Source organism: Mobula birostris, chromosome 6 (genome assembly GCF_030028105.1).
Source record: "Mobula birostris isolate sMobBir1 chromosome 6, sMobBir1.hap1, whole genome shotgun sequence".
NCBI lineage: Eukaryota > Metazoa > Chordata > Chondrichthyes > Myliobatiformes > Myliobatidae > Mobula > Mobula birostris.
In genome coordinates, this window is record NC_092375.1 from 133,943,293 (window position 1) to 134,231,650 (window position 288,358).

Genomic DNA, 288,358 nt, shown 5'->3' on the forward strand with positions numbered 1-288,358 from the left:
ATCCCTGTGGAACACCACCGGTCATGGACCTCCAGTCAGAATCCCATTAACCACCACCTTCTCTCCCCTATTAGCAAGTCAATTCTGAATCCAATTGACCAATTCACTGTGGATCCCATGCGTCACAACTTTGAAAGTTTATTGCCTTAGTCATCCCAGTTTTACCATTTTGGAGGCATCCCCCTCCTCTACCCTCTTTGCAGCTCAACAAGCTTTTTTTAATTTCCCTTTTTTGTTATGTCTCCGATCTGAACTGCTGATGTTACTTCTCTTCCTAGAGACGAGGCCTGTCCTGCTGAGTATCTAAACCATCTTCAGCCTCTGCAGTCTTTTGATTTTCATCCTGGATTAGGTTCAATTCTTCACTTTGTTCTCTTTCTGCTCACTGTACATCAAGAACTGTTCCTCGGAAAAATAACAACAAATGGCAACTACAATATTTTTCTTTATTCTGTATTATTGTGTTAAAATCTGTTCATTTCTTTTCTCTTATTTTACAGTTAGCATTAGCTTCAAGAGTGCAAAGTAATTTTGATCAGTATTATGCAAAGGGCAGCATGAATATATCCGAAGCTTACAAAGAGATTCATTCAACTGAACAATTGTCTTCGTATTTCCTTGCTTTTTTTAATATATTGTACTTTCCTTGGAGTTTCTTCCTGGATTTACAATTTAGCTTGAGTTTTGCTTAATAGCTTGCACATAAAATAAAATCACTGTCACAGTTATCCACTGACATCCATATGTGCTCTGTGCAGCAGAATTTGGATGACATGTTCAGTCCTGAAGACACTTGCAGTTAATCCAACTTTGAGTTCAAATGAATTTGTGGTAACGTATGCATCTTAACTATAATATCAATATCAATTCATATACCACTTTTAGTACTGAAAAATTCCCTATATGCTTCATGGGACTATTATCATATAATAACATTGCACTGAGCCACAAAATGACATATCAGCATAATTGATCAAAAACTTGGACAATTGGGATGCATTGAAGAGTATATCAAAAGAGAAAACAGTACAAGATGGAAAAGGCTTGGGAGAAAATTCGAAAGCTTCGGGCCTGTGAAATGGATGACATGGCCCTCTGTGGTGGATGAAGTAAATTCAGGGGCGCACAAGAGCCAGGAAATGGTAGTTTCGAAAGTTTTTAGGATTGGGGCAGATTACACAAATAGATACACTGCATTGATGTAAATCACACAGCATCATTGGCACACTTAAAGGAAAAGAAAAAGACTGCTGAAATTCATCCACGGTTGGCAGATATAATTGCACAATATAGTAACGGATAAGTGTTCCACTCCACTTCCGAAATTTATTTCCATTAGCTACAAAGGATACAAATTACAGAAGTGGAATTGAATGCACAGGTTTAGCAAAATCAACAGGAAATGATTCCTCTTAGTTCTGTGGAATCACAATAGAAAATATAAATGGCCATCTTTCTGGAGATCTACATTCCTGAGAAAAGTCATTCCATTCTCAGGGTAGCATTATAATTCCACTGTTAAGTGTCTTCCTTCTTAGGCAATTGCCTAGAATCAAAAATTAATTACTTCCAATCTGGTTTTGTATATTCTAAGATGAAGATGAGATTCTTCTATAGCTGGGACAGAAGGTGCCTGATAGCTAAGTTGTTTGTTAGTGGAATGTTCTTTTGGCATTTACACAGGGTTTCTGATACAAGGGTTCAAGATTGTCAACACTATCACAAATGCTGCTTCTCTATTTCAATCAGGAATTTCCAAAACTCAGTGGTAATGTTGCTGGAACCAATGTGTACATCTTTACATCCTTCACACTATCTACTTGGTAAACCCCTTCTGTGACTAAGCTTGGAATAGGGTGGCTGTTTCAGAAAATTGACATTGGGTGTGCAAACAATGTTGGCTTGTACATTGCAGACAACTGAGTGTAATTATGTCTTCAGCGTTAGGAATGTTGGCCTTGAAGAAGTCACTGAAGTTGGTTTGCCTATCTTCCAGTAAATTTGGAGGGTTTTGTGGAGGCAGATTGATGATATTTTTAAATACCTTGTAGTACTGCTGGCAGTTCAGGTTTCGGAAGCATACAAGAGGCTAAACTCCAAATCATCATTGATACAGTCATTGAAGCATGCAAGGCTGGACATTGCACTCAATATCTTTAAGGCAATTGTCCTTTACCAAACTTGACCCGCTACACAACCCTGACAATAAAGGTTCATGGTATGTCTGTGGAAAGCATCAACTAATTCTCATATATCTGAATCCACCTCTTGACAGATAGCAATGATGATATATTAAAAGTATCACAAATAGTTTCAGTTAAGTGTATCAATTTGGAAAACTTAAGCAGAAAAAAATGTATGTTGAATCTTCCATGCTTGTTGAATCATAAAAGCAGACCACTTTAACAATATGTAAGACCCTACCTAAACTGGGGAAATAATTTCATGTTTGACTGATTTGCAAAATAGGAAAATAATATTTACTTTGATAAACTGCATTGATTTTCAAAAGTCACTTAGAATATTCATTTCTGACAGGGTAACCTGTGAAATCTACAAGAAAAATTGCAATTTTAAAAAATATTTCTAAACTGCCATCAAGTCGTGTCTGCGGAGTGTGTTATCTTTTTTTAATTTTTCAAAACTTTGTGCACTGCAGTTCTTTACTTCAATCTAGTGATGTAATTGGTCTGGTTTGCAGGGTCTGGTGCAGAAACAGAAGAGTTGGTCCAGGATTGGATGGGCAGATGGCACACTCCTAAAGTCAACAACAGAGTAGCCAAGGATCCTGATTGCAGCTGAGCTGAAGACTGGATAGTGACACCGGGAATGGCTAAGATGGTAATCAGAAACCTTGAAAACAAAAGCAAGTGTGGTATTCCAGCTCACCCTGCTGAGACCTGACATTGCAATATTAGTAATATCACTATTTAGCTTGACCCTTAATAATACATAACACATAGAACAAACCATTTCAGGTCTTTGTTTAAAACTTCCAGAAATAAATCAAGAAAAAATGTGTTGGTGGTAATGTTAAACAGTACAGTTTATGTAACACCTTATAGAGGAGGAATGTACTAAGATATTATGTAGTACCTTCATGGAAACGGATTTTGAGGAAGGAGAACTAGGCCTTTAAAGATGAGTCTGAAAGTAGGGGAGGAAATTAAAGAGCACTGGCCACCAAAGTGAGGGAAAGGTATACGGACTGCACAAGAGTTCAAAATCAAAAAATCACAAGTTCAGAACTTCTTGATTTTGACCACAAGGGCTGGTGGAAGGGGAGGAGGTTACCATGAGGACCAACATTTTGAAGTGAGGTACCAGAAGATAAGCTGAGACCTGCTGACCGTCATAACATGCTTTAAGTAGATTATGCGGAGCAGAATTAGATGTGCTGAATGTTGTGGAGTGGAAGTAATGAAGGAAGCAAATTACCATTATGTACCATTTGAGCTAGCAATGAAGACGGGCAATTTTATAAAGGTTGAAATGAACTACTTAGGGTAGCAAGGATGTGTGATCAGATGCAACTATGTATGCTGTGCTGGTGGGAAAGCAGTGGTGAGGGTGGAGAGTGTGGGGTGGTTAGCAGTGGGCGCGCAATGAACAAAGCAGGTGCACAAAACAGTTAAGCCAGTGTGAGTGACGGGGGGGGGGGGGGTGGATTTGGTGAAAAAGCTACAGAGTTTGTGATAAGCTTATCTTGAAGAAGTTTAGCAGTTTATATATCAATGAGGAATGGTTGAAATAATATTATTAACCTTAGGTACAGTTGCAAATGAACATGGTGCTGTCTCTGCAATTAACTTTGTACAACAGACTTCAAAAGAAGTTTTACATACAAATATCACACTTCAGCTACATACACCCCCATACAAAAATGCAGACAGAAGAAAAGATTGAGAAAAACTGAGTCAACATGATATGAAACAGCAAAAAGGGGAATACTATCATTTTATGCTGGAGTCAGTTATCAAGGATGTGATAACAGCACATTTGGAAAGCGGTGAAATAATCGGACAAAGTCAGCATGGATTTGTGAAAGGAAAATCATGTCTGACGAATCTCATAGAATTTTTTGAGGATGTAACTAGTAGAATGGATAGGGGAGAACCAGTGGATGTGGTATATTTGGATTTTCAAAAGGCTTTTGACAAGGTCCCACACAGGAGATTAGTGTGCAAACTTAAAGCACAAAGTATTGGGGGTAAGGTATTGGTGTGGGTGGAGAATTGGTTAGCAGACAGGAAGCAAAGAGTGGGAATAAACGGGACCTTTTCAGAGTGGCAGGCGGTGACTAGTGGGGTACCGCAAGGCTCAGTGCTGGGACCCCAGTTGTTTACAATATATATTAATGACTTGGATGAGGGAATTAAATGCAGCATCTCCAAGTTTGCGGATGACACGAAGCTGGGTGGCGGTGTTGGCTGTGAGGAGGATGCTAAGAGGATGCAGGGTGACTTGGATAGGTTGGGTGAGTGGGCAAATTCATGGCAGATGCAATTTAATGTGGATAAATGTGAAGTTATCCACTTTGGTGGCAAAAATAGGAAAACAGATTATTATCTGAATGGTGGCCGATTAGGAAAAGGGGAGGTGCAACGAGACCTGGGTGTCATTATACACCAGTCATTGAAAGTGGGCATGCAGGTACAGCAGGCGGTGAAAAAGGCGAATGGTATGCTAGCATTTATAGCGAGAGGATTCGAGTACAGGAGCAGGGAGGTACTACTGCAGTTGTACAAGGCCTTGGTGAGACCACACCTGGAGTATTGTGTGCAGTTTTGGTCCCCTAATCTGAGGAAAGACATCCTTGCCATAGAGGGAGTACAAAGAAGGTTCACCAGATTGATTCCTGGGATGGCAGGACTTTCATATGAAGAAAGACTGGATGAACTGGGCTTGTACTCGTTGGAATTTAGAAGATTGAGGGGGGATCTGATTGAAACGTATAAAATCCTAAAGGGATTGGACAGGCTAGATGCAGGAAGATTGTTCCCGATGTTGGGGAAGTCCAGAACGAGGGGCTACAGTTTGAGGATAGAGGGGAAGCCTTTTAGGACCGAGATTAGGAAAAACTTCTTCACACAGAGACTGGTGAATCTGTGGAATTCTCTGCCACAGGAAACAGTTGAGGCCAGTTCATTGGCTATATTTAAGAGGGAGTTAGATATGGCCCTTGTGGCTACGGGGGTCAGGGGGTATGGAGGGAAGGCTGGGGCGGGGTTCTGAGTTGGATGATCAGCCATGATCATAATAAATGGCGGTGCAGGCTCGAAGGGCCGAATGGCCTACTCCTGCACCTATTTTCTATGTTTCTATGTTTCTATGTATACATGTTGGCTCAGTTATTCTTATCCTTCTAATTAAGTATGGCCTGCTGGGCAGGTCCCATAGTCTCACCAATAAAAACAAGTTAGACAGATCACAAAGTTCAATGTGCTGTAACTGCTGCCATTGAGCTATTTTAAATCGCCTATCACAGACATTCCCTTTCATCGACACATCCTTTCTGCCAAATGAAATAACTTCTTTCTCTCTCTTGTTCCCAGTTCTGACACAGTGTAACCGATGAGAAACATTGACTGTTTCTCCTTCCAGAAATGCTGTCTGATCTACTAAGCAGATTTGGATTTGCTTCCAACATTTTCTGTTTATATTTCAGATTTTATTTCTCATTCACTGGAACTCAACGTTCGCTTTTTGTCTTGCACGGTTTTGTTTTCTTGCGGTGACCCCACTGTGATAAGCCATGGTTAGCATAGCACCAATGGAAGCAGGTTGCACTATTTACAAATAGTCACTTCCTTCATAGAACATAATCATCTTATCTACTTACATTTGCATTTGTTATTTTTATAAACAAATAAAAGAATGCATAGCACATAAATATAAACTTTTTTTAGGATCTAGAGGTTTCAGCTTCTATTAGAGATTAATTACTAAAACTGGAAATGGTATTTTTGAAAATAACCAAAGCAAGTGCCACAATACCAAATTAACTGGCATTTGATGCCCATTGTTAAAAGTAACTATCACTTGTTTTAACCAAAGCTCAGTTACAACCCATCTTCATTATTTCTGCCTTGTTTTCATTGATGATAGATGGTTTTTGCACAGGTACGATGAGAGCTATTTGTTCACTCACCTGTTAGGCATTTGCTTAAAAATTTTAAACTGTTTGATTTACAGCAGGTAAGATGTATTGCACTGGACAATTGATTTTTAGTATCTAAAAATGTGGGTATATGTCAAGGGTGTACATCATTGATGAAAAGTTAATGACTTTTATGGGTTCAATCAATTCAGGTTGGCTGTTTTACTCATCTGTCGCATAATCTGTGTTTGTGATACTGCAAGTGGAAATTGTAAAATGGCATCTGAAGCATTTGAACCCATCTCCATCGAGATCTTCAGTCTTCTTTGAAGCTGGGATTCACAGTAATGGCCTGTCGAAACAGTGGATTATTACCCTGGTGAAGAGGATTCAGAAATAACAAAACAGTCAGTTTATGAAAGCGTCATTCTTGAAGGAGTTACATTGCAGCACAGGGTATACAGCCGAGAAACAGGCCATTTGACCCATCCAGTCCATGCTGGTATTTATGCACCATAGCTATGATCAGACCAAGTAAAATAGACTGGGAAACCAATGCAAAACAAGCCTAAAAGTTTGAGCTATTGTCTCTTAATCAATAAGTACAGCATAAACAGAATAAGACTCACTTGAGCCATTCCCTGGTTTTGGATCTTGTTTACCCCCAGTTAATAATACATAATTTTTTTAAAAGATCATTACATCCATGGCACTTAACAGGGTAATAGTTGTATGACAGCGTATAATTTATTGGATCATCAGAGTTTGTGCACAGTCACTCAGGCATACAGTACAGTACTGCTATCACCAGGAGGGTTTGACAAAATGATTGCATATTGAAAAAAATACTTAACTGTGCTGTATAACAAAATAATGAAAACAGGAAGCATAGTTTTGCAAATAGTAAATCTCTGAAATGAGTTTGAATCTATAGAATCCAAGCCAATTGAATTCTGAAGCTTCATTAAGGGAAATACATTTTTTTTTCATTTCAGAAACTACAATAGTTTGCAAAAGTCAAAGTAACTTGGCTTTCTGAATGCTGAACCTTTAGAATATTCAGTTCTAACTTACTGTAACAGAACTGAACTGTCCAACAATTTAGGGCAATGTGTCATTGACTTTACTCTGAATAAGATAAACAATAGCTTAGCTCAATGTAATAATTTAACAATGATGTTAAATATTTACAACAAAGTGAGTTAATATATTAGATCAACAACTTTGCATTTCATTACAGGGTCCTGCGTAAACGTCTCTTCTGGTTCCATGCTAAGTCATTAACCTTCACTCTGCTTCATCTCATTCTTGATCTGCCTACTACAAAGTTTGTAGTGGAAACACAGTTTCAGCCTTCTTTACCTTATCCATTAATAATTTAAAAACATATTTACTTTTTCACTCTTTAATCTCCTTTGAAATATTGCAATTTTCATTTGATTCTTTAGTTATTTGTTATTGGTTTATTATTGTCACGTACCAAAATACAATGGAAAATTTTGTTTTTCTTGTCCATGTGGATCAATTCTAATCTGAATTGTACTCCTTTTACTGACCCCAAATGTTCCCAATGTCTGCTTTCCAAACACTTTTGCCACTATTTTGGACAATAATACAAATTTTGATGCTTTCTAAACATTATATTTTAGTATTTGTAACTCACACAAATGCAATGTGCGATAAAATTTAGACGTACTATTCAGAGATACAATATGAAACAAGCTCTCTGATCCGCTTAGTCCACATCGACCATAAGATACTAATACTACCCTACCTATTTTGTTCTCCTCATTCCCATCAACATCCCCCAGACTTTTCCAGCCACCTCACAATAGATGCAATTGAAGTCGCCAATTAAACTACGCTCCCGCACATTGACTTAACCACAGTAATAGACTATACACTGTCTCTTCATTGGAATCATTTCCTAAACTCATTGAAATGACTTAAAAACTTGAAACCATGTACCTCCAAGCTCAAAGACAGTTTCTATCCTGCAGTCATAAGACTATTGAATGGTTCCCTGGTACTGTACAATAAAATGTACTCTTGACCTCATAATCTACTCGCTGTGACCTTACACCTCAGTGCCTGCCTGCGCTAAGTGTTCTCTGAACTGAAACACTTTATTCTGCACTGTTATTGTTTTACTGTACTTTCTCACTGCACCATTGTAATAAGTTTTTCTATATGGAGAGTATGTATGACAAAATCCTCGACTTCCTCACTTGCAGACCCCAGTGAGCTCAGATCGGCAACAACATCTCTTCCACAATCTCCATCAGCACAGGTGCACGGCAAGGCTGTATGCATAGCCTCCTTCTCTTCTCATTTTATACTTGTGACTGTGAGCCTATGCATAGCTCCAAAGCCATATTTAAGTTTGCTGACGACACCACTGTCTTTGGCCGAATCAAAGGTGCTGATGAATCGGCATATAAGAGGGAGATTGAAAATCTGGCTGAGTGGTGCCACAACAACATCTCATTCAATGTCAGCAAGACCAAGGAGATGATTATTGACTTCAGGAGGAGGAAACTGGAGGTCCATGAGCTAGTCCTCATCCACGGATCAGAAGTGGAGAGGGTCAGCAACTTTGAATTTCTCGGAGTTATCATTTCAGAGAATCTGCCCTGGGTCCAGCATGTAGTTGCCATTATGAAGAAGACATGGCAGTATCTTTATTTCTTCAGAAGTTTGCGAAGATTGGCATGTCATCTAAAACCTTGACAAACTTCTAAAAATGTGTGGTGGAGAGTATATTGACTGGTTGCATCATGGCCTGGTATGGAAACACCAATGACCTTGTACAGAAAAGTCTCCAAAAAGTAGTGAATACAGCCTAGTCCATCACAAGTAAAGCCCTCCCCATTATTGAGCGCATCTACACGGACACTTCTCATGAAAGCAGAATCCTTTTTCAAGGACCCCACCATCCAAGTCCTGCTGCCACCAGAAGAACGGACAGAAACCTCAGGGCTTGCACCATCAGGTTCAGGAACTGTTATTATCTCTCAACTATCAGGCTTTTGATCCAGAGGGGATAACTTCACTCAACTTCACTCATCCCATCACAGAACTGTTCCCATAACCTATGGACTCCCTTTCAAGGACTCTTCATCTCATTTTCTCAATATTTATTGCTTATTTCTTCATTATTTTTTCTCTTTCTTTTTATATTTGCACAGTTCGTTGTTTTTTTGCACATTGATTGTTTGTCCTGTTTGATGTAGTCTTTCTTTGATTCAGTTGTGTTACTTATATTCATTAAAATCTGAATGTCTGGTAAGAAAATGAATCTCTGGAGTGTATAGGGTGGCACATATGTATTTTGATAATAAATTTACTTTGAACTTTATCACTGTATCTCAGTAACTGTGACAATAATAAACAAATTTATGCAAATAAACAAATAGTAAACAAATTTCGGCGCATGGCCAAGTGGTTAAGGCGTCAGTCTAGTGATCTGAAAGTCGCTAGTTTGAGCCTCAGCTGCGGCAGCGTGTTGGGTCCTTGAGCAAGGCACTTAACCACAAATTGCTCTGCGATGACACCGGTGCCAAGCCATATCGGCCCTAGTGCCCTTCCCTTGGACAACATCGGTGATGTGGAGAGGGGAGACTTGCAGCATGGGTAACCGCCGGTCTTCCATACAACCTTGCCCAGGCCTGCGCCCTGGAAACCTTCCAAGGTGCAAATCCATGGTCTCACAAGACTAAAGGATGTCTATTATGCAATTTAAATTTACTTCTAATCATGTATTAAAAGCAATTTTCATTTGTTAACATTATTGTAAACTGTCGGCTGTAAAGTTAATCCTTTTAAATGACATCCACTTATGCAAACCTACCACTTTAAATTGATCCTGTCTCTATTAACATCTTCAGTCTCCTTTGAAGTTGGGATTTACGGTAACAGTTGTGGCCTGTTTAAACAATGGATTATCGCCCTGGTGGAGGTAACACAGAAAGTTAATATCTGGAAAGTCACCCAGTGTAATTACAAACAACCACAGGATATACCAAAGAAGCAGACCATTTGGCCTTACCATCTGTCTTAACCAAGAATAACTAATCAAACTATGTATTTACAATTTTACTCAAATATTAGTGAAATATTAAATACACAACACTGCTATTAGACCCAGTAAAGTCATTTGGGAAACCAATGCAATGCTAGTAAACTTGATAGTATATATCAGAAATTCTGAAATTGAAAATCTGAAATTCATCCAGATTTCTAGCCTTAGATATCTAACCAATCAAGTTCCGAAGCTTTACTAAAAGGAAGCATTCTAACCAACAGATTTTGGAGATATTGTAAAAGCTTATACAAGTAAAGGTAACTTGGTTCTCTGTAACTCACTACTTTTTTTATTTCTGTTTTTTTGGACTACTTATTTTAACTTAAATATAGAGGGAAAACTGAATTATATACGTCTATTAAGTATTTATTTATCAGGTATTTTCATTGTACTACAGCGGTCAGCTGACATATGCCGGTGATATTAAAGCCGATTCTGAATCTGATTCTGATTCTGAATGCTGAACTTCCTTGTTTAGAACATTCAATCCTCATATGTTACAGCAAAATTTATTCCAATAAAATTCTGATGGCAGTATAAAGGCTCCAGTAAAACTCTGGCATGGTCAGAGTACTGCTAGACAAGCAGATTTTCTGGACTGTTGAGTGCCATTTCTATGAATACCTCAACCCATTGTTGATTGACTTTTCTTGGTGATATTACACAATATTGTAGTACTGCATATCTGTAGCTAGGTAAGCCTAAATGAAGTGTGGGAACTAGCTCCAGTGAGTGGGAAGGGAATGCAGGAAATGGAACCCTGGTGAGTTAAAACTCTGCTCTGCATTCCTCCATAATCCTCTTCGTACTTTCTTCTACCTCCTTGCAAAATCTTTTTGCATTTAATTTTAAATCTGATTTATCTTTCTACCAGAGGAAACACTGTTTTCTTTGACCCACCATTTCATAATTTTATACTTTCTAATTCACTTTTTGACCACCTTTCGAGCACAGTAACATTCATTTGAATCTTAATTTGATATATTTCTTCAATTCAAATAACTTGAAATCAACCCTTTGTACTCAACCTGTGTGGTTGCCAATCTCTTTTACCATTGCTCTGTAACCGAATGACAAAGTGATTAGACAGCAATTAGACGGAAACTTATGTGGAAGCTTTCATGCTACCTATTGGGCAGGGATTATATAGGTGAACAGTTCATATCACTCATAAAAACAGTGACATCATTCCCAACCCCATCTTTAATCACTAGCTATATGAAAAGTGGCAATGAGTTCTCTATTCCAGAAAAAAAACAGATCATGGCCATAAGCAATCCAAAAATATTTTGTCAAGGCACATAGCAGGAACAAGCCCAGGAACAAGCCCTTCAGCCCAAAATGTGCTGAACTGAATACATGAGTGATCAAATGGCCAACTAAACTAATCACTTAGGCCTACACCATGTCATTATTCTTCTATTTTGCTCACATTGATGTGCCTATCTAAACATGTCTTAAAAGTCCCTCATGTATCTGCCTCTACACACATCCCAGGCACCCACCAATCTGTGTAATAAAACTTGCCTCTAATACTTTATAGTCGCCAAACAAATCTCTGATTTACCTCAAGATTGCCCCCTCTCACCTTAAATGCAGCATCCTGGTAAACCCTTCTGTGTCCTCTCCAAAGCCTCCAAATCCTTCCAATAATGGGGTGACCCAAACTGTATGCAATACTCCAGATGAGGCCTAACTAGAGTTTTATAAACCTGCAGCATAACTTCCTGACCTTTGAACTCAATGCCTTGACTAATAAAGGCAAGCATGCCATATGCCTTTTTAATCTCCATCTGCCACTTCTCCACCCGTATCTGCAACTGATCTACATCCTACTGTATTCTTTGACAGTCATCTACAACACCACCAACCTTCATATCATCTACAAACTTATTAACCCACCCATCTATATTTTCATCTAGGTCATTTATATACATCACAAACAGCAAAGGTCCCAGTACAGAACACCACTAATCACAGACCTCCAGCCAGAATAAGCCCCTTCAACCACCACCCTCTGTCTTCTATGGGCAAGCCAGTTCTGAATCCAGCCAATTCACCACTGATCCCATGAATCTTAATCTTCCGGATGAGCCTCCTTTAAGGGACTTTGTCAAATACATGTAGCCAACATCCACATCTCTATTTTCATCAATCATCTTCGTCATCCCATCAAGTTAGTAAGACATAACTTGCTGCACACACAACTACCCTGGCTCTCCCTAATTAGGCCATGGTTTTCCAAATATTCATAAATCCTATCCCTAAATATTCTCTCCAGTAACTTCCATATCACTGACATGAGACTCACCAGTCTATAGTTTCTAGGATTATCAGTGAAGCCAGAATGGACTTCCAAATCAGTAAAAGCTTAGGCCCCTCATTTCATAATTTAAGACCCAATGTCTGCTTTCCATGTTTTTTGTTTTCCAGTGCAGCTAAAACCAATAGCTACCTCTCCTTGGAGGGTCCTGTGTTGCAATATTATTCGGCTTGTGGATTTAGGGAAAAGGACAATGAAAACATGGGTGTGAAAATACAAACTGATTTTGAATGTTTGTGAAAATTCTGACCTCATCATCATGTTGGGAGCTGGGCTTCATTTGAAAGTTTGCACTTTGGACCACAGTGGAAGATACAGAATGGTCCTGAATGCATGATGACTGGTAATCATAGAGTAGTGAGACATCTAACCGATTGTATGCAGGGTTTGCAATACCACACTAGTATTGGTACCACAGAGACAGCAAGGTCTAATTAAAATGTGACACTAGTTGATGGAAAATTAACTATAGACAAAGGTACATTTTGTGCGGAGGTTACCATGCACTGTTACCACAGTATGTTACAATGGCATAACATGGCATTTTAATAATGCATAGCTTTGATACAACTTTAACAACTATTTCTACATACATCATTCCATTTTGCTTTTGCTCGCTCCTTTTCAAACTTCCTAAATTCCCTTCTGTCATACAGGTAAGTCAGCAACTTCCAGATCAGGAGAATAACCAATCCAATCAGCAGCACGCCAGCTACTCCACCAGCAACAATAGCGATGACATTTGTGGGTGGAGGACATTCTGAAATTACAAAGCAAAAACAGGTGATCACAGAAAAGTACAGTCCATTTAAACAGTTCTTGTATATATGTCAATGAAATTAATGATTGGTCTTTCTAAGTAATTCTTCTAGAAGAAATATAGCTCCAACATCTGGCAATTTATTAAAGAGAAATAAGCTTCTTCACTACTGGTTACCAGAGCTGTTTCATCCCGTCTCTTTTCTTATTTGGGATGTGTTGCCATTGGTTTAGTAACTGGCTGACATATCACAGTGCAATATGAACACACTTATCTGGGTTAAGTGAGGTTGTCTGGGTTAAACCCAGATAAGTGTGAAGTGGTTCAAACCCGGAAAAGTGTGAGGTGGTTCATAACCCAAATAAGTGGTTCATTTTGGTAGGTCAAATATGATGGCAGAATATAGTATTAACTGTAAGACTCTTGACAGTGTGGAGGATCAGAGGGATTCTGGGGTCTGAGTCCATAGGACGCTCAAAGCAGCTGCACAGGTTGACGCTGTGGTTAAGAAGGCACATGGTGTATTGGCCTTCATTAATTGTGGAATTGAATTTAGGAGCTGAGAGGTAATGTTGCAGCTATATAGGACCTTGGTCAGACCTCACTTGGAATACTGTGCTCAGTTCTGGTCGCCTCACTACAGGAAGGATGTGGAAGCCATAGAAAGGGTGCAGAGGAGATTTACAAGGATGCTGCCTGGATTGGGGAGCATGCCTTATGAAAACAGGTTGAGTGAACTCGGCCTTTTCTCCTTGGAGCGACAGAAGATGAGAGGTGACCTGACCTGTTAGGGGTGTATAAGATGATGAGAGGCATTGATCGTATGGACAGTCAGAGGCTTTTTCCCAGGGCTGAAATGGTTGCCACAAGAGGACACAGGTTTAAGGTGCTGGGGAGTAGGTACAGAGGAAATGCCAGGGGTAAGTTTTTGATCTAGAGAGCGGTGAGTGTGTGGAATGGGCTGCCGGCAACGGTGGTGGAGGCAGATAGGATAGGGTCTTTTAAGAGACTTTTAGATAGGTACATGGAGCTTAGAAAAACAGAGGGGTATGGGGAAGTCTAGTATATTCTAAGATAGGGACATGTTCGGCACAACTTTGTGGGCCGAAGGGCCTGCATTGTGCTGTAGGTTTTCTATGTTTCTATGAACTAACTTTTGTTTTAGTGCCTGTGCCTTTGACAAGGTGGGAAATTTGGTTTTGTATCAGTCTTGGTGATGGATGGTCAGTGCCGTTAGAGCTCTCTTGTAGCTTTTCCAAGTGTTTCTCAACATGACAGAGCGCTAAGTTATTAAATAAGGAAAAGAAATATCCTTGACCATATTTGAGCATTGTTGGGGGATCCTATGGCATTTCCTTGTGGTTGTATGCAGTTTGAACACCTATTATAAAGAAGGCAAGAGCTGTTAAGGGAGAATCTGAGAAACTAGGGGAAAGGTTTGATTTAGTAGCAAATGTGAGGCTGTCGATGACTATCTGTGGAACAGATGTTCCAGGTGTTAGGTCTTTGGAGGAAGAAATTATTGAATGTTTTATATTCTTTGGAAAATTCAGTACCAAATTTGATGCTTGCTACCCATTTCAAGCAACTGACTGGCCTGCGGAGGACAATCAAAAATTAACTGCATTGCTTTGGTTTGGTTATTTTGGCCATAGCATTAAATACTGGTTTGTTTCCTTCCCTAAAGCACATAGATGGTTAAAAAAGTGCAGTAATCTGGTAGTTTCACAGTCACTAAATCTAATACTAGCATTTTATTATAAATTCATTTAATTAATTTATATTACCTAGTGAGATGAGATGTCACTTTTCCCAGTTACTTAACAATAGCCTCCAAATTTCTTACAGGATTATCATGAAATTTGAATAGAGGGTGTTAAAACACATGCAAAAATATGACATAATTCCAAAACTAGTACTACTCCTGATTGAAATGTCAAAAAGCAGGAAAAGTTTAAATCTTGATTAAATCCTACATAATTTGAATAAAAACAGATGTATTTTTTCACCATGGGTAGAATCTGGAACCACTCAATATGCTATTAGATTTAACACTTCAACATACAATAATGATAATAATTTCCTTCTGGTCCATTAACTACACATGCTCAAAAAGAGCAATGAGGGAATTGAAATATCTGTGTTTTGGTCATAAATATTAAAATAGGTGCCAAATGTTAGGGAATAAGACAGGGCAGTTGACAGAAGTTTGTGTGGGGAAACACTTTGCATCTAGTGATCACAACACCATTAATTTCAAAGTAAATATGCAAAAAGATAGGTCTGGTCTGTGGGTTGAAATTCTAAATTGGAGAAAGGTCAATTTTGATGGTATCAGAAACGATTTAGCAAATGTGTATTAGGACAGGTTGTTTTCTGGCAAAGGTGTACTTGGTAAGTAGGAAACCCTCAAAACTGCATTTTTGAGAGTATGAAGCTTATATGTGCCTGTCAGAATAAAAGGTAAAGATAACTAGTGTAACTAGTGTAGAGAACCTTGTTTTTCAAGAGATATTGAGGCTAAGAAAAAAAAGGAGGTGCGTAGCAGGTATGGGCAGGTAGGAACAAATGAAGTGCTTATGGAGTATAAGAAACACAAGAGAACATTTAAGAAATTAATCAAGAGCAAATCTGGAGATACTGGAAATCCGAGCAACACACACAAAATGCTGGAGGAACTTAGCAGGCCGGGCTGAATCATTGGAAAAGAGTACAATTGACGTTTTGGGCTAAAACCTTTCAGCAGGACTGGAAGCTGTGGAGTATATTTAAAAGGTGGTGGTGAAGGGGAGAGAGAAACACCAGGTGATAGGTGAAACTAGGAGGGGGAGGGATGAAGTAAAGATCTAGGAAGTTGATTGGTGAAAGAGACTGAAGGCCACAGAAGATAGACAGGAGATGGACGTTATGTTGAAGTTGTATAAGGAACTGGTGAGGCATCATTTAGAGTATTGTATGCAGTTTTAGTCACCTAACGACGGTAAAGATGTAAATAGGGTTGAAAGAGTAGAGAGAAAATTTACAAGGAAGTTGTCGAGCCTGGAGGACCTGAGTTATAAGGAAAGATTGAATAGGTTAGGACTTCATTAGTTAGAACATAGAAGTTTGAGAGGTATACAAAATTTAGAGGGGTATAGATAGGGTAAATGCAAGCAGGCTTTTCCCATTGAGGTTGGGTGGGACTAGAACCAGAGGTCATGGGTTAAGGGTGAAAGTGAAAAGTTTAAGGGGAATATGAGGGGAAACTTCTTCACTCAGAGGGTTGCAAGAGTGTGTAATGAGCTGCCAACACAAGTGGTGCATGTGAACATGATTTCAACATTTAAGCAATGTTTGGATAGGTACATGGGTGGGAGGTGTATGGAGGGCGATGGTCCCAGCATAGGTCGATGGGACTAGGCAGTTTAAATGGTTTCAGCATGGACCAGATAGGCCAGAGGGCCTATTTCTGTGCTGTACTTTTCTATGACTCTCTGTTAGTTTAAAAACAAATGAAAATGAAATCAGTATCTTCTAACGTGAAGTGACTCTATTTGCTAAAATAAAAATAATTAGGCAGACCTTTTTTTTTCCGGATAGTCACTTGATAGTTTCCAACTCCATCTAACTCCTTCATGATGAAATTCATCCAACAGCCATCCGAGTCCTTCTCTTTACAAGCGTTCAGCTCTTTTAGTTCATTCACTTCTGTGTGTTTCAAATTCCTACAGGACTGAGTGCAGTTTTTTGCAAATGGACCACTTGAAAATCCAAGGCACTCTATACAATGTCTGTTTGAAATAACAAGTGAAATACAAAGGTCATAGAACTACATTCTTTGAAAGACTGCACTGTATGTCCCTCTATCGTTAAGCAAGTTAGGTCAATGTAGTAAAATAACATAGTCATTAAGAGACACAACATGAAACAGGCCCTTTAACCCATCAAACCCTCACCAAAGGTAAATAACCCATTAATATTAATTCTGCATTAACCACTTTTTCATTCTTTCCACATTCTCACCAGCTCATCAATCCCAGATTCAGCAACTCACCTACACACTAGGAGAGATTTGCAGTGGCCACCCAACCTAGTAACCCACATTTGGGAGGAAGCCGGATTATTGTGAGGAAACCCATGCAGCCTCCAGGAGAACAGGCAAATTCCACAGAAATGCCACTCAAGGTCATAACTGAATCAGGTATCCAGTGCTGTGAGGCAGCAGCTCTGCTGGATGCACCATTGCCCTGCCACACTATGTTCCCTCTAAGCTGTGCGTGTGTGCGCGCGCACACACGTTTTTCAACCAGCGCACAAAGGAAATTAATGTGTGCACAAAAGGTTAGTTACCTAAAATAATGTAGTAATTAATAATTATATTTATTGAAAATAATCTTTTAGCTAAACGTTTCTGTTAATGCATGTCACTAATTTACGTCACCTCACCTTTCCTGTTCCGGTTTGTACAGCTGCATCACGGCGGCAGCCATCTTTGGCTGACAGTGTTTATATCATAAAGTTTACAAAGATCTGTTTCAAATCCTGTAGATAGCTTACTAAGTTTTTATTGAAAAAAAATTGATTCACTAAGTCAAATTCAAAAGAAGCAAAGGATGTGAAGCGCAAAAGAACTGCAAATTTGTTTAAAGTTGAATGGCTTAACAAAATAGTAGAAACTGCTACACCTAAAGCTCATGAGGTCATGAACGTTCAGCTACGAGAAATATTTACATATGATTCGGAAACTGGAGTTATCTGTTTGTATTGTCATGATGCGAAAGTTGCTGGAGAATTTGCTAGTGGAAAGAAGGGGATGATATTTGGAAACTTGACTTTTTGAAGTGTCATTTGACAAGTAAATTGCATTTGGACGGTGTACAAAAGCTCAGGCAACAGAACCCGTCATTACCCGTTACAGGATGAGGTACAAGAATGGTCAACTTTTGATTTATCTGCAATTGCAGATTGTGACTTCACATTTGGCGATGAACAAGTTAATGCCTTATATCTAAAATATCATGATTTTTTAGCTGAAAATACTGTAATAGTTCGACAGTTTAATGATTTCAAATTTTCCGTGCAAGAAAAAAATTAAATCCAAACTGATTTCAAACTTTGCTCAAGTGGTGGCATTTGTCCTTCAAAATGAACAGTTTTGTGACCTTGCACAGTTGATGGACATTGGGGGAATCTTTCTTTCATCTAGTGCGGACTGTGAGTTTTAGCCTAATGAATCAACTCAAAAACAATGAGAAACCGTTTAGGTGAATGTCATTTGGATATGTTAATGAGAATCAAAAGCTATCAATTGGATGGGTGTTCTATTAGTCTAGGTAGAGTTTACAAAGAATGGGTAAATGCCAAAGACGGGAGAGAGAAAAAAATAACTGAGTGACTTAAATACGTATGTTATTTTGTTGTTATTCTGTGCAGTTTTATGTCAAATATTTTGTAAACCTACATAAACTGTGCCATGTGTGCATCCAGTGCGCACACACTTTAGTCACAGGAAAAAAATTTGCACAACATAAGATTTTTGCGCACACTGACTACTAAAAATTAGAGGGAACATTGCTGACACAGTATACCTCTTTATTGTTTGAAGTATTTCAACCATTAAAACCTGTTGGTCCTTTCTGCTTTATTATATTTCTGCTACGGAGACAATGTACAGCAAAGACTTGATGGGAAGGGATCAGTGGTGTAGCTCAACAGCAGCAGGGGTTGCAGTTGAACCCGGTCCATTGGAACTCTGAGGCGGTGGCTCTACTCGCTGTGCCATAGTGGTGACCCATTGTGGGTCTAAATCTCAAAGAACAGCCAGTGCTGCTGCAAAGTCACTTATTTCTGTTCCACTATAATATAGACAACGATAAGATTAAACACGAGGAATTCTGCAGATGCTGGAAATTCAAGCAACACACATCAAAGTTGCTGGTGAACACAGCAGGCCAGGCAGCATCTCTAGGAAGAGGTACAGTCGACGTTTCGGGCCGAGACCCTTCATCAGGACTAAGATTAAGCTGTTTGTTCTAATGCACCAAAAGCAAATGGGAACTTACATGTAGTTAGGGCATGGAGATGGACATCCTGGGCACTCTTTGCAATATGGGGGCTGATAACCTGCATTGCATAAGCATTGATTACAAATGCATTTTCCTCTTCCACTGCAAATCTCACTCTCTGGGTTCCGTTTACATCGCTCTTCAGCAATTTCACACTCACAGGCTGTTCCAGCAAATCCTTTTTCACATCGACATACTCCACAATCACATGTGCCATGTCCTGAAAGTTAACATCAAAAGTAAAAAGTAAATATTCACTGTTGTATCATTATAAAGACTTTCATGATTATCTTTCTATGGAAATGGCAAATAGGAAAGGGGCAACATTTTATGGTGATTGGTGCAAATTTTACTGAGGATGTTTTTTTTTAAACACAGAGCGTGGTAGGCACATGGAACGCACTGCCAAGGGTAATGGTAGAGGCTGATACATCAGGAACATTTAAGAGACTTTTAGATAAGCACATGAATGAAAGAAAACTGGAGGGCTATGTGGAAGGGAAAGGTTAAGTTGATCTTAGAGTAGGTTAAAGGGCCAGTACAACGTTGAGGGTCGAAGAGCTTGTATGATGCTTTACTGTTCTATGTTCTATATGATTATACTAGACTCAGTAATACAGATTGTATCCATACAAGGTATTACATAGAATAACTACAGTATGTATACACTGTTTAAAAACAACTCCATTTTCTGTCCAAATCAAGCTTCCTATTCTCCTTTATCTATCATGAGCAATATGTCTCTCATATGAATTGATCCCCTCAACCCTTCTCGATGGTAGCAAGACCTATGTTCCCACTCTTCTATAAGTTCTCTGTTTGATTTCTTGAGGAGTATTTTGTTTTACTGGTGATTTCTAAATTTGCTCTTCTGAACAGCTGAAACTCCTGCTCCAGTTACTCTTATCAATTGTAAACTCTGTTTTGGCACCTCAGTTTTACCCCATCAAAAGAAAATCCATCCAGCCTGTTCATTCCCTCCTGCTGAGAGGAACCTCACAATTCTGGTATTACCCCTGTAAATCTTTTTTTTTGTGTCTCTTCTCTTCATCTCTGTATCTTTTCATAATATGATGACCAGAATTAAATACAATATGTCATAATATGGTTTCAAGTAAACTTTTTAGACCTCCAACTCTATTCTTTTAAAAATAGCCCGAGTTTCAGGGATGTTTTTAATAACTTTATTGTCCTTTGTGGCTACATGAAGTATTTGAGTAACATTTTGAACTCAGAATCAGGTTTCATAGTTGTTTTTGTCAGCACCTATCATGAGTTCGACAGCAGGCAGCCCAGCTTGAAAGAGGTCCAAGAAGTAGTAAGAACAGGATTTGGAGGAGGGGAAGAGTGGCCCACTAATGGAGGTTTGCATACAGTGTCTGGATTCTCAAGGAGGACATCAAGCAGTTTCAAGACATCTCACTGCTCAGCGTTGAGCATTTTTGAATGTTGCTGCCTGCCACTTAACGGAATACCTCCTGAGAATCATTACATTGACACCTCAATGCAGAAGGGCAGGATAGCATGGGTTCCAGGGTGTCTAGAGGATACAGGAGTGATCACTCAGTTTATCAGAGAAGCACAGAAAGGCAAGGGAAATCTCTCCGTGCTGTGGCTGGACCTCACAAAAGAAGTCGCCTTCAATTGCCACCATGTCCCAATCAGGACCAGTGAAATCATTCTGGACTACTACAGTAATTTAAGTCTAAAAGTCACCTCTGGGACAGTCACATTTGATTGGCATCATCTTGAGAAGGGAATTATAACAGGATGTACACTGTCTGTGATCATCTTCTTGGCGATGAACATATTGGCCAAGTCAGCAGAGGTAGAGTGTCCATTATCCATTAACCATTAACCATCTATAATAGAATTAATGGATGACCTAACTGTAACAACAACATCAGTTCCAGGATGCAGATGGATCCTCCAGGATCTGGAGAAGCCCACTGATTGGGCAAGAATGACCTTCAATCCTAAGAAATCCAGATCATTAGTACTTGAGAGAGGAAGGGTAGTTGACAAATTCCGCTTTAACCTGGGAGGTGCCCAAATTCCAAGCCTATCAGAGAAGACGTTGAAGAGCCTTGGCAAGGTGTTTAACGGCTCACTAAAGGACACAGCATCCAAGCATCCATCAAAGCAGCTGTGGAAGAGCTGCAGCAATGGTTGACTGCTGTGGATAAGTCAGGGTTGTCGGGTAAATTCAAGGCTTGGATTTGCCAGCATGGTATTCTCCTCGGATCCTGTAGCCTCTGATAGCCTATGATGTCCTACTTTCAACAGTTGAGACTATTGAGAGAAAACTCAGCCAACCTCTATGGAGGTGCCTGGGTCTACTGAAGAGCCTAAGCAGCGTTGCCTTGTATGGGAAGGAAAATAGAATGAAACTCCCCACCAGCAGTGTGAGCGAGGAGCTTATGGTCACCCACGCAAGAGAAGTGCTGAAATACAGAGACCCAAAGGTCTCATATGCTGGCATTCAGGTGAGGATGGGCAGGAGGTGGAGGGCACAGGATACAGTTGAACAAGCCAAAGCACAGCCATGCCATAGTGTGCGGGTGGGCTCAGTGGCATCGGGATGGGCAGGCTTAGGTTGCTTCCCAACAGTTCGCTACAATAAGGTGCTAGGAAGAGCGAAGTGTCAGTTGGTCCAGCATGAGGTGTGAACTGCTGTGGAGGAGCTACGTGCCAGCAAGGTTGCTGGCATACGGCAACAAGGCGCGTTGGCAAGATGGGACCAGGCAATGGAGCGTGACATCTCGTCGGGAGAAGTTTGGCAAACTGAATCCCACCACATCAAGTTCTTGATCCAGTCAGTCTATGACATCTTGTCAAGCCCAGTGAACCTCTACTGCTGGGGCAAGGCCAAAACACCAGCATGCTCCCTGTATTGAGGGAAGGAAACACTAAAGCACATCCTCAGCTGCTGCCAAAAGCCTTGGGGGAGGAACATTATCAATGGTGCCACGACCAGGTGCTGAAGACAGTGGCTGACACCTTGTGCACAGCCATCACCCAGCGAAGCAAGCAATTGCTTTTATCAAGGCAGGGAAGAAAGCTCAAATCCAATCCAAGGAGCATGCTGGCCTCCTAGAGACAGCAAGGGACTGGCAACTGAGAGTCAGTCTGGGGAAACAACTCAGATTCCCTGAGCATATCTTCTTGACCATGCTTAGGCCAGACATAGTGCTACTGTCAGAGTCATCTAGACAGGTGGTAATGTTGGAGCTGATCGTTCTCTGGGAAGAGTAGGCATGAAAGGAAAAAGAAAGTACCAAGACTTGGTGTAGGAGTGCTACAGCAAAGGGTGGCAGGCTCAATGTATGCCCATAGCGCTGGCCAATCCCTCTCCCAAACCTACAGCTGTATGGGCATCTCAGGAGCCGAGGAGAGGAAAGCCATCAGGAACACCATAAAGGCAGCAGAGAAAGCCTCGAGATGGCTGTGGATCAGGAGTAGTGATCCATGGTAGAGTGCTACTCAGGCACAAATCGGGGCCTGATCAACCCCGCCTGGGTCCCTTGGGTGAGGGTGTCTAATGTTGAAAGACCTGAAACACCCTGTGAGCCCAAGTTGCATCACTGATGATATACCTGAGTGTATTGTAAGATGTATCATTCTATCAATTTAAAAGAATAAAAACTATGTAAATTACAATACATATATAAATTTTAAAAATTAATAAATAGTGCAAAAGTAGAGGGAAAATATACTGAGGTAGTGTTCATGAGTTCATTGTCCATTCAGATTTCTGATGGCAGAGGGGAAGAAGCTGTTCCTTAAACATTGAGTTTCTATCATCAGACTCCTGTACCTCCTCCTTGATTGTATCAATGAGAAGAGGGCAAGTCCTGAGAGATGGGGGTTCTTTGTGACGGATACCGCCTTTTTGAAGATGTCTTTGATGCTGGGGAGGATAGTGCTCATGATGGATCTGGTTGAGTTTACTGCAACTTTTTCCCAGTCCTGTGCAGTGGCCCCTCTATACTAGAAGGTGATGCAACCAGACAGCATGCTGTGCGTGGTACAACTGTAAAATTGCGAGTGTCATTTGTGACATACCAAATCTCCTCAAACTCTTAATGAAATATAGCTGCTGTTATGCCTTCTTTGTAATTGTGTCAATATCTTGGGCCCAGGATAGATCTTCAGAGATGTTGACACCCAGGAACTCACCCTTCCACTGCTGATCCCTCAATGAGGACTGGTTTGTATTCCTTCGACTTTCCCTTCCTGAAGTCCACAATCAATTCCTGACATTGAGTGCCAGGTTGTTGGAGCTACTCAACCAGCTGATCTATCTCACTCTTGTATGCCTCCTTGCCACATTCGTGGGTGTAGAGTAGAGCAGTGGGCTAAGCACGCATCAAGGTACTCCAGTATTGATTGTCAGCAAGGAGGAAATGTTATTTCTGATCCACATCTCCTGGTGAGGAAATCAAGAATCCAGTTGCAGAGGGGAATACAGAGGTCCAGGTTTTGGAGCTTGTTGATTAGAACTGAAGGTATGAGTGTTGAAAACTGAGTTGTAATCAATAACAGCATCCTGACAGAGGTATTACTATTGTCCAGGCGATCGAAGGCCAAGCAGAGAGCCAGTGAGATTGCATTCACTGTACTGTAGATCTATTGTGGTGGTAGGCAAATTGCAGTGGGTCCAGGTCCTTGCTTTAGGCAGGAGATGATTCTAGCCACAGCCAATCTCTTGAAGTACTTCATCACAGTAGATGTGAGTGTCACTAGGCACTGAGCTCACTGCTCTTTTTGGGCACTGGAATGATTGCTGCCCTCTGAATCTCCAACTGCAGCATTGAGAGATTGAAGATCTCCTTGAATACTCTTGCTAGTTGTTTGGCACAGTTTTGTAGAGCCCCACCAGATACACAATCAGGGCCTGATGTCTTGCAAGTGTTCACCCTCTTGAGAGATGTTCTGACATCAGCTTCCAAGACAGAGATTACAGGGTAACCAGGGATTAGCACAGATATAGCTTTATTCTCCCTTTCAAAGTGTGCGTAAAAGGCGTTGAGCTCATCTGAGAGTGAAGTATCACAGCCATTCATGATGTTAGGTTTTGGTTTGTCAGAAGTAATGTCCTGCAAACCCTACCAGAGCAGACATGCATCTGATTACATCTCTAACCTCAATCAAAGTTGTTTTTTTTTAATCTTAAAACAGCCTTCTGTAGGTCATACCTGGATTTCTTGTATAGTTCTGGATCACCAGTTTTGAATGCCACAGGTCTAGCCTTGAACAGACTACAAATCTCCTGGTTCATCCAATGCTTTTGGTTGTGCATGTCCGGTATGTTCTTGAAGGTGTACATTCATTTGAAGTTGGGCACGTGGCCAGGTGGTTAAGGCATTCGTCTAGTTACCTCAAGGTCGCTAGTTCGAGCCTCAGCTGTGGTAGCGTGTTTGTGCCCTTGAGCAAGGCACTTAATCACACATTGCTCTAGTCTGTGCGAGGAGTGGTGCCCCACACAGACTTCCAATCTGCATGAAAATGCCTGATGCAGGCCTCTCATGGTCTGTGTTGACGTTCCCCCTCCCCCTGATGAAGTTGGTGCAAATGTGGCAAATTTGTTCAGATTCAAAGATGAATCCCTGAATATTGTCCAGTCCACAGGCTCAAAGCAGTCCTGTAAGCACTCCTCTCCTTCCTTGACCTTACCTTCTTGGGCCTCACCACTAGTGCTGCTGGCTTTAGTCTCTGCCTATACACTGGGAGTAGAAGTACATCCAGGTAATCAAACTTTCCAAAGTGTGGGCGTGGGATGGCACGGTAAGTGTTCTTGATGGTGATCAAGTGTGTTGGCTCCTCTGGTTCCACAGATGATATGTAGGTGGTAGATGTCCAGCGACTTCTTCAAAGTGGCCTGGTAGAAATCCACCAAAACGATAGGGAGGGCATCAGGGTGCGATTTTTCATGCCTGCTGATTATGGAGCTGAGCTCCTCCAGTACCTGCCTGATGTTGGCCTGAGATGGAATGTACACTGCTACCAGAATGATGGCGGAAATCAACCTTGGCATTTTGGGCGTCGCACGAATCTTACATGTGGCGCTCACATAAATACTTGTTTCTCTGGTAACACACCACTTCTTTATTTTCCTTGTCATATCTCTCTGTTGAAATTTATCTTGCAATCTTATCTCATTTTTAATTTGTTAATGTTGTAGTCCTTAGCAGTACTGGTGTCACTTGCAAAATTTAAATTATGTTTTTGATTAGATAGAGCTTGCTAACATGATACTTATTTTTTACAATGAAGATAGAACATATTTAAGGGATAATAGTACAGTCGGTTAAAATTAGTAGTGAGAAAAGTAAAATGAATGAAATATTGCAGAACTGTGGTGCTGCGGGTAGAGTTCTGCCTCAGTCTACAGATTAGCTTTATTTGTCACAAGTTCATTAGAACATACAGTGAAATGCGTTGTTTGCATCAAATCAATTCTGATCCTGAAACTGGAGCACCTGAAAGAAACTGACAAGGTCAAGGGAAGAACGTGCAGACTCCATTCAGAACTATTTATCAGGATTGAACCTGTCTCACTGCAGCAGTGAGACAGCAACTATTGGCTGCACCACTGTTCCACCTATTTCTAGATATTTTTCTACTTTTTCCATTCGTAGGATTTCTATTATTTTTCTCCCTACTCATTTTAACTAGCTGCTATCATTCTTTGTTCCTTAAGACTGTTATAGCCAGGGGTGGTAATGGGGACAAGCTCCTACTACCTATTAAATGCTCCCAATGGCGGGTGCCTCAAATAGCCTCTGACAACCAAGTCCAGCTCCTGAACTTCACATGTGGCTTAGCTACTAAGCCCAGAGGAACCGTTTCTATTGACAGGAGATGGGGCAAAGACGGGTTACTGGTGCCTTAAAACCTGTTGCTTCGGGCAGCTCAACTAGAGAAGGGAAATTCTGATTTCAAACTTCCACTGCTTTGCGGCTACCCGTATAATCCCTCATGGGGAAGGCTTTGGAAGTAAACCCTGAGGGAAAAGTCTGGAGCTGGAGTCCCTAAGGCAGTCCCACATTGAGCTCAATGCTGCTGGTACCAAACTGTATTGGTCTCTGCCACTACTTTGGGTTCATCAGGTTCGTGGAGAGGGGGAGCTTGCTACAAGGGCAACGGCTTGCTCTCCATATCATACTGCCCAGGCTTGTGTACCTGGACAGCCAGGACACAATGTCCATGGTCAACCCTGACAAATGGAAGCCTTCATCCATCCATCCTCGTATCATTCTTTGTATATGTTTTACATCTATTATTTAAAATAAGATAAGACCATAGATGCGGCCACTCAGCACCTCCCTTAGTTCTAAGATAAACTGCACTCTGGAAACACCAGCCAGAGGGAGCAATTCAATCCAATGAGCAGTTCATTGAAGGTCAAGGCAAAATTTGTTTTTCCGAACAGTCCCATCATACTCCATCAGCCAAACGTGGCATCACTCCCATTCAGCTGGGATGCAAACTGCATGCCAGACCTTATGACTTTGATAATATTCTGAATCAGCAATCACAGAGAATCATACAGGTTTTCTTTGACAGTTAAGTTACAAACATAAAGGACAATTCCATACAAGGAAGATTCTGCACACCGTGGCCACTTTATTTTGTACCTCCTGTACCCAATAAAGTGGCCACTGAATGTGTGTTCATGGTCTTCCACTGCTGTAGCCTATCCACTTCAAGGTTCAATGTGTTGTGCATTCTGAGATACTCTTCTGCACACCACTGTTGTAATGCATAGTTACTTGAGTTACAACCACATTCCTGTCAGCTTGAACCAGTCTGGCCATTCTCCTCTGTCCCCTCCCATTAGTAAGGCTGTTTTGCCAATCACTGGATTTTTTTTGTTTTTCTTACCATTCTCTATCAACTAGACAGATTATTCTGTGTGAAAATCACAGAAGAACAGCACTTACTGAGATACTTAAACTAACTTGTGTGGTACCAACAATAATTGCATGGTCAAAGTCACTTAGATCACAATTCTCCCCATTCTGATGTTTGGTCTGATCAACAACTGAACCTCTTGACCATGTCTGCATGCTTTTATGCATTGAGTTGCTGCCACATGACTGGCTGTTAAGATTCTTGCATTAACAAGCAGGTGTACAAGTTTACTTAATAGAGTGTCCACTGAGTGTATAATTAAACTAAGCATGTTAAAGAAGAAATACTCACCTGCACACAGTTTGCCCAAATTTCGCTCACAGTTCTGGTCATCACATTCGCAGTACTTGCCATAAATTTTTTTGTTGGGATGAGTATGACAACTGCACGCACCACAAAAACAGTCTCCCTGGTTGCTGCAGGTGGTTGATGTATTATCTTTACGACAGGCTGCGTCCAGATCTTGAGTGGAGCGCTTACCAAGGTCACATTCGCAAAACTTGCCAATCCAACCTGGAAGACACCTAGCAAGAGAGATAACAAACTCAGCTCTTCTGGTCATATTAGCATGTAGAGTAGTGAAAAATAAACAGTAAAACCCAACCAGTGTCCAACTGCGTTCACTGCGTACACCACCAATGAGTGGATTTCAAAAGTAATCCACTACAGAAGATCCAACAATATGACAATTCACAATGCAAATGCAGTCTGACAATCACTTACTTCCAAGCTCTCTATTTCAGGCAACAAGTATTCTGAATTTTGTCCAATGTGTTCCCTTTCTCATTCCCCCAGTATACACTAATGCAAAATTTTAAATGCAAATCTGGTGACCAATGCTATATTAAAACAGAAAAGCCGGAGATACTCAAAGGTGTGGGAGAGAGAAACATTAACGTAGAATTCAATGATTTTAGTAACTGAACTTCCTTGATTATACTGGAACTTCCCTTTCTGATGCAAGGTCATCAATGCACAACTTTAAATTCCCCTTGAAATACAGTGCCTATCAAAAGTATTAACCACCCCCTCCCCCGGAAGATTTCATGTTTCATGTTTTATTGTTTTACAACATTGAATCACAGTGGATTTAATATGGCTTTTTTGACACTGATCAACAGAAAAAGACTTGTTTCGTGTCAAAGTGAAAACAGATCTCTACAGAGTGATCAAAATTGATTACAAATATAAAACACAAAATAATTGATTGCGCAAGTATTCACCCTCTTCAATTCAGTATTTAGTAGATGCACCTTTGGCAGCAATTACAGCCTTGAATCTGTGTGGATAGATCATGATCAGCTTTGCACACCTGGGCTCTGCAAATTTTCCCCATTCCTCTTTACAAAACTGCCCAGGCTCTGTCAGATTGCATGGGGATCATGGGTGAACAGCCCTTTTCAAGTCTAGCCACAAATTCTCAATTGGATTGAGGTATGGACTCTGACTTGACCACTCCAGGATATTAACATTGTTGTTTTTAAGCCATTCCTGGCATCCCCAGTGAAGCATCCCCATGGCATGAGGCAACCACCACCATGCTTCACAGTAGGGATGGTGTGTTTTTGATGATGTGCGATGTTTGGCTTATGTCAAACATAGTATTTAGTCTGAAGGCCAAAAAGCTCAATTTTGGTCTCATCAGACCATAGAACCTTCTTATAGATGACTTCAGAGTCTCCCACATGCCTTCTGACAAACTCTAGCCAAGATTTCATGTGAGTTTTTTTTTAAACAGTGGCTTTCTCTTTGCCACTCACCCATAAAGCTGTGACTGGTGAAGCACCCAGGCAACAGCTGTTGTATACACAGTCTCTCCTGTCTCAGTCACTGAAGCTTTTAACTCTTCCAGAATTGACACAGGTCTCCTGGTTGCCTCCCTCACTAGTCCCCTTCTTTCATGGTCTCTCAATTTTTGAGAACAGCCTGCTCTAGGCAGATTTACAGCTGTGTCATATTCTTTCCATTTCTTGATGATTGACTTAACTATACTCCAAGAGATATTCGGTGACTTGGAAATTTTCTTGTATCCATCTCCTGACTTGTGTTTTTGAATAACTTTTTTCATGGAGTTGCTTGGAGTGTTCTTTTGTCTTCATAGTGCAGTTTTTGCCAGGATACTGACTCACCAGCAGTTGGACCTTCCAGATACAGGTGTATGTTTACTACAATCAAATGAAGCACCTTGACTGCACACAGGTCTCCAAAGACAGATCTCCATTGAGCTAGTTATGTGACTTCTAAAATCATTTAGCTGCACTAATGATGACTTAGATTACATTAGGTTAGATTAGGAATGCGTGCATTAAAAAATGATACAACATTCCTCCAGAATGATATCACAAGAAAACACAGAACAAACCAAGACTAAAACTGACAAAACCACATAATTATAACATATAGTTACAACAGTGCAAAGCAATACCATAATTTGAAAAAGAGCACAGTACATGGACATAGTAAAAAAAAGTCTCAAAGTCCCTATTTCGTGTGTCATATTAAAGGGGGTGAATACCTATGCAATCAATTATTTTGTGTTTCATATATTTGTAATTAATTTAGATCACTTTGTAGAGATCTATTTTCACCTTGACATGAAAGAGTCTTTTTCTGTTAATCAGTGTCAAAAAAGTCAAATTAAATCCATTGTGATCCGATGTTGTAAAACGATAAAACATGAAAACTTCCAAGGGAGGGGGATGAATACTTTTTATAGGCACTGTATATTTCTCAAGAGAGATTGATATTTCCCAACTACAGACAGCATTCTCTATTGCAAATTTCTAGCACTTCTGAGGTCTCACTTTCAGAGGTGAGAGTTTCAATATTCTCCTGCTCTTTTCCTCAATCATCTCCACATTTTGCTCTCATTCATTTTCCTCTACTCGCATCTCCTCCAGATACACCCGATATAATCCCAAGCAGTTCCCACCATCTAGTCAATGGTACCAAGAGCTTGTGTGAAATCTTTATTTTTCATCCTTTATTAATTGGGAAAATATAGGTCCTTACTGATGGTCTTGCTATACAACACCTTGCATTACCAACATGCTGAATACAGTGCATGATGTACCTTCCTGCACATTTGCATTGCAAACATAATCTTTTTTTTTACTGAGACCAGTCAGAGCTGCAGCAATACACTGTCACACAAGGCAATAAAAAAGTTGAAATAGCAATGGATCTCAGGGTCACATAAATGGTTCACTTCAATTTTTTGTTATTCTAAAAAAAACCTGTGTCCAGATGTTAGATTGAAAAATGTGGAATCAAAGAGTGAACTGATGATAATGAGTCATATTGTCATAGAGTCATGGAGCACTACAACACAGAAATAGACCTTTTGGTTCATTTTCACCATGGCAAACTGTTAATCTGCCTAGTCCCATTGACCTGCACCTGGACCATCTTCAAGCTTGCACTGCTGCAATTGGAGGTTCCCACCTACTTCAAAAGGACAACAATCAACCAGTGCCCAAGAAGAGCAGGGTGAGCTGCCTCAACAAATATTGCTCAGTGGCACTCGCATCTACTGCGATGAAGTGCTTTGAGAGCATGGTCATGGATAGAATCAACTCCTGCCTCAGCAAGGACAAGGAGCTGCAATAGGTCTTCTGCAGATGCAATCTCACTGGCTCTCCAATCAGCTTTGGCTCACCTGGATAGTAGTAATACCTACATCAGGCTGCTATTTATTGACTACAAGTCAGTGTTCAACGCAATCATATCCTCAGTCTAATCAACATGCTCCAAAACCTCTGCCTCTGTACCTCCCTCTGCAATTGGATCCTTGGCTTCCTCACTGGGAGGCCACAATCTGTGCAGATTGGAAATAACATCTCCTTCTTACTGATCATCAAATCTGGGGCACCTCAAGGGTGCATCCTTAGCCCAATGTTCTATTCTTTCTACACCCACGATTGTGTGGTTAGGCACAGCTCAGACACCATCTATAAATTTGCTGATAACACAACTATTTTTCTGGCAGAATTTCAGATGGTGACAAGGAGGAGTACGGAGCAAGACAGATCATTTGGTTAAGTGGTGTCACAGCAACAACCTTGCAATCAACGTCAGTATATCAAGGAATTGATTGTGAACTTGAGGAAGGGGAAGTCAAGGTAACACATGCCTTGTCCTCATTGAGGGTTCAGAAGAGGAAATGGGGGAGCAGTTTCAGGTTCCTGTGTGTTAACATCTCTGAAGATCTATCCTGGGCCCAAAATATTGGTGCAATTACAAAGAAGGCACAGCAGCAGCTATATTTCATTGGGAGTTTGAGGAGAGTTGGTATGCCACCAAAGACACTAGCAAATTTCTACAGATGTACCGCGGAGTGTTTTCTAGTTGGTTGCATCATGTCTGGTATGGAGGGGACATTACACAGGGTTGGAAAAAGCTGTGGAAAATTGTACACTCACAGCTCCATCATGGGCACTGGCCTCCCCAGCATCAAGTACACATTCAAAAGGCAATGCTTCAAAAAGGTAGCATCCTTCATTAAGGACGCCCAATCATCCAGGGCATGCCCTCTTCTCAGGATGCGGTACAGGAGCCTGAAGACACACACACTCAGAACATTTCATAAAGAGCTTCTTTTCCTCCACCACCATATTTCTGAATAGACAATGAATTCATGAACACTACCTTACTTTTATTTTCCTTCTCCTTTTGCACTATTTATTTAATTTAGTTTTTATATATGCTTTTTATTGAAATTTACAGTTTCTATTATTATGCACTGCAGCCATAAAATGACAAATTTTATGACCTATGCCAGTGATATTAAACCTGATTCTGATTCTGATGCCATAGCCCTCCATATGTGTTCCTATCCAAATTTCTCCTGAATGTTGAAATTCAACCATCATCCATCACTTTTACCATCCTCTGAGTGAAAAAGTTCCCCTCATGTTCCCCTTAAACGTTGCACCTTTCACCCTTAACCCATGACCTCAAGTTCTAGTCTCATCCAACCTCAGTGGAAAGAGCCTGCTTGCATTTACTCTATCAAAACTCCTCATAATTTTGTATACCTCCATCAAATCTCCTCTCATTTTCATACTCTCTAGAGAATAATGTCCTAACCTCTTCAAGCTCAGGTGCGCAAGTCCTAGCAACATCATTGCAAATTTTCTCTGCCCTCTTTCATTGTTATTGATATCTTTCCTGTAGGTAGGTGACCAGAACTGCACACAATACTCCAAATTAGGCTTCACCAGTATCTTTTCCAACTTTAACATAACACCCCAATTCCTGAACTCACTACTTTGATTTATGAAGGCCAATGTGCCAACAGCTTTCTTTACAACCTTATCTACCTGTGAAGCCACTTTCAAGAAATTATGTATAGTATTCCAAGATCCCTCTATTCTACCACACTCCTCAGTGCCCTACCACTCACCATGTAAGTTCTTCTCTGATTTGTCCTCCCACAGAGCAATGCCTCATACTTGTCTGTATTAAATTCCATCTGCCATTTTTATCCATTTTTCTAGCTGGTCCAGATCCTACTGCAAGTTTTCCTTCCTTGCTACCCCCAATCTTGGTGTCAGCTGCAAATTTGCTCATTGAGTTTACTACAACATCATCTAGGTTATTGATATAGATCCCAAGCAATGGACCCAGCACCAATTCCTGCAGCACACCAGTAGTCACAGGTCTCTAACCAGAGAGGCCAGCATCTACTACACTCCCTGGATTCTCCTGTGAAGCCAATTTCTAATCCAATTGACTTCCTTATCCTGAATGCCATGTGACTGAACCTTCTTGACCAACTTCCTATGTGGGATCTTGTCAAATGCCTTTCTAAGGTGGGAGGAGAAGATGGCAGCGCGACGCAGTGTGCACAGCTCTCCGGTGAACTGATATCGTATCTATTAAATAGGGGCCGTGGACAATTCTGATTTGATGAAGACAGAAGTGAGAAGCAGAGGAACATCTGGAGAAATTTCTGAAATGCCTGGTTCGCTGCTGTTGTTACTGTGTGATCGAGAATCTCCGGAAGGAAGGCCCCAAAATCCCCAGCTTTGCCTGCTGTTGGCGGCCGAGGCTGAGGTCGAAGCGTTCGGATAGAGATGGTGCTCGGTACTCGGTGTCGGAGGGCTGATCAGAGCTCAAAGTTTCCGGATGACTCAGAGTCGGACTGTGGTCGGGCGTGGCAGGGAGAGTTTTCTTCCTTCTCCCGTCTGCGTGAGATGTGGGACTTTCGAGAAACTTTGAACTTTTTTACTGTGCCATGGCCTGTTCTTCATCAAGTTATGGTTTTGTTGCACTGTTGTAACTATATGTTATAATTATGTGGTTTTGTTAGTTTTTCAGTCTTGGTCTGTCCTGTGTTTTTGTGATATCACACCAGAGGAATATTGTATCATTTCTTAATGCATGCATTACTAAATGACAATAAAAGAGGACTGCGTGTCCTCATAATCTAATCTAATCTAAGAATGCTTACATTTTGAGCTGTTTAGTTTATAGGAGGTTGAGGAGTTCTAACTTCAAGCATCTGAGGGAGAATAAAGGAACAAAGTAGTCAAAACAACTGTGCTTGATGTTAATGCACTCAGTAAAGGAGGGAGGAGAAGGAAGATGTGAAAAAGCAAATAGCTACAAATTAATACTTTACCATATTGTGGAAGCAATCAATGGAATTGATTTTCGAAGGTTGCTATAGCATTTTGCAGTTGTTATACAGCACTGTGATCCTAGATTGGATTTCTGAGCAATTATAATTTTGAATGAACTTCAGAGAAGCAATCAAACTGAGAACAAAATTAAATTTTCAAACAAAAGAGGTCTCCATACAGTAAGACACTTGATCTATCTCCAGTCAGCAACAAATATGTACATCTGTATATAAACTTTAATAAAGTAAAATACCAAGGTGCAAAGGACCAGCACACAAAATCTGGCACTGAGCCATCTTGAAGGAAAGTAACTAAAAACTTTGTTAAACAGTTATATTGACAAGAAAGATAAAGGATAAAGGAATTTTAAAAGAATTTTTGTACCTGCATACACCACACTTAACATGACCCGTGTTGTTGCAGTGTTTAGAAACTTCAGACTGATCATCACATTTACAGTCACACTCTGTTGTTAAAGAAATTTCTAATTTCTCAGTGAAGCCCAAGGGTTTGATCTCAAATGATTCTGTCTTTGGCAGGCACTTCTCTGCAGTTATTGTGACCGAGAAATGTATCTAGGAAGGTGAAAAGCATAAACATTAGAAGGTACAGCAAATACATTCCATCCATATTTTTCCATTTTTCCTGTATTTCATACTTAGGAAAGTATGCCTTTGCCTTTGCAATCCCAACCGGTCTCCATTAAATAATTAATATGTCCTATTTCTCCCTTGACCTATAGTGCATTTTCATTAGCTATGCAATTTATTTTATACATAGCAAACTGAAATTATTTTGTTTACTTCAATGTTGCTTCTTATTTTGGATATGAATTCTAGGTGTTTTTTTAGGCTTTTAGTGTCTCTATGTTCTTTTACAGTGATGAATTATATAATGGTTTCAAAAGTTCTGGTTACTAGATTGCAGAGCTGTTCAGCACATCCGGCAATTGATTTTGCAAGATTAATGATTCCAAAGGATATACATGGCAAGCTTCCTGAATTGGGAGGGACACACTGTGTACAATATATGAGCTCCTCACATGCATTAATACTCCCCCTTTTCCTACAATATTGAATCCAATTTTTGAAATTTATCTTGGTATTTTCCACAACGAGATCTCAGTCCCAACTTGCCTCCTCATTAATCTTCACATTTGAACAGACTCCTTCCTTGTCACTTTCTCTGCTTTCACCATTGCAGTGTGATCTGTAAGAAATCCGGACCCCATCTGGCAAGGTGTTGTGCTTTATTATCACCTTAGAAGAAAGATTCTGGAAAATACAAATTGATTATTAAGCAATGAATACTGATTTCTACCAAGTGGAAAAGAGCAAGCTAGTTAGATGAAGCAATAGGAAAGTCTTGTTTTATATTTTGAAAAAAATCTGTGTTTATTAATATGAAAATAATAATTTATCATTACAATAAATGTTATAACTAGGGTAGCTAAGAAAATATAAAAAGGAGCAAACATTTTTGGGGGAATGAGAGTGAGGCAGAATTTATGGTGGACATTGGTAACAATGGCGTACATGGGTAGAAAACTGGATGCAACCTCTGAAAAAGAATGAAATGTGTGGCTGCCATGGTGATGCAGGGGGAAGGGGTTTAGATTCCAGAAGCATCAGAGTTAATTCTGGGAGGCAACACCTGTGCACGCTAGAGGGATTGTACCTCATTGGAACCAGGGCCACTGTCTTCACCAGTACAATGGAAGGTTTGAGGTACTGGAGGAAGCAGAGAGGAGGGGCAGCAAAATATAACACTGGAAGTATTAGAGGTGGTTACACAAAGGAATAGGAAAGATGGATAGCACCAAAAGTAGTAAGGCTTTCATATGATCAGGCTAATAGGGAGTACGAGAAGACCATAAGGCACAGAATCAGAATTAGGCCATTCAGAAACAACATGCATGCAGAAGGACTTAGACAGATTAGGAGAATGAGGAAAGAGGCTGCAGATGGAATATGGTACGGGGAAGTGTAATGGTCACGCTTTTTTGTGTAAGTAATAAAAGCATAGATGATTTTCTAAATGGGGAGAAAATTCAGAAATCAGAAGTGCAAAAGGGACTTGGGAGTTCACAGGCAAGATTCCCTAAAGGTTAATTTGCAGGTTGAAACAGTGGTAAGGAAGGCAAATGCAATGTAAGTATTCATTTCAAGAGGACTAGAATATGAAAGCAAGAATGTAATGCTGAGGTTTTATCAGCCATTGGTCAGACCACACTTGGAGAACTGTGAGCAGTTTTACGCTTCTTATCAAAGAAAAGATGTGCTGGCATTGGAATGGTTGAGGGAGGTTCACCAGAATGATTCGAGGAATGAAAGGGTTAATGTACAAGGAACATTTTATGGCTCTGGGTTTGTACTCACTGGAGTTTAAAATAGCAAGGGGGGAATCTCACTGAAACCTATCAAATATTAAAAGACCTAAATAGGTTGGATATGGAGAGGATGTTTCCTATAGAGGGGGAGTCTGGGACAAGAAGGCACAGCCGCACATTAGAGGGACATCCATTTAGAACAGGGATGAGAAGGAACTTCTTTAGGCAGAGGGTGGTAAATCTGTGAAACTTATTGCCATAGACAGCTGTAGAGACCAAATCATTGGGTATATTTAAAATGGAGATTGGTAGGTTAAGAGCATCAAAGGCTATGCGAGAAGGCAGGAGAATTATGTTGAGAGGGATAATAAATTAGTCATGATCAAATGGCAGTGCAGATTCAATGGGCCAAATGGCCTAATTCTGCTCCAAAGTTTTATGGTCCTTCTATTCTGAGACTGTGCCCTCTGGTCCTAGATTCTCCTATTTTTGGAAACACCCTCTCCACGCCCACTCTATCCAGGCCTTTCAGTATTCAATAGGTTTCACTGAGATCTCCCCTCATTATTCTGAACTACTGTGAGTACAGGCCCACAGCCATCACAAGTTCTTCATACATTACCTTTTCATTCCCGAGATCATTCTTGTGAACCGCCTCTACATCCACTCCAACACTTACTTAGATAAGGGGACCAAAACTGCTCGTAGTACTCCAAATGCTGTACAAAGCCTCATGAAGGTCTAAGAAGGATATAAAAAGGTTTAAGATAGAACATGGGATTGTGATGTTTTGACAGAGAGAGATACAGTAAGTAACAGGGGAGAAATGAATAATAAAAATATTCTCACTTCAAAGTGTGTTCAGAAAAGGAGTGGATTGGACGCTGATTAAAGATAATGTTGCAGTGCTGAAGAGAAAAGATACTTTGGAGAAGTTTAGTGTTAAGAAACAATAGAGATACCTGTACACATTGCGGGGGGGGGGGGGGGTGGCATTCTGTAAGCCCCTGATGTGTGAGGAGAGTAAAGGGGAAAATTTACAAGCAAATTGAAGAGAATATGAAAGAGTAGAGATAATGGGAGAGAAAAAAATTTCCTAACATTACAGAAAATGGTAATAATACAAGAAACCTTCTTCAAGATAATATAGACTAGTGAAATGGGGGATGTAATAGTTCAACTCTAATGAAGAAAAATATGATTATATATCATATTTTCATTATACATCATATATCATATTTTATAGAGAGACATCGTTGCAAGGTGGGAACAAGTTTCATCAGGAGTGAGCCATAATTTGAAGTATCGAGTGAGAGAGACATTGTTGCAAGGTGGGAGCCATTTGTAAAGAACAAGTCTCATCCAGAGTGAATTTTATTTGAGCCAAAAAAAAAGAAGAGGTGTAAGCAGAGCAGCCATTGTTGGAGTGGGCCAGGGTTAGAGTGGGAGGCGCTGGCTCAACAGGCTTGGGCAAGCATAGCTGGAGGTTCTAAGTAAGTTTCTAGAATTTTTTTCTCTTTCTTTGCCTATTAGTACATAGCTAGGACACTGACAATAGGTCTACTGTTAGTAGTATGCTTTCTGTGTCAGATGTGGAAACTCTGGGAGACCTTCAGTCTCCCTGATAACTATATCTACATGAAGAGCATTGAGCTGCAGCTCCCTAGACACCATGTTAAGCGACTTGAGTTGCTGCTCAATGACCTTTGGCTCCTATGGGAGAATGAGGAGGTGACAGTAAGAGCTACAGGGAGGTAGTCACCCCTAGGTTGCAGGAGACGAGAGAGGGAAAGGGAATAGGCAGTCAGTGTAGAGTATCCTTGTGGACATTCCCCTCAATAATATGTATACGGCTTTGGATACTGTTGTGGGAATAACCTACCAGGAAAAAGCCATAGTGACCAGGACTCTGGCACTGGGTCTGGCTCTGTGGCTCAGGTGGGAGAAGAGGAGTGCATAGTGGTAGCAGATTCCATATTCAGGGGGGCAGACTGGAGATTCTGTGGGCATGAAAAAGAAATCCAGATGGTATTTTACCTGCCAGGTGGCAGTGTCGGAGATTTCTCAGATCAGGTCCACAGTGCTCTGAAGGGGGAGGGTGAGCAAACAGAATTTATGGTACATATCAATAGCAATGACATCAGCAGGAAAAGGGAGGAGGTATTAAAGAGAGAAAATAGCAAGTTAAATGGAAAGCTGAAAAGCTGGACCTCCAGGGTAGTAATCTCCAGATTGCTGCCTGTGACATGTGCCAGTGAGGGTAAGAATAGGATGATTTGGCAGATGAATGTGTGGCTGAGGAACTGGTGTAGGCAGCAGGGTTTCAGAGTTCTGAATCCCTGGGATCGCTTCTTGGGAAGGCGATGACCTGTAGAAAAAGGACAGGTTACACCTGAACATGAGGAGGACCAATATCCCCGTGGGCAGATTTGCTAGAGCTGTTGGGAAGGGTTTAAACAAATTTGGTGGGGGGTTGGTGGGAATCAGAAACGAGAACTGAGGATGGGGCAGTTGGTGTACAAGTAGATGCAGTGTGTGGTGAGACTATGAGGAAGGATAGGCAGATATTAGGGCAAAATTGCAGTCAGTGGGATGAGTCAAAGAGTAACTGGGGACAAAATCAAAAAGGGTTATGAATACAGGTTGGCCGTTGCTATATTTGAATACACACAGTATACAGAACAAGGTAGATGGTCTTGTTGCACTGTTAGAGAGTGGCAGATAGAACATTGTCAGCATCACTGAGTCATACTTGAAAGAAGATCATAGTCGGGAGCTGAACATCTAAAGATACACGTTGTATCCAAAGGATAGGCAGGTAGACAGAGGGGACAGGGTAGCTCTTTTGGTAAACAATGAAATCAAATCCTTATAAAGAGATGGAAGGATCAAAAGATTGTGAATCTTTGTGGGTAGAGTTGAGAAACTGCAAGGGTAAAAAGACCATGATGGGATTTAGAAACAGGCCTTCAAATAATAGCCAATACGTGGGATACATATTACAATGGGAGATAGAAAATGATGTAAAAAGGGCAATGTTACAATAGTCAAAGGCGATTTTGATATACAGGTAGATTGGGAAAATCAGGTTGGTGCCTGATCCCAAGATAAGGAATTTGCAGAACACCTACAAAATGGCTTTTTAGAGCAAATTGTGGTTGAACCTACTAGGGGAAAGGCACTACTGGGTTGGGTGTTAGATAATGAACCAGATTTGATAAGGTAGAGAAACCCATAGGAGGTAGTGATCATAATAGGATAGAATTCACCCTGCAGTCTGAGAGGAAGATAAAGTCAGATGCATCAGTATTACAGTGCATTAAAGAAAATTACAGCGGCATGAGAGAAGAGCTGGTCAAAGTTGACTGGAAGGAGACGCTAGCAGGGTTGATGTCACAACAACAATGGCTAGAGTGTCTGGAGGCAATTTGGAAGTTGCTGGATAGATACATTCCAAAGATGAAGAACTATTCTAAAGGAAGGATAAGGTGACCATGACTGACAAGGGAAGTCAAACACAGTATAAAAGGAAAAGAAGGGACATAAAGTAAAGCAAAAATTAGTGGGAAGTCAGAGGATTGGGAAGCTTTTAAAAGCTAACAGAAAGCAACTAAAAAGCCTATAAGAAGAGAAAAGATGAAATATGAAGGAAAGCTGGCCAATAAAAGAGAATACCAAAAGTTTTTTTCAGAGTAAAAGAGAGACAACAGTGGATATCAGACCATTGGAAAATTACACTGAAGAGGTAATAATGGAAGGAAAGAAATGATGGACAAATTTATTAAGTATTTTGCATCAGTCTTCCCTGTGGAGAACACTAGCAGACTGTCATGGAGTAGAAGTGAGTGTTGTTGGTATAGGAAAAGGTGCTTGGAAAGCTAAAAGGTATGAAAATAGATAAGTCACCTCGACCAGATAGGCTCCAACCCAGGGTTCTGAAAGAGGTAACTGAAGGGATTGTGGAAGCATTAGTAATTATCTTTAAAGAATCACTAGAATCTGGCATGGTTCCAGACAACTGGAAAATTGCAATGTCACTCCACTCTTTTGAGAAGGGATGGATACAGAAGAAAGGGAATTACAGGCCAGTTACCCTGATTTCAGTGATTGGGAAGACATTGGGAGTCCATTATAATTGATGAGATTTTGGGTACTTGATAAAATAGACCAAAGTCAGCATGGTTTCCTTAAGGGGAAAACTTGTCTGACGAATCTGTTTGAATTCTTTAAGTAACTTTGTTTTTGTACTCTGAAAAGTAAGGAAGTTATGATGAACATTTACAAAACACTAATTCAGCCACAAATGGACTATCGTGTCTTGTTCTGAACAGCACTTTAAAGGAGCAATGTGAAGGTTTTAGAGAGGATATGGGAGAGATTTCCTGGAATAATTCCAGGGATGAAGCATTTTTGTTTCATGGACAGACTGAAGAACATAAAAAATAGGAGCAGGAAAAAACCATACAGCTCTTCAAACCTGCTGGTCTTTGACCTCACACCATTTTCCTACCCTATCCTGATATACTTTGATTACTGATACATGTCTATCTCTCTTTTCAATGTAATCAATAGCTGAGCCTCCACAGCTCTCCATGGTATACAGCCTCCACAATTCACCAACCACAGAGCCAAGGGAAACACCTTTCACATATCTGTAGTTGAAAATATTTCATTTTCCCTGTCTTCTTGAAACAGAGGAGCATGAGAGGGAATATAATAGGATATAAAATCATTGAAGGACCCAACAGAGAAAATGGAGAAAAACCACCTGTTGCCAGAAGGTGGAAGAATAAGGGACACAGAATGAATGTGATTTGCAAAAGAACCTCAAGTAATAGTGAATCTGAAAGCTCTGCCTGGGTTGGAGGAGGTTGGGGTCTTGGTATAGTGGAAATGTATTTAATCTTGGGATTGAAAGGGAAATTAGATAAGAAAGGAAGTAGCTTGTCAGGCTTTGGAGAGAGGACAGTGATATGGATGAGCTGGAATGATCCAGTACAGAGCCAGCACATTCTTAATTTCATGATCTATTCAAGTCAAATATTTGCTCTGAAGCTGTCGTTGTAAGATAAACAGATGCTTCACTTATGAGCTTATCAATATGCTTACTCACAGAGTGTTAGTCCTTTATCTTGATCCTCCTTTTTAATGGCAAGTGATTAAAACTAAAATTCACATTAAACAGGACCTACATTATAGGCATCTTTGATTAGCTGAACCACATTACTGGAATCCTCTTTCAATTCTCCCACTGCAGACTTTGGAATCATGGTACTTAGATCCTAGAATGAAGCCAAAAGATTAATGAGAAGATATTTTTATTACTTCATGGTGCTAGAAGAAGACCGTAAAAAGAAAGTCTGCAGTGTAAAGAGGTATGACCTTGCAGCAAGAACCAGGAAAAATAAAATATTTTAAATTGTTCATTAGTAGTGAATAGAATTTGATTATTTTTAAAACCCTTTGGATGCTATTAGGCTCTCAAAACATTGGATAACTTACTGATAAACTCACAAGAGTTGTGCTTATTGGGAGCATAAATTAGAACAATTGGGTTAATAACACATTGGCAACATCTGTCTTTTGTTTTGTTTAGGTTCAGCTTTTGTGAAGATTTAAGTAACTTTTATGTTCCATGCTCGAGTCTTCATAGCCTGTCTGTTGATTCTTTATTCCTTTCCCTTTCAGGTAGTTAACCATCATTAAATGTATCTGCACTATTCAATAAAGTGTAGAATTTTTCTTTTATTGTCTATTGTACGTTTCTCAAAAAAAACCACTTTTCTATACCCAAAGATAAAACGCATTTAATTTTTAAAGTACAACATAATTTTTTTTCTGCATAGAAATGTGACTATTTATGGAAGAAGAGAGCTATTATACTTTTGGCTATCTTTGGAAACAACAAAAATTAAATTCCTTGTTAACAGTTGGCTGAATGGTGACTTTAATTATTATCCAATAGAGAAGAACTCAATGAAAGTTAAACTTAGCATGTTGACTTTACCCTAGACAAAACTAAATTGTCACAGCATTTGGATCATTTATTTGGTATGTACAATTCACATCAGGGGGCAATCCAGTAGAAGACTGGTTCTCATTGTTTTGAGAAGAAAAAAAAGCTTGTGGAAGACAAACTCTTGATTAAATATTATAAAGGTCATGGTTAATTGATATTTTGATGTTTTCTCCCACGCCTCTGAGATCAGAAAAATGTTTCATGATTTCCCTGTTATTAACTGCTAATTCACTTGTTATAGTTTGTATTCAAGATGTTCTGTTCTTCTTCCACATTTTTAAGGTAAAATTCTATAAATTATTAGTTGATCAATTTATATTTTTGTGAAAGCCAATTGCAAAGGCTTTCTTTTATGATAGATAGGTAACTTGGCACTTTTCACTTTTCTGTGAAATCATACCATAATCATGGCAAAAATTCAATGGCAAAATTATACTAGAACAAATGAACTAACACATTGACTTTATTGTTAATAGTTAAATATTAACTTTTGTCTGAAATGATTACCTGGTATATTGGCATTATTTTACTTGTAACGGCAAAAATGGGTTGAATGTTATTTTCTGCCAATTTAGCAGCCAACTCAGCCACAGACGGATAGTCCTAGAAAACAGACATCAGAAAAAAAGATAAAATGCATTATTAACGTCGGGATAGGGGAAATGAACAGCAACTGCTACATCACATACTGAACAACAATGGGATTAGTATTTACATAAAACACAAAAGAATTCATGGCTTCATTCAGAAATGAAACTAGCTTTGTGGGCCAGCATCTCAACTAATAAACTACCAGATTTTCTTTGACATTGATTTCAGACTGAAAGCTCAACCTGTTTACTTGATAAATAAAGACTACCCAGCTTCACAATGAACGTTGATTGGTTGATTCACAGCTTGTGACTGTGCTGCCCATAATTTCAGCTGCCTTGACTCAAACTCAAAAGTATCAGACAATCTTTCTATATGGAACTCACATTCCAGATAGTGCAGTGGTACTAATGTTACACAATCAACAGTTATGATTCTGTTATTAAATTTCAATTCTTCATTGATGGTGTGACTTTTAAAATCATCAATAAATAGCATGCAAAAATTTGCTTGTCCAAGACACAAGAGTATCTACATTTGAGCAACACACATCAAAGTTGCTGGTGAACGCAGCAGGCCAGGCAGCATCTGTAGGAAGAGGTGCAGTCGACGTTTCAGGCCGAGACCCTTCGTCAGGACTAACTGAAGGAAGAGTGAGTAAGGGATTTGAAAGTTGGAGGGGGAGGGGGAGATCCAAAATGATAGGAGAAGACAGGAGGGGGAGGGATGGAGCCAAGAGCTGGACAGGTGATTGGCAAAAGGGGATACGAGAGGATCATGGGACAGGAGGTCCGGGAAGAAAGACAAGGGGGGGGGACCCAGAGGATGGGCAAGAGGTATATTCAGAGGGACAGAGGGAGAAAAAGGAGAGTGAGAGAAAGAATGTGTGCATAAAAATAAGTAACAGATGGGGTACGAGGGGGAGTATCTACATTTGGCTCTGTTGCTTTCTTAAGTAGAAAACATTTTCTGTGATTGCAGAAGTAACCCAGTATTGAATTGCATTTCCTTTCATTTTGAGTCCCATGTTGCGATAGGACTGAAATAGATTGGTGGAGTATTGACGGGATGAGAGAGCTCTTAGTTATTCAGGGGAGATTTACAGGAATAATTCCAGAGATGAAGCACTTTTGTGAAGAACATAAAAAGTAGGAGTATGAAAGAGCATTCAGCTCTTCAAACCTGCTGGTCTTTGACCTCACACCATTTTCCTACTCTATCCTGATATACTTTGAATACTGATACATAGCTATCTCTTTTTTTCAATGTAATCAACAGCTGAGCCTCCACAGCTCTCCATGGTAGACAGCCTCCACAATTCACCAACCACAGAGCCAAGGGAAACATCTGTAGTTGAAAATATTTCACTTTCACTGTTCTTTTTGAAACAGAGGAGCATGAGAGGGAATATAATAGTAGTATTTAAAATCATTGAAGGACCCAACAGAGAAAATGGAGAAAAAAACCACCTGTTGCCAGAAGGGGCAAGAACAAGGGGCACAGAATGAATGTGATTTGTAGAAGAACCTCAAGTAATAGGTGGAAAAGATGACATGAGCAACAGTTGTGATTCTGTTAGTAAATTTCAATTCTTCATTGATGGTGGGGCTTTTGAAATCAGTCAATAAATAACATGCATAAATTTGCTTGTCCAAGACATGAGAGTATTATCTATATTTATTTTCAGCTCTGTGGCTATCTTTTTCTCTGTGATTACAGAAATAACACAGTTCTGCACAGCACTCATTTACTTTCTTTTTGAGCCCCAAGTTTGTGGTCAAACATTCATTTTTGTGAAATTTTCTGTCTAGTCTATGGTTGTATTGTTTTAGTTTGCTTTCACGGCATCAATGGCAAAGCCAACAACTCTTAGTCAACCTTTATCATCAAAGATGCTTTCTTGGACTGTTGCCACCAATGTAATGGAGACATGCTGACTAGTGCATTAACTGGTCTACTGGGCCATTTCAGAGCTCAGTTAAAATTCAACTATATTCCTCTTGTTGATAAGTCAAATATAGTCCAGACTGGCAAAGGACAGCCAAGCACCAGTTAATCCATCCAAGACCATAAATATTTCTCAAATACTGTATGGTGTTGCTATATGAGCCATTGGTGAGTAATGGGTACAACTGTGAATGAGTGATTATCATTTGCAATCCCAATTTACGTTGGAGTTAAATGAAATTAGATAGGACTGAAATAGACTGGTGGAGTATTGAGGGGGATGAGGGAGTTCTTAGTTATTCCTAAATTTCCGCCTCATCACAATGAATAATCAAGAAATCTCTGCTTTAAATTATCAAATATTTGCAGGAATATGATTTTAAACATTCAAGAATGTCTGGCTACAAGCAAAAAATAACTGCTGCATTTCAGTACCATTGATAATGCAGCATTTATTCCAAATGAATTATTATTCGTACTTGATCAAAATTTGACACCGAGTTATGTCCAGAAATATTAGGACAAGTGAGCATAAGGTTGGGCAATGAAATAGACTTGAAAGAATACCTGAAAGAGAAAGAGAAGTAGAGGTGTCAGGAAAAAATTCCAGTTCACGCTGTTGGTAGCTGAAACGATGAACACAAACAGAAGGACGAAGGGTCTCGGCCCGAAACATCAACTGTATCTCTTCCTAGAGATGCTGCCTGGCCTGCTGCATTCACCAGCAACTTTTATGTGTGTTGCTTGCAATTCCAGCATCTGCAGATTTCCTCGTGATTGCGAACACAAATAGAGGTGTAGCTAACTTTGACAATAATCAATCGAATTGGGGAAGCTTGGGTTTCAGAGGGCTATCCTTAGACCAGTGTCATGAAGCAACATGAAAACAGGGATGAGAATTTTAAAATCTGTTCTGGGAGTCAGAATGTGACAGCAGGCAGAAAGCAGATCTGTGAGAAGGTCTTAGTGAAAGTTAGGATATAAAAATCAGAGCACTGGATGCTCTCATTGTGACAGAAAGTAAAATTAGTTAGACTAGCCAGGAGAGTATTGGAATAGTTTTCTCTGGAGGGGAACAAAACAACGGATGAACTTTCCAGCAGCAAATAAACAGACATGGGGCAGACTCAAAGAATGTTAGACATGTGAAGTAGGCGGTCTTCATAACTCACCGACACATGAGGTGAAGCTTGCCTCTGAATGCAATATGACAAGATCTTGATCAGTTTGGTTAAGTTTCATTCAAATGTCAGGGAGACAATGGGGTCTGTGGAGAGTAAGTTGTGATGGGAAACAGGCTTTTGCACATTGGTTGTCTGTCCATCTTGTGTGTGGTGTTTCACTGATTCTATTGTGTTTCTTTGTATTTACTGTGAATGCCCATAACAAAATGAATCACACTATATACCATATAGTGACATATGGCATGTGTACTTTGGTAATGAATTTATTTTGAACTTTGAAATTTATAGTATGTTTTATATTTTGAGGTTAGATTTTCAACCCACAGTGATTGAGATTGAGATTTGGACCATGGAGATTGCCACTGTTTTTCTTTTTTGACACAATAGACTCTACTGTGAGAAGTGATAGCTGACAGGCTTTCTACTGCTTTGTAAATGGGTATTATTGTTTGTATTGGAAGATCTCATTCTACATAATTCCTGTTGTTAAGCTGATATTGCCAGCAAGGTTAGAGCTTAAATGTTATGCTTTAATGAACTGCAGCAAGATGTGAGATACAACAGCCATTTCTTTCCCTTTGCCACTCATCCATCCTTGTACCAACTAAATGAAGCTTAACAAATAATTGGAAGCCAGTGCTGAACCTCCCTCTGAAACAGTCCACGAGTCAAAACAAATAAAGAACGGGTGAATGTAGTTCTGTTCTGCCATCAACCAAGTGACATTGCTTCTCAGCTGCAACATTTAGGCCCCTCATTGAATGCTTGGACAGTTCTGTTCATGTGGACAACTTAGAGGCTACACTTACATATTTTGTGTCATCTTCATAAAAGCCGTCTCTATTGAGATGGCACTTGCCATCATTGGGTGTTAGGATTGCTCCAAGCTTCCCATCTCCAGCAAAGTGAAATCCATCATCTGAAGTGTAAACAAGAAGACGTGTGACGTTGCGCCACCCAATCCGCTCCTGTGGGGAACAATGTTCATTTTAGCCAGGTATATAACCTTTAAGCAAGCCTTTACAAAAGTATACGTTTCAATCATTTTAATATTTATTGACTCACTTGAAAATGTACAGAAGCAATATTTAAATTTTGTACTTTCAGCTTATACTAATGGACGGGGGCAGCAGACAGTGACAGAGAGAGTGATTGAGTAACAGAGAGAGAATTTCAGTAGATGTGGAGCAATCTGGCATCCCTACTGATGTTTTGTTCCTTGCCCCAACTCAGTTCCCTATTTTCTCCTTGTGGCAAATAGTCAAAAATGTTTCCATCCATGTGAGAGTATGCAAGTGACATCTAAGTAGGGGAAATATAACAAATGCCTTTTCACCTTTGTAGACAATGTCCATAAGATCGCTGTTTAGACCTAAAGGTGGCAGCTTGGCCTTAGAATTTTTCAGAAGAAGGTCTTAGAGGTCTATATAACTGCTAGTAGCTTAATAAGTACTAAGTATGTGCAGTATTTACCTGGAGATATTAAACAAAATTATGCACTTTGTTGCTGTTGTTTTGTATGGCAGGTGTTTTCTCTTCAAACTTCTAATTGTTTTTTTGTCAAGCCACTCCTCCAGCTCATGGCCGCGTCAATGGACCATGGCAAAGCTGTCTCGGATCTTGGTGAGAGCGCATGGTGGGACCAGGTGGAGGATGTCCTGTGTTGGGGCACCAGAGGGGCAGGCTGGGGTTTGTCAGGCACACCACTGGTGTACTGTCTGTGCTCTTTTGGCATGCCAACTTCTGAGTGTATTTGCAGCTGTCCAGTTTTTTCTGGTAGCGAGGAGCAAGATGGAGCGAGGTCCATCCAAGACCTGGATTAGCATGTAGACATCGTGTGAAGGCTTGCATGCTTCAAGGACTCCATCAGGCGATGCCAGCTCAGGGCCACCCATGTTGGAGCGGCTGTCCACGAGAAGCCAGATAAAGATTGATCCAACCCCGGCTCCCGAATGGACAGACTCGTGTCTGCCCCTCCCAGGCCACACTTCATCATGAATCAATTGTACACTAATTGCTTTAAAAGCAAGCAAAGAAATGTAACATTTAAAATTTCTTCACTTATTTTCAAAGCAATGAAAGACACAGGCAAGCCAAGGAGTAGAACTGGGAATATGCCAAGTAGTGAAAATTGGGCCATGATTGAGGAGAGCAAAGGACCTGGGAAAACAGCCTGAGAAGGATAGTGAAAGTGAAAGCCAGTGCTACCTGCACTGTACAATTGTAAGTTTGGGTACAGTTAAGCTCTGCAAGTAACTACCTTACCCCACACACTGCTGCTTGCATCATGGCGTCCAGGCCTGCCTCTGGAGGATCCAGGTTTCCAGAAATAGATTGTTTTCCGACCTCTTGAGAGAATACATTTGCATCATCTGTCAGGTCGAGGACATGCCTGAAATCAAATGGAGGCTGACATTTCTCATTTTTATCAGGGCATGGATTTTTCATCTTCTCTTTATGGGTGTTAACGAAGGGTAGTACTCTCTTGTCCACAAAAGAACCAAATCCTACAAACAATGGAAGACATTAATTAAGAGTTTGTTGTGGATTTTATTTATTTACATTGGATGTTAATTGGTCACTCAACCATGAGAAAGTCGAGTACCATGTACACAAGAAATTCTGCTTTGCTGAAAATCCAAAGCAACATACTGAGAATGCTGGAGGAACTTGGCAGGGGGAAGATCCTCCCACCTGGCTTCACCTGTCACCTTCCAGCTATCCTCCTTCCCTTCCTCCCACCTTTTTATTCTGGCGTCTTCCCCTTTCCTTTCCAGTCCCTGAAGAAGGGTCTCGGCCCAAAACATCGACTGGTTATTTATTTCCATAAATGCTGCCTCTCCTACTGAGTTCCTCCGGCATTTTCTGTGTGCTGTAGCCTGGCACAAAGACCAGATTGTCATTTGGAAGCCTGTTGTTGCTTCCATTTAGCTAGCTGCTATTATCTCAGATGCATTACAATCATTTACCAGAACTGAACAGCCACCTCCCAAATCTTGATGTACATTATGCTTAATGTTGCCAATGGGCAAAAAGAGCTTACGAAAATGTTTCCTGTAAAGCCACATTAGTTTCATAGCTATCGCGTGATATAAGGCTAATGCTTATTGCAGTATAAAATGAATTCCCTCTTGTAGTACCTCAAAATGAAAAGTAGAATCCAAATTGAATCAGAGTCAGTATTAGGCATATTATCACTGACGTATGTTGTGAAATTCACATAAAAGTTGCTGGTGAACGCAGCAGGCCAGGCAGCATCTCTAGGAAGAGGTACAGTCGATGTTTCGGACCGAGACCCTTCGTCAGGACTAACTGAAAGAAGAGCTAGTAAGAGATTTGAAAGTGGGAGGGGGAGGGGGAGATCCGAAATGATAGGAGAAGATAGGAGGGGGAGGGATGGAGCCAAGAGCTGGACAGGTGATAGGCAAAAGGGATACGAGAGGATCATGGGACAGGAGGCCCAGGGAGAAGGAAAAGGGGGAGGAGGGGAAAAAACCCAGAGGATGGGCAAGGGGTATAGTCAGAGGGACAGAGGGAGAAAAAGGAGAGAGAGAGAGAGAGAGAGAGAGAGAAAGAATGTGTGTATATAAATAAATAATGGATGCGGTACGGGGGGAGGTGGGGCATTAGCGGAAGTTAGAGAAGTCAATGTTCATGCCATCAGGTTGGAGGCTACCCAGACGGAATATAAGGTGTTGTTCCTCCAACCTGAGTGTGGTTTCATCTTTACAGTAGAGGAGGCCGTGGATAGACATATCCGAATGGGAATGGGTTGTGGAATTACAATGTGTGGCCACTGGGAGATCCTGCTTTCTCCGGCGGACAGAGCGTAGGTGTTCAGCAAAACGGTCTCCCGGTCTGCGTCGGGTCTCCCCAATATATAGAAGGCCACATCGGGAGCACCGGACACAGTATATCACCCCAGCCGACTCACAGGTGAAGTGTCGCCTCACCTGGAAGGACTGTCTGGGGCCCTGAATGGTGGTAAGGGAGGAAGTGTAAGAGCATGTGTAGCACTTGTTCGTTCACCAGCAACTTTGATGTGTGTTGCTTGAATTTCCAGCATCTGCAGAATTCCTCGTGTTGCGAAATTTGTTATTTTGCAGCAGCACAACAGTGCAAGACACAACAGTTACTAATTAAATAAATACTGCAAAAGATAAATAACGAGGTAGTGTTCATGGGTTCATGCACCATTCAGAAATCTGATGTTGAAGCAGAAGAATCTGTTTCTGAAATGTTTTGTGTGCTTCTCAGGCTCCTGTACCTGCTCCCCAAGGGTAGTAAGAGGGCATGTCCCGAGTGGCGAGGGTCCTTAATGATGGACACTGCCTTCTTGAGGCACTACCTCATTAAGATGTTCTTGATAGCGGAGAGGCCCGTGCTGGCGATGGAGCTCGCTAAGTCTACAAGTCTCTACAGCCTTCTGTGATCCTGTACTTTGGAGGCTCCAATCCAGGTTGCTATGCAACCAGTCAGAATACTCTCCACTGTACATCTGTAAATAGTTGCAGAGTCTTTGGTGACATACAAGATCTCCTAAAACCTCTAATGGAGTAGAATCACTGGTGTGCCGCCTTCATGACTGCATCAATATGTTGTGTCCAGGATAGATCTTTTGAGATGTTGATGCCCAGGAACTTAAAAGCTGCTTACCCTTTCCACAACTGACACTTTTTAGTTCATTTTCCAACAGAAAACTGGTTCCATGGAAGAATGTAACTGGCATTTGTGGTAATAAGACAGCATTAAAAATAATTAGTGTGCTCATATCATCATGGCAATGCTTTTGTTGAGGATATATCAAGAAGGCAGAAGCAAGTAAGTGTTCTTCTGAAGATGGCCATCTTGGTCACCTGCAAGCAATTCTATGAAAATCGGTTATTTTAAGAATATTGAAAAATTTGAGTTTTATTTCCTTAATATTTGAGAGTAAAACCATTTGTTAATGCTTCACCAAACAAACAGTGTTGCGTCAGTAATAAAAGAGAAAACCACACCGAAGGACTGCAGTGGATAACCTACCTGAGTTTTAGAACTGAGCAAGCTGTAAATGGGATTGACCGGTTGCTGACTTTCTTAATTACAACATGATCAGGGTGCAGCAATATATTTCTTGAGGAAATCTTCAATTTCTCAAGAAGGAATGATGAGAAAATCTAATTCTCCACCACAGGAGCACAGGGTGAGTGGCACTTAAATGTACGTTGAGGCCTAATTATTTCTAAGTTTTAACCAGTATTGAAAAGTTTATATTTTATTTAATATTTCTGATTATATCTTAACCTTTAAAACTGTGAATTAAACTCAATTGAAAAACAGGTTGTTAAACTGCCAATTAAACAAGACCTTAATGAAATTCATATCTAATAAATCCTCTTTTTAAAATTATGCTCTGCCCTAAGACAGGAAAGCGTCTTTTACTGTAGAAGAGGATTGCTTGCCTCCAAGTCTGTGAAGCAAAATACAAACTTTGAAAGGATATGTTATTCTACTAGATTTCTGAGCTTCTTAATTCATAGTAAGCAAAACAGAACATGGTGGGCTCACCAATTTTGATAGATTTAGTGACACTTGTCAAGGCTTGAAGAAGCTCTTTTCCCAGATTCTTCACTTTCTGCAAGTCATCTTTCATGGAATAGGACAGGTCCATGAGATAGTACAGATCAACAGGGTAACCTTCAGCACGCTTAAATTTCACCTCAATTGTCTGCGAGCTGCCTAAAACACAAAGCAATGTATCTATTAAGGAACCAGTCACCAAAAACTGAAAAGGAACATTCTCACTGTTCTTTGTTCTCTGCTTCATGGTGAAATCTTAAAACTTTCAGCAATTTAATGTTGCACAATGTAAGTTACAAAATAACATATCATTAGGGTTTTTTTCCAATATAATTTGACTCTGCTCCAAAGCCCTAAGTGGTATATCAATAATCTATTGGTTAACTCCAGAAATTCCAAATGTACCTCCCAAAGGCATCACCTCCTTTGCTCTTCTCTAAAAGACACACACACACGCACACAACTAATTTTTGACAATGACATTTCTAGTTAAGTCTCCTTAGGCAGATTAAACACATATTAAAGACTTCAGAACATAGGAGCAGGAATGGGCCATTTGGTTCACTGAGATTTCTCCACCATGGTTGATCTTCTAGCTCAACATATTTTCCTGCCCTTTACCAATATCTCTGTTGTGAATGCAATAAATTAAGCAATCAATGAAAGTCCCTCCACAGCCTTCAAAGATAGAAAATTCTGAAGATTCACTGGCCTTTTCCTCCTAAATAAAGCCCACCCTTTATTTTAAGGCTCTGATCTTTAGTTCTTAGCTCCTTAGACTGGAAAATTTCTAACTCGCTGAGCCCATGTAAATTTTGGATTTCAATGAGAGCACCTCTCATTCTTCTAAACTCGAAAGTATTATGACCCATCTATGCAATATGCTCTCATATGACAAGCCTATCTTCCCTGGGACCTGTCTGGTGAGCCTTTGTCCAACAAGAGCTTTAGGTAAGGAGATTATTGTGCTTAAATCCTCAAGCAATAGGTACCAACATACTATTTGTCTTTTAGCTGTCTTCAGTGCCTTCACTAATGTCACCAAAATGCACAGGTCCTCATGAACACCAACATTTCTCAATCTTTCACCATTTAAAAAGTACTCAGAATTTCTATTTTTCTACCAAAGTGGATGGCCTTACATTTTCCATCTGCCAAACCATTGCCCATTAACTAAATATCTACATTTCTTTGAACCACCTTCCCATCCTCATTTCTACTCCTATTCCCACTTAGTTTTGTGTTATCAGTTCTATTATAAATGGCACACACTCAAGAACTGCACACTCTTGCAGATAGTAATAGGCATAGAGAAGTACAGCACAGAAACAGGCCCTTCAGCCCATTTAGTCAAGGCCAGCCTGCTCCCATTGACCTGCACTGGGACCCTAGCCCTTCATACCCCTACTATCTATGTACATACCTAACAAAACTTCTCTAGAACATTGAGATCAAGCTCGCGTGCACCACTTGTGCTGGCAGCTCAATCCACACTCTCATGACTCTCTGAGTGAAGAATGTTCCCCTCGTGTTCTCCTTAAACTTCTCACCTTTCACCCTTAACCCATGACTTCTGGTTGTAGTCCCACCCAACCTCCATGGAAAAAGCCTGCTTGCATTTACCCTATCTATACCCCTCATAATTTTGTATATTTCTATCACATCTCCTCTCAGTCTTCTATGTTCTAAAGAATACAGTCCTAAACTATTCAGTCTTTCCTTATAACTCAGGTCCTCCAGACCCGGCAACATCCTTGTAAATTTTCTCTGCACTCTTTCAATCTTGTTTTAAACTTTCTTGTGAGGCGACCAAAACTGCACACAATACTCCAAATTAGGCCTCACCAACATTTTATACAACTTCAACATAACATCCCATCTTCAGTACTCAGTATAGCCAATATGCCTAATGCTTTCCAGTTGTTACCAGTTACTTACTAAATTGAGAATACCAACCTCAGGAGAGGGAATAAGTAGTTTATACATAGTCAATGTGGTATTTCATCATATAGGAACTTTGTCAGCAAATGATATTCCAGTGAAACAATCAGAATACACGGGTGAATGACTTGGGACCTTAACACAGCTATACATATTAATAAAGAAGGATTTAATTTGAAATCAATTAATATACTTGCAGACTGCGAGTAATCTTAGTTTCCTGACAGTACTCACTGATGTAGTTTGAAAGAGACACTGATGGTGGTGTCTTTGAAAGGGATTGAGATTATGTGCAATGGAAGAGAGAAATAAAATAACTGAGAATATATCTGTGCAATAGAATGACTGCATTGTAGTTCATTCAACTCTTCTTTGCAATTCCATCGAAATCATTGGAACTGAATGCCCATAGGTGAGTACAACTAACAACCTTGACCTTTGCTTGGGTTTGGCAGTAAAGATCAAATGCAATTTCCCTTACATTTACTTATGGAAAGGCATAAGTAGCAAGGCATTGAGAACTGGCCCTTAAATATATTTCCAAGAAATTCACCTCATCATGAGCATTCAATAACATTTATGGTAGCCAGAGCATTTTGCATTCACCTTCTGAACGGTTCGTTTCAGTGTGTTCAGCACAACCAATGGAAACTGAATTTCCAGCAAAGATATTTTCTTATATTTAATCCCAGTATGCAGATATCTTGAAGGATTCTAGATGCTGTGAGTTTATTTTAAATGTGCACATATCAACATTTGAAGCAATTAAATCAGTGAAGTCTTTAATTATATCAAGTATTTTGGGTTTTTACCTCGACGAAGAACTAGTTGAACTTTTTGGGGTCTTATTTGTATCACCATTTCGTTGTGTCTTCCAAGTGGATAGTCTACATCCACAATAGTCAAATTTACAGGTTTAATTATATCTGCATCTTTGCAACCTCTACTCTTGAGCAGTTCCTCAGAATCACACCGTGCAGAATTTGGTTCTCCAGGCTTTGTGAAATTCTGCATCAGAAATAAAATTATAATGCACAGGAAATTACAATAAAAATACAAAATATATCAATCATTAAGGAAAAAGAAGAGATAATTATGTGTACTCCATATTATTTTACTTATTTTATTTAACGATATAGTGTGAAGTAGGGCCTTGCCCTTTGAGATAGAGCAACCCATGACAGCCTGATTTAACCTTAATCTAATCCTGGGACAATTTACAGTGACCAATTAACCTACCCAGTATGTCTTTGGACTGTGGGAGGAATCTGGAGCAGCCGCGCAAAACCCAGACATTTCACAGGGAAGACGTACAGACTTCTTACAGTTGATGCCAAAATTGAACTTTGAACTCCATCACTCTGAACTGTAGTAGCATTGCACTAACTGCTACACTAGCGTGGCTCATGTCAGAATGTACAATGAAGTCCATGTACAATCTTAAGGACATTTAGGGAACAAGAATCAATTCAAAACCCAAACCTATCAATTTTCTAGTGTTTATTTTTAAATGGTGGAATTAGCTTTCATGTCTGGATTAAAAATGTCAATAATCAGAGTTTACTGTCTTTCATGCTCCCAGAATTTTGACAATGATAATGGAATTTTCATTAAAATGGCAAATATGATTCCAAATTTGATGGAATCAGACACCCGTATTTAACTTCTATTCATTACAAAATTTTTTGAGCTGCTTTTGATTTTAATTATTACTTCATACTGATGGCCTAACTGTATTGAACCAAGCACTCTATCACATCAAAGCTAGAATAATTAGTGAATTTTTTGATTGCCTTACAAGCTATCTTTCTCTTAAGGCAGGCTTACCAAATATTTTGCTTATGGAACTATCCAAAAGAATCCATAATTGAAAACCTTCATCAGTGGAGATAGGGGTCTTAAAAGTAATATATGCCATTTGCATTAAAGGGAAATTGACTGAATGTTGCACAATTTGAAAATATGATAGAGGAAATCAAGTGGTGGAACACAAAAGTCTTGGGAACTCAGATGATTTCTGAAGATTAATTAGGTCCAGAAATAGACATTGATTTACAGATGACTGTTTAGACAGATGATCTGGCTGCCTTACCTTCTTGAAGTGAAACATATGCTGGATGTACTAAGAATGTGAAGGCAAATATCCTGCTTTGCTTCTTGGCTTTAATCAGATTCAGCCAGAACAACTCATTAAACCTCCTTTCATTAGAAATTGGAATCGGTTTATTGTCATCTGTACCGAGATACTATGAAAACCTTCTCACGCTTACTGTTCATGCAAATCAAATTATTACACAGTGTAATGAGGTACAGAATGCAGAATAAAGTGTAACAGCTAAGAGAAAGTGCATCACAGGGTGCAAGATCATAATGGTAGATTGTGAGGTCCAGGTTCCTTCTTATTTTTCTGTCTTCTGCCTGATTAAATGGAACAAAAGACCATGATTTATAGGAGCAGAATTAGGCTACTTGACCCACCGACTGATCCATTTTCCCTCTCAGCCCCAATCTATGATTCGGAAAAAGAAAGAATGTCTTGAATCGGTGGGGTCTTTGAATAAGCTGGCTGCTTTACTGAGGCATTGAGAAGTCTAGACAGAGCCCATGGGGAGAAGACTTGTCACCATGGCTGTGTCCACATCGCTGCCATTTCTTACAGCAGTGGTCATACCAAGCCATTATGCATCCAGACAGGGTGATGTCCATGATACATTGATAAAATCTGTAATTTTACAAAGAGCTCTCTTTTATAGTGTTGGCGTGACAATGTTATACCAGGGTTCTGATCAAGAGAGAAACCCAAACTATTTTTCATTCAGCTAGATAAATGATTTTGTTATAGAAAAATGTGACTGAGTTCTGGTATATAATTTTTCAGCACCATATTTAGAGAGCTGTTAAAGCTCAAGGCACATAAAATCTCTGTGCGTCCTCAGTACTCATCTGCCACTTGCCATATGGAGTGAACTGAATTTGCAGATCGAAGGCATCTATTATGATAGGGATCTTAGAAAGTGGCCATGCATGGCTGTGCTCGCTGCACCTTTGACTGTAGGCAGTTACCAATGTACGTCTGGTGAATCATTTGATTTTTGACCACTATTCTAAAATGGTTTTGCTCAGGCCTAAAAGTTGAAGAAAATCTTGCATAGTTGGATAGGATCAGGGTGTTAGTCTCCATGGGGACCCAGTCAATTGCTTTATAATTAATGTGCATACAGGTTACAGTATTTGACTTTTCAGTGTTTGTTAAACCCAGTGACCCAGTGAATTCCATCTGCACAATGGTGAAATTTAGCATAAATAGGTTCAGTTCTGTGTAATTATAAAATGTCAGTCATTTGAAATGCATGCTAGCCAAAGATAACTCCCTTTACCCCCGCACAATATTAAAGACTGTATTATTCTCCAAAATGATTTAAACTTAGACACATAGATCAAACTATATTCAGTCAAAAGTATTTCATTACTGCTAAAGCTCAATACATCTTCAGATATGGATGCTATACCAGGCATTACGAACAGTTCTATTCTATCAGAGACTTACCACTGCCTTACACCAGACACAATCTGGTCCTAAATTGATACATTCCTTGCAAGTCTCTTCTGCTTTTGTGGGATTGCATTTAGAAGACTCTGACAAGAAAAGAAAAATGAATCAGTTTCTATTACCGCTGACTACATTTACAAAAATTCCATACTGGAAAAAAAGGTCATTGGCACAGACAGTTATATAAATACACCTCTACATCATACAGTAATAGAGGGCATTATTCATCTTTATAATCAAGCCAATGCTCAGAAGAACCACAGAAAATCTCTGTCACTGCTGGAAGATCAGAGGTTAAAACAAGTAATGGTGTTGTTCCTATCAGCTACGCTCCCTGTTCATTAAGTTGAATGACATGCAATTAGCACCTTCCAGTGCCTCCTCTGCAGCAACTGACAACTGTCCTCGATCCATTGAGATAAATTTATTATGATATAGAATTTTGAAGAAATAACTAGTTTGCATGCAAACTTATGAATGATGGACATGAGTGCATCATTCACCTCCTCAAGTCTGGTCCACCTTTAAAAAACATCATACCAGGAGAGTAATTGTAGATTATCTAGATCCGGGTAGCTCACAAAAGAACTGCTATAACAGTTCAGAGTGTAGATCACAGTCAGATGGAAAGTATGTTGATAGCTGGAACACAGAGACGAAGGAAAATTAAGGTGTTATGCAGATTGGTGAAGAATATATATATGGGTGTGTCACCATATGCTACCCTGAGATGCATTTTCTTGCAGGATTTCACAGTAAATACAAAGAAATAGAATGGAATCATTAAAAAACAGCACGCAAAGATAAGACAAAAGATAGCAAAATTGTGCATGTACCAAAAAAATAACATAATAATAATAAAATAAATATTGAGAATCTGTGTTGTAGAGCCCATGAAATCAAGTCAGTGGGTTGTGAAATCAGTTCAGTGTTGGGGTGAGTGAAGTTAACCACTTGAGTTCGGGAGCCTGATGGCTGAGGGGTAATAACTGTTCCTGAAGCTGATGATGCGGGACTTACGGCTCCTGTACCTCCTTCCTGATGGCAGTAACAAGCAGAGAGCATGGGCTGGATGGTGGGGGTCCTTGATGGTGGATGCTTGGTCAACCTGAACACCTTGGCATGATTGATTTTTATTTAGTGGCTGTCAGCAGTTATAAACAAGCAGAACCTATATTTTCTGACACCTTGCACGGCCTCAGAATAAAACAAAAAAACGATTGCCAATTTTTGAAGTGTGTGACAGTACAGAAAAAAAAAGGCTGCCAATTTAGCAAGCAAGAAGCTGTAAAAATGAAGGATATGATGCCTTTATCATTTGGGGCGTTGAGTACAGGTTTTGGGACGTTATGTTACAGCTGATCGGTTGATGGTGAAGCCACACTCGGAATGTGATTTGCAGTTCTTGTCACCTCATGATGAGAAAGATAAGAGTAAGCTAGAGAGCTGGTAGAAAAGCCTCAGAAGGATGGAGCCAGTACTGGAGGACTTGAGATAAAAGGAAACACTGAATAGGCTGCGATTGTTTTCCCTAGAGGGAAGGAGACTGAGGGGTGACCTGTATTCTTCTACGTTCTATGTATGTTCTTTCAGAGGTTCACAATCTTTTTCCTTGGGCAGGAGAGCCTGAAGCTGAATGGCAAAGGCTTAAGGTGAGAGGGGAAATTTCAAAAGACATCTGAGGAGCAGGTTTTTCACACAGAAAGTGATGGGTGTGCTGACCTAGTTGCCGGGTGAGTTGGCCTGTTTCCATGCTGTAGAGTATTTCTCTATGCAATATAGGGATATGACATTAGGATTATTATCACTAACATTTTAAAGGGTTAAGGGTTTACCTTTCCTGTATGAGTCTGAAAATTCCTCTCACGAGTCTGTGTGTATAATTTTAGCTGATATTCCAGTGCAACTCTATGGGTGAGTTGGACTGTTGGAGGTAGTATATGACATTAAATTGAGATTTCATCTACCTTCTAGGGTGGACTGCACAATTCTCACAAAACTATTAGGAATACAAGCAAGTGAATGCGTCCCGTTGCTATGGCCAATATTTCAACCACAACCACAGTTGGTCACTGGGGCATATTAACTGGCCATTGCCATTGGCACCATCTTGCTCAGAAAAGCACTGCCTTCTTCGTTTCCAATATTTCCTGAAACAACAACATTCTGAAGTTCTTGCATTAACTGTAAAATGCTTACAGACAGCCTGAGGTCATGAAGGGCACCATATAAAAATTAGCTGAGTTTCCTCCTTTTCTATTAAATACATTTCCAAATCCATTGAAGTTTCACATTAACTCACCAGCCCATTTTGTTTCCAGCACCAAGGCTAATGTAAGCTGAAGGACGAACCACTTGATCATTTCCTGTAATTTTAAAGAAAAATTGACAGATTACTGTCTTCATTTGAAATTGAATATTACATTGTAAGCTTGCTTGTTCATTAAAGTTGGTGCACTTAAGTTTATTCAGTAGTGAAGCATTATACCTGTTCAAGGAGTTTACTGTTGTTTTCATCACCGCTGTCTACATCCCCCACCCCCCACCCCAGTGCAAATGCCAAGGACGTACTGGGAGAGCTTTGCAGTATTATCAGCTCTCCACAAAACAAGCGTCAGGATGGTCTCTTCATAAAATGCAGGAGGCTTCAACCATAGTTACCTACAGAATACTTTACACAAATTTCTCCAACACGTCGCCAAGGCCACTGGGAGAACAAACAGACCGGATTGCCTGTGATTGGACTACATGGTACTTATAAAGACATCGCATGCCCTTATCTAAGTCTCTCTGACCACAGCTCCATAATATAAATCCAGCATACTGACCGCAGCTGAAACCTGAGAAACCAGTAAGAAGACCATCACTGTGTGGCCTAATGAGGCAATCTCTATGCTTCAGGACTATTTTGAACAGACTAACTGGTGGATGTTCATGGAGACCACCACAAATGGAAAAGACATAGACCTCGAGGAATATGCCTCATCTGTCATTGGCTACATCAGTAAGTGTGCAGATGACATTGGTGCCTCAAAAACCGTCATCTCATGGCCCCTGTTGAAACCCTGGCCAAAGGTAAAGATGTGCTCCCCATTAAAAACCCGGAACACTGCCTTCAAGTCCGGGGACAGAATAGCTCTCAGAGTGGCCAGGTGAAACCTTATCTTGGGCGTCAAGAGGAAAAAGCTGCCTACGTATAAAAAATTTCAGTAAGGTCTGTCCAATAACAACCCCAGTGTAGACTGTACCAGTTACATCTCCCTCTTTGACACTCTAAACAATTTTTACTCATGCTTCCAGGCATGCAATAACTTTGCCCGTCATGAAAGCTGCACACCTCCCAGGTAAGAAGCCACTGTCTACAAAATCTGCAGAGAGTCAATCCCTGCAAGACAGCCAGGCCAGACAACATTCCAGGTTGAGTACTCAGGGAGTGTGCACATCAGCTCATTGACACCTTCACGGACATCTTCAACACTTCACTCTTTCAGGCTATTATCTCAACATGCTTCAAATCAACCACCATCATTCCAGAACCAAAGAGCTCTACACCTTCATAATTAAATAACCACCTCCCGGTGACACTGATGCCAATCATCATGACATGCTTTGAATGGTTGATAATGATGCATATCAAAAACTCCATTCCTGCCACATTGGACTCTCATCAATATGTTTTCCATTGGGACCACTTCACATCAGATTTCATAGTATCTGTCAGGCACCTGGCTCTGACACACCTAGAAAACAAGGACACTTAAATCAGAAAGCTGTTTCTGGAATTCAGTTCAACACAATTGTTCCAAAAACCATGGTCAATAAACTCTTACCTCTCAGTCTAAATACTCTACCTAACAAACAGAGCTCATGCAGTCGGGGTGCACAACTGCCCCTCCCTCCCCATCATCCTCAACACAGGTGCCCCCAGGTTGTTGAGCCCATTGCTGTAAACTCTGCTCACACATGACTGCATGGCCGAACACCCAAGTTCACCGAGGACAAGACCGCGTTCAGGTTCATCACCAACAACAATGATATGGCCTACAGAGAGGAGGTGGAAGAGCTCGAGGCTTGGTGCCAGGCAAATGACCTCTTCCTTAATGTCAACAAGATAAGGGAGATGGTTATCGACTTCAGAAGAACTCGCACCACTCACACCCCTTTAATCTGTGGAACAGCAGTGGAAACTGCAAGCAGTTTCAAATTCCTGGGAAGAAACATCACACACAACCTCTCATGGAAGCCTGTGGTGGACTGGAAGACTCTCCAACAGGTAGTCAGAACTACTCAACATACCACAAGCAACAGCCCACCCACCAGCAATGACATATATACAGAATGGCTGATGGAATTTAATGCAGATGAGTGCAAGGTTTTACACAGTGAACGGTAGGGCACTGGGGAGTGTGGTAGAACAAAAGAATGTAGGTCCATAATTGGTTGAAGGTGGCTTCACAGGAGAATAGGGTTGTAAAGAAAGCTTTTGGCACATTAGCCTTCATAAATCAATATATGGAATACAGGAGATGGGAAGTTATGTTGAAGTTGTATAAAGTGATGGCGAGGCCTAATTTCGGAGTATTGTGTACAGTTTCGGTCACCTATCTACAAGGAAAGAGGTAAATAAGGTTGAAAGAGTGCAGAGAAAATTTACAAGGATGTTAACAGGTCTGGAGGACCTGAGTTATAAGGAAAGATTGAATAGGTTAGGACTGTATTCTTTAGAACGAAGAAGATTGAGAGGAAATTTGAAAGGGGTATGCAAAATTATGAGGGGTATAGATAGAGTAAATGTAAGTAGGCTTTTTCCACTGAGGTTACATGGGACCACAACCAAAGGTCATGGGTTAAGGGTGAAAGGTAAGAAGCTTAAGGGGAATCTGATAGGGAAACTTCTTCACTCAGAGGGTCATGAGAGTGTGGAATGAGCTGCCAGCATAAGTGGTGCATGTGGGCTCAACTTCAATGTTTAAGAGAATTTTGGATAGCTACTTGGATGGTAGGAATATGGAGGACTACAGTCCCGGTACATGGACTAGATGGGCCGAAGGGCCCGTTTCTGTGCTGTACTTCTCTATGACTCTAAAGGTGCTGGAAAAGGGCCAGTAACCTCATTGATGATGCCACCCACCCTGCTCATGGATTGTTTGTCCCACTCCCATTAGGGATGAGGCTACGTAACATCCACACCAGGACTACCAGACACAAAGACAGTTACCTTCCCCAAGCAGGAAGGCTGATCAACACCTCCACCCACTAATTCTATTTCTACATTATTACTTCCTGTCAGTCACCTTATGTACACCCTACCATCACTTTATGGCATCATATCAATGAATATAAGCTACAGTATCAAAGTTGCTGGTGAACGCAGCAGGCCAGGCAGCATCTCTAGGAAGTGGTACAGCCGATGTTTCAGGCCGAGACCCTTCGTCAGGACTAACTGAAGGAAGAGTTAGTAAGAGGTTTGAAAGTGGGAGGGGGAGGGGAAGATCCAAAATGATAGGAGAAGACAGGAGAGGGAGGGATGGAGCCAAGAGCTGGACAGGTGATTGGCAAAGGGGATATGAGAGGATCATGGAACAGGAGGCCCAGGGAGAAAGACGGGGGGGGGGAACCCAGAGGATGGGCAAGGGGTATAGTCAGAGGGACAGAGGGAGAAAAAGGAGAGTGAGAGAAAGAATGTGTGTATAAAAAAAAATAACGGATGGGGTACGAGGGGGAGGTGGGGCATTAGCGGAAGTTAGAGAAGTCAATGTTCATGCCATCAGGTTGGAGGCTACCCAGACGGAATATAAGGTGTTGTTCCTCCTGTTGGGCCTCTTGTCCCAAGATCCTCTCATATCCCCTTTGCCAATCACCTGTCCAGCTCTTGGCTCCATCCCTCCCCCTCCTGTCTTCTCCTATCATTTTGGATCTCCCCCTCCCCCTCCCAGTTTCAAATCTCTTACTAACTCTTCCTTCAGTTAGTCCTGACGAAGTGTCTTGGCCTGAAACGTCGACTGTACCTCTTCCTAGAGATGCTGCTTGCCCTGCTGCGTTCACCAGCAACTTTGATGTGTGTTGCTTGAATTTCCAGCATCTGCAGAATTCCTGTTGTGAGCTACAGTATCTTATGTATATATATATATATTTATTGGTATATCTTATTATTATTGGGTTCTTTATCTTTTGTGGGTTCTTTTGTGCTGCATCAGAACCGGAGAAAGATTATTTTGTTCTCCTTTACACTTGTACAGGAAATGACATTAAGCAACCTTGAGTTCCATACAGTTGAATGTAAAAGCTGACAAGCAGCAGTGTTGACTTTTCAGAAACAGTCTCACTTTGTGTCTTTGGAAGAAAGATATTTTTCAACCAGAGTTTTCTTATCGCTCCACTCCTCACAGTTCGCTGCACCTCTAAAGTTTTATGCTATATGGAGATTTGGAAATTGTTTTCTGTGTACCCAATGATAAACCTGAAAAGGTCTAAAAATTTATCTTTTAGTGATTGACTTTAACCTCATCTGTTCATTTATTTTTCTGGCCTCTGGTTTAAATGTCAGGTTTATACTTCATTATTGTATTGGTATTGACACATGTACCAAAATACAGTGAAAAGCTTTGTTTTGCATACCAGACAGATTATGCTGTACATATTAGAAACAAAGTAATCTACAGCCCATTACAGGCCCTTCGGCCTGCAATGTTGTGTCGACCATATAAACTACCCTGGAAACTGCCTAGAATTTCCCTACTGCATAGCCCTCTATTTTTCTAAGCCCTGTGTACCTATCTAACGGTCTCTTAAAAGACCCTATTGTATCTGCCTCTACCACCATCGCTGGCAGTGCATTCCACACACCCACCACTCTCTGTGTGAAAAACTTACCCCTAACATCCCCATGTACCTGCCCCCTCGTGTTAGCCATTTCAGCCCTGGGAAAAGCCTCTGGCTATCCACACAATCAGTGCCTCTCTGCATCTTACACACCTCTGTCAGGTCACCTCTCAACTTCTGTCGCTTCAAGGAGAAAAGGCCAAGTTCACTCAACCTATTCTCATAAGGCACACTCTTCAATCCAGGCAACTTCCTTGTGAATCTCCTCTGCACTCTCTCTATAGTATCCACATCCTTCCTGAAGTGAGGTGACCAGAACTGAACACAGTACTCCAAGTGGAGTCTAACTAAGGTCTTATTAGTTAAGACAGAGGCAGTAAAAAGAAAACAGATTGCAGAATATAGTATTGCAGTTGCAGAGAAATTGTAGTGCAGGTTTGACCACTAAAGTGCAAGGGCCACAACGTTCATGTACAAGAGTTCATCTTTCTGTGAGTGACAGGTCCTTTCAAGAGTCTAATAGCATCCGTCCTTCAGTCTGGTTCTACCTGCTCTCAACCTTTTGTATCTGCTGCCCAATGGGAGAACGATCCAGGTGGGAGGGACCTGGATTATATCGGCTACCTTCATGGGGAAGTGGGAACTGCAGACAAAGTCAACGGAGGAGAGGCTGCATTTTACCATAGACTGGGCTGCGTTCACAACTCTGCAATTTCTTGCTGTCTTGGGCAGAGCAGCTGCCATGCCAAGCTGTGATGCATCATTACTGAATATGATGCATAGTTATTGATAATTTCAGCTGGCACTGGGTAAATATGTCCCTTCAAGGTTTTCTGCACAGCTCACGTGAGACCTTGTATGTAGTTTGTGGCCCTAAAATCCTCCGGCTGTATCACGAGTAATAATATTGCTTACTTACTGTAGAACAAAACTTATTCTGTTGCCAAATGTGTATTAGAAGCATGGATCCCAACTGAAGAAAATATGTCGACAGCTCTAAGTTACTCATCGTCTGTCTTCCCATTTCCTCAGGTACTACTACCCCTTTCCAACACTGTGATACAATTTGAATGCACTTTGCTGATTATATTGTTGACTTATGATGATTCAGGTTCTCTTCGATTCAAAAAGATAAAACACTCAAGCTCACATGCTATAAAACCTGGTACAAACCTCATATAAAATGATCTTGAATAAAACCCTTTTAATAAAAACATATGGACAATTTTTAATTTCAGTGCCTCACAGCTGCCACACATGAAATTGTTCCACAGCGCAAGCAAATTGTTGAATGGGTTTTGTTGACAAACAACTTGCGTTATCCAAGCAAGCAGAAACAATGATATAATGAAACAAAATACCACTGCTTTTTAGCCAAAATGGTTGAGAATCTTGTCAAACTCAATAGTAGATAACTATCTGAAAGAGCCTCAATTACAATTATGTGCCAGAGGATGAGAGGTGACCTGCTAGCGGTGTGTAAATGATGAAAGGCATTGGTCGTGTGGATAGTCAGAAGTTTTTTCCCAGGGCTGAAATGGCTAACATGAGGGGGCATAGTTTTAAGGTGCTTGGAAGTAGGTCCAAGGGGAATATCACAGGTAAGTTTTTCACACACAGAGAGTGGTGGGTGCTTGGAATACACTGCCAGTGACGCTGGTAGAGGCAGATACAATAGGGTCTTTTAAGGGACCCTTGGATAGGTACGTGGAGCTCAGAAAAAGAGAGCTGTGTGGTAGGGAAATTCTAGGCAGCTTCTAGAGAAGGTTACATGGTCAGCACAACATTGTGTGCCAAAGGGCCTGTAATGTGCTGTAGATTTTCTACGTTCTATGCTCTATGTACAATTCTTTCATTTTTTCCTTGATCTAAAGAAATGCTCAAATGCTTCAACTTGGAATTGTACTTGTTTGGTTATTTCCTTTTCAGGAAACATATAATCAGCATTCTAAAATATATTCACTGGAGTGTTCTCCTGATAGAGAATGAATGTTGCCTATTAGTTTTAATGTTGGTACCAAACAATTGCTGTGAGCTCCACATCAAACAATCACATTGCTATTCAGTGGTAGTTTTGACCGAGCCAAGACACAACATCTTCAGATTTCTATCAAGCATCTCTGTGAATATCTGCAAAATGTAACCTGATCTCTGGGCACCATTCAGGCTCCTGTTGAGAGTTGATCATTTGAATACTAGAATAAAGAACATGCATGACTTGTGGCAAGAATGAAGAACCAGTGCCTTGAGAGGCTCGGCAATTTCTGAAAATACATTCTCATATCAACTCTCGACAATATCATCTGCCTTCTGTGCACAATAGAATTTCCCAATCTAACTTGACAATGAGCATAAGCAAGTAAGATTGCTCTGACAGTAATTTGTAAGGGGAACGGTGAATTGTCTTTCACTGCCCTCAGTGCTGGTTCAATTTGCATGATAGTTCTATTGATCATGCTCTTCAGTGAATTTATCTCTTGAGACTAGGTTCAATTGCACTGTAATACTAAGGATATATTTTGGTTTAGTATATTACTGGAACAGCCCGAAATGTGACATTACCACTCAATGGCAACATCAATCTGGGAACTCACATATATTCACTGCTTTGTAAATAAACTTTATTTAGGGAAATTGGCGGCTACCAGATAAGGCAGCAGGCCAGGCAGCATCTCTAGGAAGAGGTACAGTCGACGTTTCAGGCCGAGACCCTTCGTCAGGACCCTGCAGAGTCCTGACGAAGGGTCTCGGCCTGAAACGTCGACTGTTCCTCTTCCTAGAGATGCTGCCTGGTCTGCTGCGTTCACCAGCAACTTTGATATGTGTTGCTTGAATTTCCAGCATCTGCAGAATTCCTGTTGTTTGCTGCTACCAGATAAAATCAATTTCTGGATCTGTAGAGGATACAAAACTTAGGATTTGTAATTGGTTAACTGCAAGATTTCTCAGAGGGGAAGCTATGTTTTCCCTTTTCTGCTTGCTACCTTCTCATGTTAGACAAAGAGGAAGTATCATATCCCAAATCTAATGCTGAAGTAGCATGGGGAAATGATGAATTTCAGGGCCCAGTAGTTCCAAAACCTACAACGGAATTGATGTTGCAGAATCCACTTCCCCAGGGTCATGTGCAGTCATTGTATCTTCTCAACACTAATATTCACAGAATTAAGATAGAAATAAGCAGTGGATAGTCTGGACTGGTCCTACCCTCTTCTGACCAGGAGAAACTGAATGGCCAAACAATGTACTTCTATGGCATCTTCCCATTCCCCAAATGAAATCAATAAATCTTCACTAACTCCGTTGCACCTAATTAGCACAACCATAAGAAAGTCTTTCGTTGCCAAAATCAAACGTAGTGACAGAGCCCAAGATCCTTTTCTCCCTTCCTGCCTCAGCTCTACTGCACCAGTGAAACTTTCTAAACATAGAAACATAGAAAAAGTAGAGCACAATACAGGCCCTTCAGCCCAAAAAGTTGTGCCGACCATGTCCCTACCTTAGAAATTACTAGGCTTACCCCATAGCCCTCTATTTTTCTAAGCTCCATGTACCTATCCAAAAGTCTCTTAAAAGACCCTATCGTATACACCTCCACCACCATTGCCGGCATCCTATTCCACACACTCACCACTCTCTGAGTGAAAAACTTACCCTGACATCTCCTCTGTACCTGCTCCCCAGCACCTTAAACCTGTGTCCTCTTGTGGCAACCATTTCAGCCCTGGGAAAAATCCTCTGACTATCCACACGATCAATGCCTCTCATCATCTCATACACCTCTATCAGGTCACCTCTCATCCTCCGTTGCTCCAAGGAGAAAAGCTCGAATTCACTCAATCTATTCTCATAAGGCATGCTCCCCAATCCTTGTAAGTCTCCTCTGCACCCTTTCTATAGCTTCCACATCCTTTCTGTAGTGAGGTGACCAGAAATGAGCACAGTACTCCAAGTGGGGTCTGACCAGGGTCCTATATAGCTGCAACATTACTTCTCAGCTCCTAAATTCAATTCCACAATTGATGAAGGCCAATACACTATATGCCTTCTTAACCACAGAGTCAACCTGCACAGCTGCTTTGAGCATCCTATGGACTCGGACCCCAAGATCCCTCTGATCCTCCACACTGCCAAGAGTCTTACCATTAATACTATATTCTGCCATCATATTTGACCTACTAAAATGAACCACTTCACACTTATCTGGGTTGAACTCCATCTGCCACTTCTCGGCCCAGTTTTGCATCCTATCAATGTCCCACTGTAACCTCTGACTGCCCTGCACACTGTCCACAACACCCCCAACCTTTGTGTCATCATCAAATTTACTAACCCATCCCTCCACTTCCTCATCCAGGTCATTTATAAAAATCACAAGGAGTAAGGGTCCCAGAACAGATCCCTGAGGCACTCCACTGGTAACTGACCTCCATGCAGAATATGACCCATCTACAATCACTCTTTGCCTTCTGTGGGCAAGCCAGTTCTGGATCCACAAAGCAATGTCCCCTTGGATCCCAAGCCTCCTTACTTTCTCAATAAGTCTTGCATGGGGTACCTTATCAAATGCCTTGCTGAAATCCATATACACTACATCTACTGCTTTTCCTTCATCAATGTGTTTAGTCACATCCTCAAAAACTTCAATCAGGCTTGTAAGGGATGACCTGCCCCTGACAAAGCCATGCTGACTATTCCTAATCATATTATACCTCTCCAAATGTTCATAAATCCTGCCTCTCAGGATCTTCTCCATCAACTTACCAACCACTGAGGTAAGACTCACTGGTCTGTAGTTTCCTGGGCTATCACTACTCCCTTTCTTGAATAAAGGAACAATATTCGCAACTTCTAATCCTCCAGAACCTCTCCCGTCTCCATTGATGATGCAAAGATCATTGCTAGAGGCTCAGCAATCTCCTCCCTCGCCTCCCACATCCGGTAGATCTCATCCAGTCCTGGCAACTTATTCAACTTGATGCTTTCCAAAAGCTCCAGCACATCCTCTTCTTTAATATCTACATGCTCAAGCTTTTCAGTCTGTTGCAAATCACCACTACAATCACCAAGATCCTTTTCCATAGTGAATACTGAAGTAAAGTAGTCATTAAGTACCTCTGCTATTTCCTCCAGTTCCATACACACCTTCCCACTATTACACTTGATAGATCCTATTCTTTCACATCTTATCCTCTTGCTCTTCATATACTTGTAGAATGCCTTGGGGTTTTCTTTAATCCTGCTCGCCAAGGCCTTCTCATGGCTCTCCTAATTTCCTTCTTAAGCTCCTTCCTATTAGCCTTATAATCTTCTAGATCTCTAACATTACCTAGCTCTCTGAACCTTTTGTAAGCTTTTCTTTTCTTCCTGGATAAATTTATTACAGCCTTTGTACACCATGGTTCCTGTACCCTACCATCCATTCCCGTCTCATTGGAACGTACTTATGCAGAACTCCACACAAATATCCCCTGAACATTTGCCACATTTCTTCTGTACTTTTCCCTGCGAACATCTGTTCCCAATTTAAGCTTCCAATTTCCTGCCTGATAGCCTCATAATTCCCCTTACTCCAATTAAACACTTTTCTAACTTGTCTGCTCCTATCTCTCTCCAATGCTATTGTAAAGAAGATTGGATTATGATCACTATCTCCAAAATGCTCTCCCACTGAGAGATCTGACACCTGACCAGGTTCATTTCCCAATATCAAATCAAGTACAGCCTCTCCTCCTGTAGCCTTATCTACATATTGTGTCAAGAAACCTTCCTGAACACACCTAACAAACTCCACCTCATCTAAGCCCCTTGCTCTAGGGAGATGCCAATCGATACTTGGGAAATTAAAATCTCCCATCACGACAACTCTTATTATTACACCTTTCCAGGATCTGTTTCCCTATCTGCTCCTCGATATCCCTGTTACTATTGGGCGGCCTATAATAACACCCAGTAAAGTTATTGACCTCTTCCTGTTCCTAACCTCCACCCAGAGAGACTCCGTAGACAATCCCTCCATGGTATCCACCTTTGCTGCAGCCATGACACTATCTCTGATCAACAGTGCCACGCCCCCACCTCTTTTGCCTCCCTCCCTGTCCTTTCTAAAACATCTAAAACCTGGCACTTGAAGTAACCAATCCTGTCTTTGTAATGGCCACCACATCATATTTCCAAGTACTGATCCACACTCTAAGCTCATCCGCTTTGTTCACAACACCCCTTGCGTTAAAATAGACACATCTGAAACCTTCAGTCTGAGCGCGTCCCTTCTCTATCACCTGCCTAGGAGGGGAGAAGAAGATGGCGCGACGCAGTGCGCGCGGCCACTCCGAAATGATATCGGTATTTATTAAGTAGGTACTGTGCACAATCCTGATTTGATGGAGACAGACGTGAGAAGCACGGAAGAACATCTGGAGAAATTTCTGAAATGCCTGCTTCGCTGCCGCTGCCACTGTGCGATCGAGAAACTCCGGAGGGGAAGGCCCTAAATCCTCGGTTTTGCCTATTGCCTGTTGCTGGGGCGGGGGTCGAAGCACTCGGCAGAGTGGTGCTCGGTGCTTGGTGTCGGAGGCTCAAATTTTTGGGATGGACTCAAGAGTCGGCTGCGGTCGGGTGCTTCCAGAGTGCTGCATCGGCAAGTTTGTGACGCTGGAGGTTCATGGCAGGGAGAGTTTCTCCCTTCTACCGTCTGCATGAGATGATGGGACTTTCGAGAGACTTTGAGACTTTTTTTTTTACTGTGCCCATGGTCTGTTCTTTATCAAATTACGGTATTGCTTTGCACTGTTGTAACTATCTGTTATAATTATGTAGTTTTTGTCAGTTTTTTTAGTCTTGGTTTGTCTTGTGTTTCTGTGATATCATACTGGAGGAACATTGTATCATTTCTTAACGCATGCATTACTAAATGACAATAAAAGAGGACTGCGTGTCCTCATAATCTAATCTAATCTATCCTCCCTTTTGCACTGTCTACAAGCTTTCTCTGTTGGTGAGCCAACCGCCTCTTCCTCTGTCTCTTCAGTTCGGTTCCCACCCCCCAACAATTCTAGTTTAAACTCTCCCCAGTAGCCTTAGCAAACCTCCCCACCAGGATATTGGTCCCCCGGGATCCAAGTGCAACCCATCCTTTTTGTACAGGTCACACGTGCCCCAAAAGAGGTCCCAATGATCCAGAAATCTGAATCCCTGCCCCACTGCTCCAATCGCTCAGCCACGTATTTTATCCTCCACCTCATTCTATTCCTATTCTCACTGTTGCGTGGCACAGGCAGCAATCCTGAGATGACGACCTTTGCGGTCCTGCTTCTCAACTTCCTTCCTAACTATATTTTTGTCAAAATATAGACAATTCTGGAAAGAAATATTACTTGTGCAGTGTTATACCGTATGTTCAATACAATACTGCCGCTGCATATTATAATCTGATTATTTGTTGCTGTTGTTATTTACGAACCAATGAATATATTATGATAGCTTTGAGATTTAATGTTGCCACTGAACAGTCACATTTTAGGCTGTCTCAGTAATACACTGTTCTAAAATATATGTCCGATATTACAATGTAATGGAACCTAATTTCAAGAGATAAGTTCACTGAACAGCAGAGCTAACAAAACTGGAGTACAAATTGAAATAGTGTTGAGGCCAGTGCAGGCCTAGCAGAATTAAAAATAATCTTTCCTCTTTTAGATAGCACATGCCTCTTACACCCAGTCCCTTATCTCTGATACAACTTCTACAGAAGGTCCTGTGGTTTTGGATGCGTTCTCCTATTTGGAGATACAGAGCAGTTCAGCTTCTGAACCAATTAACTTGTTTTTCTAGCATATAGAAATGTTGTCTTCAGTGACAAACTGGGAGCCAATAAAGGACAAAAGCAGGATGCTCAAGGATCTTCGACTAACTTGGTGACACGTTCCTATAACAACTGAAGCCCAGTCTCAGGAGGATGTAAAGCTGGATATAATAAGACACTTGTTCAAAGAAGAATGTGAAAAAATCTCTCAGCAATTTTTATCTGTCAGGTGATTTCTCTCTCTCTCATACACACACACACCATGAAGAACACAGAACTGTGGAGTACAATACAGGTCCTTCAGCCCACAATGTAGTGGGGAGGGGAGGGAGGGAATGTCGACTCAGACCGTGAGAGGCCTGCATCGGGCATTTTCATGCCTTACAAGGCGCAGATTGGAAGTCTGTGTGGGGCGCCACTCCCCGCACAGACTAGAGCAATGTGTGATCAAGTGCCTTGCTCAAGGGCACAAACACACTGCCACGGTTGAAGCTCGAACTAACAACCTTGAGATAACTAGATGAACACCTTAACCACTTGGCCATGTGCCCAATCCACAATGTAGTGCTGACCTTTTAATCTACTCCAGAATCACTTCCTTCCCACATAGCCCTCCATTTTTCCCTTCGTTGATGTGCCTATCCCACAGTAACATGGGTCATATCGTGTCCAGCCTTGGGGACTTAACTTTCCTCATGTTTTTTTTCAGAAGTTCCAGCACATCCTCTTTCTTATCACATGCCAGGTGCCAGTGAGGATAAGAATTGGAGCACTTGGCAGATAAATTTGTGGCTGAGGAACTGGTGCAGGGGGCAGGGGTTCAATTTATGCATCACTGGGATCTCTTCTGGGGAAGGTACAACTTGTACAAAAGGAATATGTTACGAGGGGGATGCAATATCCTTGTGGGCAGGCTTTCAAGTGCTGTTCAGGAGGGTTTAAATTAATTTGTCAGGGGAATGTGAACCAGAGAGATAGTACTGAGGATGAAATAGTTGGATTACAAGCAGTGACAGTGTGTAGTGAGATTGCTATCAAGGAGAGGCTAATGACAGGGTGAAATTGCAGTCAACAGGATGAGTTGCAATGTAAATGACAGACAGAATCAAAAAGGGTGAATGCAAGACTGAAGGTGTTATATTTGAATGTGCGCATGATACAGAATAAGGTAGATGAACTTGTAACACAGTTACAGATTGGCATGTATACATTGTGGGCATCACTGAATCGAGGCTGAAAGAAGATTATAGCTGGCAGCTTCATGTCCATAGATACACATTGTATTGAAAGGACAGGCAGGTAGGCAGAGGGTGTGGCATGGCTCTGAAATCATATCCTGAGAAAGAAGTGTCATAGGATCAGAATGTGTTGAATCTTTGTGAATAGAGCTCAAGACCCTGATGGGAGTTATATACAGACCCCCAAACAGTAGTGAAGACGTGATCTATAAATTACAATGGGAGATAGAAAATGCATACCAAAAGGGTAATGCTACGATCGTCATTGGGGATTTCAATATGCAGGTAGATTCGGAAAATCAGGTTGGTGTTGGATCCCAAGAGAAGAAATTTTAGAATGCTTATGAGATGTGTTTTTTTTAAAAGAGTAGCTCATGGTTGAGCCCACTAGGGGATCAGCTATTCTGGATTAGGTGTTGTGCAATGAACTGGAATTGATTAGAGAGCTTAAGGTAAAGGAACTCTAAGGTGTCGGTGATCATAATATGATAAAAATTCACCCTGCAATATGAGAAGAAGAAGCTAAAGTCAGACATATCAGTGTAACAGTGGGGTAAACGGAATGAAGGCATGAGAGAGGAGCCGGCCAAAATTGATTGGAAAAGGACACTGGCAGGGATGATGGCAAAACAGCAATGGCTGGGATTTCTAGGAGCAAATCAGAAGGCACAGGATATATACATCCCTAAGAAGAAGTATTCTAAAGGCAGGATGACACAATCATGGCTGACAAGAGAAATCAAAGCCAACATAAAGCCAAAGAGAGGGCAGAGAATATAGCAAAATTTAGTGGGAAGTTAGAGGATTGGGAAACTTAAAAACCAATGGAAGGCAACTAAAAATGTCATAAAAGAGGAAAAGACAAAATATGAAGGTAAGCCATCAATAATATTAAAGAAGATACCAAAAGTTTCTTCACATATATAAATTGTAAAAGAGAGGTGAGCATAGATATAGGACCACTGAGAAATGATGCTGTTGAGGTAGTAATAGGGGAGAAGGAAATGGCAGATGAACTGAGTAAGTATTTTGTATCCGTCTTCACTTTGGAAGACACTAGCAGTATGGTGGAAGTTCAGGGGCATGAAGTGTGTGAAGTTACCATAACTAGAGAGGAGGTTCTTGGGAAGCTGAAAGGTTGAAGCTAGATAAATCACCTCTACCAGATGGTGTACACCTCAGAGTTCAGAAACAGATGGCTACAGGGATTGCAGAGGCATTAGTAATGATCTTTCAAGAATCAATTGATGCTGGCATTGTTCCAGAGGAATGGAAAATTGCAAATGCCACTCCACTCTTCAAGAAGGGAGTAAGGCAGAATAAAGGAAATCATAGGCCAAGCAACACACACAAAAAAAGCTGGAGGAACTCAGCAGGCCAGCAGCATCTACAGAAAAAGGTATAGTCAACATTTTGGGCCGAAACCCTTTGGCAGGACTGGAGAAAAAAAGCTGAGGAGTAGATTTGAAAGGTGGGGGAGGGGAGAGAGAAACACCAGACGAAACTTGGAGGGGGAGGGATGAAGCAAAGAGCTAGGAAGTTGATTGATGAAAGAGACAGAAGGCCATGGAAGAAAGAAGAAAGGGGGGAGGGGGGTGAGGACAACCAGAGGGAGGTGATGGATGGGCAAGGAGATAACATGAGAGAGAGACAAGGGAATGGGAAATGGTGAAGGGAGTCGGGGTGAATGCGTTACCGGAAGTTTGAGAAATATGACCCCAACAGACCCACAGATGAAGTGTCGCCTCACCTGGAAGGACTGTTTGGGGCCCTGAATGGTAGTGACGGAGGAGGTGTAGGGGCAAGTGAAGCACTTGTTCCACTTGCAAGGATAAGTGCCAGGAGGGAGGTCAGTGGGAAGGGACAAATCAACAAGGCAGCCTTGTAGCAAGCGATCCCCGCGGAAAGCAAAAAGTGGGAGTAGAGAAAGATGTGTTTGGTGGTGGGATCCAGTTGGAGGTGGCGGAAGTTTCGGAGAATTACGTGGTGGACACGGAGCCTGGTAGGGTGATATGTGAGGACAAGAGGAACCCTATCCCTGGTAGCATAGTGGGAGGATGGGGGTAAGAGCAAGTGTGCATGAAATGGAAGAGATGCGGTTGAGGGCAGCATTGATGGTGGAGAAAGGGAAACCCCTTTCTTTGAAAAAGGAGGACATCTCCTTCGCCATTCAACTTCCTAACTCTTTGCTTCATCCCTCCCTCTCCAAGTTTCAGCTATTGCCTGGTGTTTCTCTCCCTTCCCCCCACCTTTTAAATCCACTCCTTAGGTTTTTTTCCTCCAGTCCTGCCAAAGGGTTTCGGCCTGAAACGTCGAATGTACTTTTTTCCATAGATGCTGACTGGCCTGCTGAGTTCCTCCAGCATTTTGTATACATTGCTGGGATTTCCAGCATCTGAAGATTTTCTCTTGTGTGTGAAATTATAGGTCAGTTAGTCTGAACTCAGTGGTTGGAGTTGATTGTTAAGGATGTGGTTTTAGGGTACTCAGAGGCAGATGATAAGATAGGCAGTTTCGAAGGAAACTCTTGCCTGACAAATCTGTTGGATTTCTTTGAAGAAATAACAAGCAGGAGAGACAAGAGAATCAGTGAATGTCGTGTACTTGAATTTTCAGAAGGCCTTTGACAAGGTGCCCGTTGCACGGAGAACGGGTGAACCCAAACACAGGACACTGACACGGAGGTAGCATAATCAGAAGAGTGTTTATTAATGGTCACAGGGAAGGCCGGGGAGCGAGGATTAGGCAGGGGAAAGCCGAGGAGTGAGCGAGGCTTGACCGGGGATCGAAATCGGGTTGCTGTGGTGGGAGCACGGCGTTTAACTACCAAGTCAACGGAGAGTGTGGGCAGGCGGCGGAACGAGGCAGAGCAGGGATGCAGACCAGGGTGTGAGCGTGGCTTGAGGAGAACGAAGGGCAGCATGCCACACTCCTGTTAACACAGAGAGACAGAGTTAACTCAGGGAAAAACAACAGCACAGAAACAAAACTTAGAATACACAATTCTAAGCAGCCGAGAGACAGGGTTAACACAGGCAAACAGCGCGGAAACAGAACTTAGAATACACAATTCTAAGCGGCCGAGAGACAGGGTTAACACTGGCAAAAAGCGCGGAAACAGAACTTAGAATTCACAATTCTATGCAGTCCAGAGACAGTTAACACAGGCAAACAGCGCGGATGAACGGAAGAGCAGGAGGCAGGCAAGTCTTTTCTTGACACAGGGTGTTGCTGGAGCTGAACGGCAAACAGGAGACAGGCGGCAGGCAACACTTACCTTGACACGGAGCGTTAAATGGAAAGGCAAATGGCAGACAATACTTAACTTGACATAGAGTGGCAAGTGGAAAGACCAACGGCAGGCAATACTTATCTTGACATGGAGAGACAGAGTTACACAGGTAAACCTCGGTACTGAAGTAAAACTTAGAATACACCATTCTAAGCAGCCGGGAACGTGAATTACCACACTGGCTGAAGCAACAATCTGGCCACAAGTGGATGTAAAGCTGGGGTTTTTATGCTGCAGGTTTAGATGAGAATCAGGTGCCACAATCAAGGAGCCCAGGAGAACATGGGGAAAAGGTAATTAGGAGAATAAGAGGAATTAACGGTCGGGACCGCGACAGTGCCATACATGAGGCTGATTAATAAGTTAAGAGCCCATGGTATTAAGGGGAGGATACTAGCTTGGACAGAGCATTGACTGATTGGCAGGAGGCAAAGTGTGGGAATAAATGGAGCCTTTACTGGTTGGCTGCCAGTGACTAGTGGTGTTCCATAGGGGTCTGTGTTGGGACCACTTCTTTTTTACATGATATGTCAATGATTTGGATGACAAAATTGATGGCTTTGTGGCCAAGTCTGTGGATAATACAAAGATAGGTGGAGGGGCAGTTGGTTTTGAGGACTACAGAAAGACTTAAACCGAATAGGAGAATGAGCAAAGAAGTGGCAAGTTGAGTCTGTGGTGAGGAAGGGAAATGTGATGTTAGCACTCATTTTGAGAGGACTAGAATATAAAAGTAAGGATGTAATGTTAAGGCTTTAGAAAGCACTGGTGAGGCCTTCACTTGGAGTATTGATCACAGTTTTGGGCCCCTTATCTAAGAAAGGATGTGCTGACATTGGAGAGTGTTCAAAGGAGGTTCACGAAAATGATTCTGGAATTGAAAAGCATGTCATATGAGGAGTGTTTGATGGCACTGGGCCCCTCCTCACTGGAATTCAGAAGAATGAGTGGTGATCTCGTTGAAACTTAACAAATGCGAAAGGCCCTGACAGAGTGTATGTGGAGAGGATGTTTCCTGAAGTGGGGAGAGTCTAAAACCAGAGGACATAGCCTCATAATAGAGGGTTGTCCTTTTGGCATGAGATGAGGAGGAGTGGTGAATCTGTGGAATTAGTTGCCACAGGCAGCTGTAGAGGCCAAGTCATTGGGTGTACATAAGATGGAGGTTGATAGATTCTTGATTGGTCAGAGCATGAAGGGATATAGGGAGAAGGCAGGATATCTGGGGATGAGAGGGAGAATAGATCAGCCATGATGAAATGGCAAGCAGATTTGATGGGCCAAAGGCCTAATTCTGGTCTTAAATCTTATGGTATTATTGCTGTCATATTAGACTATTGTACACTGTGAATACCAAAACAAATTATTCATTAAGGATCACCTCTGACTCCAGGTGCGTGCTTCCTCTTTTATTCCTTATCAGTCCTACCCTCGCCTAGTTATCCTCCCGTTCTTCACGTCTGTGTAGAACGCTTTAGGGTTTCCCTTAATCCACTTCATCAAAGTCTTCTCTTGTCCCTTTTCAGCTCTCCTAAGTCCCTTCTTAAGGTCCTTCCTGGCTACCTTATCTTTTTTCAGGAGCCTGGTCTGATCCTTGCTTCCTAAGCCTTAAGTATGCTTCCTTCTTCCACCAGACTAGATGGTCCACTTCCCTTGACAGCCATTGTTTCCCTGACTCAATGGGACAAATCTATTCAAAACCCCATGCATGTGCTCCCTAAACAACATTCATATTTCCATTGTACATTTCACTGAATATAGTGTATCTGTTCCCAGTTTATGCTCCCAAGTTCCTGCCTAATGGCAGCATAACTCATCCTCCCCCAATTAAATATCCTTTCCAGTGGTCAAAGAACACTGCTGTCTACAAGAAGGGTCAGAGCCGTCTCTATTTCCTGAGGAGACTGAGGTCCTTTAACATCTGTCGCACGATGCTGAGGATGTTCTACGAATCTGTGGTGAATAGTGCGATCATGTTTGCTGTTGTGTGCTGGGGCAGCAGGCTGAGGGTAGCAGACACCAACAGAATCAACAAATTCATTCGTAAGGCCAGTGACGTTGTGGGGATGGAACTGGACTCTCTGACGGTGGTGTCTGAAAAGAGGATGCTGTCCAAGTTGCATGCCATCTTGGACAATGTCTCCCATCCACTACATAATGTACTGGTTGGGCACAGGAGTACATTCAGCCAGAGACTCATTCCACCGGGATGCAACACAGAGCGTCATAGGAAGTCATTCCTGCCTGTGGCCATCAAACTTTACAACTCCTCCCTTGAGGGGTCAGACACCCCGAGCCAATAGGCTGGTCATGGACTTATTTCCTGGCATAGTTTACATATTTACATGTTACTATTTAACTATTTATGGTTTTATTACTATTTAATTATTTATGGTGCAACTGTAACAAAAACCAATTTCCCCCGGGATCAATAAAGTATGACTATGACTATGACCATGACTATGACTATGACTATATCATCTGTCCAAGGTCAGCAAACTACTTAGTAGAGTAAAACCATGCTGGTTCACCTCTCTTGCTTTGAATACACTTTATTTTCTCTAATGTTCCTTGCACCACGAGATCTTAAAGAAACCATTCCTTCATAGTCTGCCCATTGATCATTAAGGGTTATAAGCAGAAGTACAATTTCATATTGGCCATATATCATGTGAAAATAACACATTGGTCCGTACTTCAAAGGGTGGGGACATGTGTTAATGTTTTAGCTCAGCCTGTTGCTAAATGCTGGCTTCTTGTTTTCATTTAAAATCTACATGAGTCATTTTCAATGCAGCAAAAAAATCACACATTTGATGTTCATTACTGATCAGTAGATGAACCAGGAATACCCAATTTAATCAGAGCAATGATCAGAGTTTGTACTGTGTAAAAAGAGGTGTATTTCCCTTTATGGGAAATTCTACATCAGCCTTACAATGGAGGTCTTGTTTTCTCTGCCTTTTGCCCTACTTTTCAAAATGTACAGTTATTCCCCTCCTGTTAATAATTGCTATAGTTTACACTTTCGTTGTGGTTGCTGGTTAGGCATTTTAAAACTAAACACTGTTTTCCTTAAAACAGACTAATTGTTAACCTAATACTGATAGAGTCAAGATGTCATACAGCACAAAACCAGGCCCTTCAGCTCACTGCATTCATAATGCTCATCTTACCTAAATATACCAAGTTAATTTCCCAGCTCTCAGTGCTATGCTGTGGGGTCTCAAGTCCTTGGCTGGACACTTCTTGAATGTGGTGAGCACACTAGCCTCCCCACCACTTCAAATCATGGGATCCAGATTTCAAACGTATTCTGGTGAAATGTTTCTTCTTCAATCCCCTCTGAAGCTCTATGCTTTACTTTAACCTCTGCCTTCCAGTTAGCAGACATCCCACCTCTCCTGGAAGTTCTGGGAGTCTCCTGCATATGAATAGTGGCTCCCTGAAGCCTGCAAATTATATACAATACACGGAAATCAATCTTTTTGAGAGCGAGAAAGCAAGAGAGAAAGCAAGCAAGAGAGCGCGAGAGAAAGCGAGAGAGAGCGAGAGAGCGCGAGAAAGCAAGAGAGAGAGTGAGAGCACGAGAGAGAAAGCGAGAGAGAAAGCAAGCGAGAGCACGAGAGAGAAAGCAAGTAAGAGCGCAAGAGAGAAAGCGAGAGCGCGAGAGAGCGCACGAGCGACCACGAGAGAGAGAGAGAGCGCGAGCGCGAGCGCGCGAGCATGTCATGGCAGAGTGTTCCAAAAAAAAAGCTACAGTATAAAACGTACGTCACCCCAGACTACACTAAAGTGTACCCCTGCTTAATAGGGGTCAAAAATAATGACAGTGTTGCTCGCTGCACTGTTTGCAACAGTGACTTTTCTATTGCCCATGGTGGGTTAAGACTGTAAAAGACATGTTGAGGTGAGTTTAACAGGTGTCATTCGTTCATTAGCATAGCTAACGTTATTTAAACTAGCTGGCTAGCTGCTAAGGAGCTACTCTACTGCAGACATCCCACCTCTCCCAGGAGTCTCCCGCAAATTGATGGTGCTACCTCCCTGAAATGAGTTTTTTCAGGGTGGGATGTCTGAGTTAGAGACATTTGTGTTATGGGGGAAAACATTTTTTCAATCTACCCTATAACTAGGATTTTATACCTAGTTCTTTACCGTTCAGCCTTCAGTACTCAAACAAAACACCCTGCCTACCCAGTCTTTTTGTTGCAACACTCCATCCTGGGCAGCATCTGGTGAATTTCCTCTGCAGTGAAATCCCTCCTGCGTTGCAGTATTCAAAATTGCACTCTGTATTCCAGCCCTAACAGTTGTTTTATTCAGGTATATCGCAACCTGCCGGTTTTTGGACTCTGCCCAAGTTAATGAAGGCAAGTATTACACATCACTTTCAGAGATCTTTTGACGCATATACCAAGATCCATCTGTTATTTGGGTCCTATCTTTCATTACGTATTCATCCCCCCAATATCCAACACCTCACATTTTTCAGGATTAAATTTCCTTTGCTGTTTCTCTGCCTATTTTACCAATTCATCAGTCTTTTCTGTTGCCAAAGATATTCCTCTTCATTATTAATAAAACCAGCAACTTTCCTATCATCTGCAAAATGAGTAATCAATCCTCTGGCATTCATTTCTATATTGGTGCAGCACACTGAGAGGGTTTAGTTAGTGATCCCAGTGGTCACAGGTTTTCATTTGCATCAACATCTTCCATCATCACTCCGTACCTCATATCACCAAGCTAAACTGGATCCAATTTACAAATTGTCCTGGATACCATGGGCTCTGACCTCTTGGACAAGTCCCACTGGGACCTTGTCAAGGGCCTCACTGAGGTTCACATAAACTCCATCAACCGCACTACTTAGTCACCTCTTCGATAGTCATTAGTAAAGCCATACTGACCATCACCAGTTAATCCATACCTCTCCAAGTGTAGATTAATTCTGTTCTTCAAGATTTTTTCCATTCATTTCCCTATCACTGATGTTAGATTCGCAGGCCTTTAACTATTTGTCTTTTCCCTGTTGCCATCCTTGAAGAAATAGCATCATTTCAGATTTGCATTAATCTAATCCAATTTTCCAATTTCTCTACTTGTTAGTACAGGGTACCACTAGAACCAGTGAGACAGTACAGTCTTAGAACTGCTTAATCTTCTACCTCACTCCTGCAATTCAATGTGCAGAGACTCATCCTCCATCATACCTCCTTCATCTGGACTAATGTGAACCATGACTGTTGACTGTTGCTCCTCCCATTTCTCGATGCCTAGCAACACTCCTGACCTTGCATGAGGGAAGCCACACACCATTCTGGATTCATGTCTACTGATGCAGAAGTGCTTATCCATTCCCCTCACAATCAAGTCACTCTCTGAAATTTGCTCTGAACCTTTTCTGATGACCTACCTGCCTCCCTTCTGCTGCCTAGAGGTCTCCTATTTCCACTGCCTAGAGGTCCCCCATTCACTCTCAGACTACATTTCCTTAAGTTGTGGGGAGACCACCTCAAAATACTCAGATTTGTGCAGGCAGCCAATACTCAGACTTCAAAAACTGGCATTCCATCTGCTCCAATATGTGGTACTTTTAATGAAATTTCAATTCCCTTTGAATTGATGAATTCCCATCTCACTACCGATCATCATGTCTTTATCTTAAACTAATAAACTATGAAAACAGTGGAAATCCTAACCTGCTCCTACTTACCAGATAGCTGGCTCTCCTGTCATGCATTACTTTCTGAATCATGCAGCATCTCCAAAGCTGCTGCTGGTCTCCCTGAGGTGACGTTCTCTCACAGATAGGTCCTCCCTCTTTACTGCCACTGCCTCGCTGCAGCCTTCCAATCTACTAGTGTGCCACCTGCTGCCTCTTGTGTACCCACTGGTAGGTCGCCCTTCCCTCTCTGCTGCCACTGACCTTAAGGATATGTCCTCATGCTGTTCAAAGAAAATGGATTTTCCCTGCTTATGTTGTTAAAGCTCTTCATAATGTTGTATCCATTATTTTGCATTCTCATGAAGAGATACGGTTTATCTTATCTCCAATGGCTGTGGAACTTTTGTTTCCCAAAAGGCAAAAATAAACCCTTGATACCTTAAGTCAGCAGCATCAGGGCACATGAGGCCAGAATGGAGTGTTCTGCATAAGTACAAAAGCATGACAGAGAAAGACCAATTGACAGTCAAAATGACAAACAGAACTCTATGGCTTACTGAGTTAAATCTTTTCCTTATATCACTTCTCAAGCAAAGAACTCTTCATCGTCAGGAAGCATATAAGCAAAAACATTTCCTGTAAAGGAAGTCAGATTGAGTCTAGTATTTTCATAGAGTCACTGAATCTCCAAGCACAAAAACAGGTTTTTTTTCTGGTCCACTTCCTGCTACTTTTATCAGATTTCCTATGTTGCAATATGACTATATTTTAAATTTTGTGAAGCTGTCATTGATTATTTTTAAAAATAGCATGGCATCAGGTAGATAGTAATACACGTCCCAAAAGGTCAGCTAGTTCTCTTTTCCCTATTTGTCAAAGTTATTGTAAACCCAGTCACTTCCCTGTTTGCCCATGTCGAACATAACTGAATAAATTCAGAAATGAATCACCAGACAAAATAGTACAGATTTGCAGCATGTTGCATATCGAATTGGCATTTGAAAATGCCACAGATTATGAATTCCAACAAGCATACCACCTTGACATCTTCAGATATTGCTATCTGCACTGAAGACAGGAACAGAACTGTCACTCACCAAGAATCATGGGATGGCACTGTGGCCTGAACAAGCTAATAACTTTACAGAATTCTGAGACAGGACAATTCAAGATTCAAGAATACTTATCACCTGTTTATCAAAGCACACAGTGAAATTAGTTGTCTGCATTAACAACCAACACATTGAGGATGTGCTGAGGGGTGCTTGGAGGTGTCACCCCACATTCTGACACCAATGTAGCATGCCTACAATGCTCAGCAGAACCACACTGAACACAACCAGCAACAGAACAACAGCAGCAAAGCAAGCTTCTTTCTTTCCTCCCATGTATGCACAGATACAGTCCTCTAAACCTGTCATCTCCTTCAGCCTCCTGGTCCGGTGGACATGGAATTGCAGAAACTGGGCCTTTGACTACGCCAGTGGACTCACGGAGATTCACAGATCCGGGGCTCCAGCCAACTGGCCTCAACTTCCGGTCTTCCAATTCCACCTTTGGGCCTCCATTCCCGGCATCATCTCCATGAGCTGCTGGTCACTGGACACACACCCTATGTGTCAAGAGGATCTAACTTTGCATTTCCCAGACGAAAACAACCCTTGTGACTTACTTTCAGTGTTTCAGTGCTCAAGCCTAAAACATCGTATACCATAAGACCATGAGCAGAATTAGGCCATTTGGCCAATCGAGTCTGCTCTGCTATTTCATCATGGCTGATCCATTTCTGTCTTAATCCCATTCTCCTGCCTTCTCCCCATAACCTTTCATGCCCTGACTAATTGATTAACCTCACCTGAAATGCACCCAGTGACCTGGCCTCCACAGCCACCTGTGGCAACGAATTCCACAGATTCGCCACCCTCTGGCCAAACAAAAAATCCTCCTCATCTGTGTTCTAAATGGACATCCCTCTACTTTGAGGCTGTGCCTCTAGTCTTAGACTCATCCCCTTCACCTACACTTTGTCTAGATTTTTTAACATTCCATCTGTTTCAATGAGGTCCCAGCCCCCCAACACACCCATTCTCCTAAATTTCAGCAAGTACAGGTCCCAAGCTTTTAATCACTGTTTATATGATAACCCTTTCATTCCCAGAATCATTCTGTGAACCTCCTCTGAACCCTCTCCATACTTTCTTAAATAAGGGGCTCAAAACTCCTCAACAGTGCCTTATAGTCTCAGCATTACATCCTTGCTTTTATATTCTCGTCCTCTTGAAATAAATGCCAACATTGCATTTGCCTGCTTCACCACAGATCCAACCTGAAAATTAACTTTTAGGGAATCTTGCATGAGGACTCCAAAATCCCTCTGCACCTTGGATTTTTGAACTTTCTCACCATTTAGAAGATGGTCTATGCTTTTATTCTTTCTACCAAAGTGCATGACCACACACTTCCCAACTCTGCATTCCATCTACCACCTCTTTGCCCATTCTTCTATACTTGGCTGTCCTTCTACAGCCTCTCTTCTTCCTCAACACTACATGCCCTTCCACCTACCTTAGTATCATCCACAAACTTAGTCACAAAGCCATAAATTTCATCATGCAAATCATTAACATATAATGTAAAAAGCAGTCCCAACACAGACCCCTGTGAAGTCACCGGCAGCCAATCTAAAAAGGATCCCTTTATTCCCACTCTTTGCCTCCTGCCAATCAGCCAATGCTCTATCCATGCTGGTATCTTTCCTGTAATACCCTGGCCTCTAAACCTGATAAGCAGCCTCATGTGTGACACCACGTCAAATGCCTTTTGAAAATCCAAGTGCACGACATCCACTGATTGTCCTTTGTCTATTCTACCTGTTATTTCTTCAAAACATTCCAACAGATTTGTCAGGCAAGATTTTCCCTTCATAAAACCATGATAACTTTGGCCTATTTTATCATCTGCTTCCAAGTACCCTGAAACCACATCCTTAACAATTGAATCCAACATCTTCCCAACCACTGAGGTCAGGGTAACTGGCCTATGATTTCCTTTCTTCTGCCTCTCTCCCTTCTTGAAGAACGGAGTGACATTTGCAGTTTTCCAGTCCTGCAGAACCATGCCAGAACTATGGATTCTTGAAAGATCATTGCTAATGCCTCCACAATCTCCTCAGCTCCCTCTATTAAAACCCTGGGGTGCAGTCCATCTGGTGCAGATGACCTTTCAGTTTTCACAGGCACCATTTCCCAAGTAATAGCAACTGTGCTCACTTCTGCCCCTTGACACTCTTGAACTTCTGGCATACTATGAGTCTCTTCCACAGTGACGACTGATGCAAAATACTTATTCAGTTCGTCCGCCATTTCCTTGTCCTCCAGTTCTATCTCTTCCGTGTCATTTTCCAGTGGTTCAAAATCTACTCTCACCTCTCTTTTACTCTTTATATATTTGAAAAAACCTCTGGTGTCATTTTTGATATTATTGGCAAGCTTCCCTTCATATTTCATCTTTTCCCCCTTGAGGCTTTTTTTCACTGCCTAGAACAATTCAAAATGACTCTTCACAAGATGGGCCATGGTAGAGTAGAGGTGAGCATGACACTATCACAGCTCGTGCTGTTCTGGAGCTTGGAGTGAAATTCCAGCACTGTTCAGTAAGGACTCTCTGTACATCCTCCTCATGGAATCCGTGGGTTTTCTCTGGGTCCTCCTGTTTCCTCCCCTAGTCCAGGACGTAGCGTGTGGGTTCATTTGTCATTGGTCATTGTAAATTGCTCCACCGATAGGTTCGGTTTAATCCGGTTTGCCGGGGGTTGCTGAGCCAGCCTGGCTCGAGAGCTGGAAGGACTTACACCATGCTGTATCACTAAATAAATGAATAAAAATTGCTACTGGCCTTTTCTGTGCTCAGAGTCCTACAGATCTGTGCATATCCTAAACTTACTTCCTGTTCTGGCCGTTCGCGGCTGATCTAAGTGAGACAGTGGAAGCTGCAAAATGTGCACAGTTGGGCTGCGCATGTTTGACTTTGGCCAAAGGAAAACAGGTTTATCACGTCAACTTGGTTACAAAATATGTTCCTTCGTTTTGTTTCAGACGGCATAACACTCTGTGTCCATCGTCATTTTGGATATTGACACAGAGACAGTCTCAGTTCAGGGAGTACTGCACTGACACAGATGCTATCAGCCCATGCATCATCAAGAACAGTTCTTCCGGATCTTAACACAGCAACTTATCCCTTCACCAGCTCCACCCAAACAAATGGCTCTTAACTTCACTGCTGTTTGTAGGCTCTTGCTGTGCGCAAAATGACTTTTATTATCCTGTGTTACAATATTGCATACACTTTAAAGAACAAATGATTATCAAGCACTCTTAGAAATCCTGAGATTTGGACAGTGCTATATAAGTGCAAGCACTTTTCCCCTTTCCTGAAGATAATTTGAGAACATGAACATATAGATCTCAAGTCAGAACAAAAATGGACCCAGTGTCAAAGTGAACCATGCATCTGGTGCTCTCTACCTTGAAGATTAAATCTTTGGGCAACACTTACAAAATGCTGGGGGAACTTAGCAGGTCAGGCAGCATATTTGGAAAGGAATAAACAGTTGACATTTTGGCCCAAAATGTCGATAGTCTATTTTCCTTCAAGGATATTGCCTGGCCTGCTGAGTTCCTCCAGCATTTTGTATGTTTGCTCTGGATTTCCAGCATCTGCAGAATCTTTTGTGTTTATAATTAAATCTCTATAACTTCTTTCTCAAGAGGGCTGTTAACATTCAGTCGTTGTCTACATTCATAACAGGGATGCACAATCTTATGGTTATTAAAAGAGGGAAGGTCTATGAGAAGATTGTAGGAAAAGTGATTTGGTAGAAGATCTATTGTCAACAAGTCACAAATTACTGAAAACTTTACATCCATTTCTTGTTACTTGAAAATACAGCCTAGTTATTGTAAAACTAAGTCTGTCCTGTGTGAAATTGCAATTCCACAAGGTAAACCTGAAGAGTTGCTGAATGGATTCTTGCTGTTGGAAGAGTGTCGAACAGCGCAGCTTGGAACTCTGGGAAAAACAACACTGTCAATTTGAAAGCAATATTGACATTAATTACAACAACTTTGCACACATTATAGATTAATGTTGCACATTATTATTGTTTTTTCTTCCATCAAGTAAACACTGTGGGTGGTATGGTAACATAACGATTAGTACAGTCACTTTACAGTGCCAGTGATCACCAATCGCGGGTTCGATTCTTGCTGCTGTCTGGAAGGAGTTTGTACTTCCTCCGTGACCACATGGGTTTCTTCTGCATGCTCCGATTTCCTCCCACATTCCAGGGACCAGGTTAGGATTAGGGTGAATAAGTTGTGGGCATGCTGTGTTGGCTGTGGAAGCATGGTGATATTTGCTCAGCACAACCCTCCCTGATTTAGAACATACAACATAGAATAGTACAGCACAGTACAGGCCCTTCAGCCCACATTGTTGTGCCAACCCTCAAACCCTGCCTCCCATATAACCCCCCACCTTAAATTCCTCCATATACCTGTCTAGTAGTCTCTTAAACTTCACTAGTGTATCTGCCTCCACCACTGACTCAGGCAGTGCATTCCACGCACCAACCACTCTCTGAGTAAAAAACCTTCCTCTAATATCCCCCTTGAACTTCCCACCTCTTACCTTAAAGCCATGTCCTCTTGTATTGAGCAGTGGTGCCCTGGGGAAGAGGCGCTGGCTATCCATTCTATCTATTCCTCTTAATATCTTGTATACCTCTATCATGTCTCCTCTCATCCTCCTTCTCTCCAAAGAGTAAAGCCCTAGCTCCCTTAATCTCTCTAAACCAGGCAGCGTCCTGGTGAATCTCCTCTGTACCCTTTCCAATGCTTCCACATCCTTCCTATAGTGAGGCAACCAGAATTGGACACAGTAGTCCAAGTGTGGCCTAACCAGAGTTTTATAGAGCTGCATCATTACCTCGCGACTCTTAAACACCATCCCTCGACATATGAAAGCTAACACCCCATAAGCTTTCTTAACTACCCTATCTACCTGTGAGGCAACTTTCAGGGATCTGTGGACACGTACCCCCAGATCCCTCTGCTCCTCCACAATACCAAGTATCCTGCCATTTACTTTGTACTCTGCCTTGGAGTTTGTCCTTCCAAAGTGTACCACCTCACACTTCTCCAAGTTGAACTCCATCTGCCACTTCTCAGCCCACTTCTGCAACCTATCAATGTCTCTCTACAATCTTCGACAATCCTCTACACTATCTACAACACCACAAACCTTTGTGTCGTCTGCAAACTTGCCAACCCACCCTTCTACCCCCACATCCAGGTTGTTAATAAAAATCACGAAAAGTAGAGGTCCCAGAACAGGTCCTTGTGGGACACCTCTAGTCACAATCCTCCAATCTGAATGTACTCCCTCCACCAAGACCCTCTGCCTTCTGTAGGCAAGCCAATTCTGAATCCACCTGGCCAAACTTCCCTGGATCCCATGCCTTCTGACTTTCTGAATAAGCCTACCATGTGGAACCTTGTCAAATGCCTTACTAAAATCCATATAGATCACATCCACTGCATTACACCCATCTATATGCCTGGTCACCTCCTCAAAGAACTCTATCAGGCTTGTTAGACATGATCTGCCCTTCATAAAGTCATGCTGACTGTCCCTGATCAGACCATGATTCTCTAAATGCCCACAGATCCTATCTCTAAGAATCTTTTCCAACATCTTTCCCACCACAAATGTAAGGCTCACTGGTCTATAATTACCCGGACTATCCCTACTACCTTTTTTGAACAAGGGGACAACATTCACCTCCCTCCAGTCCTCCGGTACCATTCCTGTAGACAACAAGGACATAAAGATCCTAGCCAGAGGCTCAGCAATCACTTCCCTCGCCTCATGGAGCAGCCTGGGGAATATTCTGTCAGGCCCCGGGGACTTATCCATCCTAATGTATTTTAATAACTCCAACACCTCCTCTCCCTCAATATCAACGTGCTCCAGAACATCAACCTCACTCATATTGTCCTCACTGTCATCAAGTTCCCTCTCATTGGTGAATACCAAAGAGAAGTATTCATTGAGGACCTCGCTCACTTCCACAGCCTCCAGGCACATCTTCCTGTCTTAATCTCTAATTGGTCCTATCTTCACTCCTGTCATCCTTTTGTTCTTCACATAATTGAAGAATGCCTTGGGGTTTTCCTTTACCCTACTCACCAAGGCCTTCTCATGTTCCTTTCTTGCTCTTCTCAGCCCCTTCTTAAGCTCCTTTCTTGCTTCCTTATATTCCTCAATAGACCCATCTGATCCTTGCTTCCTAAACCTCATGTATGCTGCCTTCTTCCACCTGACCTAGATTTTCCACCTCACTTGTCACCCATGGTTCCTTCACCCTACCATTCTTTATCTTCCTCACTGGGACAAATTTATCCCTAACATCCTGCGAGAGATCTCAAAACATCGACCACATGTCCATAGTACGTTTCCATGCAAAAACATCATCCCAATTCACACCCGCAAGTTCTAGCCTTATAGCCTCATAATTTGCCCTTCCCCAATTAAAAATTTTCCTGTCCTCTCTGATTCTGTCCTTTTCCATGATAATACTAAAGGCCAGGGAGCGATGGTCACTGTCCCCCAGATGCTCACCCACTGAGAGATCTGTGACCTGACCCGGTTTGTTACCTAATACTAGATCTAGTATGGCATCCCCCCTAGTCGGCCTGTCAACATACTGTGACAGGAATCCGTCCTGGACACACTTAACAAACTCTGCCCCATCTAAACCCTTGGAACTAATCAGGTGCCAATCAATATTAGGGAAGTTAAAGTCACCCATGATAATAACCCTGTTATTTTTGCACCTTTCCAAAATCTGCCTCCCAATCTGCTCCTCGGTATCTCTGCTGCTACCGGAGGGTGTATAGAATACTCCCAATAGAGTAATTGCTCCCTTCCTGTTCCTGACTTCCACCCATACTGACTCAAAAGAGGATCCTGCTACATTACCCACCCTTTCTGTAGCTGTAATAGTATCCCTGACCAGTAATGCCACCCCTCCTCCCCTCCCGCCCTCTCTATCCCTTTTAAAGCACTGAAATCCAGGAATATTGAGAATCCATTCCTGCCCTGGTGCCAGCCAAGTCTCTGTAATGGCCACTACGTCATAATTCCATGTATGTATCCAAGCTCTCAGTTTATCACCTTTGTTCCTGATGTTTCTTTCATTGAAGTACATGCACTTTAGCCCTTCTACCTTACTACTTTTACACCCTTTATTCTGCTTCTCTTTCCTCAAAGCCTCTTTATATGTTAGATCTGGCTTTACTCCATGCACTTCTTTCACTGCTTTATTGCTCTGGGTCCCATCCCCCTTGCAAATTAGTTTAAACCCACCCGAACCATTCCAGCAAACCTACCTGCAAGAATATTGCTCCCCCTCGAGTTCAGGTGCAACCCATCCAATCTGTACAGGTCCCACCTTCCCCAGAAGAGATCCCAATGATCTAAAAATCTAAAACCCTGCTCCCTGCACCAACTCCTCAGCCACACATTCAACTGCCATCTCCTCCAATTCTTGCCATCACTGTCACGTAGCACTGGCAGCAATCCTGAGAACACCACCCTTGAGGTCCAATTTGACTCAAATGACGCACTTGACTCTATGTTTCAATGCTTTGAAGTACACGTGACAAATAAGGCTAATCTTAATCTTTAACATAATGTCAACAGCAGTGCTACAAAGAAAATTTGCTGGTGAATTTTCCAACAAAATCAGTCTGAATATTGATGAGCTGTTGCCATTACATGTGGAGTTACAGTCACACTGATCTACAGCACACAACATGCTTGCAGCTTATTCTGCAAAAGTGCTCACTTCACAGCTGGAGTCATCGACCTGCATGGCACACTGCTCAAACACAGCTTACTCTACGTGCAATTCACAGTACAGCTGGAATCATAGCCCGCTGTACAGAATGCGACTCTATCCACTGCTTCGACTACAACTGGAGTCACAGTCAGACAGCCTGCTGCACTGCATACTATATGCCCACTGATCACTCTGCATGGTGCTCACACTGAGCTCTAACTCTTCCTTGCATCTTCAAATACTTTGTCAGCACCAAGTTTTCCTTCCAATACCAACTTACCAAGACTTACTACTCTTTATGAATGACAAGGACGTGCAAAAGATGCTTCCCAGCCACCGCAGGGACCTACAGGAGGTATATCAGAGCTGGTGTACATGGGAGCAGCTCTCAACACCTTATCCATCCCAGTGTTGCTCCAATCTGCACTTCTTCAATGAGCAAAGTCTGCTCAGGTTACTGTTCCACCAGATGTGGTCCTCACTTACATCTGGGTCCCCCAAGAAACCTCGTGACCTACAAGCCTGCACTGCTCTGGAACGGAGCATCAGGTTCATTCAATCTCTCAGCCTCAGGCTCATTCTAGACCATAGCTAGTGGTAAATGCCATAAACTACATATGGCTGTTGACACTCCATTCGGGAAGCCAGTGATCATCTGTGTGAGATGTTTAGATATCACCTCTTGACACTCCATTCGGGAAGCCAGTGATCATCTGTGTGAGATGTTTAGATATCACCTCGTTCTCATCAAGGCACTGGAGCACCCATGGGCATGTTCTGTCATTGCAAGTTTTCCCCAATGTGCAGACATTATGCAACTGCAGTTACATCCTTACAAACATCTTCCAAGTAATGTCCATCCAGGAAATCCTAGCTGTAATACTGAAGGGTCTATGTGATGGTAAAAAAGGACACAAGAGATTCTGCAAATGCTAGAAACCTTGAGCAACGCACACAAAGCACTGGAGGAGAATAAACAGTCAGCGCCTCGGTCCAAAATGTCAACTGCTTATTCAGCTCCATAGATGTTGCATGACTGGCTGAGTTTCTCCAGCACTTTGTGTGCTTTGCTATAAAAATGGGTAGCATGATCTTCCTGGTAGGCACTGCAGCATATTTCCTGTCGTCTGGGATTACTGAAGCAGTTTTGACTTACAAACTTCAGCAACCAGAGAATGCTGGTGATGTTCATTAAGGACCGGATCATGACTTCTCAGCTTTATCACAAATTACCAGAGTGCCTCAATTCAAGCTTCTCAACTCCACCATCTGTTTTTGAAGCAATATGCAAGATGCAAAGAAGCCCAATGCTGTTGAATTTGACCAGCAGTTTAGATCTTTAAAAAAAAGCATTAACACCCTGTTTTAACATGCCAAAAATAATCAAGATTAATTTCTAGGTTCCTGTGAACTTGAACGGGAGTTGCAGCCTGCAAGTTATGACTCACATCCACACGAACTACCAGAATCTGGCTGTTTGCCTAAACATTACGCTGAATAGCAAGAGATGGAACAATTTCTGGACATCAATTAGATTCAGAACTATAATTGGTCAACCTAAGACAGACATGTTCACACACAGATAATTGAAAGAGTTCATAAATATCTCCTGTCTTACTGAGGTCAGAGTCTGCAACCAGTCGACATACACATTGAAGCAGGGAGACATGCAGACAGATGAGCTTATAGATATATATATTAAAATCTAAAAAACACCATTTTGATATATATTTGTCATTCAGAAAAGTATTTCCCCCTGTACGTTTCACTTTTGGTGTTTTTCTGTGAAGTGTAAGTATATAAAGGATTATTTTGCAGAGAATTATTAAATTTGAACAAATCATGAATGACATTAAAATAGACAATAATTACAATTAAATAGGAAGAACAGTGCCTTTCTAGACCTTATTCAAATAGGAAGGCATTAACCATTTTAATCCCTGCACTCACATAGTGTAATAGGTTTTCATAGGATAAAAGCCACAGTTTAATGTTTAGCCAATTATGGCAGACATTTTGTGACATGGGTATCACTTTGAGTCATTTTGTCCATGACATAGTGAAACTTAGGGAATTTCCAAATGCAATTTAGATTTTAAAGCTGAGTTTGATGCTGTTTTTTAAAAATTTACATGAATTAAGTAGCTTGGAGATTGTGTAGAGGAGTCCATTGATATTTCACCAAATACTTGTCCACACCTAATAAAGTAATTGCTTGATGGATGAAATTCCTTAAAAAACTTTGATTACCATTTGAATTGGGACAATGTCAGGCCAGATCCATAACATCCATACTCGTTATACATATGAAAAGATTCAAAGGTTCATTTCATTGTCAAAGCATGCATATACAATAGAACTCTGCTATTCATCTTCTCCAGATAGCCATGAAATATGGAAAAACCATGGGAGTTGTTGAAAGAAAAGACATCAACCCCCCCCACCCCACCCCCCCGCATGAAAAAGAAAAAGAAACAAACTTGAAAACCCCAACCCCTCCCACCCCCCCAACAAAAATCTAACAAATTGCCCACATGGGCAATGGCAGCTAGAACATCAACCCCCAATTCCCTCCCTCACACAAAAACTAACAAATCACCCATCCAAACTGCACGTCACAGGCTCCAACAGTTTCTGAAGCACAATCAAGACCAAAAGAACAAGCAGAAGATGTAGAGAAAGTGAAATAATTGAAGAGATTAGTTATCTGCCTGAGGTGTCGCCCAAGGAATCATCGTTCGGTGGCGCCATCTTGAGCGGGAGTATGAAGGAAGATCAATTGTATTAAACCATTGAAGGATTCCAACTTCATTTCAGAGAAGACAAGGTTAAGGGATTGGTTCACCTGATGGAAGTCCAGAAGTTTGGTGTAGAGGTGTTCAGATGCAGATTATGGCAGGGAGGCCAGGGGCTCACACCGATCAATACTCATAATGCATTAACATCCTTCATTAGTTAAGAGACCAATTGTGTTCACAAGTATCATCTCACCATTGCCCATACAATTAAAGCATAATCTCCCTCCTTTTGCATTCAGCTCCTTTAGTAATAAACAATTACATTCTGTCATTTTCCTAATTATCTTTTGAACCTCATGAGAAAGTCATTAGAACACGCAGACCCCTTGGCATCTCAGTGTTCTGCTATCTTTCACCACTTAAACCATGGAAATGGGGGAAAAAAGTGTTTCATCCTACCAAATTGGAGAACTTCACATTTTCCCACACTTTTGCCATTTGTTTCCTATTCACTATCTGTACCCCTGTTCTGCCTCATGATATTCTCTTCACAGCTTATCTTTTGATCTGTCTCTGAAACAGCAGCAACCTTAGCTTCCCAATCATTAATTTTAAAAAATCTATTTATTCTGACTCACTGTTTCCTCTGAGCCTGGTTGATATCCCCACTTGCATGCCACCATGTGATTTTATTTTTTGCAATAAAATGTGGTATGATACCTTCTGCAAATCTAAGTAACTCTATTTTCTCTTTATCCAAAGCACAATTACTTTGAACAAGTTCAGTTGGTCAAACGTATTTCCCTTACAGTATTGCCTAATTCATAGATACATAGAAAACCTACAGCACAATACAGACCCTTTGGCCCACAAAGCTGTGCCCAAAATGTCCTTACCTTAGAAATTACCTAGGGTTACCCATAGACATCTATTTTTCTGAGCTCCATGTACCCTCCAGGAGTCTCCTAAAAGGCAATATCGGATCCACCTCCACCACTGTCGCCGACAGCCCATTCCACACACTCACCACTCCCTGCATAAAAAACTTACCCCTGACATCTCCTCTGTACCTACTTCCAATCACCTTAAAACTGTGCCCTCTCATACTAGCCATTTTAGTCCTGGGAAAAAGCCTCTGACTATCCACATGATCAATGCCTCTCATCCTTTTATACACCTCTATCAGGTCATCTCTCATCCTCTGTCATTCCAAGGAAAAAAGGCTGAGTTCACTCAACCTATTCTCATAAGGCATGCTCCCCAATCCAGGCAACATCCTTCTAAATTTCCTCTGCACACTTTCTATGGTTTCCACATCCTTCCTGTAGTGAGGCGACCAGAACTGAGCACAGTACTCCAAGTGGGGTCTGACCAGGGTCCTATATATAGCTGCAACATTAGCTCTCGGCTTCTAAACTCAATCCCACAATTGATGAAGGCCAATGCACCGTATGCCTTCTTAACCACAGAATCAACCTGCCCAGCAGCTTTGAGTGTCCTGTGATATTTTTTCAGTGCTCTGCCTTTTTGTTTTTAAAAATATCTTCTCATACTTTCCCTAAAACTGGACTCCCCGCCCTTTCAGAAAAATAGGTTACATTACTGTTTTCCAATCTAATGGATCCAATCGAATTCATCAACCATGTCAACGGCCATTTCACCTTAGACTTCAGACGAAGTCCATTAGGACTCAGGAACTTCTTTTTCAGCTCACGCCTTCAACAATTTTCTCTGTGTCACTGCCCTAGTAACAGTAATCTTGCTGACTTCTTTCTCTTCCATTTACTAATTTAAGCTATATTACTGGAAACTACAAATGATGAAAACAGATCCCTCTGAGTATAAATATTTCAGCGAACTGGTAAAAGTGCTCCTTATTTGGTAGAATAATCTGAGATATCCTGTACCACTCCAAGATACCCTATCACACCCATTTGCTGGACCAATAACATCATTGCCATCACATTAAGGGACCAAAGTATAAATGATAAAATACTTTTTTTTTCAAAATTTAGTTACTGTCTTTACTTATATACCAGTATGTTCCAGAGGCACGAGACCAGCCAGATGATGGAAAATCCATAAACTGCATATATATTCATTTTTTTAAAACACAAAATCTACTTCAAACTTTCTCCCTAATTATGCATTGCATTCCACAATCTTAAACCCAAGAAATTCTGCAGATGCTAGAAATCCAAAGCAATACACACAAAATACTGGAGGAGCTCAGCAGGCCAGCCAGCATCTTTGGAAAAGACTAAACAGTTAAAGTTTTCAGCCGAGACCCTTCTTCAGGGCTGGAAAGGCAGGGAGAAGATGCCAGAATAAAAAGGAGGGTGGAAGGGAAGGAGGATAGCTGGAAGGTGTTAGGGGAAGCCAGGTGGGTAGGAAAGGGAGAGGAAGAAATCTGATAGGAGAGAGTAGACCACTGGAGAAAGGGAAGGAAGAGGGCATCCAGTGGGGAGTGATAGGCAGGTGAGGAGAGCAAAACGCCAGGGTTGGGAATAGAAGAGCGGAAGGGGAGGTTTTTTCCAACCGTGAAGAGAAATCGATGTTCATACCATCAGGCTGGAGGCTACCCATGCGGAATATCAACCATTGCTCCTCCACCCTGAGGGTGGCCTCATCATGGCACAGGAGGAGGCCATGGACTGATGTGTTGGGACGAGAATAGGAATCAGAATTAAAATGTTTGGTCAGCAGGAAGTTCTGCTTTTGGCAGATGGAGTGGTGGTGCTTGACGAAGCGGTCCCCCAATTTTCAAAGGGTCTCACCAATGTGGAGGAGGCCGCATCAGGAGCGCTGGACACGATAGATGACCCCAGCTGATTTGCAGGTGAAACATTGCCTGACCTGGAAGAACTGTTTGAGGCCCTGAATGGAGAAGGGAGGAGGTGAATGGACAGGTGTAGAACTTTGGCCACTTACAGGGATAAGTGTTGGGAGGGAGATCAGTGGGGAGAGACAAATGGACAAGGGAATCACAGAGGGAGTGACCCCTGCAGAAAGCAGAGAATGAGAGGAAGGTACAGCTATATCTCTTTGGCGATGGTGGAAGTTGTAGAGAATGATGTGTTGGATGCAGAGACTCATGAGGTAATAGCTAAGGGCAAAATGAACTCAATCACTGTTAAGCTGGTGGGAAGATCTGCTGAGCTCAGAAAATCCATATTTGCCTGTTTTTCCATCCATTTCAATTAGTGAGCATCTCAGTCTTTTAAACTACCGATATATTAACAAGCTACGATGGTGGCTGTGTCTAAAGGTGCTGCGGTTCACACCCACTCAAGACTTGAGCAAAACGTTTGGGCCAACTTTGCACTGCAGTTCTGAGAGAGTTGAGCCAAGGACCCCTCTACCTTTACATCAACAATTAAATGCTAAGATTTTTGTTCAGCACAATGTACAAACCTCATTTCCAGAAAAGTTTGGATATTTTCCAAAATGCAATAAAAACAGAAATCTGTGATATGTTAATTCATGTGAACCTTTATTTAACTGACAAAAGTACAAAGAAAAGATTTTCAATAGTTTTACTGACCAACTTAATTGTATTTTGTAAACATACACAAATTTAGAATTTGATGGCTGCAACACACTCAACAGAAGTTGGGACAGAGGCATGTTTACCATTGTGTTACATCACCTTTCCTTTTAATAACACTTTTTAATCGTTTTGGAACTGAGGATACTAATTGTAGTAGATTTGCAATTGGAAATTTTGTCCATTCTTGCTTGATATAAGGCTTCAGCTGCTCAACAGTCCATGGTCTCCGTTGTCTGATTCTCCTCTTCATGATGCGCCATACATTTTCAATAGGGGATAGATCTGGACTGGCAGAAGGCCAGTCAAGCACACGCACTCTGTGTCTACAAAGCCACGCTGTTGTAGCCCGTGCAGAATGTGGTCTGGCATTGTCCTGCTGAGATAAGCATGGACGTCCCGGGAAGAGACGTCGCCTTGATGGCAACATATGTCTCTCTAAGATCCTAATATACACCTCAGAGTCAATGGTACCTTCACATACATGCAACTCACCCATCTGGATGTTCGTTTTCATCTTTGGCACAGAGAACTTGATGCCTGTTTTTTCTGAAAACTAGCTGAAATGTGGACTCATCTGACCACAGCACACGGTTCCACAGTCTTTTGGTCCATCTGAGATGAGCTCGGGCCCAGAGAACTCGCCGGCGTTTCTGCATAGAGTTGATGTATGGCTTCCTCCTTGCGTAATACAGTTTCAAGTTGCATTTCTGGATTCAGCAACGGACTGTGTTGAGTGACAATGGTTTTCCGAAGTACTCCCGAGCCCAGGTGGCAATAATTGTCACAGTAGCATGACAGTTTCTTAGGCAGTGCCGCCTGAGGGCTCGAAGATCACGCACATTCAACAGTGGTTTCCGACCTTGCCCTTTACACACTGAGATGTCTCTGAATTCTCTGAATCTTTTCACAATATTATGTACTGTAGATGTTGAAAGACCTAAATTCTCTGCAATCTTGCATTGAGAAATGTTCCTTTTGAACTGACTAACAATTCTCTCACGAATTTTGGCACAAAGGGGTGAGCCACGACCCATCCTTGCTTGCAAAGACTGAGCCTTTGATGGACGCTACTCTTATACCCAGTCATGATACCTCACCTGCTACCAATTAGCCTGCTTAATGTGGAGTCTTCCAAACCGGTGTTACTTGAATATTCTGTGCACTTTTCAATCTTATTTTAACTCTGTCCCAACTTTTGTTGAGTGTGTTGCAACCATCAAATTCTAAATTTGTGTATGTTTACAAAATACAATTAAGTTGGTTAGTAAAACAATTGAAAATCTTTTCTTTGTACTTTCGTCAGTTAAATAAATGTTCACGTGAATTAACATATCACAGATTTTTATTTTTATTGCATTTTGGAAAATATCCCAATTTTTCTGGAAATGGGGTTTGTAGTTCTCCCAGGAGTCCTGGTCAATATTCATCCTCTCATTACTGCAAAAAAAGATTATCTGGTCTTAGCATATCCCTTCCTTCCTTCCTTGCACCCTTAACTCCTGGTGGAGTCGTCGGGGTGCAGTCATGACAAGCTTTGCACCAGTCTGTTCCATCTGTCGCGGTTGTGTGCCAGAGCCTGGGTCACCGCAGTTGTTTTCCCTGTCCATTCTTTAATGTTGTCCATCCATCTTTTCCTCTGTCTGCCTCTCCTTCTTTTCCCCTCCACAGTTCCTTGTAGAACGGTCTTTGCAAGGCCACTGGATCTTGTTACGTGGCCGTACCATCTCAGCTTCCTTTTCTTCACCATTTTGAGAAGGTCTTCATGGGGGCCAATGTGGTGCTGGATGGTCTTGTGGACCTGCTCATTTGTGGTATGGTCCAAGTATGAGATATGTAAAGTATTATCTTTTGCAAATTTCTTTCACTTCAACAGAACTTCATGTGAATTGCCTTGCAGAGTCAGATCACAAAATGTGTTTCCTTTTAACTTGTTCTTTGCCCCTCTCTAGACTGCTTGATTTAGTTCTCAATCTATGTTAAATATTTAGTCTCAGTTCCCGTCAATCTCTTATTTTTGTAGAAACCTCTGAAAAAATGAGGATCACTTTTGTACGGTTAACACAACACTATTGCAGCTCAGGGTGTCGGAGTTCAAAGTTCAATCCTGGGGTCCTCTGTAAAGAGTCTGTACGTCCTCCCTGTGGAATGCATGGCTTTTCCCCAGGTGCTCCAGCTTCCTCCCAGAGTCCAAAGGCGTACCGGTTTGTAGGCTAATTAGTCATTGTAAATTATTCCGTGATTAGGTAAGGGTTAGTCAGGGGGGTTGTTGGGGGTTGCTGGGTGGCAAAAATCTAAATAAATAAAATATACATCCTCCCACGCTTCGTATACATCTCTTGCCAGAAATAAAAGCAGCAAGCAAAAAGCAAAAAGGTAAACTAAGTTTCCATATTGAGCAATAGTGCACTCAGATACATTTTGCAGAATTACACTCAGCCAGAAATTATGTAAGCCTGTTTCTGTTTCAGCTCAGTGCCTCGGGGAGAGTTAAAAACATATGTGCAAATGGAAACATTTTCATACATTTAACAGGAATTCTAAACAAGTTTTTTTTATGTACACAGCTCCTTAAGTTGATATAAATGCCCACACTCCTATGAGTTATCAAAAAATGCAGATTAGATTAGATTAGATTCAACTTTATTGTCATTGTGCCGAGTACAGATACAAAGCCAATGAAATGCATTTAGCATCTGACCAGAAATGCAAAGAATAGTGTTATTTACAAAATAACTGCGAATAAAAAAGTGCTACAGCACACAAATATGGAAGTACTGAGACAGTACAATATGGATGCAATACTGCTTCGCACTGTGATGAGAGGTTGAGCAGTGTCACAGCCTCAGGGAAGAAGCTCTTCCTGTGCCTGCTGGTGCGGGAGCGGAGGCTCCTGTAGCGCCTACCGGATGGGAGGAGAGTAAAAAGTCCATGGTTATGGTGAGATGCATCCCTGATGATGCTTTTCGCCCTGCCCAAGCAGCGTTTATGGTAGGTGTTCTCAATGGTGGGCAATTGGGTGCTGATAATCCGCTGGGCAGTTTTCACCACACGCTGGAGTGCTTTGCGGTCTGATACGGGACAATTGCCATACCACACTGAGATGCAGTTGGACAGTATGCTCTCAATGGTACAGCGGTAAAAGTCCGTCAGTATCCTGGGACAGAGGTGAACTTTCTTGATGCTCTGCAGGAAATAAAGGCGCTGTTGTTCCTTTTTGATCAGGATGGAGGAGTTCAGGGACCATGTGAGATCCTCGGAAATGTAGACACCAAGGAATTTGAAGCTTGATACACGCTCCACTACAGTTCTGTTGATGTAGATGGGGACATGAGTGTGACTCCTGGCATGCCTGAAGTCCACAATGATCTCCTTGGTCTTCTGGGTGTTAAGGGCCAGGTTGTTGTCGGCACACCACGCGGCCAGGTGCTGGATCTCGTCCCTGTAAGCCATCTCGTTATCCCCTCTGATCAGACCAACCACCGTGGTGCCGTCTGCGAACTTGATTATGGAGTTAGAACCATGTACAGGAACGTAGTCATAGGTGAAAAGGGAGTACAGAAGAGGGTTCAGCACACAGCCTTGAGGCACGCCGGTATTCAGGGTGAGAGTGGAGGAGGACAGTGTCATGGTCCGGTCCGTGAAGTCCGTATTCCTGTTCACGGTCCGGTCCATCGACCCTTGCTCCAGGTTTTCCTGTTTACCCTGTTTTTGTTCTTGTTTAGCTCTAATTGAGGCAGCTGATGCTCACTGGGGCTGGCAGCATAAATACCTTCAGAGACCAGGGCGTGGTTGCTGGATTGTTCTTGTCCTTACTCCTTGTATCCCTTCCTCTGCCTTCTGTTTCCTCGCCTGAAGCCCTGCCTTGTCTTGCCGGTAACTCTCGCCTCGCCTGAAGTTCTCGTCTCACCTTGCATTGCCTGAAGCCTTGCCTTGTCTTGCTGTTAACTCTTGCCTCGTCTCGCCTGCAGTCTTGTCCTGGAGCCACCCTGTACCTAGCTCCCTTCCTGTCCCTTGCCTCCGCCCAGGTAAGCCTGGCCATCTTGCCGTTACCTGCGGTTGGTTCTGTCCCTTCCTCTCCCAGCCTCCGTCGGGTGCTGAGCCGTGCCCTGCCCAAGAGTACTGCGTCCTGCCCCGGAGGAGCCTGCCTAGCCTCAAGCCTGAAGACTCCAGCCTCCCGCCAAGCCTCGCCTCAAGCCTCCAGCCTCGCCTCGTCTCCTGCCTCCTGCCAAGCCTTGCCTCGTCTCCTGCCTCCTGCCAAGCCTTGCCTCGTCTCCTGCCTCCTGCCAAGCCTCGCCTCAAGTCTCCTGCCTCCTGCCAAGCCTTGCCTCGTCTCCTGCCTCCTGCCAAGCCTCGCCTCAAGTCTCCTGCCTCCTGCCAAGCCTTGCCTCATCTCCTGCCTCCTGCCAAGCCTCGCCTCATCTCCTGCCTCCTGCCAAGCCTTGCCTCAAGTCTCTAAGACTCCAGCCTCGCCCTGCCTGCCAGCCAAGCCTCGTCCCTGCCTAGTTCTGGGGTCCGAGCCAGAGGCAAGACCCAGGTACTGGGTCCTTGCCTAGTCTCTGGCTCGGAGTCCAAGCCCAGGCTCCTAGCTCTCTTGTCCAGTTCTGTTCCAGGTTCCTGGTTTTCCTGTCCATGTCCTTGCCCTCAGCCTGTATCCTAGTCCTGTCTCTAGTCCTTCAGTGTCTGTGTCTTGCACTTGGGTCCATTCCCAGCCACCTCCTTATGACAGAGAGGTTGTCTAACTTCACTGATTGGGGTCTGTTAGTCAGAAAGTCCAAGGTCCAATTGCAGAGGGATACGCTGATACCAAGCCGGCAAAGTTTGGTGATCAGCTTGGAGGGGATCACAGTATTGAATTGAACAGAAGTTCCACGTAAATATAGTTAAGCATTTTGACTGGCAAGAGTAAGGCGGATGGAATGTAATGAATAAAAATGAGTTATAGAATGTGGAACAGTATAGTACTGGAACAGGTCCCTCAGCCAACATTGCCTGTACTGTATTGACTATAATGCCAATTTAAAGTATTCCCTTCTGCCTGCACGTGACCCATGTCCCTCCATTCCCTGCCTATTCATATTTCTATCCAAATGCCTCTCAAGTATTGCTATTATAACACCTTCCATCACTTCTCTGAAAATCACATTCCAAGTACATACCACATGGCCTCGTAAATGTCCCTTAAACTTTCCCATTCGCACCTTAAAGCTCTGCCCCCTAGTGTTTGGCTTCTCCTAGTTTGGAAAAAGAGTCTGACAGTCTACCTTGTCGATGCCTCTCATAAATTCACACACTTTTCTCAGGCAGAGAAATGTCCTCAAACTCCGATATTCCAGGGAAAACAACCCACGTCTTTCAGGAAGGGGATGACGAGGAAACACCCATACCTGTCCTCATCAAAGGATCAGCAGTGGAAATGGTGAGTTCCTGGGTGTCAGTACCTCTGAAGGTCTACCCTGTGCCCAACATATTGATGCAGTTACAAAGAAGGCACAGCAGCAGCTATATTTGATTAGGAGTTTGAGGAGAATTGGGTATGTCACCAGAGGCTCTCACAAATTTCTATGGGTGTACCGTGTAGAGCATTCTAACTGGTTGCATCACCGTCTGGTAATGGAGGGGCCACTGCACAAGATCAGAAAAAGCTGCAGAAAATTATAGTCTCAGCCAGCACCATCATGGGCACCAGCCTCCTCAGGAATGGCTCAAAAAGGCGGCACCCATTATTAAGGATCCCCCGATACCCAGAATGTGCCCTCTTCTCATTGCTACCATCAAGGAGGAGGTAGAGGAGCCTGAAGACACACACAAAACGTTTCAGGAACGGCTTCTCCCTTGCACCATCACATTTCTGAATGGACAATGAACCATTGTACGCTACCTCACTATTTTTTTGTTTGTTTTCTTTCTGCACTATCAATTTTATATATGCTGTATATATAATATATAATAATTTATGTTTTTATTGTTATGTATTGCAATGCACTGTAGCCACAAAACAATGTATTTCACGACTATGCCAGTGATATTAAACCTGATTCTGACTCTGATTCTCTTTCCATAGGTAAGGTTCTCAATTCGAGGCAACATTGCGGTCTACCTCTTCTGCACCTTCTCCAAACCCTCCACTTCCTTTCTGTAATGCAGAATGGTCAAAACTACTTCATATGTGGTCTAACCAAAGTTATACGCAGCTGCAACAGGATTTGCAAAATTTTTATTGACTTGCTCAGAAAATAGACAGAAACAGTATATTTCTTTGAGTGTTAAGAGTGGTTTTCAACGAAACTGGTTTTCATCAGGATCTGGTTGTCCTTGCAGGTCTTGAAGTACTGAAATGTAACACTCAGTAACCAGTTATGAAGGTAGGAGGATGCATGTACAAGTCTCATGGCAATTATCAAGAGCACTACTGAAACTCCATCTGGAATAATATGTACAGGTCTGGTCTCCCTAAACAAGACACATTACACCTGCAGAAGAGTGGGCACAATAAAATTCTATGATCTTGGTTCTTGGGCTGGAGGGGATTATACTGTGAAATGGAATTAAATCCTATGTAGCTTCACTGGGTAGAAGCATGAACAAACAATGTTTCCTAGCTAAAGAATCTAGAAGTGGGGATCACAGTTTAACAAGCAAAGGGGTTCAGCCATCAGGACTGAGTTGACAGCAAACCTTTGCTCCCAGGGTGAACCTTTGCAATTCATTTCACAAGAAGTTCAGTGGTTGAGTATACTCAAGTCGGAGGTTGACAAATATGTAAATATTAAAGGTGTCAATAGATGTGGATTTGATGCAGAAGATCTGTACTCAGATAAAATATTGTCAATCAATGCACATGAAATGCTGGAGATCAGAAAGCATCTATGGTGGGGAATGTACAGTTGATGTTTCAAACTGAAACCCTTCATCAGAATTGGAAAGGAAGGGGCAGGAGCCAAAATAAAAAGGCGGGGGAAGGGGAGATTCCAGAATTTGGACTTGTTGATCCAAATTTCCAGCATCTGTGGACTCACTTATCTCAAAACATCAGCCACGATCTTATTGTACTGCTGAGCAGGGGATAGAAGCCAAGTGGCTTATGTCTAATTCTATTTCAGATGCTCCTGTATTCTGAAGCACTACCTGAAAAAATAATGATCAGTAACTTATCTCCCTGTTGGTATCAACCTCCCACTTGCAAATTTCTCATTGTGTGTTCACAATTCAATTAGCTATGAAACATTTTAACACCACTTATGGAGTTAAATCAAGCAACATAGCCAACAATAGGGCATCACTTTCACTTTCATACCTTCTGTGCTCACTTTGACCCTCAAAACATGGAGGAACCATCACAAACTCCCTCAGCCCTGATGATCCAATGATTTCAGTCTCTGAGGCCAATGTGCAAACAGTCTTTAGGAGGGTGAACCCATGACAAGCATCCAGTCCAGGTGGGGTACCTGGCCGAGTATTGAAGACCTGTGCTGATCAACTGGCTGGAATGTTCACTGAGATCTTTAACCCCTCACTTCGGCAGTCTGAGGTCCCCACCTGCTTCAAGTAGACTTCAACTATACCAGTGCCTAAGAAGAACTTAGTAACCTGTCTTAATGATTATCACCCAGTAGCACTTGCATCCACAGTAATGAAGTGTTTTGAGAGGTTGGAGATGAAACATATCAACTCCTGCCTCAGAAGTGAATTGGATCCACTCCAAATTGCCTACTGGAGCAACAGGACCACAGCAGATGCCATCCCATTGGTTTTTCAGTCAATCCAGGAACATCTGGACAACAATGATGCACCTTTTTGATTACAGCTCAGCATTCAATACCATCAACTCCTCAAAACTAATCAATAAGCTTCAAGAACTTGGCCTCAATACCTCCCTGTGCAACTGGATCCTCGATTTCCTCACTTGCAGACCCCAGTCAGTTTGGATTGGCAACAACATCTCCTCTGCAATCTCCATCAGCACAGGTGCACCACAGGCTGTGTGCTTAGCCCCCTGCTCTACTTTCTTTACACTTATGACTGTGTGGATAAGCACAGCTCCAATGCTGTATTCAAGTTTGCTGACAACACCACTGTCTTGGACAGAGTTAAAGATGACAATGAATCAGCATATAGGAGGGCGATTGAAGATCTGGCTGAGTGGTGCCATCACAACAACCTCTTACTCAATGTCAGCAAGATGAAGGAGCGAATTACTTCAGCTGAAGGAAACCAAAGGTCCATGAGCCAATCCTCATCGAAGGATCAGAGGTGGAGCAGGTCATCAACTTTAAATTCCTCGGTGCTATTATTTCGGAGGCCATCTCTTACACCCAGGACGTAAGGGAAATTACAAAGAAATCACAGCAGCAGCTCTATTTCCTTAGGAGTTTGCAAAGATTCAACATGACATCTAAAACTCAGAAAAACTTCTATAGATGTATAGTGGAGAATATATTGACTGGTTGTATCACAGCCTGGTATATGAACATCAATATCCTTGAATGGAAAATCCTTCAGAAAGTAGCGGATGCAGCCCGGTCCATCATGGGTAAAACCCTCCCCACTATTAAGCACATCTATATGAACTGTTGTCGCAGGAAAACAGCATCCATCATCAGGAATCCCCACCACCCAGGTCATGCTCTCTTCTCGCTGCTACCATTGGGAAGAAGGTACAGGAGCCTCAGGGCTCAGACCACTAGGTTCAGGAACAGTTATTACCCATCAACCATCAGGTTCTTGAACCAGAGGGGATAACTTCACTCGGCTTCACCTACCCCATAACTGAACTGTTCCCACAACCTATGGACTCACTTTCAAGGATTCTTTATCTCATGTTCTCAATATTTATTGCTTATTTATTTATTATTATTCTTTCTTTCTTTTTGTATTTCCACAGTTTGCTATCTTTTGCAGACTGGTTGAATGCCCAAGTTGGTGCAGTCTTTCACTGATTTTATTACAGTTATGATTCTGTTATCAATTTATTGAGTATGCCCAAAAGAAAATGAATCTCAGGGTTGTATATGGTGACTATATGTACTTTGGTAATAAATTTACTTTGAACTTTGAATACTGTAGATAATTGCAGATCCTCATCTCATACATTCATGTCTTTTGTATGGCTGTAGCCTCATTATCACAGTCATGTTATTACTCATTCAAGTAGCAACCTTCTGAGAAAAATCTATCAATGACGTCAAATCTTAGGTGTTAACAAGGTATTGGTGAGCAAATCCAAAACCCAGATGGCAATACTCATTAAGTTCATGCAAATTCCTAAACCTTTCATTTACACAGATACCCTCAGGGATGCTTCCCCACAGCTAAGTACAATGGTGTCCCACACAGCATGTACTTCCAAATATGATAGTGATCTTCTGCACAATCCTAGTGAGACGTATGTGGATTCTCGGCAAAATCCATTCATTTGGACCTCCTGCAAATATAATTACAGTTGCCATTAAGCTGGTAAAGATGTTCTCTTTCAGCCTTGATGTTAACTTGAGGTGGGTGACTGTGATAAAATCTTAAAGAGTGGAGGAAATATCTGCAATATTCTGTATTTATTCCTTGAGCTAACATTATAAAAACAGACCTGTCTAAAGTGCTATTAACATGTTAAGATAACTTCTCACTGCTGGAAATGACAAAGCAAATTAAAAATTTCCACGATTTGTCATGTTGATTTCAGTAATGCTCAATTCCATTTAACTTTGTTCCTTGGTTTTGTATGAGTGAGTCAGTGAGGTACTACTCTAAAAAAAGTTTTGTGTTACAGTCTTGTAGCTAAAGCAGAACTCTCAGTGTAGTTGTATGCCTCATGGGCTGCCCAAAGTGCTGGCACACCCACAGATAAAACTGTGTGTTGTGATCATCATGTGTTTTTCTTCCTTGACCTCTACATGGCTTTCAACAGTCAAGTAGTTGACCAATGGCGCTCTTCCACTGTCCAGAAGTGTGAAGTTTCACTTCCTATTTCTACACCACAATCCTGCTGCAGCCTTAACACTAAAATTAACTACTTCTTTTTCTGCCAGCAACTGGATTCTGTAAGGATGAATCTTTAGTCCTGCCCACTTTCTTGTTGAAAGCTGCACTGTGCTGACATCATCCAAAACCACAGTCCTGTTTCCTATGTGTACACAAATAAAATTAACCTTGAGGATTTTAGTTCAAAGGAGAGATTGGGCTTGTCTGCTCTGGAGTAAAGGAGGCTGAAGGATATCCTGAGGGATAAAGAAAAACCTAACAGAAGGACGAAAATTATGAGAGACCTAGATAGGGGTAGACAGTCAGAATCTTTCCTTCCCTCAGTGGTAGGGGCATAACAACCAAGAGGCTTAAGGTGAGAGGAAGGAATGTTAAAGGGTCTGAAGGGAAATCTTTAATTTTACACAGAGATGGTTAGTATCTGGAATTCCCTGCCAGAAGAGAAGGTGATGGAATAAGATAAAACTACTACATTTAATTAACCTTTAGACAGACACTTCAAAAGACAAGTTCCTAATGTAGGCCTATGGGATTCGTGTGGATAGGCAAAATGGGTTGCCACAGATTTGTTGTGTTGAAGACTGCATTTCTATGCTGTACATCTGCACAACACAATAACATCACAGCACTTTTCAGCTTGCCTTCTGCTTGATCAGTTAGCTCTCATAAATGGTGATATTTCCTGTGCCCTCCTCTTCACCTTTCTAAAACCCAAACCTGACTGAACCTACCCTCTGTGCCTTTCTCGACTTTCAAAACCTACCATGAAGCCCGTAGTTCTGGCCAAGTTTTCTGTCACCCATCCGTGGTTCCCCTTTTGTGGCTCAATGCAAATTTCCTTTATGAGATATTCCAGTAAAGAAGAGGTTCAAATGGGTTGATATGGATCTTGGAGATAGCAGCTCATGATTAAGTTGGAAATGTGCAACGATACACGTTGTAAAATGTTCACAGGTAGGTTTACGTTCCACAAACCTGAACTTTAAGGAGATACTAGCAGAGAAAATGAAGCATGTTTTCGGGGGGGGGGGGGTTAAGGATAAGAAATTTGAATGGGAAATCAAGAGATCTCAAGAGAAGCGAAGAGGTGTGGAAACTGCGGGGGTGAAGGTTACGGTTTGAAAAGTCAGGGCGTTGAGGAGGACAGCGAGCAGAGAGAGCACGGCGCAGTCCGGGTAATGAAGCCCTTCGACGACACCCACTCCGAGAGTGCACCGCGGCACCTTCCACAACAGTCGGGATACCACCGAACCCTCGCGCTACTTTGAAGCTTTCAGCAAAAGAGGAATCTCGACCACGAGGTTGCTATAAAATCAGTTTGCAAATACGTTTGTTTCTTTTCTGAATAAAGGCTGCACCCACCCGCGTTAAGCTAGGTGTTGTCTGGCACCAAACCGCCAAACCTGGTAAATAAGAGTTTGCCGCTGATGGCAAGGTTGAGCAGTGACAGAACGTGGACAGCGGGCTTCAGCAGACTGAAAGGCTAAAGACGGGATATTCTGCACCTGCTGGAAATCCAGAGCAACACACACAAAACGCTGGGGTGGCTCAGTGAGGAGTTTTAAAGCGGCGACAGTTTATTCCTCTCCAGAGATGCTGCCTGACCTGTTGAGATATCCCAGCATTTTGTGCGCGCGTTGCGCACTGCGAAAGGAGCTGCCTAACACTCTACAAAGCGTGGGGAAGCTTGCAACCTCCGAACCGAGAGTTTGCAGCGAGGGGAGAGGTTGACGATCAACATTGGTACTTCCTGTGTAAATTTTATATCGAAATTATGTTTAAAAAGCAACTAGAAGCTCCGGTATAAGTAGGGTAGATCCACTGCGCTAATAAGCTGGTTACTTACTGAACTGAAATCCGCTATGTTTGTGCCTCCGGTTTTCGCGATCAGTAGTTCTAGTTGATTCTTCTTTGGACTTCCCAATACCTTCTTTATGCGAGGGAAGTGAGTTTTAAAGAACGCAGGCGGAAGTGGCGGTGCGCTTCCAAACTGAACGGAACCCAATCTGCAGATTCGCCCCCACTCTAAAATGCATGTGTTAGCCAAAGATATTAGGAGAGTTCGTCTGTTCCTTTATCGAATAGCAATTTTCGTACTCACAAACGAGGAAATCTGCAGACGCTGGAAATTCAAGCAACACACACAAAATGCTGGTGGAACGCAGCAGGCCAGGCAGCATCCATAGGAAGAGGTACAGTCGACGTTTCGGGCCGAGACCCTTCGTCAGGACTAACTGAAAGAAGAGGTAGTAACAGATTTGGAAGTGGGAGTGGGAGGGGGAGATCCGAAATGATAGGAGAAGACAGGAGGGGGAGGGATGAAGCTAAGAGCTGGAGAAGGGGGAGGATCATGGGATGGGACGCCTAGGGAGCAAGAAAGGGGGAGGGGAGGAAGATGAAGAGCTGGCAATGAGTTATTGTGAGAGGGACAGAGAGAGGAAAAAAGAGGGGGTGGAAAAATAAGGGATGGGTAAGAAGGGGAGGAGGGGCATTAACGGAAGTTAGAGACATTAATGTTCATGCCATCAGGTTGGAGGCTACCCAGACGGAATATAAGGTGTTGTTCCTCCGGCCTGAGTGTGGCTTCATCTTTACAGTAGAGGAGGCCGTGGATAGACATATCAGAATAGGAATGGGATGAGGAATTAAAATGTGTGGCCACTGGGAGCTCCTGCTTTCTCTGGCGGACAGGGCGTAGATGTTCAGCAAAGCGGTCTCCCAGTCTGCGTCGGGTCTCACCCATATATAAAAGGCCACATCGGGAGCACCGGACGCAGTATGTCACCCCAGCCCACTCACAGGTGAAATGTCGCCTCACCTGGAAGGACTGTCTGGGGCCCTGAATGATGGTGAGGGAGGAAGTGTAAGGGCATGTGTAGCACTTGTTCCGCTTATAAGTGCCGGGAGGGAGATTGGTGGGAAGGAATGGGGGGGAACGAATGGACAAGGGAGTCGTGTAGGGAGCGATCCCTGCGGAAAGTGGGGGAGGGGAGGGAAAGGTGCTTAGTGGTGGGATCCCGTTGGAGGTGGCAGAAGTTGCGGAGAATTAGATGTTGGACCCGGAGGCTGGTAGGGTGGTAGGTGAGGACCAGGGGAACCCTATTCCTAGTGGGGTGGCGGGAGGATGGGGTGAGAGCAGATGCACGTGAAATGGGAGAGATGCATTTGAGAGTAGAGTTGATGGTGGAGGAAGGGAAGCCCCTTTCTTTAAAAAAGGAAGGCATCCTCTTCGTCCTGGAATGAAAAGCCTCATCCTGAGAGCAGATGCGGCGGAGACGGAGGAATTGCGAGAAGGGGATGGCATTTTTGCAAGAGACAGGGTGAGAAGAGGAATAGTCCAGGTTGTTGTGAGAGTCCGTAGGCTTATAGTAGGCATCAGTAGATAAGGTGTCTCCAGAGATAGAAACAGAAAGATCAAGAAAGTACTCGTGATGTTTTCATAAGCAGTAGTCTTTTTCAAAAAATTTTACGCTTGACCCGGCAATACCCAGGTGGCTAACACCCATCAACCTTACAGTCGGCACCAATCACCTCCCCCCACCCAAACATGAATCTCATCAGCAGGACAAGGACATCTTTGATGTTGGCAGCAGGTCGCAGGGACGTTCCAGAAAGAACTGCAAATCTGCTATGGTTAAACCTTGTTATTTAGAAATAGATTACCGTTTGGTGCACTGTGTTTAACGGGAAGGGGCTGTCAGGGAGTCAGAGGAAATTGTTTAAGGGTGTGCTCAAACCGTCCTTGAAGAATTCCCACTGGCTCTTGGGAATCTCTGTATGTGAGCCCTTAATGTGGAGACAGGCGTGGTACCGAGCAGCTTCTGGTGCTGCAGCGGGAACACCCAGATGATCAGTCTTTCCCTCCCCCACTTTCTGCTTTCAGCAGAAATTGCTTCCTACCTAACTCCCTTGTCCATTCATCCCTCCCCACTGATCTCCCTCCTGGCACTTACCCTTGCAAGGGGAGCAAGTGCTACAACTGCCCATACACCTCCTCCCTCACTACCATTCAGGGCCCCAAAGAGTCCTTCCAGGTGAGGCAACATTTCACCTGTGAATCTGTTGGGGTCATACACTGTGTTCGGTGCTCCCGGTGTGGCCTCTTGTATATTGGTGAGATCCAACGTAGACTGGGAGACCGCTTTGCTGAGCATTTACACTTCATCCACCAGAACAAGCAGGATTTCTCAGTGGCCACCCATTTTAATTCCACTTCCTGTTCCCATTCTCATTCCGATATGTCCATCCATGGCCTCCTCCATTGTCGAGATAAGGCCACACTTGGGCTGGAGAAACAACACCTTGGTGTTGGGTAGCCTCAAATTCGTTGGAATGATGGAACTAACATTGATTTCTCAATCTTCCAGTAATGCTTCCACCACCCCATTCACCATTTCCCATCGCCTGTCCCTCTCTCCTGTTATCTCTTTGCCCATCCATCACCTCCCTCTGGTACTCCTCCCATGCCCCCCCCAACTTTCTTCCTTCTTTCATGGCCTTCTGAACCTTTGACCAATCAACTTCCTAGCTCTCTGCTTCATCCCTCCCCCTCCAAGGTTCACCTATCACCTGGTGTTTCTCTCTCCTCTCCCCCTCCGCCCACCAACTTTTTAAATCCACTCCCTAGCTTTTTTCTCCAGTCCTGCCAAAGGGTTTCAGCCTAAAATGTCGACTTTACTCTTTTTCACAGATGCTAACTGGCCTATTGAGTTCCTCCAGCATTTAATGTGTGTTGGTAAGTATAATAAAACATCGTGTATAGCAGTGGTCCCCAGGCATGCAGCGGTAGCTGGAGCGCACCCAGCACATCTTTAAGAAGAAAGCGGAAATAAACAAGCTGATTAATTAGGTGCCGCCCGGAAGCCAGTCTTCATTAGAGGAACTGAGGTGGAGAGGGTCAATAACTTTAAATTCTTCAGCATTAAGGATCGACATTTCTCTCTCTGAAAAGTGTCAGAGGATCTGTCCTGGGACCAGCACGTGACTGTCATTACAAAGAAAGCATAGCAGTGACTATACTTTATTAGAAGTTTGTGTAGATTCAATACGTCACCTCGATCCTGACAGCCCTGTCTTTTCAGCCTGTCTGGGCTAGCACTTAAATTGACCAAACAATGGAACAGCTAAAGGCCCCAGCGCCTTGGAAAGAGGAGTGAACGTCACGTAGAGCAAATGAAATTGGCAATTGCCTCTGATCTGGGCCGACATCTGGGCAGCACCTAATTAATTAGCTTGTTTATTTTGGCTTTTTTCTTAAAGATATGCTTGGGTGCACTCCAGCTACCACTGCACCCCTGGCTGGTCCCCTACCTCTGGGCCGCGGACCGATACTGAACATACAGTAGCACGGTACGGGCTCTTTAGCCTACCAGTTTGTGTTGACCTAAAGTTAATACTAAATCTTCTTCATGATCAATTTAAACTCTCCCTCCTACACAGCCTACAACCTTCCATTTTTCTTTCATCCATGTGCCTATCTCAGAATCTTTTAACTGTCCCTAATATATTAACATCTACTACCACATCTGCAATGCATTCCAGGCATCCACTACTCTCCTTGTAAAATGCTTATCAATCCTGTCCATTGGAATCCTCTCCAATAGTTTGCCTCCCACTGTGGCAAGACTCAATGGTCTATAATTCCCAGGGTTATCTCTATTACCTTTTTTGAACAACATTTGCCACCTTCTAATCCTCTGGTATCACTTCTATGGCTAGCGAGGATGCAAAGATCATCATTAATGTTCCAGCATTTTTTCCCTTTGCTTCTCATTGTAACATGGGTTATATTCTGACTGGCCCCGGGGGCTTATCTATCGTAATGTTTTTTAGAAGCTCCAGCACTTCCTCTTTAGTAACCCCAATGTGCTCCAGCACATTAGCTTGTTCTACACTGACCTCACATTCATCAAGGTCCCTTTCCTGGTGAACACTGAAGCAAGCATTCAGTAAGACCTCCCTTACCTCCTTTGCCTCCAGGCACAATTCCCCCTTTATCCATGATTGGTCCTACTTTCACTCTAGTCATCCTTCTGTTCTTCATATACATGTAGAATGCCTTAAAGTTTTCCTTAATGCTACTCACCAAGGCCTTCTCATATCTCCCTCTAACCCTCCTAAGCTCCTTCCTGGCCATCAAGAACCCTGCCTGATTTTTGCTTCCTATACCTTAGGTATGCTTTCTCTTCCTCTTGACTATCTGTTCTACTTTTTTTGACACCCATGGTTCCTTCACCCTACCATCCTTTCCTTGTCTCACTGGGACGACCCTATCCAGAACCCCATGCAAGTGATCCCCAAACTACCTACACATTTCTGCCGTGTATTTCCCTGAGAATATCTGTTCCTGGTTAATGCACCCAAGCTCTTGCCGAATACCACAGTAATTAACCCACTCCCAATTAAAGACTTTCCCATTTCAGCTGCTTCTATCCTTATGCTAATATGCCATTATGATGATAAATCATATTCCAGTATTAAAATAATGAATATATTTGAATTTACAGATGAAACAGAGATTTGAAACACTTCACCTTTCTTCACATTCTAACTCCATTTCCAATTTTTGAACCTCTACTGTGAGTTCTTTAACTCCTTTGATTTGTGCACTTTTTCTAATTTACTGTAATTTCTGCTCATATGTGCTTTTTGCGATTAAGGGTAAAAGGATTCAGATTGCATTACATTTTTATTCAGTGTTCAGTACAGAAGTGAAGCCCCGAGCTTACAGCAAAAGAGTGAAGCAATTATTTTCCTCAACTTGCACAACATCAACTTCCCCCAAGTACATCTTCCTCATTCTTTTCTATGTTACAATGCTTTGCTTCATTGCCCTTGTTTCTTGCACCTCTTGAAGATGCAGCCTGGTAGTGTACTTCTTTCCAAGCCCATATCTGAAGACCAAAGCATCCTTATTACAATACCATAAATTGCCCATGTTCTTCCTGTGTTCCTGTGCATTTCATCTGAGCACTACATTGGGCCAGTGAGACAGATTGGGTAACTTGTTTACCTGTCAACTAGTGCAAGAGTTCCCAAACTGGGGTCCATGGACCCCTCAGTTAATGGTAGCATAAAAATGGTTGGGAACCCGTGAACTAGTGGGTATGTATTCTGGTGATACTGCTTACACACATTCATGAAGGATGGCTATGTGGAAGGGTTATCACCTTGCCTGTGAAACTAGACTTTAAGCATAAAAATAATACCTTGAGGAGAAAGAAAACTGCCCATTAAAGATAACCAAAATTCATAGAACAACAGGAATTCTGCAGATGCTGGAAATTCAAGCAACACACATCAAGGTTGCTGGTGAACGCAGCAGGCCAGGCAGCATCTCTGGGAAGAGATACAGTCGACGTTTTAGGCCAAGACCCTTCGTCAGGACTAACTGAGGGAAGAGTTAGTAAGAGATTTGAAAGTGGGGGGGGGGAGATCCAAAATGATAGGAGAAGACAGGAGGGGGAGGGATGGAGCCAAGAGCTGGACAGGTGATTGGCAAAAGGGATATGAGAGGATCATGGGACAGGAGGTCCGGGGAGAAAGACAAGGGGGGGGGGAATCCAGAGGATGGGCAAGGGGTATAGTCAGAGAGACAGAGGGAGAAAAAGGAGAGTGAGAGAAAGAATGTGTGCATAAAAATAAATAACAGATGGGGTACAAGGGGGAGGTGGGGCATTAGCGGAAGTTAGAGAAGCCAATGTTCATACCATCAGGTTGGAAGCTACCCAGACGGAATATAAGGTGTTGTTCCTCCAACCTGAGTGTGGCTTCATCTTTACAGTAGAGGAGGCCGTGGATAGACATGTCAGAATGGGAATGGGATGAGGAATTAAAATGTGTGGCCACTGGGAGATTCTGCTTTCTCTGGCGGACAGAGCGTAGATGTTCAGCAAAACGATCTCCCAGTCTGCGTTGGGTCTCGCCAATATATAGAAGGCCACATCGGGAGCACAGGACGCAGTATATCACCCCAGCCAACTCACAGGTGAAGTGTTGCCTCACCTGGAAGGACTGTCTGGGGCCCTGAATGGTGGTGAGGGAGGAAGTGTAAGGGCATGTGTAGCACTTGTTCCGCTTACAAGGATAAGTGCCAGGAGGGAGATCGGTGGGGAGGGATGGGGGGGGGGGGGACGACTGGACAAGGGAGTCGCATAGGGAGAGATCCCTGCGGAAAGCAGAGAGAGAGAGGCGGGGAGGGAAAGATGTGCTTAGTGGTGAGATCCTGTTGGAGGTGGCGGAAGTTACGGAGAATTATATGTTGGACCCGGAGGCTGGTGGGGTGGTAGGTGAGGACAAGGGGAACCCTATTCCTAGTGGGGTGGCGGGAGGATGGAGTGAGAGCAGATGTGCGTGAAATGGGGGAGATGCGTTTAAGAGCAGAGTTGATAGTGGAGGAAGGGAAGCCCCTTTCTTTAAAAAAGGAGGACATCTCCCTTGTTCTGAAATGAAAAGCCTCATCCTGAGAGCAGATGCGGTGGAGACAGAGGAATTGCGAGAAGGGGATGGCAAGAGACAGGGTGAGAAGAGGAGTAGTCCAGATAGCTGTGAGAGTCGGTAGGCTTATAGTAGACATCAGTGGATAAGCTGTCTCCAGAGACAGAGGCAGAAAGATCTAGAAAGGGGAGGGAGATGTCGGAAATGGACCAGGTAAACTTGAGGGCAGGGTGAAAGTTGGAGGCAAAGTTAATAAAGTCAACGAGCTCAGCATGCGTGCAGGAAGCAGCGCCAATGCAGTCGTCGATGTAGCGAAGGAAAATTGGGGGACAGATACCAGAATAGGCACGGAACATTGATTGTTCCACAAAGACAACAAAAAGGCAGACATAGCTAGGACCCATATGGGTGCTCATAGCTACACCTTTAGTTTGGAGGAAGTGGGAGGAGCCAAAGGAGAAATTATTAAGAGTAAGGACTAATTCCGCTAGACGGAGCAGAGTGGCGGTAGAGGGGAACTGATTAGGTCTGGAATCCAAAAAGAAGCGTAGAGCTTTGAGACCTTCCTGATGGGGGATGGAAGTATATAGGGACTGGACATCCATGGTGAAAATAAAGCAGTGAGGGCCAGGGAACTTAAAATCATCGAAAAGTTTAAGAGCGTGAGAAGTGTCACGAACATAGGTAGGAAGGGATTGAACAAGGGGGGATAAAACCGTGTCGAGGTATGCAGAAATGAGTTCGGTGGGGCAGGAGCAAGCTGAGACAATAGGTCGGCCCGGACAGGTAGGTTTGTGGATCTCGGGTAGGAGGTAGAAACGGGAAGTGCGAGGTGTGGGAACTATAAGGTTGGTAGCAGAGGATGGGAGATCCCCTGAGCGGATAAAGTCGGTGATGGTGTGGGAGACAATGGCCTGGTGCTTCTTAGTGGGGTCACAATCGAGGGGTAAATAAGAGGAGGTATCCGCGAGTTGTTGCTGTGCCTCGGCAAGGTAGAGGTCAGTACGCCAGACTACAACAGCACCCCCCTTATCGGCAGGTTTAATAATAAGGTTAGGATTAGTGCGGAGGGAATGGAGAGCAGAGCGTTCTGAAGGAGTGAGGTTGAAATGGGAACAAGGTGCGGTGAAGTCGAGACGGTTGATGTCCCGTCGGCAGTTAGCAATAAAGAGATCCAGAGCAGGCAGAAGACCAGAGCGGGGTGTCCATGAAGAAGAGGAGGGTTGAAGACGGGAGAAAGGGTCATCGGTGGGGGTGGAAGAGTCCTTGCCGAAGAAGTAGGCTCGGAGACGGAGACGGCGGAAGAAAAGTTCCGCATCATGGCGAACACGAAACTGGCTGAGGTGTGGGCGAAGGGGGACAAAGGTGAGGCCCTTACTGAGAACAGAGCGTTCTGCCTCCGACAGTTGAAGGTCGGAGGGGATGGTAAAGACCCGGCACGGATGAGATCTGGGATCAGAGGGGGGAGGGGGGAGGCTGTGGGTGCCGATGGAGAGGGGAGGGTTGGGGTGAGAGGAAGATGGAGCCTCTGAGGGCCCAGGAGCTGACGGTGGGATCTGAGGAAGACGGGATTGCAGAGTATTGGTTGGGGAAGGGGAGACGGGAGTCACAATAGCAGCACATAAAGACCTGGCCTGGAGTTCAAGGCTGGAGTTGCAGTTGGTGGTTGCGCAATCGCTGTGAAGGTGTCCATGGTCGTTGCTGGAGTCCGGGTTTTGAATATGCCCTGAGGTGTCGGAGCCAGCGAGATCAATGGCAGGGTTATTCATAGAGTTAACATTCTACCATCAAAATAACTGACCAATTTTTTCCAACGCAAGATGTTTGTAAAAATTTGAAACTACTTTCAATTCAAATGAGCAAGTTAATCACCAAAGGTTTCTCTCTAGTGTGGTCATTCTGTGTCTGAATAATATAACCACAGATTGATGGTACTGAAGTGCTACTTAGTGTTATTAATAAATTGAAACTGTTATGGTATTGCAGTACCAATAGTGTCATTTTTCATATTCTTACTTTGCATTACACAGTTGGTGTCAAAGGTTGTGACTATTATGAGTATCTGATTTTTATGCTTGTTCTGCTATTGCCAGAAGTTATAGCTATATCAGTCAGTCATATCCAAGTTCCTCATTAAGATACTCAAAACATGAAGAGGATAGTTTCTTGATCGGTCATGGCGAGAAGGCAGGTGTATGGGGTTGAGTGAGATCCAGGATCAGCCATGATGGAATGGTGGAGCAGACTCGATGGGCTGAATGGCCTGATTCTGCTCCTATGTCTTATGGTCTTATGATACAAAGAACCACTCAGCAGGTTCCAAATATCAGAGAATTGAGCAAAGTCCAGAAAAACATGGGAACTTTGAGCTTTGAAGGCATCAACTTAGAAAGAAATTTAAATAACGTTACTAAATGTCTGACAGAATAAATGGTTTTCCTGGAGGTACTGAGAGTGGAACCACAAAAATGATGGGGCTTTGTGACTGGCAGCAAGAGATGTAAAGGAACCTGTGCAAAGAAGCTGCTATGTTTAAATAACCACATCGGGCTCTTATGAAGAGTCCAGGATATTCTGACTGAAGCCTTTGACACGAGCTGTATAATCTAAAGTAACAAAGAAAAAGCTCACAAACAAGAGAAAATCTGTAGATGCTGAAAATCCGAGCAACACACACAAAAACGCCATCAGTTTGGAGGCTACCCAGACGGAATATAAGGTACTGTTCCTCCATCCTGAGTGTGGCCTCATCATGACAGTGGAGGAGACCGTGGATGGACATATCGGAATGGGAATGGGAAATGGAATTAAAATGGGTGCCCACTGGGAGATCTCGCTTTTCCTGGCAGACGGTGTGTAGGTGCTCGGCGAAGCAGTCTCCCAATCTACACCGGGTTTCACCAGTATACAGGAGGCTACACTGGGAGCACTGAACACAGTATATGACCCCAACAAACTCACAGGTAAAGTGTCGCCTCACCTGGAAGGACTGTTTGGGGCCATGAATGGGAGTGAGGGAGGAGGTGTATGGGCAGGTGTAGCACTTGTTCCACTTGCAAGGATAAGCAACAGGAGGGAGATCAGTGGGGAGGGACGAATGGACAAGAAGTCGCATACGGAGCAATCCCTGCGGAAAGCAGAAAGTTGGGAGGGGGGAGGGAAAGATGTGTTTGGTGGTGGGATCCTGTTGGAGGTGGCAGAAGTTTTGGGGACTTATGTGCTGGACACGGAGGCTGGTGGGGTGGTAACTGAGGACAAGGGGAACCCTGTCCCTGGTAGGGTGGCAGGAGGATGGGGTGAGGGCAGTTGAGTGTGAAATGGAAGAGATGCGGTTGAGGACAGCGTTGAGAGTGGAGGAAGGGAAGCCCCTTTTCTTGAAAAAAGAGGACACCTCCTTCATTCTAAAATGAAAAGCCTCATCTTGAGAGCAGATGCAGCAGAGATGGAGGAATTGAGAAACTGGGATGGCATTTTTATAAGTAGTAGGGTGGGACAAAGTATAGTCCAGATAGAGACAGTGAGATCAAGAGAGTGGAGGGAGGTGTCAGAAATGGACCAGGTAAATTTGAGGGCAGGGTGGAAGTTGAAATGTCAACTGTACTCATTTCCTAGATGCTACCTGGCCTGCTGAGTTCCTCCACATTTTGTGTTTGTTGCTCGGATTTCCAGCATCTGCAGATTTTCCCTTCTTTCTATTATATGTAACCTGTTCTGCAGATTACTGCAAAAAGGAAAATTGTCAGCACCACTGCACTCTGCAGGACCAGTCCAGGCCCGCTCAAAGACAAAGTACTGATTATAAGTTCTAGATTGTAATGGATGGATTTGGTGGACTGACTGAGGAAATTACAGTCCACAGAGAGACTGGGATTCAGAACTCAGGGCCAACATATTCCAATGAGAAAGAGAGACAATGATGCAAGGTTCGGGAATTCTGGGTGACAATTGTTGCAAATTTAGTCAAAAAGAAATAGAAAGTGAATGTAAGGTTTCGGAAGCCGAAACTTGACAGGGCCTTTGAGAAATATAAAGGAATCAGGAGAGAACTTAATTGTGCAATCATAATTGTGCTCATACATGCATTAAGAACAACAGGGAACCTAAGAAGAGGGTAGGACACTCAAGCACGAAGTTGGACACTTATGTCTGGAGCCAGAGTAAGTGGGCAATGTCCTAAAAATGTACTTCACATCAATTTTTACCAATGGGAAGGACATGGAGGATGGCGAGGTTAGAAAGGGTATGCTGATATTCTAGGATAGTTGATATCAAGGAAGAGTCATAGGCACTTGAAGAACATTAATTGTAATAGTCCACAGAGTTTAACGGGGTCTATCCTGGGTTATTGAGGAGGCAAGAGGGAGGATTGGTGGGCCTTCACTGAGAACTTTGTATCCTCTGCAGCCTCAGATGAGCTCTCAGAGGAACAGAGACTAGCCTACATTATTCCTTTATTCAAGAAGGGCAGCAGAGACAAACCAGAAAGTGTAGACCAATGAGCTTTCTATTAGTGGTAGGGAAATCATTAGAGACTCTGGATAGCATAGAAAAGTATAGATTCATTATGAAAGCTAATATGGCTTTAGGTGGGGTAAGTCACGTATTACAAACCTGATTCGTTTTTGAGGAGGTAGCAAAGATAGCACAGAAGATGTTGAATAAATGGACATTGGATAAGCTTTGGACAAATTCCCTCATGGAAAGCAGATCCAGAAGATTAAGGCACGCGAGATCCATACAAACTTGATAGTTTGGCTATGTATATATGGAGAGAGAGAGAGAGATACTGTAGATAGATAGATAGGAGGGTTGATTAGTAAGTTTAAAGATGGCACAAAAATTAGCACTGTTGTAGATGGCAAGGAAGGTTGTCAATGGATTGACCAGGACATGAATCATTTGGAACTGTGGCAAACAAATGGTCAATGAAATTTAATCTGGAAAAACTTCGATTGTTTTCTCTGGACCCTTGGAGGCTGAGAGACAACTTGATAGAAGCATATACAATTTTGAAAGGCACAGATAAGGTAGACAGCTATCTTAAGGATAAGTTCTTCTTATCCTTACCTACCACCCCATGAGCCTCCACATCCCACACATTATTCTCCATAACTTCTGCCTTCTCTAAAGGGATCCTACAGCAAACACATTTTCACTCCCCACCAGCCCCCCCCCCCCCCCCCCGCCGTCATGGTCCAGATCGGGGTCCCTTTAAACTTACCTTGTTTATGTTACGATCCGGACCGTTGATTCCCTGTTTTCCCGTGTCCTTCGACTTTGGTGATTAGAGGCAATTAACACTCGGCTGAACCGGTAGTTTATAGTCTCCAGCTTTCAGCCGTTCAGTGCGGAAACGTCTGCGAAGTCATCAAAGGTACGGTGTGCCAATGTCATCTGGCCGGAGCAAGCCTAGTCTCTGCCAAAGCAAGTGCCAGTAATTCCCCCTTCCTCACCGGAGCAACCCAGTCCAGTTACCTCGCCGAAGCGAGCCTGTAAAGTTTTCTCATCAAGGTGGGTCTGTCAACTAACCCGCTGGAGGGAATCAAGAACCGCTGTCTACTGTTCCTGGGCCGAGTCTAGAACTCGCCACTACCCGGAGGCTCCAAGTACCAAGTCCTGGCTCTGGCGGCATCCAAGTACCACGTCCAAGTCCTGGCTCCGGCGACATCCAAGCACCACGTCCAAGTCCAAGTCCTGGCCCTGGCAGCATCCGAGCACCAAGTCAAGTCCTGGTCCTGGCGGCATCTGAGTACCAAGTCAAGTCCTGGCCCTGGCGGCATTCAAGTACTAAGTCAAGTCCTGGCCCTGGCAGCATCCGAGCACCAAGTCAAGTCCTGGTTCTGACGGCATCTGAGTACCAAGTCAAGTCCTGGCCCTGGCGGCATTCAAGTACCAAGTCAAGTCCTGTCCCTGGCAGTATTCTAGCACCAAGTCAAGTCCTGGCCCTGGTGGCTTCCCAGTTCTGAGTCAAGTCCTGGCCCTGGCGGTCTATGATTCCTGTCCTACCCCCTTGTCTGAATCCCTTCTCTGCCTCTCTCACCTCTACCCCTCATCTGCAGCCCCCGCCTGCACTTCGGTCTAGTTCCATCGCCGGAGCTAGATAGGTACTGTCTGGTGTTCATTTGTGTTGGTCTTGTCTTGTCCTCACCTCCGTGAGGTAAGTCAGGCCATCTTGCCGTTGCCCCGAGGGGGGTCATGTTTTGTCTTGTCTGATCCTTGCCTCCATGGGGGTAAGTCTGGCCGTCTTGCCATTGCCCCGTGGGGAGTCATGTCTTGTCCTGTCCTCGCCTCCATGGGGTAAGTCAGGCTGTCTTGCCGTTGCCCCGTGGGGGGTCATGTTCTGTCTTACCTTGTCCTCGCCTCCATGGGGTAAGTCAGGCCATCTTGCCGTTGCCCCGCGGAGGGTCATGAGTCCCGGCCCTATGTCCTGTACCCAAGGAGGGGTCCCAGCTCTCTGCTCTGTGTGTGAGTCCTGGCCCTATGTCCTGTACCCAAGGAGGGGTCCCGACTCTGTGTTCTGTGTATGTGTCCATGGTTCCATGTACCTGCTCTCCTGAGACCGAGGCTCTGTGTTCCCATGTTCTCCTCTCTCTTGCCCATGTCATGTCCATGCCTGGTCCTGGGGTCTGAGCCCGAGGCAAGACCCAGGTACTGGGTCCTTGCCCAGTCTCGAGCTCGGAGTCCATACCCTAGCCTCTTCATGTCTCCTCTAGTTCTGGGAGCCGATTCCGAGTCCAAGCCCAGACCCTTGGTCCCAGCCTAGTCATGGACCTGAGTCCTTGTCCAGTTCGCTATTTCCTGCTCCTGCCTTGCTCTCTGGTATCGAACAATAAATTAAATCTACGTAACCTCACAAGATGTGTCTTGCATTTGGGTCCACCCTTGCTCCCAAAGCCCTGCCGTTGTGACACTCTCCTTCTTCGTTTTCCACCACGATCACTCCTTCCATGATTACCTTGTCCATCTGCCACTCCCCATTAATCTCCCTGCCGGCACTAATCACTACAGGTGGCCAAAATGCTACACCTGCCTATTCACCTCCTTCCTCACTTCCACTCAGGGCCCCAATCAGTCCTTCCAGGTGAGGCAACACCTCACCTGCGAATATGCTGGGGTTATCTATTGTATCTGGTTCTCCCCTCCTCTACGTTGTGTAAATTGGGGGACCATTTCATCGAGCACCTCCACTCCATTCGACAAATATGGTACTTTGAGGTGTCCCAACATTTTAATTCCCATTCCCATTCCTGTTCCAACATATTGGTCCATTGCCACTAACTTTAAGATAAGGAGGAGAAAAGTTAAAGGAGATTTCTGAGACAAGTTTTTACACTGGGTGATAGGTACCTGTTACACTCTACCAGGGAAAGTGGTGGAAGCAGATAAGAGTGGCGTTCAAGAGGCAAATAGACAGGCACATGAACAGACAGGGAATATAGGGATATAGACTTCATGTAGGCAGATAGGATGGAATTACCTCCTCCTTCAGCTCAAAGTGCCTCAGCACATTTACATGTCATTCTCCTTGGTAAATACAAATGCAAAGTATTCATTTTGTACCTCAGCCACTTGCTCCGACTCCAAGCACAAATTCTCTCCTTCATCTTTGAGCAGACTTGCACTCTCCTTCATTATCTTCATTTTCTTCATTTATATTTAAAATGCCTTGTTCCTGCTCACCACATACATTTTATAGTCCCTTGGAACTTGTTAATCACCTGCTTGAGCACTTTCCTGCTATCTTTATAATCTACAAGGGCTATCTGATTTTAGTCACCTAATCCTTACAAATACTTGTTTTTTCTTCCGAACTAAATTTAGGATCTCTCAGGTCATCCAAGATTACCTTACCTTATCGATTTGTACTTGCTCCTTACTGGAACAGGCTGATCCTGAGCTCTGCTCAAACAATTCCCACATATCAGAAATGGCTGGTAGCTACTCCCAATCAATGCCCCTAAGTTCACATCTTAGCATGGAGTCACAGAGATTCATAGAGCAATACAGTACAAAAACAGGCCCTTTGGCCCAACAGGTCCATGCTGATCATGGTGTCCACCAAGCTTGCCTCAATTTCCTGCATTAAGACCGTATCCTTCTCGGCCCCACTCTTCCACGTGCCTATCCAAGTGTTTCTTAAATTATAGTACTGTGCCTGCCTTAACCATTTCTTCTGCACACTCATTCCATATAATTACCACCCTCTGCATGAAAAAGTCTGAGATCCCTTTAAAATCTTTCCTCTCTCATCCTGTCCCTGTGCTCCTTAATTTTGGGTGCCCTCACCCTGGAGAAAGGACTGTTACCATCCATCTTATCTAAGCATCTTTTAATTTTGACCAATTATATAATGCTGCCTCCACATTCTCCTATTTTCCAAAAAATGTAGACCTAACCTGGCCAACGCCTCCCTATAACTCAGGTCTTCTAGTCCTGGCAACTTCTTCTGCACACTTTCCACTTTAACTGCATCTTTCCTACACCAGGATGACCAGAGCACCAATTGCATCCTCACCAGTGATTTATACATCTGCAACACAGTACCCTGCTCCTATACTTAATGCCCTAAATGATGAAGGCCAGCCTGCCAAACACTTTTTTCACTACCCTGTCTACCTGTGACCCATGTTAGAGCAATTTTTGGTGTTAGCACATGTAACAAATAACTTTAACTGACTTCAGCCACTAGCCTTCAGATTTGAATGTGAATTGTGGATTAAATCTAAAATGCAGACCCAAACAGTGGGTTCCTTAGCACTGTGAACCAAGTTAATTGGAAGAACAAGACAATGCGGATTTAAATTTGTTGGTTGTGTGTATTTGGGTGTCTATAACATAGGTGCGAATAGGGAATTGTGATGGTGGAAAGATCCAGGCATTTGGAACTGTTACATACAGTTCAAAGGAAGCCTTGTAAATATGGAATTGTCCTTTGACCTTAGCCTGAAGTGTCCTTTGATCTTTAGCGTATAAAATATCGTGTAGTGTAGGGCCAGGCAGACCCCTTGCTCCAAAAGGGGCTGCAATATGATGCCTGCTGTATCTTATGAAAAGACTGCTTCATGTCTACCAGTACTTCTCTCCTGTGACTTCATTCATGCAACAACCCACACACAACCAGATCTCCTAAATGGCAGCAACATTGTAATTCCATGTACCAATCCAGGCTGTAAATTCATTCTCCTTGCCATAATACTCCTAGCATTGAAATAAATACATTTCTGCCCACCAGTCCCACTATGTTTATAAGTCTGCTCCTTGCTATCCTTCCTTTCAATCCTACTGGTCATATCATCTTTCTTGTCCTCAGCTCTACCAACCATAGCCCTACTGCTGTTGTTCCCATCCCCATGCTGCTCTAGTTTAGACCTATGCAGCACCAACAAATCACCTGGTTTTCTCCAAACTAAGACATAGCATCAGCTGAGAGAACCATTGTATCAAAGTGGGAGCAGAGGCATCTTTCCATTTTAATAAAATAGCCCTTCTGGCCAATAATATAACAAATGCAATTACATATTGGTCTGATATAGAAATACCATGAATATACCGAACAAAACTGTCAATTTATTAGGTTGTAAATTAATTTTTAAAGCTTTAGAAATTGTAGAGAAAATAGATTTCCAAAACTGTTTCAATGTCTTAGTTTGGAGAAAATCGGAAGTCGAACTTATGGTCCTCGATTTGACTTTGAGAAAAGGTGGGGTTCTTTTGCCTGTTACTATCATCTGATTTGAGTTATTTAAGATGGTTTCCTTCTGATTCTAGTTTAAATGGATTTGAGTTGGCAGATTGTTGTTTTCTCTTTTATGGAAGCTTGTATGGCGTATAGCTCCAGGGTTGTGCTCCCAATGCGGTTTCTTTCAAGTATTTTGTTAGCAGTTTTTTTGTTTTAGTTAGTAGGGGTTCTTTTTTTCCTTCTTTTTTTTCCAAAAAAAAGCCGTAACTCTCTATTTTTTCTTATTATTATTGATACATTGTTTAGCTTTGTTAATCAGTTATTTGGTAATTTAATTCTGCATTGTACATATTGACATGTTGACTTAATTACTTTAATGTATTTTTTTGTTGATCTTCAATGATAATTAATAAAAAAGATTTTAAAATGAAATGAACAAATTCCTGGTGAGGATGTTGGTTCCCCTCCAGTTCAAAGGCAAACCATCTTGTTTGTACAGGTGCCACCTGCCCTGGAGAGCAGCCCAATAATACATAAGCCTGATGCTCTCCCTCCAGCTCCTTATCAACATATTGAACTGCACTCTGTGCCCACTTCACATCTCACTACCATATGGCATGGGTAGTAATGTTGAGATTATAACCCTAGAGATGCTGTTTTTTAACTTTCTACCTCATTCCCTAAAATCCTTTTGCAGAACTGCATCCCTGTCCTACATACTGTATGTCATTGGTACCATGAGCTCCAGCTGCTCGGCTGCCCCTCTCCGAAGGTCTTCATTCCCACTCAACCCCACTCTCCTCCTGCCTCTCTGCCTTCCGTTGACAGCTACTTGGCAGGTGGATATGGGGCAGGTGCTGAGCCTTTACAATGACATTCAGCAGAACACCGTAAGTGACTCCTCTAGCAGTGGAATCATGCCAGTGGTCTATTCCAGCACACTGTATGCAGAAGCATGGCATGATGTGCAGCACCCACGAACAAACACCCCTACGGCTGCAGAATAGGTCATTGGTTAGTGCTGCTGCCTCACTGTTCCAGGATCCTGATCTCTGCTGATATTTGAGTTGAGTTTGCACATTCTCACTTGCACACTCCAGGTTTTGCGCCCCTCCCCGCACCTCAGAGGCATGGTGGCTGGTTAATTAACCCCTGGGTACAGGAACGTGCCAAATTAAGATTCAGCTGGGAGTTGATAGGCATCTGAGTGAGAATAAGTTGCAAGGTTGTTTGGAAGGAGGGGACAAGGGTCTGCTGGATATGCTCTGTTGGGATTGGACGTAAACCTAAAGGGCTGAATGGCCTCCTTCAGTGTCGTAGAAAATAGGTGCAGATAGTGGGTCGTACATCATCGCGGGATATGCAATCTTCTTGAAGCTGTCTGCTTACTCATTCTGCTGCAGTCTGGCAAGAGAGAGCAGCTAAATCATGGTGGCTCTGGTCTGTGAACCCAAGTGTCACAAATGGTGTTCGGCATGTACTGTGGGGCCGGTTCTGGCAATGACTCTCACAGCTAGATTTCCATGGATTTCAACCATGCTGCCCATTCTGGAGAAAATCCCCAGTTATGCTGGGGAACTACCACTTGATTCCACATCAGGTCTGACATGAAGTAGGGTCAGAGACCCTACACAGTAACTTCAACAGGCATTTTGAATTTGCAGATTATAAGGCAAAGGGGAAATTTTGTTATTTTAAAAACATGTTGCCTTGGTGTACCAAATTTAGTTTTTCTAATTAACTTATTTTAAAAATAATTTTAATCATATTGCTCTTAATAGTTTTTGAGTGAATTTTAAACAGTTAAAATCAGTGACACAAACATGAGAAAATCTGCAGATACTGGAAATGCAAAGCAACACACACAAAATGGCCAGGCAGCATCTATGGAAAAGGGTAAACTGTCAATGTTTCAGGCTGAAACTCTTCCTCAATGATAGTTTTGACAAAGGACAAAGATCCACTCCTATTTTTGTTTTTGCCCTCTGAGCTATATCATAAGACCTTAGGCCATCTGGCCCATCGAGTCTGCTCCGCCATTCAATCATGGCTGATCCTTTTTTTTAATCTCCTCCTCAACCCCATTGCCCGGCCTTCTCCCCATAACCTTTGATGCCGTGTCCAATCAAAAACCTATCAATCTCTGCCTTAAATACACCCAACAACCTGGCCTCCACAGCTGCCTGTGGCAACTCTATCCTGAAGTTGTGCCCTCTTGTCCTAGACTCTGCACCATGGGAAACATCCTTTCCACATCTACTCTTTCTAGGCCTTTCAACATTCGAAGGTTTCAATCTGATCCCATTCATCCTTCTGAATTACAGTGAGTACAGACCCAGAGCCATCAAACATTCCTCATATGATAACCCTTTCATTCCTCGAATCATCCTTGTGAACCTCATCTGGACCCTCTCCAATGCCAGCACATCTTTTATAAGATGAGGGGCCCAAAACTGTTCACAATACTCAAGGTGACGACTCACCAGTGATGCCTCAGCATCACATTCTTGCTCTTGTATCTAGACCTCTTGAAATGAATGCTAACATTGCATTTGCCTTCCTCACCACCAACTCAACCTGCAAGTTAACCTTTAGGGTGTTCTGCACAAGGACTCCCAAGTCTCTCTGCATCTCAGATTCCTGGATTTTCTCCCCATTTAAAAAATAGTCCACACATTTATTTCTACTACCAAAGTGCATGACCATGCATTTTCCAACATTATATTTCATTTACCACTTTCTTGCCCATTGTCAAGGTCCAGTCTGCGAAGTCGGCATTCCGGTTCACGGTCCAGTCCGTAGACTCAGGACTCCAGGTCTTCCAGCTGTCCCTTGTTTGAATTAATCATAGGCACCTGATTCCCATCTTTAAGCTTGCAATATAAGTAGCCTTGGGATTGAGTGGGGACTGCTGGTTTGTCTTATCAGTCCCCCTTGCAGTGACCTGCTGCTGGAAGGCTAGTGAAACCATTTGTGATCTCTAGGCCTGGTTGGAGGACCACTGCTTCATGGAGCCTTGTTGCCACTTGTTGGAGTAGTCTTTATAGTATGGATTTGGCTGTTTCCTGGGCCAGCTGAGTGGCTGCCAGCCACTCCAAGCTAGGTAGGGATCTGGCTGTTTCTGTAGCCAGCTGAGGTTGCTGGCTGAACTGGGACTCAGAACTTCCCTGGAGCAGAGATGGAACTGTCTGTTGTTCTTTGGTGTTTGTCTCTTCTTGTTCTTGCCTCTGTGGGGTAAGCCAGGCTATCTTGCTGTTGCCCTGTGGAGGGATTTGTCTTGTCCTTGCCTCTGTGGGGTAAGCCAGGTTGTTCAGCTGTTACCTGATGGAGAGACCTGTCCCACCTTGGTGTGGAGATGAAGTTGAGTCCTGGCTTGTCGAAGGATAAGTCCGGCTCTATGTTGATGTTCAGTTCCCAGTCTGACTCTCAGCTCCAGTCTCTGAGTTATCAGCCTCTGCATTTCAAGATGAAGGTCCCAAGCCCCGAGGATCCCAAGCCAAGCTCCAAGACCCTAAGCCCCGAGGATCCCAAGCCAAGCTCCAAGACCCCAAGCCCCGAGGACCCCAAGCCAAGCTCCAAGACCCCAAGCCCCGAGGACCCCAAGCCAAGCCCCGAGGACCCCAAGCCAAGCCCCGAGGACCCCAAGCCAAGCTCCAAGACCCCAAGCCAAGCTCCAAGACCCCAAGCCAAGCTCCAAGACCCCAAGCCCCGAGGACCCCAAGCCAAGCTCCAAGACCCCAAGCCCCGAGGACCCCAAGCCAAGCTCCAAGACCCCAAGCCCCGAGGACCCCAAGCCAAGCTCCAAGACCCCAAGCCCCGAGGACCCCAAGCCAAGCTCCAAGACCCCAAGCCCCGAGGACCCCAAGCCAAGCTCCAAGACCCCAAGCCCCGAGGACCCCAAGCCAAGCTCCAAGACCCCAAGCCCCGAGGACCCCAAGCCAAGCTCCAAGACCCCAAGCCCCGAGGACCCCAAGCCAAGCTCCAAGACCCCAAGCCCCGAGGACCCCAAGCCAAGCTCCAAGACCCCAAGCCCCGAGGACCCCAAGCCAAGCTCCAAGACCCCAAGCCCCGAGGACCCCAAGCCAAGCTCCAAGACCCCAAGCCCCGAGGACCCCAAGCCAAGCTCCAAGACCCCAAGCCCCGAGGACCCCAAGCCAAGCTCCAAGACCCCAAGCCCCGAGGACCCCAAGCCAAGCTCCAAGACCCCAAGCCCCGAGGACCCCAAGCCAAGCTCCAAGACCCCAAGCCCCGAGGACCCCAAGCCAAGCTCCAAGACCCCAAGCCCCGAGGACCCCAAGCCAAGCTCCAAGACCCCAAGCCCCGAGGACCCCAAGCCAAGCTCCAAGACCCCAAGCCCCGAGGATCCCAAGCCAAGCTCCAAGACGCCAAGCCCCGAGGATCCCAAGCCAAGCTCCAAGACGCCAAGCCCCGAGGATCCCAAGCCAAGCTCCAAGACGCCAAGCCCCGAGGATCCCAAGCCAAGCTCCAAGACGCCAAGCCCCGAGGACCCCAAGCCAAGCTCCAGACCCAAGACGCCAAGCCCCGAGGACCCCAAGCCAAGCTCCAAGACCCCAAGCCCCGAGGACCCCAAGCCAAGCTCCAAGACCCCAAGCCCCGAGGACCCCAAGCCAAGCTCCAAGACCCCAAGCCCCGAGGACCCCAAGCCAAGCTCCAAGACCCCAAGCCCCGAGGACCCCAAGCCAAGCTCCAAGACCCCAAGCCCCGAGGACCCCAAGCCAAGCTCCAAGACCCCAAGCCCCGAGGACCCCAAGCCAAGCTCCAAGACCCCAAGCCCCGAGGACCCCAAGCCAAGCTCCAAGACCCCAAGCCCCGAGGACCCCAAGCCAAGCTCCAAGACCCCAAGCCCCGAGGACCCCAAGCCAAGCTCCAAGACCCCAAGCCCCGAGGACCCCAAGCCAAGCTCCAAGACCCCAAGCCCCGAGGACCCCAAGCCAAGCTCCAAGACCCCAAGCCCCGAGGACCCCAAGCCAAGCTCCAAGACCCCAAGCCCCGAGGACCCCAAGCCAAGCTCCAAGACCCCAAGCCCCGAGGACCCCAAGCCAAGCTCCAAGACCCCAAGCCCCGAGGACCCCAAGCCAAGCTCCAAGACCCCAAGCCCCGAGGACCCCAAGCCAAGCTCCAAGACCCCAAGCCCCGAGGACCCCAAGCCAAGCTCCAAGACCCCAAGCCCCGAGGACCCCAAGCCAAGCTCCAAGACGCCAAGCCCCGAGGATCCCAAGCCAAGCTCCAAGACGCCAAGCCCCGAGGATCCCAAGCCAAGCTCCAAGACGCCAAGCCCCGAGGACCCCAAGCCAAGCTCCAGACCCAAGACGCCAAGCCCCGAGGACCCCAAGCCAAGCTCCAGACCCAAGACGCCAAGCTCCAGACCCAAGACGCCAAGCCCCGAGGATCCCAAGCCAAGCTCCAAGACGCCAAGCCCCGAGGATCCCAAGCCAAGCTCCAAGACGCCAAGCCCCGAGGATCCCAAGCCAAGCTCCAAGACGCCAAGCCCCGAGGACCCCAAGCCAAGCTCCAGACCCAAGACGCCAAGCCCCGAGGACCCCAAGCCAAGCTCCAGACCCAAGACGCCAAGCTCCAGACCCAAGACGCCAAGCCCCGAGGATCCCAAGCCAAGCTCCAGACCCAAGACGCCAAGCCCCGAGGATCCCAAGCCAAGCTCCAAACCCAAGACTTCAAGCCATGTTATGTCCTTGCCTGGTTCTGGGGTCCAAGCCTGAGGCAAAACCCAGGTTCTGGGTCCTTGTCCAGTCTCGGGCTCAGAGTCCGAGCCTTGTCTTGTCTCCAAGCTCAGGCCTCTAGACCCCAGCCACGTCCTGTCCTGAAGCCATGTCAAGTCCTTGCCTGGTTCTGGGGTCCGAGCCCGAGTCAAGACCCAGGTTCTGGGTCCTTCTCCAGTCTCGGGCTCAGAGTCCTAGCCTTGTCTCCTAGTCCATGGTTCCTAGTCCTGGTCCCGCTTTCCCTAGCTCAACTCTGTGTTCTTGTCCCTGATCCTTGCCTGAATCCTGTCACATCCCTACTCTAGTCAAGTCCTGTTCCTTGTACTTCAGTGTCTGTGTCTTGCTTTTGGGTCTGTTCCCAGCACCCCATTGTGATACCCATTCTCCTAATCTGTCCAAGTCCTTCTGATTCCTACCTGTTTCCTCAACACTACCTACCCCTCCACCAATCTTCATATTATCTGCAAACTTGGCAACAAAGCCATCTATTCCATCATCTAAATCATTTATATACAACATAAAAAGAAGTGGCCCAACACCGACCCCTGTGGAACACCACTAGTCACTAGCAGCCAACCAGAAAAGGATCCTTTTATTCCCACTCACTGCCAATCAGCCAATGCTCTAACCATGTTAGTAACTTTCCTATAATACCATGGGCTCTAACTTGGTAAGCAGCCTCATGTGTGGCACCTTGTCAAAGGCTTTATGAAGGTCCAAATATACGACATCCACTACATCTCCTTTATCTATCCTACTTGTAATCTCCTCAGAATTCCAACAGGTTCATCAGGCAGGATTTTCCTTGAAGGAAACTAGGGTGACTTTGTACTATCTTGTCTTGTGTCACCAAGTACTCCATCACCTTGCCCTTGATAATTGACTCTAACATCTTCCTAACCACTGAGGTCAGGCTAACTTATCTGTAATTTCCTTTCTGCTTCCTTCCTCCTTTCTTAAAGAATGGAGTACATTTGCAATTTTCTAGTCCTCTGGCATCATGCCAGAGTCCAATGATTTTTGAAAGATCATTTCTAATGCCTCCACAATCTGTAACTCTTTCAGAACCCTGGGTGCAGTTCCTCTGGACCATGTGACTTATGCACCTTTAGGTCTTTCAGCTTTTTGAGCACCTTCTCTCTTGTAACAGTAACTGCATCCACTTCTCTTCCTTCACACACTACAACATCAGGCACACTGCTAGTGTCTTCCACAGTGAAGGCTGACGCAAAATACTCATTTAGTTCATCTGCCATCTCCTTGTCCCCCGTTATTATTTCTCCTGCCTCATTTTCTAGCGGCCCTATATCCACTCTCATTTCTCTTTTATTTTTAACATACTTGAAAAAAACTTACTATCCACTTTCATATTACTTGCTGGCTTGCTTTCACATCTCATCTTTCCCTTCTAGTGATTTTTAGTTGCTCTCTGGAGGTTTTCAAAAACTTCCTAATCCTCTATCTTCCCACTAATTTTTGTTTTATTGTATGCCCTTTCTTTTGCTTTTACAATAGCTTTGACTTCTTTCGTCAGCCATGGTTGTGCGATTTTTACTATTTGGGTATTTCTTCATTTTTGGAATACACATGTCCTGCACCTTCCTCATTTGCCACAGAAACACACGCCATTGTTGCTCTGCTGACATCCCTGCCAGCAGCTCCTTCCAATTTACTTTGACCAACTCCTCTCTCATACCACTGTAATTTTCCTTACTCCACTGAAACACTGCTACAGCAGACTTTACTTTCTCCCAATCAAATTTCAAGTTGAACACAATCATATTGTGATCACTTGTTCCTAAGGGTGTTTTTTTTAACCTTAAGCTCCCTAATCGCCTCTGATTCATTACATAGCAGCCAATCCAGTATAGCTGATCTCCTAGTAGACTCAATGACAAACTGCTCTAAAAAGCTTAGGCATTCAACAAACTCTCTCTCTTGAGATCCATTACCAACCAAATTGACCTGCATGTTAAAATCTCCCATGACTACCATAACATTGCCCTTTTGACTCGCCTTTTCTATTTCCTGTTGTAACCTGTGATCCACCTCCCATCCATTGTTGGGAGGCCTGTATATAATTGCCATCAACGTCCTTTTACCTTTGCAGTTTCTTAACTCAACCCACAAGGATTCAACATCTTCCGATCCTATGCCACATCTTTCTACTGATTTGATGCCATTCTTTACCAGTAGAGCCACACCACCCCCTCTGCCTACCTTCCTATCCCTCCGATACAACGTGTAACCTTGGACATTCAGCTCCCAACTACAACCATCCTTCAGCCATGATTCAGTGATAGCCACAACATCATACCTGGCAATCTGTAATATTGCAGCAAGATCACCCACCTTATTTCGTATACTACGCGAATTTAGATACAACACCTTGAGTACCATATTTGCTGTCCTTTCTGACTCTGCACCCCAAATGATTTGATCCTCAGCCTGTTGGTTACAACTAAGTCCCATCACCTGCCTGCCCTTCCTGACAGTCTGACTGCATGCAATCTTTGTTTTTTTTAACCATCTGTCCTATCCTGAGTCCCTTCATTCCGGTTCCCACTCCCCTGCCAAGTTAGTTTAAACCTCCCCAACAGCTCTAACAAACCTGCCCACAAGAATATTGGTCCCCCTCGAGTTTAGGTGCAACCCATCACTTTTGAACAAGTCATACCCCCCCCCCCAGAAGAGATCTCAATGATCCAAGAACCTGAAGCCCTGTCCCTGCACCAGCTTCTCAGCCATGCATTTATCTGTCAAATCATCCTGTTTCTTCCCTCACTGCCATGTGGCACAGACAGCAATCCAGAAATTATTACCCAGGAGGTCCTGCTTCTCAGCTTTCTACCTAGTTCTAATTTCTCTTTACAGGACCTCAACGCTTTCCTTCCTATGTCATTGGTACCAATATGTACCAAGATATCTGGCTGCTCTCCCTCCCTCTCCAAAATATTGTGAACATGATCTGAGACATCCCTGACCCTGGCACCTGGGAAACAACATACCACCCGGGTGTCCCGTTCACGTCCACAGAATCTCCTGTCTGTCCCCCTCACTATCGAGTCCCCTATCACTACTGCTCCCTTCTTCTGTCTTTCCCTTCTGTACCACGGACCCATGCTCAGTGCCTGTAACCTGGTTGCCGTGGCATTCTCCCAGGAGGTCATCCCCCACCAAAATATCCAAAGTGTTATACTTGTTTTTGAGGGGAATGGCCACAGGCCCAGCTATTCACCTCCTGCAACTTCGGGGTGACTACTTCCCTGTAACTTTGATCAATTATCTCCTCACTCTCCCGTACAAGCTGAAGGTCATCCAGTTGTTGCTCCAGATCCCTAACAGTCTTCAAAGAGCTGCAGCTGGATGCACTTCACGTAGATATAGTTCATCAGGAGAGTCTGGGTCTCCCAGTTCTCCAACATCAGGCATGACAAACACACCACAGCCATTTAAATGGCAGAGTAAGAGAAAAAAAGATAAAAAGGAAACCTTAACTGATGCTTTACACAGAGCCGATGCCTCTTCCAAGCCGAAACCTCCTTTGAGCCAAAGCCTGTCGCTTCTATCTTGCCACTGGCCTACTCCCGACAAGGGCCACTCTTCTTAAACCTTTTGTACTTTTATTTAGTTCGTAGAGCTCTGTTGACGCCGCTGATAGGCCACGTACAATGGACAAACAACCTCGAAGCTCCCTTTGCAAATAACCACTGCTGACCTGCAAGAAATACCTCTTGGTAGAACTCTGACGCCGCTGATAGGCCACGTATACCTCCTGAGGTTTGGTGTTTGTTTGGACCTCCCTCCCTGCTGGATTGATGATGATTGGTCGCCAGCAAATTCTCTGCATCAGGCCCAGAGGACCAAGGGTGATGATTCCAGACAGCAGGCTTGGTCCAGCATAACCTTCCTTAAGCAGAGTATGGAATGGTGTAAGCATCTTTGGCTGCAGATTAAGAGTATGTCAACACGTAACCATAGCTGTGGTGGTCATGACAGTCACTCAAAAGATCTTGCCCTGATGTGAGATTGTGGAAGTGGCTAATGTAATTCAGTAGTGAACATCCTGACTGAGTAATGGGCACTGCTCACATTGTTTCTCAAGAGGATACTGAGGTTCCAGGGACAATTTCTCCCTGTACAGTATATCCCATACAAATGTAGCCTCTTACTGAGAGCTCTTCTTCCCCTTCCTTAAATTCTCTCATCCAGCAGCTTGTTCCCTCTGTACGTTCTCATAGCTGTACGCTTACATTTGAAAGCAATAGGTTTCTACAGTACTTCGGTACTTGCCAAACCACTTCACACCTTAGAACTAAACTCTTGCAAGACGGTAGCAGCAATTAACAGAAATCAGTCTGCAATTAACCTGGAAGTCAATGATGGCTCCATATAGGAAAAGGAGCTTAACCAGGAGCTCCCTTCTGGAATGTGCTATTGGGTTATTAAAAAGAAAACTTCACTCCATCTCAAAGGTCTCTTCCCTCAGGAAATTATAATCTGATCAACCACTCTAGTGAGACCCACCCCATCCCCCTCTACTACCCCAGTCACTGCATTGTAAACACTTCAAACCATTTTTATTAAGCTGCTCACATTGTAAATACATGTTGGAATTTATTTATGTACATTTTATTCCAAATCTGTACTCTAACCTCTATTTTTTAGAATCCTTTATAATTGCTGTTGCTTTTATTGCATGTTGTGCAAACACTGCCACAGCAAATCTCTAATGCATATGAACGTGTATGGTGAATGAAGTTGATCCTTGTTGATGGCTTGATGCTGCTGGAATGTACACCAATATCTTGAACTTCCAGTAGCTGCCTCCCTTCAACATTCTCCATTCCTGTTTCCCTCTCACCTTATCTCCTTACCTGCCCATCATCTGCCTCTAGTGCTCCTCCTCCCTTTCTTCTGTGGTCTTCTGCCCTCTCCTTTCAGATTTCCCCCTGAGCTAGTCCTTTATGCCTTTCACTAGTCCACTTCCTGGCTCTCTACTTCACCCCTCCTCCTCTCCCAGTTTCACTCATCACCTTCCACCTTGTGCTTCTTCCTCCCCTCCCCCCACCTTCTTACTCTGACTTCTCCTCTTTCTTTCCAGTCCTGATGAAGGGTCTCAGCCCGAAACATCAACTGTTTACTCTTTTCCATAGTTGCTGCCTGGCCTGCTGAGTTCCTCCAGCATTTTGTGTGTGTTGCTTGGATTTCCAGCATCTGCAGATTTTCTCTTGTTTGTTGATCATTGTTGATATGCATCAATAATAAGATTTAAAAACGATATTCACTGAAGCTTTGAACCTTTCTTGAACAGCTGTGGCATATCAAATTCCAAGGCAGTTGACTTTACCATATTTCCAGAGGGTAGTACTAGAGCATGTTCTAATCCCTTCCCAAAATGATGGCTCATAGTTTTCATATATTCAAGTAGAGGGTGCTTTCTTGGAAGTGATTTGGTAATTAGAAAATATTCTATGAATAGTTTTGGTCTCAAGTTGTTACTTAAGTAATGAGTCCACTACGCAGGCAAGTCTCAAGTAGACCTGCTTGGTGCTAAACATTTCCTGGTTTTAGAGGAAGAAAAATTATCTCACCAGAATTTCTTCTGTGTGTGTTGAAATTGTTCCTTTAGGTATTATTGCTGCTGGAAAGCTCTGAGACTGTGCTTGAATTGCAGATCTGACTGTTTATTCTGGGGGTGCACGGGGATGCTAGCACACTGGTATCATGCAGTTCAGCATCAATGAGGTCATTGTCAGCAGCACCCCTGCAAATGGAGGAAGTCTCTGTGAACATTTCCTTGTGAGCAACAAAATATCAAATCGTTTAACAATGTAAGACAGCTACTTCCCCAGATCCTTTCTATATAAACTGGAAAACATACTGTGCATAAAATTCTCCCCTTAAATTTGCCTTTGTTTCAAAATATTTAGTGATTACAGGGTGTTATTGTTCATTAAATGTCAGGATATTGCTCAATATGAACTTATGTCTTATTGCCAAATGGCAACATTTTAAAAATATTTCCCAAGTTAAGGATGAGGTATAAATTCGGACGGTTGTAGTTTCATATTTGTAACTTATTATCAAAAGACAGACAGGTTGCACTCAAAGTTTGTATGTATTAGTGCACAGTTTTACAACAACATCTAACCACACTTGTGGTGCATAATATACCTAATGTGAGCCAATGTACAGAATAATTGGGACATAATTTCTATTGATTGAAGAGGCTCTTAAATAGATTCATGACTATACATGGAATGGAGGGATATGCGTCGTGTGCAGGCACAAGGATTAGGTGTGATTAGCTTAATTAGTCTGACACAACATCATGGACTAAAGGGTCTGTTCCTGTGCTTCACTGTTAATTGCACATCAATATTTATTGTTTATTGATTGAGGTACAGCTAGCCTTTTGAGCCTCGCCACCCAGCAATCTGCCAATTTAATCCTAGCCTAATCACGGGACAATTTACAATAACCAACTAACCTACGTCTTTGGATTGTGGGAGGAAACTGGAGCACCCGGAGGAAACCCACGCAGTCATGGGGAGAATGTACAAACTCCTTACAGGTAGCGCTGGGCATTGAACACGGGTGGCCTGCATTGTAAGGCATTGTGCTAACTACTACACTACTGTGCTGCCCCTTCCCTGCCCATCACCTCCCCCTGGTACTCCTCCTTCCCTTTCTACCACGGTCTTCTATCCTCTCCATTCAGGTACAAGCCCAACAACCATGTTAAAATAAGTTCAGTTTATTACCATTGAAACGTCCAAATGAAACAACGTTCCTCCAGACCAAGATGCATAACACAGTACATATAACTCATAATGTAATATTACCACTCGTAAATTAACAAATAATAAGGTGCATTTACAACACAAGTTAAAAAATAAACAGTATACCACTACTGGTGCTTCATGCATGATTAGACCTGGTGGTTGTAGGAAATTCAGCAGGTTTGCAGGCTGGGGAAAGAGGCTGTTTCCCATCCTAACAGTTCTTGCTCTAATGCAACAGTTCCTCCTGCCTGGTGGTAGGGGGTCAAAGAGATTGGTGAACAGAGGGGAGGGATGAAGGCTCAGCAGTCTTCATAATCCTTTGTAGGGACTTGAGGTCAGATGCCCCGCAATTCCCATACCAGATGGTGATGCAGCTCGTCAGGACACTCTGAATGGTGCTTTTCTAAATATTGGTTAGAATGGGGAGAGAGTCTCACTCACATCGATCTCCTCAGGAAGTGGAGACACTGCAGTGCTTTCTTGATCAAAGAGGTGACACCAGGTGAGATCGTCCATCATGTGCACTCCCAGAAACTTGGTGCTCCCAACGCTGTCCTTGGAGGACCCGTGTACAACTACTGAGGAGTGGTCAGCCTGCACATTCCTAGAGTGCGCAATCATCTCTTTGGTCTTGTCCACTTACAGCCTCGAGTTGCTGTGCCTGCACCGTTCCACCAGCCAGTCTATTTTCTGTCTGTATGCCGTCTCAGTGTCGTTGTAGATGAGACCAATCACTATTGTGTCATCAGGGAACATGATGATTCAGTTTGAACCGCATCTAGCAGTGCTGCCATGCGTCAGCAGCGGGCTGATCATGCAGCCCTGGGGAGGGCCAGTGCTCAGCGTGGTGGAGCTAGAGATGTTTCTGCCAACAGAGACCAACTGTGGTCTTTCTGTCAGGAGCTGGTTAGAGAGAGGTGTTGAGACCCAACCAGGACAGTTTACCCACCAGCTTCTGAGGGATGATCATATTAAACACCCAGCTGAAGTTGACATCAACACCCTGGCAAATGAGGCACCATTTACTGGAATGGACAGGACGGAGTGGAGTGCTGAGGCCCTGGTGTTACCAGTGGACTATTTTCAGCGATAAGCGAGCTGGAAAGGATCCAATGTTGCAGAAAAATGGGATTTAATGTGATCCATAACCAGCCACCCGAAGCATTTCATTATTGCTGAGATCAGTGCCACTGGATGGTAGTTGATAAATCAGGTTACTGTCACCCTCTTGGGCACCGGCATGATGGTGGCCCCCTTGAAGCCTGAGGGGACAGTGGACTGTTTCAGAGAGATGCTGAAGTGGTCCTTTAGAACCTCAGTTAACTGGGCTGTGCAGTCTCTCAGCACCCGACCAGATATGTTATCAGGCCCCACAGCTTTACGTGGGTTGACCCTGGCTTGTGTCTTCCTGACGTCAGCTGTGGCCAGACAGAGTGCCCGCTCCTCAGGGCGAGGGGGGGGGCGTTCCTTGCTGGCATATCATTCCAAGCATAAAGGCCATTCAGCCCATCAGGAAGAGAAGCGTAACTCTCATTGACCCGTAGTCTGTTATGGTCTGAATGCCCTGCCGCATATGCACCTCATGTCCCTGGTGTCACAGAAGTGGCTATATATTCTCTGTGAGTAATCCCATTTTGCCTTCCTGATGACAAGGGGAAGTGCAGCTCCTGCTGGCCTGAGGGCTGTTTTATTTGCCCATCTGAAGGCAGCATCTTGATCTCTCAGTCATGCCCATAGCACTGCTGTCAGCCATGGCTTCTGATTTGCCCTCACATAGATGCGTTTAATAACAGTGATGTCCTCAATGTACTCCTCTATGAAGCCAGTCACAGATCTCGCATTTTTACGAACGTTAATAGGTAGCCGAGCATTACATTTTAATAATGACTTAAAACTAGCATCTTCTTGCACCTCCTAAAAACTATGCAATGACTCATCACGCCACTTGCACATTAAAGGAAGTTCTATTAGTGAAATACCCTGAAAAATCTTTAAGGCTTAAGGTCAGATGAACATTGCCATCAAGAACCTGAACAGGAAGTGAGTTTAAGTGGCTAGTCATAGCTTCTAACTAAGCATTGGTGAAAAGATTTTGTCAGCCCCTGGGCAACAGTAGGAACTTGTTGAGGGTGCAGATTCTGGAACTTTAAAACTAAACTCCAGGTACCGCAGTCCTACCATTGTTCCTGATCAGATGTCCCCTCCCAATCAACTTTGGCCAGTTTCTCTCTCACGCCTCTGTAATTCTCTTTACTCCACTGTAATACTGATACATCTAACTTTATCTTCTCGCTCTCAAACTGCAGGGTGAATTCTATCATATCATGATCACTGTCTCTCAAGGGTTCCTTTACCTTATCTCTTTAATCAACTCTGGTTCATTACACAATGCCTAATCCAGAATTGTCTTTGCCCTAGTGGGCTCAACCACAAGTTGCTCTAAAAAGCCAACTCATTGGCATTCCACAAATTTCCTCTCTTGGGACTTAGCACCAACTTCATTTTCGCAATCGACTTGTGTTTTGATATTCCCCCATGACTATCGTAAGATTGCTCTCTTTACATGCCTTTTCTATCTCCCCCATAGCTCATATTCTGCATCTTGGCTACTGTTTGTAGGCTTGTACAGTATATAACTCTCATCAAGGTCTTTTTACCCTTACAGTTTCTTAACGCTATCCGCAAGGAATCAGCGGGAGGAGAAGATGGCAGCGCGACGCAGCTCGCAGTGGCCACTCTGGTGGTGTCTGTTATTTGTCAAGTATGGTGCCGTGCACAATCCTGATTTGATGGAGACGGATGCAAGAGCACGGAGGAACATCTGGTGAAACTTCTGAAATGCCTGCTTCGCTGCTGCTGCTACTGTGTGGTCCAGAATCTCTGGAGAAGAAGGCCCCAAGTCCTCGGCTTTGCTTGTTGCTTGGCGGCCAGGGCGAGGTCGAAGCACTTGGCAGAGGATGGTGGTCGGAGAGGCTGTGTCAGAGGGGCTGGTCGGAGGCTCGAAGTTTTTGGACGGACTCAGAGTCCGCTGCGGTCGGGTGCTTCCAATGGTGCTGCATCAGCAAGTTGTCGGTGCTTGGAGGTTCATGGCGGGGAGAGTTTCTCCCTTCTGCCGCCTGTGTGAGATGATGAGGCTATCGGGACTTTGAGACATTTTTACCGTGCCCATGGTCTGCTCTTTATCAAATTATGGTATTGCTTTGCACTGTTGCAACTATATGTTATAATTATGTGGTTTTGTCAGTTTTAGTCTTGGTTTGTCCTGTGTTTTCTTGTGATATCATTCTGGAGGAATGTTGTATCATTTTTTAATGCATGTATTTCTAAATGACAATAAACGAGGACTGAGTGTCCTCAAAATCTTAAAAAAAAGGATTCTATATCTTCCAATCCTACAATATGTCTCCTCTTCCTAAGGACTTGATTTCATTTTTTACCAACAGAGCCACCCCACCCCCTCTGCCTACCTTCCTGTCCCTTTGATACAATGTGTATCTTGGATGTTAAGCTCTCAACTATGACCTCCTTTCTGCTGCCAGCAAAAATATTAACACTGTCATGTCCCCCTAGAACCTGATATCTCTTAACAATAATCACCTATTGAATGCCAAAGAATATGAATCCAAAATAGAAAAAAAACTGGTGGCTGTGCTGGAAGGTTTGAGGGTCATGTTGTGCTTGTTGCTGCTGTTCGACCATTCACTCTTACTTTATGGTTTCACACATTGGGGTTGATCAGTTGATTAAGCTACTTGCATCCACTGAACTTCACAGTCAGAAATTCCCTGCCTGAGAGTAAAACAATACTATCAAAAACACATTAATCACTCTCAGGAGACAAAACTGTTGTGTATTTAATATTTCAGTAATATTTGAGTATATTGTAAATATATTGCTTGATTAAGCAATTTTTTTGTTGTTCACATAATTCATTACGGATTATGTAGAAGTACACGAATGACATCCTGCCACCACGTCATATGAGCACATCCCAATAAAAGTGAAGAATGAAATAGACATGTTTATTCGTGGCTCTGCATTTTTCTCTCAATTAGTTTTATGTTTTGGAGTTACAAAACATTCTCTCATTTAACATTTTTAGTGAAAAAAGATCAGTGGTGCAAAATGGAGCCCTGAGTTTCATACTTTAGTGTTTGTCAGACGGAAACCACAAGTGAAACAGATTTGACAAAAAGGCATTTTTAAAAGAGATTCCATTGTTCAATGGGTCATAGTTTGTGTAAAGTGTAAACTTTTGTGACAATGTGTTAATAACAAAAGCATGCAAACATTGCAAGTAACTGCACACTGCTCTGAAATGGAAAATATTTGAGCTAATTTTTGCCAGGTCCAACTGTTGTATTTTTTTATAACTATCCTGATGACAGTGGAGATTTCTCCTTTTTACAACATCAAAGAATTGTTGATCAACTGATGCCTTATGTGTGGCTCAGTTGGAAGCCAATGTCACGGCTTGAAATAATCACAAGAGGGGAGATTCGCAGAGGAGATCTGAACACTTCATGGTTGCATCCTTACATCGTGAAAGTCAACAACATGAACAGTACGACGTGTCAATAATGTTTGTTTCTCAGCATCAAACGCTCTGCTGGAGGATCTCAGTGGGTTGAAGGTGATCAGCATTTGTGGGTGGAAAGGAATTGTTGATATTTCAGGTTAAAGTTCTGCATCAGAACAATTGCCAATGTTCACAATTCTCCTTCAAATCTCTTTCTCTCTCACAGCTCTAGGCCTCATTTTTCCAAATATGCTGGGATCCACAATTCTTAAGTTGCTCCACATTCCAGCATCTGTAGTCTTCTGTTTCCATCTTTTTCCTAACCCTTTAATGTTCTGAAGATTTCTATCAATAGCTTATAATGAAATAAAAGATAAATTTATTTATGTTATTCATCATTTTAAATATTCAAAAGAGTCATAACTCCCATCGCAGCACCTGCCTTCCAAATATCTTCAATAATGAAAACAAATGGCATATTGGGTTTCTGCTAAATTAGTTACAAGCTAAGAAAATGCCAAAAAAAATTCCTGATGAAACTGTTTAATAAAGTACTTAAAATTGCAAGCACAGTTTCAAGCAACACACACAAAATGCTGGAGGAACTCAGCAGGACAGGCAACATCTATGGAAAAGACCACCTGATGAAGTGTCTTGGCCCAGAATGTTGCCTATTTACTCTTTTCCATAGATGCTGCCTAGCCTGCTGAGTTCCTCCAGCATTTTGTGTTTGTTGCTTGGATTTCCAGCATCTCCAAATTTTCTAGTGTTTGGGAAGCACAGTTTGAAGTTTAGTCTCAGAGACATGAGAATGTAAATGAAATATACCATCAAAATGTATAATTAACATCTTCAACAATTCACTTAATCAATCTTATTGACATGAATCTTGTATTTGTGGCTTCCTTCAAGCATAATAACAAGAACTTTGCCAAAGTAGGACTCAGAAAAGGACCTTATCTTTCATGCTGGAGTCCTGTTTTGAATCAGTTCAAGGGGGAGGGATTCATTTTTTTTTCTGTCAATAATTGTGAGGATCCTGAATGGTTTAAATTTATGCCCTCTCATTTCAGATATTACTAGGTACAGAACAACACCATAAAAAACAACCAGAGTTTATCAAAAAGAAAAATAATTCTTCCTCCAGGTTTCAAGCATAGTAATGGAATATCAGGGCAGGTGCCTCACCACATGATAAGGTACACTGGGTGAAAGAATGTCTGCAATCTTTTCCATTAAACTCTTAATTTTTATTGCCAACTGATGCTCTGTCTCCCAAACTATCAAAGTGATCTGCCCCCATTTGGCAATGACCTGTCATTAGAGAATTTCTGCTTCTCCCTGGAGATGGTGTTGCTCTGAGGCAGATAGTTGGTGGCGGTGGAGGGGGTTTGGATGGAGGAGGAGACTGGAGCAGCTGAGAAAGTCTAGTCATGGAGACTCAGCTTTATTGTCTCCTGGGACTGTCAATTTTGTATTGAGCAACTCAATGAAATATTCAGAGAGCTACAAACCTTCATCCAGACTGAAGGGGTTGCAGTGACAGTGGGATGTTATCACATAAACATTCTGTGTCCTGACCCTTGAAGTGTTATGAGCCCTGTGTGTGGATTCTACTTTCTTTATCTTTTGTTCCAGGAACTTTGATAGCAAAGAATTACAAGTCTGACATCTCTAACGTCAACACTGCCAACAAAGAGGAAGTGCTGCATTCTCAGTGGCAGAATTTGTCAAACCTGGACCAAACTTGGGGTTCCCTGTTCAAAGTACAAGGGAACAGGAAGCCTGTCAAATGTGTACGTGTGTGTGTTTGTTTGGGGGGAGGGTGGCTGATCAGAGTGAAGTGACGTGTGTGACAAGAGTCCTTGATGAGGATGGATTGGACCCGAAGCAGGGATCGAGACATGGTATCAAACTGGGTTGAGATCTGAGCACAAGACAATTGCTAGACAATATCACTAATAGGCTTGCAATCGAGCACCGAACCTTAGTTCTGGTGCTCTTTAAATACTCAATTCTTGGCACCCAAGTCATGATTGCCCATTAGCAGGACCATCCTGAACCCTTAAAGGGGCCACACCAGCTAGCCATACTCTGGAGAGACTAAATCCCGGAAGCCGGCATGGTTGGAAGCCTCTTGTAACAGGACCCGCTCCCTCATGGCCGACACCTGACACCCCTGGCTGCTCGGAGAGACAGGGATGGTAGTTGCGGATGCAAGCCGATCCAAAAGGTCTCTTTCAGGCACCCAGTATCACTGCTCGGGTCCAAATCCTTCCCAGTTCACAAGGTATTATCAAACACTCCGAACAGTACATGAATCCACCGTGAAGACCTGTTCCCCATTGATAAACCTGGGTGGCAGTGGGTCCGGTTGTGGTGAAGCCAAGGGGCTGGTGCAGGCAGGTTTTAATTTAGAGATGTGGAAGGTGGGATTGATCTTGAGGGTCTTGGGGAGCTGCAAGGTGTAAGCCACTGGGTTTACTTTCCTCAGGACTTTGAAGGATCCAGTGAACTTGGGCACCAACATTCCAGACTCCACGGGAGAGGCAAACCATGAGTGGACAGCCAGACCTGTTGCCTGGGCTGCAAGGCGGGTCCCTGTCTTCTCCTTCGGTTCGCCCTGGTTTCCACCTTCCGGGTAGAGGCCAGCAAAATCTTTCATGCCCTACTCCATTTTTGCTTGCATTGTTGGATGAGATCTTTGGCCGCAGAGACCCCACCCCGGCCTCCTGTTCCAGAAAGAGAGGTGGATGATGACCAAACTGGCACTTGGACAGTGACCTCCCGTTCACCAAATGCTGTAAGGTGTTGTGGGTGACCTCTGCTAACATCAAATGGTTGCACAACTCCTCAGGTCTTTCTGAAGCTAGGCATCTAAGGGTACATTCTAAGTCTTGGTTGGTCCTCTCCATCTGGCCGTTGGACTAAAGGGTGAAACTCGGAGGAAAGAATTGCTGTTGCCATGATCAGCTTACAGAATGCCCTCCAGAAATGTGATGTGAATTGTGGACTATGAATGTCTACTGGGAATCCGTAGATCCTGCAGACCTGGTCCAGGACAAGTTTGGCCATCTTGCAGGCCTTCGAAAAACGATCGACAATCACCAAGATGACAGTCTTCTCCTTGGATGTGAAGACCCTCGTGCGGCCATGGTCTTTCCTACATGGTCTCCACCAGGCGGAGCAGCCCATGAGGTTAGGCACAGAGCTCCTTGTCCCAGCTATACACCTTGTATGCCTGCAAAGTACTGCCAAACCTCTTTTGTCATTCTGGGCCATCAGTACCACCTTGGCTTGGGGCAAAATGGTGGTAGGCTGGTTGTCTTGTTCCGGTTCATCAAACTGACAGGACAAGGTATCTGACTTCTGGTTCTTTGACCCTGGTCAATAGGTCAGGATGAAATTAAAGTGGTTAAAGAACAAGACTGCCTGGCCTGCCTGGAATTCAGCCTCTTGGCCTCCTGAATGTAAGACAGGTCCTTGTGGTCTGTCCAAATGATAAAAGGGTTCTTGGCCCCCTCTAGCCAGTGACGCCATTCCTCCATCGCTAACTTAACCACAAGAAACTCCTGGTTCTAGATGTCATAGTTCCTCTCTGCTGGGGATAGCCGCCTGGAGAAGAATGCACATAGCTCACCATCTGATGGTGATTGTTGAGACAACACTGCATCCACTCCGACGTCTGAGTCGATTACCACCATGGTGAAGGAAAGGTCCAGGTGAGGTGAAACCAAGACTGGGAGCTGATATGAGCCACTGTTTAAACTCTGCAAAAGCAGCCTCTGCTTCAGTAGTCCAGACGAATGGGCCCATGGATGTCTTAGTTAGCGCTATCAGTGGAGCTGCTACTGAGCTGGAGACCTGAAGAACTTCTGGTAGAAGTTTGCAAACCCATGGAATTGTTGGACTTATTTGATACTGGCTGGTTGTGGCCACTCTCTGACTGCATGGGTCTTTGTGGGGTGCAGCTTGAGATTGCCATTGGAAATGCTGAACGCCAAAAATGAAATTCAGACTTCTCCAGCTTGACATAAACTCCATGGTTTAGAAGCCTCTAAAAAAGAGCCCTGACATAAGCGACTTGCTCCTCCATGGACTTGGAGATGATAAGGATATCATCCAAGTAGACAAAGGTGTACTTACAGAAAGCATGTCAGTTTTAAAGGCCTGAGAAACTGCTGGAGCATTCGCAAAGCTGGAGGAAATAACCAAGTACTTGTAGTGCCCTGTCAGTGTATTGAATGCAGTCTTCCACTCATCGCCTTCCCTTATATGGACCAGATTGTATGCACACAGTTGGTCCAGCTTAGTGAGTATTCTTGCCCCCTTGCAGAATCTCAAAGGCAGTATTCATGAGTGCAAAGGGGTAATGATTCTTGACTGTTATGCAGTTTAATTCTCTATACATGGCCACGGGCTCCCATCCTTCTTTAGTATGAAGAAGTAGCTTGCATTGGCAGGTGAGGTAGAGGGTTGAATGAAACTCATAGCAAGGAATTCCTTTATATATTTCCTCCATTGTTCTTCTCTCTGGACCTGAGAGTGCGTATAATCAACCGTGCAAAGGACAAGTACCTGGTAGAAGATCTACAGCACAGTTGTAGGGTCGGTGTGGTGGAAGAATCAAGGCCTTTTCCTTGCAGAAGGCCTCTTCCAAGTCCTTGTATATGGAAGGAACTTTGACTGGCCTGGGTGTTACAAGTTCAGAAGAACTTAAAGGGTGACTCCTGAGGTTTCTTAGGTGGCGGGGTGGTTCAACCAGCCTCTGAGTCTCCTCCCTAGGTTCTCTAGACTCCATCGTGTTCTCTAGACTCCATCGTATCCCCAGGCAGTGGCAATGAGGAGGTACAGATGGCCCTTGTGCCCCTGGGAACAGGCTCCAAGGGTCTGTATTCAGGAGTCTTCCCTTTAATGGAAACCTGGCGGCTGGATCCCTTCTGCTTCGGGTTACCTCGTACTGAAGTCTGTCTCCTTGCTGGTCATCACTCTTGGGAGAGTCTGGGGTCCAAACCCCACACCGCAAATATACCCTCTTACAATAACTGGATCAAGCAATGATTCTCCCCTCCCTCCAGTCCAGGGATGGGTTATGCCAAGACAGCCAAGGGTAGCCGAGGATCCGGGGTGTGGGTGGTGAGTCAATAATGTAGAAACTAATGTCTTCCACATGATCCCTGATCCCCATCTGTAACACCACAGTCTGTTGCCAGCTCTGCCCAAAACCTAGCGGGCATGGACTGGCTCAACTCTCGCAGCAGTCCAGAAAATTATCTGCTGCCCCAGGGTCCATAAAAGCCTTCATCTACCTCAATTTCATACCCTAGGTGAACTCTATCTTCAGCACGAAATCAGAATCCATGGGATTAGGAGTAGTGGCTGTTACCGTCACAGTCCTCCCGATACTGGATGGTCTTTGCAGTTTACCAGGCAGCTGCAGCTTCAAACATTTGGCCCACAGGTGACCTGCTTCCCTGCAATAACAGCAGCAGCCTTGACTCCATCGCCGGGACGTCTCATCTGTGGAGAGCCTCGTGTAACCGTTCTGCGTGGGTTTGACAGAGTCCTGGGCGGGAGTCAGCGAGTCAGGCCAGTCATGGTCCGAGATCGGAGGGGTGGGGGGAGGGGGAGCCATAGTGGATTGAGCCCGGGCTCAGGCTTCCCTTTTTCAGCCTCATAATGTAGTCCCTCTTACGCTCTGCCAGACGCTTGTCAAGGTGGATGGACTGGTCGATGAGGACCTCCAAGTCCCCGTTGGGTCTAACAAGGGGAGGGTATCCTTTAGTTTGTCCCAGAGTCCATGGTGATACAGAGTGGCCAAGGCCTCCCCATTCCAACCACTCTCTTGTGCCAATGTTTGGAACTCAATAGCGTAGTTGGCCGCTAACCAACTTCCTTGAGCAGCTTCATCAGAACCAGCGGGATGATAAAATACCTTTCTCATGGTGACCTTGAATTCCTTGGAATCCACACAAATCTCCGACCTTCGTTCCCAATGCACGGTGTCCCAGGCGAGGGCTCCCCTGGTCAGGAGAGAGATCATGAAGGCCCCTTTTCCGCGCTCTGAAAGGAACTGGGACGGCTGGTGTTCCAATGCCAATGAGCATTGAATGAGGAAGCCGCAGCAGAAACCCTGGTCTCCATCAGTTCTCTCTTGGGTCGGAAGATGTACTGACTCAACAGAGTGACCAATAGCCTCACCCAAGTGACTCTGGCATCCTCCTTGTGATAACTGGTTCATGGTAGCCTAAAGGTGGTGTATCTCCAGGTTCTGTCTGGAAATCCTCCCGCTGTGGCTGGCCACAGTGGCCGAGAGACCCTGATGCCCCACTGGGTCCATACTAGCTCAGTCATACTGTGACTGATGAGGATAGTTTGGACCCAAATGCTGGAGTATCTGAAGCAAGGACCAAGATACAATATAAAACTGCATTGGGAACTGAGCATTAAACAAACACAAGACAATATCACTAGTGGGTTTGCGATTGAGCACCGAACCTCAGTTCAGGTGCTCTTTAAGTACTCAGTTCTTGGTGCCCAAGACATGATTACCAAATAGCAGGCCTGTCCTGAACCTTTAAAGGGGCTGCACCAGCTAGCCATACTCTGGAGAGTTAGAGTGTCTAAATCCTGTGGTTGTGAGCATCTCGTAACAAGGTGAGAACAGGAACGCATAGGGGTTAACATAGTTAGTGGAACAGACACTGTTCCTAGCAGCATAAAAGGAGAGTCCCAAAGATTGTGTTTGCCCGTCTGACGCTCAAATTAGGAACATCCCTGGGTTAGAAAAGAACTCAGATTTGAGTGAGAGACTGGGACCAGCTGGGACCAGTGTCCCGGTTGATCACAAAAGTTGGCTTGCATACAGATGCCTAAACCATACAAGGGACTGTAAGAGGAGGAAGTGAGAGAGAGGAGACACAGGATCAAGAGGAGGAAATGAACAAGCAAAGTGACACGGTCTGGGTGAAAAGTTGTAAATTAAAGTATCCTGAAAAGACCAAATACAGAGAGTAAAAAAACAGAAGGTCAAAGCTTAACACTCACTCTCTGAATGTCAGTATCTATTGCAATCAGATAGATGAGGACCGCAAAGATAGAAATGTATGCATTTGCTCTGTCAGCTATTGAGACAACGTTGCAGGGGGACCAGGAGTGGGTGCTCTATGTTCCAGGTTGTACAGCATGTTAAAAGAACAAGCAGAAAGGGAGAGGAGGCAGCTTGTTAATCAAGGAAGATACCTGAGTGGTGATGAGACATGATTACAGAGGAAGTGGATTGAGATCATGAATAGCAGGGGAAAGGAAGCCATGGGTTGGAGTAAACCATACATCCCAGAAAATGGTGTCTCTATAGAGCAGAGTATAATTTGTGAGATATCCTCTGCATGTTTGAAGGGAACAGCAGTTATCATGAGAGCTTGATTGGGTAAACCAAACTGGCAAGGGTACCGTTGGAGAATCATTTGTGGAGTGCATCAGGGATTGCTTCAGAGAACAGCATTTTACGGAACCAACTCAGAAGTAGGCTATTTTAGATCTGGTTGTGAGTAATGAGGAAGGATCCTAATGCGTAACAATATGACTGCAATATAACATTACCCCAGATGCAATTAGACAATGAATAGTGCATGTCCAAAACTACTGCCTTCAATCTAGGCACGTTTACAAGGAGTGCTGCCACAAAAAAGCAGCATTCATCATCAAGGACTCCCACCATCCAGACCATGCTTGCTTCTCACTTGTACCATCAGGCAGGAGGTACAGGAGCCTTAGGTCCCATACCACCAGGTTCAGGAACAGTTATTATCCTACAACCATCAGGCTTGTGAGTCAGTATAGACAATTTCACTCACTTCAATTCTAAACTGATTCTACAGACTTGCTTTCAAGGACACTACAGCTCATGTTGTCAGTATTACTTAGTTGTTTTAATCTGCACAATTTTTCTTCTTTTGCACAGTTGCTGTTTGTTAGTCTTTGTTTATGTATATGAAACCCCCTGGTTTCCTTGGTTGTGTAAGTCTAGGGAAGACAGCCACCGTCCCTGCCAGACTCGTGAGAGTGAGGCGCTCTCCCACCCCAAACCTCTGTTTGTGTGGATGCTGTATAATTTGCTACCCTGTTACAAATTAGTGCCACAAAATAACAGACGGTACACCACATATGATTAAAAGCTTACATTTATGAATCTTAATTTGACTAAAAGGGTTAGTAAAGAAAAAAACAAAACAAAAGAAAAGGACCCATTTTAATTAAACAGTCAAATGTGCACAAGTTGGAGCTCAAAGCTTCCCCATAGTCACTGATCCTCAATTGATCTCATCCCTGGCTTCATCGAATCACGGTCATGCTCTGGGTTGAATCCTATGACCTCTTCTCTCCTGTGTCTCTCGGGCAGAAGGTCCCAATGGAGTACCTGGTAAGGCTCTGAAAACCTGTGCCGACCACCTGGTAGGAGTATTCAAGGACATTTTCAACCTCTCACTGCTATGGGCGAAAGTTCCCACTTGCTTCAAAAAGGCGACAATTATACCAGTGCCCAAGAAGAATAATGTGAGCTGCCTTAATGACTATCACCCAGTAGCACCCACATCTACAGTGATGAAATGCTTTGAGAGGTTGGTCATGATTAGACTGAACTCCTGCCTCAGCAAGGACCTGGATCCATTTTAATTTGCCTATCGCCACAATAGGTCAATGGCAGATGCAATCTCAATGGTTCTTCACACGGCTTTAAACCACCTGGACAACACAAACACCTATGTCAGGATGCTGTTCATTGACTATAGCTCAGCATTTAGTACCATCATTCCCACAATCCTGACTCAGAAGTTGCAGAACCTGGGCCTCTGTACCTCCCTCTGCAACTGGATCCTCGACTTCCTAACCAGAAGACCACAATCTGTGCAGATTGTGATAACATCTCCTCCTCACTGACGATCAACACTGGTGCACCTCAGGGGTGTGTGCTTAGCCCACTGCTCTACTCCCTGCATACACATGACTGTGTGGTTAGGCATAGCTCAAACACCATCTATAAATTTGCTGATGATCCAACCATTGTTGGTAGAATCGCAGGTGGTGATGACAGGGCGTACAGGAGCGAGATATACCAACTAGTGGAGTGGTGTCGCAGCAACAACCTGGCACTCAACGTCAGTAAGACGAAAGAGCTGATTGCGGATTTCCAGAAGGGTAAAACGAAGGAACATATACCAATCCTGATAGAGGGAACAGAAGTGGAGAGAGTGAGCAGCTTCAAGTTCCTGGGAATCAAGATCTTTGAGGATCTGACTTGGTCCCAACATATTGATGCAGTTATAAAGAAGGCAAGACAGTGACTATACTTCATTAGGAGTTTGAAGAGATTTGGCATGACAACAAGTACACTCAAAAACTTCTATAGATGTACCGTGGAGAGCATTCTGACAAGCTGCATCACTGTCTGGTATTGGGAGGGGGGGCTGCTGCACAGGACCGAAAGAAGCTGCAGAAGATTGTAAATTTAGGCAGCTCCATCTTGGGCACTAGCCTACAAAGTACCCAAGGCATCTTCAGGGAGCAGTGTCTCAGAAAGGCAGCGTCCATTATTGAGGACCTCCAGCACCCAGGGCATGCCCTTTTCTCTCTGTTACCATCAGGTAGGAGGTGCAGAAGCCTGAAGGCACACGCTCAGCGATTCAGGAACAGCTTCTTCCCCTCTGCCATCCGATTCCTAAATGGACATTTAACTCTTGGACACTACCTCACTTTTTTAATATACATTTTTCTTCTACATTATGTATTGCATTGAACTGCTGCTGCCAAGTTAACAAATCTCACGTCACATGCAGGTGATAATAAACCTGATTCTGATTCATCTGCTCTCGAACAAAAGCCTCAAGCCCAACCTTATTGTCCCTCATCAGAGAAACTTCCCCTGAACTCAAACACCCTAATTGGATGGCACATATTTCCCCTCATCTCTTATCTTCAGCAGTAATCCAAACAAGCTGAAAACAGAACAGACTGCTCTTACAGAACTGCTAAATGAAATACATACAACGTAACAGTAAAAATATAAACCAGGCTATTACATATAGTTTTTGATCATTTGTATTATATTTTTTTATTTTCCTGCAAGAAAATGAATCTCAAGGTAATATATGGTGACATTTATGTATTTTGATGATAAATTTACTTTGACCTCAACTTCAGTAAATACAATACCATTATAATGGTATAAAGGTGGGAGTGTCTAAAGTTGACTGTGAAAGTAAGCTAAGAGATGAATCAGTAAATGTGGCAGATGTTCAAAAAGCTGGTGCATAACACTCAGCAGGGATTTACCTCAATGAGAAAGAGGGATCCCCTGAGAATGGGGCATGATCTGCGGTTAATGGCAGTCAAGGACAATATTAAATGAAAAATAGGGCATATGAAGTGGCTAGTACTGGGGGAAGGACTGAGAACTGGGAAATTTTACAATCTGGAGCAGGGGTTCCCAACGTTTTTTATGCCATGGACCAATACCATTAAGCAAAGGGTCCATGGACTCCAGGTAGCGAACCCCCGATCTAGAAGTAAAACATTAAAATCTCTTAAGAAGGGAAAACATTGATTTCGAGAAAATAATGCAAAATATAAAACCAAATTGTTTCTATAGATTTTGAACTAGGAAGAATGCACTTAGTAGATGTGGGACCTCCGGAGAATGAGGAAGGATCCTAGTGCGTAACAATATGACTGCACGGGAAACAAAGAAATGACAGATATGTTAAGACTTCCTTTTGCATCATTTTCATAGTGATATTATCCCTAAATAACACAGAGGACTTGTCAAAATCCCAAATGCAGAGGTTAAATTATCAGAGAAACTAAGGATTTTAAAGGAGATAGTTGACCCATTAATTAAAATTTTTCAAAACTTGCTAAATTCTCAAAGGTACCAGAAAATTGTAAAGAAGCCAATATGACTCCTTTGTTCAAAAAGGGAGGAAGACAGAAGGTGGTGAACGATAGCCAGTTAGTTTCTAACATCTGATGTTGGCAAGAAGCTAGAGTCAATCTTCAAAGAGGAAATAACTAATTACTCGGGAAAAGCTGAACGTAATCAAACCTAGTCAGTACATCTTTTGTGAAAGGTAGATCATTTTTACAATTCTTTGAAGACATGACATGGAAGGGTGATTGAAATGAATCTGTTTTTAGATTTCCGAAAGGCATTTGACAAAGTGCCACATAAGAATGAGAAGTAAATGAAGAGTCTGTGGTATTGGAATGTCTCCCCATGGATTGAAAACTATCACACGGAAAACAAAGAGTTGGAATTAATAGGCCCTTTTCAGTTGTTTGATACTTATGTTTCCTCCTGCAGGAGGGAACAAATGTAGCCAAGTTTGCCAATTAATTGAAAATAGGTGGACAGGTATGTTGTGATGAGGACATTGTGATTCTGCAATGAAATATAGATAGGTTGAGTGAATGGGCAAAAACCTGGCAGATGAACTTTTGTGTAGGGTGTTGGTTAGCTCACCCCTGCAGTACTGTGCACAATTTTGGTCCCTTTACCTAAAAAGAGACAGACCAGTGGTCCTAAGGAGATTCACCAGGCTATTTCCTGGGTTGAGAGGGCTGTCCTCACAGGGGAGGCCAGGTGGTTTGGGTCTGTATATCTTTGAGTTTCGAAGAATGAGGGGTGGCTTTATTCAAATATATAAAATCCTAAAAAGGCTTGACTGGGTAGATGTCGAGATGTTTTCACTTGTAGGAGAGGCACGTGTTGGGCACGTGGCCAAGTGGTTAAGGCAATCGTCTAGTGATCTGAAGGTCGCTAGTTCGAGCAGCAGCTGTGGCAGCGTGTTTGTGTCCTTGAGCAAGGCACTTAACCACACATTGCTCTAGTGTCTGTGTGAGGAGTGGTGCCCCACACAGACTTCTAATCTGTGCCTTGTAAGGCATGAAAATGCCCGACGCAGGCCTCTCATGGTCTGAGTTGATGTTCCCTCCCCCATGCAAATGGAGGCATAATTACAGGATAGGGGCCTGTCATTTAAAACTGAGGTGAACAGAAGTTTATTTTCTCACAGGGTAACAAATCTTTTGGAATTCTCTGCCCCAGAGGGTGTCCAGATAATCAGATCTATTTATGGTGGAGATGGATAAATGTATGGAAGTTCAAGGAATTGATGGCTATTGGAATTGCCAGAAAGAGGAGTTGAGGTGGACATAGATCTGCCATGATCATATTGAATTGTGGGGGAGGCTTGAGGGACCAAGTGGCCCACTCCTGTTCCCATATCCTTCTTCTTGTGTCCTTTCCTAAAGATATTTTAGAATTATTTTGGAATTCCAGTTTGAGATGGCACTACCAAAAGGCAGAAGTTCGACTAAAAACATTACTAATACACATTTTCTGAAGAAAATTGTGGTCAACTATCTCTGAGAACAATGAAGAAGCAAGTGGAGGTGAAACTGGTTCGAAGGATGGGCCGTGCGGGTGCATTGCAAAACCGAAGCGCAACATGTTCACAGGGCCGCAGACGAAGTCAGACTCACTATTGGAGTTGGAGTGAATGGTTTGGAGAGGAGTCGATGTGGGAGAGGTTCAATGCCCACCTACCTAACCAGGGTGCGAGGTTAGATCACTCCAAGCATCGAGCCAGTTTGGTGAGATCGAGAATGACTCTGGGCTGTGCAGCCCAAGTGTGTTGCTGCACCAGGATCTGGGTCCTAGAGCGAGGCACTATCTGGTGTTTGGACAATTTAAACACCAATCCAGATAGGCTGGAAAGCCCAAGTGTCAGAACTGGAGGCGAGGGTCGGGCTGATTTCGCTCGGTCTCCTGCAATGTTCATTCCCCTCTCAGGCGGCTGTCACCTCTGCAAGTTCCACGGCATTTTTGCCCTGCCAATATGATGAACTGAGATCGGGGCTTGGGGCTTCTCCAGATGCTCCGGGGAGCAGATCTAAGGATTCAATCTGGTTCGGGATACTGTCGTTTGCTCCTATTGTTTGCAAGATGCCCATGTGTTTTTCTCCTTCTCAGTGCATGGCTGTGGTCTTTTTTAAAATCGGGTTCTTTCAGTTTCTTGCTTTGTGGTAAACAAATCTCAAGGCATATAATGCTACGTTCTTTGATAATAAATGTACTTTGATCTTGAACTTGGAGTAGGTTCTCTCCTCTGTCCTGGCCAATACTTATCTCTGAATAACCACCCCTAAAACAGTTATGGCATTGCTGCTGTAATACCTTGCTATAATTTAAAAACATTTAATTGGTTTAATCTTTGTAACCTGCTGTGATTGTGAACATTCCTATCGAAATATCAAAGTTCAAGGTTCAAAGTAAATGTTCTTATCAAAGTACATATATGTCACCATATACAACCCTGAGATTCATTTTCACGTGGGCATACTCAACAAATTTATAGAATAGTAATTATAACAGAATCAATGAAAGACCACCCAACTAGGGCATTCAACCAGACTGCAGAAGGCAACAAACTGTGCAAATGTAAATGTAAATAAGTAACAATAAAGATTGGGAACCTGAGATGAAGAGACCTTGAAAGTGAGCCCATTGGCTGTGGGAACATTTCAGTGATGGGGGCAAGTAAAGCTGAGTAAATTTATCTTCTTTTGTTCAGGAGCCTGATGGCTGAAGGTTGTAACTGCTCCTGGACCTGGTGGTGCAAGTCCTGAGGCTCCTGTACCTTCCTCCTGATAGCAGCAGAAAGAACAGAGCATGCCCGGGGGGGTGGGGATCCCTGATGATGGACGTCCCTTTCCTATGACACTGTTTCATGTAGATGTGCTCAAAGGTTGGGAGGGCTTTACCCGTGATGAACTGGGCCGAAACTTTTTGTAGGATTTTCTGTTCAAGGGCATTGCTGTTACCGTACCAGACTGAGATGCTGTCAGTCAGTATACTCTCCACCACACATCTATAGAAGTTTGTCAAAGTTTTAGATGTCGTGCTGAATCCCTGCAAACTCCTAAGGAAGTAGAGACACTGCTGTGATTTCTTCGTAATTGCACTTACGCCAAGGACAGATCCTCTGATAGTAACACCCAGGAACTCCTCAATCCTCATTTGTCCTCATGTTTATTTTTGCAATAACAAAATAGATTGGAACGTGGAGAGGGTTTCATTGAGAATATTCACACATAGGGTTCACTACAAATCTTACTTCTACTGGATCTTTCATAGCTAGGTTTGGAGTAACAACAGTTGGCATCTAACTGACTGGTTTTCCATTGATGATTGGTGATTTATACGGGAAGGATTGGGAGTAGGATTCCACTGTTCAGTTTGCCATCCTGTGTTTAACAGGTATTAGGGCACTTTAAAGCTTCTCATAAAAACCTGAATGACCAATGTGTAAAAAGGAAACTTTAGGCTGAATATTATTGTTATCGTTGTTCATTCTGAGGCAAGTAAGTGATGGCATCATTCCTCCTATCAATATCTAAACACAAGAGATTCTGGATGCTGGAAATATTGAGCAGCACACCTAAAATGCTGGAGGAACTCGGCACATCAGGCAGCATCTATGGAGGAGAATATGCCACATTTTGGCCATGTTTTGTGTGCATCCAGGTTTGATGTTTTCTTAAAGTTGAAGGTGTTTCCTGGAGGTATGGACCTGTGATTAGTGTTGCCAACAGCTATCGTGCAAAAAGCCTGTGCAGCTTGCTGATTGCAATTTCGTTTTTGATCCACTGTCTGTCATGGTCCGGTCCGTGAAGTCCGCATTCCGGTTCACGCTCCGGTCCATCAATCTGAATTCCGGGTTCTCCCTGTTTTCCCCGGTTCCGCTGGGCTCATTAATCGAGGCACCTGATTCTACTTTCAGGCTGGCTACATAAATAGCTTCAGGATTTAGCTTCTTTTGCTGGACCGTTCCCTTCCCCTCCCTATCCGACTCCTAGACAGTTACCTCGGCAGTTTCCCTCGGCAAGTATCCTCGGCTGTCATCCCGGCCCTGTGTCCCAGAAGGATCCCGGCCCTGCGTCCTAGAAGGGTCCCAGCCCTGTGTCCTAGAAGGATCCCGGTCCTGGCTCCAAGAAGGAGCCCCGGCTCCATACCCAAGGGCCTAACCAAGCTGAGCCTAGCCTAGTCCAAGAGCCAAGTCCTGGCCTGGAGTTCCATGTGCTGCCCAGGAGTTCCTCACCCAATCCAGGAGTAACTCGCCCAGCTCAGACATACCTCGCCCAGCCCGGTGCTGGAGATTCCTCGTCCTGTGCTGGAGTTCCCTCGTCCAGTCCAGGAGTCTCTCATCCAGTCCAGGAGTACCTGCCCAGGCCTGTGCTGGAGATTCCTCGTCCTGTGCTGGAGTTCCCTCGACCTGTGCTGGAGTTCTCTCGTCCAGTCCAGGAGTTCTCTCGTCCAGTCCAGGAGTCCCTAGTCCAAGCCATGTCCAATAATCTCGTCTAGTCTAAGCCACATCCAAGTACCTCATCTAGTCTAAGCCACATCCAAGTACCTCGTCTAGTCCAAGCCTAGTCCAAGAACCTCGTCCTGTCCAAGTCAAGGCTTTGTGTTCTCGTCCTGTCCATATGCCTCATCCTGTGCAGGAGTTCCATGTCCAGTCCTGTAGCCTAGTCATGTCCAGTCCTGTAGCCACATATTGTCCTCGCCTAGATCCTGGGTCCGAGCCCTAGTCAAGACCCAGGTTCTGGGTCCCTGTCCAGTCTCTGGCTCGAAGTCCTAGCCCAGGCTCCTAGTTCCAAGTTCCTTGTCCTGATCCCACTTTCCTAGTCTTAGTCCTAGCCCAGGCCCGGTGTTCTTGTCTCGTCTAGGGCCTGTGTCCATGTCCAGTTTCGTTTCTTCCCGAGTTCCCTTACTTTCTTGATAAACCTTGTCCTGTTCCTCGTACTTCAGTGTCTGTGTCTTGCATTTCGGTCTGCGTTCAACGCCAACCTTATAAAACTGTCAGGCTTCAAAAATTCTCTTCTTTATTTTGCTGCAGGAACCTTTTTGATTGATGTGGTCTTGGAGATAAATATAACCCATTTCCAGCATTTTGTGTGGTAACAGCTGAGATGTGTTTCTGCATCTTACAGTACTTCCCTTATTTAATTTTCTGTATTCTCTCACTTTCCCACCCAAATTTGAAACACCAGTAAACTTGCTCCTCTCATCCTAAATCATTGATTTTGTCAGTAAAAAGCCAAAGTCTAAACAATGATCTTTTTGGTATGTAAAAGGTTACATGCATAACTCACATCTTCACTCCCAAAGCCTATCCACCATCTCCAAGGTTCATGTCAAGAGTGTGATGGGAAACTCTTCACTTGCCTAGATGAGTACAGCTGCAACAAAACATAAGAAGCTCAACACTAAACAGAACATGGCTGCCCACTTGGTAGGCACCCCATCCATTCACTCTCTCCACTATTGACACACTCGCTATACCATCTACAGCAAATTACCAAGATTCCCATGGCAGCATCTTCCAAACCCACCACCTCTACCAGCGAGCAGGATAAGGACAGTAAAAGCACAGGGAACCGCTCCATTTGGAAGGTCCTCCCTGCTACACACCATCCTGACTTGGAAATATGTTGTTGTTCCTTCACTGTCATTGGGTCAACATTCCTGGCACTCCCTCCCTAACAAATTTGTGGGTGCACCCACAACTGAAGGGCAGTGGTTCAAGAAGGCAGCTCACCACCACCTTTTCAAGGGCAATTAGGTTTGGGCTCAGCCTGCAAAGTCCACAATCCTTAGATTAATAAACAAAAATGCTGCCTACCCAAAAGAACAATTTTTCTTTAGTCTTTGCTTCCTGTCAGATAACTAAGCTTTAATCCTCAATAATTCATTACCTCAATTGCATGATCCCTGATTTGGTGCAATGACATTTCACTTCATCAGATGCTGTAAGAAAATCCAAATTCACTATATACTTCTTCTCCCTTGACCTTTTCCACCCACCTGGCTTCACCTACCACTTTACAGCTAATCTCTTTTCCCTCCACCCACCTTCTTATTCTGACATCTTCCCCCTTCCCTCTCAGTCCTGAAGTGGAGTCTTGGCCCGAAGCATTGGCTGTTTATTAATTTCCATAGATGTTGCCTGACCTGCTGAGTTCCTCCAGCATTTTGTGTGTGTTTCTCTGTTTTACTATTGGTTCCACTCTTAGAACAAAACAGATTTGTCAAATATGATTTCACTTTCAGTCAGCCTACATTAAAAATATAAAGTTACAGTATGATTTTTTGAGTATCTTGCCACCATTTTAGGTCATTGACACTTCTTTCTACCTTTAATTGAATCTTTAGGTTTTTTTTGCTATTTGAATATTATAACTCAAGGAGATTCATCTAAAATCTCTGGACTTCTGGAGGACAGAAACAATGCATACAACACTTTAAAAGTCAATGATGAAGGTAATCGAATCTTAAGATTTTTCAATATCTTTCATCTCTCCGGAATTACATTTTCATTTTATTTACTTCATCATCCTCACCAGGTCTTCAATTCCTTTCTGCTTTAAGTGCTTTAAAAAAAATTCAGCTGCCAAGATAGATACTAAATATTTAGAAACATAGAAACATAGAAACATAGAAAACCTACAGCACAATACAGGCCCTTCGGCCCACAAAGTAGTGCCGAACGTGTCCCTACTTTAGAAATTACTAGACTTCCCCATAGCCCTCTATTTTTCTAAGCTCCGTGTACCTATCTACAAGTCTCTTAAAAGGCCCCATCGTATTTCCCTCCACCACCATTGCTGGCAGCCCATTCCACGCACTCACCACTCTCTGAGTAAAAAAACTTATCCTTGACATCTCCTCTGTACTTGCTCCCCAGCACCTTAAACCTGCATCTTCTTGTGGCAACCATTTCAGCCCTGGGAAAAAGCCTCTGACTATTCACACAATCAATGCCTCTCATCACCTTATACACCTCTATCAGGTCACCTCTCATCCGCCGTCGCTCCAAGGAGAAAAGACTGAGTTCACTCAAACAACAGGAATTCTGCAGATGCTGGAAATTCAAGCAACACACATAAAAGTTGCTGGTGAACACAGCAGGCCAGGCAGCATCTCTAGGAAGAGGTGCAGTCGACGTTTCAGGCCGAGACCCTTCGTCAGGACTAACTGAAGGAAAAGTTAGTAAAAGATTTGAAAGTGGGAGGGGGAGGGGGAGATCCAAAATGATAGGAGAAGACAGGAGGGGGAGGGATGGAGCCAAGAGCTGGACAGGTGATTGGCAAAGGGGATATGAGAGGATCATGGGACAGGAGGCCCAGGGAGAAAGACGGGGGGGGGAACCCAGAGGATGGGCAAGGGGTATAGTCAGAGGGACAGAGGGAGAAAAAAGAGAGTGAGAGAAAGAATGTGTGTATAAAAATAAATAACGGATGGGGTACGAGGGGGAGGTGGGGCTTTAGTGGAAGTTAGAGAAGTCAATGTTCATGCCATCAGGTTGGAGGCTACCCAGACAGAATATAAGGTGTTGTTCCTCCAACCTGGGTGTGGCTTCATCTTTACAGTAGACGAGGCCGTGGATAGACATGTCAGAATGGGAATGGGATGTGAAATTAAGATGTGTGGCCACTGAGAGATCCTGCTTTCTCTGGCAGACAGAGTGTAGGTGTTCCGCAAAGCGGTCTCCCAGACTGCGTCGAGTCTCGCCAATATATAGAAGGCCACATCGGGAGCACCGGATGCAGTATATCACCCCAGCCGACTCATAGGTGAAGTGTTGCCTCACCTGGAAGGACTGTCTGGGGCCCTGAATGGTGGTGAGGGAGGAAGTGTAAGGGCATGTGTAGCACTTGTTCCGCTTACAAGGATAACTGCCAGGAGGGAGATCAGTGGGGAGGGATGGGGGGACGAATGGACAAGGGAGTCACGTAGGGAGCAATCTCTGCAGAAAGCAGAGAGAAAGGGGGAGGGAAAGATGTGCTTAGTGGTGGAATCCCGTTGGAGGTGGCGGAACTTACGGAGAATAATATGTTGGACCTGGAGGCTGGTGGGGTGGCAGGTGAGGACCAGGGGAACCCTATTCCTAGTGGGGTGGCGGGAGGATCGAGTGAGAGCAGATGTGCGTGAAATGGAGGAGATGCGTTTGAGAGCAGAATTGATGGTGGAGGAAGGGAAGCCCCTTTCTTTAAAAAAGGAGGACATCTCCCTCGTCCTGGAATGGAAAGCCTCATCCTGAGAGCAGATGCAGCGGAGACGGAGGAATTGCGAGAAGGGATGGCATTTTTGCAAGAGACAGGGTGAGAAGAGGAATAGTCCAGATAGCTGTGAGAGTCAGTAGGCTTATAGTAGACATCAGTGGATAAGCTGTCTCCAGAGACAGAGACAGAAAGATCTAGAAAGGGGAGGGAGGTGTCGGAAATGGACCAGGTAAACTTGAGGGCAGGGTGAAAGTTGGAGGCAAAGTTAATAAAGTCAACGAGTTCTGCATGCGTGCAGGAAGCAGCGCCAATGCAGTCATCAATGTAGCGAAGGAAAAGTGGGGGACAGATACCAGAATAGGTACGGAACATAGATTGTTCCACAAAGCCAACAAAAAGGCAGGCATAGCTAGGACCCATATGGGTGCCCATAGCTACACTTTTAGTTTGGAGGAAGTGGGAGGAGCCAAAGGAGAAATTATTAAGAGTAAGGACTTTATTATTAGGACTTTAATTATTAGGACTTTATACCCTGGAGTGTAGAAGAATGAGGGGAGATTTGATAGAGGTATATAAAATTATGATGGGTATAGATAGAGTAAATGCAAGCAGGCCTTTTCCACTGAGGCAAGGGGAGAAAAAAACCAGAGGACATGGGTTAAGGGTGAGGGGGGAAAAGTTTAAAGGGAACATTGGGGGGGGCTTCTTCACACAGAGAGTGGTGGGAGTATGGAATGAGCTGCCAGACGAGGTGGTAAATGCGGGTTCTTTTTTAACATTTAAGAATAAATTGGACAGATACATGGATGGGAGGTGTATGGAGGGATATGGTTCGTGTGCAGGTCAGTGGGACTAGGCAGAAAATAGTTCAGCACAGCCAAGAAGGGCCAAACAGCCTGTTTCTGTGCTGTAGTTTTTCTATGGTTTCTATGATTTCTAGTACGGACTAATTCCGCTAGACAGAGCAGAATGGTGGTAGAGGGGAACTGATTAGGTCTGGAATCCAAAAAGAAGCGGAGAGCTTTGAGACCTTCCTGATGGGGGATGGAAGTATATAAGGACTGGATATCCATGGTGAAAATAAGGCGATGGGGGCCAGGGAACTGAAAATCATCGAAAAGTTTAAGAGCGTGAGAAGTGTCACGAACATAGGTCGGAAGGGATTGAACAAGGGGGGATAAAATTGTGTCAAGGTATGCAGAAATGAGTTCGGTGGGGCAGGAGCAAGCTGAGACAATAGGTCTGCCAGGACAGGTACGTTTGTGGATCTTGGGTAGGAGGTAGAAACGGGAAGTGTGAGGTGTGGGAACTATAAGGTTGGTAGCAGTGGTTGGGAGATCCCCTGGGCGGATAAAGTCGGTGATGGTGTGGGAGACAATGGCCTGGTTCTCCTTAGTAGCGTCACGATCGAGGGGTAAATAAGGGGAGGTATCCGCGAATTGTCACTGTGCCTCAGCAAGGTAGAGGTCAGTACGCCAGACTACAACAGCACCCCCCTTATCGGCGGGTTTAATAATAAGGTTAGGATTAGTGCGGAGGGAGTGGAGAGCAGACCGTTCCGAAGGAGTGAGGTTGGAATGGGAACAAGATGCGGTGAAGTTGAGACGGTTGATGTCCCGTCGGCAATTAGCAATAAAGAGATCAAGAGCAGGCAGAAGACCAGAGCGGGGTGTCCATGAAGAAGAAGAGGGTTGAAGACGGGAGAAGGGGTCATCGGTGGGGGTGGAAGAGTCCTTGCCGAAGAAGTAGGCTCGGAGACAGAGACGGCGGAAGAAGAGTTCCATATCATGGCGAACACGAAACTCGCTGAGGTGTGGGCGAAGGGGGACAAAGGTGAGGCCCTTACTGAGGACAGAGCGTTCTGCCTCCAACAGTTGAAGGTCGGAGGGGATGGTAAAGACCCGGCACGGATGAGAACTGGGATCAGAGGGGGCAGTGATGTTCCTGGAATCATCCAGTGTTTCGGGTCTTTCAACATCATACAACCTCCTCCAGGTGACCCAGCCAGGGCTGATCAGACCCCAGCTTGCATCCAGACGGCTAGCTACTTTTGACTCCACGGCTCCCCTTTTTTGAGCCACAGCCATCTTGAGGCCCTCTCTGCTGCATCGGTGGTACTGCGGATGGCTCTCCTCTTCCTCTCTCCCTCAATGCCCAAAATGCTGAAGGCTCTTACTAAAGAACAGGCTACGAATCTCCTACAACCAACCCAACCTGTTTTCATAAGGCATGCTCCCCAATCCAGGAAACATCCTTGTAAATCTCCTCTGCACCCTTTCTATGGCTTCCACATCCTTCTGTAGTGAGGCGACCAGTACTGAGCACAGTACTCCAAGTGGGGTCTGACCAGGGTCCTATACAGCTGCAACATTACCTCTCGGCTCCTAAATTCAATTCCACGATTAATGAAGGTCAATACACCGTATGCCTTCTTAACCACAGCGTCAACTTACGCAGCTGCTTTGAACGTCCTATGGACTCAGACCCCAAGATCCCTCAGATCCTCCACACTGCCAAGAGTCTTATCATTAATACTATATTCTGCCATCATATTTGACCTACCAAAATGAATCACTTCACAGTTATCTGGGTTGAACTCCATCTACCACTTCTCAGCCCAGTTTTGCATCCTATCAATGTCCCGCTGTAACCTCTGACAGCCCTCCACACTATCCACAACACCCCCAACCTTTGTGTCATCAGCAAACTTACTAACCCATCCCTCCACTTCCTCATCCAGGTCATTTATAAAAATCACGAAGAGTAGGGGTCCCAGAACAGATCGCTGAGTATTTGCTTAATACGCTTGATAATTCTTTTATCAATGTCCGATTTATTGCCCAAGTTTAGTTTCCCCTGAAGTTTTGAGCCTTTTCATATGACGTTTCAATCTCACCAATTGTTGGGTCTGAATCATGAGGGATTTTGATGATTCAGTAGTTTCGTGGTGTTCCTGATATAGTTTTTTTTTTAATTTCCAGCTAATGTAATTTAAACATTTTCAGCTGGATAAAGATTGAAATTCACAAATCCAGATTAATATTCTAGGTCTCTGAATACAAATCCAGCAACTGAGCGGTAACAGTATTGAAACTTCAAACACGAGGAAATCTGCAGATGCTGGAAATTCAAGCAACACACACAAAAAATGCTGGTGAATGCAGCAGACCAGGCAGCATCTCTAGGAAGAGGTACAGTCGACGTTTTGGGCCGAGACCCTTTGTCAGGACTAACTGAAAGAAGAGATAGTAAGAGATTTGAAAGTGGGAGGGGGAGAAGGAGATCCGAAATGATAGGAGAAGACAGGAGGGGGAGGGATGGAGCTAAGAGCTGGAAAGTTGATTGGCAAAAGGGATACAAGGCTGGAGAAGGGAGGGGATCATGGGGAGGCCTAAGGAGAAAGAAAAGGGCGGTGGGGGGGGAGCCCAGAGGATGGGCAAGGAGTTCTAGTGAGAGGGACAGAGGGAGAAAAAAAGAGAGGGAAAAAAGGGGTAAATAAATAAATATATATATAAATATATAAATAAGGGATGGAGTATGAAGGGGAGGTGGGGCATTAGCAGAAGTTAGAGAAGTCAATGTTCATGCCATCAGGTTGGAGGCTACCCAGACCGAATATAAGGTGTTGTTCCTCCAACCTGAGTGTGGCTTCATCTTGACAATACAGGAGGCCGTGGATAGACATATCAGAATGGGAATGGGACATGGAATTAAAATGTGTGGCCATTGGGAGATCCTGCTTTCTCTGGCGGGCAGAGTGTAGGTGTTCAGCGAAACGGTCTCCCAACCTGCGTCAGGTCCCGCCAATATATAGAAGGTCACATCGGGAGCACCGGACGCAGTATATCACCCCAGCCGACTCACAGGTGAAGTGTCGCCTCACATGGAAGGACTGTCTGGGGCCCTGAATGTTGGTGAGGGAGGAAGTGTAAGGTCATGTGTAGCACTTGTTTCACTTCACCAACATTTTTTGTGTGTGTTGGTTGTACTGAAACTTCAATCCTTTGCCACCTATTAAAAACCTATCACAGTTACTGCTCCACTCAGGATCATGATAGACGTTCTCCTTTACTTTAACACTATCTTTAACTTCTGTTGTTCAGCATGGATAAACTGTTTTTCCATGGAGCTTATTTTCCACAGAAATAGTCTGTTTATTGAACTATGAGTTATTTCTTCAAACTTTTTTACTGTTTTTCTCCATTCATATATTTTAATCTAGTTTCCCAATCAATGCAGGTAAAGAGAGGAAGGAAAGAGAGAGAGAGAGAGAGAGAGAGAGAGAGAGACAGGAGAAAGGTGAGGTAAGCGAAGAAAGACAGGTGAAAGAATGTAGACTGGTAGGTGAAGAGAAGAAATGATTTGAAGAGCTTGGGGAAAGGGTAAGGATTAAAGATAAGAGCTAGTCAAATCAAGTTACAGACAGCAGCAGGAACTGAACCCTGATCAGTGATTGCTGACAGTGACATTCTAACCACTATGTAAACTTATCTTTCCCAATATATATAAATCTAACCTGATTACTGTAAGAGGCTTGCTGCATACAGATTCGTTTCATCTGTTGTTAAGGGGGATGTAGAATGGATGCAATGCCCTCTACAGGGCACTTGGGAATTTCTATGATAAAACCTCTAGCAATTTACTATGTGTAAAAAGAGTTATTGTTGCTTAATTGAACAAAAGTCTTTTGTTCTAATGTATATAAAGGGGAACTATAAAAGAAATAACCAAAACCCCAGGATCTTATTACTCTATTTGTTTTACATCAAAATAAAAATATTCTGTCCCAGGATCTGCAGTTTCGAGAATTGATGGGTTCAAAGCAATTGGGCATACTGAAGAAGAAGTACAGGTGAGTCGCTGAAGTAGAGTCAAATGTGAATATCAAATATTCAATCAAATGTCACAAAAATAGCATATCACCACTTTGTCTTGCTTTATAAATTTTCTATATTTCCCTGCTAAACTCGGTGAAGAGAGTAATTCTTTGCCATTAGAAATTTAACTACTGTTTTAAGGTCATCAATAACTCCTGCTCAAACTTCATGGTGTGGAGAATTGTCAAGTGTAGAGACACAGAACCTCAAGTTGTGAATGGTTTAAGAATATTTAAAAAGTGCAAAATTTTAACTTTATTTCAAATTTTTCATTGTCTTTCAAAAATCATAAAAATAGGAGCAGGCCTCTGTCATCAAATAAAATAACAGCTAATGAATTCCACCATAATCTGTTTATCAAGGATTGTTTTGCACTGGGAAAAAAACCCATAAACAGTAGAGCTGAACTGCTGAGGGAGTGAACACAAGCTGACTGTGACACAAAGTAAAGCTGCAGCAAGTAGAATCAAATGGAAAGCATCCCCACAGGCTGCAATGATTAATCTTGAAACCAAATACTAAGGAAGACGGTTGAGGCTGATCATCAGTACACTGAGTTCCTCAGGCCAGTGCCCTAATCTCTACCATCTTCAGCTGCTTCATTGGTGACCTTTTCTTCAAGTGAAAATGATTTTGATAATTGTCACATTTCATTCCGTTTGCAGCTCCTCAGATTGTGAAGGATCCAAGCCCATATGCAAAACATCCTAGTGGATATACTGTCTTAGACTGGTAAATGACGAGTAACACCTGTGCTACACAAGTGCCAGCCAGTAAATATCTGCAACCAGGGTCAGTCTGACCACTCTCCCTCTGAGGATCAATGGTGCTACCATGATCTAATTCTTCATTGTCCACGTCCTGGGTGTTATCATTGAACTTAAATCTGGTTGGATGTTACTGTACATACTAGGCCAGAACTGAATGATCCATGGCAAATGTTTCATTTTCTAACTCTCCAAATCCTTTTCAGCATTCATAAGGCACAGCATAGGAGTGCGGGGATTCTGATGAAGGGTCAATTGCAGCATTAACTTTGTTTCTCCTTCCTCAGTGTGGGCACGTGGCCAAGTGGTTAAGGCATTGGACTAGCGACCTGAAGGTCATGAGTTCGAGACCCAGCCAAGGGAATGTGTTGTGTCCTTGAGCAAGGCCTTGGACAACATTGAATGTGTTGTGCCCTTGGACAACATTGGAGAGGGGAGACTTGCAGCATGGGCAACTGCTGGTCTTCCATACAGCCTTACCCAGGCCTGCACCCAGGAGAGTGAAGACTTTCCAGGTGCAGATCCATGGTCTCGCAAGACTAACAGATGCCTTCCTCAGATGTGGTCTGATCTGCTGAGTATTTTCAGCTTCTCCTGTTTTCATTTTAAATTTTGCAGCAGTCCGTGGACACTTTTATGCAATCCCAAGTAATTTTCAGCATTTCAATGGAGAGCAGGTATCAACTTGTCTGGAACTCCTGCACCCACTCACTGCAACGTGCAGTTCAGAAACAAGCTGGCAAATGGTTGCTGGTTCATCTAACCCCCTTCTCACCCACATAAATATTCTGGTGCACCTGACCTTTCAGCTTCACCTCAACCATGGCTGACTTGTACAGCAGTTACCGTCATTTGAATGGCATTGTTGACTTTAATTGCAAAGCTAACAGAAGTTTTTTTTACACATTTAGTTTAATCATTATATTCTTAATTAACTTATATCAATTAAGTTTTTGAATTATTTTAGACTGCTTTAAATAGTCTGATTATCAGCTTCATTTTAAAGCGGCTCAAAGGATCTTTGTGAGCAGTGAGCTTTCAGAAGATCACCGGGGGTGGGGGAGGGGGTGCATTGGGCCTTAACACCCACCACCTAAGGCTTAAGTCATTGCCACATCTCAAAGCACAGGTGCGGCAGCAAAGCCTTCCGAACAACAAAACTGCAAGAACAGCGAGAAGGAGAGTATGTGAGGAAGACCATTACTTACCTTTGTAATATGGAGAAATGCAACAACATAAAGATAGGATCTCAAGCAGTTCCATCTCCTTTAATTTGATATTAAATCAATTGTGCACCAATAACTTCTAAATTCAGGGAATTATTTAATAAGTATCAAATTGTTTGTGAACTCTTTCTTTTGAATGTACATTCCTCCCTAGATCTAGTCTTCTGGATAAATTCTCCTATTCATATTGAGGGAGCTGCTTGGTTACCAGGTTACTGGCACTGATCATGGGTCTGCGATGCGGAAGGGAAAGAGGGAGAAGGGGAAGGAGGAGCAGTAGTGATAGGGGACTCAATACGCAGAGAAACAGGCAGGAGATTCTGTGGATGTGAATGGGACATCCGGATGGTATGTTGTGTCCCAGATGCCAGGGTCAGGAATGTCTCAGAATGCACTCACAGTATTTTGGCGGGGAAGGGAGAGCAGTACATATTGGTACCAAAGACAAAGGAAGGAAGGGCAAAGAGGTCCTGGACAGAGAATTTAAAGAGCTAGCCATAAAGCTGAGAAGCAGGACCTCTAGGGTAGTAATATTCTGGATTGCTGCCTGTGCCACACATCAGTGAGGGTAGAAACAGGAACATTTAGCAAATAAATGTGTGGCTGAGAAGCTGGTGCAGGGGACAGGGCTTCAGGTTCTTGGATCATTGGGATCTCTTCTGGGGGAGGTATGACTTGTTCAAAAGGGACTGGTTGTACCTGAATCCGAGGGGGACCAATATTCTCCTGCCAAGTTTGTTAGAGCTGTAGGCGAACGTTTAAACTAATTTAGCAGGGGTATGGGAACTGGAGTGAAGGGACTCAGGATAGGATGGATGATAAAAAAATAAAGATAACATGCAGTCAGACTGTCAGGAAGGGCAGGCAGATGATAGGACTAACTTGCTGCCAGCAGGGTGAGATCAGTGCATTATGAATGCAGCTTGTGTATCTCAATACACCAAGTATAAGAAATAAGGTAGATGATCTTGATGCACTTGTACAGATTGTTGGATATGATGTTGTGGTCATCACTGAATCGTAGTTGAAGGATGGTTGTAATTGGGAACTGAATGTCCAATGTTACACATTGTATCGGAGGGATAGGAAAGTAGGCAGAGGGGTGGCGTGGCTCTGCTGGTAAAGAATGGCATCAACTCATTAGAAAAATGTGACATAAGTTCAGAAGATGTTGAATCCTTGTGAGTTGAGTTAAGAAACTGCAAGGGTAAAAGGACCCTGATGGCTGTTATATACTGGCCTCTAAACAATTGCTGGGAAGTAGACTACAGATTACGATGGGAAATAGAAAAGGCATGTCAAAAAGGCAATGTTATGACAGTCATGAGAGATTTTAACATGCAAGTAGATTGGGAAAAACAGGTTGGTAATGGATCACAAGAGAGTGAATTTGTTGAATACCTATGAGATGGGTTTTTCAAGCAGTTTGTCATTGAGCCTACTAGGGGATCAGCTATACTGCATCGAGTGTTATGTAATGAACCAGAGGTGATTCGGGAGCTTAAGGTAAAGGAACCCTTAGGAAAGAGTGATCACAATATGATTTAGTTCAACGAAAGTTGGTGGGAGAAAGTAAAGTCTGACATAGCAGTATTTCACTGGAGTAAAGGAAATTACAGTGGTATGGGAGAGGAGTTGGCGAAAGTAAAGCAGAAGGAGATGCTGGCAGGGATGACAGCACAGCAGCAGTAGCTTGAATTTCTTGGAAAAATGAGGAAGGTGCAGAATAGATGCATTCCAAAAACATCGAAAAACTCAAATGGTAAAATAGTGCAATCATGCCTGACAAGGGAAGTCAAAGCTAATGTAAAAGCAAAAGAGAGGGCATACCACAAAGCAAAAAGAGAGATGAGAGTGGATATAGGACCCCTAGAAAATGAGACCGGAGAATTAAGAACGGGGGACAAGGAGACGGCAGATGAACTAAATGAGTATTTTGCATCAGTAAACATGAGGAATTCTGCAGATGCTGGAAATTCAAGCAACACATATCAAACCAGCAACTTTGATGTATTTTGCATCAGTCTTCACTGTGAAAGACACTAGCAGTGTGCCAGGTATTAAAGGGTGTGACATGTCGCGTCCTTTTCAAGGCAGTTTGTCCACCTTTGTTCCCCACCTGGTACTCAGCTCTCACCTGTGGCTCCCTGTAGCTGTTTGCATGCGACAGCGGCCACACCCCAGGAAGCAGCTTCGACAAGCCGGCTAAACCAGGTGAGGGTAGCCGATGGGTCTCAAACCCCCGGTGAGATAGGGAGATGTCTACCTCAGCATGTGAAGACAGACTCTGGCGGATTGAGCGGATAAGACTAATGGAAGGTCCAATGGTCAAGAAAGCGGTCTCTGCAAACGTCATGGAACATGTAGAGCACGAGGAGACACAGAAGATGTCCTGGTCATTCACTGTGCCAAGTCCCATCTCCAGCTATCTCGGCTCTTGTCTTGCCACTGGATCCACATGGGAATTGGGAAGAGAGAGTGAAGCTGATGCTGTGCAACTCTCCCTCACTTAAATCCAAATCATGCGCTAGTCTCGACATCATCAATTGCTGTGAGGTCTTCATCGACAACAATGGACGAACATGAAAGGGTGTGAGGGAAGAGAAGTGAGTACAGTTACTATTAAAAGGAAGTTGATGCTCAAAAAGCTGAAAGACCTAAAGGTTCATAAGTCACCTAGATCAGATGAACTACACCCTTGGGTTCTGAAAGAGGTAGGGTAGCGATTGTGGAGGCATTAGGAATGATCTTTCAAGAATCATTGGACTCTGGCAAAGTTCTGGAGGACTGAAAAATTGCAAATGTCACTCCTTTAAGAAAGGAAATTAAGGAAATTATAGACCAGTTAGCCTGAGCTCAGTAGTTGGGAAGATGTTGGAGTCAGTTGTTGAGGATGAGGTTATGGAGTACTTGGTGACACAGGACAACATGATTTCCTTAAGGGAAAATCTTGCCTGACAAACCTCTTGGTATTCTTCGAGATTACATGTAGCACAGATAAAGGGGATGCAGTAGATGTCGTACAGTTGGATTTCCAGAAGGCCTTTGACAGGGTGCCACATATGAGGCTGCTTACTAAGTTAAGAGCCTGTGGTTTTACAGCAGAATTACTAGCATGCTAGAGCATTCACTGATTGGTTGGAAGTGGAAAGTGGGAATAAAAGGATCCTTTTCTGGTTGGCTGCCAGTGACTAGTGGTGTTCCGCAGGGGTCGGTGTTGGGGCTGCTTCTTTTTATGCTGTATATCAATGTTTTAGATGTTGGTATAGATGGCTTTATTGCCAAGTTTGCAGATGATACGAAGATTGATGGAGGGGCAGGTAGTGTTGAGGAAACAGGAAGGCTGCAGGAGGATTTAGATAGATTAGGAGAATGGACAAGAAAGTGGCAAACGAAATACAATGTTGGAAAATGTATGGTCATGTATGTTGCTTGAAGAAATAAATGTCCAGACTATTTTCTAAAAGGGGAGAAAATCCGAAAATCTGAGATGCAAAAGGACTTGGGAATCCTTGTGCAGAACACCCTAAAGGCTAACTTGCAGGTAGAGTCAGTGGTGAGGAAGGCAAATGCAATGTTAGCATCCATTTCACAAGGTCCAGAATATAAGAGTAGGAATGTGATGCTGAGGCTTAAAAAGGCAATGGTGAGGCCTTATCTTGAGTATTGTGAACAGTTTTGGGCTCCTCATCATAGAAAAGACATGCTGGAATTGGAGAGTGTTCAGAGGAGGTTCACAAGGATGATTCTGGGAATGTAAGGGTTATCACATGAGGAACTTCTGATGGCTCAGGGCCTGCACTTGCTGGAATTTAGAAGGAGGAGGTGGGAGGATCTCACTGAAGCCTTTCAAAAGTTGAAAGCCCTAGGGAGAATAGATGTGGACAGGACGTTTTCCATATGGGGGAGTCTAGGACAAGAGGGCACAGCCTCAGGATAGATGGGGAATCCATTTAAAGCAGAGATGCGGAGAAATTTCTTTAGGCAGAGGGTGGTGAATTTGTGGAATTTGTTACCACAGGCAGCTGTGATGGCCAGGAGTTGGATGTATTTAATGTGGAGATTGATAGGTTCTTGATTAGCCACAGCATCAAAAGTTACGGGGGGGGGGGGGGGGGGAGGCTGTGGACCAGGACTGAGGAGGAGAAAAAAAGGATCAGCCACTATTGAATGGTGGAGCAGAGTCGATGGGCCAAATGGCCTAATTCTGCACTATGTCTTATGGTCTTATTACAGTAAGTCTGTAAGCACTTGTGGTGTACATTCTCCCCATGTCCACATAGGTTTCCTCCAGTTTCCTCCCACATTCCAAAGATGTATGGGTTAGTAGGTTAATTGGTCACAGGGGTGTATCTGGGCAGGGTGGGCTCATTGGCAAGAAAGGCCACTACCATGTTGTATCACCAAATAACATTAAATTTAAATATTTGAATAATCCATGTCACGTACCCCGTGACTTGAATAAAGAACCAGCAGAGATGGAAAACACTTTGGAGTCCAGTATTGCTATTAACTAATAATATTTATTAGTAACTACGCAATACAGCAATATAAATGTAGATAAATCAAAGAGGTTAGCAATGATTTTATATATATAAGTAAGTATATCAGTAAGTGTGGAAATATATGTATGAAAAACCAAGCTTCTTTAAGTCTAGGGGGAAAAAGATACAGTCTTACGATGATAAGTAAAGTTCAGTTCAGTTCAGTTCGTGGTGTTGAGTTGAGTAGTGATGGAGAGAGAAAGAGAGGGAGAGATTTGAGTCTTCAGGTGAGCTGACGCCGTCGATCTTCTTGTTGTCCTTCGAAATCCTTTAAAAGTCACCGACTGTGACTTTAACAAAGGAGTCCGGTTTTCTGTGGTGGAGCTATCCCTCAGGCGAGGGTGGACACATGGATAACTCCCCACCAGTCAACCCCTTTTCCTTTCCACTGCAAGAGTGACAGATTGATCCGCCTGATCGATCCACCAAAACCCGCTTTTCCTGCGGGCACAACAATGTTCATTCAGTGTCCAAAACATGTGTCTGAGGTCTATCATCTGACCTCCCATTTTATCTTCCCGTGCTGAGCATCAACTGTCACTCAAATAACTCCTCCTTCCTCTCTCTGTGTAAGAAATGCAAGCTGGCAAAAGTCCTTGAGAAATATCAACAACCAGCCGAAAATCATAACATCAATTGTCCATTAAATAACGCCCTAGGTCACCATAGCATCTTACGAGCTGCTCGGTGCGGTCTCCAACTCAGCAGAAATCCAAAAGTTAACCAGTTCTTAAAGTGACAGTCCAACAGTTAGTCTTTGTCTCTCTCCCTCTGTTTCTTTCAAAACAACATGTAGTGTTAAATAACTCTCTCTCTCCCTCGTCAAAAGCACAATTAATAGGGGTAAACGAGCACAGTTCATAGGGGTAATTCAGGACCCCATCACATCCACCATCCAGAAGTCCTGATGGTTCAACAGTTTGTTCACCAGGCAATGCTTCCTGTGCTCCCTGTCTGCTCACCAGGACCCCGATTGCCATGTTCCTATTAAAGTTACCTGTTTCACTGAAACATCCATTGTAATATTGTGTAACAGGTAAAGAAGACAATTAAAAGTGTGTAGTATTCAATGATTCGATAACCCTGCCAGACTGATGCTGCTAGTGTCCCAAGCACGTTGGATTATGAGAGTTCATTGTACTTCACTTGGTCATTCTACTCTGAACACTAACATGAGGCTGACAATTTCTCATCATCATCTTAAATAAACTCAGAAGATACTGGAAACACCCAGCGTGTCAGGGCGCACCTACAAATAAATTTCAGGATCAGGACTGGGAAAAGTTTTGAATTGAATTTAATTGACTTTATTTCTTCCAACCTTTACATACATGAGGAGTAAAAATCTTTATGTTACGTCTCCATCTAAATGTGCAATCATAGTCATTTATAATTTATTATAAATAGAACAGTCACTGTAACATAGAAATACACTCTGTGATGATAAACCGAGTTATCAGACGATTGATGCTAATGAGAGAGAAGGGAGACAATGGAGAAACATTCAAAATGTTAATGAGAGAGGAGAGAGAGATAACGGAAAAGAAACACAATTCAGAATATTGACAGACCGGTTGCTTTGAATCTGAACTGTTTGAAGTTTGATGGACAGGCGATACCCCAGCAGGGGGATAAAAAGAACAGGTTCGCTAAGGCACGACACCACAAGATCACGAGATAACGAAACCCTGGAAGAGCGGTATGCCCCCACAAGTTGGTGGCAGTTTGGAGGTCCAGTTCGTGGGAACCAACCATAGACACACAGGGTGCAAAGGTACGATCGGTGGGAACCTGGTGTGTGTGTCCACCCTTGCCTGGGTACCGGGTTCACCGCGGAAGAACAGTCGTATCCGGAACGGAGGGGTCACAGCCGGTGACCACAGCGGGATAGAAGACATAAAAGGGTCCGCCCGAAACCATCTGCAAAGGACATCAAAGGTCAGCCTGAATCAGATTTGCATCTCTCTCTCTCTCTCTCTCCAACGGCACAACAGCCATTACTGCGAACTCTACTAAGCTGAACTGAACTCTGCGTCACTTAAGACTGATCAGTTTACCCCTAGACTGCGATAGAGCTTGGTTGATTCCTATTACCCAGTTCTGTGTACATGTGTGATTTATCATTGCTAACCTGTTGCATTTATATCCTTACCATTAGAGTACTGTGTTACTTGTTTCTTTAATAAAACTTTATTAGTTCCCAGTAATCCAGACTCCAACTAGTGGTCCATTTCTGCTGGTTTGGCAACCCAGTTACGGGGTATGTAACAACTCAAATCAGCATGTGTTAATCAGTCCTGATGGCCTGGTGGAAGAAGCTGTCCCGGAGCCTGGTGGTCCTGGCTTTTACGCTGCAGTACCATTTCCCAGATGGTAGCAGCTGGAATAGATTATGGTTGGGGTGACTCAGGTCCCCAATGATCCTTCGGGCCCTTTTTTCACATCTGTCTTTGTAAATGTCCTGAATCCTGGGAAGTTCGCATCTACAGATGCATTGAGCTATCCCCACCACTCTCTGCAGAGTCCTGTGATTAAAGGAGGTACAATTCCCATACCAGGCAGTGATGCAGCCAGTCAGGATGCTTTCAGTTGTGCCCCTGTAGAAAGTTCTTTGGATTTGGGGGCCCATACCAAACTTCCTCAACCGTCTGAGGTGAAAGAGGCCCTGTTGCACCTTTTTCATCACACAGCTGGTGTGTACAGACCAATGAGGTCCTCGGTGATGTGGACGCTGAAGAACTTAAATCTGTTTACCCTCTCAACCCCAGATCCATTGCTGTTAATAGGGGTTAGTTCATCTCCATTCCTCCTGTAATTCACAACCCGCTCCTTTGTTTTTGCGACACTGCGGGAGAGGTTGTTTTCTTGACACCACTGTGCCAGAGATGTCTTCTTCCCTGTAGGCCACCTTGTTATTGTTTGAGATAGGCAATCAATGTAGTGTCATCATAAGATATAAATTAAATGGGTTTTAAGCTGCAAAGAAAGGAGGGAAGGGTGGAGAGAAAAAAGGAAAATGATAGGAGCAGCAGTCCCCTTAAGTTTGCTTGCAACATTGTGAGCAACACACACAAAATGCTGGAGGAACTCAGTAGGTCAGGCAGCATCTGTAGGAAAAAAGTACAGTCGGCCTGAAACGTCGACTGCACTCTTTTCCATAGATGTTGCCTGGCCTGCTGAGTTCCTCTAGCATTTTGCGTGGGTTGCTCGGATTTCCAACATCTGCAGATTTTCTCTTGATTGAGACATCGTGATAAGGGTTTTGGCAAATCCTTCCTTTTGTTCCCTCTGACGCAGTTAAGAATAAAACTGTTTGTTCACAAATAGGCCAGACTAAGGATAACAACGCTGGAGAGGCCTGGTTACCCGATCGACTGATTTTACGTATTTTCCGACAAGAACAAAATCGACGTCTATAAGGATGGAACCAGTTCATAACTCGGGAACCGTCTGTGACTCGTTGTCACCTCCATCCACCACTGTCCATAGAAACTAAACGTGGGTGCGGACCCTGCCACAACCCCCACTTCTCCACAAACTAGAGCTGAGCTTCCAGCGATTCTCTCCAGCCTGTGTTCCACAAAACAGATCCGTCCCCACCAGTGGACCCGAAACCGTTGCCCGAGTTTGTCTGGCGGGTCGGAAGGTTTAGCGGTCGGACCAGGCCCAGGCACGTGTGTCGCCCTTGACAACGGAGACGGCAATGGTGGGGAAAGCGAAGCGGGCTCGGATCAGGTTGCACCCTGCTGCCGTGAAGTTGACGGGGTCGGCGAAGGCGGAGAGTGAGCCTCCCCAAGATTCTTCTCTGTCTTGGCCACCACTTCCACTCTCCGCGGCTGTCAGAAGTCAGCTGAAGAAGGTGAGTGATGGCAGGGAGGCAGCTCCGGCCCAAACCAGACGAGACGCCGGCAGATTGTGAGCTGCTCTCGGGAAAGTTCCCTTCAGCTTCTCTGCACTAACTCTCTCCTGTTCGTCGCTCAGGATGCTGATCACTTGTCGACTTCGATCTTCGCTGGTACCAAGATCGATCCGAAGTTGCTGGTTAGAAAGCTGGATGACGAAGACTGCAAGACCGTGGCATCCAGTAAAAAAGGTAAGGTTAAAACGCCCGAGTTTGTACCGTGATGTTGGAATTGCACCGATCTTCACAAACCATTGCAACACTTTTCGTGGAGCCACGATTGCATGTCAAGGTTGCCAGGGAATTTGCTTCAGTACACCCTGAAAAATTATGCTGGGAATAACTTTCAATTGCTTTTTCAAGCTTGCTTATGTGCTTTCACAGCCTGGAAAATTAGGCTGAATAATTCAATCTGTTTCATGTCTGTTCAATGGGCAACTCAGCAATTTGGCTGTTCCATACTTTTTAGTTGGGAAACAGTATTTTTGGCTAAATCGGGTTTCATGGTTTAACGTGGCAGCCCCAAGACTTCAGTCTACCACTCCAAGGCATACTCTGAATGAACAAACACATGCTCACTACCCATTCTGAGCAATTATTACTTTCAGTTACATTGTTGTAGGTGAATTTAAGTTTGAATCTGGATTACTTAATCTTTATTTTTCAACACAAAGCATAATAGTCAAAAGCACTTTGGTCTAGGCACAACTTTGTTGTAAGAGTTTATTTGTGTCTTGTTTTCCTGTGCAAGTATTTGTGAATCAGATTAATACCAACTGATTCTACAAACTCTTATGCTTATTTATCTGAATTATAATGTTTAGATTAGAGTGGCTGTTGTATGGAAGATCACATAAGATGAAGAAAATTGATTTTGAAGCAGCAGGGTTAATACACCAACATTCATTCTCTTTTTACTGAATTATTTAAAGTCTATGAGCTGGACATAAGGAGTTAAATTCTTTTAAAGTCTTGAATGGGGTAGGTGGCTAAAAATTTCAACTGGGTTAAACCACACTTGGAGCATTGGAGGTGCAGTGGACAGTGAGGAAGGTTGTCAAAGCTTGCAGGATCTGGACAACTGGAAAAATGTGCTGAAAAACGGTAGATGGAAGTTCGTGCAGAGAACTGTGAGGTGTTGCACTTCGGAAGGACAGAGCAGAGTAGGACTTGCATGGTGAGCAGTAAGGCACTGAGGAGTGTGGTAGAACAGAGGGTCTCGGAAAACAGATACATAATTTCTTCAAAGTTGCATCACAGGTAGACAGGTTTGTAAAGAGAGCTTTTGCCACATTGTCCTTTGTAAGTCAAAATATTGAGCAGAGGAGTTGGGATCTTATGTTGAAGTTGTATAAAATATTGGTGAACCCTGATTTGGAGTATTGTGTGCAGTTCTAGTTATCTATCTACAGGAAAGATGTTACTAAGCTGGAAAGAGTGCAGAGAAAATTTATAAGAATGTTGCAGAGAAAATTTATAAGAATGTTGCCAGGCATTGAGGGCCTAAGTGAAAGGGAAAGATTGAATAGATTAGGACTATTCCCTGGCGTGTAGGAGAATGAGGGAAGATTTGATAGCGGTATACAAAATTATGAGAGATATAAATAGGGTAAATGAGGGTCAGTGAGACTAGAACCAGACATCATGGATTAAGTTGAAAGATGAAATGTTTAAGGAGAACATGAGGGAGAACTTCACTCGGTGGTGAGAGTGTGGAAAAAGCTGTCAGTGGAAGTGGTGGATGCAGGTTCAATTTCAGTAATAAGGAGAAACTTGAATACGTTCCATATACATTTATTATCAAAGTAAGTATAGTATATGCAGCCTTGAGATTTGTCTCCTTACAGACAGCCACAGAACATAGAAACCCAATAGAATCCATTAAAAAAATCAAACACTCAATGTGCAAAAAAAAGAACTAATTGTGCAAACAATAAAAAGTTAACAAATAACATTCAGAACTATAGTTCATGGAAATGAGTTCAGAGCCACGAAGACAGTCGTCACCACAGCCGGTCCAGTGACCCATATGTGGATGGGAGGGATATGGAGGGCTATGGTCTAGGTGGAGGTTGATGGGACTAAAAAGAATAATAGTGTGGCACAGACTAGATAGGCCAAAGGGCCCTTTTCAGTGCTGTTGTGTCCAGTTAAACATTTTAACCAAAATCTGCAGTGCCTGCAACTTATTTCGTCTTTGTACTTGAAGGTACAAAAAATGAGCAAGAAAAGAAAGCACAATTAGTGTTGAAATAAACAGCTTATCAAAGTGCAAACACGAAGAATTCTGCAGATGCTGGAAATTCAAGCAACACACATCAAAGTTGTTGGTGAACACAGCAGGCCAGGCAGCATCTCTAGGAAGAGGTACAGTCGACGTTTCAGGCCGAGACCCTTCGTCAGGACTAACTGAAGGAAGAGCTAGTAAGAGATTTGAAAGTGGGAGGGGGGAGGGGGAGATCCAAAATGATAGGAGAAGACAGGAGGGGGAAGGGATGGAGCCAAGAGCTGGACAGGTCAAGAGCTGGAGCTGGCAAAGGGGATATGAGAGAATCATGGGACAAGAGGCAGAGGGAGAAGGAAAAGGGGGAGGGGGAGAAACCCAGAGGATGGGCAAGGGGTATAGTCAGAGGGACAGAGGGAGAATGAGAGAAAGAATGTGTGTATATAAATAATGGATGGGGTAGATTAGAACTGCAGAGGTAAGATAATTAATTTCCAGGGCAAGCATACAATAGGTTAACTTTTCAAGAGAAAAAACTGCTTTCTTTGTTGCTTATTCCCTGTTCGCCCCCCCTCAAGCCATTCCACAATTGAAGTGGTAGACAATACATTAAAAAATCACTTAAATTCATTGTATTTCAGAACCCGAATCAGAATCAGGTGTTAACAAATTTCACGTTACATGTGTCGTGAAATTCGTTAACTTAGCAGCAGCAGTTCAATACAATACATGATATAGAAGAAAAAAAACCAAACTAAAATAATAATAAACAAATAAATTACAGTATATGTTGAATAGATTAAAAATCATGCAAAAAACAGAAATAATATATATTAAAAAAGTGAGGTAGTGTCCAAGTGTTCAATGTCCATTTAGGAATCAGATGGCAGAGGGGAAAAAGCTGTTCCTGAAACATTGAGCGTGTGCCTTTCTGAGACACCGCTCCTTGAAGATGTCCTGGGTACTTCGTAGGCTGGTACTCAAGGTGGAGCCAACTAAATTTACAACACTCTGCAGCTTCTTTCGATCCTGTGCAGTAGCCCCACTATACCAGACAATGATGCAGCCTGTCAGAATGCTCTCCACGGTACATCTATAGAAGTTTTTGAGTGTATTTGTTGATGTACCAAATCGATATATTGGGACCAGGCTAGATCCTCAGAGATCTTGACACCCAGGAACTTGAAACTGCTCACTCTCTCTACTTCTGATCCCTCTATGAGGATTGGTACGTGTTCCTTTGTCTTACCCTTCTGGAAGTCCACAATCAGCTCTTTTGTCTTACTGACGATGAGTGCCAGGTTGTTGCTGTGACACCACTTCACTTGTTGGCATATCTTGCTCCTGTACACCTTCTCGTCACCATGTGAGATTCTACCAACAATGGTTGGATCATCAGCAAATTTATAGATGGTATTTCAGCTGTGCCCAGCCACACAGTCATGTGTATATAGAGAATAGAGCAGTGGGCTAAGCGCACACCCCTGAGGTGTGCCAGTGTTGATTGTCAGCGAAGAGGATATGTTGTTACCAATTTGCATAGATTCTGGTCTTCCGGTTAGGTAGTCGAGGATCCAATTGCAGAGGGAGGAACAGAGGTTCAGGTTCTGCAACTTCTCAATCAGGATTGTGAGAATAATGGTATTAAATGCTGAGCTATAGTCGATGAACAGCATCCTGACATAGGTGTTTGCGTTGTCCAGGTGGTCTAAAGCCGTGTGGAGAGCCATTGAGATTGCATCTGCCGTTGACCTATTGTGCCGATAGGCAAACTGCAGTGGGTCCATGTCCTTGCTGAGGCACGAGTTAAATCTAGTCATGACCAACCTCTCAAAGCATTTCATCACTGTCTATAGCACTTAACTGCTAGATATTCCAGGTCTGGTGAGCAGAATTGGGACAGCACTGATATATTTGTGCACCAAGAAGAGTTGATCATGAGGCATACTCCTCCACCTCTGCTTTTGAGAGACTCTATAGATCTCTCCTGATGGTGTATAGTAAACCTGTCGATCTGAATCGCTGCATCTGGTACGGAAGGGGTTAACCAGGATTCCATAAAACAAAGGACACATGCAGTCCTAATGTCCCCCTGATTCAGCACCCTAGCTCTGAGTTCATTAATTTTGTGCAGCAGAGACTGCACATTTGCCAGTGACATGGTTGGTATAGAGAGTTTCCTTAGATCACTTGTATCCCTGATCTGCAGCCACGCTTCCTCTGTGGAATCCTACGAGGACATATCTGTCCTCAATCAGTATTGTTTCCGTCAGTTTTAAGCAGCGATACATTTAAACACATCTTTGTTGACGGTACTGACCTTGAATCTCCCATCTTTTTGTTTTGGCTGTTATGTTTACGAGTAAAAAGTATGTGGTTGAATAGGCTTGCCTTTATTAGATTCCCATGTTTCCGTCATTCTTTGTAACAAATTATTTTTGAGTGATTTGGCAAAAATGAAATACAGCATATTCCAGTTAATTGGGCCATCGGTTAATCAGGGCAGCTGCTTATTTGGGACAGGTCTTAAAGAATAAAAACTAATTGAGAAAATAGCCAGGATTCCCTTCATTTATTTGGCACAGGAAACTGTCACCAAACACTTTCTAACTAGTGTCGGTTGCATGCACTTATGTGGCCGTTAGACACTATACTGTGCTTAGAGCTGTTTTTAAATAGCATCAGTTACGTGTGTTTGTGTTCAAAAAGCAATGATTGTCATCACTGATAGTTGGTGAGAAATAAGCAATGAGACAATTCAGAACGGTCTTGCTCTCTGTAGTTCAAGCATTCAGGCTTGGAGATATCAGAAACAGCCTGGATTGAAAATGAAACTACTTCACTACTTCTACAAGTTAGGAACTACGAAGAAGTTGGAGGTATCAACAATCATCTTAGTGTTACAATGAAAATGAAAATTTGGAGGATGCAATTCTCCAAAGCATTGTTTGAAGACTGTCTATTATCTGCACTAGGTGTCCGTGCTGATTTTGTTCATTTAGAGTCAATCAAAAAACACAGCAGCATACACTGGATAAATTCCTCCGTCGATAACTATTAGGAACTAATACACAGTTTTATAGTATTGTAGTAGTATTGCCAATGTTCTAATTTGTTCAATATTTTATTTAAATACATAATTTGCTACTTAAATGATAGTTTGTCCTTTTTTTAAACACCATTTTAACTATTTCCGTGGAACTTTGGACACCAGCTAATTGGGGCAGCAACTTAATTGGGCCAAGATGTACTAGTTCTGATGTGTCCAATTAACTGGAATCCACTGTATGTCTGAAGAATGTTGAGTCTTGGATAATTTTTAAATACCACAAAACAATGTGGATTCAAGAAATTTGAAGTAAAAATAGAAATACTCAGTGACCACATGAATGGAAGGCAAATGTCAGGCTCATGATGTATCAAAATGGAACAGGTGTATCCAGTAAGTTACTGAGGACCACAAGTACATGCAGAATTATGAGGAAACTCAAGGAAAATTGCAGGAGTGCATCCATCTACTGTGTTTATTTCTAATATTTAACTCAGTCCCTTCAACACATTATTGCACACAAAGCAGTCGCGGCAGAGTCTGTGAATCCCCCCTAGGTTTCATTAGCCAAAGTAAAATCAGTGGAATAGATGTGGAAAAAAAGTCATCATCAACCCCAAGGACTGCCTCAGATGACCTGCGTTGAGAGGGCTCTGTTTTTAGGAGAGATTGGATGGAATCAGTATTTATTCTTTATGTTTGAAAGAAAATAAGAGGTGACCAGTCTAAAAAGTTTCTGGATTGACAGCAGGTATTGACAGAAAAGTGATGGCTAGTTAGAAAGAAACTTCATCATTCTGAGTACAAAATTTTGAAACAGGCTTACGTAGCTCTTTTTAGACAGTTAAGGCTCTGTAATTCTGTAAGAGTAGCCATAACTCTGTGTCTTTCAAAGTGGTTATGAGAAAAGGTTGGGATAGACCAATGATAAAGTGGGTAAGACCGATTTTATGAAAACAAATTGGAACCAAGCAAAGGTAGTCTGGGAGCATTTACTTGCAGCTAGGTCTGCATCTGCAAAGTGGGAAATACTCAAAGGAGAAGATTTCAGTGAGGTTTCAAATTCCTGGCAGAATTTTCTACTTCAGTTTTGTTGATCTTGGTTTTCCATGTTTCTGCTGGAGACCTGTCTTTGAATAAGGTTCTGCCACTGCCAGATGTTGAGAGCACAAAACTAGGGTCATTTTGCATTTCTGCGTGGCAGCAAATTTCACAAAGAAGAAAAGTGGCGGATAGGGGACCTGATGCTTACCCAAACCCTTCAGTTATTCACCATTCTTGCATGTTGTTTGGTAGTTTCTCTACTACAGGATTCATTCCTCTTGCAGTGTCCAAGAAGCTCAGTTCTGGTGGGTAAGCCTTATTTTTTGCGGCTTGTAGTTCTGACAACAGATCTGTAAACTCCAGTAGCTTCTGTGGGTCTTTGTATCAGAGCTTTGGAAAGCTGTTGAGTCTGCTGAAAAGATGTTCTTCAATTTCCTTTGGAGCCCATGGCATTTGTCTAGCCTCTGCCACAGCATTTGCAAACCCGTAGCTGCATTATCAGTGTGCACTGCCCTAACCCTGTCTTCCCATCAAGTCACTTACAGAGAAGATCTAGCTCTTCGCTAGGTTTGAGACTTAGTCCTTCCACAGCATTGCAAAAGCTTGACTTCCAGGATGAGTAACTGGGCAGGCTAGTTGTCAAACACTTTTAGTCCTGCAGTGAGTAGGTCTTAATGAGCCAGATACATAGCCAAATCTATTGCCCCTGCAGCTTCTGAATGAGGGCATTGTGGAGACTGGTTTGCAATATGTGTGCCCTGGGATGGGTGGAAGCTCAGTCTACCAATGGCTGCGTAGATAGGATTGGCAGTAGTAGCACCTTTAGACTGAAGTCATTGCTGTGATGAAACTGCAGAAGAGGGTGTTGTGGGTCTTTGCTGTGCTGTAGACCTTGACTGTCAACTCCTGGACTAAGCGAAAGGCATATTGGCTGAGTGGTGTGGACAGCTTCTACCTATAGAGCTGGGGCACTGTCTTTTTCATCACCAAAGTGCCTTTGGACATACTTTTTAGTTAGCTACAGTGGCTGTTGCGATGGCAAAGCATGTCTGATTCTGGTGATAGACTTGTCACTGTAAGCTGCTTCATATACCTTTGCCTCTGTTAAGGCAGCTTCAGCTTCACGCTCTTACTTGAGTGCACTTAATTCAATTCAATTGGTTTAATTGCTATTCAACCATACCTACGAATACAGAATCAGAATCAGGTTTATTATCACCGGCATGTGACGTGAAATTTAACTTAGCAGCAGCAGTTCAATGCATTACATAATCTAGCAGAGAAAAAAAATAAAATAAATACTGTACTAACAGTCACACACAGCATAAAGCACACATAACACATACAAGCATTCAGGCATATTCTGGAGTCATAGTATATAGCAAATATTAAGTTCAACAGCAGCCTTTCATCAGATTTGAATGTGGATGGCAGATGGAATTTAAAACGCAGCTTAGAACAGTGGGTTTCCTGGAGCTGCGGTTTAGGGTCAATCACTAACAAAGAAACACTCCTCTTAGATGCCTGCATATGCATGAATGCGGCTAGTCGGGAGACATGAACAATCATTCTGGGTGTCTGGAGTATGTTGCAAAGAAGGAGGTATTTGAAAGTTATATGTAATTTAAGTGCCTGCAGGAAAAAGAATTTCAGGGTTGTATGTGATGACATATATGTACTCTGATAATAAATTCTACTTTGAACATTTGAAAGTATTGTATATAGGATAGTCCTGCTGTTACCTTTGACCTTTAGCATATAAAAATGTCATGTAATATTGGGTCAAGCAGGCCTCTTCTTCCAAGAGTGTCTTGAATTATGAAGCCTGCTGCTTGTCTTTGCTAAATAAACACTTCTGTATCCACTAGGTTCAGTGTCTCTCGGGTGACTTTGTTCACGCCACAACAGAAGGTAGCAAGCACGTGAAAGGTATCAGTAAAACACAGTCACGCAAAAGAAAGTCCAGATCCCAAATCCGTGTATGCTGCAGAAATCTGCAGTTGGATACAATACAGCTTACCTTCTGCTGAGCGCACCGACTCTGATGCCTCTCTCCTGGCGGCTGTAAACAGGCAACACCATGGCTTGAAGCCCTGAGTCCATGAATGCCACAGAAATCTGCAATTGACCTCAAATCTACTTGTCTTTTGCCGAGCAAATACTGGGAGGGCATCACAGACTCTAACCTGTACAGGCAACACCGTGGCTTGAGGCCTTGTCCTTGCTATGACCAAGGCCACGTAGTTGCCCTGCCAACCATCTCTGGTGTCTGCTAATATATCAGTGAATTGAACTTGCAGCATTCCACATTAACAATGTCGAAAAGAGTCTTGCAATCACAATAAAAGTGACTAAGATGGTCACTCGCTATTAGACCTGCTTGCCTCCTTCGTGCACTGACTCCTCTGAAGCCTCTCTGACACAAGCAGCAGCATGATCTGCACCAAGTCCAGCTCCTTCAGTTTCTCTGCCAATGAGCAGCTTGCTGAAAGGGGTACTTTAAGTTCTTAATGCCTCACTCACAGGATCTTGTGATCATTAAAAAGAACAGTAGCACCCTTTGTTGACCCCTTAGAAGCCACTGCAATCAAATGCGCCACCATCTTGTGGGAATGTAGCCTCTGCACATGCTCTCTCCATGTCTATACATTGCTCTCATTCTTGCCACTTTAGCTTTGGTGCAGACTCTTGCTACACCCTTGCAAATTGTGGTTTTGCTTGAGCATTGCAAAGATGCAATTGATTTTGGACCACATTCTAATCTGTTTTCCAGGGCTTGGCAATCAACGTTGTTGGGGTTGGAAACTGACATTTGTAGCATACACTGTAAGATGATTTATCCTTTCACTCTACCGCCCTCACAGTGTGTTGCATACAAAGCTAGCAGGGAGTTAAACACCTTCTCAAAAATCACCCGAGCTTCTTCAGGGATTTCTAATGAGAAAACTTTGTGAAACTACAGAAAGTTAAGTAAGACATGTATTAGATTCAATACAGAAATGCTGTGTGCCTATTTATACTGATATTATTGATTATTCTCAAGATCAGTGTTAACCGAGGTAATATTCACATGAAACATTCCATATCTATGTCATGTAGACCAGAGTGAACTCATGGTGCAAGAATTGCTTAATAGCAATAAACGATAAACATACTTCCTTCAAAGTACATCTACTAAATGTTTCCCAATATTAAGAAAGGTTAAGACTCACAGATATTGCTGTTTCAAGGGCAAATAAAGAGCGAATGGAGATGGATGTCTTTCTACTGTGTGTGCTTCAAGTTGAAGTTCAAATTATCTGCACAGGGAATGATGTAAAAGGCAGCTTACACACAGGAAGTGATGTTCATACATATGAACTGCATACAGAATAAACAGTGCCTCCACAGGTCAGAACAGGGCTAAATTGCCAGTTTCCATGTTGAATGACTCATGGTCATCTGTGCAGAAAATAGGCAATGCTAGAAATACAATGTTTTGAGTCAATGCTTTTTCATTAAAATTGTAAGATCATTGATGTGAAATCTTATTTCTGGTTTTTTCCACAGGTGCGGCCTGACATGCTGAGTACTTCCAGCATTCTCTTTTTATTTCAGATTTCTATCATTATTTATTTTGCTGTTTGATATCTGCACAGTGTAGAGAAATGGAGATGATCCAGAAGTGTAAACAAATTATAGGGTTAATATATAGTCTATTTATGTCTGCTATAATGTGTTTTGCAAGATGGTAGTTAAAGGAAGGCAGTATTTGTTTGGATTTTCTGTTACTGTTGTTTAAAAAAAATATCAAACAAACCAAGGTGACATTACTATTGAAGTATCAGTTGATGGCAAAGTCATTATCGATAGTGCTTACACCTTTGACAAATGATGCCAAATGTTTCATTTCAATGCAGTTTGAATAATGAATAAAGCCAGTGTTTCTGAAGTCTGGTTTAAGGCCGAGTAATGCAGTTGCTTGGTTTTTGGGTTTCTTTGGTGTATTTTGTGTTTTGTTTTTAAAGAGCCCTTCCAGTTCTTCATGAAATTGTCAGTTTCATGCCCAACATGTTTCATCATGCCAGCTCCCCATGTATTTAATTTGATGGCAACAGCTTCTCCAGAACAGGTAGCGGAAGGGGTTCGATGAGCAGAAATTGATTTTCCGGACTGACAGCTGTAGTTCAAATTGATCTCTATATTTGTTCTGTTTATTAGGAAGTCTTGGCATTCATTTACTATAATGTATTTGCAAGCTGATATTTAACTCATTCCCTTCCACTCGTTGCTATAGTAGGTTGATTTGTTAACCATCTGTTGTCAATTGCAGTGACAGTGTGTTCAATGTGAATGAACAGTTCAAGTATATGCCTTTAATTTGCACATTAGTTAAATGTTATTAAATTACTGCATGTCTTTGATTATAGGAGAGTAAGAAAAAGATACTTCAGAGTTGAATTACCTAATCAATATTCCATTTGAGACTAAAGGTCACTCTGGAGCCTTTGTTAATAAAAGGTCAGGAAGGAAAAATCAGCAACATTCAGGTTTCTGAATTGCCCATGAACCCATGACTAATATCTTGCCATTTCTCTTTTGGACTACTTATGTATTTATTGTCACGTAGCAAATTTTGTATCACAAAACAACAAATTTCATGACCTATGTCGGTGATATTAAATCTAATTCTTCAGAGAAATTCTAATCAGAAGAACTTAAAGGAGGCTATGCAACCTCATGGAAATATTTAAATTACTCCCATAGCCTAGCTTTTGGGCTATAGCTTCGCAATCGCTCTTCAAGTCTTCAACCAGGTATTGATTCAAGATCCCTGTTATTTTTGGATAACAAACCTTATTCTTAATTACTGTTTTATTCATTATCAATTAAAATCTGTCTTCTGATAGTCAACCTTTCCATCAAAGGGCAATACATTTTTTTTCTCTGCCCCGTCCAGGGCTCTCAAAATATTGTGAAAGTTACTTAACACATTAGTTTCCTTTGTTTTGAAGCAGGCCTCTGCCCAGACATCTCTGATAACACCTATACTTCTCCAGCAAAGCACTGGGCTTCCAGTCACGAATTCTCAGAAGTGTTTTGGCTGCTGATGAAGTGCCTCTGCTGAGGCTCACAATAGAGCTCTTCCACTGTATAGATCTGAACTTCGGTTGACTTAAAAAAAAATTTTAAATGTTTATTGTAAATTTCAATTGACATTTTGTCAGTGTGAATATTTGGTCAGCAATCACTTGGTGGCATGCAATAATAGAGTGTCCTTTGGAGCTTTGCAGGGTTTATCAGGAATATTTGAAGCACAAAAATATCATGCACCCTCATTTACTCAGCAGTCATTTTGTGTGATGCAATATGATGAGCTATTGTTTTGCAAATTGAAACTGGAACTTTATCCTGTCCATAGCTGTTGCTTGACCAGCTAAGTTTTTCCAGCATTTTGTGTGCGTTAACCGTTCCTTCAGCCTAGTCATGTTTAAGACATTTTTTATTAAAGAATGTGAAGGTCCTTTGATAATCATGAATGTATTGCTGTGTTAAGCTTGTATCATTGAATCATGGAATGTAGCGTCACAGAAAGTAACCATTTGGCCTTTCCCTCTGTCAGTGAGCAGAAGTGAGTGTAGTTGCTATTACCAAGGAGAAGTACTTCTTAGGAAGCTGAAATGTCTGAAGATAGATAGGTCTCATAGACCAGATCGACTACACTCCAGAGTTGTGAAAGAGGTAGCTGAAAAAATTGTGGAGGCATCAGTGACGATCTTTAAAGATTCACTAGGTTCTAAATTGGTTCCAGGGAAAAGGAAAATTGTAAATTCACTCCACTCTTTAAGCAGGGAGGGAGGCAGAAGAAAGGAAGTACAGGCTAGTTAACCTGACTTCAGTGGTTGGGAAGATGTTTGTATCCATTATTAAGGATGAGGTTTCAGGGTATATGCAGGTGAATGAGAAGGTAGGCCGATGGCTTCCTTAGAGGGAAATCTTGCCTGACAAATCTTTGAGGAAATAACAGGCAGAATAGACAAAGGAGAGTCAGTGCATGCTGAAGACCTTTGATGAAGTGCTGCACATGAAGCTGTTTAAAAGATAAGAGCCCATGGTATTATAGGAAAGATACTAGCATGGGTAGAAAAATTGGCTGACTGGTGGGGGGCAAAGGGTAGGAATAAAGGGGGCATTTCTGGTTTGCTGCCACTGATGAGTGGTGTTCCACAGGGGTTGGTGTTGGGACCACTTCATGTTATATGTCAATGATTTGGATGATGAAATTAATGACTTTGTGGCCAAGTTTGTGAATGATATGAAGATATTGGAGGGGCAGGTTGTGTTGAGAAAGCAGGGAGTCTGCAGAAGGGCTCAGAAAGATTATAAATAAGTGGCAGATGGAATATGGTGTAGTGAAGTCTATGTTCATGCACTTTGGTAGACTCGTAAATGTGTGGACTATTTTCTAAACGGGGAAAAAATTCAAAAATCAGAGGTGCAAAGGAACTTGGGAATCCTTGCACAGGAATCCCTGAAGGTTAATTTGCAGGTTGTGTAGGTGGTAAGGAAGGAAAATACAATGTTAGAATTTATTTTGTGAGCACTGGAATATAAAAGCAAAGAAGTAATGTTGAGGCTTTATAAGGCATTGGTCAGACTGTAGTTGGAGTGTTGTGAGCAGATTTGTGCTCTTTATCTGAGAAAAAGATGTGCTGGCATTGGAGAGGGTTCAGAGGAGGTCCACAAGAATGATTCTGGAAATGAAAGGGTTCATGTATGAGGAGCATTTGATGGCTGTGGGCCTATACATGCTGGATTTCAGAAGAATGAGGGCAGATCTTATTGAAACCTATTGAATATTGAAAGGCCTGGATAGAGTGGATGTGGAGAGGCTAGTTTCCTATGGTAGGTGAGGCTAGGACCAGAGGGCACGGCTTCACAAATGAGGGACATACGTTTACAACAGAGATGAGAGGGATTTTCTTTAGCCAGGGGATGATGAATTTGTGGAAATTATTGTCAGAGATGGCTGTGGAGACCCAAGTTATTGAGTATATTTAAAGCGGAGGTTAGTAGGTTCTTACGGGGAGAAGACAGAATGGGATTGAGAGGGATGCATCAGCCGTGATTGAATGGTGGAGAAGACTTGATGTCTGAAGAGGCCTAAATCTGTAAATGTTCAGATTTTTTTCAAAATTCAGATTACTTATTTTTATTTCTAAAGACATCATTGTAATCAATATAAACTTCATTGTAAAATCATACCCAAGTTGCACCAACCACCAGGTGGCGCTAAAGTTGTACTGAATTTCAGAGCAGTGCATCATTTTAATAGAGGTTATTTTTTATATGCACGCAGGCTGTACTCTGACCTGTTGCTCTAATTTGCAATACTGTAATTATGAAGACTAACACGGAGGCTGAAGCTGTTTGTTGTTTTTGATGTATTAATCTTTATCCCATGAAGATTGAATGGTGCATTTCGATATCCTCTAGTATCCATCTCCCTCACATCTTTTCCTTTAGACAGTAAACACTCTGATTTTAACTGATTTAACTTTTTCCTCAGGCTCTCCCATCCTCAGTCATCATGCCCAACCTCCAAACTACTTGTGATATCCAAGGAAACCAGCCTTGCTTAAATAATGCATCCAGCATGTTCTTGCTCCACAGTTGTTATTTCTTCCCCTTCTTTTCCCCATTGCCCGGTTCATTTCCATGGTGGTGATTTGATCCTTGAATTCTCCACTGGATGGTCTTGCCAGTTCCTTTCCAATATCATCTTTCTCTATTTGACTTTACCTATTCTCTCAATGAATTACTTCACCTTGAATTGAAAAGCCATTTTTTTAAAAAACTGACAAAAGTGGTTCTGATTCAAGTTCAGTGATCTGAAATATTAACTTGATTTGTTTGCAGATGCTAACTTTGATAGTTCCAGTAGTGGTTTTATTTTTAACTTCAAGTTAAATATCACTTGTTTCTCCCAATGAGGCTCTGGAAACTTGGAGGGGTCCTTTGTTTTGCTGCTACTTGGATCTTCTGGTAAATTGTTGACCAGGGAAATGCACTTGCATGGCCTCAAGGTTTTTCATCCTTTCATTCAGTTGCTGCATTGCTCTCATCTTGTCAGGCTTCGACCTTCTCTTCCTCAAATTCTACAACCAGCAATAAATCGGCTAGTGATCTGTAGCCATTCTAATACTTGCTGCCTCTTTGACTTCCTTGACATCTTTTGATCATGATCATTGCAAAGACTGTACTCTCTTTTGACACTTGCTATGTATCCATTGTATATTTTCTCACAATTACACCTTTCTTTACAAGTGCTTTTGTTATTGTCACTTCTTAATCGAGTGTAAACCTTCCTCAAACTTCACTGAGTTCCATTTCCTGTTTATATGCTCTAACTGGGATTAGAATAGGTTTCCCTTTGCCATCCTGGCAGCTCCACTTTGCAATTTTTTTTTTGTTTTCAACAGTATGCCATTTTTGGGCACATCTTTCCCACCTCCTTTGTTCTCAGCCTTACAAAGGAACAACTTCCTCTAATACACTTCCATTTCCCCTAATCATGGCATCTCACAAAACAATTGGAGATGATGTTACATCTGCCTTTTTACCTTCTCTCATTTCATGGACGAGTATCTGAATGCACTTTCCCAGAGCAGTAGCAACTTGTACTACTCCCAGTTCAGTGATGTGCCTTGTAATTTGGTCTGTGCTGCATTGTGAATTCAAATGCATAATGAATGATCACTTTGCAGAAGATCTGTGAATTTGCAAATGTGACCTTGAACTCCTGGTTCCTGCCACTAATCTCAATACCATCATGACCTCTTACCTTCTGCCACCTATTTGTGACTATGAAGCTCAATGTAAACTCAAGAAATACCATGTCTACTTGTCTGAGCACTGATTTACAGAACTTGCAGATTTTAATTAAGTTCGAGCAACACACACAAAATACTGGAGGAACTTAGCAGGCCAAGCAGCATCTAGAAAAAGAGTACAGTTGACGTTCAGGCTGAAACCCTTCGGCAGGAATTGCGTTCAGCAGTTTTCAGATAATCAGCATTTCCATCATTTTCACTTCATGTTTCGCTTTCATGGCTTCTTTTGATAATAATTTTGTTCCCATATATACTCAGCGGTCATTTTATTAGGTACACTTGTACACCTGCTCAGAAATGCAAATATCTAATCAGGCAATCATGTGGCAGTAACCTAATGCATAAAAGCATGCAGACATGGTCAAGAGGTGTAGTTGTTTCTCAGACCAAACGTCAGACTGGGGAAGAAATGTAATCTAAGTTACTGACTGTAGAATGATTGTTGGTGCCATATGTGGTGGTTTGACTATCTGAGAAACTGCTGATCTCCTGGGATTTTCATGCCAAGCAGTATCTACTATTTACAGAGAATGGTGCAAAAAGCATAAAACATCCATTGAGCAACAGTTCTATGGATGAAAATGCCTTGTTAATGAGAGAGAGAATGGCCAGACTGGTTCAAGCTGGCAGGAAGACTTCAGTAACTCAAATAAGCATGCATTACAACTGTGATGTGCAGAAGAGCATCTCTGGATGCACAGCACATCGAATCCATCAGCAACAAGACAACCCATCAGCATTTCCATGATCAGTTGTTGTCTTGAATTTGATCATTTTTGATGTTCTATATGTTGTTCACTTTTAGCCGTTAGTGCAATTTGTTCTTTTTTTTGTGAATTGGGTGTTTGATGTTTTCTTGAATGGGTTTCATGGTGTTGCTGGCTGCCTGCGGAGGATGAATCTCAGAGTTATTCTGTATACATACTTTGATAACAACTGTACTTTGAACCTTTGAATTAATTTGCTGTTCACTTCTGCTGTAAGCCATACTGCTTGTCTGTTGTTAGTTTTCACAATATAAATCTCAAGGCTACTGTGTCACTCCCATCAATATCAGATTTTTCATCAACACAATGCAGATTAGTGCTCTTTTTGAAATTGCAACTCCACATTTTTATCTTTTTCTCTTCCACATTTCCACATGCAGTTCATTTATTTTTGTACGCTTGACATGTTGTTTGTATGTGTCCTACCTTGTTGCATTTTCTGCAAGCTTCGCCTTTAAACGTGCATTAGGTGGTGTATATGAGTCCCTGTCACAACAATAACACAGTTTGTTCGGCTAGGCAGACCTATGTCTGAAGGCTAGAATTTGTTTATGCTCGCTTTCATTCCTGACTGCAACTCAACTGCCTCTCTGTTGTTTCAATTGACACTGCAATTTCAACTGCTCCTTTAAATGTGAGTTGTACTTCAATTGGAAGCCATTTTTAAATGCTTTCTTGTAAGATTACACAAACTAAGTGATCTTTCAGTGCATCATTAAGTCCATCGCTAAACTGACAACGCTCAGACAATTTCTCAGTTCAGCCACGTATGCTGAAATGGACCTCCCTTCGTCTTGACTCTGCCTATGGAACTTAAAGTGTTCTCTAGTCAACAATGGTTTCAGTTCTAAATGTTCCTGCATTACTCTCACAATATCAGTAAAGCTCATTTTGGCTGGTTTGGTTGGAAATTTAAACTTACAAGCAAACTACATGCTTTTTAACCTAATGCTCAGCAAACCTGGCACTCTCTTTTTATTGGCTATTTCATTTGCTTGAAAACACAGCTCAATTCGTTCAGTATACAATGTCCAGTTATCTTTTGTGCAATCAAATGTGTCTACCTTTTCGATGTAGCTAACGATTTCTGCTCTTTTTTTATGCTCTGTTTATGAATCTGAATTCATTCGTTTCTTGCCTTTTCTTTTAACTGGACCTCTTGCTGTGCTTTTTTTAAAACTTGAATGTCTTGCTGTGCTCCATCAGGTAGGTAGTCAGTCATTTTGGGATTGTTTAAAACACCTTCTTCATCACTGTTATGTTTTGTAACTCCAAAACATAGAACTAATTGAAAGAAAAATGCAGAGCCAGGAGATGCGTGTCTACTACTTAGTTTCTACTTTTAACAAGGCGCGCACTTTTGACGTGGCGTAATGATGTATGGCATTCATAGAAACATAGAAAATAGGTGCAGGAGTAGGCCATTCGGCCCTTCGAACCTGCACCGCCATTCAGTATGATCATGGCTGATCATCCAGCTCAGAACCCTGTATCTGCCTTCTCTCCATACCCACTGATTCCTTTAGCCACAAGGGCCATATCTAACTCCCTCTTAAATATAGCCAATGAACTGGCCTCAACTGTTTCCTGTGGCAGGGAATTCCACAGATTCACCACTCTCTGTGTGAAGAAGTTTTTCCTCATCTCGGTCCTAAAAGGCTTCCCCTTTATCTTCAAACTGTGACCCCTCGTTCTGGACTTCCCCAACATCGGGAACAATCTTCCTGCATCTAGCCTGTCCAATCCCATTAGGATTTTATACGTTTCAATAAGATCCCCCCTCAATTTTCTAAATTCCAGCGAGTATAAGCCTAGTCGATCCAGTCTTTCATCATATGAAAGCCCTGCCATCCCAGGAATCAATCTGGTGAACCTTCTTTGTACTCCCTCTACGGTAAGGATGTCTTTCCTCAGATTAGGGGACCAAAACTGCACACAATACTCCAGGTGTGGTCTCACCAAGGCCTTGTACAACTGCAGTAGTACTCCCTGCTCCTATACTCGAATCCTCTTGCTATGAATGCCAGCATACCATTGGCCTTTTTCACTGCTTGCTGTACCTGCATGCCCACTTTCAATGACTGGTGTATAATGACACCCAGGTCTTGTTGCACCTCCTCTTTTCCTAATCGGCCACCATTCAGATAATAATCTGTTTTCCTGTTTTTGCCACCAAAGTGGATAACCTCACATTTATCCACATTAAATTGCATCTGCCATGAATTTGCCCGCTCACCTAACCTATCCAAGTCACCCTGCATCCTCTTCGCATCCTCCTCACAGCTAACACTGCCGCCCAGCTTCGTGTCATCCGCAAACTTGGAGATGCTGCATTTAATTCCCTCATCTAAGTCATTAATAGATATTGTAAATAACTGGGGTCCCAGCACTTAACCTGTAAAGAGCTATTTAAACAAGAATGCTTAATCAACAATATATTTACAATATTACTCAAATTTTACTGAAATAATAAATACACAACACTTTGGTAATAAATTTACTTTTACCTTTGAACTACGATATGTCTTTGAGATTTTGACTTAAACTGAAAATGATGGCCTGTTCATTCTACCAAACCTCACTGACTCACTCCCCAGAGACTTTTCTTTATCCAGGCACCATGTTTTTGGAAAAAAGTCCAATTAACTTGATCTCTGTTGCTTCTATAGTTTCCCTTAAAAGTCTTGGAAACCCCAATCCTGTTTTGCAAGAACTTAATTTTATCCATATTGTTCCATTCTAAAGTGTTCGAAGAATTCCCCTGTGCTGCATGATTTGACAGAATTGGAAGAGAAAATTGGTGAAATATTTTTTCTCACCAATGAACTTCATAAAATAAACTTGTTGCTCACAAATTATCACATTAATGAATCTGGTAAAATAATATTGGTTTTTCATACGTTTTCACACAGAGATACAAAAATAACATTGCAAAGGTTATATTTTCTATGAAGTGTTAATGTGGCTCAGTCTTGTAAGATATGCATTTAAAAAATGTGACAAAAATCAACAATGAACAGAGAGCAACCGACATGCTGAGGATTATTAATCTTCTTGAGTGATCATTTTTATTTGCTTAGTTTGCATGTAATAGAGGGATTAGATAGGACAGTTATTTAACATTGGATAATCTCCATCTGGATCTGTATTTTTAGACATCTCAGGAGGTGGAAATGCTTCTTTTGATCGCAGACATGGAAAATGGAATCTCAAATTGATTTGTTGATACCAACAGAATTCAGTATGCCCTGTGGGAATTAGCTGCTAATGCGACTCATTTCACAACTAACTATAAATAGCAGAAAGTATGTCCAGGACTTTCTTGGGCCCATATTAAAATCCTTAAACTTGTCTGACCCTTTTCCTTTTTTGTCAGATATGAAAACTTATTCTGCTCCACTGTGTAATGGAAAAACATATCAGAATTACTGTCAGATTTCTGAACATTTTCTGATTGAAATCCTGATTTGAATTTGTATGGTGTTTGTATAAGCACAATTGAAGAACACAGGTATTGAACATAAAGTGATGAGCCATTATGAATTTGCTTATCATGTGACATAAAGCTTTTAACATTACTGTTTGTGGCAGGTTGTGTGCCAGATGGTTGGATTTTTTTAATGGTATAATAATTCCTGTGCTTCAAAAGCACTTGGGCACATCGTGAACGTATGTAATAGATGATTGCCTTCTTTCTCACTGATTGTACTAATTATTAATAGCTTCCAAAATATTAAGCCAAGACAATTATAAAATAATAGTTAAAACATTGTTTACATGGGCATTTTCTGTGATATATTTATGGTCATTTTGAGCTCCCTTTTTCAATCTGTATTCACTTCCAATCACCTTTCTGTTTTAACATCTGGACAGTATGATGTCTTGTTATGATGAATTACAGCTCTGTATCATTTGGACAATTTTTTTTTGTATGAGCTTTTAAAGTTTGTCCCTACATAGTACTAATGAGTGGATGATGCATTGTGATTTAACTCTGTTCTTGCCAATGTATTTAAATGTAAACTGAATACCAATCAGATAACTCATCTTGACTAACATGGGTCCACCAGAGTTTGGAAGATAACCCAAGCACTTGTCCTTGTTATTGTCCTTAAAGAATAAGAGAAAAATGTAGTTCTGAATTTTAGCTTTGTTTGAAGGAAAAATTTATGGAAGTGAACAAAAATTCATAACAAGAAAATGGGAGCAGGAATTGGTCTTCAGGTCCTTCAAACCTGCCTTGCCCCTTAATATGATCATAGCTAATCCATAGTGACCTTGACTACTATTCTATGCCATTTCTTCATATCCCTCTATTCCGCTATCAAATATTTATCCAGCTCCTTTTTAAATATTTCTAATGATGCTTCTTCACTAACTGCAAGGATTCGCCACCCTCTGTGCAAAAGAAATATTTTGAGCACAGTTCTCAGGTTATGACCGGGTTTTGTTCCTGAGAACTGTTAATTATATGATTTTTTGCAAGACAAATGTAAACCGCAGTGTGTGGTGGAGGATCACAGAACTGACACGACAGAAGAGTAGGAAGAGTGGCCACCAGCCTGTTTCACTGACTTAGTGATCAAAAGAAGTGTCTGCTCATCACCCCAATCAAACGATCCAGTCCTCAATTTGTAGTAGTTTAGAGATGGGGGGGAGAGCAGGCACAAAGAAATACCCTGTTCTCACCTGACATTAGATTCCCATTGCTCTGTAGCAGCAGAAAAATCTATCCCCAATGATCTAGCGGTCTTCCCAATGCCCATTCATGTGAACAGGATGTCCATAAGATGGCACCTGTAACCTTGAAGGGCTGTACTTGTGAGTTAAGTGACCAGCCCTTTGTACTTGTGTTTGAAACTCTCCCACTTATGGAAACATCCAATATCTACCCTTTTAGGATCTTTTATATTTGAATAAGGTTACTCCTCATTCTTCTAAGCTCCAAGGAGTACAGTTCCAAGCTATTTACTCTCTCTTGGTGGAACAACTGTCTCATCATTTGTTAATATTTTATGAACATACTGGAGGACTATTGGTGTAAATCAGAATGAGAGACCTAGATCAGACGTCCTCCTAATTGGTCACCACTGAGTTTCTATGTAAATGCTGGGTAACATGTTGGAAACGGTCTTTGAATGAGGATAATATGTAGAATGTTCACTTTACAAATTTCTGTAAAGCATTAAATAAGAGCATTTGCATGAGCATATGGTAAAGTTCATGCTTTTTGAGGTGAAGGGGTAAATTATCACTATTTATTATCCACAAAAGTGGCTGGAATTGGAAAGATATTATATGAAAATAGTTTTCTTGGCGAGTTCCCAAACTTATTAGCAGGGATTCAAAAAGTGTAGGTGCTTCATCCCTTTATTTCTCTTTCTCTCTCTGTTCCAATATTTTGGTTGGCACCCTAGTGGAGAGAGAAATCTTGTTGGAAGCCAACTAGAAGTCAAAATTAAATTAATATGTTCCAAGAAAATAGTGGAAGAAACAGAGCAAAAGAAAATAATGTCCTTCCTATACGTGAAATACCTTGAAATGTTTAATTCTCAGGATTTGGACAGCAATTTCAGTTATAACCATTTACTTGTGCATTTCATTTACCATGATTTGAATGCCACAAGCATTCAGATACCGTGCAGTTAATTTTGCTATAAGATCTTTAATATCTTTGACTCCTGCTTTACTTTGTGGCTGTTTATTTCACTTTTTATATTTTTTTCTAACATCTCTCTGCTTAGTTTCTCCATCTTGAATTCTCTCCTGTTCCCATCTTGCTGCCAAATTAGATCAACCCTTTCTGATAGATCTACCTGAGTATTTAATAGCACTTCAAGGGAGATTAAGTTTCATTTTTTCATTTTTAAAAGTACAATGTTCTGGTTATGTACTTCTGTTTGAAATTTGGGATCCTGTAATGGTAAGTATTTCAGGAATAGGGAATGTCTTCAGACTATAACGAAATTGCCTCCTTTAATGCAATACTTAACAAGATTCCTAGTCGACAGGATAAGTATTTCTTTTTTGCTACAGTCTCTTGAACCAAGAATCTGTCAGTCTGAAAGTAAACAGTTGGCTTTCTCGGACAGCAGAAGAAGTAGGCTGTGCAGTCTTAAGTCATTGAGTATGTTCAAGAATGGGATTGATAGATTTTTAGATGCCAGTGGTAACTGCAGAAAAGTGGCAGTGGTATAAAAGATCAAGCTTGATCTTGTTGAAAGGTGGAGCAAGCACAGGGAGCTCAAGTTTCAGTTAGCATCAGCTTCTTATTCCTTGCTTTGTCTTAGAAGGTAGTATTTTCTGCTGACAGCATTGGGAAATTAACACATTATTGACCTTTTAAGGAGAATCTATTTTCTTTCAAATAAAGTATTGTATTTGTATATTGCCAACTATTTCCCAGTCCCTCTCTGGGAAGTTGAAATTTGAATGTGCACAAATGTAGTTTGGGCATTTTTATACTTTTGAGTATGTGCAGTTGCTATTTGTTCTATTTTGCATTCAGGGCATTTGTGCTAAGAAGTCATTTAAGACCAAATTTAGAAACTCACTTTCATTTTTAATGGCTTTTGGGGAGGAGAAGATTAGGATACAGAGTTAAGAGCATGATTTGTGAAAATTAGTTTCTGGCTTCACATTATTGACATTATTTTGTAATTTGATGGCGCTGTAGTGATGAGGATAGGAATTTCACATAAAAATATTGAGTTCCCATGATGTCTCTTCTGAAAGTTGGCACAGGTTAAAGTATTTGCATTATTTATGGGTATTTATTTTAATATAATCAAGGGAAATATTCCTTGGATTTTTTATTGCTTGTCGCCTTAGAGAACAGAATTTGAGACATTAATAACTGTTTAGTAATTGTTGTCCAATAGTCTTAAATGTACTTTTTAAATTAAGAGTATCCTGTTGAGAGGAAAAGTACCAAATGAATTGCGAATAATGTGTTTTATTAATATTCTTCTGAGACATGGACAAGCAAGATGGCCATTTGTACCCAATGTCTAAATGCTCTTTGGTGAATTGCTTTCTTGAATTTCATTGATTTTCGTTGGGATGGTGTACCCACTGTGCTGTTAGGTAGTGAGTTCCAGATGTTTGACCTTTTGATGTTGAAGGAATGGTGATGTATTTGCTCACCATAAAGTTGTGTATGTTTTGGGGAAGCTAGTGCATTTGGACAAACCTCTATTAAAGTCAGTTGCACAGTCAAGGATGTAAGAGTCACATTGTTTTAAGGCAGCCACTTGGCCCTTGTTTGTGCCAGGATTACATTGAAGAATCCAGTCTGTTCTGTTTTCCTGCTCCTTCTCTGCAACTCATAATGTGAAAATAGTTGGGAGAGCATATTGCATTGAAGACATTTGGACAGATATTTTATCCAGTGAGTGGATGAAATCTTGGCAAATGGAATTTCATATGGAAACCTGTAAGGGCCTGCACTTTGATAAGAGGAATGTAAAAGCAAGTTGTTATTTGATGGAGAAAGCTGCAGGTGAGTGAAATAAAGGGGGAGGGGATCTAGGTGTTCCTGTGCAGAAATTACAGAATGTTGGCACGAAGATGCAGCAAGTGCTTAAATTTCAAAGAATGTGGATTTTATTTATTTTGTTCCTGATATGACAACCTTCTAATCTCAGGAATTTGTCTTGTGAATCATTCTCAGATTCCCTCCAGTGCCATTATATTCTTCCTTAACACTGTGAAAATGGTTTAGAAGGCAAACATGTTGTTGCCATAGGTTAGGAGTTGAGAAATATTGTTACCGTTGTTCAAGCTCCTAGTGAGGCACACATCTGTAGTACATGGCACATTTTTGGCCACCTTATTTAAGAAAGCATATGGAAACAATTTTAATGTTATACATAAGGCAAATTTCTTGGGATTAGAGAGTCGTCTTTTCAGTGGAGATAAGAAATTGGATCTATATTCTTTGCCATTCAAAAGGTGGTTATTATTAAAAGTTCTAAGGAGGCAAGTCAGAGTTGAAGAAAAATATTTTTGCAAATGGCAGAATCTCAAATTAGTGAGCATTGTTACAATAGTAAGAGGCAATAATTTAAAACAAGTGGGTTGCAACTACCACTTACAAAATGTGCTAAATCTCTGGAAGTGTGTATTGTGGAGGCTAGATCACTGGAGGTATTTTAAAAATAGGTAAATTAGTTTTTAAAAGATGCATGAATTGAGGGCTATGGTGATCTGGCATAGAAGAGGAGTTGAGCCCCGTGGAGGTGAGCCATGATTACATTGAATGGATAGGACAGAGTTGAGCAACCATATTCCTCCTCCTATTATGTCCTTGTGCCCTGTAGCAAAGCTCATGGCTAAATTGCTTAGCCTCTTATATTTATGACCACCTTTGCACAAAGTTTGAACTGAGTCAGTAATCAGTCCTTCCTTCAACATTTATTAATTTATTTTTACTTGGGCTCCTTGATCAATTGCACTCACGTGCAATTAATATCACTGGCATATTAAGTGAAATGTGTTGCTTTGCGACAGCAGTACAGTTTTTTCAATTATGTACAGTACATAATTTTAAAAAACAAATTTCAGTAAGAGATGTATTAAATAAATAGTGCAAAAAGAGAGAAAAAATAATGAGGTAGTGTACGTAGGTTCATTGTCCATTCAGTGATCTGATGGCAGAGGGGAAAATGCTGTTCCTGTTCCTCAGGTTGTCATAAAAGCTGGAAGTCAAACTCCTTTGTCCAAGTTTTGACAAGACCGTTGATTTATGAATCTCTTGAGCATTAGTGAACAGGTTATTGATGGTCTAAACCCATTTTACAACATGATGAATATGTCCATCACTTTGCTACTGAATTGAAAATTGGTTAATGGGGTAATAATTGGGTGACTTGGATTTGCCTATTTTGTGGATAATTTTCCCCATTCGGTGTTGGAACTGCTTGACCATTGGCCCTGCTTGTTCTAGAGCACCCTGGCAGTACAGTGACCATTATATATAATTTTCTAAATTATCTTTAATTACCATCATTGTGAATACTTGGTAAGTTGTTGTATAATTTGGATTGTGATTGTTAAAAACAAAGGAAAATTTAATTAACAAATAGTGGATAGTAGTGATTAGCACGACACTATTACAACTTGCAGCATCTGAGTTCAATCTTGATGTCCTCTGTAAGGAGTCTCTATGTCCACCCTGTGGAATGCATGGGTTTTTTTTCCAAATCCTCTGGTTTCCTCGGGGTAGGTTAAATGGTCATTGTAAATTGTCCTGTGATTAGCTAAGGGTTAAATCGGGGTTGTCGGGTGTTGCTGGGCAGTGTGGCTCGAAGGGCCGGAAGGGCAGATTCTGTGCTGCATCTCCAAATAAATAAACAAGAGAATGGTTACTTGTTACATTTTCATGATATAGAGTCTTTGTAAATAATGAGTTCCTATTCTGTGCCATTATCTGAATCCCCTGTTTATAGAACTGTAGAACTGTGCTCTTAGTGATACAGCTTCTAGTGTTGACAGTCACTGAAGAGCATTGCAGTATGAATTAATAAGGAAGGAACAGTACCATGAGAGTGAAGGACAGCAGATAGGGGAGGCAATGGATGCCTCATTAGAAATTAGTCTTTGTGAAGTGTGGTTGGTTTCTATTTTTAAGTAAATATAAAAACCGTGGATAATCTATTCAGTAGAGCAAGTTGAGAGGAAAATCAAATGACCCTCTGAGTAGAAGAAAGTTTGGCAGGTAATGAATATACACCTGAAGAAGGCAGAAGTGGATTGGCATGGAGGAAAATAAAATTATCTGAAGTTGACAGTTTATCAGCAACCCGATGGTGTGGGAACAGCTTTCCAAAGGTGGCCACGTTTTTTGCATTCACTCAGAGAATGAGCACAACTCTGTCACTGGTGTTCGGCCTACGATAGTGCAATACATCATGAGTTCTCTTAAAGCTAATCTCATTTGTTCTGAAAAGAACCTGCTGATATTTAGAACTAGGTGGATAGAGCTGTATGTGAACAACTTGAGTTTGCCCTGATTTTTGTGGACTAGACGCATCTGGATATCACTGCCATAACAAATTGAAAAGCTAAAGAGGAGGTAGGTAATGTTCCTCCAGAGCATGTAATTGTCTGAAGCCTTTCTTAATCATAGAGTGGTAGAAAAGTACAACACAGAAACAGACCCTTCAGCCCATCTAGACTGCGCTGAGCCAATTAAACTGCCTAGTCGCATTGACCCACATCTGGACCATAGCCCTGGGGCCCCTCCCATCCATGTGTCCAATCCAAACTTCTCTTAAGTGTTGAAATTGAGCTCACATACACCACTTGTGCTGGCAGCTCATTCCACACTCTCACAACACTCTGAGTGAAGACGTTCTCCTCGTGTTCTTAAACATTTCACCTTTCACCTTTAACCCATGACCTCTAATTGTAGTCACACACAACCTCAGTGGGAAAAGCCTGCTTGCATTTATCCTATCTACATCCCTCATAATTTTGTATTCCTCTATTAAATCTCTCCATAGTCTTCTACATTCCAAGGAATAAAGTTCTAAACTATTCAATCTTTCCTCATAACTCAGGTCCTTCAGTCCTGGCAACATCCTTGTAAGTCTTCTCTGTTCTCTTTCAATCTTACTTACATTTTTTCTTGCAGGTATGTGACCAAAACTGCACACAATACTCCAAATTAGGCCTCCCCAACGTCTTGTACAACTGCAACAGAACATCTCCTGTATTCAAAAATTTAATTTACGAAGACCAATGTGCCACCAGTTTCAATGAATTAAAGGCCTGTATTCCGAGGTCCTTTTGTTCTACTGCACTTGTCAGTGGCCTACTGCTCACTGTGTAAGACCTACCCCGGTAATCCAACTGAAGTGCAACACCTTGTACTTGTCTGCATAAAATTCCATTTGCTATTTTTCAGTCAAATTTTCCAGCTGGTTCAGATCCCATGGCAATCCCTGGCAGTGTTTCTCACTGTCTACTACACCCTCAATCTTCGTGTCATCCACAAACCACATTATCATCCAGATTATTGATAAAGATGACGAACAACAACAGACCCATCACCAATCCCTGCAGTAATCCACTAGTCACAGGCCTCCAATCAGAGAGGCAACCATCTACTACCATTCTCTGGCTTCTCCCACAAAGTCAATATCTAGTCCAATTTACTACCTCATCTTAAGTGCCAAGTGACTAAACCTTTATCATCAACCTCCCATGTGGGACCTTGTGAAATGCCTTGCTGAGTTCCATGTAGACAATATACACTGCCTTGCATTCATCAACTTTCCTGGTAACTTCCTCGAAAAACTATAAGATTGGTTAGACATGCCCTACTATGCCCAAAACTATGCTGAATATCCCTAATCAGTCCCTGTCTATTCAAACACTCGTATATCTGGTCCCTTAGAATACCTTCCAATAACTTTTCCACAACTGATGTCAGGCTCATTGGCCTATAATTTCCTGATGTATTTTTAGAGCCTTTCTTAAAGTTTAGCTATTCTCCAATCCTCTGGTACCTCATCTATTGCTAAGAAAGATAGAAATATCTCTGCGAGGGCCCCTACAATTTCTGCACTTGCTTCCCACAGGGTTTGAGGGAACAGCTTGTCAGGCCCTGGGGATTTATCCACCCTGATTTGCCTGAAGACAGCAAACACCAATCGGCATGGCATCTATGACCTCACTGCTGCTTTGCCTCGCTTCAGTAACCTCTGTGTTCATCTCCTGAGTAAATACAGATGCAAAAATGCATTTAAGGTTCCCCCTTCTCTTTTGGCTCCAGGCATAGATTACCATTCTGATCTTCCAGAGGACCAATTTTGTCTCTTGCAATCCTTTTGCTGTTAACATATCTGCAGAAATAATTTGAATTCTCCTTCACCTTGTCTGCTGCTAGGGCAACCTCGTGCCTTCTTTTAGCTTTCCTGATTTCTTTCTTATGTGTTCTCTTGCATTTCTTATACCTCATAAGTACCTCACTTGTTCCTACCTGCCTATACCTGCTATATACTTTTTCCTTCTTAACTAGGTTCTCAGTATTTCTTGAAAACCTGTATTCTTTACCTTTTGCTCTGACAGGTACATACAAGTTTTGTGCTCTTATAATTTTACTTTTGAAGGCCTCCCACTTACCAAGTACACCTTTGCCCAAATACAGTCTGTCCCAATCCACATTTCTGAGATCATTTCTGATACCATCAAAATTAGCCTCTCTCCAATTTAGAATCTCAACCCGAGAACCAGACCTATCCTTTTCCACTATTACCTCGAAGCTAACGGAATTATGATCACTAGATGCAAAGTGTTCCCCTACACAAATTTCTGTCACCTGCCCGTCTCATTTCCTAACATGAGATCAAGTATTGCACACTCTCTCATTGAGACATTTATGTACTGATTAAGAAACTTTCCTGAACATATTTGACAAACTCTATCCCATCTAGTACTTTTACAGTATGGGAGTCCCAGTCAATATGTGGAAAGTTAAAATCAACTACTTAGCAACCTTAAGTTTCTTGCAACAGTCTGTGATCTCTCTACAGAGTTGTTCCTCTAAATCCCATGGGCTGTTGGATGATCTTTAATATCATGAGATGCATTGGAGGAGACTGGAATTGGCCAGCATCCTTTGATTTGAAGATGCTCACTAATGTCTCAGATGTGTCTTTTGCTCTTGTGCTGCATGACCTCAGATTTAACATGGACTTTTGATGGGGTTATCTCCTATTATCAGTTTAATTAACCCCAAACTTTATAAATTGATGTGGCAGGATTGCAAAGGTTTTGAACTAATTATTTGATATGTGGCTACATATCATACCTGAATGTTATATGCATCTAGTGATCATACCTGTCTGTAAGATAATGCTTCCACTGTTCACCATGCATATAACACTCATTTTTTTCACTTTGCATCTTGTGTTTATTCAGCACCTTGAATTGCCTAGCTAAGCACATCATTGAATCAATGCTAGTACTCCAGTTTGATTATTTGTGGAGTGAAGGGTATGTCAAGCATGAGGTTATAAATTGTGTGCTATATTCCTCTTCCAAAATAGTCTCTCAGGATCAGGGATGACTTGCCATCCATATTGGTTCTGAGGAGACTAATGAAACCAAAACCATACCCGCATACTGTACTGGATATGAGACAGGTGGGTTACTTGTGAGGTGGTACTTGATTTTATTTTTCTGTGATTACATTTGCTCCTGAAATATTAACTTGAAGTTCTAAATGCTTGGAGCAGGGACATGTCAGGTATTCCCTGAAGTCAATCAAGAAATTGCATTTTATTCCCCCAAGGTTGCTTTGTGAAGATATTTAAACCTTTTTCTCCACAACCATCTTCCGCTGTTTGACGGAACTGGTCCTCGCACTCAACAATTTCTCCTGTGGCTCATCCCACTTTCTCCAAGCTCAACTGGTAGCCTTTGGCACCCATAAGGCCCTAGCTATGCCTGCCTTTTTGTTGGCTACTTGGAACAGTCCATGTTCCAAGCCGCCTTTGGTAAAGCTCCACAACTTTTTTCTGTGTGACATTGACGACTGCATTGGTGTTGTTTCATGCCCCATGCTGAACTCGTCAATTTCATCAATTTTGCCTCCAACTTCCACGCTGCCCTGAAATTCATTCGGTCCATATCTGACACCTTTCTCCTTTCTTGATCGTTCTATCTCCAGAAGGGAGAAGAAGATGAGGAATGCGGTAGTGATAGGGGATTCCATAGTGAAGGGAACAGACAGGAGGTTCTGTCAGCCTAATAGAGATACCCACATAGTGTGTTGCCTCCCAGGTGCCAGGGTACAGGATGTCTCGGATCAGGTGCAGAGTATTCTGAAGGAAGGGGGTGAATAGCCAGAAGTCTTGGTACACATTGGTATCAATGACAAAGGTAGAAAAAGGGAGGAGGTCCTGAAGAGAGAATTCAGCGAGTTGGGTAGGAAGCAGAAAAGCAGGACCGCCAGGGTAGTAATCTCAGGATGGCTGCCTGTGCCATGTACTAACGAGCGGAAGAATAGCATGATCCAGCATATTAATGCATGGCTGAGAGACTGGTGTAGGGGGCAGGGTTTCGGGTTCCTGGATCATTGAGGTCTCTTCTGGGGGAGGTACGACCTGTACAAAAAGGACAGGTTACACCTGAACCCAAAGGGGTCCAAAAACCTAGCAGACAGGTTTAATAGAGCGGGTCAGGAGGGTTTAAGCTAATTTGGCAGGGGGTTGGGAACAGGAGTGATAGGGCTGAGGAAGGGAAAAACAGAAATGAATCAAAGACAGCATGCAACAGAGATGGTAGAAAGGACAAGCAAGAGATGAGACATAATCACAGCCAGTGGGATGAGCTACACGGCAGTAGAGGCGTGATGCAGTTAAAACAGAAAGCAACAAATACTGGACTGAAAGTGTTATATTTGAATGCACGCAGCATAAGAAATAAAATGGACAATCTTGAAATTCAGCTACAGATTGGCAAGTATGACATTGTGGCCATCTCTGATACTTGGCTAAAGGATGGCTGCCTTTGGGAGCTGAACGTCCAAGGATATACAGTATATTGGAAAGATAAGTTAGTAGGCAGAGGGGGTGGTGTGGCCCTGTGTATAAGAAATAATGTTAAATCATTAGAAAGGGATGACATAGGATCGGAATGTATAGAGTCTCTATGGGTTGAGTTAAGAAGTGGCAAGGATAAAAGGACCCTAATGGCAGTTATTTACAGGCCTCCAAACAGCAGCCAGGATGTGGATTACAAATTAGAGCAGGAGATAGAAAAGGCGTGTCAGTAGGGCAATGTTATGATAATCGTTCGGGATTTTAACATGAAAGTGGATTGGGAAAACCAGGCCAGTATTGGACCTCGAGAGAGTATTTGTAGAGTATCTAGAGGTTGGCTTTTTAGAACAGCTTATTGTCGAGCCCACTAGGGGATTGGGTGTTGTGCAATGATCCGGAGGTGAGAAGAGAGCTTAAGGTTAAGGAACCCTTAGGGAAAAGTGATTACAATATGATCAAGTTCACTTTGAAATTTGAGAAGGAGAAATTAAATTCCAATGTATGGGTATAGTCATAGTCATACTTTATTGATCCCGAGGGAAATTTGGTTTTGTTACAGTTGCACCAACCAAGAACAGAGTAAAAATATAGCAATATAAAATCATAAATAATTAAATAATAATATGTAAATTATGCCAGGAAATAAGTCCAGGACCAGTCTATTGACTGAGGGTGTCTGACCCTCCAAGGGAGGAGTTGTAAAGCTTGATAGCCACAGGCAGGAATGACTTCCTATGACGCTCAGTGTTGCATCTTGGTGGATTGAGTCTCTGGCTGAATGTACTCCTGTGCCCAACCAGTACATTATGTAGTGGATGGGAGACATTGTCCAAGATGGCATGCAACTTGGACAGCATCCTCTTTCAGACACTACCGTCAGAGAGTCCAGTTCTATCCCCACAACATCACTGGCCTTACGAATGAGTTTGTTGACTCTGTTGGTGTCTGCTACCCTCAGCCTGCATTATTTCAGTGGAATAAAGGAAATTACAATAACATGAGAGGGGAACTGGCCAAGGTTGATTGGAAAGGGACAATAGCAGGAAGGACAGCAGAGCAGTAATGGCTGGAGTTTCAATGAAAAAATAAGGAAAGTGCAGGACAGGTAATATTCCAAATAAGAAGAAATTTTTGAATGGAAGAAGGACACGACTGTGGCTGACAAGTGAAGTCAGAGCCAAAGTAAAAACAAAAGAGAGGGCATACAGGGAAGCCAAAGCTAGAGTCAAGATAGAGGATTGGGAAGCTTTTAAAAACTTGCAGAAGGAAACAAAGAAGGTCATTAGGAAGGAAAAGGTAAATTATGAAAGGAAGTTGGTGACTAATATCAAAGAAGATACTAAAAACTTTTTTAAGTATGTAAAGGGTAAAAGAGAGTTGTGTGTAGATATAGGACCAATAGAAAATGACACTGGAGATATTGTAAATAGAGACGCAGAGATGGCAGAGGAACTGAATGCATATTTTGCATCAGTCTTCACAGTGGAAGACATCTGCAGTATACCGGACATTCAGGAGTGTCAGGGAAGTGAAGAATTTTCAGTGAAAGTTACGACTGAGAAGGTGCACAGGAAGCTTAATGGTCTGAGGGTGGCTAAATCTCCTAGACCTGGTGGAATGCACCCTCAGGTTCTGAAGGAAGTAGCTGGAGAGATTGTAGAGGCATTAACAATGATCTTTCAAGAATCGATAGATTCGGGCATTGTACCGGATGACTGGAAAATTGCAAATGTTACTCTGCTATTTAAGAATGGTGGGAGGCAGCAGAAAGGAAACTATAGACCTGTTAGCTTGACATCAGTGGTTGGGAAGTTGTTGGAATCGATTGTTAGGGATGAGAATACGGAGTACAGGTGTCCCCCACTTTCCTAACGTTCTCTTTACGACATTTCGCTTTTACAAAAGACCTACATTTGTACCTGTTTTCGTTAACCGAAAGAGGATTTTCGCTTTTACGAAAAAGAACGCTCGATTTTTTTTCCGACAAATCGATTTTGGCTCAAACTTCCTGATTCTGTTAAGTGAAACTACACTGTACATACATTATTTCCTCTATATAGGCTGTGTATTTATATCATTCCTGCTTTTACTATATGTTAGTGTTATTTTAGGTTTTATATGTTATTTGGTATGATTTGGTAGTTATTCTTTGGGTCTGGGGACGCTCAAAAAATTTTCCCATATAAATGAATGGTAATTGCTTCTTCGCTTTACGCCATTTTGGCTTACGAACGGTTTCATGGGAACGCTCTACATTCGGATAGCGGGGGAAACCTGTACCTGGAGGCACATGACAAGATAGGCCAAAGCCATCATGGTTTCCTGAAAGGAAAATCCTGCCTGACTAACCTACTGCAATATTTTGAAGAAATTACAAGCAGGGTAGACAAAGAAGATGCAGTGGATGTGGTATGCACATGAGACTGCTTAGCAAGATAAGAGCCCGTGGAATTACAGAGGAGTTACTAGCATGGGTGGAGCATTGGCTGATCAGCAGAAAACAGAGTGGAAATAAAGGGATCCTATTCTGGCTAGCTACCAGTTACCAGTGAAGTTCCACAGGGGTCAGTGTTGGGACAGCTGCTTTTTACGATGTATGTCACTGATTTGGACTATGGGAGTAATGGATTTGTGGCTAAATTTGCCAATAATACAAAGATAGGTGGAGGAGCGGGTAGTGTTGTGGAAACAGAGAGCCTGCACAGAGACTTAGATAGCTTAGGGAAATGGACAAATAAGTGGCAAATGAAATACATTGTTGGAAAGTGTATGGTCATACACTTTGGTGGAAGAAATAAACGGGCAGACTATTATTTAGATGGCGAGAGAATTCAAAATATAGAGATGCAAAGGGACATGGGAGTCCTTGTGCAGGATACCTTAAAGGTTAACCTCCAGGTTGAGTCGGTGGTGAAGAAGGCAAATGCAATGTTGGCGTTCATTTCTGGAGGTATAGAATATAACAGCAAGATTGTTATGTTGAGGCTCTATAAGGCACTCATGAGACCACACTTGGAGTATTGTGTGCAGTTTTGTGCTCCTTATTTTAGAAATTGGAGAGGGTTCAGAGAAGATTCACGAGAATAATTCCAGGAGTGAAAAGCTTGCTGTATGAGCAACGTCTGGCAGCTCTTTGGCTATATTCCCTGGAGTTCAGGAGAATTGGCGGGGGGATCTTGTAGAAACATTCAGAGTGTTAAAAGGCCTGAACAGATTAGATATGGCAAAGTTATTTCCTGTGGTAGGGGAGTCTAGGGCAAGAGGGCACGACTTCAGGATTGAAGGACATCCATTTAGAACAGAGATGCAGAGAAATTGCTTTAGTCAGAGGGTGATGAATCTGTGGAATTTGTTGCCATCAGCGGCTGTGGAGGGCAAGTCACTGGGTGCATTTAAGGCAGAGATGGATAGGTTCTTGATTAGCCAGGGCATCAAAGGGTATGGGGAGAAGGCAGGGGAGTAGGGATGACTGGAAGAATTGGATCAGCCATGAATGGTAGAGCAGACTCGATGGGCTGAATGGCCTACTACTTCTGCTCCTATATCTGATGGTCTTTATGGTCTTATCTCCATAGGCAAACTGTGTACTGGCATCTTTTACAAACCTACTGATTCTCACTGCATCTTGATGTTATCTCTTTCCACTGACACCAGTAAAAATGCTATTCCCTTTTCTCAGATCCTTCATCTGTGCCATATCTGTTCCCAAGATTAGGCTTTCCTTTCCAGAACATCAGAGAATCCTTCTTCAAAAATGAGGATTTCCCTTCCTCCACCATTGATGCTGCTCTCGTCTGCATCTCCTCCATTTCCCGACATCCAAGCACAGAGGAGATGTTAGAGGTAAGTTTTTTTACACAGATAGTGGTGAGTGCGTGGAATGGGCTGCTGGCAGCGGTGGTGGAGGCGGATACGATAGGGTCTTTTAAGAGACTTGGATAGGTACATGAAGTTTAGAAAAATAGAGGGCAATGGGTAGGCCTGGTAATTTCTAAGGTAGGGACATGTTTGGCACAACTTTGTGGAGAAGGGCCTGTATTGTGCTGTAGGTTTTCTATGTTTTCTATGTTTATCTATCCATGCTCACCCCATCTTCCCACCACCTTAGCAGCGTTAGAGTTCCCCTTGTCCTCACCTACTATCCTATGAACCTCTGCAACCTCCGCCATCTACAGCGACAGCTTACCACCAGCTACTTATTTACCTTCCCCACCCCCAACTCTCCACTTTCTGTAGGGATTGTTCCCTTCTTGATTCCCTTGTTCATTCATCCCTCCCTACTAATCTCCCTTCTGGTTTGTATCCCTGCAAGTGACAGAAATGCTATACCTGCCCATTCACCTCTTCCCTCACCTCCATTCACACCTCCAAACAGTCACCAGGGGAGGCAGCACTTCACCTGTGAATCTGTTGTGGTCATCTACTGTATCTGGTGCTCCCAATGCAGCCTCCTCTGTGTTGGTGGGACCCAACATAAGTTGGGGTACACATCATCGAGCACCTTTGTTCCATCTGTAAAAGCAGAACTTCCTGGTGGCCAACCATTGTAATTACTATTCCCATTCTGACATGTTGGTCCATGGCCGCCCCTTCTGATAGCTACTCTTGAGGTAGAGGAGCAACATCTCATTTTCTGTCTAGGTAGCCTCCAATCTGATGGTATGAACATCGATTTCTGCTTCTGGTAAATTTCCCCCTCCCCCACCTTCTATTTGCCACTCTGGCCTCTGACGCCCTTTCCTCACCTGCCTGTCGTCTCCTCTGATGCCGCTCTTCCTTACCTTTCTCCCATGGTCTACTCTCCTATCAAATTTCTTCTTCTCCAGTCTGTTGCTTTTTCCATCTATCACTTTCCAGCCTCTTTCTTCATAATCCTCCCCCACCCACTTGGCTTCACCTATCACCTTCTAGCTTGTCCTCCTTCCCCTCTCTGACCCTGTTTATTCTGGTATCTTCCCCTTCCTTTCCTGTCTCAAATCACCTGTGCACTCCCTTTCAAGGGCTCTTCATCTCATATTCTCAATATTTATTGCTTATTTATTAATTATAATTATTTATATATTTTTTTCTTTTGTATTTGCACAGTTTGTTGTCTTTTGCACTCTGGCTGTTAGTCCATCCTGTTGGGTGCCGTCTTTCATTGATTCTATTATCGTTATTGGATTTACTGAGTATGCCCATAAGAAAAGGAATCTCAGGGTTGTATATGGTGACATGAATGCACTTTGATAATAAATTTACTTTGACGTTTGAACGTTTGAACTTTCAAACTTTAAAATTATTCTCTTTCGTATAAGCCATTTCTGCTCTGAGAAAAAGGTACTAGCTGCCCACTCTATCATTCCCTGTTATTATGCTTACGTACTTCTGTCAAGTCACCTCTCATTCTCCTTTGCTCCAAGGAGAAAACCCCTGGCTCACTCAACCTCTCCTCATAAGATGTGGTCTAACTAGAGCTTCATAGAACATTATCTCGCAATTTTAGAACTCAAACCCCTACATACCATCTGCCTTCTTAACCACCCTATCAACTTGCGCGACAACTTTCAGGAATCTATGAGTTTGGACCCCATGATCCCTTTGTTACTCCATGCTGCTAAGGATTCTGCCTTTTACTCTATTCTCTGCTTTCAGGTTTGACCTTCCAAAGTGTACCTTTCACATTTTTCTGGATTTAACTCCATCTGCCACTTCTCCGACCAGCTCTGCATCCTATTGTAATACTGCATACTCCATCCCAATGCAGTCTATGTCCCATTGAAAGCCATGTCGTCATCATCTTTGCCTTTGTCTTCGTCTTCATCTTTGTCGCCTTTGACTTTTTCATTTCTGACTCCCTCTCGTCTTCCTCTACTTTGTCTACATTTTTGTTGCCATCTCTGCCTTCTTCATCATCATCTTTGTGTTTTCCTGTGATTATACATAACACATGTATGCAAATGGCAACAATGCATCAGTTGCAGATGAGTAATCTCTTTTATACACGCTTTTATAGGGAAAAATAATGATATTCCTACATCAGCCCCCATAGCTCTGGTCGATCCTGTGATCTTGGTCTTTGAGGCAAACGTTAGAGTATCCTCCAGGAGGGTGAGTCCTTGAGAAGCGTTCAGCCAAATGGCATATCTGGCAAGCAGGCAAGCAAATCTCAACGTTGTATAATTTATACATTCTTTGATTATAAATGAATCTTGAGTCTATGGAAGTTTGTCAAAGCTTTAGATATTATGTTGATTCTTCTCAAATTTCTGAGGAAGTAGAGGTGCTACCCTGCTTTCTTTGTAATTGCACTAATATGCTGGGCCTAGGATAAGTCCTCTAGTTGCTGATTCTTTCCTCCTCTGATTCTCCATTGAGGACTGGCTCATGGACCTCCAGTTTCCCTCTCCTGAAGTCAATAATCATCTCCAAGATCTTGTTAACATTGAGTGAGAGGTTGTTATTTTGGCACCACTCAGGCCAGATTTTCAGCCTCCATCCTATATGCTGATTCGGCACCACATTTGATTCAGCCTATGACAGTGATGTCGTGAGCAAACTTAAATAAGGCATTGATTTAAAAAAAACATGAAATATTTCTGAAAGATTTCAGAAATGATAGAGAATCGGAAAGAAGAAATAATCATGGATGCATTTATGATCAAGAAATTTGGAATGCCATTTTTTAAAAAATCTAGCTTTACTAATGTACAACAGAATAGCCAAAAGTTTAGTTTAGAACATAGCAAGGATTTATTTATTTTTTTAATGAAAAGGAAAACTCGCTTAATTGTTGGCCACTCAGTTTATGGTATTGTGTGACCAAATGAAGGGGGTGTGGGGTGAATTACTTATTAAATTTCTACAAGTTCTCCTTGATTGCATTAGACCATGCGCAACATTTGCTGAGATTTTACACAATCTTCCACTGAGCATATCTCTTGATTTATTTTAATCGTTCAGAAACAAAATCAAAACAACATTAACAAAGTCAACTTTTAAAGCACATCCCCTATTGTTCTTGAAATGATGGTGGCATATGCTGCCACCTTGAAATGTTGCAGTTGTTGTTGTGTGTTGATAGTTCTCCAGATTTTGATACAACCATGATAAAGAATTGCAAGAGCTTTTTCCAACTCTGTTTGGTGTATATTATCATATCTTAATCTTGTAACCATATTGAATGCTGCTGTTATGAACAAAAGCCAGCTAGTCCTTGTGTCAAGGTCTTACTGCTGTGGTTTGAGAAAATGGTTCATAAGCACAGAACAGTTTGCTCTTTCAATTAACCCTGAAACCACACACTGGAGATCACATGTCACAAATTGATTAAGGCTGAGCACTAACTTGTAATATGGAAGAGAAGCCTTCATTGATCTCCTCACTTCCTCATCTCTTCTCTTTTTGAAACAAATGTCTCTGTCCCTATAGATTTGGCAGACTGGCAGAAATCTATTGGATGTGTACAAACTAAATACAGCCATAGATCAAGTTATTCCTTATGGAATATAGAGTATAATAACACAAGGTTTTAGATCGCTATCGGATATGCCTTTGCTGAAACTAACACTGGATTGTTTGTCTTTCCTGATGTGATTTGTGTAGCAGAGTAAAAGAAGCTGTTAGAGATATGAAAAAGGAGATGACCTGTAATCTATTTTCAGTTCAATGATAGCAAAACCTTTTCTTAATGCTAAACTTTCACATTGAAGAACAAAGATGCATTGTACACTGTTCCTCAAAAATGATCCTGTTTGTTATTTTTAAAAAAAAGAATAGGTAGTTTGCAAAGCACTAATATTAAAATCAAATTCCTTTATATTCTACCTGCTGTTGTGACATATTTGTTTCTTAACCACTTTCTTCATCTTTTAATGATCATCTTCATACAAAAATAAGCCAAGAACGAGGATCTTATAGCAATATTAAAAAACATTTTTTGAGTAGCTTTGAATATTCATACTTGATGCTAAGAACATAAACACCAGTAGCTGAGCCAGATGGTCTATTTCTGTGCCTTATGTTTTGTGCAATACTAAAGAACAAAGATATTTTGCAATATTATGGAGTCATTTTCTTCAGCATTTGTACTTTGCCTCCAAATTTACAAACTTATTACTCTGGGTCCACAACAATTTTGCATTTATGTGTGCTTTGGATGTAACAAGATTCAGTAAATTCATCACTTTGAAAGAATCCACAATGCTTAATATTTTTTGCTATCTTGCCCTCCTTCAAGTTCTTTCTTGGGTCACCTTTTGTAAGGTGAATACTGAAGACATTGGATTAATATTAAGTTGCTTTCTGTCTAAAAATTCTGGTCCTGAAAGGCAGGCATCATAGCTTGTGTAACAAGATGAGGCAGGCCCAGATCCTGTGGTCAATTGCTGAAGTTAAATGTTCAAAACAAGCTTTTATTTTACTCAAGGCAAGTATGTTTTTAAATAGTCTGCTGATGTAAGGAATAACAAAGATTGACTTCCAATTATTTGCTTTAACAAAAATGTTAAGTTCTGTGAATACTCAGTATGTGCCCTGTGTATGGAGAGACAATATATTTCAAGTTGGTAATGCTTTGTTAAAATAGGGAAAAGTTAAACATTTTAAGCCATTGCAGAAATCAGAAATTGCGTAAGTGGGAGAAATTTGAAAATGTAATGAATGGTTTAAGAGAGGGTTAGGGTTAGGGTTAGGGTCACCCTGCATCCTCTTCGCATCCTCCTCACAGTTAACACTGCCGCCCAGCTTCGTGTCATCCGCAAACTTGGAGATGTTACTGAGCTTTTGAGTATCCGGAGAATGACAAGTACCTGAAGTAATAAATGACTTGCCAGAAGACCTGGACCAAATTAGGTTGGAACAATGCAGAAGCTGTATGACCCATTAAATTCATGTATTTGTCTTACAAAAATAAAGTAGTTATTCTGTGTAAAAGCAAATTTAGCCAGGTGAAGGAGAGTTAAAGAGCATGCAGGCAAATTGGACAACCATTCAGCAAAGAAATTGAGGTTAACCTGTGTTTCAGGGTGAAGGAGCTAATGTCTACAATAGTTTAAAAGAAAGTCAGCACCAGAAACAAAGTACAAAGGCATGCTATTCTGAAAATTTCGATATTGATTACCACAATGTAATAAGACAATTGTTAAGACGAAAGGAATATGCTCTCGGGCAAGAATGGGCTGAAACAATGAGCTTACCAGTTGATTTCTTTCAGTAAAAGAGAGAATTTTGTTGGAGAACTTCACTGCTCACTCTCCAGTGGAATTGGGACCAGCAAATTATTTGAAAAATGATGGCTTGTTCTTTAATTCTGGTGTGGTGCTCCTTTAAGATTGGGGTTGAAGTTTAACTTCTTCCAGCTTTGTTTTATTAACCAAGTAATACAAGATGTAACTTACAGTACTTAATAAATTCTATTTTTTGTCTGCAAACCAGTTAATGATCATGCCAATGAAGCACTTAATAGTACTGGATAACTTAAGATTCTGGTATATTTTGTGTTGAAGGACTTGCAACCAAGGTGGTATGGTGAAGATGTGGCAATTGACAGCAACCACACAATTCATAGGGGCAACTTCAAAGTTGAGCATGTGACCAACAAACTCAAGCAAATTTGAGTTAGCCAGGGCCATATTACTTATGTCATTCGTTGTCATTGTGGCTATCCCTCGAGGTCGAGGATGTTGATCTACTTATGGGCTCTCAAGTGGCTTATGAGTCCGATCTTGTCTCTGAAAGTTCTTCCACATTCAGGGCAGGTAGTTCCAGATGGCAGATCGGGCTTTGGTTGTTGCTATGTCATTATGCGTATTGTGGTCCAACATGTCTGCCTCATTCTGTTAAAATCTCTGAGAATACAAAGCAACACTACATAGTGTACACCTTGATGCAACAGGTAATGGTTATATATGACTCTTTATTCTGTGCTAGCCATAAATCTGTTGTAATGGCAGCTTTTTCGGTGTGTCTTTGTGTGGACTTCTGTATTGTTCTTTTTATACTTTCTAGCTTTGTTATTACTGTTTGTGTCTCACAGTTGCATATTTGGACTCACAATTTCATTCTCAAAGCCCTTCAACTTCCAAATAACCAAAAAAGAGTGCATTCTCTGCATCATATTGTTAAATTTGTAGATTTGTTCTCAGAACGTGGTCACCTTGCATTGATAAATATCTCAATTGCTTGCAGTAAATGTTTGAATTTTCGGAGCATCTGTCTTTTCAGTCAGAGAGCTGCTTCATTTTCGAATGATGAAGCACTAGAGTAGTCATTGTGTGAGGCAGAGTATTCTTCTTCCCGCAGATGCTGCTTGGTTTGCTGAGTATTCACAGCATTACACTGGACAGCAATGTTTTTTCAAAATCGTGTTTCCTCAGAAAGCTTTTTTTTGGCTATGATAGACTGTTTGAAGCTGAACACAAATATAATTTCAAACTACTTCTATCATGTAGAATTTGGAGAAACAAGAGATTAACTTTTATTGAATATAATGGGCTTAATTCTATAATGGTGCTGATGCTTTGCAATAGTTCAACTGAGCTAAAAATGTTGTTGTTCATTTTCATTTGCTGTCAGTGTCTGAAGCTTCTTGCTTAAGTGTCCAGCAATAATCAGCCAGCATTGATGGATTCCAGTTGCCCTGATATTGTTTCTCCATGAGCACAATGTCCTGGTGAAACCTTTAACCGTGCTCGTCTCTGATAGCACCATTATTTGCATGGAAGAAGCCTAAGTGGGAATGCAGAAAATGAATCTTTAGTGACGTATTACACTTCATGGTTTTGTATGCTTGAAGCATGTTGTCAAAGCACATAGCTTGTTGCTGTTTAGTTGCCAAGACAGTTTTCAACAATATCCTTGAATGTGATTTTCTCCAGTCCCACTAGAAGTTCTTCGAATTGGCTGTCATTGATGACCTGTTTGATTTGTGGACCAACAAAAATGCCTTCCTTAATCTTAGTGTCAGTTATTCTGAAAAAAATCTGTCTCAAATATTGAAATTCTTCACAGAAAGTTTTGTGCCTGGTGACAGCAGATTCCATCCTTGTAGTCTTGAACCCAGTAACTCTACTTTTGCTTTTGACAAACCCAGGTCTCTGGCCAGGTCATTTAATTCAGATTGAGTTATTAGATGAGGCTCACTCGATATGAAGGGTTCAAAATCTGTATCAATATCAGTGTCATTTTCCATTCCTGGCTCGTGCAACATGCAGCACAGATCTCATGGTTGAAGGGAGTTTGGGGTATTCAATGGATTTCTTGTTTTTAGCAGAGAAACCAAACACACTCGTTGGACAGAAGTAGTAGTCTGTCACATGGTCCTTCAGCTTTCATCATATCATTGGTACAGCGAATGGCATTGGACTTTTGAGTACCTCTGAGCCAAGCTCTAAGATCGACAGCGCATGTTGCGCAACAAATGTGAGGAGCCCATGCTTTGTCTTGGTTGCCAATTTTACACCCAGAGTAGAGGATATAAGCTTTCTTAATAAGAGGAATCATGCACCGGATTTGAGATTTAAGCATTTATTTGCCACAAAAATAACAGAATGTTATCACAGCTGTTGCAACATTGGTGAGATATTTTGTTATCACAAATACTCCTGAAAATACAATTACTTTATTATAATGAGTACATACAATATGCTATACATTTGCATCAACAGGATCACAAACTGATATAAATGTTAACACAATACATAAAATTTATAGCCTTTCTAAAACCTGCTGTGCATAAGCGTGCCCAGGCAGGTTTGGTAAAGATAGGAAATTTTCCACATTACATTGTGGGCACCATTTTAATTGACTTGAATTATGAATTGAAATAACAAATATAAGTGACTTTTAAAAAATGGTGTGTGATGGGGAATATTCATGGTGATGTTCATGATCAGCAGCCCAAAATTCATATAGTGGTGCTAGAAAGTTTTTGCACCTGTATAATTTTCTCTATTTCTGCATAAATATGACCTAAAATGTGATCAAATCTAAATGCAAGTCCTAAAACTAGATAAAGAGAGCCCAATTAAATAAATAATGCAAAAAACATTATACTTGTTCATTTATTTGTTGCGAAAAATGATCCCAATATTAGATGTATTTGTTGGAAAAAGTATGTGAACCGCTGGGATAATGCCTTCTACAAAAGCTATTTGGAGTCAGGTGTTCCAATCAATGAGATGAGATTGGAGGTGTGTGTTATTGAGGTGCCCTGCCCTATAATAAAGATGGACAAAGTCAAATTACTGACAGAGCCTGCCCTTCTCAAGAAAGATCTGTTTAGAAACATAGAAACACAGAAAATAGGTGCAGGAGTAGGCCATTCGGCCCTTCGAGCCTGCACCGCCATTTATTATGATCATGGCTGATCATCCAACTCAGAACCCCGCCCCAGCCTTCCCTCCATACCCCCTGACCCCCGTAGCCACAAGGGCCATATCTAACTCCCTCTTAAATATAGCCAATGAACTGGCCTCAACTGCTTCCTGTGGCAGAGAATTCCACAGATTCACCACTCTCTGTGTGAAGAAGTTTTTCCTAATCTCGGTCCTAAAAGGCTTCCCCTCTATCCTCAAACTGTGGCCCCTCGTTCTGGACTTCCCCAACATCGGGAACAATCTTCCTGCATCTAGCCTGTCCAATCCCTTTAGGATCTTATACGTTTCAATCAGATCCCCCCTCAATCTTCTAAATTCCAACGAGTACAAGCCCAGTTCATCTAGTCTTTCTTCATTTGAAAGTCCTGCCATCCCAGGAATCAATCTGGTGAACCTTCTTTGTACTCCCTCTCTGGCAAGGATGTCTTTCCTCAGATTAGGGGACCAAAACTGCACACAATACTCCAGGTGTGGTCTCACCAAGGCCTTGTACAACTGCAGTAGTACCTCCCTGCTCCTGTACTTGAATCCTCTCGCTATAAATGCCAGCATACCATTCGCCTTTTTCACCGCCTGCTGTACCTGCATGCCCACTTTCAATGACTGGTGTATAATGACACCCAGGTCTTGTTGCACCTTCCCTTTTCCTAATCGGCCACCATTCAGATAATAATCTGTTTTCCTATTTTTGCCACCAAAGTGGATAACTTCACATTTATCCACATTAAATTGCATCTGCCATGAATTTGCCCACTCACCCAACCTATCCAAGTCACCCTGCATCCTCTTAGCATCCTCCTCACAGCTAACACTGCCCCCCAGCTTCGTGTCATCCGCAAACTTGGAGATGCTGCATTTAATTCCCTCATCCAAGTCATTAATACATATTGTAAACAACTGGGGTCCCAGCACTGAGCCTTGCGGTACCCCACTAGTCACCGCCTGCCATCCTGAAAAGGTCCCGTTTATTCCCACTCTTTGCTTTCTGTCTGCTAACCAACTCTCCACCTACACCAATACCTTACCCCCAATACCATGTGCTTTAAGTTTGCACACTAATCTCCTGTGTGGGACCTTGTCAAAAGCCTTCTGAAAATCCAAATATACCACATCCACTGGTTCTCCCCTATCCACTCTACTAGTTACATCCTCAAAAAATTCTATGAGATTCGTCAGACATGATTTTCCTTTCACAAATCCATGCTGACTTTGTCCGATCATTTCACCGCTTTCCAAATGTGCTGTTATCACATCCTTGATAACTGACTCCAGCAGTTTCCCCACCACCGACGTTAGGCTAACCGGTCTATAATTCCCCGGTTTCTCTCTCCCTCCTTTTTTAAAAAGTGGAGTTACATTAGCCACCCTCCAATCCTCAGGAACTAGTCCAGAATCTAACGAGTTTTGAAAAATTATCACTAATGCATCCACTATTTCTTGGGCTACTTCCTTAAGCACTCTGGGATGCAGACCATCTGGCCCTGGGGATTTATCTGCCTTCAATCCCTTCAATTTACCTAACACCACTTCCCTACTAACATGTATTTCGCTCAGTTCCTCCATCTCACTGGACCCTCTGTCCCTTACTATTTCTGGAAGATTATTCATGTCCTCCTTAGTGAAGACAGAACCAAAGTAATTATTCAATTGGTCTGCCATGTCCTTGCTCTCCATAATCAATTCACCTGTTTCTGTCTGCAGGGGACCTACATTTGTCTTTACCAGTCTTTTCCTTTTTACTTATCTATAAAAGCTTTTACAGTCTGTTTTTATGTTCCCTGCCAGTTTTCTCTCATAATCTTTTTTCCCCTTCCTAATTAAGCCCTTTGTCCTCCTCTGCTGAACTCTGAATTTCTCCCAGTCCTCAGGTGAGCCACTTCCTCTGGCTAATTTGTATGCTTCTTCTTTGGAATTGATACTATCCCTAATTTCTCTTGTCAGCCACGGGTGCACTACCTTCCTTGATTTATTCTTTTGCCAAACTGGGATGAACAATTGTTGTAGTTCATCCATGCAACCTTTAAATGCTTGCCATTGCATATCCACCGTCAATCCTTTAAGTGTCATTTGCCAGTCTATCTTAGCTAATTCACGTCTCATACCTTCAAAGTTACCCCTCTTTAAGTTCAGAACCTTTGTTTCTGAATTAACTATGTCACTCTCCATCTTAATGAAGAATTCCACCATATTATGGTCACTCTTACCCAAGGGGCCTCTCACGAGAAGATTGCTAATTAACCCTTCCTCATTGCTCAAAACCCAGTCCAGAATAGCCTGCTCTCTAGTTGGTTCCTCGACATGTTGGTTCAAAAAACCATCCCGCATACATTCCAAGAAATCCTCTTCCTCAGCACCTTTACCAATTTGGTAATTTATGTACAGCATGCCTTAGTCAAAGCAACTTTCAGAGGACCTTAGAAGAATTGTAGAGATGCATGGTTGGAAAAGGCGAGAAAAGCATTTCTAAAGACCTGAGAGTTCATCAGTCCATAGTAAGAGAAATTATCTACAAATGGAGGAAATTCAGTACTGTTGCTACTCTCGCTAGGAGTGAGCATCTTGCAAAGATCATACCACGAGCACAATGTGCAGCTATGAAGGAGGTGAAAGAGAACCCAAAGGTAACAGCAAAAGAGCTGCAGAAATCTTTAGAAATTACTTAAGTCTCCATTCATGAGTCCACCATAAGAAAACCAATGAATAAGAATAGTTACAGTCGACGTTTCGGGCCGAGACCCTTCATCAGTCCTGACGAAGGGTCTTAGCCCGAAAAATCGACTGTACCTCTTCCTAGCGATGCTGCCTGGCCCGCTGCATTCACCAGCAACTTTTATGTGTGTTGCTTGAAATTCCAGCATCTGCAGATTTCCTCGTGAATAAGAATAGTGTTCATGAAAGGACACCACGGAGGAAACCACTTCTCTCCAAAAAAAAAATCATTGCTGCATGTCTCAATTTTGCAAAAGACCACCTGAATGTTCTATAACACTTCCAAGACAATGTTCTCTGGACAGATGAGACAAAGATTGAACTTTTTGGCATAAATGCATATTGCTACATTTGGAGGGAAAAGGGCACTGCACACCAACACCAAAACCTCATCCCAACTGTGAAGTGTGGTGGAAAATGCATCATGGCTTGGGGCTGCTTTGCTGCCTCAGGTCCTGGACAGCTTGCTATCGTTGAGGGAACAATGAATTCAAAATTGTATCAAGATATTTTTCAGGAGAATGTCGGGGTAGCAGTCTGTCATCTGAAGCTTAATAGAAGTTGGATAATGCAAGAAGACAATGATTTGAAGGATGAGTAAAATTTGTGTTTTTGAATGGCCAAGCCAAAGTTCTGACCTTAATCCTACAGAACTGTTATGGAAGCACCTGAAGCAAGCAGCTTGTGTAAGGAAGCCCATCAGCATCCCAGAGTTGAAGCTGTTTTGTAAGGAGGAATAGCCTAAAATTCCTCTAAGGTGGTGTGCAGGATGATTAACAGTTACCAGAAACATTTGGTTGAGGTTATTGCTGTCCAAGGGGGTCACAACAGTTACTGAAAGCAAAGGTTCATATACTTTTTCCAAAAAATACATATAATATTGGATCATTCTTCTCAGTAAATAAGTGAACAAGTATAATGTTTTTTGTGTTATTTCTTTAATTGGGTTTTCTTTATCTAGTTTTAGGACGCGTGATGATCTGACCACATTTTGGGTCATATTTATACAGAAATAAAGTCTACAGGGTACATAAACTTTCTACCACCACTGTAGGATATAGACAAAAGTATTCTGGAAGTAAAATCTTTGTTGTCCAGTGTTATCTGTGTTCATTTTGCATTGAAAAACTTGTATAGCATTTGTTTTGCTCAATTCCTCAAAACATTTCCAGTGTTACTTTGCAGTTTTCTAAAGCTCTATTGACTATTATTTTTCTAAAATAATTGAGAATTTGGCCTGCCCTTCTCAAGCATGTCCATTGCGTGTCAAATACAATGAATGCATTGTCAGAACATTACAATTATTATTATTTTATTGTCATCAATGGAAGATATTTTGGCAACCAAAACCATCCCAATTTATATTTAAGAAATTGTATGTGTATGTATTCAAGTGAGAGTATGCCATTCCAGAGTACTAAATAGGTATTTGTGTAATACTGCTTTTATTTAAATTTAATCCAAGAACAATTACAAATGCAATTTTTTTCAACTAGTTTAGTCCTAAAACACTTCAAGGTATATTTATCAATTTCAACTTAATTTTCTGCACAGTTAGACGAAGAGGTTTTTTTTAATCAAATTTATTTTGCAGTATAAAGGCGGTCCTCTATAAAGTATGCACCTAATTCTTCAACATCTTGTAATCTTATAATAATCTGTTTTAAAAATTTCGGGTTGGTTTAAGAATATGAAACTTACTCTCAGCATTCAAAGGGCTGTCCCTTGTGGGTGGAATGTATGGCATGTCTGGAATCTGTGAAGAGTAAATACTGCAAATGTCTGAAAACATTTTAGTCTAGTCCAGATAACATCAGTTGCTGTTTACTTTTTGAAATTGAGACTGTTGAAGCAGAAGATTGCTATTGATAATGATTCAGAAATTTTTAAAAATAATTAAGAAAATACTTAACACTTGTGGTTTTTCAATTACGTTAGTACTTAATTTTCATTTTTGCACTTGAATAGGAAGGGTTCCAAACAAGTAATCATGCCTGTTCACTTGTTGTACAGGTCCACCCTATCTTACAAATGTCCAATTTATGTACCATCTGTCCATAGGAACAAATCTTTAGGAGTTTGGTGGTTTGGATTTGCCTGGTTATGAACATTTCACAGGAATGGAACTGTGTCCATAACCTTTAGAGAACCAATATTAATATTGCTGATGCTAAGTGGCACAGTTTGGTAACTAAGTGAGAAATTAGTTTGCTGCTGCAGCAAGAGAAAACAGTTGAGAATTAGTTTTTTCAAACTGTGATTTGTTATCTTTAGTCTTCATGCAAGGAAGAAAAATTACTTGTGGAGACTAGGTTATTCAGTTAGCAATGTACGCAGATCTCAGCAAGTTTCTGGAAGGTGCATTACTTGATTAATAAGCAAGAATCCTAGCAGCAATAGAGAGGCAGAGTTAATGGCACAACATGGTAGCTGAAGAATTTAAATTATTTTCTTTAAATAATTTGCAACATGATGAAAACTGTAATGGTGTCCATGAAACCCACCTGGCTCATAAAAGGAAAGGAAGTCTGTTGTCCATCAATTCATCATGCAGATGACTTCAGATGCCCTTTAAAATCCCCCAGCAAGATTTCACCAACGTTTATAGATTGTATGGTGTTGGACCAATGAAAAGTATTGTCAGCCCTGTTGACCTTGCAAAGTCGTCTTCAGGATACCTGGTGTCTAAATTCAGAGAGCTATTCTTCAGACTAGTTTAGAAAAGACCAGCTTTGGACACCCTCACAAAATGACAGCAATAGAGATAATAGAGAGCAATTGCTGGGTTTATCCTGCACTGTTGTCCATTGGGACCCTCAGTAAAGATTCAAGGTCTCATGGAGCCTCATTGTACAAGGTTAAAGAAGGGGAATAATATCTCCTGATTACCATTAAATGATTTCTCTCAGTTAATAAGTCAGTATTCGTCCAAAGTTCGAAGTAAATTTATTATCAAAGTACATATATATGTCACCATGTATAACCCTGAAATTATTTTTTTGTGGGCATATTCAATAAATTCATAATAGAATAATAACCATAATAACAATGGAATACTATGTCTTTTGTTCAGTCGATGTGCAGAAGACAACAAACTGCAAATACAAAAAGAAAGAATAATAATAATAATAATAATAAATAAACAAATAAGTAAGCAAATAAGTAAGTCCTTAAAAGTGAGTCCATAGGTTATGGGAACATTTCAACGATGGGGCAAGTGAAGTTATTCATCCCCTCTGGATCAGGAGCCTGACGGTTAAGGGGTAATAATTATTCCTAAACCTGGTGGTTTGAGTCCTGAGGCTCCTGTACCACCTTCTTGACAGCAGCAGCAAGAAGAGAGCATGTCCTGGGTGGTGGGAGACCTTGTCAACAGGTGCTGCTTTCATGCAATAATTGTTCTTGTTGATGTGCTCAATAGTTTGGAAGGCTTTACCTGTGATAGACTGGGCCAAATCCACCACCTTTTATAGGTTTTTCTGTTCAAGGGTATTGGTGTTTCCATACCAGACCATGATGTAGCCGTCAATATATACTCCTGTACACATCTACAGGTGTTTGTCAAGATTTTAAATGTCATGCTGAATCTTTGCAAACTCCCAAGGAAGTAGAAGCACCACCATGCTTTCTTTGTAACTGCACTTATGTGCTGGGCCGATCAGGTCTTCCAGAATAATAACATCAAGGAATTTAAGGTTGACCCTTAAACTCTGATCCTCCAAAGAAGACTGGCTTATGAACATCTGATTTCCTCTTCCTGAAGTCAATAAGCAGCTCCTTGGTCTTGCTGACATTGAGTAAGAGGTTGTTGTTCTGGCACCACTCAGCCAGATTTTCAGTCTCTCTCCTATATGCTGATTCATCACCGCCTTTGATTTGGCCTATGGCAGTGGTGCTGTCAGCAGACCTGAATATGGCATTGGAATTGTGCTTAGACGCACAGTCATAAGTGTAAAGTGTGCGGAGCAGGGGGCTAAGCACATCGCCTTGTTGTGCAGCTGTGCTGTTGGAGATTGTGGAAGAGATGTTGCCAATCCAGCCTGAACGGGGTGTGTAAGTGAGGAAATCGAGGATCCAATTGCACAAGGCGGTATTGAGGCCAAGGTCTTGAAGATTATTGATTTGTTTTGAGTTAATGATGGTATTGAATGCTGAGCTGTAGTAGACAAAGAGCATCCTGATGTATGCATGTTTGCTGTCCAGCTGTTCCACTGTTGAGTGAAGAGCCAATGAGGTGGCATCTGCTGTGGACCTGTTGCTCCAGTAGGTAAACTGGAGCAGATCAAGTCGCTTCTCAGGCAGGAGGTATGTTTCATTACCAACCTTGCAAAATACTCCATCACTGTCGATGTAAGTGCTACCGTCCAGGTAGTCATTGAGGCAGGTTATCACATTCTTCTTAGGCACCAGGAGGAAAGACTGAAGCCTGTTTGAAGCAGGTGGGTACCTCAGACTGCCAGCTTGAGAGGGTGAAGATCTCAGTGAACACTCCAGCCAGTTGATCAACACAGGTTTTTAATACTTGACCAGGTACCCTGTCTGGGCCACATGTTTTTTGTGGGTTCATCCTCCTGAATGTTGGCCTTAGAAACTATTTTGAATATTGTAAGTGTACTGAATGTAGCAACTTCAAAGAAAGTTTGGTAGCATCACTGCTAACCAACCTAGCTGAGGTGTAAAGAACATGATAAATACTGCAGATGTTTGACATTTGAAATGAAACATAAAAAACTGGAAATATTCCCCGGGTATGGCAGCATCCATGGTGAAAGAAACAGTTATTATTTGCAGATTGATGACCTTTCATCAGTACAGGAAAATAGATGCATTTTAAATGCAGGGTAACTGGGAAAGAGACAGAGAAAAGTTGATTTGTAATAGCATCTTTACTGTCTTAGTTCTACTCAAGAGTCACACAGCAAACACAGAAACAGATCATTCTGGCCCGCCTTATCTATGCTGACCAATTTACTCTAGATGTCCTACTAGAATTTGACCACCTGAAGTGCATTACCTCGTACCTGCTTGGATTAAATTCCCCTGCTATTGCTCTACCCAACTTTGCATCTGATCTATGCTGATCTATGTTCTGTATTCTTTGACAACTTTCTTCATTATCTACAACACCAATTTTTGTGTTGTCCACTCCACAGATTGACTAATCAGAGCACCCTTATTCTTATCCAAGTTATTTTATGCAGCTTATTACAAATGAGCAGTAAGGAAGTCTTTGAGTTGCTCTCATAATTTAATCTCTTCTTTCCACACTTGCTTTCTGGTGATCCTGCTATCACAGAAGTTACTACCCACTGACAATGTGCAAACTTACCCAGGTATGCCCTGTCTACAGAAAGCACCATAATTTGAACTCTCAGTCTAATTGCCTCATTAATCTGGCCTCACTTATCAACAGTGTTGAAACATGATGACAGCAGTACAAACATTACAGTTTGTTTGGACTTCTTGATGCAACTCTTAATTCAGACATGGGTTTAAAAGCTGAGTTCTGGAGATGAAGTGGAGCGGGGAAGATGATTATTAGAAAAGATGTGAGAAGCTTCCAGATGAAGTGTATTGACCCAAATCATTGACTGTCCAGTTCCCTCCATAGATGCTCCTGACTTGCTGAGTACCTCTTGTGTTTTGTGTGTGTGTTTTCCAGATTCTAGCATCTGCACTCTCTTGTGCTTACATCTTTCTTAAGTCAAAAGTGTGCATATCTGATGTTGATTCCAAAATATTTAACTCCACTTACAATTCAAAAACGAAATGCCTTACATCAGCATGCTGCAAAAGCTGCAAACCTGAACAAGATTTGGATATTTGCTAATAATGGAAAATTATGCTCTCATCCCTCCCTCTTCCCCTCCCTCTTCCCCTCCCTCTTCCCCTCCCTCTCCCCTCCCTCTCCCCCTCCCTCTCCCCCTCCCTCTCCCCCTCCCCCTCCCCCTCCCCCTCCCCCTCCCCCTCCCCCTCCCCCTCCCCCTCCCCCTCCCCCTCCCCCTCCCCCACCCCTCTCCCCATCTCCCTCTCTCTCACTCACACACACACACCCCCACCCACCAGCTATTAACCATTCCAACAGCAGACAGTGTAACCATCTACCCTTGACATTAATGACTTTATCATCACAAAAGTGCCAGTTATCCAAACTGTGGCTTTTACTGTACCAGATACATAATGGAATGTGTCACAAATATTGTGCCTACAAAAGCAGATCAAAATTGGTAACCAATGGGTCACCCTGACATTAAATTAGTCAGTCCTATCTCGGGTACTAGCCTCCATAGGACCCAAGACATCTTCAAAGAGTGGTGCCTCAGAAAGATGACATCCATTATTAAGGATCCCCATCACCAAGGGCATGCCCTCTTCTCATTGTTATCATCAGGAAAGTGATAGTCTGAAGGTACACACTGAGCAACTCAGGAATAGCTTCTTCCCCTCTGCCGTCTAATTCCTAAATGGACATTGAACCCATGAACACTGTCTCACTTTAAAAAAAAATTATTTCTGTTTTGTACTATTTTTAATCTATTCTATATATATATATATATATTTACTATAATCTATTTATTTTCATCTTTCTGTATTATCATGTATTACATTGAACTGCTGCTGCTAAGTTAACAAATTTCACGACTCATGCTGGTGATAATAAATCTGATTCTGATTCCCCAAGTTATTGTTTTTGTCTCCCCAAGTTGAAACTCTGTCTTGCTGGATGAGTGTAGATCGAAACTGTATGTATCAAAACAGCCCATTTGACTGTATCCTACCCTCTCTTAACATTCACTCCCTCCTTCAGCAGTGCATAGTGGCTTACCATGTACAAATAAAGAGTGGTAATTTGCAAAGACTTCCAGAACCACATCCTAGACATATATCTTTGAGTGTCTGGAAGGACAGAGGTAAAAGATATAAGCCGGGGAAACCGTGTTTTGACTTTGCCCTCCAAATCACAATCCGTCCTTGTCTGGAAATGCACTGCAGGGCATATTAGATCTCATGACTTGTTCTGTTTTTCCCCCTGTGTGCTGAGTCCATCAGGTCACTTCCAACTTGAATTTGCTGGTATAGGTTTTAACCCGTGGGCAGGGAAGTAGTGCTACAGTGGCATATAAATGAGCTGCTGACAACAATGGACAACATGAGGTAAATCGTATGATACTTAAATGCAGAACTCCTGATCTTGCCTTGTCCTGGCATTCATATGATTCAGACTGAGTGTGCAGATCATATTGGAATCAGACTTGTGGATTTAAAAGTAAAGCATATTAATTACACGGAGCAAGGTCAGTTCTTGGCATTACTAATTCAATAAATACAAAGCTTTGTGTCAATAAACCCATGTTTCCTTTAGAATATGCACTCAAAAGTAACTAAGTAAAGCAACTGTAAAAAAGATGAGAAAAATCTGGCTGACAAAGGGTCTCGGCCTGAAACGTTGACTGCACCTCTTCCTAGAGATGCTGCCTGGCCTGCTGCGTTCACCAGCAACTTTTATGTGTGTTGCTTGAATTTCCAGCATCTGCAGAATTCCTGTTGTTGGCTGTTATCAGTGCAGCTTTTGTTATCAATTTTTCTTTATTCTGAGATCTGAATTTTAGTTGGCATATCTTAAAATTCTTTTCTACCTATCAGTTAGCTTGAGAGCAATTTGCTGCAAATGCTTCTTGTTTAAGATTCAAGATTGTTATGATATCATTTCCAGTATACAAGTGTGAAGGAGAACGAAATAATTGTTACTCCAGATCTGATGCAGCACAAAAAAACACAATAAGATAAAGAACACAATAAATATAAATACATAAGATAGCTTATATACATAAATTGATTGTATATACAGTACATAAAGTGACACTATGTACAGGAGCACCTGTACATAAGATGAATGACAGGAAATGATGAAATTGGGGTGGGTGGAGGTGTTGATCAGCCTTACTGCTTGGGGAAAATAACTGTTTTTGAGTCTGGTGGTCCTGGCATGGATGATACTTAGTTTCTTCCCTGATGGGATTGGAATAAACAATCCATGAGCAGGGTGGGTGGGATCCTTCATGATATTTCTTGGGCTGTATAAATAGTGCAGATAAGATGCTAATTGTTCGAGAAACTGTTATAACCAGATGGAAGCTGTATGGGAAAATTGTCAGTTGCTGATTATTTTACCTCCACATCACTGAGTACCACTGAGTTCCACTGAAGGCAGTGTGCCAAGTAGAGTTCAGCTAATAGTGAATGCTTGAATTTGTTGGTCTCGATTTTAAGTGTAGACAGGGAAGTAGTGCTACAATGGACTATAAATGAGCTGCTGACAGTAATGGCTAATGTGACATAAATAGTATGATGCTATTTGTGTTACATTAGCAACAAAAGCAAACTTCTGCCTACTTTCATTGTTAGGAAAAATTAGCAAATTTTTTTCCTGTGGTATTTAAGAAGGAAGAAAACAAGACTGAAAGAAAAACTGTTTCCCTCCAACTTCCCAAACACCTATCTTTGATTCCCTTCATTCTAACTGCAGTTAAGCAGTATTTGATATTTGATGATTAAAGCACTTAACAATTGTGTTGCTGCATTCTGTTTTATTGGGTGTACAATTTAGTGAGTTGATAATCCATTGTGGATAAATTAGTGACCTAAACTGGATATTGGCAGTTATCTGGGAGAAGATTGCTTCTGTTCTTTGTGGTTGAATGTGGTGCAGCAGCTACAGCCGAAAAGGGTATTCAGATGTAAAAATGTAATCAAGTAAATGAATAAAATGAATAATACTGCTCCCCTCCTGACCATTGAACATTAAACACATCACCATCATTGATGCTATCCCAGAATGCATGCTTCACCCCATATTCTCTACCCCTAGTGCCTTAAATCCTCATAGTGTCCCAACCTGAGAAGCCAGATGCAGCTAATTTTCCTTATCAACACCAGTTTTCTGCCTTATCACCATGTCTCGATTTTTCTCATACCAAAAAATATATCCAATTCCTTTTTGAATAAAATTAATTGTTATTAATTATTATGTATTAATAGAGATGCAATCAATAGAGATCCACCACTTGGAATTTCTTCTCATTTTTGTCCTAAGTAGTTTGACCTTTTGAGGCTGTGACTCCAATTTCTGTACTCTTTAGCTGGGAGAATTATCCTACCAATGTTGTTGTTATTGAACGCTATCAAGTCATTGTCGACTCATGGATAGTGTAGTTGTCCATAGGATTTTCGTGGCAAGATCCAGAGGCAGATTGCCAGGCCTTTCTTCTGCATAGATACTGCTGTTGCCCAGATTGGGTCCCGGCAGGTTTCAAACTCAGGACCATATGCCTCATGGTCCAGTGCTTATGCCACTACACCACCAACCAGCCCATCCTTCCAATGTTTAACCTTTAAAACGCCCTAAGAATGATCTTTCATTGAGATCCTCTCTCGTCCTTGAGGGATTCCACCAGTTCGGTTTTTTCTCACAGAACTGACTTGTCATCCCAGGAGTTAGTATGCTACACTGTCTCTAGAGCAGCAATATTTTTAATGTCAGGAGATCAAAATTGTACACAATACTCCAACATACCAAGACTACCTACCATTGTAGTTAAATGGAATTCCTCTTGATTTCAAATTCTCTTTCAATGAACCTGATGTACCATTTGCCTTCCAAGTTGTCTGTTGCATTCACAAGTTATTTTTCAATGAGTTACCCAGCTGGTGGTGTAGTGGCATCAGTGCCAGACTTCGGGACGAAAGGTCCCAAGTTCAAATCCAGCCGGCTCCCCTACATGCTTTCCATCCGTGCTGGGTTATGAGCTGGTGATCTCTTTGGAAACTCACCCGGCAGAAGGCAATGGCAAACCACTGCTGTAACTTGCCTCGTATGCGGTTCCCCACTACGTCAGAGAGGCGTGGAGAGAAATCGTCCACTAACCGGAGGAACTCCAGATGTGACGTACCTTTCCTTTCCTTTACATATGAGGACTGGAAATCAAAAATGCAAATATGAAATAAAATCAGGGAGTGCTGGAAATCCGGACAGTTAGGCAACATTTGTGGAAAGAGAAATGGAATTAGCTTTTCAGGTCTCAAAATCTTATTATATTCTTATCATTACATGGAGTCCCACTTAGTTTTATGCCAAATTTGGAGAGGTTAGAATCAGAATCAGTTTTAATATCACTGGCATAAGTTGTGAAATATGTTGTTTTGCAGAAGCAGTATATTGCTATACATAATTTTAAAAACTATATATTACAATAAGAAATAAATATATATAATTAAATAGTGCAATAAGAACAAAAAAAAAAGGGGGGAAGTGAGATGGTGTACATGTCAATTCAGAAATCTGATGGCAGTGGGGAAGTTGATCTAAGATGTTAAGTGTACGTCCTCAGGCTCCTGTACCGCCTCCTTGATGGTGACAAAGAGAAGAGGGCGTGTCCTGGGTGACGGGGTTCCTTAATGACGATTCTGCCTTTTTGAGGCATTGCCTTTTGGAGATGTCCTCAATGCTGGAGAGTCTTGTGCCCATGATAGAAATGGCTGAGTTTGAAACTTTCTGCAGCTTTTTCCAATCCTGTGCATTTGGTCATTGCATTTCTCCTCAGCTAAATTAGATGGTGAATAGTTGGAACTCAGCACCAATTCTTGAGATACACCACCAATCTTTAAACTTGAGAAAAATCTGTTCAGTTCTCAAATTATGAGTAGAAGTAAGCCAAGCAGCCTCTTGAACTTACTTCACCATTCAATAAGATCATTAGCTTTATTCAGCATTCTTTCCCATCTCTTGTAACTTTTCACTCACTCACTTTTCAATAATCTTTCTACCACTACCTGAAGTATTCAGATGCTGCTTCCCTCATTTTTTTTTGAGAAGAAAATTCCAAAGTGGCAGTGTTTTGAGATTTTAAAAAAGCTTGCATCATCTCTTGCATGTGCAATCTTTTATTTTTTTTAGAGACAAATAGTTCTAGGTTCTCCCACAAGAGCCTCTTTTCAATTTCCATCCAGTCAAGTCCTCTTTGCCTTTGTGGTTTGGATATTCCCTCTGACCACCATTGGTTCCCCCCCACCCCCCCCGCCGCCCCCCCAAGTGCTCTGGTTTTCTCATATGTCCCAAAGGCATGCTTGTCAGTAGGTTAATTGGCTGCTGCAAATGGCCTCAAATGCTTGGTCTGAGTATCAGGCTAAAATTGGTGGCCATGTGAGTGAATTGAGGAATTAGGTGGAGGTATGGGCCAATGGCAATGCTCTGAGAGCTGGCTTGGATTCAATTTCTTTATGAGAAGTTGAGTCACATTTGCTGCCTCTGTTTGGAAGGATCTATTTATCTCTCCTCAAATGAAAGGTACATTTTTTGACACTTCTTGAAAGACTTGGGTTCTTGCCTGGGCAATGTTTGTCCTTCAGCAAGAATCAACAGGGGTTTTGATGTGGCTGTTATCATATGGCTTCAAATGAAGTCTTGAATATAGACAGAAAAAGGTAGAAACACTTAGCAGGTCAGATAATACCTGTGGAAAGGGGAATGAAGGTCAAAGGCCCTTCGTCAGCATTAGGAAAGTAAGAGAATAAGTTTGTTTTAAGTTGCTGAGAAAGTGAGGGAGGGATGGCCAGTGCAAAGGGAATATCTCTAGTAAGTTCAGAGATATTTCCTTTGTCCAATTCACCCTGTCTGCAATGTAAAGCTAACTTGTGTTCCCTTTCGCAGTCCTGAGGAATGCTTTTCCAATTGAAGTGTTGACGTTTCTCTTTCCGCAGATGCTTTTTGACCTGCTGAGTTTCACCAGTATTTTTTTATTTTCTTTCAGATTTCCGGATCTGCAATTTACTTTGATATTCAAGTCTTGAATATAATTTAGCTTCAGCAGCTTCCTGCATCACAACTGTAGTCTCACTTCAGAACTGCTTTGATGAGGGTAGGGGGGAAGGTTAGAGGAATTTCTAAAATTGTCCTTGGGTTGTGAGAAATGTTATACTAATCTGTCTTTTTTCCCAACTCTCCAACAAGGCTATTGTCTTGTATGATTTGGTTACTGAAAAAGAATGGAATGAGGTAATGTTTGGGAATGGTGAAAGGTTAATGGGTAGTGGAATTTTTTAAGTTGTGTTTGTGTGCTTGCTTGTTGTTGTAATATTGTAGTAACTTCAGAGATCGGCTGATCTAGGGTTCATGAATTTTTAAAAAAAGTACAGCAATAAACCACTGCAACACACATAAAAGTTGCTGGTGAACGCAGCAGGCCAGGCAGCATCTCTAGGAAGAGGTGCAGTCGACGTTTCAGGCCGAGACCCTTCGTCAGGACTAACTCACTTTTCAATAATCTTTCTACCACTACCGAGAAGGGTCTCGGCCTGAAACGTCGACTGCGCCTCTTCCTAGAGATGCTGCTTGGCCTGCTGCGTTCACCAGCAACTTTTATGTGTGTTGCTTGATAAATTATTAATATGGATCACAAATGTGAATTTTTCTGTACAAAGCTGATTAGCCACTTCGAAGAAGTAAAGAGGGTAGCCAAATTAATGCAGTAAAGATGTGTATCTGGTTTCATTAAAACAATGGGTAATAAGACATATTACAGATGAATAATATCAGAGCATATAGTGTCATGGAAGCAATAGAGAGCTGGCTTTAGAACTGGAAGCAATGGGTAGGGTAGAGATTCCTAAAATGCTTTCTAATATGACCCCTTTTCAATACACCAGAAGCCCACCTGACTATATATATATATACAACCAAGTGAAACAGCGTTCCTCCAGACTACAGTAAACCCACAATACATATTACACACCAAAATATTTCCATAGATAATTTACTGAATTATGATTCAAATGTCATGTAGTGCACAGTACAGGTAAACCGTACAGTAACACTCACAACATGCTGGAGGAACTCAGCAGGTCGGGCAGCATCCGTGGAAACGATGAGTCGACATTTCCACGGATGCTGCCTGACCTGCTGAGTTCCTCCAGCGTGTTGTGAGTGTTGCTTTGTCTCCAGCATCTGCAGAGTATTTTGTGTTTACAAACCGTACAGTAAGCAGCTCACCATCCTAGTGACGAAACCCTGGTGGTGGCAGATATTCAGTAGTTTCATAGCCTGAGGGAAGAAGCTGTTACCCAGTTTGGCAGTCCTGATCCTGATACTCCTATACTTCCTGATGGTAGTGGTTCAAAGAGGTTGTGGGATGGGTGGTAGGGATCTTCAATGATGCTTCTGGCCCTTTGTCTGCAACACTCCCAGTTTTTGTCACAAATAGTGGAGGAGGGAGATCCCGGTGATCCTCTCAGTGGTTTTTACTATTTGTTGTAGTGTCTTGCAGTCTGATGCCTTGCAGTTTCCGAACCAAACAATCATGTAGCTTTCCAAGAACCACAGCCATAACCTAAAAAAGTACAATCTTCACATTTGACTTAATGCTGTTCTCTGTGGATATTAACTTTCTCTGAAGCTTCTGTTCCCCAAATAGCTGATACTCTTAAGAATGTTATTTAAATTTCTGGTTCTTGTCACCTTTATTCTGCTTATTAAGGCAGAAGGTTTTATTTTGAAACTGGAATGAACAGCCAAAGAATTGGTACTAGAAAATTGAAAATGTTGCAGATGCTGGAAATCTGAAACTTAAAAAAAAAATCTGAAAAAACTTGATGCTCAGTGGGCCAGGCAGTATCTGTAGAAAAAAACAGTTACTATTTCAGATTGATCAACATTTAACAGAACTGGGAAAGAGCTTTTAAAGTAATTTTAAGTTGCTGGTGAGGTGGCAGCAGAGATAGACAAAGAAAATATCTGTGCATGGCAAGATTAAGTTAAATTGGTTAATGGAGGAGATGGAGGGTGACTGCTTCTTTACCATGTTGTATGCTGCTATGGTGAGGCTGTGAGACATGTCTTGCAGGACAGGCAGTGCTAATAGAGAGAGAAAAAGAACTAATCTGAGAGAGCAAAAATGACCAATTCAGCTACAGAGAGAAAACAATGAGTGAACTAAAGTTGGACAAAACTAAAGGATGCCAAAGCAGAAGATGAGGTGCAGTTCCTGACGCTTGTGTTGGGCTTCCTTTCAGCAGATGTACACCAGAGTGATGGGGGAATTAAAATGGGAGCAGCCTGGTCCACTCAGTCACTCCAGTGAACTGACTGCAGGTAATTAGCAAAGCGGCCATCTGTTCTTGGAGAAAACCACTTTGTGATCACTGATTGAAAACAGGTAATTCTCATGCTACCTGTATTGCAGTTGGTGGGGTGGAGTACATTCTGAGAAAACAATCAGTATTATGATTTTCCTGAACACAAAGCCACATCATCTGTGCATATGTCAAGAGATGCAATTGAAGAAAAATATTTGAATTGAATTATTTACTTTTCCTCTCCCACACAAATTCCATGAGAGTGAATTTTATTCTGTATTTTAAACTTCTGTGCAGTTATTTGTAAATACCATAAGGTTGTATTTCCCTAACCCAAACAGCTGTAACAGGGGGTGGGAGGGTTGTCTGTACACTAGATTAAAGGTGCTTTTCTTTTATTTGTGGCCCTTGTACTGAACTCGGCTGCAAATGGCACATATTAAGTGACCAGTTTATTAGTTACACCTGTTCATTAATGCAAATATCTAATCTGCCAAACACGTGGCTGCAACTCGATGCATAAAAGCATACAGATATTGTCAGGAGGTTCAGTTGTTATTAAGACCAAACATCAGAATGGGGAAGAAATGTGATCCAAATGACTTTGACCGTGGAATGATTGTTGGTGCCATATGGGATGGTTTAAATATCTCAGATACTGCTGATCTGCTGGAATTTTCATACACAACAGTCTCTAGAGCATTGGTTCCCCAACATTTTTGGATTATTGCCCACTTGGCTTCCAGACCATATCCCCAGCAGTCCCTCTCCTTTTCCGGCCATTACATAAAAAAAACTGTAAAGAACCTTGATTTACGATGCACAGTGAAAGAAAATAGGAACAATAAATTCAAAACAGCGACAAATAATTGTAAACATTATTCAAATCTATTTAAAGCTACAAATAATATAATTTCAATTACAGCAAAAACAATTTTCAGCAATAATTTTAGAGCATACATCAATAGTCCAAATATTCACTACACTGTTGCTTTTTCACACTTAAATGAGATGGACGGGCTTGGTGCAGTGATATCAGTTTCTCAGCTTCAGGCTGAATGTCACTCAGAAGGACTCTCAGATGTAAAGGTTCAGTAATTTGCAGTCTCTTTCGTTGTTTTGCAAGAAGTTGGGCGACTGCACTGAAACTGCTCCACTAAATATAATGTTGGAAAGGCAATAAAGACTATTCTTTCTTTCTCTTCTGACAGAGAGGCTCAGAAAATGGAAAAGACTGTGACAGCCAATCTTGCACTTATTTAGGGTTAACTTAGACACTTAGACAGAAATGTGGAAACAACTGATTTGACATAAGAATCACATCATATCCTTGCAATTGAAGATTGATTTCATTAAACTTTGTGGATAATTCTGACAAATAAGCAATACCATGCCTAATATTCTTGAATTGATTACTGAATGGAACATTGGACTCCCAAAGGATTTTTATCACAGTTTCAAAAAACACATAAAAGCATCTCAGGCAGTTTCCTTTTGAGAGCTGTCTGACTTCTGTGTACAATGTAAGCATTCAAACTGTTCATCATTCTGATGAAGGCATGTTTGGATTTTCAAAAAATTAATGTTTACTGCATTGCCCTTGTTTTACCAACAGTTTTATTTCCTTATGGAAGACAATAAGGTTGATCAAGCATATCTTTCTTGTTGATTGCATCATCTACAACCATGGCTCAAGTCTATAAACAGTGAAGTGACAACTCATTTAACTTTGTTTTCCTGAATGTATTTAGAGGAATTTGGTCAACAGCATCACTTATTGCCATTGTGATCCAACTTGTACTTCCTTCCCTCTGTTGAATTTTCAATCATGTCTAATCTTCATTCCAAAAAATGGTTTGATTTCTAACATAATGCCTCTATGCTTTTTCTCAGCCCATAAACAACTGGAATTGTTGTTTTTCATTTTGCAATTGAAATTCAACTATTTCATTGCTCTGATGCCCAGCCACATGTTCTGTTACTTTTCATTCATCTGAAGATCTGCCACATATATTCTCTTCAGTTTTGTGCATCTGCACCCTCACTTAATTAGTAGATCACTCATACCCCCATTTGTCACTGATTTTCTTCTAGCCCTACAACCTTGCTGCACTATCCCCCACAGCTTCACATCCCATAGAATTCCCACTTCATCTGTTCTCACCATCACCAACTATTTTTTCAGCTGCGTAGGCTCCATTCATTTTAACGCCTCTATAAAACACCATTCAACTTAATTGTTGAATCAAGTTTTTGGTCAATACGCTAATCTTTCAGTGTTTACTCTGGAGTATGCTCAGTTGTCATTATACCTTTATGAACTACATAAGTTGCATTCGTTGTACCATATGCCCATGTCTTGTGGACACGCATCCTTTCGCTATCCTGAACAATTAGTTCTACCTTCATTGCAATGAAATACCCAATTGGGCTCCTTTCTTACCACTTCTCTCCTGATCTGCCCATCACCTTCATTTGGTGCTTCTCTTTATTCTGTGATCCATTTCCCTTACCTATCAGATTTCTCCTTCAGCCTTCCTTTCACCCTTCACCTCCAAACTTCTCGCCTCCCCCACCCACCCACTTTCCTCTTACCTGGTTTTACCTATCACCTGCCAGCTGTACTCCTCTCACTCCTCCCCACACCTTTTCCTGACCTCTGTGCCCTTTCTTTCCAGTCCTGATTCAAGGTCTCCGCCCAGACTGTTGCCTGATTATTTCTCTCCATCGATGCTGCCTGACCTGCTGAGTTCCAGAATTTTCTGTATATTGCTATGGATTTCCAGCAACTGCAGAATCTCTTGTGTTTATTATTGTGGGAGATATTGAAAGATTCATCAATGGAGGTACAGGGTATTAAAATATTTATATTCGCGACATACAAGCTTTTGGTGATGTGTGGCATGATAATCCCATATGTGAAACAGAATAGGTTTAATATATCCACTTACTGCTCCTTATCCATTAAGTCGATGATCATTCTGGGAAAGGACAAATAATTGGATTAGCCCAGCTTCAGAGTTGCTTTGAATATTCTACCCAAATGAGTAGTGATAGTAAAATTCCATGTACCTGTATTAATGAAATATGTAAGTGCAGTTGAAGGTGGATTATTTTTAGTTGTATTTCAATATCACACCCATAAGTTTAACCATGTTTCGTTTGGCTTTCATGGCTTTATTTTTGCAGAAACTCTATGTCCTATGAAGCAGCAGTACAGATGTGTTAAACTGAACATGAATCATGGTCTCCAAGAAAACTGTAATGTTATTTCTGTTGTGGTATATCAAACAGGAAGATTTGCAAAAGCTTCATGTACAGTTTCACAGGAAAGCCATTAATTGAAGAACATATTTAATCTAATTGAAACACAATGACATTAGTAGGGTCTGAATTCCCCTGTTGTAAATTCTCTGTCTCAGGATACTTTATTGTGCTTAGGACAATAGTCCAGAAAAAAAAACATGCCCCAGCAATTATGTTGTAGTTATTTGAGCTAGATGTAGCTCCTCATCCATGTTTTTTCCATGACTGTACAATATTTTCACTTCATGTATTTATGTGTTTTATTTTTGAGCTTTTTGACCACCCTTTCAGATGGTGTTTTACTGATTATGCGTCACATATAAAAGAAAATGTTGCTGTCTCCAATCTGGATGTTTTGCCAATTGTGTTCTTTCTTTTTCTTGAAGGCAGCAAACAAATACTGCCAACAGAAATAGTTTGCTGTAAGTTACTCTTTATAAAAGCATTTTGTATATCTGAACACTAAATTTGTCACAGTTCTCTCTTGTAACAAAAATCCAAGCATCACTCTGCAAGAGTAATGCAGACCACATTTTCTATTCCTTGGATTTTATCAATTCCGTCCTTTACAATGAAACATTTTACATAATTGTATCAAGGCAAATAAAAAAGATGACTGTTTCTTTGTACTGTTCAGGTGTTGCAGAACTGCAATTCTTTGAAATACCGTCCTTTACAAAGGAATGTTTCACATAATTGTAGATCAAGGCAAATAAAAAAGATGACTGTTCCTTTGTACCGTTCAGGTATTGCAGAACTGCAATTCTTTGAATTTTAACTATATTTCACAAATAGTGTGTCGTCATACCTGATAGCATTTGGAGGAGTATCAGCTTTAGATATAATGCATCAGTAAAGCACTTCAATGAAATTTTATGCATTTCAATAGATTATCAGTGGAGTTTCACTTTTCAGAATCAGAATCAAATTTCATATCACCGGCATGTGACATGAAATTTGTTAACTTAGCAACAGGAGTTCAATGCAATACATAATCTAGCCAAAGAAAAAAAAAATAAAATAAAAATAATAATAAATTAACCAGCAAGTCAATTATGTATATTGAATAGATTTTTTTAAAGTGGAAAAACAGAAATACTGTATATTTTTTTAAAAAGTGAGGTAGTGTCCAAAGATTCAATGCCCATTTAGGAATCGGATGGCAGAGGGGAAGAAGCTGTTCCTGAATTGCTGAGCATGTGCCTTCAGGCTTCTGTACCTCCGACCTGATGGTAACAGTGAGAAGAGGGCATGCCCTGGGTGCTGGAGGTCCTTAATAATGGACTCTGCCTTTCTGAGACACTGCTCCTTGAAGATGTCCTGGGTACTTTGTAGGCTCGTACCCAAGATGGAGCTGACTAGATTTACAACCTTCTGCAGCTTCTTTCGGTCCTGTGCAGTAGCACCACCACACCGCCTCCCATACCAGACAGTGATGCAGCCTGTCAGAATGCTCTCCATGGTACAACTATAGAAGTTTTTGAGTGTATTTGTTGACATGCTGAATCTCTTCAAACTCCTAATAAAGTATAGTCGCTGTCTTGCCTTCTTTATAACTACATCGATATGTGGGACCAGGTAAGTTCCTCGGAGATCTTGACACCCAGGAACTTGAAACTGCTCACTGTCTCCACTTCTGATCCCTCTATCAGGATTTGGTATGTGTTCCTTCAACTTACCCTTCCTGAAATCCACATTCAGCTCTTTCATCTTACTGACGTTGAGTGCCAGGTTGTTGCTGCGGCACCATTCCACTAGTTGGCATATCTCACTTCTGTACGCCCTCCCGTCACCATCTGAGATTCTACCAACAATGGTTGTATCATCAGCAAATTTATAGATGGTACTTGAGCTGTGCCCAGCCACACAGTCATGCGTATATTGAGAATAGAGCAGTGGACTAAGCACACACCCCTGAGGTGCACCAGTGTTGATCGTCAGCGAGGAGGAGATGTTATCACAATCTGCACAGGTTGTGGTCTCCTGGTTACGAAGTCGGGGATCCAATTGCAGAGAGAGGTACAGAGGTCCAGGTTCTGCAACTTCTCAATCAGGATTGTGGGAACGATGGTATTAAATGCTGAGCTACAGTTGATGAACAGCATCCTGATATAGGTGTTTGTGTTGTCCAGGTGGTCTAAAGCTGTGTGAAGAGCCATTGAGATTGCATCTGCCATTGACCTATTGTGGCAATAGGCAAATTGCAATGGGTCCAAGTCTTTGCTGAGGCAGGAGTTCAGTCTAGTCATGACCAGCCCCTCAAAGCATTTCATCACTGTAGATGTGAGTGCTTCCGGGTGATAGTCTACTAGTTGGTTGACACAGGTTTTCAGAGCCTTACCAGGTTCTCCGTCGGGACCTTCCTCTTTGCAAGGGTTCACTGTCTTTAAACATTGGCCTCCGAGACAGAGATCACAGGGTCATCAGGTACAGCAGGGATCTTCACAGCTGTAGTTATATTCTCCCTTTCAAAGCGGGCATAGAAGGCGCTGAGTTCATCTGGTAGCGATGGACCAAAATAAAATCGAGACAAAGAAATGCTCTAAAAATGATGATAAAGCCATTAGCAATTCAGCTGGCAGTTTTTTGAAAGCATCTGCTATTGGGTTTCGCTTTGTAGGAAGTAATGTCTTGCAGACCCTGCCAGAGTTGCCACGCATCCGATGTCACCTCGAGCCTCATTCGAAATTGTCTCTTCGCCCTTGAAATAGCCCTCCGCAAATCATACCTGGTTTTCTGGTACAGGTCTGGGTTACCAGACTTGCATGCCACAGATCTAGCCTTCAGCAGATGACGTATTTTTAAGAAACATTGAAATATTGATTTATTTAGTGATATTAATTGCCCATTCAACATGAGGTTTCCCAGAATTTTCTAGTCAGTTTTCATATATGATTTCATGCAGTGTGTTATGAAAATGAAATGTCTTTAAGGTGCAGTTCTCCTTCCATTTAGAGGCGGCAGAAACAACGTGAAATAATAACATAATATACTGTAGCACAGAATTGTCTCAAATCTTAATTCGTGGTTATAACTATCCAATTAGTTTGTATATAACTGCCATGGCAGTTCATTATCTTGCTCGCTGTCAGTCAAGCCATCAAGGACCGAATCATGTCCACCTCCTGGTTTTTTTTAACTGAATATCTGCTAAGAAATACTCTATTGTGAAGCTTCCTTTTGGATTCTCTATCTTTGGCTTTACTTTCTTGAAACTGGCACTGAAATGTATGTGCTAGTACAGCAAGTTGTCCAGATTTGTGGACAATAAAAGGAGTGGCACGAAATTTTGGTACTGAGCAGAAACATTTTTTGGACTTTGTGGGGTTAAGGTATGCGGCTTTTAAGAACCAATGGCTGAGCTGATTGCGTATGTGTGATGCAACTAGATATCATACTATTAATGTTCCAAGGGAGAAAGAGCTGATTGACTGGAAATTGACTTCTTTTGTTAATGACGGTAACTAACATAGCAGAATATGACACTTGAATTTTTAAATTCCCTTCTCACAGAGGTCCATTATTTGATCTATCTTTGTAGCATATAGTCCACTTAAGTTGTGTGCATTCATTATTTTGCATTGATCTCATTTTATCTATCTTACAAGATTGAGATAAGAATTCATTTATGTCTTGTTTTTTTGAGATATTTGGGTGAAATAATGACATTTGATCAAATGTGCTGGTTTTAAGCAGCTAACATACAATCAAGCAAAAAAAGTCCATGATGTAGCAGGTATTCTATTTATTGCAAATTTTGCTAAGCGCTGTTGTTTGTTTCTAGCCAAAGGTTAGTAAGCAGCAAATATTATAGATAATCTAAGAAGTATTTCTTCAGAGTCAGAGCTGTCTGGAAATTAGTATCAGTCAGAGTGATTGTACTTCTGTTGGATTATCCCTTTAACAAAAATGAAAACCTAAGACTAATTTCTATATGGAAAAAGAATTTCTCCAATTCCTGGTAAATTTTCCCCCTCCCTCCTCTGTTTCCATTCCCCATTCTCGTTACCCTCTCAGATTTTCCTCACCTGCCCATCACCTCTATCTGGTCCCCCTCCTTCTCCTCTTTCTTCCATGGTGCACTGTCCTTTCCTATAGATTCATTGTTCTTCAGCACTTTATCTCTTCCACCTATCCCCTCCCAGGTTCTTTCTTCATCTCCCCCCCCCCCACCCACTTGACACCTCACTTATCACCCGGCAGCTTGTAGTCCTTCTCCTGTACTACTTTATTATTCTGGTTTTTGTCCTCTTCCTTTCCAATCCTGTTGAATGCTTGAAATGTCGACTGCTTGTAGGTTAGGTTCCATAGATGCTGCCTGACCTGAGTTCCTCCTGCATTGTGTCTGTGTTGTTTAAGGCACTGTATTTCATTTTAAGTCCTAATAGACTAGAAGGTGTGATTTCAAAGTTATATGCTGTTTTGTATGTATCAATATATGTATATCAATTGTTTAGAACTTATCTAATGTACATGAGCTTGCCTAAGTTTGGCCTTTGCAAAAAATTGTGCAGCAATTGTTATTGCATCTGGAAAACCTGTGGAAGCATTAGAGAAAGTGGAGCAATGATTTACTAAAGTGGTGTTTAAAGTAAAAGATTATTTCCACTAGGGAAGGTGAACCCTACTTTGTCTATAGAAAAAAGGACCAACAAGACTGACAGCTGACCGGCTAGAAGTTTTAAGAGATTATGAATAGATAGGGTACACTTAAAAATGTTTGCATTTGCAGTGGGACCATGTAGAAGGTATACTTGTAAGTGCTGGTCATAAATGCTATGGAATTCATGGAGAAATTCATCCAGTGTGTTGAGAATGTACCATGACAGTTGGTAGTTGAGATGAACAAAACAGATGCCTGCAGAGACACTTCATAAATCTATTAGGGAGAAACAAATACAGAATTTGATGAGAAAGCTGCAAGATACTTAGATGATGTGCAAACACTGAGATGAATCTTTGGGATAGAAGGCTTATGGTTATGCTGTAAATATCTGCTTAATAAGTTGATATTCTACATTCCCATTGTTCAATATGTTAGCTTACTACCTACCAATTTTAAGACATTTGTTAATACTTATTTCAATTATTATATTTAAATGACACATATTCCTGGCTTGGCTTCGCGAACGAAGATTTAGGAAGGAGGCTGCCCACATCTTCTGCAGGCTCACTGGTGGCTGACGAGGCCAATACGGAACAGGCAGGCCTGGCCACAGCGGCTGCAAGGGAGATTCTGTTCTGGATTTGGTGCTGCTGTGTCACGGTTCTTCCTCCTTCCCTTTTGTCCTCAATGCCAGCCCTGCGTGCGTTCTCAAAGGAAGAGACAGACTGGTGAATGGTGTGTCGCCAGGCCTTGCGATCGGAGGCTAGATTAGACCACTGACAATGGTCAATGTAACAGGACCGGAGGGATTTCTTCAGGGAGAGTTCACCATACAGCACAATCTGGGCAGGTGATGATCCTCCATCCTGGAGACGTGCCCTGCCCAACGCAGCTGCGTCTTCAACAGCATGGCCTCGATGCTGGTGACCTCCACCTGTTCGAGGACTTCAATGTTGGTGACGAAGTCACTCCAGTGGATTTTGAGGATGGTGCAGAGGCAGTGCTGGCGGAAATGCTCAAGGAGTCGTAAGTGGTTACAGTAGGTGACCCACGACTTGGAGCCGTACAGGAGGGTGGTCAGTACAATGGCTCTGTACACGCTGATCTTTGTGCCTTTCTCCAAATACTTGTTGTTCCAGACTCTTTTGTACAGCCTGCCAAATGCGCTGTTTGCCTTTGCCAGTCTGTTGTCGATCTTGGCATCTGACGAGGTGGTGCACCCCAGTTAGCTGAACTGGTGGATTGTCTTCAGCTCTACCTCACCGATGGTGATGCGGGGAGGGTGGTAATCTTCCTGAGGTGCAGGTTGATGGAGAACTTCTGACTTCTTCAAGCTGACTTCCAGTCCGAAGAGCTCGGCAGCCCCTGCGAAGCAGGATGTTATACGCTGCAGGGCTGTCTCTGTGTGGGCAACAAGGGCAGCATTGTCGGCGAAGAGTAGCTCTCGGATGAGTTGCTCCAATGTCTTGGTGTGGAACTGTAATCGCCTCAGGTTGAACAGGCTGCCATCAGTGCGGTATCGGATGTAGACACTGTCTTCATTGTCAAGGTCTTCTGTGGCCCTTTCAAGCATCATGCTGAAGAAGGTGGTGAAGAGAGTTGGCTCAAGGATGTAGCCTTGCTTTACTCCATTGCCTATTGGGAAGGGTTCTGAGAGGTCGTTGTTGTGTCTGATCTTCATGTAGCTGGATGACCATGCTGAAGAACTTTGGGGGGCATCCCAGTCGTTCCATGATTTGCCACAGACCTTCCCTGCTCACAGTGTCGAACGCTTTGGTAAGTTCAACAAATGTCACGTACGATCCCTTGTTCTGTTCCCTGCATTTCTCCTGGAGCTGCCTGAGAACAAATACCATGTCGGTGGTGCTCCTGTTGGCTCTGAAGCCACACTGGCTGTCTGGGAGGTGTTCTTCTGCAATGATGGGCACCAATCGGTTCAGGAGTACTCTTGTGAGGATTTTTCCTGCGATAGAGAGCAGAGTTATCCCCTGGTAGTTGGAGCAGTCGGACTTTTCCCCCTTGTTGTTATACAGGGTGATGATGACTGCGTCACGGAGGTCCTGTGGTAGTTTACCTTGTTCCCAGCAGCAGACAAAGAACTCATGGAGTTTGATGTGTAATGCTGGGCCCCCATGCTTCCAAATCTCAGGTAGGATTCCATCAACTCCCGCTGCCGTGCCACTTTTCAGCTGCTCTATGGCCTTAACTGTCTCTTCTAAAGTTGGAATCTTGTCCAGTTCTGTTTTCTCTGGCTGTTGTGGGATGCCCATTGACCGCGGCTAGCCAACTGGGGGAAATAGAAACGAGCTTTGGTTAGGCCACCTTTTCTAGGCCCCTGTCCATGTTCAGCAAGCAGTGCTGTCCCTAGAGAAGGCTGCTTGGTCGTTCAGGGTGCTGCTGAATGATATCGTCGTTTCCGGGGTCAACATCAGACGACCCATACGCCTGAACTGCCTGCGTGGGATTGGAACTGCAGCTTCCAGTGTCATCTTCCACCTAACCTTCCTATCCCTCCCCCTCCTGTCTTCTCCTATCATTTTGGATCTCCCCCTCCCCCTCCAACTTTCAAATCTCTTACTCACTCTTCCTTCAGTTAGTCCTGACGAAGGGTCTCGGCCTGAAACGTCGACTGCACCTCTTCCTAGAGATGCTGCCCGGCCTGCTGCATTCACCGGCAACTTTGATGTGTGTTGCTTGAATTTCCAGCATCTGCAGAATTCCTGTTGTTTTCATCTTCCACCTGTCGTTTTTGCCCCATTCCCGTCGCTGCAGGACTTGATGAATGGTCGGGGAGGATGGTCGTAGACATGGGCGTGTCCTTCAGCCTGCGCAATGGTATTTTAGGTGGAGTACAGTGTGCATGGTACTGGCCCCACTCTTTACACCCGGGGTTCATCTGCCATAGCTTAGCAAGCTGGGACGGTAACAGCGAGGTCCTCGGGTCGTAGGATTTACGTCGGAGTGTTCTTCTCCTAGGTGGATGGGCTGACAAGGCTAAGGAGCCCCACCTGCCCGGGTTTGGATTCAGAGTTATCCTTCTCTTAGGCTGGCTGCCAACCAAGGCTAATGAGCCCAGCCTACCCATCCAGTTATACCTCCAAACATTCGGTCGTGCCATGACGTAGCAAGCTCGGTGGAAACGGGGGGCACCGACGAGAAGGTGTTGCTACGGATGCAGTAATGTAGGAGAGGCCATTTGCAGTGGCCTCCTGCCTAGCAAGCCAGACAGTGACCATGCGGCAATCACTACACTGGGAAAGGAGAGGTGATGTGATGTGCGTTCACTTTCCCTGGGTCAGCGGCATGTCAGGCCTAGACCTCACCCGCTCCCCCTTGCCACATAATGACATATATTATATCCTCATTTAATTTCATAAGTTACAACAAAGCTTCTGAGCTTTCTTAAATATCCATTTGAGGGGCTTCATATTTGTCAGTAACGCATTTTCCACTGATGTCATCAAACATCCCTGGAACGACACTGCCAGAATAAAATCTCTGTAAGCAATGACCACTCTTTATCCCAGCTTCCTCTCATTTAAGAACATAAGAAATAGAAGTGGGAGTAGATGATTCAGCAAGAGGAATAACATTTCAGGTTGGTGTAATCTTTGTACATGAGAATCAGAATCAGATTTAATGTCGCTGGCATATGCAATACATGGTAATATATAAAAAAAATAAGTAAATCAATCACAGTAATTGAATTGACTATTTCTTGCATCCTTCACATACATGAGGAGTAAAAACCTTTACATTACATCTCCGTCTAAATGTGCAATGTGCAATTTATAGTAATTTGTAATAAATAGTATGTACAACAGGACAGCCAATATAGCATAGAAATACAATTGTATCAACGTGAATTAATCTTAATCCTGGTGACCTGGTGGAAGAAGCTGTCCCAGAGCCTGTTGGTCCTGGCTTTAATGCTGTGGTACTGTTTCCCAGATGGTAACAGCTGTAACAGTTTGTGTTGGGGTGACTCGGGTCCCCAGTGATCCTTTGGGCCCTTCTTACACACCTATCTCTGTAAATGTCCTGAATAGTCGGAAGTTCATATCTACAGATGCGCTGGGCTGCCCACACCATTCTCTGCAGAGTCCTGCGATTGAGGGAATTACAGTTCCTGTACCAGGCAGTGATGCAGTCAGTCAGGATGCTCTCAATTGTGCCCCTCAGTAAGTATATATATGTATATTGAATAATTAGTTAAAAGTAGAGGAAAAACAGAAATAATATTAAAATATGAGGTAGTGTTCATTGATACAAGGTCCATTTAGAGATTGGATGGCAGAGAGGAAAAAGTTGTTCCTGAATTGCTGAGTGTGTGTCTTTGGGCTTCTGTACCTCCTTCCCAGTGGTAACAATAAGAAGAGGGCATGTCCTGGGTGATGGGTGTCCTTAAGAATGGACGCTGCCTTTCTGAGACACCGCTCTCTGAAGATGTCTTGGATACTACAGAGCTTAGTACCCAAGATGGAGCTGACTAATTTAACAAATTTCTGCAGCTTCTTTCGATCCTTTGCAGTATCCTGTGAAGTATCATTCAATAAAGTCGTCATTGATCTTTGATCCTGGCCCACTGTCCTCCAGTAACCCACAACCCTTGATTCCCTTAATTACAATCCACCCCATCCCCACAACTGATATCTCCAGTCCCCACATCAGAAATCGTGTGGTTTGTACCATAGCAAATTAACAAGTTGAAGTGCCATATCACAATCATGACACTTTGGTATTGTCAGAATTTCAACTGAATCCTGAAGATGAAGAAGCTGTCAGTGAAATATGAAAAATTTTAGTGTCTTGAGTAACTTCTTTTGTCTTGATTATCTCTTCACGGCTTCATTGTTAAAAGACTATGGTTAATATGCATAGATTGAGAAAGACAGTATTTTTAAAGACTGCTGTCTATTGTTAGTTAACTTTAGCTGCAGTAGTGTTGAGAATTCCATCGTTGTACACCCTAGGACAGAGAGAATGGTAATCTACTGTACATTATAATTATCTGAAAACAGGGTTGTATCGGCTCCCAAAAAATGTCTGTGTGCAATTAAATAGGACACGCTGGAAATACCTGGCATGTGGAGAGAGAGGAATTAATATTTCAGGTTGCTGTTATCCTTGTATATTTCAAATGAAGATACATTTGCCTGTAAATTGCTTGAATAGCAGGCTCATGGATGAAAACTGATTGTAAGAGTAAATGAGGGTATCTGCTGACAGTGAAATTGTTTTGGAAAAAATCGATGTTTACAGGAATATTGGGCAAATCCAATGATCTATTTTATAGAATAGGATATTAGCTCAAAACATGGTTAATCTTGTTATTAGTGAAGTTTTACTTGCTCAAATTGATGTGGAGATTGCACCAGTATAAGAAAATGTGTTTTCATCAGTAACAATTGAAATACCACAAAAAAAACTTTGAATTAGTATTTTCTACAGCCTGTGGAGCTCATTTCTCTTGGAAGCTTCCACCATATTGCAGAACTGATGAAATGTCTCAGCCTAAATCATTAATTATTTATTCCCCTCCATAGATGCTGTTTGACCTGCTGAAGTACTTTCAGTTGCCCACAAGCCTGCAGGTTGGTTGTAATAGAAAGGACTTAAAATTTTGCAGGTGTTGTATGCTTTCACTGATTTCTGAACTACCACTTCATATTCACCATGGAAACTAGTAAAGTAAGTCCATCAATGTAGTAGCAGAGGAGGTGGCATGATTGTTTTGGCAGGCAAGCCCTGTCTACTTTTCATTTTTGGATCAACATTCAAGAAGGACACCTTGCTTTTGGTCATATTGTAACTATATCATCCAGGTGGATGATATAGCAGCAGTGGCTGGAACTTCTGGAAACAGTTTGGAAGGCACAGGATGTATATATCCCAAAGAGGAAGAACACTTGGATGGTATGTTGCCTCCCAGGTGCCAGCGTCAGGGACGTCTTGAATCGTGTCCACAACATTTTGGAGAGGGAGAAATAACATCCAGATGTCTTGGTACATATTGATACCAATGACATAGGAAGGAAAAGCAGTGAGGTCCTGAAGAGAGAATTAAGAGAGCTAGGCGGAAAGTTAAGGAGCAGGACCTCAAGGGTATCAATTTCTAGATTGCTACCTGTGCCACATTCCAGTGAGGGTAGAAACAGGATGATTTGGTAGGAAAATGCATGGCTGAGAAGCTGGTGCAGGGGGCAGGGCTTCAGGTTCTTGGATCATTGAGATCTCTTCTGGGGGAGGTATGACCTGTACAAAAGGGACGAGTTGCACCTAAAGCCAAGGGGGACCATTAAGCTGGTGGGCAGGTTTGTTAGGGCTGTTGGGGAACATTTAAACTAATTTGGCAGAGGGATGGGAACCAGAGTGAAGGAACTCAGGATAGGACAGATGATTTTAAAAAAAACAAAGATAGCATGCAACACACCCAAAATACTGGTGGAACGCAGCAGGCCAGGCAGCATCTATTGGAAGAGGTACAGTCGATGTTTCAGGCTGAGACCCTTCGTCAGGACTAACTGAAAGAAGAGATAGTAAGAGGTTTGAGAGGGGGAGGGGGAGATCCGAAATGATAGGAGAAGACAGGAGGGGGAGGGATGGAGCTAAGAGCTGGAAAGTTGATTGGCAAAAGGGATACAAAGGATAAAAGATAGCATGATAGCATGTAGTCAGATTGTCAGGAAAGGTAGGCAGATGATAGGACAAACTTGCAGCTAGCAGGGTGTGTATCAGTGCATTACAGTTGCAAAATCAAAAAGGGTAGCAAATACAGTTCTCAACGTGTTACGTCTCAATGCACAGAGTATAAGAAATAGTGTGGATGATCTTGTTGCACGTTTACAGATTGTCAGGTATGATATGGCCATCACTGAATTGTGGCTGAAGGATGGTTGTAGTTGGGAGCTGAATGTCCAAGGTTACACATTGTATCAGAGGGATAGGAAAATAGGCAGAGGGGGTGGCGTGGCTCTGCTGGTAAAGTGGCATCAAATCATTAGAGAGATGAGAAATAGGATTGGAAGAGTTTGAATCCCTGTAGGTTAAGAAGTTTCAGTTAAGAAACTACAAGGGTAAAAGGACCCTGATGGCAGTTATGTACAGCCCTCCTAACAGTAACTGGGATGTAGACTACAGGTTACAATGGGAAATAGAAAAGACATGTCAAAAAGGCAATGTTATGATAGTCATGGGAGATTTTAATATGCGGGTAGATTGGGAAAATCTGATTGGTAATGGATCCCCAGTGAGTGAATTTGTTGAATGTGTCCAAGGGCTTTTTAGAGTAGTTTGTCATTGAGCCTACTAAGGGATCAGCTGTGCTGGATTGTGTGTTATGTAATGAACTGGAGGCGTTTAAGCAGCTTAAGGTAAAGGAACCCTTAGGAAGGAGTGATCTCAGTATGATAGGCAGTAGTCAGCATGGTTTCCTCAAGGGAAAATTTTGCCTGACAAATCCGTTGAAATTCTTTGAAGAAATAACAAGCAGAATAGACAAAGGAGAATTGGTTGATGTTGTGTAGTTGGATTTTCAGAAAGCCTTTGACAAGTTGCCACACATGCGGCTACTTAAGAAGCTACAATCCCATGATATTACAGGGAAGATTCTAGCATGGGTAAGGCAGTGGCTGATTGGCAGGAGGCAAAAGTTAGGAATAAAAGTGCCTTTCTGGTTGTCTGTTGGTGACTAGTGGTATTCCACAGGGGTCTGTGTTTAAACTGATTCTTTTTACATGATATGTTAATGATTTCAATGATGGGTCCATTTCAATCAACAGTCTACAAATTGTTTCTGTTCAAACCAGTGTTACATAACTGTGGGCCCCATCAAACCTGCAAGATGGTTATCCCCCTGAACCAATACACCTCTGAAAATGCGTATTTCTTTAATGCAAAAAAAATCGTTTGACAGTTAATCTGCACCCTTGGGTTTAAATGCTCAAAGCAGTTAAATAATCTTTTTGAATTGGTGTTAATTTAAGTATATTTACCTGTATCTTTTAGAGCCACTGCTTTCTATTGAAGTAAATGAAGTCGCTGATTTTAGAACATAGCACAGGCCCTTTGATCCAAGATGTTGTGCTGACCTTTTAACCCACTTCAAGATCAATCTAAGCCTTTCCTCCCACATTGCCTTTCATTTTTCTTTCTTACATGTGCCTATCTTACAGTCTTCTAAATGTCTCTAATGTAACTGCCTCTACCACCTCCCTTGTCAGTGGGTTCCATTCACTCATCACTCTCTGTGCATAAAAACCTACCTCTGACATCCCCCTATACATTCCTCTAATCAGCTTAATTTTATTTTCTCTCATTAGTCATCGCCACCCTGGGAGAAATTTGCTGGCTGTCCATTCTATCTATTCCTTCCTAATCAGACTATGGTTTTCCAACTGCTTATAGATCTTGTTTCTAAGAATCCTCTCCAATAGTTGGTCCACCACTGAATATAACTGCAATATAATTCCCAGGATTATCCCTTATACCTTTCTTGAATAACGTTTGCTTCCCCCCCACCCCCAAACTTCTGGAACTACTACTGTAGCCAGTGAGGATGCAAAGATCATTGCCAAAGGCGCAGTAATCTCCTGTCTCGCTTCCTGTAGTACTTGGGGTATGTCCCTTCTGGCCCTGAGGACTTATCTGTCCTAATGTTTTTTAGAAGTTCCAGCACATCCTGTTTTTTTTAACCTTTACATGTTCTAGCACATAAGCCTGTTTTATGCTGACCTTGCATTCATCAAGGTCTGTCTCACTGGTGAATACTGAAACAGAATATTCATTAAGAACCTCCCTTACCTCCTCTGACTCCAGGCACATGTTTCGTCTTTTATCTTTGATTAGTCATATCCACACTATAGTTTTGGTTCTGTTGTTTTGTTAATGTAGGTATAGAATACCTTGGGGCTTTCTTTAATTCTTCTCACCCTGGCCATTCGTTTCCTTTTCCAGCTCTCCTGAGTCCCTTCTTCTGCCATTCCTTACCTGCTATGTTCAGTGCCCAATTCACACTGGACTCTTTGAATAGTATATTGTCACAAAGGAGTTTGGCAGATAGACTGAAGGACCAGTAAGGAAAATCAGATATATCACATTTGTGTAAATATCCTCAAATTGATCGAGGTTGCCATTTTGACTCTGAAAAATGTTCTGCAGCTAGGATATAAACTAGAAAAAAGAACAAACTGGAATCATATTCATCTTTGGTGTTGATGGCAAAAGTGACCCTGGTACATACTTTGACTGTAGACCTTGGAGATGAATATAATTTGTGATGATGTTAAGATTGGTTAGAATACGTTGGGAAATTATAGACTTCAGTGTGTGATTTTGGATAACTTGTTTAAATTATGTAAGGATCTCATGGTTGCCAGACAGTCATTGCACTTTAGATCACAGGAGGAGACTTTTTCTACCCTGCCTAATCTAATTTTCCAGCGTTCAGTCCATTGCCTTATAATAGAGTACTAGACAATGGGGTGACCTGTTGGGGCACCCTTTGAGAGAAGGGTCGTGCCGTCTGATTTGACCAGAATGAACATTAAATTTTCCTGAATGCTATTGGTATCACTTTGCTTTGGAAACTGAAGTAGAAAACCTCAGTTTATTAAAGAAGAACGACACCTAGCAAAGCAAATATAGCTCCTTCTCATTTAATGAAGGACACTTTTGATGGCATCATTTCTGGTTTATCTGCCACCCTTGTGCCTCTTCTTGTCATTCTGGAGATGTGCAGCCCTTTCATCCCCGTCTCTTCATTTCTTCTGCTGTTTGTTGTTTGTGTCATCATGGAGACGTGCGTGCCTCTCCTCCTCTGTCTTCTCTTCTCTCATCTTTTTTTGTCCTGACTCTTCGATACTGGAGTCGTGCAGCCCTGGCCTCATCCGATTCTTGTTCTCTCCCTCTCCTTGCCGCTTCCCGATGACGTTTGGTGTCATCTCTTGACCATAATGTCTCCCTTCCCTTTACACGCAGCATAATTAGGCTGATCATTTTTTTTTACCCTAATGCTGGATAGAAGATATGAAGCACTAACACCAAAGGATGCTGATTATTCTTGATGATGTGGTTGGCGCTCTCCTAAATGGATGTGATATAGTCACCACTGTCCTTTGACTGCAGCAAAGGATTTTATGGGTGTCTCGAAGTACATCATTACAATAAGATTTAATTACCTCTTATTGGTGGGTGGCAGTTAGATCTGTCCCAATCCTGCACATGCTGATGGTGATTAGCAGAATTTGACCCCTCGACATAGAGCTGCCCTGCCCTTTTGCTCTGGTAGGTGTCGCTGCTGAGGCCGGCCTTGCGCATGTGTCGGGCTGTCACGTCCCGATTTCCATGATGGCGGATTGGATCTCGGGTGAAAGTCAGCCTGTTGATTTTTGGCGAATGAGCAATTTTATGCGAATATATAACCCTGAACTTTGCCTGCATTCTGTAAGTTAGTGCATTTTAATCCAATTGAGTGGAAAAAAATGCCGCTGTAATGCACCGTTTGCGCTAATTGGAGGTCACAGACAGACAGAGCATGAGAGTTTTAGTAGTATATAGATTAGAAAATAGAGACACAAGAGATTGCAGATGCTCAAATACGGAATTACAAATAAAATGCAGGAGGAGCTCGGCAATGAACTCAGTCCAGATGAGGGGACTTTACCCAAAACATTCCCCCCACCCCACAGATGCTGTCTGACCAACTGATTTCCTCCAGCATCTTGTTTGTTGCTCGAGTATTTGAGAAAACTTAGAGGTTTTTATATAAGAAAGAAAGTGGTTTGCTTTGCATATTTAGTTCATTCTTAACAAATGAGAAATAATTACACCAAATTAAAGATAAGCCGTTTTTGAATATGGGGCTAGATTTGTTTGTGCCACAGGCTAGCAGGATTGTTGCCAACAGGACAAAATAGGTTTAGACATTATTTCAAGATGAGACATTATGCAAACTGTAGCATCATATGATGTAACATCACATGTATTAAAAATGTAAGACGCTTAAAGTCCATTATCTCTACATTTTCAATGATAGTTAGTCATTGCTAATTCAATTTGATGTGCAGAATGGACAAATAAGGAAGGTTGAAGTATTAATCTGCTGAGCTATCTAAAAATGCAGTACTTAAAAGGAAAAGTTTCTGATTTATTTTAAGACACTTATGCTTAATAGTAAAAGATTGTGTAGCTGACTTAAAAGAATGTGAAGAATCTGGTCTGGATGTAGTATCTAAAGTGATTAAATGTATTCCACAGTATTTTTTACATTTGTCTTCAAATAGCATTGTATTTGCTTGTTTCAGACAACTTCTCTTTTGTTGTCTTTGAAATATGAAAACTGTGTTGGAAACTATCTGATCATGCTACTAAATAAATTAACATTTAAGAAAGGAAGGAATGCAAATAAAATCAAATGATGAAATTGGCAGCCAGCATTCTTTCAGCATGAGATGACAGCATCTGTCTGACTCAATACTCAGAAATGCAACTTCCTGAGTCACAACTGAGAGTCTTGCCCACTTAACCAACACAGCAGTGAAAGGAACTTGAAGTGTACTCTTACACTCCTTGCCTACATTTAGCAATAAGTATCACTGACCTACAGGGTGACCATTACTTTACTAGACATTTTCCTCAAAGTTCCCTTGTATTTTGCCCAGCAAAATTCAGACAAATCTCTGTTGCCGCCTTAAAAAGCATGGACTATGTTTGAATTACCGTATGAGCCCCTAAGGAGAGGCTTGTTGACTCTAGTGCCAGATTAGAATTAAATCAAAGGATTCAGAATAGCAAAGCAGATTGATGTAATTTTTTTGAGCCAACTGCAAAGTCAATTTGTCAATTTCTAAATCTGCTATTAGTAATAGTAGGTACTTAGTATGATCTCATTGCTTTAGCTGCACAGGATGGCCTTTTATGGTGTGCTTGGCTGAGTAATATATTTTTCAGCTTGGAGCAAGACCATATTGCTCAATGCTTGAAACATGGAAACTTGGGTGCTGCTTTCTAAATCCACACCCATGGTAAGTTAAAGATAACTGCCTGTTCTATCCCTGAAAATAAAACATTACAAAATCTCAATACTTCACTCAAAATTTAACTTTTTTTTTGTACGGTTGTACAGAAATTAATGTCTGTCCATCATACACCTGAATATAGTAAGGTTCATGATAGGAGAATACAGGTTTCCCCCACCATCCGAAAGTAGAGCGTCCCTATAAAAACTTTCCTAAGCCAAAATGGCATAAAGTGAAGAAGCAATTATCATTAATTTATATGGGAAAGATTTTTGAGCGTTCCCGGACTCAAAAAATAACCTACCAGATCATACCAAATAGCACATAAAACCTAAAAAAAAAAGGCAACACCCACAACACGCTGGAGGAACTCAGCAGGTCGGGCAGCATCTGTGGAAAAGATCGGTCAACGTTTCGGGCCGGAACCCTTCGTCAGGACTGTAGGGAGAAGGGGCAGAGGCCCTATAAAGAAGGTGGGGGGAGGGTGGGAAGGAGAAGGCTGGTAGGTTCCAGGTGAAAAACCAGTAAGGGGAAAGATAAAGGGGTGGGGGAAGGGAGGCAGGGAGGTGATAGGCAAGAAAGGTGAAGACAGAATAGGGGAAAACACAATGGGTAGTAGAAGGAGGCCGAACCAAGAGGGAGGTGGTAGGCAGCTGGGGGGGGGGGGGGGGGCAGAGTAACGTAGGGATAGGGGAAGGGAGGGGGAGGGAAGTACCGGAAGTTGAAGAATTCTATGTTCATACCAAGGGGCTGGAGACTACCTAGACGGTATATGAGGTGTTGCTCCTCCAACCTGAGTTTAGCCTCATCATGGCAGTAGAGGAGGCCATGTATGGACATAGCTGAATGGGAGTGGGAAGCAGAGTTGAAGTGGGTGGCTCCAACTTCTGGTAATTCCCTCCCCCTCCCTTCCCCTATCCCTATGTCACTCTGCCCCCTCCCCCAGCTGCCTACCACCTCCCTCTTGGTTCCGCCTCCTTCTACTGCTCATTGTGTTTTCCTCTATTCTTTCTTCACCTTTCCTGCCTATCAACTCCCTGCCTCCCCTCCCCCGCCCCTTTATCTTTCCCCTTACTGGTTTTTCACCTGAAACCTACCAGCCTTCTCCTTCCCACCCTCCCCCCACCTTCTTTATAGGGCCTCTGCCCCTTCTCCCTACAGTCCTGACGAAGGGTTCCGGCCCAAAACGTTGACTGATCTTTTCCACGGATGCTGCCCGACCTGCTGAGTTCCTCCAGCGTGTTGTGAGTGTTGCTTTGACCCCAGCATCTGCAGATTATTTTGTGTTTTAAAAAAAAGGCATGTACACGCGTGCGCACGCACCTGCCCGTACAAAGCTTCACGGTCATGATAGTCTTTCTTGGGGTAAACACAAGTTTAAAGCAGGCACCTTTTTTCGTAAAAGCGAAAATCCTCTTCGGATTTCTTTCAGTTAGTGAAAGCAGGTACTAATGTAGGTCATTCGTAAAAGCGAAGTGGCGTAAAGCAAACTTTTTGTAGAAGCGGGGGACACCTGTACACACTCAGTGGCCACTTTATTAGGCATTTCCCGTACCTAATAAAGTGGCCACAATGTATGTTTGTGGTCTTCTGCTGCTGTAGCCCATTCACTTCGAGGTTTTGATGTGTGTTCAAAGATGCTTTTCTGCAAAACACTGTTGTAACGCGTGACTATTTGAGTTGCTGTCGTCTTCCTGTCAGGTTGAACCAGTCTGGCTTTTCTTCTCTGTCCTCCCTCATTAACAAGGCATTTTACGTTCAGCTTATTGTCATTCAACCGTACACACGCATATTGTAAAATAAAACAATGTTCTGAGCAAAGGTGCAAAGAGAGTCAGATAACTCAGACACAAAACACAAAGTAATACTATCACCAGTAATTCCTGTATCAGATGGTGAAGCAGCTAGTCAGGACATTCCCAGTGGTGCTGCTCCCAGAACTGGTTAGAATGGGGGTGGGAGGGAGCTGCACGCGCCTCAATCTCCCTAGGAAGTGGAGATGCTGCTCTGCTTTCTTGACTAAAGTGGTGGTGTTGAGGGACCAGGTGCAATCATCAATTATGTGTACCCCCAGAAACTTAGTGCTCCGAATTCTCTCCGTAGAGGAGCCGTATATGTACAGTGAGGGGTGGTCAGCCTGTACTTTCCTGAAGTTCACAATCCTCACAAGGAGTCTCAAGTTGTTGTGCTTGCACCATTCTACAGGCTGCTCTACCTCGTTTCTGTATGCCGTCTCATCATCGTTGTTGATGAGACCAACCACTGTTGTGTCATTAGTGAATCTGATGATTTGTTTCAAACAGGATCTAGCAGTGCAGTCATGCGTCAGCAGCATGGATAGCAGCGGGCTGAGCATACAGCATCAGGCAGCGCTGGTGCTCAGTGTGGGGATCCAGAGATATTTCTTCCAACACAGACTAACTATGGATTTTCTGTCAAGAAGTCCAGGATCCAGTTACAGAGAAAAGTGTTGAGACCGAACAAGGAGTTTACCCAGCGGCTGCTGAGAGATAATCATATTAAATGCTGAGCTGAAATTGATAAACAGCATCATTGCATATGAGGCACAATTTACCAGATGAGACAAATCACAGTGGAGTGCAGAGACTATTAGTGGACCAATTTCAGCAATAAGCAAACTGGAAAAGGGTCCAATATAGTGTGAAGATAGGATTAATGCGATCCACAACCAGCCACACAAAGCTCTTCGTTATTGTTGAGGTTGGTGCCAGTGGATGGTAGTCATTGAGGGAAGTTACTGATGCTCTCTTGGGCACTGCGATGATGGTGGCCATCTTGAAGCCTGAGAGGACACTGGACTGCTCCAGAGAGATGTTGAAAATGTCCATTTGAACCTTTGTTAAAGTGGGTTGCACAGTCCCTCAGCACCCGACCAGGTTCAGTGCCTATAAAAAGTATTCACCCCCCTTGGGAGTTTTCATGTTTCATTGTTTTACAGCATTGAATCACAGTGGATTTAATTTGGCTTTTTTGACACTGATCAACAGAGAAAAAACTTTCGTGTGAAAGTGGAAACAGGTCTCTGCAAAGTCATCTAAATTAATTACAAATATAAAAGAAAAAATAGTTGATTGCATCAGTGTTCACCCCCCCCCTTTAATATGATACATCAAATCACTACTGGTGCAGCCAATTGGTTTTAGAGGTCACATAATTGGTTAAATGAATCTCTGTGTGCAGTCAGGGTGTTTCAATTGGTTGTAGTAAAAATGCACTTGTGTCTCGAAGGTCCAACTACTGGTGAGTCAGTATCTTGGAAAAAGCTACACCATGAAGAACACTCCAAGGAACTCCGCGAAAAGGTTATTGAAAAGCACAAGTCAGGAGATGGATACAGGAAAATTTCCAATCACTAATATCCCTTGGAGTACAGTTAAGTCAATCATCAAGAAATGGAAAGAATATGGAACAGCTCTAAATCTGACCTGAGCAGGCTGTCCTCATAACTGAGTGACCGTAAAAGAAGGGGACTAGTGAGGGAGGCCACCAAGAGACCTATGAAAACTCTGGAGGAGTTGAAATCTCGGTGGCTGAGATGGGAGAGACTGTGCGTGCAACAACTGTTGCAACTTTATGGAAGAGTGGCAAAGAGAAAGCCACTGTTGAAAAAACTCACGTGAAATCTCGGCTAGAGTTTGCTAGAAGGCACTGGGAGACTCTGAAGTCAGCTAGAAGAATATTCTATAGTCTGATGAAACCAAAATTGAGCTTTTTGGCATCAGACTCAACAGTATGTTTGGCAAGAACTAAACACCGCGCATCATCAAAGACACATTATCTCTACTGTGAAGCATGGTGGTGGCTGCATCTTGCTGTGGGGATACTTCACTGCAGCATGTCCTGGAAGGCTTGTGAAGGTAGAGAGTGAAATGAATGCAACGAAATAATGGAAAATCTTGGAGGAAAATCTGATGCAGTCTGCAAGAGAACTGTGACTTGGAGAATATTTGTTTTCCAGCAAGACAATGACCCCAAGCATAAAGCCAAAGCTACACAAGAATGGCTTAAAAACAACAAAGTTGTTGTCCTGGAGTGGCCAAGTGAAGTCCAGACCTCAATCCTATTGAGAATTCGTGGCTGGACTTGAAAAGGGCTGTTCACTCACAATCACCATGCAATCTGACAGAGCTTGAGCAGTTTTGTAAAGAAAAGTGGGGAAAAATTTGAGTGTCCAGATGTGAAAGCTGATGGAAACCTATCCAAGCAGACTCGACTATAATTGCTGCCAAAAGGGCATCTACTAAATACTGACTTGAAGGGCGTGAAATCTTACGCAATCAATTATTTTGTGTTTCGTATTTGTAATTAATTTAGATCACTTTGTAGAGATCTGTTTTCACTTTGGCACCAAAGGGTCTTTTTCTTTTGATCAGTGTCATAAAAGCCAGTTAAATCCGCTGTGATTCAATGTTGTAAAACAATAAAACGTGAAAACTAACAAAGGGGGTGAATACTTTTTATTGTGACTGTATATTATCAGTCCCCGCAGCTTTACATGGGTTGACCCGTGATCCTGGCAAGAGTCTTCCTCACATCAGCGCTTGCTCCTTGGGAAGAAGGGGGGCCTTCCTCAGCAGCACGTTTTTCTGTACATCAAACCGAGCGTAAAAGGCATTCAACCTTTCAGGAAGAGAATTGTCACTGACGTTGATGCTCAGGGTGGACTTGTAGTCCATTATGGTCTGAATGCCCTACCACATATGCACCTCAGGCCTTTGGTGTCACAGAAATGCCTGTATATTCTCTGTGAATAATTGTGTTTTGCCTTCTTGATGGCGCAGCAAAGTGCAGTTCATGCTCCAGCCCATGTTTTCAAAACAGTTCTGCAATGGTGAGGTTGCTCCTTTTGGCCCTTTGAAATCAGTGGTTGATGTGCAGGAATTAGCATAAAAGATAAGTGGTCATAGAATCCAAGATGGGGATTGGGTGCAGCTTTGTATGCTCCAGGGATATTGATATAAACAAGCATTCCTGTTTTCTCACCTCTGATAGCAAAGTCTGATAGAAGTTAGGCAGGACTGTTTTTAAGTTGGCATGGTTGAAGTTGTCAGCAATATTAAAGGAATCATCTGTGGTTTGAAAGAAACTGCATCATGGTTAAATAAGAAACAATAAAGAAACCACATTATGTCTGGATGAAAATCACTGATGGCGCCATAGAGCTTCGTGCAGCACTTCCCTAGCATTAACACACACAGAACTGCTGCTCACTGGATCACATTTCTTCCTCATTCTGATGTTTGGTCTGAACAAGAACTGAACCTCTTGCCCAGGTCTGCATGCTTTTATGCATTGTGCTGCTGCAACACAATTGGCTGATTAGATATTTGCATTAACAAGCAGGTGTACAGATGAACATAATAAATTGGCCACTGAGTTTATTTAAGTACTACTCCTATTTTACAGCCCTGTGCTTCCTTCCCTTTCCCCCACCTGCTAATAATTTGGACATGGGAGAGAGGACATTTAATTTGAAAATAAAACCATATGTTCACTTGGGAAGGTTAAAAAGAATACGTCTTTGGTCTGATTCCAGACTGAGAAGATTGCAAAGGAATGGAATATTGAAAGTAGCTGCAGTCCACATTAAGGGAGAATTCTCTTTGACACCCACTTAGCAGAGGGGATAAAAAGAATATAAGGCTTCTTGAAAAAGAACAAATTATTTGATAAGATGGTTTTGTAACTAGAAGAGATGTTTTCTTCATGATCTAGCTTGAACTGGAATATTTTGTCCTTTTTAACTCCAAACAGGAAGAGTTGTACTCAAAGCATAAGTTGGTGCCAACTGGTTTCCATAGTAGCAGCAGTGCTAGTGATAGCAATGTGCTTTTCAGATAGTTCTGAACTTGCCCCAGTTTGTATACTCTTTCTCATGTGCCTGCCCCCTCTCTCTTGCAGCAACCCCCCGCCCCCTTCCCCTGTGGGTTTTCCCAAAACACTGCTAAATGCATTGCGTAATTTAAGACATGGATCTCTTAAGTACAGAAATTATTGATCCATCTCATGACCATATTAGTCCCACGGTGTGGAAGAGTGGGAGGGATCATGATAATGATAACCTGTTCCTAAACTTGCAATGTGTACATCTTCAGTTTTTGCTTTTTGTCCTTAGTGCGGTTGTCTTGCTCTGGAAAAATTGTTTTCATGAGCTATTAACCTCCATAACTCTGAATGATTTGTGAAGTTGTGTAAATTTAATGAAGTTCAAGTTTAATTGTCATTCGAACATAGACACCATAGAAAAAATACCCATGATTACGACCAACCAAAACAGCGTTATTCCGGGACCAAAATGCAAAACACAGTACCAAAAGTCATACACGGCACAAGGCACATGTAGCACATACAAGTTAGCAAGGACATATAAGATACCCACAAAAAAAATTTAGTCCAAGATTGAGTCCATGAATGTTTCAGCAATCTACCATCGAACATAATGCAGTTTATCTTCTGCCAAGCGAACACGGTGGGACAGCACCAACTCCAGCTTGGATGCAGTGCTACAACACGCCCCACTTCCCCCGGTACTCCAGTGGAGCACACTGACTCCAACACCGCAGCTTGAGGCCTAGTCCTTGCTATGACCAAGGACACGGAGCTCCTCTGCCATCTGTCAATCAATCAGTGAATCAGACTTGCAACAATCCACAGTGTCCAATAGGGTAGTATAATCACAAGAAAAGAGACTAAGAGGATCGCTCACTGTAAGACTGTACACTGCCTTTGCATACCAACTCCTCCAGCGCCTCTCTGACTCAGACAGCACCAAGTGCAGCTCCTTCAGTTTCTCTGGCAACAAGCAACTCACTGATGGTGTAGCTCTGCAATACTTTAAGTTCTTAATGTCCAGCAGGGTCTTGCAGTTGTAAAAAGTATGTTTAAAAAAGACAATAACACCTTTGGTTGTCTCTGTAGAAGCTGCTGTGGCAGAGTGCACAGCCGTCTCACCAGAAGTTTGTGGCATGAATCAGTGGCAACCTTTAAAATGTTGTTATTTATTTTGTGTTCCCCATTTATTTTATGTTACAAAGCTTTATCTGGTGAGACAGTGAGACTAGAGAACTCCAGCCAGGAAGCACCCCACAGAGCTGAAGATATCTCTGCACCTGAGCTGCCCCACTGCCAAAGAAGAGATCAAATGAGTGCCCCCTCCGGCACCCTAATCCATTCATCAAGAACAGTGAGGATCAGATGGTCTAGATCATCAGACAATGTGTCTTGGAAGCAGTTCGATGACAACCTGAATTGTATCTTGGAAGCTAGGTTGGCAGGATCTGTTCTTAGGACAATTGACTTCCTCACAATCATTGTGATCAACGTTGCTAAAGAGCGATTTGTTCCACTGCAGAATAAAGAGGATCCTAAACCATCATGACAACCAAACAGGAGGGAAAAGGAGATTCGCTACCTGAGAAGTGAGTTAAAGACCCTGAACAAAGAATTCAAAAAAACAGTTCTCCTTACAAAAAAGAAGGTATCAAAGATCTAACCAGCAAACTGCGGGAACAGCTGCACAAGCTCAGGAGGGTGGAGCAGCTGTGAAGGTTAAGAGGAAAGACAGAAGGAGAGCGTAGTTTGTTTAAAAACCCATTCAGGTTCACCAGGCTCTTCTCAGTCAGCGAAAATCTGGCACCTTAACCAGCTCAAAGCAGGAAGTGGAAGAATTTTTGCGGAAATCACACAGCGATCCCTGTAGGAACAGGGACTAGAGTTCAAACCAAGAGTCCCAGCAGCTGAGTTGAACGTGGCATGAGTCTAGGATATCATCAAGAGAGCAAAGTCGTCTACCACCAGTTCCAAGTGATATACCCTACAAGTTATGTAAGAAATGCCCAAAACTCTTCTGGAGGTTGTGGAAGGTAATGAGAAAGACTTGGACCAAATGCTCTATCCCAGCCAGCTGGAAAATGGCTAAAGGATGCTTTGTTCCCAAGGAAGATGATTCCTCTACAGTCATCCAGTTTAGAACAATCTAGCCTCCTTAGCGTTGAGTGCAAGATGTTCTTCTCAGTGCTTGCAGGAAGGCTGAACTCTTACTTAATGGATAACACATCCATTCAGAAAGGTGGCATCCCGGATTTTTCTGGGTGCCTTGAACACACCTCACTAATCAGCCAATTGATCTGCGAGGCCAAGCAGAAGAAAGGAAACCTAACAGTTGTGTGGTTAGACCAAGCCAATGCCTACGGATCAATTCCTCACATCCTTATCCAGGCCACTACCATATCCCACCAGTGACACAAGACATAATCACCAACTGTCTAGGAAGATGCAAGCTATGCTTCACTTCAGCCCACTTTACAACCAGGTGGCAAGATCTCCAGAAAGGGATTCCAACCGGTTATACCATCTCCTCCATCTTGTTTGTCATGGGTATGAACCTCCTCGTATTAGAGCAGCAGATGTAACCTGAGGCCCAGTGTTGGAGCCCAGCATCCAACCTGCAATACGTGGGTTCATGGATGACATCACTGTATTCCACGTTCAAGCAAGATGGGTATTGGAAACTCTGGACAACGTAGCTGCCTGGGCTAGGATGATCTTCAAGTCCAGATGCATGGTGATCAAAAAGGGCAAGGTTACTAGCAAGTACAGGGCCAAGTCATTCCATCCATAGAGGACAACTCAGTAGAATGGAAAGTGGTTTAATGCAGCAATGACGGACCGCACCACCACCACCGACACTGTAAAGCAGACTGACAAGTGGCTGAAGAAGATCGACAAAACCGGACCACCTGGTAAATTTAAGATATGGCTATACCAAAGTGGTTTTCTACCAAGGCTGCTTTGGCTTTTCGCAGTGTACAAGTTCCCCATGACCACTATAGTAGGCATCGAGAGGAAAGTCAACAAGCACCTGTGGAAGTGGCTGGGGATCTCCCCCCAAGTTTTTCTTCAGTGGGGCTCTACATAAGATGAGGTCAGCTACAGCTCCTGTTGTCATCGGTAGTGGAGGAGTTCAAGGTGGCAAAGTATAAAATTGTGTTAACACTGAGGAGCTCCGATGACAAGCTAGTAAATCAAACAGGAGTTGCAACAAGATCAGGCCGAAAGTGAGCTATCAACTTGGCTGTAGACCATTTGGTGACCGCTCTGCAATTGAGAGATATCATTGGCAACCCATGGCTGGGACAGCAAGGAAGGCATCAGCTCAGCACACTTCCAACGATGGGGGAGTGCAAGTGCAAGGGATAGGTGTGGCATGGTTCAGGGAGAGGTACGGAACCATGAGGACGAAAGACGGGGTATTGAAGGCAATGGAGTTGGGGTCACAGGGCACCTGAATGAAATGGGATATTCCCAAGTGCAAGATCACTTGGTTAGAGCTTTGGAGAATGAAGCCCTTCCGCATTTCTTTCCTCTCTCAGTCTATGTATGACAGTCTCCCGGGGGCGGGGGGGGGGCAGGAGGGAGAGAGAGGACCCTAAATGCAAGTTTTGTGGTCAGTGGAGTTCACTAGCACGCATGTTGTCATGATGCAAAACAGCTTTAATACAAGGTCAGTATAGGTGGCACCATAACAAGGTCCTGCTGAACCTTGTTCACACATTGGAGTGGGAGGGGTGTAAAAAGAGACCAGCTGGCAGAGAGACAAACAGGGGAGTGATTTTCATCAAGGGGAGGGCCATGCCAGTCATGTCAAAGAGCGCTAAATCCAATCTGCTGCAAGCTGCCAAATCAGGGGAGATGCGGTTCAATGTGGGGAGGTGGTGCAACCACACTTTTGACCAGACATCATACTGTGGTCCACCGAAGACATGAGAGGAAGGCCTTGAAATACCACTCCAGGAGTGCAGAGACAAAGGATGGCAAATATGGCTGTAACCCATGGAGGTCGGCTGTGGAGGGTTCCTGGCAAGGTCGGCATGGAGGTTGCTGTCTGCGCTGGGCCTTGATGAAAAGAGCGAGAACCAAGCAGCTTACAGGATGAGGGAGGAAGCAGAAAGAGCCTCTTGCTGGATATGGAGCAGGCGAGAGGAGTTGAGCTGGAAGTCAGGAGCAGATGGGCTGTGTCTTGGCCACCACTGCTAACCTGTCACCTGCAGAGTGTAGTGGTTAAGGGTCGAAACACTCTATGAAGGTTGGGCACCACCTGACGACATCTACTCTTGGCCAAAGGCTACAGTTACCTCATCAGGTAACTACAGAGCACTCTGATCTATGATGCAAGCAAATTAATTTACTATTTTGTTCCTTTTAGTAAGTTTTTCGTAAATAAGTCAACTAGTTTTGAGATTGAATCAATTCTATGTTCTCCCTGTGACTGTGTGGGTTTCCTCCGGGTGCTCTCTGGTTTCCTCCCACAGTCCAAAATTGTACCGGTTAGTAGGTTAATTTAGTTCGTCATTGTAAATTGTCCCATGATTAGGCTGGGATTAAATTGGGGAATTGCTAGGCGGTGAGGTTCAAGTTATAAATTGCATTTATTCTCAAAATACATAATGGCAATTCGTAAGATTGTCATAGCCGGGGGTGGTAAGCGGGGATAAGCTCCCACTACCCATAAAGTGCTCGAAATGGTGTGTGTCTCTAACAGACTCTGACAACCAAGTCCAACTCTTGGCCTTCATGTGTGGCCTAGCTACTAGGCCTGGCAGAACTGTTTTCACTAACAAGAGAAGGGGCAAAGGCGGACCACTGGCACATCAAAACCGGTTGCTTTGGGCAGGTGGGGCTCATCAGCCTTGGACAACAGCCTGCCTAGGAGAAGAAAAACTCTGATTTTAAACCTCCACTGCCTTGCGGCCATACCCACCCATAGGAAACCCCAAGGAAAAAATCCAGAGCCAGCATCCTGAAGGCAGTTTGATGTTGTTTACAACTTCACTCTGGCAACCTCTGCAAGGATACTGGTGCCAAGCCGTATCAGCGTTTGCCCTTCCCTTGGACCACATCAGTGACGTGGAGAGGGGAACCCACTGCATAGGTAACAGCCGGTTCTTCAAATCTTACCGCCCAGGCTTGTGCCCTGAAGAGGACACAGTCCACCAGAGGCGCAAACCCCTGATCCCCTAGAATTGACGGCTGACTTCTACATAATGGCAGTTGCTGTCTAGTACATGTACTGTAATTAAATGCTTTTGTGTTGCTAAACTTGAGATTTTGTGAGCTAAGCATTACAACATGAATCCAATGTATTTTTTACATTTAGGGAAATGGCCAGTCTGTGTGTTTAGAACTGGTGCAGGCCATTGGTTGGCACTGCTCTTCTGAGAGTCAATTAGATCGTAAGACCATAAGATATAGGAGCAGAATTAAGCTACTTGGCCCATTGAGTCTGCATCATCGCTGATCCAGTTGTCCTCTCAGCCCCAATCTGCTGCCTTCTCCCTGTATCCCTTCATAACGTGACCAGTCAAGAATCCATCAACCTCTGCCAATGAAGTTGGGTGACTGCACTGAAACTGTGCTCCTCTAAGTATTATATTGGAAAGGTAATTAAGACCATCTTGACCTTTTCCATAGTGCAGGATAACATTCAGAGATATCATTCTGCAACCAGTAATTTTGATACAGTGTTTTGAACCTCATCTTCAGCTCAAAGTCATTTTGTAGTGAGATCAATTCTTTATCCACCCTTCCTGTTAATTCCTCATTACAAGTGTTCAGGGATGGATTTAATACCCAATCTGGAATTTGGATTAAGAGAAGATCTTGAAATCTCTCTAATATGTCTCTATGTAGCTCATCTAGGTGGGCACAGATACTTGAAGATCATCATGTTGTATTCTTTCTTTTTCTTCAACTCAGAGAGGCTCAGAAATTGGAAAAAGTTGTGATGGCCGATGTTGCACTTAAATAAGGCTAACTTAGGCAGAACTATGGGGACAACTAATTTGACCTGGATAAGATTCACATAATTTCCTTGCGATTGAAGATTGATGTCATTAAACTTCGCAAATAATTCTGACAAATAAGCAATGTCATGCCAAATATTTTTGAGTTTTTAACTGAATGAAGCATATGGGTCTTCAAAGGATTTTTTCACCGTTTCAAAAAGTGCAAAGAATCGTCTCAGTTAATTTCCTTTTGAGAGCCATCTGACTTGTGAGCTAAAGCAAGCGTTCAAACTATTTATCATTCTCAATATAAAATTCTTGAAATAGTCGAGAATTGAGAGAATGGGACTATTTATTTACCACTGTGGTAACAGTATTTAATGGTTTGTGCAGCCAATCTCGTAGGATTTTGTGATAAGATACTGTCTTTTATTACACAGTGAATGGTAAATATGTTAGTTACAACATTTTTTCAAGAAAGTGATAACCCCACAGTGGTGTCCTGTCATTGAAGGTGCCCTGTCTGTTGCACAAGAATGTTGGTGAGTAGAATGTCCTTCTCTTTGAAAAACTACTGAACAGTCTGAAATATTGACCCCCCCCCCCATAACTGTTTCTAGTTTCCTTGCAAATAACGATTCTTGAACCATGCTTTCAACTTTTACAAAACCAATATAACCAAGCGGCAAAGATTAATTGCCTGGCAAAATTGACCCATCCAAATGCAGAACAAATTCTGTTGTCCCATATGCACAATGTGCCTTCCACATTCTCAGACATTTCATCTATTCGTCTTTGAACAGAGTTGTTGCTCATCAAAATAGCTTTTAATTATTTGGTCTGCTGACTTCTGTGATACTGTATTCAGAACCTCCCTTACTACTGGCAGAATTTGTTCTGTTCAATTGTATAGCGTTTTCCAGATTTAGCAATGAGCAATGAAATGTTGTATGAAGTACACAGACTGTCACTGTTTTGTGAAGTGCTTGAAAACATGTTTTGGAGTGTTTCCATTTCTGAAGGTTTTCACAAAATGACTGAAAATAAGCCAAGTTCTTGTTTGTCTTGACAAGAGTGTATTCTTTTCAAATATTCAAGCAGCCATGACAGTTTTATTGCCTCATTTGAAAATACTCTTTCATACAACAGACACATAGACTGTTGTTGGTTGCTTGGTGCTGGTATAAATCCATATTTCAGATACTCCACACTATGCTGTCTGCAATTTTTTTTCAATTGACCTGCTTCTGCCAATTTTGTTATGGATTAATAACCACAGTCAATTGCCTATTGTTTAAGTCCAACCTCAAGCAGTTGATTAATAAAGGGGAAAGTTATGACATCATCACAGCTCAGGCAAAACCTGACTGTATATAACGTGGGGCAGCAATGTCTCAAATGGGCCAAGGGCTGGAGAAATGTTGTCAAGAACATTTGAAAGGGCAGATTCTGAACTTTACTTCATTAACCGTCATCCCCTAATTCACAGAAGTAGTGTCACCATGTGATAAGAGTATGGGAATGGTACTAGCTAGCACTGTACTACAGTAGTGAATGGTAATATTGTACGGGTGGGAAATAACACATACTTCAGTCCAGATTTCTCATGATATGCTAAATTTACAAGTATCACATTACTTTGTAACAACTATATTGCACTTTGAACAAAGTCTAGGAGAACTGTGGGTTAACAAGATGAGGTGATACGTGATCATTGTAATCAGTTATGAGGCACTGAGGATCAAGTGCTAGCAAATGCTTATAATAAGTCATTCATTTTTTGAATTAAGCCTGTTTTCATTCAACTGCCATTCCACCCCCCCCCTTAACTCCCATTATCTTTATTGCCCCCTGCGAAGCTCCTACCACCTCCTTACGGATGCTGTCCCCCTCTTGGAAACCACTAACCACTGGTCTACATTGAGTTTAGCAAGGCTTTTCACAAGATCTTGTGTGATCGGCTGCTCTGGAAGATTAGGTCACCTGGAATCCAGCGTGAACGAGCCACTTTGGTACAAAATTGTTTTTGGTGAAAGCAGATAGTGTGTGGTGGTGGAAGAATGCTTTTGTCAGATTGAAGTCCTGTGACCAGTAGTGTGCCACAAGGATTGGTGCTGGACCCACTGTTGTTTTCCATACATATTAACTATTTCAATGAGTATGTAGGTGACGTGATTAGCAAGCTTGGAGATGAAACTAAAATTGGTGGTGTGGTGGACAGTGAAGAAGTTTATCTCGGGATATTTATTAACTGGGAAAAATGGGTCAAGAAATTGGCTGAAGGAACTTTACTTGGACAAATGTGAAATTATGCATTTTGGAAAAGTAGGGCAGGATATGCTCAGTGAATGACAGAAACCTGGGGAGATTGTAAAACAGTGAGACCTAAGGGTATAAGAACATAGTTTTCAGAAAGAGGCGACACTGGTAGAAAGTAGGAAAGAGGGAGCAAGGTGTACAGCATGCTTGACAGGGACATTGATTACATGAGTCTGGTTACAGCTATTTGAAATGTTGATTAACATACATTTGCAGTTCTGATCACCATTCTATAGAAAAGATGTGCTGAAGCTGGAGGAGAGGCTGCAGCAAAGATTCACAAGAATGATGGCTTGAGTTGTAAGGACAGGCTGTGATTAGCGAAGGAAGTTGAGGAGTGACCTTTTTTGGAGTTTATAATCATTTTGGGGGGTATCATAGATAAAATAAATTGTCAGTCTTTTTCCCAGGGTAGGTGAGTCTAAATCAAGAGGGTGGATTTAAGGTAAAAAGAGAAGGATCTAAATGGGACCTGAGAAACAAGCTTTTCACACAGTGTGGTGTATGGACAGAATAAACTGCAGGAGAAAGTAGTAGAGGTAGGTGCATTTACAATTTTAAAATACATTTGGACAGGTCTGTGAATGGAAAATGTATAGAGGAATATGGACAAAACACAGGCAAAAAGGAATGGTTCAGGAAGACGCATTGGTTGGCATGGAAAAGTTGGGACAAGGGGTTGTGTCCATGCTGTTTTAGTCTCTGATCCTGGACGACTTAAACCTGTACATGAGAATATTCACATGCTTAAGAGAATACAAATTTGGCACATTCAACCTGCCATTACAATTATACCCTTTTAAATTCTATATGGAATCTGTCCAGCACCAAGACCAATCTTCTCTTAACTAAAGTGTATGGTCTAAGACTTGAGAGAATACATTAATCAGTTACAACAGGTAGTGGGAGCTGAAATCATGATGCTTGGCCTTGTTCCTTATACTAAACTGACAAACTTGTTTGCCGGATTGGATTTTTATGAAAAAGGCTTTTGATGAGTGCTGGCAATGAAAGGCTACTTAAGTTATCTGCATTATTCTTTCATCTCCAGTAGATCTACAGTACTTTTCATAAAATTGTTTATTTTCTTGCATTCCTCTTCTGACGTAACACTGATTGCCTGCAGGTGACAAGATTCAGCTCCCAAAGAAAGAAAAAATAAAGCAAAGGCATGAGCAATGGCTTCAGAGTAAGTATCACCCACTTAAGCTGACGGTTTGATTGTATAAGATGTAGACTAGTGTCAGGGTACAAGTAGACAAGAAAAGGTGTGCTTGTTGAATGAATATGTATAGACCAGATACTGGAGAGCTTGTGTTCACTAATATATCTTGAGAAAGCCTTTTCATACCTTTGGTTTGCACATGGCATGCTGGTTTTGTTTGCTGTCTTATTTACAGTTTAAAGTAGTTTGAGTACTAAAGGTTGGTTTTAGGACATGAGTGTGTGGAGAATTGTTGCCTGTGATAGTATTCCAGTGTGAACCCAGCAGATGATACTGTATGTAGTAGGATAAACCATCAATTGATATTTAAAATCCCAACTACTTATAATTTACATTTAACTAATATCATAAAGAACGTTAGCCTCAATGTAGACTTGCACTGTTATCTGGCAGAGATCGAGATGATCAAACTTGCAAAACAGAAGAAGAAAGCCCAAGAGAAACGGAAATCCACCCCTGTGGTGGGAGACATGCAGCCACTTTCTGATGCACTGCCAGAATTGACAGATTTGATCAGCACAAGCAACAATTCAGTGGCCCAGAAATCAAAGAGGTACAGATAGACATTTGTAATTATATCAGGATCTTTGTGATTTCCAGCAATCTGAATTTTACTGTTCATTTGTTTGGTTTGGATTTCACTATGCTGTTTCATTATAATCTATGATATCAACACTGGACCCCATCTGTCTACCTATTTGTTACAGGATTAATAGTTAATTATGAATGAGGAATACAAATTGTGGGAATATGGATAGGCTCATTTAGCTGCATTATGGCTCATCTGCACTTCAACTTGCATGACTTGGTACCATGACTCCAAATGCACACACCTAACAGAAATACATGAGTGTTAGTGCCAATTTTTTTTGATGTTTGTTCATCAGTTCTTTTGGAGAATGAAGCTTATGACTTCCATGGCTTGAGAAAGAACTTAATCTCTTTTTCCTTGAACAACCAAATTTTCCTTAAGAATTATATTCCTCAAATAAAAACAAAATGCTGGAGATGCTCAGCAGGTTAGGTTAAGCTGCATCTATGGTAAGAGAGCGTAATTAATGTTTCAGTCAAAGAAACTTCATCAAGTCTTCAACTATTTCCAGCATTTCTATATGTTCTTCCTGTGGTACAGCAGTTTTGGCCCAGCTGAATGTCATAAACTTGCACCATTGCATCTCTGCTTTTGTATTCTATGCTGATCAAGGCAAGTATCATGTTCGTTGCCTTCACCACCTTTTAAAAGGTATTCATCCATTCCTCCCCACCCTGGAAGTTTTCATGTTTTATTGTTTTACAACATTGAATCACAGTGAATTTAATTTGACTTTTTTGATACCAGTCAACAGAAAAAACTCATTTGTGTCAAAGTGAAAGCAAATTTCTACAAATGGGTCTAAATTTATTAAAATTATTAAACAAAATAATTGCATAATTATTCACCCCTCTCAGGTCAGTATTTAGTAGATGCACCTTTTCAGCAATTACAGCCTCAAATCTGTGTAGATAGGTCTCTATCAGCTTTCATATCTGGACACTGCAATTTTTCCCCATTCTTCTTTAAAAAACTGCTCAAGCTCTGTCAGATTGCATGGTGATCATGAGTGACAGCCCTTTTCAAATCCAGCCACAAATTCTCAATTGGATTGAGGTCTGGACTTGACTTGGCCACTCCAGGACATTAACTTTGTTGTTTTTAAGCCATTCCTGTGTAACTTTGCCTTTATGCTTGGGGTCATTGTCTTGTTGGAAAACAAATCTCCCAAGTCACAGTTCTCTTGAAGACTGCATCAGGTTTTCCTCCAGTATTTCCCTGTATTTTGTTGCATTCAATTTACCCTCTACCTTCACAAGTCTTCCAGGGCCTGCTGCAGTGAAGCATCCCCACAGATTGATGCAGTCACCACCATGCTTCACATTAGGGATGGTGTGTTTTTGATGATGTGTGCTGTTTGGCTTACACCAAACATAGTGTTTAGTCTGATGGCCAAAAAGCTCAATTTTGGCTTCATCAGACCATAGAACCTTCTTCCAGCTGACTTCAGTCTTCCACATGCCTTCTGGCAAACTCTAGTCAAAATTTATTGTGTTTTTTTTTCAACAGTGGCAGTACTGTCTGCCACACTCCCATAAAACTGCAAGTGGTGAAGCACCATGGCAACAGTTGTACATGCAGTCTCTCCCATCTCAGCCACTGAAGCTTGTAATTCTTCCAGAGTCTTTTGGTGTCCTCCCTCACTAGTCCCCTACTTGCACAGTCAATCATTTTTTGAGGATGGCCTGCTCTAGGCAGATTTACAGCTGTGCCATATTCTTTCTATTTGTTGTGATTGACTAACTGTACTCCAAGGGATATTCAATGACTTGAACATTTTCTTGTATCCATCTCCTGACTTGTGCTTTTCAATAACCTTTTTTGTCAAGTTGCTTAGAGTGTTCTTTTGTCTTCATGGTGTAGTTTTTGCCAGGATACTGACTCATCAGCAGTTGGACCTTCTAGTTACGGGTGTATTTTTATGGCAATCGATTGAAACACCTTGACTGCATGCAGGACTCCAGAAACAGATTTCCATTTAACTAATTATGTGACTTCTAAAACCAAATGGCTGCACCAGTGATTATTTGGTGTGTCATATTAAAGGGGGTGAATACTTAAGCAATCAATTATTTTATGTTCTATATTTGTAATTAATTTAGATCAGTTTGTAGAGATCTGTTTTCTCTTCTGTTGATCAGTGTTTAAAAAAAAGCCAGATTAAATCCACTGTGATTGTTGTAAAACAATAAAATATGAGAACTTCCTTTGGGCGGTGGGGGGGGGGGGGGGGGGGTGCGGTGAATACTTTTTATAGGCACTGTATCAGTGCTGCCACCTTTAGGAATCCTGTACACTGAGATCCCTCAGTTCCATGCTCCTTTCTTGGGCCCTATCATTCATTGTATATATATATATCAGAGTTTGTTGTCCTCCGAAAGTGCATCACCTCATTGTCATCAGGTTTAAATTCCATCTGCCATTATTTACAGTAGATTAATATCATCCTATAGTCTCCTTGCTATCACCATGCAACCAATTTTTATGTCATCATTGCCCTGTGTCTGACGCCCTAAATTTTTTCATGTCTAGAATATTCAGAACATTCCAGAATTACAGGAAAAGCGAAACAAGGGAAAGAATAATTTTATCAGACATGGATACAACTCCATCAGGAATAACACTCTTGACATTATGATGGTGAGATCCAAGCAGGAGGAGCTGCTCTGAGCAACAGCTATTTGTTAGTGGAACATAGTAGGAATGTAAACTATCTAGTCCACTCATTTCTGTCAGAGATGGAAATCTGCCATATTTCCCTGGTCTGGTCTCACTGAGCGGAAATTGCACATTCATTCCCTGGGGGTGCTTGGATTTCCTCCTGCACCCCACAGATGTACTGGTTATTAGATAAATGGTTACTGTGAATTTACCTCCAGTGTGGGAGGGTTGGAGGAGAATTAGAGCAGAGTTGCTAAGTATATGAAAGAGAGTAGTTTATAGGAAAATACATAGTGGTATAGGATTGATGGGAATAGAGCAAGAGTAGCCAATTGGTATCCTCATCTCTTAAAGATTAACAAATGAGTAAGAGTATAAAATACCAAGAAATTAACTTTACCTTGCCACAAAAGGCAAATTAACATGAAAGCAGACTATCAGATATTATTAAGTGATGACTGAATCATGAGGCCAAGGCTGTTGCAGTGTTGCTCCCAGAGAGGATATATTTTCAGTGTTTGTCCATTTTGAATTAAACCTTCAGTCTGCTACTACATCATCTTTTTCTTTCTCCAACACAACACTTTCCTGGACCCATCCATGGACTCGGAAGCAAAAAATAATTCTGGAAAATGCATCAGCTACTCTCAAAGCTTACAAAGCTACTCTGCGCCTTGTAAGGCATGAAAATGCCTGACACAGGCCTTCCATGGTCTGAGTCGATGTTCCCCCCTACTCTCAAAGCCCCTCTTCCTCCACCCACCCCCACCCCCAATGTTTGAAATGCCATCATCATGGTTGAGACTTTGAATTGTAAGAAAATGGTCAAAGCTGTTCAAGGCTGCTATTTTTAAGATTGATATTAAGTAAACTCCAACATGTCTTTTTGAAAAATCTTATTTTTTAAAAATTTTGTTCATTTAACATGCACCCATGAATGTAGTGAGTTTGACAAGCTATGTGCAAATCAGTGAAATAGAAAGCTAAACAATTTTGTGGCAGAGTTAAGGACCTGGTTCATGCAGTTCTGGAGCAGTTCTGAAGATATTTAATGTCTTCATTCTTTAGAAATTTTTGAAGTATTGTATGAGTTGTATGAATGCTGCAAGTTGGTAATGCTGCAGTCACTTTTCATCTGAAAAGTTTCCAAAAACAGTAGACTGCTGTCAGAATGTGTAAATATTAAATGTGGATTGAATAAGTTAAGAGTTTATGTAAGATTTTTATAGTGTAAAATTAAACTCCAGCTGTGTTGGAAAAAATTTACTGACTTAGTTGAAATAAGTATAATGAATTCTCGATTTGTAAGAACAGATAGAAACCATAGAAAAACTACAGCACAGAAACAGGCCCTTTGACCCTTCTTGGCTGTGCCGAACCATTTTCTGCCTAGTCCCACTGACCTGCACATGGACCATATCCCTCCCATCCATGTATCCATCCAATTTATTCTTAAATGTTAAAAAAGAACTCGCATTTACCACCTCGTCTAGCAGCTCATTCCATACTCCCACCACTCTCTGTGTGAAGAAGCCCCCCCCCAGTGTTCCCTTTAAACTTTTCCCCCCTCACCCTTAACCCATGTCCTCTGGTTTTTTTCTCCCCTTGCCTCAGTGGAAAAAGCCTGCTTGCATTCACTCTATCTATACCCATCATAATTTTATATACCTTTATCAAATCTCCCCTCATTCTTCTACGCTCCAGGGAATAAAGTCCTAACCTATTCAATCTTTCTCTGTAACTGAGTTTCTCAAGTCCTGGCAACATCCTTGTAAACCGTCTCTGCACTCTTTCAACCTTATTTATATCCTTCCTGTAATTTGGTGACCAAAACTGAACACAATACTCCAGATTTGGCCTCACCAATGCCTTTTACAACCTCATCATCACATTCCAGCTCTTATACTCAATACTTTGATTAGTAAAGGCCAATGTACCAAAAGCTCTCTTTACAACCCTATCTACTGTGACGCCACTTTTAGGGAATTTTGTATCTGTATTCCCAGATCCCCCTGTTCTACTGCAGTCCTCAGTGCCTTACTGTTAACCTTGTATGTTCTACTTTGGTTTGTCCTTCCAACGTGCAGTACCTCACACTTGTCTGTATTAAACTCCATCCGCCATTTTTCAGCCCATTTTTCCACCTGGTCCATGTCCCTCTGCAGGCTCTGAAAACCTTCCTCACTGTCTACTACACCTCCAGTCTTTGTATCATCAGCAAATTTGCTGATCCAATTTACCACATTATCATCCAGATCATTGATATAGATGACAAATAACAATGGACCCAGCACTGATCCCTGTGGCACACCACTAGTCACAGACCTCCACTTGGAGAAGCAATTCTCTACTACCACCCTTTGGCTTCTTCCATTGAGCTAATGTCTAATCCAATTTACCACCTCTCCCTGTATACCTAGTGACTGAATTTTCCTGACTAACCTCCCATGCGGGACCTTGTCAAAGGCCTTACTGAAGTCCACGTAGACAATATCCACTGCCTTCCCTTCATCCACTACTGAATTTTCCTAACTAACCTCCCATGCGGGACCTTGTCAAAGGCCTTACTGAAGTCCATGTAGACAATATCCACTGCCTTCCTTTCATCCACTTTCCTGGTAACCTCCTCGAAAAACAATAGATTGGTCAAACATGACCTACCACGCACAAAGCCATGTTGACTCTCCCTAATAAGTCCCTGTCTATCCAAATGCTTATAGATGCTGTCTCTTTGTACTCCCTCCAATAACTTACCTACTACCGACATTAAATTTACCGGCCTATAATTTCCCGGATTACTTTTCGATCCTTTTTTAAACAACGGAACAACATGAGCCACTCTCCAATCCTCCGGCACCTCACCTGTAGTCAGCGACATTTTAAATATTTCTGCCAGGGCCCCTGCAATTTCAACACTAGTCTCCTTCAAGGTCCAAGGGAACACCCTGTCAGGTCCCAGGGATTTATCCACTTTAATTTTCCTCAAGACAGCAAGCACCTCCTCCTTTTCAATCTGTACAGTTTCCATGATCTCACTACTTGTTTCCCTTAATTCCATAGACTTCATGCCAGTTTCCTTAGTAAATACAGATGCAAAAAACCTGTTTAAGATCTCCCCCATTTCCTTTGGTTCCGCACATAGCTGACCACTCTGATCTTCACGAGGACCAACTTTATCCCTTACAATCCTTTTGCTGTTAATATACTTGTAAAAGCTCTTTGGATTATCCTTCACTTTGACTGCCAAGGCAACCTCATGTCTTCTTTTAGCCCTCCTGATTTCTTTCTTAAGTATTTTCTTGCTCCTTATACTTCTTATACTCCTCAAGCACCTTATTTACTCCCTGTTTCCTATACATGTCATACAACTCCCTCTTCTTCTTTATCAGAGTTGCAATATCCCTTGAGAACCAAGGTTCCTTATTCCTATTCACTTTGCCTTTAACCCTGACAGGAACATACAAACTCTGCACTCTCAAAATTTCTCCTTTGAAGGCTTCCCACCTACCGATCACATCTTTGCCAGAGAACAACCTGTCCCAATCCACGCTTTTTAGGTCCTTTCTCATTTCTTCAAATTTGGCCGCCTTCCAGTTCAGAACCTCAACCCTAGGACCAGATCTATCCTTGTCCATGATCAAGTTGAAACTAATGGTGTTATGATCACTGGAACCAAAGTGCTCCCCTACACAGACTTCCGTCACTTGTCCTAACTCGTTTCCTAACAGGAGATCCAATATTGCTTCCCCTCTAGTTGGTCCCTCTGTATATTGATTTAGAAAACTTTCCTAAGCACATTTTACAAACTCTAAACCATCTAGACCCCTAACAGTATGGGAGTCCCAATCAATATATGGAAAATTAAAATCCCCTACCACCACAACTTTATGTTTCCTGCAGTTGCCTGCTATCCCTCTGCAGATTTGCTCTTCCAATTCTCGTTGACTATTGGGTGGTCTGTAATACAATCCCACTAATGTGGCCATACCTTTCCTGTTTCTCAGCTCCACCCATAAGGACTCAGTAGACAAGTCCTCTAATCTGTCCTGCCTGAACACTGCTGTAATATTTTCCCTAACAAGCAATGCTACTCCCCCACCTTCATTCCTCTGCCTCGATCACATCTGAAACATCAGAACCCTGGAATATTAAGCTGCCAGTCCTGCCCCTCCTGTAGCCAAGTTTCACTAATTGCTATAACGTCATAATTCCATGTGTCAATCCACACCCTCAACTCATCTGCCTTCCCCGCAATACTCCTAGCATTGAAATATATATACCTCAGAAGATTTTTACCACCACTCACAACCTTTCTATTAGCGGATTTGCTTGAACTTTTAACATCATTTATTTTCACCCCAGCCACACTGTCAGCTCTGGCGCTCTGGTTCCCATCCCCCTGCAAATCTAGTTTAAAGCCTCCCCAATAGCACTAACAAACCTCCCTGAAAGGATATTGGTCCCCCTGTAGTTCAAGTGTAACCCGTCTCTCTTGTACAGGTCCCACCTGCCCCAGAAGAGGTCCCAATGATCCTGAAACCCTGCCCCCTACACCAGTTCCTCAGCCACTTGTTCATCCTCCAGAGCATCCTATTCTTACCCTCACTGGCACGTAGTCCAGGTAGCAATCCTGAGATTACCACCCTTGAGGTCCTGCTTTTCAACTTCCTACCAAGCTCTCTATACTCACTCTCCAGGACCTCCTCACTCTTCCTTGCTATGTCATTGGTACCGATGTGCACCACGACATCTGGCTGATCTCCCTCCCACTTCAGAATGTCATGTAAGCGATCAGAGACATTCTTGACCCTAGCACCCGGGAGGCAACAAACCATCCTGGATTCTCTGTCACGACCACAGAACCTCCTATCTGCACCTCTAACTATCGAGTCCCCTATCACTACTGCTCTCCTCTTTTTCCACCCTCCCTTCTGCACTGCAGAGCCAGACTCAGTGCCAGAGATCCGGCTACTGCAGCTTGTCCCAGGTAAGTCATCTCCCCCCCCAACAGTATCCAATGCGCTATACTTGTTGTTGAGGGGAATGGCCACAGGGTAACCCTGCTCTGACTGCCCTTTCCTCTTCCCTCACCTGACAGTAACCCATTTTCCTGTCCTCTGCTCCTTTGGAGTAACTACCTCCCTGTAGCTACCATCTATAATCTCCTCATTCTCCTGAATGATACGCAGGTCATCCAGCTCCTACTCCAGTTCCCTAAAGATGTTTTAAAATTCCAAAATATTAATTTATAGAGATACAGAAACATACTATTTAGTGAATAGTGGATCAGAAATAAAGTTTCTTAAGTGTTGTGAACATATACTGGTGGTGAAATCAAGCAGAAATTTTCTACTGGTTTTTGTGTAAACTATTATGAGGTTGATCAAACATAGGATGATGCAATGCTGAACTAATTAGGCTAATAATATTTAATTAAAGAATTAATTCCTTCTTTGTGAATATAGTCCATATCCCTCCATTTTTTTACATATTCATCTGCCTAATAGCCTCTCAAACATCTGCCCCTACCACCACCCCTAGCAACACATTCCAGGCACCCGCCATTTTCCTATCTCACCTTAAATGCATGCCCACTTTAATCCTGGGAAAAACATACCTCAGCCTATTCTGTCTTTGCCTGTCATTATTTTATAAGCTTCTATCAGTTGTCCCCTCAGCCTCTGCTGCTTCAGAAAAAAAACAAAACTAGTTTGTCCAACCTCTCTTTATAGCACATGCCTCTCTTCTTGGCAGCATCTTGATAAACCTCTTCTGCACTATTTCCAAAGCCTGCACATTTGTCCTTTAAAATGGGGTGTCCGGACCTGAATGCAGTATTCCAGATGTGGCGTAACCAGAGTTTTATAAAGCTATTAGATAACTTCCTGACTCTCAAACTTAATGCCTTCACTGATAAGGCAAGCATACCACTCTAACACTGTTTCAACTTGTGCGATCAATTTCAGAGTTGTGGTCTGGAGCTCTTAAGGTCCCTGTGCACATCATTGCTGTTAAGGATTCTGGCATTAAATAAACTTTTCCTTTACATTTGATCTCCCGAAGTGCAGTATCTCACAATTAAACTCCATTGTCTATTTCTGCATACCTATATCTGCAACTAAATTATGTCCAGTCTTTGACAACTCTTCTGCAGCATCCACAATGCCATCATCTTTATGTCATCAACATTTACTATACCACCCATCTACATTTTCATTCAGTTCATTCATATATATCACAAATAGCAGTGTTTCTGATATCGATCTCTGCAGAATACTACTCATCACAGACCTCCATCCAGAATAAGTCCCATTGTCCACTACTCTCTATTGTATGGGCAAACCAATTCTGAATCTAAACAGCCAAGCCACTTTGGGTTTCATGTTCCTTAATCTTGTGGATGAGAGTAGAATGAGTGGTCTTAAGAAAATCCATCTAGAACAGGGATTCCCAACCTTTTTTTATGCCATGGATAAATACCTTTAAGCACGAGGTCCGTGGATCAAGAGAACATCCACAGTTTTCCCTTCATCACCTTCTTGAAAACCTCTATAAAGTTAGTAAGGCACAACTTGCCCTGTATAAAGCCATGCTGACTGTTCCTAATCTGACCATTTTTTCCCAAAACGGTTATAAATCCTATCTCTAAGAATCCTCTCCATTAGCTTCCTTGCCACTGATGTGCATTTCCCAGTCTATAATTCCCAAGATTATTCCTTATTTCCTTCTTGAACAAAGGCACAACATTAGTGAATTGGTAGTCTTCTGGAACCTTGTCTATGGCTCAGAGAGGACAACAAACATCCTTTTCAAGGCTCCATCAATTTCATTTTTTGCCTCTCTCAATAATGTGGGGTATGTTCTTTCAGGCTGGGGGTGTTCTTCAAAAGACCCAACACCTACAATTGATGGTGAAACTCAGCTTGGTCTCTGCCGAACAAGGGGGCCTAAAGGGATATTTAACAGTGCAGTTTGAAGTTGAGGTGTCTGATGATGTGAAAAAAAAGATCGATTTTCTGATATAAATAGATAAACAATGGGAAAGCCATACCAGAGCAACATTAGATGCAGAGATGAGTATCACCAGTCTGCATTGAAACTCAATCAGATCCGTTTTTAATTTCTAGCTGTGCATTTGGTTAGCTATGCATTTCTTATTGTGTATCCCAAAAAAAATCTCAAAGTATCAATTGCTGTGTGATAAGTGAAAGTTGAGTTGGCACTCTATGTCACTGATTATGAGGAGTTTATATGGATGAACTAGATCCTCTCCCTTGAAGGGTAGAGTAAAGCAATGATAAAGGCAGACAAACGGGATGGGGGAACAAATACAACATAAATAGGATAGGTTCAAGCTTTGTTATCTATGCAGCATGTAATTAATACAGCTTTAAGATATTTGACAAAAGAACCAGAGTGGTATGAGAAAAATGTTATTCACAAAGTTATTATCTTGAATATACTGTCTAAAAGGCTAGTAGAAGCAGATTTGAGATTAACTGAAAAATATGCAAGGCTCTGTGAGAAGTTTAGGAAAATTGAACAAATTAGATAGTTACTTGATAATGGTGTTGGTAAAATGAACTAAAACATTTTCTAAGTGAAACCACCATTCACCAGCCACATATGACTAGGGTGTACACACTCTGGTCCCACCAAATCCATGAGATTGGGATGTCTCGCCCACCCAAGCCTTGTTTTGTGTGAATGCTGTGTGATTCCTGTTACAGCTCATCGCAGGAAATAACAGATTGCTTATGGCATACAATTAAGAGAAGTAAATTTATGAATATTAACTTAACTAAAGAGTTGGTAGAGAAAAGAAAAAGAAACAAAAAGGGCCTGTTATAATTAAACAGTCAAATGTGTACAGGATGGAGCTCAAATCTTTCAAAAGGTCATATTCACCGATACCCAATAGACTCCCGCACCTTGGCACTACCGAATCATAGTCTCTCCAGATCAAATCCTACAACCAGTACTCTCCAGCATCTTCTCTCTTCATCTCCCACCAAACAAAGACCAGGACACTCACTGGTGTCAGGCAAAAAAAAACCCCGCTCCCTCAGCCTTCTCTCCTGATTGGATGACCCACACTCCTCAGCACCCCTTATCTCTAACAATAACCCAAACACTATTGGCAGTGAAACCTTTACCAGGGTGTTATATTCTCCACCCCCCCCACCAAAATAGTCATGTGCTCATGACTTTGAAATAATTTATCATCCCCTCATTAATAATAGTGTTCGAAGGAATTTTGTGATCATAGAACCTCCAAGGCATTTGTAAATGGTAGTGATGTATCTCACTAGGGGAATAGGCGCAACAGTCTGTTCCCCCAGTGCAACATAGGCTAGCCTATCTAGTGGTTTCCTGACTCTCTGAGACCTCCTTACCCCATCATCTATTTCTTCAGTTTCAGACACTCCCTGGGATCTTTCCTGTCTACATGGAGAAGCCTCTCCCTGTCCATTACTCATGCCTTCCAACAACTCAGGTCCTCTCGTCCCTTGACTAAGATCGGCTTCGCGCCCAGTCACTTTAGAGCCCAGTCTCCCATCGTTGTCCAGCCACAAACCTGTCTACCCACTGCTGGTCCCCCACCTTTCCTCCGCATTGGTATGGGTTGTTTGGGAATCTCTTCATCCATTATTGGGGAGTTTGCAAAGGGTAGCATATACCACACCCACATTTCCTCATCCTCTGAGTCCGTACCACATTCAGTGGTTAGTTCCCTTCCAGACCTTTCAGCTGCTTGTCTCTCTGTTCTCCCAGATCATCGCAGTCTTCTTACTAGGTGTATGGTCCATGTCAGGCTATGGGTCAACACGTACCTCTTGTCCCAGAGGTAGAAGGTGGTTCCAATGGAGAATCTTGACAGGTCCACTCCCATCCACTGGTTTCACCCGGGAAAACTGGCACATTTGGCATCTGACTCTCCACCATGTAAGGTGTAGCCACCCAATGGTCAGCCAACTTAATCTTCCCTGGTACCCCCAAATTCTTTATGAGCGCTCTGTCTTCAGGCATCAGCTGGGAGGACCTAACCTTTTGATCATACCTCCTCTTATTTTCTGGATTCTGCTTGGTTGCAGAGACCTCTGCTAGTTCATATGCCATTTGCAACTCCCTCCTCATATCAGACACATACTTCAGATAAGTCTTCTGTGATAAATGTTCTCCGCCAGTTGCAAAACAGATGTCAACAGGCAACCTTGCTTCATGCCCAGACATCAAATAATATGGCGAGTATCCGGTGGCTTTATTCTGTATTCAGTTGTAGCAGTGGACCAGATGCCCAATATGTTGGCTCCATTTGTTCTTGCTGATCCCCACGGTTCCGAGCATGTCTAGCAATCTCCGGTTGAATCTCTTGGGCTGGGGATCACCCTGAGGTTGATAAGGCATAGTCGTCAACTTCTCAACTCCAAGCCTGCCCAGTAACTCATGTATGAGCCTACTCTCGAAATCCCTTCCCTGATCGCTGTGTATCTGTCTGGGGAAACCATAATGTATGAAATACTTTGGCCATGGTAGATGCCCTCTGATCCTTTGTAGGGAAGACTTGAGCATATCTGGTGTAGTGATCCGTAATAACCAAGACATTCGCCATGTTGCTGGAATCAGGCTCTGTGGATAGAAAATTCATACACGCTGGATCAAGTGGCCCCACACTCTGCAAAGGGGATAATGGAGTGACCCTCATAGGCAGCGTCTTCCTCCAAATACATCAAATACACAACTTGCAATACTCTTCAACCTCAGGCTTCATTCGAGGCCTGTAGAGCTGATCTCTGGCCAATAATCCATAGGTCTTGTCAAAGCCCAAATGACTTGAATCATCATGAAGTATCTTCAACACGATCCTCCGATACTTCTCAGGCAGAACCAACTGGGAACACCGAAGCCTGTTTGGAGGAGACGTGATCCAGTATAGAATCTAGTTCCTCAACTCCAATTAGAAAAGACCATAAGGTATAGGTGCAGAAGTATGCCATTCTGCCCAGGGAGTCTGCTCCGCCATTCAATCATGGACTGATCTAATTCTTCCAGTCACCCCCACTCCGCTGTCTTCTCCACATACCCTTTGATGCCCTGGTTAATCAAGAATCTATCTATCTCTGCCTTAAATGCACCCAGTGACTTGGCCTCCACAGCCACTTATGGCAACAAATTCCACAGATTTGCCACCCTCTGACTAAAGTAATTTCTCCGCATCTCTGATCTAAATGGACGTCCTTCAATCTTGAAGTCGTGCCCTCTTGTCCTGGAGTCCCCTACCATGGGAAATAACATTGCAATATCTAATCTGTTCAGGCCTTTTAATATTCGGAATATTTCTGTAAGATCCGTCCAGGGAATACAGCCCAAGAGCTGCCAGACATTCCTCATACAGTAAGCTTTTCATTCCTGGAATCATTCTCGTGAATCTTATCTGAACCCTCTCCAGTGTCAATATATCCTTTCTAAAATAAAGAGCCCAAAACTGCACACAATACTCTAAGTATGGTCTTACGAGTGCCTTATAGAGCCTCAACATCATATCCCTGCTCTTATACTTTATACGAGGGGTGATTGATAAGTTCATGGCCTAGGGTAGAAGGAGTCAATTTTAGAAAACCTAGCACATTCATTATATTTGTCCTACATTTACATACTTAGTCCAGTGGTCATGGAGCATACGGATCCCTTCTTTGTAGAAGTCAGCGTCTTGGACCTCCAGAAGTGGTCCACAGCCGGGGTGATTGATGAGTTCGTACCCTAAGATAGAAGGAGATGAGTTATTAACTTCAAACTTTCTGCATTTTCACTCAAACAGTTGACCTGCGTGTGCATGTAACGAGAGCTGTATAACTTATTTCCTTCTACCTTAGGCCATGAACTTATCCATCAGCCCTGCTGTGGACCACCTGGAGGTCCAAGGACACTCTCATTACATACACGTGCAGTTCAACTCTTTGAGTGATAATGCGGAAAGTTTGAAGTTAATAACTCATCTTCATGTAGCCTGCAGAAGTAGCCAAAGGGTTCTCTGTCTTTAAGGGTCTCACTACTTCAGCAGCTGGACCTGTCAGACTCTCTACCAGTCACTGTCTTTTCACATTATCAGAGCACTGCCACTCATCCAGCATTTGAGAGGTCTGCTCTGCCTAAGTCTCATATTCCTCCTCCTCCTCGGGGGTGGGCGTTATTCCCGAGAACATTTTCAGCCTACGACAACTGGGACTCTCCGTTGGTGCACTTCGCTATTTATTCGCCAGGGATGTAAGACCTGATACCAACTCAGAGTTTTCATCCCTCTCTGGAGGACTCATTAGACTTTCCACATCAGACCACTCCTTCCCCTCGATCCGAACAAACGAGCAACTTGTCATTTAAAGTCTCCGCACCCCCAGCTACGCGAAACTCAGCTTCCAATTCAGCACCCTTACCTATACTCCCCTCTTCTCAGGAAGTACAGACAGCCCCAATAGTACAGCCCCATTACGTCAGCGCTAATCTAAACTAAAATGAAATCTTTGCCCACCATTTTGTCTAGCCTTCACGCCATGATTGAAACTGTTCCTGTTGCTTTAATGATACTTAAAATCTTAAGCAACAATACATCTGGGCTATGAATATCCACTCCACTCAATACACAAGCATTAGCTACAGGTAATCCCTTTGACTCGCACCAACGCTCAATCCCTGCAGTGTCCATAACCATGTATCTTAAACACTTTACTTGACAATAGTTTAACATAGGCTTAAACACAAACCCACTTGATTAATGCTCAGGGCAATCACACAGCTTCCAACAAATTCAATCCCAGATGAGCCTCCACAACGAAACCCCTTTTCTCCCTGGGCATCTCAGGAAATAGCTCGTTAGCCTTCGCTGGCAGTCTCCCAACTCAATGCCGAGAAGCCTACCTTTCACCGGCCCCGTACATCTAGGGTATACACACCCTGGTCCCACCAAATTCGTGAGATTGGGATGTCTCACCCCACCCCCCACACTGGTTTGTGTGAATATTGTCTGATTTGCTGCCCTGTTGCAGCGCAATGCAGGAAAAAACTGATCGCACACTGCATACAATTAAAAGGAGTATATTTATGAATATTAACTTAATTGAAGAGTTAGTAGAGGAAAGGAAAAAAGTAAAAAAGGGCCTGTTATGATTAAACAGTCAATTGTGCACAGGTTGAAGCTCAAATTTTACAACAGTCATATTCACCAATACCCAATAGACTCCCGCACCTTGGCTCCATCGAATCACAGTTCCCTCCAGAGCGAATCCTACAACCAGTTTTCTCCAGCGTCATCTCCTGCCGAACAAAGACCAAGAGTCCCACCGATGTCAGGCAAGAAAAAAAAACTCCCCCAGCCTTCTCTCCTGATTGAAATGTCCACATTCCCAATCACCCTTATTTCTAACAATAACCCAAACACTGTTAGCAGTGAAACCTTTACCAGGGCGTTACAAAAGGTAAATGGTTTTCTGAGGTTTTACTGTCCAGTGTTGAATTTAGCGGGAAATTTAAATTTGAAAGGAAATACAGCTGACTTCATCTCCATCAAGACATATTTTAAAAATAACATTCTTTTTCATAAGAAGAAAAGGAATCAAAGTAGAAGTGGGCCTTTTACTAAAGTCATGGTTAATCATTTACCACAGCATTGTTTTCCTTTATTATCTCCAGGTTCCTTGATTTTCATAGAACCCAAAAATATGTTGATCTCTTCCTGTAATATACAGTAAACCTCCACAGCTGGATAGGATGCATCTCCAGTGACCTTGCAGAGTTTGCATGTTCTCCTTGTGACCATCTGGATTTTTTCCAGCTGTTCTGATTTTCCTCGTATTCCAAAGTCAAGCTGAGTAGTGGATTAATTAGTCGCTTTAATTCATCCCTTTATGTAGGTGTGTGGTAAAATCTTGAGGGGTTTGAGGCAAATTTTTGGAAGAACTGTGATTATTGTGAATGGGATTAACCCAGATTTGGTAGGCCGAAGAATCTATTTCCATATTGTGTAATCTTTACTCTAGGTTTCACGTCCTCCAGGCAAAAAAATTTCTTTCCTATTCTTGGTGCTGAAGGGCCAATGCTGTTTCAGACATGCTATCAGGAGAGGTTTTATCCCTAGGTATTTCTATTAATCTTCATCAAAATTAATGTTTTAATGGAATCATCTCTTATTTTTCTGTAGAAAGTATGAGACCTGCTTGCTTACTCTTTCTTTGGACAGTTTCATCCCAGGAATCAATCTTGTAAATATTACCTGCATCCCCTCTACTGAAAGTATGTCCTTCCTTAAGTAGAAAGATCCAACCTGTACATTGTTTTCCAGTTGTGTCTCATGAATATGTGTATAATTGCAGTCAGACATCCTTACTCTTATATTCATTTCATCTTGCACTGAAGGCCACTCTAATATTTGCCTTACTAATTTATTGCTGTACCTGTATGTCAACAATGAGTCCTCATCTATGAGGACACTTGGATTCTGAAAGAAAAACAATATAATAAATAAATAAAATGTAATTCTTTTCCCCTACCAGAGTGGAAGACTTCA

At 42.4% G+C, this 288,358-nt stretch overlaps 2 protein-coding genes and 1 long non-coding RNA gene across 4 annotated transcripts in view; 2 read left to right on the plus strand and 1 right to left on the minus strand.

Moving 5' to 3' along the window:
* Positions 1–432: 432 nt before the first annotated feature.
* Positions 433–109,202, minus strand: LOC140199380 (integrin beta-2-like). 2 transcript variants are annotated; one of them, XM_072261372.1, is made up of 17 exons: positions 108,819–109,202; positions 59,280–59,343; positions 56,975–57,063; positions 54,240–54,435; positions 51,475–51,645; positions 48,190–48,431; positions 46,734–46,892; positions 42,710–42,805; positions 41,376–41,465; positions 34,991–35,128; positions 34,239–34,429; positions 27,520–27,752; positions 19,309–19,531; positions 16,829–17,037; positions 13,101–13,267; positions 9,951–10,049; positions 433–6,452 (listed from the first exon to the last, which is right to left on the minus strand). In XM_072261372.1, exons 2-16 carry the CDS (start codon positions 59,338–59,340, stop codon positions 9,984–9,986), a joined length of 2,331 nt encoding a protein of 776 aa, XP_072117473.1. In that variant the 5' UTR covers positions 59,341–59,343; positions 108,819–109,202; the 3' UTR covers positions 433–6,452; positions 9,951–9,983. The 2 variants fall into 2 exon arrangements, with proteins under 2 accessions (XP_072117473.1, XP_072117472.1); XM_072261371.1 differs by having other exon boundaries at positions 433–6,476.
* LOC140199381 (uncharacterized) lies at positions 108,779–141,348 on the plus strand. The gene is made up of 3 exons (XR_011886407.1): positions 108,779–109,218; positions 111,663–111,707; positions 140,279–141,348. It is a non-coding gene; the product is annotated as an uncharacterized lncRNA (long non-coding RNA).
* A 34,713-nt stretch (positions 141,349–176,061) lies between these two features.
* Positions 176,062–288,358, plus strand: part of slx9 (SLX9 ribosome biogenesis factor) — a 118,741-nt gene continuing 6,444 nt past the window's right edge. Inside the window, exons 1-4 of the mRNA XM_072261373.1 lie at positions 176,062–176,527; positions 176,650–176,761; positions 271,449–271,511; positions 271,941–272,100. Of these exons, the coding sequence (XP_072117474.1) occupies positions 176,372–176,527; positions 176,650–176,761; positions 271,449–271,511; positions 271,941–272,100 (491 nt within the window). The 5' untranslated portion in view covers positions 176,062–176,371. The remainder of the gene's footprint in view (positions 176,528–176,649; positions 176,762–271,448; positions 271,512–271,940; positions 272,101–288,358) is intronic.

Bases quoted from the DNA above. Each gene is read 5' to 3' on its own strand.
- LOC140199380 (XM_072261372.1), bottom strand. From the start codon at position 59,340: ATGATCAAGTGGTTCGTCCTTCAGCTTACATTAGCCTTGGTGCTGGAA. The intron at 54,436-56,974 runs GTAAGTCTCTGA...TTTCTGATGCAG, and splicing joins GTGTCTGGTGTAAGGCAGTG to AATTTCACAAAGCCTGGAGA. The intron at 48,432-51,474 runs GTGAGCCCACCA...CATTGTTTGTAG, and splicing joins CACTAAATCTATCAAAATTG to GATTTGGTTCTTTTGTGGAC.